Source organism: Patagioenas fasciata, chromosome 1 (assembly GCF_037038585.1).
Source record: "Patagioenas fasciata isolate bPatFas1 chromosome 1, bPatFas1.hap1, whole genome shotgun sequence".
Lineage (NCBI taxonomy): Eukaryota > Metazoa > Chordata > Aves > Columbiformes > Columbidae > Patagioenas > Patagioenas fasciata.
In genome coordinates, this window is record NC_092520.1 from 110,562,334 (window position 1) to 110,850,691 (window position 288,358).

General features: G+C 38.5%; 3 protein-coding genes across 9 annotated transcripts; 1 reads left to right on the plus strand and 2 right to left on the minus strand.

Annotated features, from left to right (window-relative positions):
- Positions 1-559: 559 nt before the first annotated feature.
- MOSPD2 (motile sperm domain containing 2) lies at positions 560-34,094 on the minus strand. 4 transcript variants are annotated; one of them, XM_065859300.2, is made up of 15 exons: positions 33,919-34,093; positions 33,657-33,720; positions 23,376-23,531; positions 22,534-22,620; positions 19,832-19,986; positions 17,519-17,579; positions 16,268-16,306; positions 15,183-15,307; positions 13,066-13,236; positions 10,231-10,343; positions 6,511-6,607; positions 5,605-5,701; positions 4,932-5,061; positions 3,120-3,222; positions 561-2,618 (listed from the first exon to the last, which is right to left on the minus strand). In XM_065859300.2, the coding sequence occupies exons 1-15, from the start codon at positions 33,925-33,927 to the stop codon at positions 2,472-2,474; spliced, it is 1,554 nt and encodes a 517-aa protein (XP_065715372.1). In that variant the 5' UTR covers positions 33,928-34,093; the 3' UTR covers positions 561-2,471. The 4 variants fall into 4 exon arrangements, with proteins under 4 accessions (XP_071668929.1, XP_071668924.1, XP_065715372.1 ...); XM_065859292.2 differs by having other exon boundaries at positions 33,657-33,723; XM_071812828.1 differs by lacking the exon at positions 23,376-23,531 and having other exon boundaries at positions 560-2,618; positions 33,919-34,094.
- A 6-nt stretch (positions 34,095-34,100) lies between these two features.
- On the plus strand, positions 34,101-59,732 carry FANCB (FA complementation group B). The gene is made up of 9 exons (XM_065844309.2): positions 34,101-34,288; positions 35,563-36,605; positions 37,568-37,720; positions 38,239-38,331; positions 44,317-44,445; positions 45,313-45,479; positions 47,390-47,844; positions 48,513-48,750; positions 50,440-59,732. The coding sequence occupies exons 2-9, from the start codon at positions 35,670-35,672 to the stop codon at positions 50,858-50,860; spliced, it is 2,592 nt and encodes an 863-aa protein (XP_065700381.1). The 5' UTR covers positions 34,101-34,288; positions 35,563-35,669; the 3' UTR covers positions 50,861-59,732.
- A 26,791-nt stretch (positions 59,733-86,523) lies between these two features.
- On the minus strand, positions 86,524-213,839 carry GLRA2 (glycine receptor alpha 2). Of its 4 annotated transcripts, none has more exons than XM_071812830.1 (10): positions 212,992-213,839; positions 210,709-210,774; positions 191,569-191,636; positions 184,181-184,404; positions 170,884-170,966; positions 169,465-169,602; positions 166,162-166,376; positions 116,334-116,483; positions 114,264-114,383; positions 86,524-88,094 (listed from the first exon to the last, which is right to left on the minus strand). In XM_071812830.1, exons 2-10 carry the CDS (start codon positions 210,755-210,757, stop codon positions 87,816-87,818), a joined length of 1,326 nt encoding a protein of 441 aa, XP_071668931.1. In that variant the 5' UTR covers positions 210,758-210,774; positions 212,992-213,839; the 3' UTR covers positions 86,524-87,815. The 4 variants fall into 4 exon arrangements, with proteins under 4 accessions (XP_071668931.1, XP_071668930.1, XP_071668932.1 ...); XM_071812829.1 differs by having other exon boundaries at positions 210,709-210,842; positions 212,992-213,837; XM_071812831.1 differs by lacking the exon at positions 191,569-191,636 and having other exon boundaries at positions 210,709-210,842.
- Between the last annotated feature and the right edge of the window lie 74,519 nt (positions 213,840-288,358).

Sequence of the window (288,358 nt, forward strand, 5' to 3'; positions counted from 1 at the left end):
CATTCCAAAATGGACTGTCTGAAATCTGTGTAGGCGACCAGAACTTGAAACTAACAATCAAGACCGGGAAAATACTCTTTGGTCACGATGTTTTTATGACTATAGAAATAATGAAGTTCTCATAGAAGGAAAATACAAAGTAGATACTGTCAACTTCCATTTAAGAAAAAGTGCTGATAATTTGCCTTTTTTTCTTGTTTGTATTTTTTCATTTAATGTGTGATGTTTAAATAACAGTTATATATATATAAACACATATATTTGTATTGTGTGGATTTGATTCATTTCTGCCATGGTAGTGTTTACATGTCAGTATCATGTGCTACCTTATTAAGTTAAGGACTCTGCCTAAGAATTCATGATCATCTATTTTACATTTGTCTGACAAGTATCATCACAACTTCTATTATATGACAGGCTATGACTCATTACCACACTGACCCCCTCCTTCATATTAAGTACCGAAAAACTAACAAGAGAACCAAAACCTCAGGAGATGTAGCTATTTTTAAAAGACTAAACATTCACAACTACATATTTCCTCATATTTATTTTGTAACAGTATTTTTTTAAAACATATTAAAATAGAAAAGATGTTCATCTGTTTCATCATACAAAGAAAATACCAACATAGTAATAAAATACTGAAAATATATGAAAGCACCAAAACATTAAAATATTCATATTGGCAAAGATTCTAAGAATATATTTCTTGCAATTTTATAGTAAAGTGCTATTCAATCACTGAAATTAAGGAATTGGCATTTTAATAGCATGGTTATTATTCTCTTCAGGTTACAAGTTACTTCGTTACCTTTCTCAACAAGACAATAACCCACTTGGTTGGAAGCAAAGCATTTTCACGCACATGAAAATAACATAAATAACAGCTACATAGTAAGCAGTGAACAATTTAAGTTGCCAACTCATTTAGAAAACAAAATACCAAGAAGCAAACTGAACAGAAATTGGATCAGTGAAAAATTAAGAAAACGTAGATTTGGTAAAACATCATATAAATTAAGAGAGGGGAGAAGACTCTGCACCAAACAGTTCTTCAGACTTGCCTTTCACATGGTAATTTTTTAGTAGTCATATTGCTGCTTTATTAGTTCATCAGTTGAGTAATGCATTTTTTTTTTTAAACTGCCCTTGTCTTGTTCCTAAAAATGATACTATCTCTACAAAACACTGACAAGATACTGTAAGGAAAAACACAGAAGCAGAATATGACCTTTATTTTTCCTCAATAATCTCTTATCATCTATTGAAGTCAGCAGACAAAACTAAATGATCTGTTACAAAGCCAATTTGTAGCAAAAATTAATTCTCATAAACAATTTTAGATTTTTAGACCTCATCAAGAGTTAACATTTTAAATGTACAAAAGATACAATCAGTCTCTTTTTAAGTGTTTATCATTTTAATATACAGATTTACAGCAATGAGTACAAAGAATTCTGTTTAGCGTAAGTTCTCACTGGTTTCATACACCATTTCCACAACAGTTTCTGAGAAATGGCAGATACAACACATCTATATTGCCTTCAACATTATTTAATCTTCCTGACTTGACTTCTTTCATAAATTAATCTGTAATTTAAGCATATTGCACATCTCAGAATAAGTTCTTACACTGACTACTCACTCGCCTTTTTATGAACCAATAATAGGTCACCAAAAGTCAACTCACACTCCTTCTGCAATTTGGCATAGAGTTGCTTTCCAAAAAAAAAAAAGAAAAAAAAGAGAACAAGAATAGTGTCTCATCATTATTTCATTAGTATCTTTGGAATCAAACAAGGGTTATATTCCTGGTCAATATAGCTGTGTATGTGTTATTTTAAATAACATTTCATTCAGAAAAAGCACAGAAATAAGGAATTTAACCAATTAAAGCAATGAGCCAGAATTACTAAAATAATGACTAACAACAAATATCTTCCTTAACTTGTGCATGTACATAGACTGTATAAAAAAATTTGGCTATACTACACAATTTCTGTAAGTTTTCCTGAATGAACAGGTTAATCTTTAGAATACACTAAGCTGACTGCTTGCACCTTCTATGAGAGTAATTCACGATGTAAGAATGAACATGATAAAAATAAATGAAATATTTTATTTAAAATAGATGAATAGAGGCAAAAAACCTAGACAGCTTTAAATTATATTGTATTTGGTTTCTTTCCTCTAGTTCAGTAGTATTTGAGTTGCACAGGGAAAACAGCTCTAACATCTTTCTCATGCCCTGTTTTGAGTTCCAACTTTCAGTAATTTCCTTTGCCGGTCATTCTTTTCCTCTTCCTTTGCTGGTCATTCTTTCTTTCACCCAACAAGTTGTATCATTGTTTGCTGTTGCGGACTCACAAACCTCATTTTGGCAGTTCTAGAATCTGAGAAGAGCACTGCAAACCCTTCCATCCCAACCAGCCACAACAGGCAGCACGTCCAGCACGCAGGAGTTCTTTTTAGCTTCTCTGGGTATACGACAGGTAGAAGCAGAAGGCAACCACAGTAACTGACAGTAATGATAAAACAACTGACAACTGCTGGAACCAGAGGCAGCGATCGATCTGCTCTTGAAGTCTTCTATTAATTTGCAGTAAACGAGTTAGCTGAAAACAGAAACAGTTTCATTAAATTAGAATTACTGCACCTGAAAGTACTTGTTAACTCAGAGCTATTTAGCCAACGAGCACAGTAAAGACCTCTCTTAATGATCTCTCAGTGATATTTTTTCGATTACTACACACACTTCAGGAACGTCTTCCACTAAAGGAGCTTCACATCTCAAGAATTATGGATAGCTCCTATTGCCTGTATCAAGCAAGTGACATCTTTACATTAGGAAGCACAAGATACTGCTGAGGCTGATATCCCAGATCTGTAATATACACAAGAGGAATGAGCAAACAGCACTGAACGTAGTATTTTATGCAACCATTACCATTTGACAAAATAATTAAATCACTGTCACTGATTTAGTTACTTTCAACTGCTAAGCTTTTCAAGTACTGTAATTTACAAAGTACCAAAGAGGTTAGTACAAATTCTTTTTACCTCTATGATATTTTACAATTTTGTTCAATATTCAGCACAGAGGAATACACTATTACCTGTATATGTAAATCTTCATTGGTTTTTGCTGGAGTATTAAATGCATTCTCTTTTAAAGTCAGAGAAGAAGGCTTACTACTTTCTACAACATGACACCTGAGCCTGTAAAAAGGGAAAAAAAAGTGCACCAAAAACCATAAATTCAATGTAACGTTGTGTAATTAACAGTAAACAGTCCATCTAACAGCTATTATATGCGCTTCATCATCTGTTTTAGTTGATTAATTTTCTAAATTACTATTGCAACGATAGTCTGAAAAGGCTTCCTCAGTCCAACGATTACTTTCTATATGAAAAGATGTCAAAATGTAAAGTCAAAATTACCTGCATGTTTAGTTAAAATATACCTTCTTCATTTTAAATTCATAGCACAGGATGCACTGGATTATTCAGTCAAACACTTACAACGGGAGACACAACACACTATTGAACAGCAAACAAAATCTAAAGGTTTCCTTTCCATTTTAACCCTTAGCAACAACATTTTTTCATGTACTCCACCTCCTCCACAGTTGAAAAAGCAGGAACAGAATTTCAAAGCATAACTGAAGGTAATGGAATCCTATGCAATTTATAAAATACCATAGAAGCTTCTCTGGTAATGTGCAAGTCAATTAGTAAGGGAATGAGGCTGAGCATTTTTCTGTTTTAAGGAAAGAGAAATGCTAAAACTTCTCTAGCAAGACAAAACAAAAAAGGGACAAATACGTGTAAAAAAATCTAAGTAGATTCCTCAAATGATGTACTTGTGCATATACTACAAACGATAATTATATTCTTCACTACTTTTAATCTAGTTTTACTATAAAGGTCAGTTTTGTTTTCATCAGTAATGTATGCACATGGCACACTTTACAGGTGATAACGCAATCAAATAATCTCTCCCTATTGCTTCAGGGTCTGTCTGAAAAAAAATTACAATATTTATGCAAGGAAGCTTAAGCAAAATCTACATCTTATGAGTGACCTTAACAGGGAAGAAAGGGATAAGCATTTGAAGCAAAGATAGAGCAAGACTTAGGCATCAAGTCTCAAAAATACTTTTTCCATGTTAATTTTGGCCATCGGGAGGTAAAGGCAGCTGAAAAAAAGACCCCAAAACCCAGGAACAATCTAAAGTAAAAATACAGTCAAATTATTTTCTTTTAAAAGGTGAAACAGCATTTTGATATCACGACTCTAAGACTTCTGAATGAAAGAACTACAATGAACTTTTCCTAGAAACACGTGATACAACTAGTGATACAACTAGACGTGAACAGATGAGGGAGAAGAGTAACACACATATTTAAGAGAGTATGGGGAACCATATCCTCCTAATGGTATTTTTTCACTATTGAAAACACACATATGAATATGCGATAGGTTTTACAGAAATTTTCTACAAAATGATGATTTTTCTGTAGCAGAAAGGGAATATTTTTTGTCTAGAAAAGAGTTTTGCATTTGATATGTCTTCTTCCCTTGCTGCTTTTTCTTTTTTTTTTTTTGAAAACTCAAGTGGCACATTCCTATTAAAAAAAAAAAAAAAATCTACTGGCCACATGTATTGTCACATTCATTCACATTTTTTCTACTCAACTCTTAATCAGCACACTAATGACAACAAAAAGAAGAGCACATACAGAATACCATGACATTTTATGCATTAAAACCACCTCTTATCAGTTAAAACACAGCAGAAGCCTCACCAATATCCATACAACTGGGTTTGGAGAATCCTTCACTGATTATGATATGCAAGTGTTATAAATCTGCTCGATAATAACGGCCAAAAAAAACCCCACGTTAACAGAAAACCGTATGCTCACCTATGTTCCATTACTTTGGTCCTAGGGACTTCTTTCCAAAACTGAGTCAGTTCTGGTACACCTGCTCCAGAAGGCTGGTCCATTTCTGCTGCCATTATAAGGAAACGATCCTGCAGAGAAGCTGCAAAACCTGCTCTCAAAGAAAAAGAAGAGCAAAACTGTGTTTGGATAAAATAACAATATTACAAAGCGTATAGAAGCATTTTTGAACAAAAGTGTTTTAAAATGAGAGCTTGTTTATTGCAGGACATAGGACATTGACTACAAATAAAACTAATGAAATAATTATCTAAAACTCAATAATTTTGATTACAGTCTTTCCAATGTTCTACAGTTTAATTTCAAAAGAACTAGTTTCATCTGAACAATTCAGGACAACCCACAATGTTGTAAAGAACGTATTCTCCAGCAAATTCACCTGTCCTTGCAACAAATTAGGAAACTGACTTACCACAGATTAACTCCCACTGTAGTAAATCAGTACAAGCAGTTTCAAATGCTGTCTGACATCCATGTGTTTTTACAAATAGTAACACTCTCATACAACAGTCGAGTAGCCATGCATGAGTCAGTCTTACACCCCAGCAAGCACATACAAAAGTTAGTATCAAGAGCAGTCAGCCTGTAAAACTGGTCCAGACTTCTTAAAAATTCTATTCAAGATTTCACTTACCACCATGAAGAGAGACTATTATATCCAATGACATGCCAGGTTCACAGCTGCTGTTGCTGGGTTTAACTCTGTATTTTTCAGGAGCAGTTGTTCTCACCTATAAACAAACAACACCAAGCACGCATATAGCAAATCCATTCACAAACTATGATTGTTTCATAACTGTCCTCATTTTGTAATAACTAAAATTCCTAAAAGCTTAAATATGAAGACGTGATAATACACACAGTCTTTAAAATACTTTATTTTGTAGGAGTAATGAGACTCTGGTATTTTACCCTTTCAACCGGTTCTTTCTTTTCTACTATATGCTATTTTTTTTTCTTATATATATACTTTAAAAGAACCAAGAACATCAAACTAACTATCTGTTAAAATTCTTAATACAAAAGTATAGAAACTTCAGGTTTTTGTGTGTACTGATAACACAAAAGATGTGGTAGAAATCCAAATCAACACGCAAGTCAATTCAGTATTTCTGAAGAAAACATAACTGCATTCATTCCTCTGATAGGGACATTTGCAGATGGAGCTGCATCATTTTAGAGCATTACTAACTTGTTCCCAGCCAAGATTTAAAAATGAGAAAAATTTTAAAAAGATCACTTTGCAATATTCAAGCCTTTCTTTTTTGGAAAATATTAGACACTCACTAAACTAACCATCACCATAGTTCTTTTTCAGTCAGTGCTCCAAAAATTGGTATTACTAATTATCCCCTTTGGGGTGGTACACAATTGGTATAAATTCAGCCAGAAGATTTCTTTGATCTGCTTCAAACATCACAATAGAATTATAAAAAGTTTAGACTGAAAAGTGTGTTTATCAGTATTTTTCCTCCTTACTTAAGACAAGAAAAAGTTACACATTTAGTAAAATAAACCAGGCCACACATAAAATACTTACCTTAAAAGCCACTATGTTTTTAGTGACATTTGTGAGAACTATCAAACATTTTTTCTCTCCAGTTTCTTTGGATCCAAAATATAGTTCTTCTGCTGGGCTAATAAGAAATTTAACAATAATTAATTTCCTCATATTATCTTTACAACATATCATAGAAAATAAAACGACTACACCTAGAAGAAAATAAATACTTTAAACCCTGCAGCTACAGTCACTATAAACAATTTTTAATTAAAAAAAGCTGTGAAAACAAAATGCAGAAATTTTGTAGTGAAGTTCAGGGCTGACTCGTGACCACAAGCAGATCTTGCTGATTCAGCTGTTACTGCCCTTGACTTCTTCCATCTGGAAGACCGTGACCATCTGCAACAGCAGGAATAGCAAACATGTATATACAGTCCCTTCACCCACTGCATCTTAGAGCAGCATGTTATGGGAGAAGCATAATTCATTTTAATTTATGCTAATATTAAAGAGTATAAGGTGTCACAAACGGGGAGTAATTTCCATCTTGTACGTCTATCCTTGTAATGAGTATAGTGCCCACAGAACAGGAGCAGGCAGATATCTGCAAATGGCAATCGTTTCAACCACCACGGCCAAATTCACTTGTACTTATGAGTCAGTCTTCACATACTTCTGGGGACACACGCACAAATAAAGTTATTGCTTGTTTTTAATATTATTTTGCAATTAGGAGAGTCATGCATGAAATCTTTTAAACCATATCCAACTAACGCAACTCATTTTGGAAGAAGCATTCAAATGAACACTACTAGGTCAGAAGCAGGGCATGCTCCCATACTACCAGTTGAAAGGAAACTCAAGTAACAAGGGAAAAACTTCTTTCAATATGTTACATCAGGAGTACACAAAGAACTGCCATACTACACAGTATCACAGAACCGCATATTGCTCTAACAGAAAGCCTTTTTCAAAAAAACCCTGTTACTTCTTTTCCCATTCTCCCCTTTTAAGAATGCAAATTTCATGTTAGTTGGATCTCCTTACATTATACCAATCCTCCTTTCTCCTCTCACTTAGACCAGTGTACTAGCTGAGAAGAAAAATCCTTGGTGCTGTACGGCAAGTCTAGAAGAGTCATCCAGTGGTGACAGTGGGGTGGGGGCATGCCTGTGTTTTGCAATGCATTAGGCAGCTTACATGACAATCATTTTTTTCTGCTTTTTGGTGGGGATGAGGGAAGCGTACTGAGGCAGAAAGCAAGAAACTGATGGGTTTAAAAAAGATTAACAGGGTAACTGCATTCCCTTCTCCCTGGTTTTCTTTCATTCCCAAATTCTCAACTTAAGTAACCAACAACAGCAACGAATGGAAGAATTGTAATGACAGAGTATTTTGGTTATCTTAATACTGTGCTATTGCCGCTGGGTGTTGCAGTAATTGCAAGATGAACCACAAATGAGACAGGAAAGCATTAACTAGCATTAAAACAAACCACAAAAATAACTCAAGGAAAGGGCAGTTCCATAAGAACCTGATCTTTCCTGTTCCACCACCATGTCTATTTACAAAACAAGAAATGGGGCTTCAGGGTCACTGCTGTATGACTGTTTTCTGTCAAATCAACCAGTCTCATAGTGCTGGAAGTGGGTGGTGTGTAGTTGTTGGGAGGGTGGGGTGTTTTATTTTAAATGAACACCTACACTTTTTAATTTTAATCTTTACTCTGATGCACGGTGGGCAACCGTTTCAGCATCCACCAGCAATTCTTATCTGAAAATACACAACACAAGCTAGTCTTCTGTCAGAAAGTTCAAGCAAACTCTTCCAATTTCATTTATTGAGGAGGAAGGTCAATAAAGACCAGGCTTTCATAGTAAGGTATGCAAGGCAAATGCAAATGTCTACACCAGTAGAGACAGATAACTAGGTGAGTATGACTACAAATGTGAGAAACAGAGGGGCACAAGTAGAATCATAGAATAGCTTAGGCTGGAAGGTTTGTAAAAAATTTCTTCCTCATGTCTGGCCTAAATCTCCCCTCTCCTAGTTTAAAACCATTACCCCTTGTCCTGTTGCAAGGGGTACCCCAGCTTGGGTCATACACCAGAGCCAACAAGTACTCATCAGTGCAGGGGTCCAAGGAAGCACAGTGAGAGGCACAGAAATGCTGCTGGTTCTTGGTGATTTCATGATGTCAGAGCTGCTGCGCTCCAGCCTCCCAATCAGGCTACAGGCTGTTCCTTCATGGGGCAATGCTGCCACCAGCAAGGATACACGGTAATTATACTGGCAGAGCTTATAGTTTCTCAGAGAGGCTGCTGCAAATAGTTATACATGGGACTATATATTATCAATTCTAAAACTTCAGTGTCCTAAGAAAGATTCCAGGGAAATAAAAACTAGTTCTAGTTTCTGCAGAGCTAGAATATTACTAAAAAGCATCAACTGCGCATACTCTCAAGAATTTACTAAAAAAAAAATAAAAAAATAAAAAACCACACCAAACAGCAAGGATGATGGAGACATTAGTATTTTATTTTTGCATGACAACAAGACTACAAGTATTAGCACCTCTATACTTGATTAAGTTTACTCTTTCATGTAATTTACATGAACTCCAACACCTCTATTCCAATGGTAGAACTTGGAATGTTTTAATAGAGAAAAGGCTGGGGAGGCAGGGGGGCTGGGTGGTGTTTTTCTTTGCTTGGGTTCTTTGTTGTTTTAGGTTTGTTTCTTTTTTTTTTTTTCTATTTTAAGTCGATAGAAGAACACAGCAGATTTTGTCATAGAGACAGAAAAACTTCAAATATTCTTTTAAAAATTAATCACAATTCTGCAATCTCTGCCTTTGTCCTGCCATATGAGAAAGTAAGTCTAAACAGAGGAGGGTTTTTTGCACAAAGTACTATAAAGATAATTTGCATTTCAAAACTGGACACAAAAATATTTTTTCATGCTAATGACCATGTCATTATCTAAATTCATTACAAAACTAATCCACTATAGAACTTACAAAATTATCTAAGGAATTACCTATAAATTAGATATTTTCTTCATTCATCTAATAGCAAACTGAAAGTGAAAATGAAAGTTCACATCTAAATCAATTTCTAAACAAGCACCTTAACCTGAAAAGCAGTGAAAAGAAAAATCGATATTGGCTAATTGATTTTTTTTTCCTAGTTTAATGATAAAAAGCAGATTATCTGCAGGATGTAAACATCTTGGATGACAAAAAAAATCTTCTGAGCAGATATGCCATTTACACAGAGAACTTCCCACACAAAATAAATTGGACCCATTCGGTAACATTTAACTGGTGCAAACTACTAGTGTAGACATTTCCACCACCTTAAAGGAATTCAAGCAAGATTTAACAGCAAAAGCTGTCTTAGTAAATACATTGTTTTTTTCTTAAGCCAATGCAATCAGTGTCAAACAACTGCTCTCATTATACAGAGGCACAGATTTAACTAAATCAAATGATGGTTTCTCAACACAGATGAAGCCATAAATGCTTCTACAATGCTGTGAAATGCACACCTACTAATGGGGACACCAGGGATTCCCTAAAGACATAAAACAAGAAAAATTCCAAACTTTGTAAAAATCATTCTTAAAAGGATGTTTATAATTATTTTCCTCTAAGAGTCTGAAAAAAAAAAAATTGTGTATTTTGCAAACCAACTAGTTCAGTACTCAAATGTCCAAGGCACATTGAAAAAAAAAAATATATATATAAATTGTTACCTGATATGTAATAAAGGTCCTTTAAAAGTGGTTAATGCTTTCTTTGCATTTTTTGGTTTGTTCTCTGTTTTGTCAGTTTCCTCTGATTTGGAAATTTGTTCTATAGAATTCATCTGAGTAAAAAGGACAGTTATAATGATTAACTAGAAACCTGGGTTACACAAGTTACAGACTTATGCAGGTATTTAGAAGAATACGAGGAGGCTCATTTCAACAATTTATATCTTGCAGACCAAGCTTAATATGTATTTATTCCCTGAAGCTGCTTGAATTTCACTGAATAAAATTATTTGTTATAGAAGTTACATAATGTATTAAACATGCGTGAAACAAAACTTGTGCTTTTTTCCATGTATTTTACCCAATTTTTGAACACTCCAGACAGATCAAGTTATTGTTCTTGAAATATTTAAGATTATAAAGCACTGATGCTATTCTGCCGCTGCAAAACTTTTAAATTAAAACAGATATCCAAATACAATCACTGAACACTGAATAGCAAACACAATAACAATCCCACACTTCATTGTATTGCAGAGTTGCTAAACAGATGTCCACTGCTTTGAGATGGAATTCTGAAGTATTGGAGAACTTGAAAGAAACAATGCTGATTGAATTGGTGCATCCAAAACTGCAGATATCTTAGGTTCTGAGGGTCTTCCTCTATTACATCAAGAAAATATATGTCAACAGGCCTGGACATCTTATTATAAAAAAAATGAAAAAACTCTGGAATTAAGTGCAAAATGGGCCAGGAAAGCGAAATACAGGAGACTGAAATAATAAGTGATACCATGACTCAAGATCAGCTAGCTGGACAGTTTCCTTAGCCTTGTCTTTATTCTATTTTATTCTCTCTACAGAGAGAAGACATAAAGAGAATTAAGTTTATGTAAGTTTGAAGTATGGGAATGAGAGGAACACAAGACTTTGGAGAAAACCGGTTTTATGAAAAGAAAACACACAGCAACTTTATTTTTTTTTAATAATTACAATTATAGTAATAGGTTAGTGTGTAAATAGACTGCACTAGTTATGTGTTGGGCTTTAATCTACATAAACCTAATTAAAATTACCAGAGAAAATATTACTATTGCACACACTAAAGGTGGAAGCATCCACAGGACGGGCACTTACTGAGTTTACCACTCAAGGCTCCCTCTACTTTGTGGGAAGAAACGGGCCCTTCTATAGGACAAGAGGAAGCATACATACAGAAAATAAATCAGATGAAATCTTAGTGATGACAAAAGTCTGCACATAAAGACTGGTAGTGTAGTAAATAATGAAGACAATATCTTACAGATCACTTGAAATCTGTTAGTTTGAACGCTGGTCTTAATATAAATACTCTTTTTTTAATAAGACACAGTCAAGTAAAAAAAAGAAAACAACAACTTAGAAACAGGAAATGCCAACCTTTCTGAGAAAATAAGGGAGTATTTCTGAAACATTTTGGAAAAGAACATAACATTGAAGAAGCAAACAATGGTGTACTTGCTGCGGAAAGAGCAAGTATTATTCTTAAAGATGTGACCAAAAGAATAGCGAGTTGAAGCAAAACAGTCTACTTCTTACAGAAACGGAACCAACAATGAGATATGGTCTGAAATTTTTAAAGTGTGTTAAAGGTAAGGCCTTATATGTGCCTTAAGATCATTTGATACATGATGACCACAAATGTCAGTCTTAGTTCATTTGAAAGGACTAAATAGCACCTTGATTACACTTGATTATAAGAGAAAATAGCAAAACCCATTATTTTAAGAGTGAAAACAAAAAAAAAAAAACAAAAACAAAAACAAAAACACACCACCAAAGAAACCCACACCCAAAAAACCCCCACAAACAAAACACCTTAAGTAGGAAGCTGAAGTCAGCCAAGTAAATGAAAAACAAGCACTGAGACTATTAAGCACCAAAGCCAACTCATGCACTGAACAGGAATTCTCCACTCTTCCATATCTGACAATGAAATTTTGGGAGCTGTGCTACAACCAAAAGAAGCTTCCAAGTCTAATGGTCAAGAAGTCACCAAGGTTACATAAAGCTTCCTTTTGACCTTAAGGTCACTGAAATAATTTACTTTTGAATAGCTGGCCAAGTTGCAAAGAACAGTTGGACTACTCAAAGTAAGCTGTGTTTCAAATTATTCTGACAAAAACTTAGAACAGTAAATGAAACTGGAAGCACAATAAAGCATTCTGATTTTTTCTACTATTTTCTACTGACTATCATTGCATATTCCTAAATATCACCTCATATGGACTTGTGTAAAATAACTATGTTTCTGGATAAATATCACTGCAGGAAGATTATATTGTAGAACTAGATCAATAGATTAGGGATATTATTTCTCCTGAGACCAAATGAACACTTTTGTATGTTGAGATTTTATCAATAATTTAAGAAAACACATTCACATTCAGTAAAGTATAAATATCTAACTTAGTATTTTCTCATGTACATACTGACTTAAGCATCTGAGAAAACGAGATGTATTTTCAGATGTACACCACTAGATACCTCAAGATGAAAAATAAACCAACTAAACCAAACCAGAAAAATTTTAAATTATACTGTACAATTCACTATATTCCAGAGATACACTAAATATTTGGCACACATTTAACTCGTTCAGAAGCATAACCTGGGCTTCACAGACTAAGATGCAAGACTGAAACTGAAAGTATAATTTTCATTTTTACTGGGTTCTTTTGTCAAACTGGAAGGCGGAAAACACCCAAAAGCCAAACATGAAACAAAATTTATATGCTTCCTGTCCCACTTTGTAACATTTAACTAGTCTTGCCTCAGCCTTCAGAGTTAAGATACCTTTTTCTGATTAAGGCTTTGTTCTTCATTCAGCTCCCCAGTCTCCTTGGTCTCTGCATCTATCTCTTCTTTACTTTCATGCTCATCTTCACTAGTAATGGGCCCATTTTCACATAGAGGAGTTTGAAAATCATCATCAACCAGTGGAGGATAACTGTACTTGAAAGAATCCTAAAACATAAGGAGATTTTTAAAGGACCGGTTATTTAGGAGGATGAGGAGTGCCTTCTCAAGTATTTTTAATGGAAATACTACCAATTTTTTGTTGTTCACTGTTTCATTTATTCATTTTAAATTGGACTCCTGTGCACAAAGCTCACACTACCATTATTTTATATATTATCATCATTAATAAACAAATAAATACAGTCATCCAATGAAGCCACTAAATTGTAACAACTGGTGTTATTTATAGTCACAGCAGAACTAGAATATCTGTCTATCGATGATCAGCATTCAGAGTCTCAATGCTGAAGATTTTTTCTTGGTTCTAGGAAATGAGGTTTAGAACCTCCGACAGCTATTTCTAAAAAATGCTCCAAAAGTGACAAAAAACTTCAGTTTTTCTTTGTATTTTATTTTCATAATACCCATGGTTTGGAAAAAAGAACAACAACCAACCAAACAAACAAAAAAGCCCAAACAATGCCCAAACCAAACCGAAAAACACACAAAAAACCAACTACCACCAAACAAACAAACAAAACCCAAACCAAACAAACACAGACAAACAAACCCCACACCATGAATCACAGAATGTTAGGGATTGGAAGGGACCTCAAAGGATCATCTAGTCCAATCCCCCTGCCGGAACAGGAACACCTAGATGAGGTTACACAGGAAGGCGTCCAGGTGGGTTTTGAATGTCTCAGGAAACAACCCCAAACAGTCCCTCAGGTTTAACCTTGTGTGTAGACCTTTAACATATCCTGCAACCCAGACCTCACTCTTTGAAATGCCAAGTCAATTTAAAGACCAATATTCAAGACACCTGAGTAGTATAGAAGCAGCATAATGAAGTTCTCAACGCTTCTTCAGTAAAAGTAGCTTTTCCATTGGAAGACCAATAAAAACAAAACCAACCCCAAACCACATAGTTTTTGCTATTTAGAAATTCTCTTAATATTCTCAAAATAGTTTTATTACGCTAATGTTAGAAACAGTGTTTAAACAGGGATCTCTGTTCCTACTGCTTTTTCAAACAGTTTTAAATCCCAGTGAAACTGAATTAGTCTGCCAGCCTTTCCAGAAGAGGAGGAAAATAACCCAGCTTTGCCTCCTGTGAAACAAACTTGGGCCATGCCCACAGTTTCCAAACTATGGTACCAGCAGGGAGTTAAATAAAGGTGTCTCAAGAGAGCTCTACCCATAAGCAAGTATGTTTTCTCAAGACAAAGAATAATTTTGAAGGAAAACATCCTCTTTCTACAAGTTCTGTGATGAAGATCATGCAAACTGATTCACTAGTTTTGTGAACAATGAAATGTTGTACAAGATGCTTGTGCTGTTTTGCTATTTAGACTGCTCTAGAATAGGATCCAGGTTCTATTAAAGTAATACTGGAATGCAGCACACTCTTTGGAGCCTTAACATGGTCTTAAAAAAAAAATCTTTTACAGCCACATCTTGAAATGCAGCCCTAGAGACAACAAAGGAAAAATAATTGCGGTATGATGATCTCTATTGAATCATAGCTTTGGAGGAGGATGAAAACTCTCGGGGGGCCATGAAACCCATTTTCTGTTCACAGGACTTGTTTCATAAAACAACACAATCTCTAATTCATCAGGTGGGAGAAAAAAAAAAGAGTAGAAGAAAGAATGACACTTAAAATGGAGGGTTTTTTTTTTTTTAGAGGTCTAAAGTCTAAGTGGTTTCCAACGACTTGAAAGACGATGAATGATTCAGACAAAATATTTCTGTACTGAAGATTGCCAGATATCAAATTCTTATGAAGTTAACCTATTATATATTAATCAGATCTACAAATTATCATTGCAGAACAATTTCAAGAAATTTCACATCCATGAAGTGTGAACTTTCAACCCTACATACATAATTTATATAGGTGTCTCTCAAGCTATCACAAAAGGACCGTGAATTGTTAATATACTTACAGTTCCACCCATGTGAGGTGGCAGATACTCTCCATTGATGTATTCCTGTACATCACTCTTGTTTGTGAACTTTAACATGCTTATTGCTTCTGGGCCAAGCCAACCCTTCACAATTTTAAAAGCAGCTTTAAAAAAAAAAAAAAAAAAAAAATATATATATATATGTAAGTTGTCAGGAAGGGGTTTTTTGCAGTGTATTTATTGGTAGCCCTTATAGAACACAAGTTAGCTACATCCCATAAGATACAGCATGGCCTACTCTGAAAATATCTTTATAATGGGGAGAAACAGTGCAAGAATATTATTTATAGAGAAAACATTTTATAGATGCATACTTTTCTATAGATGAATCTAGATAAACCACAGACTTTCTTTAAAAGGCTATCTTCAATTTAACAAATGACAACTTTGTTGTCTTGGAATTTCATTCAGGAAGCACTAAGGGGCAAAATAAAATTTATTTTCAAATAAAAGAAAAAAGTGAAAAGATATGGGATATATATACACTCTTCCTAGTTGAAATGTTTTGCAGCTTTAAAAGACAACTGTATAGATCTACAAAGTACTTTCAAATACCAGAGTTATTTCAGTGATGGTAAAATATGAATATACGGAAAATGAAAAGTCAGCATAAAAATACATATTCATCTGTGAAAAATACAAGAATACCATGCTTCTCCTGTGCATTATAATTGAATTATTGAAGTATAAACATCAAAACATATGTAACAATATCAGTGTTCAGTGTCAGTCATCTACCTTAAGTTGTATATTCTAGTTTTTGGCTGGTACAGATGTCCATTATTTCTACATCATTAGCAGACCTAGCTTTGAGAAGATTAGTTGGAAACATTCAAGGAATAGACTATTTATCAAGGTACAAAATACAATGGTAGAAGAAAGAAAAAAAAAAAAGAAACTTACGCAACCTACAAATCAACAGATTTAAAGATGCATGTTTAACAAGTTCCATCATTCAGCTGTATCTACGCAGAGCAAAAAAAAGATTCCTATTTATGCTACTAATTTTGAAGAGTTATCACAATCTAAAAAACCAAAACAAATAAAACCACCAAACAACTCACCATTCATTATCCATGGCATTTCAAAGATCACTATCTTTGCTGAAGGGACAAAAAGAACAGGAAACAATCTGAATACCAAGTTTTGTGTATTTCTCTGTTTAAGAGGTGGCACAGCAATAACGGCCATGTAAACGATGAATACTCAGTTTTATAAACCACCACGTTTATTTCCCTGTAGGAGTAATTTTGTATGGTTGTTTTTAACATGTATAAACCTATTTCTCTTACTATATAAAAACATTAGCTGTTTGCTTGGAAAACAGTTAATAAAATTCTAAGTTGCAGACTATTATATACTTCTCTTGGAAGCTACTTTTCTGACACACTGTTACTAAGAAGTAATCTCCTCAAATAAAGTAGAGAAGAGTAAAACCTCAAACGGACCTAGGAAAAACAACTATTAATGGTAATGAAAGTTCAACAGGTATATTCAGCACCTCTTCTTCCCAAAGAAACAAATAGCAAGAGTCTTTGTAAATCTACGCTTTTTCCAACTTTTGTTTTAGCAGAGAAGTCTGAAAAGTTGGTATTTAGACTCAGAAATTCCCTAAATTTTTCTCTGAAATTTCAAAAAAACCCACCATAATGTTGCATTGCATTTAGTTTGGTATTTGATCAAAATTATGAATTTTGAACAGCAAGCTGAAATCTAATATTCAGAGTTTAAGCAGTCGCTGTACAGAATTTTGATATTCAGACACAGGTTCACTTAAAATTTATAACTTATTTAATATTTACTAGCAAAAACTAATCAGTGATTTCCTGCCCATAAAAAAACCAGCAGGCAAGCATACAGGTTTTTCCAAGTGTGTAAACAAACATGCCTTATTCATGTTCAGAGTAAACCACTGCTCCCTAAAATTTTCTACAGCCACGCATTTGTCCCCTGAAGACTCCTAAGGATACAAACTGTCACGCAAGTTAGCAAAGCTTCCTCCCAATTAACAAGGAGCAAAAAAAAAAAGACAATTCAGTTCTATTAGATGCTTATATCAATTTTTAATCTGTAAAAACATGACTTAGATTATTATTTCATGAAAACCTAGTTGATTTTTGATGAATGTAGAGTTTATCTACAATACAAATTTGTGCTGACTTACAAGCACAAAAATATTCTGAATTTGTAATGTCCACACAGTTACCACATAAAGCACATGCAAAAAGAGCTGGTCTCCCCCATCATCTGTAATATTACAAAATGCTCTTATTACACAAGTCTACATTACTTCAGATTTAATATACAATACTTACTGAGGAAGTTTGGGTAATAATCTGTAAAACAGTTGACAATAAACCGAACAAAATCCAAGTCCTAAAATAAGAGCACAGAGCAAACACACTGTTAATCTAAACATTAAAAATATAGGCTTAATCAAGCTAAGGCATTTATTGAATAGTACAAGATACTTATATTGTAATAGTCTATATTCAAATTTTACACATACTACAAACATCCAAAGTCAATGCAATGCTTTTCACTTCATTAAATTGCTGCAGGATTGTGCTCAAACTTAACTCTAAAAAAGAGGACAACAGATGTTATCAATGCAATAATTTAGGTATCTAAACCTCTGCAGAGTATCAACAGGATTTAACCTCTACAGGAAATATACAGAAAGAATAAATCTTTATCACTAGAGATGCTTGACAAATTATTTAAATCTTTACAAGGGAGAGCACTCAACATACTTATATTTGTCTTCAATAACTTCTCTTGCATACTGTTCAATATACTACAGCACTAAGAATCTTCCAGAGGAGAAAAAAAAAGGTTTTCATTTAAAGAGAATTTTTTTGTTTAGTATTTGCTTGAATATTAGCTTGTAGTATGGAAAGAAATTCTGAGCAGAGGTAGAACTCCAAAGAGCTGGGGCCCCCAACATAAGATGGACATGGACCTGTTGGACTGAGTCCACAGAAGGACCAGGAAGATGATCAGAATGCTGGAACACCTCTCCTGTGAAGACAGTCTGAGACATTTTGGGCTGTTCAGCCTGTAGAAGAGAAGGCTCTGGGAAGACCTTATAATAGCCTTCCAGTACCTAAAGGGGACTTACACAAAAGCTGGAAGGGGACTTTTTACAAGGGTATGTAGTGACAGGACAGGGGGCAATGTCTTTCAATTGAAAGAGGGTAGATTTAGGTTAGATATATGGAAGACATTCCTTACCACAAGGGCTATAAGGCACTGGAAAACACTGCCCAGTGAAGCTGTGGATGCCTCATCCACAAAGTCAGGTTGGATGGGGCTTTGAGTAACCTGGTCTAGTGGAAGGTGTACCTGCCCATAGCAAGGGAACTGAGCTAGGTGATCTTTACGGTCTCTTCCAACCCAAATTATTATGTGATTCTATCATCTTGTATACCACTTATTTTCAGAGTGATTCCATCCAGTGAGCAGACTCACAGAAACAGTACAGCCAAGTCTCTATTTCAAAATCCAGGTATGGTAGAACTGACTACACAGTAAAGGGTAAAGTGGGCATTATACGAAACTGGTATTGATAACAGAGTAAGAGATACCTAACCAAAGTACCTTATTGTGGTAAGGTGGGAAGTCTGCCATGAGTACTTATACTTTCCCAAGTCCTTCTAACAGAAGTGACCATTACTACTACTTTCAGAAATAGCACAAAATATATTGCTGATGGAGGCCCCAAGGTCTGTCATAAAATAAAAATGCTACATAGAACAGGCTCCTAGCTTGATGTAAACACGCTGTTACAAGATTTGTAGACAAAGAGAAAAAACCCAACACCCTGTATTGGAATGCACACAATCTGAAAGCTTTATTAGTAGCTTCAGCAACTAGAAACTAATCGAAACTTGTTATTTTCAGAGGCAGAAGGTAGCCTTCGGTAGGAACATTTATCTCACCTAGCTGTTGCTTGTACCAAATACAGTATCATTCATTTAAGAGCATAAAAACAGTGACAGATTTCCAAGTAATGATCAGAATCCCTTGTTCATTAACAAGGCTGCTGCTTTTTATTCCACTGGCTATGCAAAAGCAGTACCATAAGATATTATGAGGATGAATCCATTATTTTAATTAGATCTAGAACTAGAAGTACAGGCCATTCAATAACTACATGTATTCCAGTTACCTGAAGTGGTGCAATAAGGTATGAGCCATCAGTGGCATGGATGCATACCAGTGATAAAAGCAACATAGTAGATGCCCATAGTAATGGAACAAACAAGTGAAGCATGCTCTGGAAAAGAACTCAGAAATTCAAGTTCTTTTAGGATAAACTGTACTCACAACAAAAGATGGCTCAGCGTATAGCCTTTTGGATTCTTAAAACTAAATTCTACTACTGTCATTCATGATGACTGACAAACCCAGCTGGTGAGCAACTACCAAATACATATATTCACTGTGACTCAGTCACCAAACTAAAAGCAAGTTTTCAGTGTGCTGTACAAGACTTAATATGTAACAATGATGGGAGCAATTGTTAAGTTTTCTAAGTGTCAAGGACTGCACAGGGACTCCCCTTTTCCTGGGGACATAGTTTAAATAATTCAGAAAGCACTTGGAAAAACAATCAAAATACTTACTATATGACTGATTCCTGTTTCAGACATGTCAAATACCACTGTTAGGGGCTTTCCATGATCTCTCTTGGCATAATGTTCTAACCAAAAAGCTACCAGTTTCTTTTTGTCAAGTTGCTGTTTAGGATCTTTTGTATGATGTTTCACTCTGAACCAAACTTGTGAGAAGAAAGAAAAACACACACAAAAATGAAACGACAGATCCAAATTAATGGAAAACATTATGCAAATAACTACAGAGGATGCACTGAAATGTATCACTCCTGAATTTGTATTCTACATTTCTACTGATTTTGTAGCCACTGAACACCCAGAAAAACAACTGCATGCCTTTCCACACATCCCCTTTCCTTGCTCACATTTCTATATTGCAACTTTTTAAAAATTGAAAATACAAAGAATTACAGAAGAGTAAAGTGGAAAAATACTTTTAACTTACTTAAAGACCACATATCTACATCATTATTTCATAACTTCATATTAAATCATGTGGTCCTCAAATATGATATTATGTTCTGCATATATTCTGAGTATTATTGTAGTTGTGAAATGTATGCTTCTTTTGCTTAATTTTATATAGCATTGTAGTGGACACGTTTGAAAAACTATTTATACATACATTATGAATTATATAAAAAAACCAGACCTTTCCAAAATAAAATAAAATAAAAAATTCCAGAAGATAAGCAATGAAAGTCCAATACATACCCTTCTGGAATAAGAAATGAATCATGCAGAGACAAGTTTTTCCATGAAAAGTAGCATATTCCAAAGTATCAGAATTTATTAAAAAGTCTAAAACCAAATTATCAATTATACAATGGAGTGACAAAAGAAGGACTCAGGGCAGCAATGTGTCTTCATGTTTGGTACCTCTACAATGCCAAAATTAGACAAGCTCTGAAAATAATTGCAGATATATTCCAATATTTTTCTCTCTGAAACTTGGAAAGTCTTACTTTAAAAAACCCCAATTTCTTCTCCATGTCTTTTATTCCCAAATGCAAATAAAAATATTTTATGGTTCATGTACAGAAACACTACTATTTTTACACATAGCATATTAACTAGATGCTGTAAGTTCAGAATTTCAGAAATACAGCCCTATTCAAACACAGGACTCCTGTGAAAGTAACCAGTAATTCTTGAAGAAGTTCTTTATCCTTTAAAATGCCTGTTTGACATAACAGAACAAGAACAGAGCACATGGCCCAAGAAATACATTTCTCAAATGTTGACTAAGCTGGAACTCCAAACTACGAAACAATCTGAATTTGTGTAACAACTCAGATATTCTGACCCAATTAGCATTCACAGAAGAAACACTTCAAGTATAGAAAGAGAGGCATTAGTTACATTTCAGTGCCTACAAAATCAGGAATCAATATTAAGCTGACTTACACATCCTTGTCATGAAACAATTGCATTATTTTCTCATTTCAAGCACTGATGCAAGAAAAGTTTTTTTTTCTACTTCCCCCCACCATGATTTCACCAAATGGAGCCACCCAGTATACTCATGTTGATCTTTCGAAATGCTATAAAAAGGTATCACTACCACTCATCCTTGAATACTTACCATGGAGGCTAAAAGAGAATCATGAAGCATAACAAAGCAGCAATTTTTTATACAGCACTAACATCTGACAATAATAAGAAAAGGGACAGTTTGACAAAACACATCCATAGAATAAAAACTGCATTTTCCTGGTCATGGTGGTTTTTTTGGTGGTGTTTTTTTGTTTGTTTGTTTTGGTTTTGTTTGTTTGTTGTTTTGTTCTGTTTTCTTTTTTTTTTTTTCTTTTGGGGGGGGAAGGGTTATTGTTGTTGGTTTTGTTTTTTTTAACTAGTATATTAGTGTTTAAAAACCAGCCATTTCTGTAAGAGATTGGACTGCTAGTGTATTTCTGGAAGCACAAACTAGACCTTTCAAACCAAGGAAAAACAGAATTTTGGGTTTAACTTTTTTTTTTCCTCCCCTGAGGTTGGAGATTGTTGCTTGGAAAGCCTCATGAGTTATTTGTTTTAAGAGCCTCTTTTGCCTTGCAGGATTTAAGCTTAATTAAAAGTAAGTATGCAAGATGTTACAACAGATTCATTTATAGAAAAATAATACTGTCCGTCTATTATATGCTATTAAAAAACCTCAGGAGTATTTCAGGCAATATTTGGTATTTCCTGATAAATCTTATTGTTTAAACTCTAAGTTAATCATGCAACTTGAGAGTTCATTGTCCAACAATTCTCAGCTGTCCAAGCTGCCACTGAACATTCCAACAACATTAGAAAAAAATGGAAATACAAGAAAACCATTGCAGACCTCCTGTGAACCACTGCAAGTATGCAAGAATGTGGGTTGCTAGAAAAGGAATGAAAATGCATTGTAATAATGAACATTTCTACTAGTCATATACACACTACGGTAGATACAGAAACAATGCACACCAATAGGAAAGTTAAAAACTGCATTATAGTTAGGATAAAGGTTTATTATTTTTGAAAACTGCTAACACATTTTGCTTATACCAGTTCTGTGATCCAAAGAGATACTCAAAGTTATCAACTTCTCGTCATTTTTAGTAAAAATAGTTGCCAAGATGTACCTAATTCTATTTTTAAAACGTTTGTTTTTCAAAATAGATGCTAAAATGCTGGACACAAAACAATGATCAATGATTGAAAATATGATCTGCTGTGTAACTTACATAATTTGTAGCCCTCTTTATCATACCCATGCAGAAAGAGAGCACCAATTTCAAACAGCCATTTTGGAAGGACAGATTCTGTCAAGTCTGCAAAGCAAAATGAAAGATTATTTCAGTAATCATATTAATAATCACATTGTGACTTAACAGAAGCCGCTAAAAATACAGAAGTATAGCAATAAAATACAAAAATGTCTTTATAAACCACTTTCCAAGGCCCTTCCTAAACTAATGAAAACACTGAGCTCATTTGAAATCTTTACTATCTTCTTCCTCTCATGTTGTACAGTTGGGTCTATTTAGGAAGAAATAAGAATTTTTTTAAATTGCTATAAGAAAAAAAACACTGCAAATGTTTATTTTTTGCTCAAATCTGCAAATCTTCTTGCTCTACCCTTTAATTCAGGTCGTGACGTTCTATAGATAAATATCTTCAAAACATTCTGACAACACAAAAAATAGATCTATTCTGGGGTGTGAGACCAGCACTACTACAATGAAAACCCAGAACCCTGGTTTTGTAAGGTTTTCACTGTTGTTTGTTTAAGGACTGAATTCTAGCAAATGCACAAAGACTAAAGAAGATATAGTTGTCTTCCTCTTAAACAACCTTTCAAAAGACTTATGGAAGCACATCAAAACAGCAAGATAGGTCAAACTGAAAAGCAATAGTTCTATTTTTTAATTTTCTTTGTTAATCTGAATAGAAAAGTCCTGGCCCACCTCTCTGTGGTACGTACAGAACCTTTAAAAGGTGCTTAATGAAACTACATATAGAAATCAGTGATAGTTCAATACAAAACCAACATATACCATTGAAATCATTATATAACATAGCTTACCATTAACGGTATATTCTTTCCTCCACTGAAAGCTTTCATCAATCATCTTTAATGTATCATCTATAACGTCGTGACGCCAAATCAGATAGTTTTCAACCCATTTATCATCTTGCTGAAGTCTTTCCACATCTCTAGAATCATATTTATCCGATTTATCTAGCAAATAAATCAATTCTTGTAAGAATATAGCATTTGCTATGAAAACATGAACAGATTTGTCAAGTATCACTATAAGCATCTACTAGGTACATAAGGTTTCTTTCAGTCTCAAACTTAAGCAGACAAAGTATAACATCATAAATAGAAAACATCTACCTACTGTGACAATATTTAGGAAGACTACAAGATAACTGTCACTAGAAAAATATTTTCTGGGATCCTTATTCAAAGGAAAAACATTACAAAACAAGATGTGTACAGGGAAGATGTAATTTTCCTAAAAACATGTTTCTAGAATTAATGTAAATTAATATATAGTCTAAGAATATGTATATTGATGAATGTATAATATTAAGCATCACCAGTTCAAGCTTGAGTTCTCATACTTATGGGCATCACCAGCACATCAGATCACAAAATGCCAGCGAACAGATGTTAAAACGGCTATTTTTGGCCAGGCACTATACATCATTTTAAATATAACAATTTTGTTTAATGCAAAGATCACACACTCCGCACTTCTAAATTGTTACCTTACTGAGGACAAACTAGAGGCAACTCTAGAGTTGTACAAAATCCTCAAATCTCAAGCTCTTGTTTCAGAATAGCAACAGGACAATAGATTAACAAGCTTTAGGAAGTACTTCAGATAAAACAAGAGTTGCTGCTGCTCCTTTTTTCCTAAACCTTGACTTTTTTTTTTTTTTGGTTGGTTAGATTTTTGTTGTTGTTGTTTTTATTGTTATTTAAACAGTAAAGTCTGTAAATACAAATGCTTAAGTGGGCCTATTCTTATTGTAGTTATGCTCAAACAAAGGCTTAGTTTTTAGATCAATGCTTGTCTTTACCTCACTGGAATGTAAATCAAGTAAGAGCTTTCTAAAAGCAACAGACACTGATATACATCTCTTTGCTAACTATGAAGAATCCTCAAACTCTTCAACTTTCCACTTAAATTAATTTGTGATTAGTATGAAAAAAAAAAATAAAGACTGGCTGTTGAAAAAATAGATGAGAATTTGAGAATTTCCACATACTGCAAAGACTATTCCTTTGTCAGCAGCAATAAACTCTAAGTAACTACTTAGTATTTAGAACTGTGACTAGAAGGTTTAGGGATGCATATTTCAATCAGACATCTTAACTCCAAGGAAGATGTTAAGAAAAGGACATGATTAAATTCTGCTAATATTTTTAATTTTACTGGTCTACATGCAAAGATATGACTTATTTTACCTGTTCTTTACGTTATACTGTTTCCTGTGACAAACTAGTCAATATAACTGTAAGATTATATCCATTTAAAATGCACCCATTCATTAAGAGTTATTATAGTTGCACTTCTCCAATGCATCTCTTCACATCCAACAGCTTCTCACATAACATTATGTATTCAGTTCCTTCTTCATTACGGTTCAAATTTCTCCTTCCCGTAATCCCATCCTACTCCCTTATGCTGTTCCTTAGCCAAACTATAGCCAAATCCCACTTTCATCAGTCTAAGTCCCCTAGTTGCTCCCCTCTAACCACAAGCCTCCAATCCACTAAAGACACTCTCAATTTTCAGCTCCTTCTCTCTTCATTGCCATACTTGCACCAGACAGCTTATTTCCTATACTCTGACTAAACCCAGTAAAGCAAACACTCAGTACATGACTGAAATGATGTTTAACTTCTCCGTGGCTCTAGGTCAACCACAGAGGGAATAAGTTGCGAAGATCTGGGGTACTAAATTTTGTGAAGTCTCAACTGCTCATTTGAAATTTGATTATTACCCCAATGATTTATGATTTAGACACTCCTACCTGAGAAATGCTAACAGTATAGAGTTTCAAGTTAGCATCATAGAAATATAACATTAGAGAGGATTTATGCGGGTCACTTCACTACTGACTCCTGCTCACAGCAAGGCTAATTAACTTCCCAGTTGAAACAGGTTGCTCAGTACCTTTTTCAGTCAAGTTTTCTACCCTCAAAAGGGTAGAAAGATTTCACAGCCTCTTTTCGTATAACACAAGTTCCAACCCAAATCCCTTTCAAAGGTATTGCCATGTACAGTAACTAAACTGGCACATCCACAATCAGCTAAAGCAAGAAAAGCACTGGCTCCTCTTAGCCAAAGTATGCTGGCTATTCTATGCTATGGATTATTTCATAGAATAGTTTGGGTTGGAAGGGACCTTCAAAGGTCATCTAGCCCAACCCTCCTGCAATGAACAGGGACATCTTAAACTAGATCAGGTTGCTCAGAGCCCCGTCCAGCCTGGTCTGGAATGTTTCCAGGGATGGGGCATCTAAGGCCAACGGCATCCTTGGGCGTATTACAAGGGGGGCGGTTAGTAGATCGAGAGAGGTTCTCCTTCCCCTCTACTCCGCCCTGGTGAGACCCCATCTAGAATATTGTGTCCAGTTCTGGGCCCCTCAATTCAAGAAGGACAGGGAACTGCTGGAGAGAGTCCAGCGTAGGGCAACAAAGATGATTAAGGGAGTGGAGCATCTCCCTTCTGAAGAAAGGCTGAGGGAGCCGGGTCTCTTTAGTTTGGAGAAGAGGAGACTGAGGGGTGATCTTATTAATGTTTATAAATATAGAAAGGGTGAGTGCCATGAGGATGGAGCCAGGTTCTTCTCAGTGGCAAACAATGATAGGACAAGGAGTAATGGGATCAAGCTGGAACACAAGAGGTTCCACTTAAATTTGAGAAAAAACTTCTTCTCAGTGAGGGTGACAGAGCACTGGAACAGGCTGCCCAGGGAGGTTGTGGAGTCTCCCTCCCTGGAGACATTCAAAACCCGCCTGGACATGTTCCTCACCTAGGCGTTCCTGCTCCAGCAGGGGGGATTGGACTAGATGATCTTTTGAGGTCCCTTCCAATCCCAAACATACTGTGATACACCTCTCTGGGCAACATGAGTCAGTCCTCTTCAAGCATAAAACCATTACCCCTCGTCCTGGTTTTAACAGGCCCTGATAAAAAGTCTGTTTCCATTTTTCTTAAAGGTTCTTTTCAAGTATGGTATGTCAGCTATTCAAGCCATACATAGCTACTCGTAGGCACAAGAAACCAGGACTTTGCAAGAGCAAAGATTAACAACAGCATTAAATATCTCTAGTCCCTTGCTCCAACTTGGTTTAATAATCTCTACCATGCACCAGCTTCCAGCTGAGAACAACCACAGTTAAGCAATCAGGCGAGTAGTTGTCCAAGATCAGTCCCTTGTATATCCTATTTGTATAAGGGATTTGAGTACTGTAAATTGAAGAGAAAAAAACAAACAAACAAAACCAAAAAACAAACAAACAGACAAAAACCCAACAGTAGGTAAACACTACTTTCTGAGGGTCTCTTTGCGCTTTTATTATCTGAGAGCAGAACTGTCAGAATGATACAAGATGCTCTATTCTGTCAAAAATAAAAACATTAACTTAACATTATGTGGAACACACCCCAGAACACACATTTATGGGCCACTAAGAAGCTTCTCCAAACTCTGATCTTAGATATTATTTTAAAAAAATGGAAATTTTACTTTACAAATATTTTGAAAAAATTAAAGTGAAAAAGGAACAGAGAAAACATTTTAACTAAACTTTCAACATAAAAATGAAAAGCCAGCTGGATTCAGATCAGATAGTTGAAAAAAAAAAATCCTCTCTTTAGTAACTAATTCTCAGCAACACATGCAATCTGAATTTACATAGATACTACAACAGGAATAAGAAAACAGATTCTGCCTTGCAGAATGCTGGTATTGAGCCCTCAGCACAGGAAAGACATGGACCTGTTGGAGAGAGTCCACAGGAGGCCATCAAGATGATCAGAGGGCTGGAACAGCTCTCCTGTGAGGACAGGCTGAGAGAGTTGGGGTTGTTCAGCCAGGAGAAGAGAAGGCTCCAGGCAGATCTCATTGTGGTCTTTCAGTACTTAAACGGGCCTATAAAAAAGATGGTGACAGACTTTTTAGCAGGGGCTGTTATGACAGGACAAGGGGTAATGGTTTTAAACGAAAGGAGGGGAGATTCAGGCCAGACATGAGGAAGAAATTTACAATAAGGGTGGTGAAACACTGGCCCAGGTTGCCCAGAGAGGTGGTAGATGCGCCATCCCCGGAATCCACTTCCCATAATTCTGTAGACATCTGGAAACTTGTTTTCTAACTGTCCTGTAAAATAACGTGAATGTTTCTAATTTTAAATCACTCATGGAACACTTGCCTGCAGTTACTGGATTATTAGAAATTTCTGGAGTCAAAACAGTATTAGTTGAAAGAAAAGAGATCTTTGGAGTTCTCAACACATAATTGAAACATATTCTGTACAAGTCAAAAGGAAACAGAAATTTAAGAGCACCCCAACAGAAATTCAGGTGAAACTATAAAGTGAAGTATTTTACCTCAGACAATCTCCAAGCTTAGTCACTTAGGATACCTGTAAACATACTTTGATGCTTTTCTCACTACAAAGTTATGTGCTTGTTTCTTCATACCTGCAGAACTGCTACAGAGATGCTGAGACACCCTCTATTTAGGGAGATGGACATCTCTATAAGTCCGTAACAGAATTTCATAAGGTGTTTGGAACACACCCTGCTTGCCCCAAAAGTAACACAAGAAACAGCATTCACAGATGCTTCTGTTCAAAAAGAGCTAGTGAAACCCACGTATTTAACTCCAGTGTCAAGACTTTTGTGAAACATTTCCTGGTTAAGACAACCGTCAAGCTTGGAAACCTGATTCCCTGCTAACTCAAGAGATTCAAACCTTAGTGCATCCCTGAATAGTTCTACAGCCAGTGGAAGAGGTAAAACTGGGATGATCCAAGACTTTTATGTTGAACTAGTTGAACTAGTCTAGAACCTAATCAAGACTCAGAGATCCAGAACAGCAAGAGAAACCATAACCTGCTTAGCAAATTTTACATTTGTCAGAGAATATTAAAATTAAATTCTAAGCTATAGATGAAGGAGTAACACTGACAACAGCAAGGAGAAGATGCCAAAATTATCAAGGGGTAATGGTTTCGAACTGAAGGAGGGGAGATTCAGGCTGGACATGAGGAAGGAATCTTTTACAATGAGGGTAGTGAAACACTGGCCCAGGTTACCCAGAGAGGTGGTAGATGCCCCATCCCTGGAGACATTCCAGGTCAGGCTGGACAGGGCTCTGAGCAACTTGACCTAATTGAATATGCCCCTGCTCATTGTAGGGGAGGTGGACTAGATGACCTTTGAAGGTCCCTTCCAACCCAAACTATTCTATGATTCTCTCTTAATTCCCTCAGCAAAAAGGCCTTCAGGAAAATTTGAACGAGCAAGAAGATTGACCAGGTCTCAGACAGAACTTTAAAAGTTTCAAAGTTCATAATTTTATTTAATCTTAGTTTAAAAATAGCTACTTAAAGTTACTTCCATTTCCTCATCAAACTTTTGCAGTCATGGGAGAAGACTAGGAGAAGACAGAAAAAGTTCTGTTTGAACTGCAGCTTCTTCCTATCACTTGCCTTCCTTTTTCTTGCTTCAGAATGTGGTCATAGAAAGAACAGAACTCCTCACTGACCTGTTAATAGTTGTCTTTATCAAGCTGAGAAACTTATGGTGAAACACTGACTTAATGACTGTCTTTCAAAATGTAGGACCCTGTATAACACAAGATAACAGCTCTGAACAGAACTCCAGAATCATGCAAAACTAAAGGAACACAAATTTCACTGCAGAACTCATAAAACTCTTTGATACACAAATTGTAAAGTCTCTTTGCATTTTTTGTCAGTGACATCCACATTACCAGGAGACCACTGCTGCACTGTTCTGTTTCCTTCTGGCATTCATGGTTTAGGAAAAATAATAGAAATTGGAGAACATTCAACAAAAATGTAGAAGACAGACAACAGGACTAGAAAACAGGCAGCACAGCTAACACTAAAAGAATACAGAGAAGTTGAGTATCTACAACCTGTAAGAATGACTCCTTCCTTCAGGAAGAGCTCTTATCTAGAAAAAGAGATGTTACAGAACAAGTCGTACACAAAACTAAGTAGGGATAGCAACTACATGCCTTTAAATAGGGAGAAAAACAAAACCAAAAAAACCCCCACAACATCAAAAATAAAAAAAAATAATCTGAAAACACAACTTAAAGTATATGCCAAGTATTCCATTACACAAAGCCTCTCAATTTAACTACTGCCTTAAGCTATTTCAGCCAAGAAGTCTCTGATCAGAAACAGTCAATTATTCCTCTGACCTTGTCTAGAAAGGGGAAACTCATTTTAACTGTCTGCTGATGCCTAGTATGTTAAGCTAAGGACTACAGCTGCTTAGGTATGTGCCTTCAATTGTTGGATGAGGAAATCTGCAAGACTGAAAACAATTTCAGAAGGTCAGTAGCCATACATGGACAAGGATGAAGAAAACAAAACCATTTCTGCCCAATAAGGAGTTATGTCGACAAAATCAAGCAGCAATAAACAAATGAAATATCCACCTTCAGAAGGTAAACTTTTTTCACAAAACTGAGCACTCTCAATGACAATAAAAACTATTTTCAATAGAAAGCTCAAGCATCAATATCACATAGGATAAAAAACTATGTTTTTATAGAAAGCTATCCATGTTTCCTGTCTGATGCTTCCACCATTTCTCAGCCTGAAAGCCAAGAATTGGGGGAAAAATAGATTTTTCAGAGCATAAACAGACATAAGCAGGTATTCAAAACATTAGCTTAAAACTTTTCTAAAATAGTCATATCACTATGTTTTTTTTGAGGATGCTCCATATACCTAAAATTGTATTTGCAACTGGTCAATATGATTAACAAAACACATTTTGCTACTGGCTTAAACTTCACCATGACTTTCTTCAATCTTTTAAACTAGAGTGTGAAACCTTTCTTGTAAAGTCTTTTTCTGAAAATTAAGTTTTGGGTAAAGGAGAAAGAAGGAGTGTGGAAATGGAGAGGGGCAGGGAATACAGGCAACAAGAAATGCTAAATATGTAAAAGAAAGTATGGAAAAGATTTGTTGAATGGAAAAACATCTACCAAGATATGATTATAAATAATTTCCACAGTAACTTAAAATGGAGAGTAATAGCCGAGAAAAAGCTAATTTTGGAAATCCTCTAAGGAATGAAAATGAACTGAGAAGAGAGACAAGACTGTTTTCTAGAAAGCATTGTTAGTACCAGTCAGTACTAGAAAATAGTCTTTTGTTTTCATTGTTCCTGTCACCACCCAAATCATTTACATCACCAACTCTCACAAAGAACCCAAACAGACAAAACAGAAATTAGGCCTCAAACTGCAAAGACAAGAAGCGCTGTCCTCCTACCACATTAGACACCATTCATTAGACTAGCGGACTACCAAGAACTTTTAAAAGGCATGGTTCCCATACTGAAATGCAAGGGTTTTAATTACTAGGCATATACATTCCTCATAAAAGCTTAAGTTATCTCTCAAATACATACAGAAAATTTACTGAAGAGAAACAAAACCACCACCACAAGACCTCAGTTGACATTAAACACTGCTTTGCAGATAAGATCTCACAGTGGCCCAGCTTTCCTTCCAGAACCTCTCAATGGCCACCTTTGCTCAACTTCAGCAAGAAAGTTCTCATGCAAACTTTGGGGAAATGAGTCAGTAAGGTTCTCTGACATGTTCCAAACTGTATCTGACTATTGAAACTATTATTTGATTTTTCATATAATTCAGAAAACAGATTTCTGGTCATTTCAATCACTTAACAAAACTCTTCCCATCATAACTTGAAAAAAATGTCAAGAATGTAGCACATTACTTGGTTGTAACTTCTATGTGAAATATTCCAACATCTATTAGTTGTCCCAGTTCATACTATTTTTTAATGAATCAGTTATAAATTAATATATTTGTGTATTTTCTACTTTAATCTAAAAAAATGTATCCTGCCAATACATAATTTTAACCAAAAATCAGAATTCCAAAGGCCCTTTAATTTTTCATTGCACAACAAAGCAAAAGTCACTGTAAGACCATCACAGCATTTGTGAGCATTAACAACTGCTATTGCTTTGGGGTGAAAGCATGTAACTGAGTTCCATAACATGTAAGAATCTCTTCATAACGCAAAACCAAGTTTCAAAAATAATCAGGATCACTGTTTTCCTCAGAGGGAAAATAAAACAGTGGCAGCTGCATCCCCCAGAAACAAAACTGCCTGAAAATTTTACTCAAATTTTACCACTTGCAGCTCATCTCTAAATGTGATCAGGTTAATTCTGTAGAGGCCCACAATCCTGTGGCCACACTAAGCTTTACAGAAATTATCAGTTTCTGAGTGTGTCTTCACAGTACCCTTAGTTTTGACAGCACACTAAAATTGCTGGATATGAAGCAATCATTTGTACTTTTACAACACAGAAAGTCACATATACCTCCATATCTCTTTTCAATTAAGAGAAACATAGAAGAATCCATTTTAGAACATATAAAGACTGAAGGACCACAATAAAACTAAAACCCTATGTTTTTCACACTTGAAGTGGGCATGACAACATTAATTTGCTTGTGGCATTCCTAAATTTGAGGGAGGGACTTAAAAATGTAAATGCAAAAAAAAAAAAATCCTAATCCTATTTTCCCAAAAGGGCTAAGAGCCCTAAACCATGACCCAAAAATGGGCTTAGTGAGCAAATGGGTTCAAAATACTGCAAATAGGATTACAGCTTACCTTGTAACAGTATTCAGTTATTTTAATGGCTGTAACAACCAGCAGGTTTCATTACAACTAGATAAACCTGTGCAATTCCAAGACCATAAGGAACAGTTCAAGGTAATAAACCCTTTAAGCAGAAACTGTCCCAAACCAATTCTAGGCTTTTTGAGGTAATTTTTTTATGACTGTGGGATAACAGAATAAAGAGCAAGGTGAATCGCCTATTACAGCAAAATATACAAAAAACATTAACAGGCAAAATAATTTATAATTTAAGATCCTCCACTCTACTGAGTCTGAGCTTTAAGACTGCCAAAGGCATTTTTATTCACACAGGAATATCAAAGCAATATAAGCTCTCTCTTTTTGAAGACACTATTCCAGTAATTCTGTGGTCTTGCCAGAAATACAGGTCATTTCTAACCAACGCAAATGTAACTTCCTGTATGCAAGTTAGCCAGGCAACCATATGAAACAAAGTTGTACCACCCTCAAGACCCTCCAGGTTTTCAAGAAGAGTGCTGTAGCAAATGACAAAGAAGTCATAGAAGTGTGCAGCCCTTAAATAGAAGCCATAACTAGGTAACCTCAGTAATTCTGAGTAATTCTGATCAGGAACATCAAAGCAATGCATGTGTTTTAAGGATTAAGATTTATATTAAAGGAGATGCATGCGTCTTCTACTACCGGACTCTTAGTGTATCTGCATTAAAAATTGGATAAAAGCATGTTTTTAATAGAAGGCCTTCAGATAGTCATAATAAAACGCCCTGCTTACTGCAATTATTAGCATACTCCAACTACTATATATTCTTCTACCATAAACAATGCAAATAAACCTTGAAATCAAAGCAAAGCCCTCTAGGCTTTCCCTGGTATTCCCTTCCCCCCTGGCATCTCCAGCACCACCTGATCTTCATTTAAAAGTTTAAAAGCACCTGTACTTAAGAACTGAGTTGGACTCGAAGCAATTAAGGACAACAAGAATTTAAATTGCAAGTTACTCTAGAGAAACAACTCTTTCTTTGACAAACTGGTTAAGGTCTGAATTATATATTTTTTTTTTTCCTTCTATGTTTTATGTCTGAAAAGCACCAAGCACAGCAGTGACCCACACACCACAGCTAACCAAACATCACCAGGAGCCAAAAGGACACAAACCTTTGTCCCAACACATTTCATTGCCCAAGAGAGGGACCCAGAAGAAAGCACCAAGAGCCAACACAGGAAAGCTCCTGCTTTGCACATCATCCCCACCCGGTAGCTCCAGCTATTTGAACGAAGAAAAGGCAAGAACATCCACTGGCATGGGAAAGCAGGGATACATGAAGCCCACGGGTGAAAAGCGACACCAGGCAAGCCCCAGAGACCACATCCACAGAGCCAGGCCCACTGCTCCCAGCCCATCCCGGGCCCCACCACCCGCTCACCTGGCAGGTACTCCGCCTCGAAACGCCGTCTCGTCTCGCTTATCAGCGCGGCCTTGTCCTGACGCTGCTGAGGGGAAACGAGAAACGGGAGAGGCGTGAAAGGAAGGGAAAAGCCGAGGCCCGACACAGCACCAGCCCCTCCACTATACGGTGGGCCCCACCACCCGACCCCCAAGCCGCTGCCGGGAGGCGTTTGGGGAGAGGGTACCCAGCGAGCGAACAGGCAGCCGGGAGGAAGGAGGACAGGAGAGCAGGGACTCACGTCAGCCATGGTCCGGCGGAACCGCCCGCAACAGCCGCACAAGGGGAGAGAGAAGCCGGGATGGAGCCGTCCCGTGACCCCGGCAGGGGGCGGGGCGCAAGGCGAGGAGGCAGGGCCTGCCGGTGGCCCGCCGGCTCCAGTGAGAGCAAAGGCGCCCGCGCCACCAACCGCCCAGAAGCCCCGCCCTGCCTCACCCCTCCGGCCACGCCCCCTTCCTGGGGCTTCGTCCGTGACTCCACCCCTGTGCCGGCGACGTTCGGGCTCCGTCGCCCGCTTCCCCTCCCGTCATGCTCCCTGCGGCGGGAGTTTCGGAGCTTCTTTCTCTCCCCCACCTGTTCCGAAGCCTGAGTGAAGCGGTCTCGGGAACCGAGTAAGGCCTTGCCGCCGCGGAGCTTACGGTCGCTGTTCCTTTCCGGCCCGGCTGTCTCTGCAGCAGCTTGCACGGGTCCGTGCCACCCCTCCGGGGCCGGCTGGGGAGGGCGTTAACGGCTGTCAACGGCTTTCGTGGCGGGAAGCCGGGCCGGGGCCCGCTGCCGCCCTAGAGCTTCGGGGGCCGCGACCGCCATGGAAGCCGCACGGCGCGGGGAAGGGGGCGGTGAGGCCTGGCCGAGCTGGCGGGCTTGCGCGGGTGCGGTGCTGCGGAGCTTCAGCTGCCCGGGCCCCCTCAGCCGGCTGGGGGAGGCTGCCCGTCCGGGCGGCTGAGCCAGGCGAGGGGCGATCGTCTCGTACCCGAAAGTTGAGTGGAACTTGGTGAGGCGGCTGCGGTTCACTCTCGGTCCCCAAGATCCTATTTGAGGGAGGGAGGGAGTCTTCTTGGGGGCAAAATAATTTGACTCTTCTTCAGAGATCTTTCTCCTTTAAGGCGCCTTATAATTTTAACCAAGAATGAATTATATTTATTAATGAAGCCTGCACCTCACTCATGTTTATAAATACATACAGGGTGAGCGTCACGAGGATGGAGTCAGGCATTTCTCGGTGACAACCAATGATAGGACAAGGGGCAATGGGTACAAACTGGAACACAGGAGGTTCCATTTAAATTTGAGAAGAAACTTCTTCACAGTGACGGTGACAGAGCACTGGAACAGGCTGCCCAGAGAGGTTGTGGAGTCTCCTGCTCTGGAGACACTCAAAACCCACCTGGATGCCTTCCTGTGTAACCTCATCCAGGTGTTCCTGCTCCAGCAGGGGGATTGAACTAGATGATCTTTTGAGGTCCCTTCCAATCCCTAACATTCTGTGATTCTGTGACCTGAATGAAGGTTCTTACATTTGAGAGTTCAAAGCACCATTGCTTTCCAGTCCACTCAGTATATTTGTGGAGCTGACACCTGCAATACATGAACAGTGTACGTGTGGTTTAGTTTCTTTCAGTTTACATTATGCCGTGCAGCTATTGATGATCAGGGAACTTATGCTTTTTTATATAAACTTTAAAATATGTTTTTGAAATGCTTCTGTTGCTTAAAACTCTCAGTACAAAGTTGTTTAACTTCATTTTAATCTGCGAGATTAAAACACATACTGGCCTCTTATTCTCAAATTAGTCTATGTCAATACTTTGCAATTTATAGTTTTTCTTATTCTTAACAATCAGTTCAGCTAGTTCCAAAATTATTTTTTTGTTGTTCACTTTTGTAGGTGGAAAGTGTCCGCATAGGTTAAAATACCTTCAGAGAATTAATCCTGGCAAAAATGGAGATGCATACAGTTTTCTTGTAGAGGAATATACATAAAGATAAATAAAGATGCTTCTAGGTGAGCAAGAACAATTCTTGTCCTACAATGGCGAAGTCCTTATATTTCAGCTGTCAAAAACAAAACATGTGGAGGGAGCAGCTGATAAAACAACAAACTTATGTGTCAGAAGAATGGCGTTCAACAGAGACACTAAGCTGTTTGTTCAAAAGTCTTCTGGAGTATTCAGCATTTGTGCCAGTCACTTCAAAACTGAAATAGTTTGTTGTAGCTGCATAACGGATTCCAGAACAGGGATTATTCTTCCCTGCATTTTGATGAAAAAGAAAAAACGGAACAATATTGTCAAATATCTTTTATTGTTGCTTCACAGCTCAAATCAATTTGAGCAGTCCTTTCATTTTACGTTGGAGTATGAGCTGAAAGAAGACATCAGGCTGTTTACTGGCCCTTCAGTCTTGTGGAGGCATGCCAACAAGCTGTTCTACATCTCTTCCAATACCTGCACAGTTTTAAGTGCTCCTGTTCAGCTTTCTTCTGTTGTGTGGACAGGTGAAATTGAAAATGAAGGCACTGTCATCTTAGGGATAAGATCTGCTTGCCTGCCAGAGAGTGAAGATGAGGATAAGTTTTCCACTTCAGACAGAGCCATCTGGGGTAGTGAGTTCTTCGGATATGCAGTTGAAAAACAAAAAATGCTCACTGGCACCTGCTTTATGCCTCATGCCTACAGCAGAGTGGTATCTTCTGTCTACGTGTGCAAGAATGAGATATTGAAAAAACAACTCCGAATATCACTTGTTGCCATAACTAACAAGAATCAGCTTATTTGGTTCCAAGATGGTCTTCCTAAAGGTGTTTGTGACCTTCCTTATGAGAAACCATGTTCAGTAATAACAGCTGTAACCAGTAGCAATGATTTGCTGTTTATTGTGTTGTTTGCCTCCGGAAATATATGTGTTATACAGAGGAGAGACAGCTTACAGGTATTTGTGGCTTTAAACAGCTCTCTTTTATTACTCTTTTTTTTGTATATGTTGCCTAATTGGAACCTCCTGCAACTGAAAAGCTACATGTTCTAAGTTCTATAGTGGTTTTCTTTGCTATTGTTGCTTCTGTTAGAACAACCTACCTAAAGTATGAGATTGTTTTGTTTTCGTTACCTGCTTAAATATCTGAAAATAAACTCTGGATCCTGTTATTTAATAATACCTTTTATGAATTTGAGACAAAGCTTCTGTTGCTAATTGAAAACTTTCATAGTATGAGAACGTGGAAGTTGTAAGATAGTTATGCGTGTGCCTACATAATTTATGTTGAAGTGAAATTGATATCATTGCAAAACATAAACTTCTCAATGGGATTTAAAAGCCTTTGAGTCTCACTTCCTAGGAACAAAAAGTATCATTTAATGGAAATGACAAGAGGCATTGCTTTTGGTTCCTAAATTCAGGAGAGACAAAGTTAACTGCTAGGGTTTTGTAACACTCTGTCAAGAATACTTACATAATACAGGAAATGAAAGTTTGTCTTATTTAGTCATCAACATTATTGTACAATTTGTCTTTACCTGTCAAACATATTTAAGTGTGCAATACAACAAAGATATTTCCAAATGTCGAAGGTATCATGTCCTTAACTGATCTGCAAGTATTACTGGTTCTAAATAAATATTAAAGCTTTTACATTCATCTGTTTGAGTACACTTAAAAGTTGTCATCTTCTCTGCCGCCTGTGTTCTGGAAAGGCATCTTTAAAGAGAAATGGTAATTTTCCCCAGATTTATATAGATTCTGAATGGTGGAGTGAGAGCTTGAAACTTTTTTAAATAGTGTATTCTATGCACCTGAATAGGCTGCCTCTTTACCGAAAGCAAGCTTCAAGAAAGTGAAATCTCAAAACCAAGATTTACTCAAATATATATATTTTTAAACCTCTTCTACTGTAGGTGGCTTCCAAATGGCAAAAAGTGAAGTCTGTTCTGGTGGATGATTTTATTGGCTCTGGAAGTGAGCAACTGCTCCTGCTTTTTAAGGATGACTCCAATACAGATGTATTAAGTGCATTCAAAATAACAGATCTTGGAGGGGTTGACTATGCAGTAAGTTCAGTTTGCCTTTTCTTAGCTACTCAGTCTGTGCTTACTAAATTAAGAAACCTCAAGAAATCATTAAATTATTGGTGCAAAGTGAAATTAGATGTGTTCTGTGAAATGCCCTGAAGTTTGAATACAACATTCCCTACTGTAGTCATAAGTTATCTGAAGAGATTATTCTACTTACTTGATAGCATCAACATTCTTTTGGGAAATTAAAATAATGCAATTGAAAATGCGTCACATATGTAACAGATTTGCTACAGTGCTTACCTTTTGGCTAAGAACTCTTAATTAAGGCCATAGTAGTTTTAATTATCTTCTCATTATTGGGTCTTTCCATTAGATACTATCAATGTTTAATTGGTTTCAGAAGATAAGATTTTTCTTTTAAAATGCATACTGTGATTCTTCTGGTTTCCTTTGTTTTCCCCCAGGTTTTTAAAATGCTACGTAATAGTTTGCACCTTACTTTCAGCGTTTTAATTAATTCAGGGTTTTGTTTTGGTCTGAATTTTTTTTAGAGTGGTATTAATTACAAACATTGTGTTCCTGCTGCAGAAGGATTGCAAGAGAATGGTTTACTTACTGTTCAAGCCCTTGAAACAAGATTACAGGTTTGTACCAAATAGTTCTGCCTCTGTATTTCCTCCAAATTACTTTTCTGCATCATTACATTATCTATAGGATGAGGTTAATGGTACTGGTTTTATTGGAGAAGTGGTTCAGGGAGAAGACAATATTATTAAGTATCCATTCTTGAATCAGTGAAAGTCTGTGCCTCAGTTCTCTCAGTTGTTAAAATGCACTTGGGTAATTGGAAGAGTCTAATTCAATTTTAATTAAAATTTTGAGACAATGAGGAAGCCATCCCATCAGAGCTTCATAACAGTCATTTTACTCATAGATGTTTAAATACCCATTTAATAAAATTAGAATGTAGACTTCTATTGCTCCACGTTACATATTTTGAGATAGTATAATGCTAGGTTCCTAGTGAGTGATGATGAGTGGCAGTTAATCCTGAAAATAAAAGAGAGTGTTATGGTCTGTTTCTTTTTTCATGGACTTCAGTTAAGTTGGCTTTTACTTTTGCCCAAATTAGTGAATATGAACATTTCACCACTTGTTGATGCTTCTCCTCCTATTGCTAGCAGTTCTATTACCATAATTTTGCAGAGTAGGCAAAGCTAAAATGTTTTCTTTTGTTTAGCATTATTTATAAAACAAGCTGGGGGGGGAACTTGTTGGAGTCCAAGTAATCAGTGGGAATATATAATTGCCTTTCTTTCTACCTTTTATCCTGTTAGTAAACTCCCAGCATACTACTCTCTAGGATGTTTGTTTGCAGTATACTAAAGAGATACTAAATGGGTATCTCCTCCTATGACAAGGTGACTCACTTAGTGGATGAGGGAAAGGCTGTGGGTGTTGTGTACTTAGACTTCAGTAAGGCCTTTGACATCATATCCCACAGCATTCTCCTGAAGAAGCTGGCAGCTGATGATCTGGATGGGTGTACTCTGCAATGGATAAAGAACTGGCTGGAGGGCCGGGCCCAAAATGTTGTGGTGAACGGAGCCAAATCCAGTTGGTGGCCGGTCACGAGTGGTGTTCCCCAGGGCTCAGTATTGGGGCCAGTTCTGTGTAAGCTCTTTATCAGTTATCTGGATGAGGGGACTGAGTGCACCCTTAGTAAGTTGGGTGGGAGTGTTTATCTGCTGAAGCATAGGAAGACCATACAGAGGGATCTGGACCAGATGAATCGTTGGGCTGAACCCACTTGTAAGAGGTTTAACAAGGCCAAGTGCCGGGTCCTCCACTTGGGTCACAACAACCCCAGGCAGCGCTACAGACTCGGGGAAGAGTGCCTGGAAAACTGCCTGGCAGAGAGGGATCTGGGGGTGTTGATTGACAGCCGGCTGAACATGAGCCAGCAGTGTGCCCAGGTGGCCAATAAGGCCAACAGCATCCTGGCTTGTGTCAAAAATAGTCTGACCAGCAGGACTAGAGAAGTGATTGTCCCCCTGTACTCAGCACTGGTGAGGCTGCACATTGAATCCTCTGTTCAGTTTTGGGCCCCTCACTACAGGAAAGACATTGAGGTGCTGGAGAGAGTTCAGAGAAGGGCGATGAAGCTGGTGAGGGGCCTGGAGCACAAGTGTGATGAGGAGCAGATGAGGAAACTGGGGCTGTTCAGCCTGGAGAAAAGGAGGCTGAGGCCTTATCACTCTCTGCAACTACTTGAAAGGAGACTGTAGCATGGAGTGTGTTGGTCTCTTCTCTTAAGTAGCAAGTGATAGGACAAGAGGAAATGGCCTCAGGTTGCACCAGGAAAGGTTTAGATTGGATATTAGGAAAAATTTCTTCACAGAAAGGGTTGTTGGTCATTGGAACAGGCTGCCCAGGGAAGTGGTTGAGTCACCATTCCTGTAGATATTTCAAAGACATATAGATGAGGTTCTTAGGGAGATGGTTTGGTACCAGAGTTCAGTTATAATTGGACTTGATGATCCTGATGGTCTCTTCCAATCAAAATGATTCTATGATTCTACAGTTGACCAAATATGAAGATGTTTGTTTGTTGGGGTGGGGTTTTTTTTGTGATTGTGGTGTTGTTGGTCGGTTAAAAAGAGATTTAGAAGATTGCATGAATCTAAAGTTGACTTAATGATATGAGGCTGTTGTTAATTTGCTAAGACTGCTTTATGTATAAGATAGGAGGTAATTATTCCCTTCATTTCAGAATTAGTAAAAACTTAACTAGTCTATTATGACAGCCTTTAAAAGGCAGCCAATTAACTGGCAAAAGTTTAGTACTAAAATAAAAGACTATGACTCATTAAGAAAAGACTGAAAAAAAGAAAAAAAACTTTTCTGGTTCTAATTACAAAAGAGATGTGTAAAGAGATATGATACATCTTCCAAAAGATAAAAACTGTGGTTTGGAGGAAACTGGACAATAATTTTTCTTCCTTCCTGGAAGGAAAAAAAAAAAAAGTAGAAATTTGATTCATTCAAGGACCCCTTGAGGTCTCTTCCAAACTTAGATTTTTACAGTTCTTCAGTTTGCCTATTGGCTTTTATATGCAGAAGTGCAAGCTTCCTTCCAAATGCTTTTTCTTCTTTTTCTGGATTATTTGGAGTAGTCGTATATTTTAAAACTGTTTTTCTTGCACATTTTACTGGTTCTGCTGGAAACAAGCTGGCTGGATATTTCATGTGTCATCTGCTGAAAAAGGTCTTCTTACAGACCCAGAATCCTTCATAAGACCTGTTTTTTAATTTATTAATTTAAGATCTTTTAGATCTCTTATTTTCAAAGCCACATGCCAGCACAAGCATTTCAAGGAAGTTGAAAATCATCCTATGTTTTAATGCTGAAAAATCTTTGAAATTGTCATACTGATGAATTTGGAAGTAGGTGCAGATAGCTCTTTTTAACCTTACTGTTGCATCATTGTTGAGCTCTCCGTTATTCTACGTTTGCCTGAACAGTGAAGTACTCTTGCTGGTTTTTGTCATCTGATGTATAATCGAATTTCAAGGGTGATTGTTTTGATGTAGTAGTGCATGGACCCTGCGTAGGTTAGGAATTTCCAGAGGTTAGTTAGCCTTGAAGTGGTCCTTCTTGATATTTATCATAATGCAGGAAACAATTATTTTGCAAATATAATAGGCCCAGGCAGGATCTCTCAGCAAAGCATATTTTAATGACGATTTTGCAAGACCGGGTGTTCTACCTAAAGTTAAGCACACCTAATAGGGCAAAAAACCTCTCCTTATATCTCCCCAAAATCCCGGCCACAATTTCCCTCCCGTTCCCCATTGGTTGGGTACTTCAGGGTTTACAGACTATCCCGACGCACGCAATACCCTTCCCCTTATCAATCTATTTAAGATATGGATTCCTGGTACTTTGGCTACACTTCTCCCTAAGTTAACTTATCAATACAGGTATCAGTATGTATACAGGTGTCAGTACATATTCTGGGAAGAGACTGTGTATTACATTAAGAATTCATAGTCCAATGTCTCTTGGTCCTTCCCCACCTGCAGGGGTCGGGTGCCAGATCTTCAGTTATGTGAAAACAACAGTTCTTCATTAAATGTTCTTTACAATAAAAACTCAGGTCTTCTAGAAATTTGCAATCAAATCCTCTTTTTGCAATCTCTGTGGAATCTTGTGTTTTAGGGCAAAATGAAATAGCAGGTGCAGCCCTTTTTCATACCTTTGTTGCTTACCGTTTTTTTCATATACGTCCAGCTGTTTTCTAGCCATGTGACAGCTTTGGCAGGGCTGAATTATGGGCCACTGCACATAAGTAGGCTGCGTTTAAGTTATATGCTATAATACGTATAAGTTGCATTTTGCAGGTAGTGAAATTGAAAAATATATGGGGCTGTATTTTTGGACTATTCTATGTTTATATTGTATACAATGCTTTGGACCTGAATGCAGACTTTTCTCTGAAGATTTTTTTTTTTCTTTAGTGCTTGTTCTAGTATTTTCGGAAGACCTCCCTTGGCACAGTACTGCAGTTACATGACAACAACTGAGGTTACACGGTTACTTACGGTTTTAGTTGGCTATTATGACAAAAATACTATGAGTCCAAAGTGTCTTTTTGTGTCCACTGACCTGTTCTGCCTCCCCATTTAACAATGTTGTAAGGATTATAATGCTAAATTCTTTTACCTACAATTAACTTGTTTCCTTTGACTTGATGTGCCTGTTTTGGGGTAGGTATTTTTTTTAATCCTTCCTGCTGATTTGTTGAAATGCTGCAACATCTAATTGTTTTATTCTCATTGTGATTATGCTGATTTGGTAGTGGGTATAAGGCTATTTAAGAAATGCTTTGTATATATGACTTTTATAACTATTTTAGTTTAAGTATTTTTTTTCTGTCTGTTGCTGTAGATTGGCCCATTTTCTTTTTGATGTTTTTTCATAAGGGATTTTAGTCCCTCGAAAAACATATAATCGATTATTTATCATATGAGCAGCTTCAGCCTACAGATCTCTGAATTATCTTTTCCTCTGGCTTTTTTGTGTACTTTTTCCATTTTACCTTTGCTTTTCCTAATGTTTTTTAGTCTTATCAATTGAGCATCTTCCTTTCCATTTTCTTGCCTTTGTAAAAGTGCCACAGTTCTTGGCTCAGCAGTTTCAGAACTGTATGTATGGGTATTAATGTATTTATTTATGAATACTGCAACTTTAATTGCAATGTGCCAAGGCACTTGGCTGTTCTACTTACTTCTAAGCCTCTGCCTTAATTTGCTTTGCTTTTGACACAGGCTACATCTGTTCATCCCTTCATGCTGGATTTACTCACAGCTCTATTGTATTTGGCTCTGGACTGCCTTGTTTTTATGCTGATGTTTAATTTCTATTTTAAGAGGATCTAGTTTTGTTTTCTTAGTTTCATGGTGCAAAGATTGTGACTTCTGCTGATGCTTGTTGTACAGCGCATTTTGGCACATGCCAGAAAGGATGTGCATGTCACTTGCTCCAGAGAGAGCTGATGGGGAGGCTCTACCCAGTCTTGGGTTTGCCATTTGGTACATTTCAGGTCTCTTTCTTGTGTTGCTCTTTTGAGGAAAAACAGCTTATAAAAGCCAGATCCCTGAGAACACATAGATCAGTGAGTCTTTGGCCATTTTGGCTGCTTCTCAATCTGTGCTTCCCATTTGCTTTATGTTTCTCAGTTGTTTATTCAGGAGTTGCTCACCAGTGGGAATATATAATAGTCTCATAGTCTGATGACCTCGATTAGGGAGGTAGTGTAGAACCATCTTTGTGCTTAACTCTCCTTTTTATTCTCCTGACCCAAGTTTGGCACTGGATTATTGCTTGGAATCTGGTACTGATGATGCATGGTTTGATAGGTGGCAAGGAAATTTTTTTACAGAACTTATCATAATGAGTGCTGCTTGCTCAAAAAACCTTTTGCCATTGCAGCTTGAGCAGATGGCATCACTTTGCTTACATTCCGTGCTTATTATTCAGGCTTCTCTATTGGTTATGATTGATCCTGATCTGTTCTTTGGGTTTGTTTTGGTTTGGTTTTTTGTTTGTTTGTTTGTTTTTTGGTGGGGAGGGGAGTTTGTTTTGCATTTCAGTGGTGAACTTTGTTCTCTCCTTGGCAGCACTGGACTTCTCTGGAACTTGCTTTCCAGAGAATAGCTTTTGAGGAGCTTTCTTAAAGCTGGTGCTGGCATGCTCCTTTTTTTTTTTTTTTTTAACTGAGATGTAGCCTGTGTGTATGTCTGTTTGTAAAACTGTCAACTCTTCAATATATTTACAATAATGTAAGTGCTGAATATCTACATAATTTGATAAAATTTACCTTAGATGTTTATCTTAAAATCTAGATTTAATATTGAGAGGCCAAGATTCTTAGATTCACATTTTAGCAGCAAAGTATCTTGACTTGAACATTTTTTTAGAAGCATTAGCTGAGGAATGCCAGCATCTTTACTTGTGATACGTGCATAAAGATGGAAACCTAAGCCAGTATCTTGGTAGCTTCAATATCAGTTCTTATTTGCAGTAGACCTGAGCATAGCCTAATGATCATTTTTATTTTTTACAGGCTGGTTGGAAATATGTTCGAGAGCTACAGCAGCACTTACGACTTAAAAAGAGGGTTATTCTCAAATCTTGCCAAGCATTAATAGATCTTGTTGAAGGAAGAACCCATATTCTACCACCTGCAGAAAAGGTAAAATGCAGAAGAGAATAGAAATCGCTGCTGAATTCTGCCAAACCATTTGTAGAGGTTGCTTCCCTCAACCACTTGTTACTTTCACCATCAGGGTTTGCCACTATCAAAACTCATTTATCTGCTTTTTAAGTTTGATTCATTACCTTAACCTGTCAATGTACATAGCTAAGACTAAATTTAGTTTTCTACTTGAAACTGAGTTGCACAATACCTCCTGTCAACTGAGTTCTATGGAGGGGTAACCTCTAACAAAGATTTAGTGACAAACAGTAGGGGCGTGTACAGTCTTAATTGGCACAGTTGCCTAGATATTGAATATCTGTCTGTGATCTAACATGTTACAAAAAATGAGCTGTCATAGATCTGTGTAAGAAAAAATTATTTTATAATGGGGCAGAGTGAACTGTGGGCTGAAAAGGTGATGGAGGTTGGGAAAATGTTATCCTAATATGTTGCTCAAAATAAGCCTCCTAATTTACTTGCAGTTGATGTCCTTTTAAATTAATGTGGTTCCTTTCAAGTCAACCAGGTTCAGACAACAAAATTTTGAGCAATTAATGCAATAATATAAAGCAAATTCTAGTACCTTAAATCTTCTTTGGACAATTAATTGCATGACAGTTCAAGATGTATACGTGTGTTGTTTACAAGGAGAAAATGACTTGTGTTTTTCCTGATATCATATGTTTTAAGAAAATGCAATTCTGTCTTATGAATCTATTATAGAGAATAAACTAATTTATATAAATTTAATTTTATGTATCTTAAAAAAACTTTCAGCAATAGTTTGTGGTAAAACATGATGCAGTATAAAAAAGAACTAATAACTCCATTTAATTTATCTAAAAACCATTTTTCTGTAAGGAAGGTCTTGTCTCTCTCTGGGATGATGTAGAAAATCCTCCTCATTCACTTAGTAAAGAAGCATCATTGGCATCTAATGTTCCAGAGCACTTCGTAGAGAAATTGTGGCAGCGTGTGGTGGGTGACAGCTTGGTAGTTGGAGTAAAACTAGTCAAATCATTTTACTTGTAAGTATATACATTTATCTAATAATTTCATTGGGTAGTTTTATAGAAACTGAATTTGCAGGTTAAGTTCTGTAGTAGCAAAAGCAGAGTTTTGAGCTTTCAACTTTCTAATTTTGAACATCTCTATATAAACTGTTTCAAGTGTGTGTCTTGTCAGTCTTGTTGCTGCCGCTTGTCTCTTTCTAGCACTGTACAAAAAAACTACATTGTACAGCAAAAATCAGTGGTGTCAGCATAACCACATCACTACTGGACGCTTTCTACAATGGAGTTTTCTTTGACAAAGATTATGGTTCTTATTTTTTTTTATAGTCTGTGTTGACATAGCTATTCTGCCATCAGCATGTAGTGTAGATGAGGCTCTGTCTTAGCTATACAGTTTCTGATGCCTTACTCTTAAAGTCTTACCATTCCTAAAGAGTGACTTGCTTAAAGAAGCGCAGAAGAAAACATTTAAAATTCCCTGATCAGCTTAATGATTATTCAGCTTTTGAATTGAACTATAATATGGTCCGATATCCAGTCAAATAAGGTACTTACTAACCTTATGTATTGTGTAAATTATGTGGAACAATCAGCCATACGGTGCTTAAATCTTCAAAATTATTTGCTTGTTCTTATTGTCTTTAAAATGATTTGTTTATTCTGTTCATTTGAATTGCTTAGTTCTAGTTGTAAGCACCACTTATGTCATTTTGCCCTTACAGGGAGGGAGCTGATTTGGAACACAGTTTAAAAATACAGGATTACATGAAACATAAATTCACCATGTGCATTGTGTAATGTAAACTTCAGTGGTGTCAGAACTTACCTTTTGACCTATAGTCCCACAAGCAGTGTAGCTGAGACTGTGTTAGGGTAGGCTTTAAGACTACTGATGCCACTGAAAATCATTCAAGTGGCTGTGAGGGACCTGACCTGTTGTGCCCTTTGGCCGTTGTGTTGGAGCTGTTGATATACTATTTCTCAACTGCCAGATTGCTATGACTTTACAAGGTTGACCTCATCTTCCTGACAGCCTCTGTTAAGAGCTACTGAGACAAGAGATGTTTTTTGCCTTTTCGGTAATTATCCTTTTAGCTTTGATGGTGATGACTTTGTTTATGAAATTAAATACCTAATTCCTGTATAGCTTCAGAAATTCTCAGAAGATTTGGAACAATTTTTATTTTTTTTTAAAAAACGAGCAGCAATATTGCCCTCTCCCTCATTTTTACAGTTGAAAAAAAGATCTGTGAAGATGAAGTAACTTGTTAAATGTTACCTGGTAGACTAACAGCAGAACCTAGGGCTTCTGTGCTCCAGTTCAGTACTATATACAATGACCTGTGCTTTGGGGGTAAAGGCCTTGCTTTCTCTTCACCCTCAACACTGTAAGTCTTTATTGATTATTTTTGTGCTTCCTACTAGTGCAAGATTGCAGTGATGGTTTGAACTGCATTGTGAAGTGGTGATACTTCTCTATAAAGAAAATTAGACACTCATAAAACTTTCAGATATCAGTGGCATCTTGAGACTGAATTGATTGACAGAACAAAATGTTCCTTAAGAGAGGATCTCAAATAGTAATATTAGGATTTCATTGAAAGAACCTTGTGTTGAATAAGTAAAGTACTTCATACATTTCAGGAAATTACTGTGTTTAAGGTAATAGCATTTTAAACCTTTTATTTTACTCTCTACATTCAATTTTGTTTGAATATCTATAAAACAACATAGAACATCAGAAAGGGGACAGAATTGATAATTTCTGGATTGTTTTTTTAAAATAAAGTCTTTAAAAGTGAATTATAAATGATATTGGAATCTGTGGTCTTCTAAATGTCTTTACATATCTGCAAAGTTCTGGTTATTTGTCAGAAGGCAAAATACAAACTGAAAGTACAGTTATCTTGTATGAATTTTCACAGGTCACTGAGTGATGTCAGCCTATCTCTAGTGCTGGATCAAGACTTCTCTTCGATTTCTCCAATTCTTGAGTGTCGGAATAAAATCATAAAGCTGAACAAAGCCTTCTCAGCATTGTCTGTCTCCTCATGTCAAATTGAGCCCCCTCCAAAAAAGATGAAATTGGACTTGCATGGCAAGAATGATCTGAAAAAAGAGTGTCCTAAGAGATGTTCAAGCGTTCAACTGGATGGAGCAAAGACAGTCATTGCTGTTACCAGCCTTTCACCATTGTTGGCATTTCATCGTGTATGTTGCATAGTTCTTCTACATGCAAAGAAACAAGAACATCAGAATGATCACTTACAGGAGCGCAAAAAGATCACTGTACTCTGTGGGAAAATTTTCTTAAGTCTGGAAGATATTTCAAATGGAAAATATTCAGTAAAGATGCAAAGGGATAATAGTTATTGTACAGGTAAATGGACTGATACAATTTGGATTAATAGACATATGGTTGATTCTCACATTTACGCTAGATGATGCTGAGCTGTTTTCAAAGTGTAATCATACCTGTCTTTTTCAACATGAATTACTTAGATCTATTGTGAAATAAAGATGGAATGTTTTTTAAAATGGAAAAAATGTTAAGTTGTAGGTAAGGTTTTGTTAATTTTTAAGATAAGACTGAGTACAGTATGCTGAATCCTACAATTTTTCTGTAAGATATTTACTGTTAATTAGATAATTATTTTTTTTTCTGACATAGTATTACCTTTTAAATAATACCAAAATAATTGAAGCTTTTCCTCATCTACACGTCTATTAAGGTCATTTATTTTCCTTTCTCTTAATATTCTTGATTGAATCGATTTTGAAGTGGGCTTCTGCATATGTAGCAAAATGTCCCATTGATTGTTTGCAATTAATTTTAATCTATTTCTTCCTTTACTGCTGTATCATTGGCTAAAGCCACCATGTCATCTTGCCATCACAGGAGACTAATAGTCTTCTTTTGGCAAGGTGATGTGTAGTGCTTTCATTCTATAAGTGGAGCTCTGTTAATCAGCTATTTTGCTTGACACAAGTAGATTTAAGAATTTTTTAGTTTTTACTTTTTTTACTTTTTACTATATCTTCTTGCAGGTTCCATGGAAGATATACTTTCTGTCCTTGCAGTATCCAACAGATTCTGCTTTCAGATGGTGTCTTCTGACTGCACATTGACTCCAGTAAATTCGTGGTTACTGGGAGAAATGGAGTGCACACCATTTAAGGAATGCCATGACAATATATTCTGTCATAAAGCAGGAAATGTGTATGGTACAGTTTTTAACTGGACCCTGAAAAATCCATTTGAAGGAGTTCTGACATTATTTTGCAGGTAAATTTGCTCAAAAATTTTGGAGTATATACATTTCGCTTACACTTTTTTTTAATCTTTATGGCATTTCTTACTGGTACCATAAACAACAGCGAAAATCAAAACCACTATGATTCCAATACAATGATATGATAACCCCCAGCAATGACAGAATTATTTTTAAATTAGAACTATGGCAGAACCTGAACTACATTGTTTAATTTTGTCTGTGCTAGAACACTGAGTTACAAATAAGTCTAATCTCCATTAATATCTGCTTGGTACTATTTCTGTTATTTGTTTCACTACATTGTAATTTTATATTCATTTTTTCTACATTATTCCTAGTATAATTTTTTTCTTCAACATGTGTTAATTTAAAGAAAAGTCCTTAAGGGGATGTTAAAAAAAAAGGGGGCAGGGGGAGAAAAAGTTGATTTGTTTAGGAAACCAATTAGAAAATTTTAAGCCTCAAGACTTTCAGTTCTTTTTGAAAAGATTACTTGATGCTATTCAGTTTTTGGTCCAATCTTGCATTAATTGTGAGCTACATTTTTTATGGTTATATGATTGTTTATGATTGTATTTTCCATATTTTTTTTTTGCCCTTCTTTGTATTGATATTTATCCAACTAGGATAGTTCTGTGACAGGTGGGAGCTACAGACCATTCTTTCTCTCAGCCTTTCATAATCAAAATAAGCTGTATGTGTTATAAGTAGTGGAATTTAAGATAATTAAATTGAGAGAGAAGCACTTTAAGGAAAACACCTTTCTGATCTGTGTGAGAAAATTAGCTACTTAAGGATGCTCGTGGGGTTTTTTGGATTGGCTTTTCTATGGTTTTGGTGTGAGGTTTTATTTTCCCTGAGGTTTTTGTTTTTCGTTTTTGTTTTTTTTTTTTTAATCAGAAGACATCTTCTGAGTTGTTTACCTGGCAAAACACTGGAAATAAGATTTTGGACAAACTCTATATTCCTCTTGAGATGATGATTGTGTCAGTGTGTCATATGTGCTACACTGGTGTCCAGGGGAGTAGGTTCCCTGATGATGACCAGCACTATTTTATCTTGATTTCTTAACAATTTTGACTGTCTGTTTTTTGTTTTTTTGCTTTGTGTTTTGGTTTGTTTTTGTTTGGTTGGTTGGTTGTTGTTTTTGTTTGGTTGGTTTTTTGTTGCCGTTTTGTTTGTTTGGTTGGTTGTTTTTAGTGGAACTTTGCCCCACTGGTGACCATTTAAAAAAGACAAGCTGTGGGCCACCTAATAGCCTGCTGTACATGCCTATTAATAGTGACAGTTGATGAATATAAGTGAATTATTTTCAGCTCCTAAATGTAGACCTGACAACACATTTCCATTGTGCTATTAAATCAAGACAATTAAATTAAACAGTATTCCCTGAAAACAAAACAAGCAGTTTCAGAACAAGTACAGTGTATTGCTTCTTAAAGAAACAAGTGATGCACATGTAACCCTTCATGGACGTAAATTTTAACATAGAATATTTATATTGCTGAAGCTTGTGTAGTGTCAGTTCTCTTGAAGTACAGTGGCTGGTGTGCACATAATTAGAAAGCCCTTGCTTACTCTTCTATATACAGTACATATAATCGTTAAAACAATAATCAGCATAATTTTTGCTTTGTTTTATTTTCCACTACATAATTTTGAAGATAAAATGTAGCTTAAATCATAATCTTATTTTACAGAAATCTGACTGTCCTGTTCCAGTGCCTTCATAGGCTTACTAGAGTTCTCCCACCAAGCTGTGATGTAAAACTCCTGCGATCTGGAAGCAAAGGTGTCCTTACTGAACAGTTAGCACTGGCTTTGGAAAAAGAAATGCTCACCTTGAGGAGTTCCTTCTTCTCAAGAGAAAGTAAAGCTGAAAACAGTTTAACATGGAGGAATGAGCCTGGCAAGAAAATCACTGATGCTCCTGTGGCTTCTCTACTGGAGAGTGCGGAGGGAGTTCAGCAATTCAGAAAGAAGCTTCAGAAAGAACGGGAAGAGAGTATGCTAAGTATGAATCAGACAATGAATGGTACCATTTACCAGCAAGTTACTTTGAAAATAGCAGAAGCTCAGCTCAGTTCAGATATGATTGTGTGGAGACTGTGCAAGTCCTAGGGACTATTAACTAAAATTATTTTGAATAAATTTTTATTAAAATTATACTAGTAAATAATATTTATATTTTCACGGGTACTTATATTACTTTTTATTCTATAGCTCAGTTATTTCTGCAGATAAATACTGGTACTTTGGTTGATGACTTGTAGCTCGTTTGGCAAGAAATTACTATTATAGATATCTTAGTCATTGGTTTGTTATAGATTTTGAAAATAACATTTTAAGTTATATTTTTGTAAGTCCTCTTCCAAATTCATCATTCTTGAATTATAAATTAACTGTATCAGAAATAGTCCTATTAAACTTGAAAGGTGACTGTTTACACAAGTAGAACTTCAGCTTTTTTGTGGAAATCTTAAGACAGCTATAGAAAGGATCTAAGTTAAGCAATCAGTTTTATTTCATAATTTGAGTATGGGGTTAGACAAATTCAAAGAAGAGGCAGCTTATCTTCAAGATACATCAAGCCTTTTAAATAACTTCTAATGTTACCACTTGAGGAAGGAAACTCTGATTGTACCTTGTAGCCCTGTCTTCTAGAGCCCACCCTTGGATTTGAGAGATTTTGGGGTATTTATTGGAGCTGGAGAACCAGATCAGGCCTCTTAGAAAATTTCAAGAACTCACGTAAATTCTCTCTGTAATAAAACGCCTTCAGGTCTGAGTGATCTGTTCCCACCCAGAATCTCGTGGTAGAGCTAATCTCATTGCTAAATCCTCAAGGAAACTGTCCTTCCTTGGATGTTATCCTGGCTTCAATGTAAGATTTGTTTGCATGTTCCCTGAGTTCCCATAGATGATTGTCTGCTGATACTAGCTGCTCAGTGGTTTTAGCCTATCTCAAGTATTTTAAATGATGGGCAATTCTTTGCTTCTTAGTCTTCCCTTCTCTGGTTTGAACAAGATGCCACCTATGCATCCAAGAAGACAAGTGCTTGTGATCTTGCAGGTGCTACTTGCAGAGGCAGTAACGTTTTAATCATTTTTCCACCAGTTTTGTGAATGGCAGAAAGCTTAGAAAATCCCAAATTGCAATATTTTGCTTCCTTTTGTCTCGGCTTTATGTAAACAAAACATTCCTAGTGTTTGTCATGATTTTTCTAATGTTGTCAAAATTTTGCTTTTCAGTTTTCCTGTAAACAAATTTTTAATAGTTAACATTTGCAGCATGTACTCTGACAATAAAAGTTCAACAGGAAGAATGGAAAATATTTCTTGACTCAACACTGACATTTCAGAATAATTCTATATCTTTTTTTTCATCAGAAAGTTCAACTTCAGTATGTATGTCCTCCAGAAGCATTAGTGGTGATGTTTTCAGTCCGAGGCATCTTCTCATAATGGCAACAGGACTAAACCAATGCACGTCTAAAGGCAAAACACTATCTAGAAAAACAGTAAATGAGAAAACACTGTGCTTCAGAAGTTCAACCCAGTTTAGTGACCTAGTCTCACTTTTGAGATACTCAGAGTATTAAATGTCTGCTTCTTGGCTATGTAGAAGGAAATTTGGCATTAAGATGTCAAGAGTGCCTTATGAAATTGTCATGGGTATTTGCAACTCAATATTTACTGGATGAGAAAGAATTGTTAAAAAAACCTTTATTTGTTAAGCTGCAGTTCTGTTCAGCTCATGATCAAAGCTTAAGACCTCATTGTCAGGGTTTGGAAAGCTGTTATCACAGGAATTTCCAGAAGAAAGTTCCTGATTATAATAACATTTAAATTAAGCAAAAAAATCTCAAAGTGCAATCCTGTGGCTTGCAGCGAAGGGCAAGACCTTGATAAACCAGCTGAGCAGAAACTTTCAGAGGAACAAAGCCACTATTCAGCTCAGGGCACTTGAAGGATTTTATGCAAAGCAGTGTAAGCAGTCCAGCAGTTGATTTTTATTAGCATTACTGTAGCAGCTTGATATCATCATGTAACTAACCATCATGTGTCTGTCTGTCTTTAAAGATAAACTTCTGCTTGTGTTCTCGTCTCTTTGTAGAACTATTAGAGTGGGACAAATGAAAAGAAGCTACTGAGAATAAATGAAAAGATGCTACTGAGAACAAGAGTTGCCAGTTTCTAATTCCATAGTGTTGTTAGTTATTGCTTATAAGAAGCAAGCAGTGAAATCACGGAAGTGTGAAAGTGAAGTTATTAGAGTAGAATAATAACACATCCAACAACATGTTCCTACTAAGGTGTTTTTCCAGAGGCATGAATGCTTAGCTGGTGTATCATCAGGTGATCTCATTAAAAGCTTTCCTAACAGCTCTAAGATTCCTGGGATTAGTTCTCCAACTGATGAGTAATGCATAATGACATGGCACAACCTTCAGCGGTTGTGATGCAATTGGTAGGTCTCTTGCATATGCATGGGACATACTTTAATGTTCCGGAATCTAGAGGTCTGCTGGAAGTACTTGAAAGCTTTCTGCTGGTATAGGGTTTTTCTGCCCAGGAATCATTGAAAAATGGAGTGAGTTTGAGCAAAGGTTGAGACTTTCTGGAAGCTTATCATGTGGCAGCAAGAGGAATTTTGCTTAGACATATGTGCTTTTCTAAACTTTTTCAGATGTATAAGCAACTAGAGGTGTTAACCTTCCATTTATTTGGTCTGTCGTGATGATTAATCCCAGCACATGCTGGTTTTCGAATGGAGAGTCCAAATTGCATGGACTAGGAAAACTGGTTAGGTTGGTTCTCTGTGTTTCTGTTGTGAGCAGTTTGAGTCCCATTTTCTGGAATTTCAAGTAAGTCTCAGAAGTAAGTTCTTGCATAGAGTTCTGCAAGTACTTTTTTTGGGCAAATCATTTGAGAAATGAATTTGATTAGTGGCAGCAGCACCAATGCTAGTTACTGGGGATTGGTATTACCGGGAAATAACTCCTAAAATAGTTGGATGCTTGATTCTGTATATTCCTTTTTCCATAATAACAGATCAAGTTGGGAGACATGCAGATCAAGTTGGGAGACATGCAGATCAAGTTGGGAGACATACAGATCGTAATGAACAGAAGGCTTTTTATTAATAAAGCTGTTAATAATAGCAGATAACTATTCACACAACACGTTCACTTACTTGCATGCTCACAATAACTCTGAGGAGCAATAATTGGGAGGCCAATCCCAACTCCTGAAGCTTCTGGCTCCTAGGTAGGTTGTTTAGAAAGTCCCTCGAAGAACCCTTTGCTTTATCAGGTGTGTCTATGTAGTTGTGTAGTTTGTTTGTGTATAATAACTGCCACCTGCTAGTACATGATCCAAGTTATGCAACCAATGATTGATACTACTGTGGGTAGTGAGTTTGTGCACACTCAGCAGGCTCATGGTGTCCTGTATTTATCAGTTCTGGTGGGCTTAATACCACAACTGGTCTCCTGGGAGACTTTCACATGCTGCTTCTCAGCATGTAATATTCTGAGCTTGTAATCTTCAGTTTCTCAGCCTGCTGATTGCTGATAACCATTCCCCCATACAGAGCCACAGAACCTCTTCACACAAACTCACATAGAAGGTGTGTCAAGGTAGTAAAACTAGGTCCAGAGACAGCTTGTCTTGACCTGAAAGGGTCAAGAAAACATAGTTTTGATTTCTGAAAAACAGCAGGTGTCAGTGGTTTATGGCAGTTATCTGTAAGAATGGTTCCAGTTCTCTGGCCAGGGCAGTGGTCAGTGTGTGGATGTGTACCTTGCAATGGCTGTTGCCACGTGTTTCAAAAGGGGAGTCTGGCAAAGGAAGCATGAGCTGTCAGGCCTAAATGCACTCTTGTGTCTGTCTTAGCACTTTTAAAGTCAGCATGATTTAAGGCCATAAGAGGGACTGTGTGTCAAAGAACTCTGGTTTTCCAGCCAAGCTGGTATAATAAATAAAATTACTTATTATAGTGATTTTCTCTGTCATTCTCAGTCAGGAGAAACATGTCTGCTCTAGAGCAGTCTCTGTTGGATAGTAATATTTTCTTTTTAAGTTAGTGTGTGTGTATGTATATATTTTAGATCAACCAGCAGACTGCTGTGTTGTTTATGGTAATGAGAGTGAGGCTTCAGCTACTAATTTTTGTTTTCGCACAGCTTTTGACAATCTGGGAACTGTGGCAGTCTTATGACTGCTCTCTTCTGAATCATGCTGACTCTGCTAAGATAAAATAATAGTGCCAGCATGTTTATCCATGACTGGGTTATTCATTAGAGACTATTAACAAAGATTATAGGGTCAGCAATCCAAATAGTGGTAGTTTTCTTTGCCTCCTTTCTCTACTTCCCTGGGTGAGATGAAGTTCTAAACAAGTGCAAGGTAAGTGTCGATGCAAGGATTAGGTGAATAGGTGTAATGATGTGGGTTTGAAAATTGCGTAGTTGTTTTTAGTTTCTTTTGTGTTTTGTTTTGTTTTTTTTTCTTCAGTACTTTCTTCTCTGAACTCTAGGCATGTCACTGGCTTGAAACAACACTGTGATCGTCTTGATCAGTATGTAGTCAGAGTTTCCAGCCAAGAGAAAAGCTGTACCAAATCCTCCCAGGGGAAAGGCAAAAGTGTGAGGAGATTTATTACTGCTCTTTAGTCACATTAATTGTTGCTTTAAACAGGTGATACTACTTTGGTCTTTTCTGTGACCTCAGGTTTCTGGTATGTGGCAGCCTTACAGTTGCATCAAGAAACTCATAATTCATAGGTGCAAGACAGCAGCTGCATGTTTATAAACCACTTGGTTAGAGCAGAGACTGCCAAAGCATCAGGTCTGTATCAGTCCACTTCACTCCTGAAGTCCTACATTCACCAAACCCTGTTGCTTAACAGGTATTTAGGTCAGATCCACAGGTCAGTAAAGCAGTCTCAGGTTAGCTAATCTGTCTTATTGTCTAAATGGAGAGGTGGTGAATCATTTTCCCGGCTGTGATCCTTAACTGCGCAGAGAGGCATAAAGGCGAGTGCTTTGTAATGAGCCCTTCCAAACAGCGTGTTGCCTCTGTGCCTGCCCCCTTGCCTCTCCACACAGCCGCAGTTTTGGTTTTGAAGTGAACATGTGATGTCTTCTTTTGTGATCCTGCCTTTGAAATGTTCTGGAGCGTGAGGGGAAAAGCAGAAGCTGCCAAAAACTTCCAAAATTCATGGTTGGTGGGAGTCTGTTGTTTCAGTACAGTCTGTACTATTCCCTCCACACAGGCTCTACCAACCTTGTATTTGGAGACCCTTCACGCTTCCCTCCACCTCCTGCCCCACTGAAGGCCAAAAAAACAATCACTTCTGAAATGCAAAAAATAACTTTGTCTCACTTTATCATGTAGGAAACAGGTATATTTTATTTTCTAAGGGATTTAGCTGTTACATCAGATAATCTGGATATAAAAGTCAGATTCCTGGTGCAAAGGGCACCTTGATGAAGCTTTGAAGTGCCTGAAGCACTCAAGCAAGTAATTATGCAACACAGAAAAAACATTCCCTTTAATTTTGCCTCTTCTCAACTTCATTTAAAGAAAATTCAGCACTCATTGAATGTCTTAGTATACTACTACAATTTTTAATCTATATTTGGATGTGAAGTTTTGAAACATAAGTGTTTTAGAAATCCAGAGAGGTGTGAATTTCTTGAGGATTTTGGCAAGGATATCTCCTTTGTTTTTTTCCCCAAAAAATAGTATGAGATTTCTTAATGGTTGAATCATCCAGGTGTCTCCAAATGTAGATAACAGGTATCACCTCAAATCAGTTGCACAAGATAGTTACATCAGAGAAATCAGAGAGAATCATGTAACATTGTAGGTGTGTATATTTTTCAACACAACTGTAAGAAGAAATGACATGAGACAGACCAGTTCAGCACTCTTCCCTGTTTGTCAGCTTTTTTTTGTTGTTATTTGTTAGCACAGTCTAAAATAGCCACTGGGAGCATCTCTTGGATTTGAAGACCCCATAAACTTTCTTGGAACATGCAGCATGGGTATGGATTAACAGATTATGAAGTCTTGCCCACGCAGGACTGTCAGTGTAGTGGTCATGTTGTATGCAAGAGTGGTGTTGTCTTTCACTGTCCCATCCAAAGGCTGTCTGTGAATTGATGACAGGAGGATGAATCCAACCACCATCCTATGAATAACAATAATTGCCTCCTCAGCAGGAACAGAGCTGAAATTACAGGTTCCAGCAGGGGATAATCACCAATCACCTAATGCTGATTTCTTTCACTGCGGTTATTTTTCCCTAATGATGTCCTTTACTTTCTCAAAGTACATGATTTACATTTAGCTACTCAAACACAGCAGTTTTGTGGTGTTTATTTAACTAAAATGTTCAAATTTATAATTTCAGTTTTCTCCATGTGGTTACGAGTCACTGAAGCATTTTTTACCTGCCACTTGGTCAAAGGAGTGTCTGTGTAGATGCGGAAATGATATCTTAGTGTTTTCATCTCACTGCAAAATTAAATGAACGATTCCAATGCAAACTATCTCAGTAGTGCACGCCACCTTCTCAACAAACTTGGGATTATTTTTTTTATCTATAGTGCAGCTTTTAGTAAGCTTATGGAAAGAACATAGCAGTTTTAATCTTTCAAAGTAGCTTCCTTTCAAAAATGTGCTTTGAATGCATATAATATTGCTTGATGACTGATACATTTCACCCAGGGTCTGTAAAAAAATATACTTCGTTAGTGGGGTGTTTTACTTCAGAAATAAATTGCTAATTTAAAAAACTTTTCACTTTTTTTAGAATTGGACAATGAAATGGAGTTGGCAGAAATAAAGATGATGAATAAATGATCCTTGCTCATTACATTTTACTGAAACAAACTGCCTTCTGAAGTTATAACTAGATAATCCACTGAAATAACATAAACTGAATAATCTTGTCTGGGGAAAAAAAATACTGAAAAGCCTTGGAGAAAGAATAAATCTCTACTCTATTTTCCCACCAACGATATAGGAATTTGTGCAAATTTTCTTGATAAACTGACATGTTGTATAGCAATAAGAGCATGAAGAACAGAGGAATCCTGTCATTTTTAGAAGTGGAGTCCTTCTACGCTAAGTACTCTTTCATACTGGCTATGGAAAAGTCTTGCAGTGAATTACACATTAACCTTTTTTAAATTAGTAGCGTGTCTGAACAGTAGCATATTAATAGTATCGGTGATCCAGGATCTCAGTGTTTTAAGTGACTGCAGATAGCCTGAGGTTATAGTAATGATTATTTTAACACCATGTGAAATGCATTATTTTTTCAAAAGTTACTGGAATTCATGTCATCTTAGACTGTTCATACACAAGTAAATGGGTTTCACAGCCCCAGATTCACAGATAGGCTACCCCTTTGCCTGGGCTTTTATCAGAATTTGGTGTAATTTTTTAGTAGGTACAACTTGGCTGAATTTCTGAAGGTAAAGGCTGAGAACTAATAGATTATGAATATAACAATAGATTTAGACTTGCAGTTTTTTTGCAGCTAGTTGCTCTTTATTTGAGTCTCTGCTTTTCCTTATTTTTTATTTACACTGGCAATAGATGTGGTGCTTCAGTTTTCTTTGAAATGGTTTGCAATAAAGGTGGCCAAAAATGTTACCCATATCCAACAAGATAACAACACAGCTTGTTGGAGTCATTGATAGTGATATTTCAGGTTGTAAATCTTAATGGCAAATTGCACATTTTTGAGGACTGAATGAACAAATACTAGAAGATGTGTTTTGAATACCAAAGGTGTGCTGGGGAAAAAAAAACAGATTTCACTTGTGAACTTTAAGAAATCATTGAAGTTGCATATAATTTCAGATCAAGGCAACACCATTTCTTTTTCAAGTTACAATAGAAATACTCTATGGAATTTTTTTCCTTTTAGGTTCGCCTTCTTTTAATACCATAGCAAAGGAATAAAGATATACTTAGGAGTTCATGTTTCCAACTTTTATCACTAAGTTTTAGAGACACAAAGAGTAACTCAAAAGCTAAATAGTACTTAATGGTACTCTACTAAACATCTCCAGAAGGAACTATCAAATTATTTTGAGTGAGACAACCAAACCATAAGGAGTTTTCTAGCCATTACCCTCCTGCTCAAAAATCCTGAAGCTTTCCTGTGACAGCTACTACTAAGTGAAGAAGTGCTATTGAAATAATTAATTAATGTCAAGCTGTTTATCTTATGAGTTTGAAAGATGCAGAACACAAGCATTAGGCCACCAGTGAGCTATCTGTAGGGTGTTCTGAGCTGATTTGTGAGACTGCAATTCGGGTATCGGCTTGCTTGTTTTGAGGCATTCTCTGTATGCTTCTGTGGTCTTGTGTAGATAGTGATGTTAGTACAGAACTTGTTATCTAGCTAAAGAAGCTTCTACAAGATAGCTGATCCTGATAAAAAGCATCAATGACATCTGTGCTGAACAACATTGTTACCTTATGTAACCTTATGTAACCTTACCTTGGTGAAAAAAACAAGTATAAATTCCTTAGCTGTTTTCTTGTATATTTAAATGGAATGTATCTTTTGCGTTATCAGTTTACAAGTATTATCTTTATTACAGGTGATGGTCATTGATTGACCTCACCTTTGTGCTAGAATCCCTTATCAATCTATTCTGAATCAGATTGTATTTTATCTGAGTAAACTGTGCTGAGCTTCTCCATTTGTAATATACTGCAGTTACAAAACCATTTGGAAAATTGTGTTTTCTGGAAAAAAAAAAACCCAGAGTTTGATGTATATATTGTCTTAAAAGCAAGACTATATTGCTGAGGAAAAAAATAGTGAAGTTCATTTGATACCTGAAAATTGAAATATTATTTCCAAAAGAAAAAGTGATTTCAGTGTATTATTTGAAGTTGGCAAAGTATGGCCCTTCAAATACTCTTGGAAAAAATAAACCTTCCTGTGACATTTTCTTGATTCTTAGCCTCCAACACGTCTACTGATTAATAATCAATGCTAGACTGAGATGCTGCTCGCTCAAAATGTGCCTGTCTGCAGTTGGCCTTTGTAGATGCATAAAATAGGAGATGGTGCCGTAGGTGAGGTTGTTTGTTTCTATGCATAGTGGATGTCTGTCTGTAGTGGAGGTGGTCAGTGCTGGGCCAGGCTGGAGGAGTGCAGCCCCTGGGATCCACAGCTGTGGGGACAGTGCTTGTTCAGGATTGAGTGTATGTCACTACTTACCAGCACAGTTTTGACCAGCACTCCTCACCTGTGGTCCCAGGTCAGGGGGTGTGAGGGTCAATCCCAGGAGCAGTTCAGGTGCAGTTCTGCCAGTCTGGGTGGAAGAGGGTTTACCGGTGCAGAAGGGAGAGGGAACAGACATGGGCTTGATTTGGTTAGAATCGATGTGTTCTATATTGTTAGAGGTGGTTTGGTCTTGTGTGGCGTGACACCAAACACCAAAAGCACTTTCAGTAACTGGCAGACCTCAGGGTGACCTGTTGCTGTGGTTCCTGTTTGCTTTGTCCAGTAAGTATTTTGCAAGCTGCCAGAAGAGCAGGCAGGATGGGTCAGAAAAAGATTAAAAAAATATATATATATATAGAAGTGCAATGCTGGCCAGCTGAGATCTCTGCCCCAAGCAAGCGATGTTTCAGGAGTGTCTCTCTGCCAGGCATGAGCTGGAGGGTGCCACAGGGACAGGACTGATGACAGCTGAATGTTCAGTCACTTCTCTGCACCCTTCCAACCCTGACCTAAAAGGTCAAGGAGAGAAAATTCATTATGGAGTGATAGCAGCAGAAATTGGGACACAGGGTTCTGCCTGGGGCTTGTTCAACTGGAGCTTTGTTAACCTGAGTCTTTTTGTGTCCTACCTTCCCTGGGAGAGGCTCCCTGTGATTTTGGACTTGTTGGCACTGGGGATGCTCTGCATCCCCTCAGCAGCTGCCATGGGCTGTGCTGGCCTCAAGTGCCCCATGTCCCCATACTGCAGGGAGGTGGCTCTTGCTGCAGCTGCAACGTCACAGACAGCGATAACACGCTGGGGAATGTGGTGGCAGGAATAGTACTCCCGCATGTATAAATAGCTCTGTGTACTGCTAAAGTGACAGTGGCACAGTACTATACTACTGGTTTATTTATATCTCTGGAAGCGCCGTGAGCTTGCTAACAGAGCATCAGGTTTGTGCTGTGAGTTATTTTGATTCTTTTTTCTCTTGACACAATCCGATTCATAAAAATCCTCGTTTTTCTACATCAGTCTCAGTTTCTCGCCTGCAGTGATAGCTACCAAAAAAACTTTGCCAAATTAACCATCAGATCCTAGTTTAGGAGTACTTTGCTGATAGCCCAGAGTGAAAACTATGTATTCATCTGTTTGTACTCAAAGAACTGGGATGCACGTGCCTGTATAGCCCTGGCATAGTCGCATTTTTCAGCTGCCGCAGGACTGGGAATGCCCCAGCTGAGAGACTTTGTGATTCAAACCTGAAGCAAAATCTCTTTTTATGAGGTGGGAGGTTAGATATCACTTTGCAATGCTGGAAAATAAACATCTCCATTTCCAGTTTGAATACAAAGTGCCACCACCTGACTTTCTGTTCCCAGCACTAACTGATTGATCCATTTTTAAATACTCTCCTGGCAATGTGTCAACACAGGCGGCAGACCAAAGAGCAAACATGGTGGGAAGGGGCTATTTCTGACATTGTGGCGGGAGATGATTGGCAGTGTGTGTGCGATGATTAGGATGCAGGCGAGGAATCATTTGTGGTGAGTAGGTTAACCCATTAGTCTCACGCACCTGTCTTACCTTTAGATGGGCTTCATGTTGCAGTTCTTGCTTTTTGCCAGAGAAACAGGACAGTGTGAGGGAGGCAAAGCAGTAGGTAGCAAATCACTGCATTCTGCAGCTAACTCAACAATTTAGTGTTCATGGCTCTGACTGAATGTTTATGAGCCTTTGGGAAAGGGGTGCGACATTGAAGAGGGCAGAGGAAATAAATGGCTCAATAAAAGGCCTATGAGCTGGACTCTTTCTGAGAAATGGCCTCCTCCTCAAATATATAACATGCTCCTTTATAACATGTGCATTATGGAAATAATATTTCTGATGGAAACCAACAGAGAGGCTGCTCTCTTAAAGCATACTAATAAAGTCTAGTATTGATCAGGTGAATAAATACTCTGTGACTTAATTCACTTATACCCAGTAGTTCATTTATTTGCTTCAGTTTTTTTTGCAAATATTAGGAAAAGGGACATCTCAACAATCATATGTCTACAGATGACTATGGGGAAGTAACTGGTGTGAGCTATGTACTTTTATGTCTTTGCTAGTACTTTGTTGCTCAGCAAAAAATCAAGAGGATTCCATATTAGACATGGATGAACTCAGTGCATTTGTGTGTAGGAAAAATGTTTATTTCCCTCATAGTATTTTATTTGCCCAGTTTTTTTCTCTACTGTTTCACAATACTATTATAAAATGTGCTTGTTTTTTTTGTGGTAAGGACTGTCAGACCTACATTTAAAACACAAAAACTTCCCAGCCTCCAACACGTGCCCAGATAGTAAATGTCTAGAAGTCATTCTAGAAACAAAGTTAAGAAGACAGTTCATAATCAGTCTTTCTCCTTTCTAAAGGGAAGACAAAACATAGTTTTTCTTTCCGAAAGATTTTTTTTTCTCTCCTTGATTTGTGTCCTTTAAACGACAAACAAAACATCGACCTCTTTCTAAATGGTCTTTTTAATCCTTTATTGGAACTGGAGGGCAGTGGCATTAACAGGAGATTTGAAATACATGTTCTCTTCAGCTAAGAGCAAAGCAGTGCCCAGGGCACCTCTTAACACAATGAACTCGTATGTCCATGCACCACGAGGACTCAGCAACACTCACAGCTCTGTCAATAGGAAGCAGTGGTCTGTACAACAGAAGAGAAGGGAGAACTTGCTGCCTGGTTGCTTCCTAACTAGTAAGACCTGTTTCACTCTGATTTTGCTGGATCTGGTGAGACAACTTTTAGGCAGCCCTCTGAGCCCAGTGAGGAGTGACCCAGACAGGTGTGTGCACCCACCTGGAAGGAAGAAGACTGGCATAGGAGCAGCAGCCCAGACTGATGCGGCCCCTGCAGTTGCTGTCTGCATGTGGCCACCCTGGTGCACCCCAGGGTGCCCAAAGTCACCCCTGACAAGTCCTTTGCTTTTCCCTCTTACATGAGCCAAGGGCCAAGTTAAGTGAGGTATCTGGATCCCATCTAACCAACGTAGGCTGATGTCTGGGACACAGCCACAAGTCTAATAGTTACTATTCTCTCACAAACAAGCTTAGCCAGAGTGTAGCCTTAACACTGCTCATCATCAAGCACTTTACAGTAATCTTAAAGTATTTTAATGACCTATTTTGTATATTTATTCCAGGTTTTTTGTGGATCTGTATCTAGCATCCATCCACCTTCCCATTTTTGTCATTGAACTGTTTCTTATATTTCATTAGTCTGTATAAAATGCCATACTCCATTTCATTTGATGTCCGGAATTGAATTCTTCCAACACAGCCAAATGCCACCTACTGATTACATAAGGAATTGCACTTAATCGCTTCCACAGCTGTATTGTGTGCAATAAACTCACTGCTAGAATAATTTTTAAAGACAGCTAATTTATCTTTGTGTTTAGAGAAGCCTGTTATAAAATCCATGCTTACTGTGAGTAAATCAATTTGTTATCTCCTAATTAGAGCACTATACAGTTGAGAAGAATCATTTCATTGTGATGAGATGCATTTTCCCGAAGAAAATGTTTCCCACTCCCTTTTAACTGTAGTTTATATGCATAATTTATATATTAAGCATTTCCCAAGATACCTCTTGATTGATGCATTGCTGTAGAGACGATGGAGAGCCAGCTGGGCAGTGTGGGATGTCTGGTTTACCTCCTTCACATAACTTTATGTTCTACCTTACTGATTATGACCTGATGCTTGCCCTGACCCAGCCTGGAATACAAATTTCACATGTGTACAGAGTGACTGCTGCAATGTCAGCAAATTCAGTACCTCTCCAGGTATGAGACACCATCCCTGGTCCTGGCTTGGCATGAGAAGTGTTTTTGAGAACTCTTTCTGGTGGCATCTGACTCTCTGCTTGCTCAGTCTCTCTCGATGCACTGCAGTTCCTGATGCAATTTCTTATTGCTCTGCACTTGCTTCTCTTGTGTTGACCCACAGGAAGGTTTTAAGAAAGGGAATTGTTCATCCATCTTTGTATGATATTAAGCTCTGAATGTTAAAGATTGTAAAGAAAACTAATAGCTTCTGAAAATAAACTGGTACTCAGAATGCAATAGAAGTCACAGAAGAAAACAGTGCCTGGCCTGAAAGGTGTGAACTCCTAAAATAAACAGCACAAAATTTAACAGACAAATATGTTAAATTTTCAAACTAATTTTTATATTTACATAATTATATTCACATAGAAAAGAGAGAAAAAAATAATTTCTACATTATTCTGGCCAAACTCTTCTCTGTGCAACTTCTCTGACATCTATGGAATTACAGGAGGAGAGGTTTTGGCCTTTCATCTTAATAGTGTGGATGTGCTAGAGCAGAAAAAAAGAATCAAATCTGGGTAGTGCACTGTATATTTATCTGGTTTTTGCCAACTTTTTGTCATCTTTATTTTGTTTTTAGAGAAAATATCTTTTGCTATTTGACACTGTCATACACAACATTTTTGTCTCTAAATTGGAGAGACACAGATTCAACAGATGGACCGCTCAGTGGATAAGTAATCGTCTGGATGGTCACACTCAGAGAGTTGTAGTCAATGGCTCAATGTCTGCGTGGAGACCAATTCTGAGTAGCATTCCTCAGGCACCAGTATTGGAACTGGCACTGTTTAACATGTTTGTCAGGGACATGGACAGTGGGACTGACTGCACTCTCAACAAGGTTGATGACAACATGAAGCTGAGTGGTGCAGTCAACATGTTGGAGAGAGGGGAAGGCATCCACAGGGACCTTGACAGGCTTGAGAGGTGAGCCTATGCAAACCTCATGAAGTTTAACAAGGCCAAGTGCAAGGCCCTGCTCATAGGTCAGGGCAATCCCAAGCACAAATACAGGGTGGGCAGAGAATGGATTGAGAGCAGCCCTGAGGAGAAAGACTTGGGGCTGTTGGTTGATAAGAAGCTCAACATGACCCAGTAATAAGCGCTTGCAGCCCAGAAAGCCAATGATGTCCTGGGCTGCATCAAAAGAAGCGCGAGCAGCATGTCTAGGGAGGTGATTCTCCCTCTCTACTCCACCCTTGTGAGACCTCACCTGCAGTAATGCATTCAGCTGTGGGGCCACCAAACCATTCTATGATCCATATAGAAGACTGAAAGATTCTTGTGATTAAAGTTTCTGAATTGTTGGTTTACTTTCAAAAGGTGCAGTAAAAAAACCCAAGGGAAAAAGAAAATCCTTTTACAGGAACCGATAGTCATTTGTAAGGGAGCTGATCTCACTCAACAGACTTTGAAGCTGATAATTACCCAGAAACAGGAAGGTTCATCATTTGGTAATGAGCTGCCTACAAACCCATCTGATGAATAAAGGCTGTCAAAATCTCTTGGCATGGCACATCAACCTGCAGGGCTTACTACAGATGGCAATGACAGTGTCTGACCATCTGATTCAGTCAAGAGATGCCAATGAAAAAGTGGTGTGTGCTCCAGATAATGTTTTCTAATTCTTCAGATGCTGCAGGAACAAATGGTAGAATTTCTATATCCTCAACAGTGAATTTCAGGGTAGGGAGGGAAACACATTTCCAGTCCAGTGTTAAAAGCAAAACACAGTGTAAAACAACTAAATTACATATGCATTATTTAACACCATTACTGAAAAAGATGCAGTGGTGGGGAAAAAACTAAGAGCCTGAGACGTAATCCCAGAACATTTATAATATCCATCTTCCCTGTGGCACAGACTGGCATACATGCAGCTAGTCGTTATTTGTTGCAAATTCGTACAATTCAAGCTTTTTTTTACTCCCTTTTAAAAGGTCTACCCAGTACTCTTTACTCAAAGGAAAACTGTGAATGATAGTTATGGAAGGCTGGAGCTCCATTCATCTAATAATATAGAGCTGAGCTCTACAATGAAAATTGTCATTTCTTTAAGACTGTGTTGTCATGCTGTAGGAACTGCAGATGCTAAATCTTTATGGAGTTTATAGGGTGCTACACATGCGCATAAAAGCCAATTGGATAGAAATATATGTTGATAAAGAGACATACCTTTCCTCTCTCCAAACCAAAACATGTTCGGGGCTTCATTCAACCACTGTACTCGTGGTGAAGAGCCTCATGAGCCCTTAGCTCAAGATGAGCTGTTGAGAGCTAAGCCCAGGCAAGATGTAAAAATGAACATAGTGTGCTCACCATGTCCACATGCAGAAACAGCTAGTGTGCAGCTGAGCACACGGGTTTGTAGGAACAAACACAGCTATGTGATTCCCAGAGCCAGTTTCTCCTCATGGGAAGGGATGAGTGGGGGACTTTCTTGGTGACCAGCCCAGAGCTCTCTGATCAGTCACAGTGACGGAAGCTCATGGGCTCCACCATTCAGAGGGGACAGGGCGATTGCTCTGCAGAGGCCCCTATTGCGAAGGCTCAGCAGAGCTCATGATGTATAAAATACCTGTGAGTACCCTCACAAATCTGTCAGTACAAAGTACTTCTCCTCATCAGCTGCCAAAGAGCAGGTAGCACAAGCAGGGGTCTATCACATGCTGCCATTACCACAGATAGTGTTGCCTGGATCATTTGGGCAAAGCAGGCGCCAGGTAAACAGCTGCACCAGCCACCTCTGTGCATGCATTATACCTCATCTCAGATAAGGAGTCTGCCAGGAGCCTGGGACAGCCCAGAAGATGGGAATATTTATAACAGAAACATGTAGATTGATAGGAATAAAGTGCTAAGAGAAGTGAATCTGTGTTACTGAGCATGAGAAGAACTAGCAGAACAAAGGGTTAAATGCATAGATACTGTCTCCTGCACCCCAAGACACCGTTTCCAGCAGTAAAATGGAGGTAAGGGTTGTCACACTAACCCGAGAAGACCTGCACTATGAGAAGACTCCAGCCAATTTTCCAGCAGACCCTGCATCCTAACAACAGGAGGGTGGGACCAACTTAGCAGCATATCATGTGTAACATAGAACATGTTTATTTTCTCACTAGCTCAGGAGGGAGATAGTGTCTTTTTCAAACACGTAAAAACAACCAATGAGCAGCAACCTGGCCTAAGAATCAGAGACCTGAAATCAACATGATGCTCAGACCAGGGACAGCTCCATAACAGCTGCTGGTTCCTAATGGTTATAAGAGATCTGTCCGATATGTCATTTTGTGTGGCCCCCAGGAGGAATATCAGTGACAAATGCTGGGCTTGACAGCTGGTGTCCCTTGTCCTTGCTGTCATGCACAAGTGATCCAACTAAAATCTGAGCACAGACATCTTGGTGCTTGTAAGTATGCGGTATGAGAGAATGGGTGAACAAACCTCAGGGAATGGCTGTGAACAGGTAAAACTGACTTTCTTGGAGATGTTTATAAAGAAATATCACCTCCTTCTCCATCAGGTCTTGCACTGAGTTTTGTAATACTAATTTCTGTCCAAGTAGACACATCTGGCCAGGTTTAATAATTCTAGCTGCCCTTGAGGGTAAGTTGTGCTTGTGATGCCTTGCCCGGTTGTAAAGACCATGTGCCAGCAGACCCTTGGCTGGCCCTATGTGTGGTGAGCTTGGTTTGGGCAGGTTGAGTCCAGGCTGCACACCAAGTTGAAGCAGTGTAGCTGTTTCCCAAGGAAGGCTTGGAAACAGCATAGTCATATTCATACCTAATAAACCTGGCTCTACATGAGCTGCCTCTGATGGAGGCAGCCTGGGCATCATTGGTGTCAAGGGATGGCTGATGTGGAAGAAGATAAAATGCCCTCCTGTAAGTTTTTCCAGTGGGCTGTTCAACTGATGAATGGAGGTACCTGGCCTGTGAAAGGCAGGGACAGTGTCTGGTGTTCCACATCCATTGGATTTCCTGGAGAGGGCTATCAGCAACTTGTTGACCTGCTGTATCCCATAATGCTCTTTAAATATTAATACCTTGCAGAGTCATTTGTCATGTTTCGTAAGCACAAAACCAAGAATAGATTGACTTTTTTTTTTTTTTTTTGGTAGATTCATTTCAAGGCAATTGAGATTAACACTGTAGTGAGTAGAAAAAGGATTTCCCATTCCCCCAGTGCCAACACATACAAGACACATATGACTACTGCAGTGACACCATCTGTCTTGCATGTAATTTAATTTGTGGACTTCCATACATGCAGCAATAAACAATGTGCTGACTGTATTATTTGGCTGAACTCACAAACCTTCACTTTAATTATATTTTAAGATATTTTTTGACATTTGAGATGATAGTTTAATTATGAAGGTTAGGAGCAGATCTACAGGCAGGGTTAAAATGAATTTTGTAGTCAAAAATTTTCATTTTCTTAGTATGTGCCTGTCTTGAATGACATCAATTGCATTTTCTAAGGCTTTACAAATTAAACATACTGATTAGAAATTAAAATTAGTACATATTAGTATGCCAGAGCACGTGAAAACCAGTGTACGATTTTTTTGTGTGTGTGCCCTTTATCTCCCTAGCAAAAGCACACACTGTTATCTCTTGCTTTGTACATGGCAGTAACATTAAGAAGGAGCTGCGTCTTCCCCTTCCTCCCCCTCCACTGAACTCAAAATGACTGTGTTTACTTGCAAAACACGGAGCTGTGAGCTACACGAACCTTGGTATATTACCTGGTCTCTGCAACACCGAACCAGAGCCCTGCTGGAGGAGCTATAAGGCATTTTGAGTGCCAACCTGCTATTCGACTGCACAGGATGGAGATGCCTCTCACAGCTATGGAAGCATTATGGTAGTATTAATTTCCTCATGAATGCCCTTTGCAAGGAGCAGTGGTTATTTGCAGCTGCTTTTCCTCATAAACAACCGTCCCTCAGACACCAGAGACGGTTGGTCACTGTAGTTTGCTAAAACAGCTCTGCCGAGGACATTCCCCCAGATGTCTGTCTGCCTCTGTGCTCAGCAGAGGTGAGGCCACACAACCCTAAGCAGGGACATTTCCAGGAGCACACCTCCGGGACCATTTTTGGATCATGGCTAGAGAAAATCCTCTGTAAGGTCTATGACCAGCCTCTGGTATGCAACAGAAAAGCTCACAAAACAAAAGGCTGGTGAGGGGAAGAGGGGTGAGAGATGATTAATCTCCTGTGGCTGCAACCACCAGGCAGCCAAATGTGCCAGACCAGACTCCCATGGGGATGCCACCTCCAGGTCACCCTGGGGCCTTTTGTTGATCTCTAGAAGGCTGAGCAACTTATTCTAATGACACAAGGAAGAAGAGGTTTCCTCTTCTTCTGAAAAAGAACGGGTATTTTTGTGGAAGAGAATTTTCAAATGCAGAAATAATAAGGTCAAAATCAAGTGCTGATCCAAATTCTTTTTATTATTTTTTTTTTTTTTAAATCACGAGATACTTTTATCTCCTCCAGAGGAAAAGAAAAATGGGAAGGAAAATTAGACTCTACTAGTATGGGATTTGTACAGGAGAAGCTGAGAAGTGGTACAGCTCGACAGAGATCCATTTGGCAGGAATGGTGCTATAAAGCTCCACCTGGTCATGAGCTGCTCCAGGAAACCAGGCAGCTGTCTTTCCAGGTAGACTTGCAGTTCCTGTTTCTTTAGCATTGATTTGAAATGCATGTTCTGGTTATTTATTTTTAATGTTTTCCCCTCAAGGTGTCACTGCAGGGTAGACTTAAGGCTATTTACCAGCGCCAACTGTGTATTTTCATTCCTAAAAGTGTTTGCCTTTCTTTGAAATGCAACCTTAACTGCAAACACCTTAGGTAAATAATGCATGATTTGAAGATAATGCAACATCTCCATATAATGTCAGTCTCCCTTAAATTACTCTTCTTCACTTTTTCATCTTTTCACCATCTTTGTTTGGTTTCCTGTGCAAGTCTTGAATCCCAGGGGCTGTCAGGACTGCCTGACTCTTTACCTCAGGTGGTCAAAGGCTTAGGGAGGATGACACAGGCTTACTTAAATCATCTGTTTCTTTGTTGAAGAGAAGTTGAGATGGATTGCTTTTTTTTTTTTTAAACTCTCAAAGTGCTTCGATTAGTAGGAACCTTCAGTAGTCTGTGAGAGGAAAAATTCCACTGGCAGCAGGAGAAATAAAGCCTTATACTCCTAAGCCTTCTCTGCTTTACAGTAATTTCAGTTGCCTTTTCAAGCACCTGTGACACTGCCATGTGAGGGTAATATATATGCTAGTTTGCCAGTCAGTGGTTGTTAAATGTATGTGTAACACCTGATATCTGCCTATCCTTCCATCAGGGAGATGAAGGGTTGGTTTGTTGTTTGGTTTTTTTTGTATGTGTTTGTCTGTTTGTTTGTTTGTTTGTTTTTCCCTGAGATCCTGGTTTTCATATAAAAACATGTATATGTACATGTATTTTAAACATGTACCTTACCGTCATATTTGGTTGCAGTTAGCCAGTGACCTCAAAACTGATGGTTCATAAGCATCATTTTCTTAGGACACCAAACTACTGGATGAAATATATGCAGTAGATGAGCTAGGGAAGTTTCTTTTACTGTGGCCCAGATCCTGCAAGATCACTCATCTATTTGCTTATGTACAGGTTGCAGAGATGAGGGAGAAGATGTAACTCCTCTATAACGGAGTTAGTACTCGCTGCCTGTGTGGAAGTGAATGGGGAGTCTACTAGCGCTTGGGTTGGTATCTGCTCAGCTCTCTGGTTATTCTGTGTCCTATAAGTAAGGCACCCAGCTGCTAGTGACAAGTGTCCTCAGCACAGGTGATGCTTGCAGAAAATGTTCACCTCAGTGTCAGCAAATACTGTGATGGAGCTGGTAAGCCATGGAAGTGGGCCCATCTTCTTAGCCTGGAGTGCTTAATCTACATCAAGTTCAAATGTGTTTTGGTGGGAGATGGTAGTTCTCACTGGTGGCCCTCATTCCACTTCTGTCTTCTAGATCTTTTGACTCCAGGCTTTCTTGGATTTTTGCCATGTCCCATCTGCTTAGCCGAGTACTTGGTCAAACATCCCTAGGGGAGAAAGTAAGCACACAAAGAGAGTCACTAAGAGAAATCTGGCTTCTACCTCTCATCTTGCCTCAGCTGCATCTTGTCTTGTGCCCTTCACCTCTTTCTTGTGACATTTTCCTGCTGTTGACAGCAATGTATTAGCATTGCTACTTATGCTGTCAGTATCAGAACATAAGAGTTACCTCTCAGAAAACTGATTGGGTCAACAGTGAGTAGTATGGGGAGAATCTGAATTAGAGCACGTCTGGCTGACATATAGAGAGATATCCAATTAGGGGCCATTAAACGGAGCGTCTCTACTTGTGATGCAGTTGTGATGATGTTTTAAGCCAGCTTCTGCAATCTAATTATATTCACTAACTATATTAAGAGAGTGTTATAGGGGTGATAATTCAGTCGCTCAAAAGTTAGAAAATACCAGCATTTATGTTATCTCTGATCCACAGTGCATATTACACAACAGTCTCAAATCATTTTCTTTCAAATACATTTTTTAAAACCACCTCAGAACTGAAATCTAAACATAAAAGCAGGACTTGGGTGTTTAGCGTGGGCCGAAATCTTCCTTGTGGCTGCTATGCTAGCTGATAGGGTGCACATGGTTAGTGAGAATTCGCTCACGCCCCCCAGTTCACACCCCTGTCAGCTTTCAGATACCTCCAGCCACCTCTTTCCACATCCTCTTCTGCTTCTCTCTAAAATACCACTGCTCTTTTCCATCAGGACTGTGGTACATGGAACCCAACAGCCTCTTTGTAGATATCAGCTGCTACAAGAAAATTTCTATTTTAGTGGACCTTATTTGGGATTTCTCCCGCCTTTATGCATGCAGGCACCCTCTATGGCAGGTAGACCTCACAGCTATCATTTAGCATGGGGCATTTGTGAGATTTGGTTACTGCCTAGTAAAAGGATAGAAATGAAGTGTGGAAATCCCATGATGTGCAAAGGCAGGGACCTGGACTTGCCCAGAGTGACAAGTCTAGAACAGCACCTACCACCAGACCAAGAAGAAGTCAATGTGCAAATCATACAGAGGAAAAATCATCACAGGTTACTACCCCTAAACCCACTAAGGTTATGCCTATATTGCAGCCACAGATGTAATTTCTGTGTGCGTTGGCATTTCCAAGCAGGCTTAACCTCACTAATTCGATAATAATAGCAAGTTCAAGCAATTCAATAACAGTACAAGCTCAATCACAGTAACAACAACATTGTAGATATAACAACACAAACTTCATCTCCATGCTGTTTCCCAGGCAGCCAGGGTCTCAGATAACCTGGACAGCTTGAAGATATCAGGGCATAGGTTTCAGTGCACTGTTATTATCATACCTGTCAAGTAAATTAAAGTTAGCTCATACGTGCACTGCAGCACACACCTCGAGTTTTATCACAGGTATAAGAAACAGCATGATTTAATACTGGCATGTACCATTTACCTGTCTCTGACTGTGATTATGACAAATCAAAAGTGAACACCCTTAATCAATTAGATAAGTTGTGATTTAATTTCTTCAGGCACAGCTAAGTGCCAGATTTCAGTAAGATATAACTATGTGAAAAATTTGAGGAATCTGTGCCACTACTTTATCAAGAACTAACTGCTATGAAATAACTTTATCTGAATTAAAAAAAAAAAAAATCTTTTGGAAACCGGGAAAACTTCATAACCCATGAAAATTCAATATTTCTCTGGAGGATAAACTGTGTTGTATTTTTAAATAAAGTCCCTCAGAGCAGCCCAGACTTAGACAGCAGGGATACAAAGTTAGGATGCTTTTTCATTTCAGAAAATAAAGGCAGACCGCTGAGTTACCCAGACCTGTTCAGCTCTTCAGCATTCATTAAGCTGCAAATGTTGAGGTTCAGAGAATACAGCAGTCACCTTGTAGTCTAGGATGTATAATTGCTCTATCCAATTTTATTTGCCCTGCTTAATGTAGTATGTCAATTCATGACATATTGATTCAACTTACAGAAGTAATTTTTTTTTCCAGTTCATTTTAATTATAGTTCAGGCTGAACATGCTTGGGGAAGATGTCTATAAATTATGTCAGCTTTCAGTAAGTCTACAATCAAAAATACAATTTAAATCAAAAGTGCTAACTAATTTTGTTTAATTATTGATTTAAGCCTACTCTGCTTCTGGAAAATGTAATTACCAAAGTTGAATTTGGCCAGATCCACAGAGGATTATAAGGATTCAAGCGATAAGGGAAAGAATTCAGTCTCCCAGATCAATCATGGCAATGTACTCTTTGATAGTGGCTCCAAAGAAGTCTAACAGCTATTCAAAGTGTCTGTTTGTCCTTCTAACCATTCCCCAGAGGACAGCAAGTGTCAGTGAGTTTCTGGGTTCTTTCCAACATGGTTTCTCTTCAAAATACTAACCAGAGTGATGCTGTTTGAATGAAAAGGAGGTCAGATCAGATATCAAGCTGAAATGAATGTCTGCGTATGAGTGCCTTATGCAGAAATTATACCTTCCTGACTGCATATTTATCAGCCCCAGAGGCTGTTCTACTTTTCCTGTACAGTCCAATATCAACTAAGGCAGAAGGGCAGGATGAATCTTCTCAGGAGTCTCTCAGGGGAGAGTCACTCCTGGAAGCAACTTCACCAGCCTCCAACTTGTGAAGGACAAAGTCTCAGGCCCTGTTAGGAGAAGAGGTCTTAAGTGAGGGTAGCAGTTTAAATTATGATTATTCAAATGATTCCTGTACACCTGCGAGTCAACTAGATCCCTGGGAGGTGGGTTTTGAGCAAGTTGCTCCCATCCATTGGGTTTCCTATGAGAAGATTTTACCAGACCAGCAGGTTAAAAAAAAATAAATCAAAAGTTTTTAATGTAGCATTTTTGATTAACAAAACATGAATTCAATTGTCTTTGATGAAAGCCATAGTACTCTTGAAGGTTAGATTTATTAGTCTTAAAAGATTTCAGTCCTGATCAAATAAAAACCTTTTGCTGATACATTCCTGAAGGATAATATTAGATTTGTACGAGGATTTGAAAGATTATGTGAGGGATTGTGAAACAATTTCAGGATAACCTCACATTTATGTTCTCGAATGATGGCAGCCTCAGTGCAAAAACCACAGCAGGATGCTTTCCTTTCATTAAGAATCTTCAGCTCGCTTTCTTTCGGGAAAACAGGAATCTCTGATGGGCTTCTCTTTCCCAAATAATTCAGGTATGCTCGCAGTCCTCCTGTATGTCTTCCACTTGCTTTCTCTGCTGAGAAAATAACGGGTTGATAAGTAAGTTGGGGCCAGCAAGGAACCCAGCTGCACTTGTTCTCCTCTGTCTGCTCAGCTTGCCCAAACTTTGCCAATCTCAACAATCTTTTTGGCAAGGCAGTGAGAAGATCAGTGATCTTTGGATAAGGTTTTGAAGGTGGGTGAGGAGAATTGGACTGGGAGTGAATGTCAGGCTGCAGAGATAATTTTCTGCTAAAGGAAGGCTCGTATTTATTCAGGATTCGCCTACAAACTCCGTGCACCTTGCAAAGTCAGGAAGCTGGGATCTGTGAGGCATTGCCCTGGGTAGTACCTACAGGAAAGAGATCATAGAATCATAGAATAGTTTGGGTTGGAAGGGACCTTCAAAGGTCATCCAGTCCAACCCCCTGAAATGAGCAGGGACATCTTCAATTAGATCAGGTTGCTCAGAGCCCTGTCCAGCCTGGCCTGGAATGTCTCCAGGGATGGGGCATCTACCACCTCTCTGGGAAACCTGGGCCAGTGTTTCACCACCCTCATTGTAAAAAATTTCTTCCTTATGTCTGGCCTAAGTCTCCCCTGCACTAGTTTATAACCATTACCCCTTATCACAACAGCCCCTGCTAAAAAGTCTGTCCCCAGATTCCTCTGAGGAGCTGAGATAAAGCTGATGCATCTCTGCCATGACTTCCCCGCAAACAAAAGCAGACATGTGCTATTGCCCAACTTGGTCAGTGGCAGGAGAAGATGTCCCTGTTCACCAGGCAGCTGGGGTTATCTCCCTCTGAGCTCTTGGCCAAGACGAAACAGCTTGCAGCCCATGTGGCACTTCAATGCGAGCAGTAAGCATCACATTAATGTTTGTAGGGACCCAATGACCTGTCACTGTGGGTTAGGCAGCGCTGCCTGAACTGCCCCAGCATCTGCGAGCTGTGCAGCCGAGTCAGCTGGGAGCGCTTATGGACATCTTGCCCCTGCCCCTGGGGGCTCCATGTGCTCCAGGAAGGGGAGCAGGGGGGGGATGGTCCATGGCCAAGCCGTCTTTACACCCACCTTGCGAAGGAAAGCCAAAACTGAAACAGGAAACAGCTCCCATGAACTCAGACCTGACCTGGCCCAGCGAAGCTTGGAGCAAAGAGGGAAGATGCTGGTGTTACCTTATATGTGCCCATGGACCAGCTCAGGGTGGAGGAGCAGGGAGAGACCAAGCAGGTCCTGTATAGCTGTGGGTCGGCAACCCTCTCCCCTGAAACACAGTGGAGACTAAAAGCCACTCCTGGCACTCCAGAGACTCAGTGTCTGTAAGGCTGCCTCAGGGCTGTAACTTTGTAAAAATGCATGCTTCTACCTTTTTTTTCTTTTTTATTCATTGCTGCCATTCTTTCCTTAAAATAGGGACTCAACATCTTGCACTGACGCCTGGGCTGGAAAGCTGTTATGTTCCACCACAGCCAGGAGAAGGATATCTGCAGGGAAGGACCCTGTTGCCTTGTTCCCCAAAAAGGTGCTGAGGAAACCTCAGTCATTTCACAAGTGCGGTGATGCTGTCAGGTTTCACTTCCCCCTCAGGTGGAAGCTCATACACCCCCTGAGTAAAGGCCCACAACCTGCCCTATGCTGACACCAGTACGTGCAGTATGTACCAGAAAAAGCAGAGTCCTGAAACACTGGAAAAGTGCAAAAAATGGTGAAACATGGAGAATCACAGAATCATAAAATCATAGAATAATTTTGGTTGGAGAAGACCCGTAAGACCATCTAGTCCAACCATAACCTAACTCTGTCACTAAACCACGTGCCTAAGAACCTCTTCTATACATATTTTAAACAGCTCCAAGGATGGTGAAGAGATCAATACCCTCCATGCTACAACCTCCATTCAGATAGTCCTGCTAGAGAATACTGGAACTCATGTGACAAACACATACATATGCATAGCTCAAGCCAGAGGATATATCCTAGATCTACACCCCACCGTGTGAGAATTATTTTTCTGGATATTGGTAGTCTTCTGAAAGTCTCTGTTGAAAATTATACAGGAACAATGGTGAACAGATGCATTATTTGGGAGGATTTGAGTGTCCTTTTTTAATCTTCTTGCACTGAGGTACACAGGTAATGTTAACATGATGGAACAACCTTCTGGACTTTTCTTTCCACTAGGACACTCTTAGAAAAATGTCTGACAGGCATCTTTTCCAGTTTTTCTTTTTCCTGTTCAGTCAACTTCTACAGTCCTTTAAAATTTCTCCACTAGAGAGAGGCAAGGTACTATCCATCATGTTCCATGGGGTTTTGGGCTCTGGAGAAAAGACCAGAGGTCTGCTCAGAAACTACTCTTTGGGAGAAAAAAATCAAGGAGGCAGTTACAAATCAATGACCAGAAAAAGCTTCAGAAAAAAGAAGTCATATGACCATGATATTTAAGGCTGAGATTTCCAAAAGCACTTAATGATTCTGAGTGCCTCACTCTTTGGGTATTCCACCAGAGAAGAATTTGGAGGCCTTACTCTCCGAGAATAAGTGCTTGGCATTTCCTGAAATTATGTCTCCCTTAACATATTTCAAGTGGTGCATGAAGAAAGGGAGCTATTGAAAAATCACAAGGCCAAGATGTTCTTTAGTGACTTAAAATGTTCAGACAAAACATATTTTCATTCTGAGACACAGTTCTTCAAGGATTTTGAGCATTTTTTTTTTCTTTCTCTGAAAGAGAGATTAAATAATAGTATATCTGAAACCTTACACTGCACTTGAGTTGTGTCATGAAAGATAGAATTCATATTTGATATTAGTGGAGCAGGTGAAACGTGAAATGATATTTCTTTAATCTTTAATGAAATTTCTGGTTTTAGCATTTAGCTTGTCTGTTCAATGACACAGAAGAGCTAATAATATCACTGGTTTTGAAGGATTCATTCACTACAGTCTGATTTTCTGAATCTGTAGGAGACTGTTTTGGTGCTCCAATGGTGCATGAAAATAATAATAATAATGAAAAAAAAATCCCATGCCCTTGAAGCCCAGTGAGCAGAATTGGAAAGGTATAATTAAAAAAGAAAAAAAACCAATCTCCCAATAACCCTCTACTCTGGAACAAGCACACAGTAGTTTACAAAATAACAGTTGTCTGGGAATTAGCAGGAGCAACGTGGTCTCAGGACGTCTTCAACTGAGCATGATCTATAGCTCTGAAAAATATCTGTACATTCAACACTGAAAAGTTGAATGGTGCTTTCTGTGGCAAACTGTTTCTTTGCTGAATGACTTTGTTAATTTAACATTTAATAACTGTTTTTTTTAAAACCCCGTGAAATGGGAAAAGTTACCAATGAAGGTGCAAATTTTGTGGGGAGAAAATGAACTTTTCTCATGAGGATGTATACATGAGAAAATACCATGTATGACAAAAAGTTTTCTCTATTTGCCTGTTGATGCTTCCCTCTTAACTTCTCTCCAGATCCTACCTGTTTATCCTTCACCAGATGGCTGTCCCAGGGCACAGGGTCAGGAGGAGCCTCTTGACTGAAGAGTGAGACAGAATATAAGCAAGAGGAGGTCCTGGGGCTGGAGCCCAGGGGAAGCTCCTATGGCTACATGACCTGAATGCTCACCATGGGCAGCAACCAGACAAAAGGGATTTACTGGGGTAAAGACAAACACACAAACACACAACTTCTTACAGTTACCCCAACTCCATCCCACAGACCCCTTCCAGCCTCCAGACTCACTGATAAACACCCAGTGTCTTCACCTCAGCCTCTTTGGGGCTCTCTCTTAAGGTAATTTCTACCTTGATATTTCCTTATTTCAGCCTAGAATTTTCCTTTTTTTTTTTTTTTATTTCTTTCCTGAGAGGAGAGAGCTGACCTTAAAACAAAGGAGCGTTGGAGTAGTGTCCAATAGATGCAGCTATACTTCTGAAAATCAGAGATGCTCTCCAGTACCCATTAAAGCTAGCTGATAATGGAGCTAATATAAACCTTGGCCATTCTCCCAGCTCACTGTCCTAATAATAGAAATGCCCTTCTGAGTGAGTAGCTGATACTGGGGGATCTGCCAGGTGATTTCCATTAAAAAGAGCAAATACCCTTGGTGGAGTCCTGTTTGTCTTCCTCAGAGCACTACCAGGATGAACAAGAGGAGGTCCTTTCTCTACTCATTTTCAGTTGTCCCTTTATCTTTAGCACTTTCCTGAAATGTCTGGTCTTTTTGAGGTCTCTGCAAAATCTGCTTCTCTTTGCTTTCCAGTTGCACTTTTTTTCACACATAACTCTGCAAAGTCACCCTCTCACCCTTGCACCAGCTCATAGAGAACCTCCTAAGCCTACGTGGCCAAGCTTGGAGCAGCAGCATGTACATTTTGGTGTTGGCGAGTGGGTTTTTCCTCCATCTGTCTTATTTTACAGAGGACCTGGTTGACTTCTTCCATCCAGCCTGAAGGGAGACTATGTAGTGAAGCCAGGAGGGCAGTTTATAGACCCACCAGGTTGCAGTGGCGAGAGACGAGATGTGCAGGAGGCAGTCACAAAAGCCTGATGTGTAACCACACTGCCATTTAACCACAGCTTGAAAACACCAGTGTGAACATTAAGGCTTGGGCAATCTTGAAAAGACAATTTGACCAAGCTATGATGACAAAGTTAAGCCACTTGTAAAGTAGCCTCAGCTTGCACAGCCCCGAAGACCAACATGGCATACAATTTAATCTAGATGCCTCCTGGCTTGTCGCTGCAAGGCAGGATCTCATGTGCCCTGTGGGAGGTTGAGGTTGCTTTCCCAGGTATCAATGCTGTGAGGACCCTCCCTAGCTGTAGGGGGGGCTTTTGGAGCCCTTATACATTGCTGTGGCTCTTTCATCGTCACCAGGAATAGGTTGAAGAGCTCTCCCCAGACCTCTTAGTTCATGTTTCCTTTCTGATTTATTAAGATCAGCTCAGATTTTGACTTGCAGAAAATATGTACCTCAGTAGTACTCACACTCACATTTTCTGCAAGACTCTTCAGATGTGACCCAGGAACCTTATCAGAGAGCACCCAGCAGAGTGCCTGCTTAGCAAAATTCACCACAGGTACATCCAAGTGCTGCATTTGCAGGATGTCCAAGCCATGCCTCAGCTTTTTCAGATGACATATATATATTTAATCCATGGCAGCATGTTAGCAGATCAGACTTAGATTAATCAGGCTGAAGATAACTTTTGGACATTTTCCATGACTAGGTCAGAGATAAATAAGATAGATATCGTTCTGTGCTACAACACCAGCAAGCACTGGGTATCAGGTGAAATTTTCAGGGACATCAGCCAAAAAACACTGTAATAAGATTAAAGGAAGCAAATTGAAAGGGATGTGTGTGTATCTGCATGTGTGCGCACAAATGCAATTTAAGCTTTTCAGTTTGCAAAAACCATTAATTTCCAGTGAAATTGTCTCTGCTGTTATAGCAGCAAATATGCAAATTTCCTTTTTGCTAAAATATCCCCCCTTATTTCCTTAGTGTCAAGAGTCCTGCCAACTGATACTAATACAGAAAGCTACAGCTAGAATAGCAATGCAGCTGTTCAAAATGAAGGGAAGCTCCCCACATGTTAGGAATGAGCCTTACCTTTTGAGACTTGGTGATGCCTGGAACAAGTCAGCAAATGTCTGGGAATTAGTTCCTTTAAAAATAGCATAGCTCACATTTAAGATGTCTAATGTAAAATGTGGCTGTGGGTATTAATGGGGTACTTCTTTCCTGCAAATTAAAAACTGAGCTAATGTTAATAAATCAAAGGCAACATTAAAATTCTCGTTAGCCTCTACCAGTGTCCCTTTGAAAAGGCCTCTGAAGGACTATTATACACACAGATTCTGATGAGAGGAAATTTTGATTGCAATTCCAGATGATGTTTAGCAAATTCTTAATTTTTCGCTCGCTTACCGCATTTGCAACACCAGAAGGGTAAGTGAGGAAACCTCTCATTACGGTAATTCAAGGAAACAGTCACTGAGCTCCAAAGTCACAACCAAATGTGCCATAACAGCAGACGGCTGAGATGCAGGCTGAGATCTTGCCCATATTGAAGCTTTCACCATCCACTTGTAATGGCCCAGATTACATCCAAGGTCAGCATAAAAGTTTCTCTTTGTATTTGAGATAAGAAAAAAATCAATAAAAGGGTGCTTTTTTTTTTCTTTGCTCTTTTCATGGGTTAGCAGAAGATTCTGATATTCTTCCAAGCAGAGAACATGCTTTCATGGCCCTATTACAATTAATGTAATACACATGGAAGAGGAACCAAATTTTTCTGCAGCAGGCAGCTCTTTCAGCTCTTATTTTTTAAGCTAATGGGTCAGTAGCAGCCCTTCTCTTCACCTTTCCTCTGAAGAGCATCTTCAGCAACTCCTGTTAGGAGCTGCACTGATGATGTCCCACATCTCTCCCAGAGGACAGAGCTCATTAACTTATTACAGGAAAAATGCGCTCACTCTCCTTTTCTAAAGGTTAATTAGCTCATCATAGACTGTGCTGTTCTTGCTGTTCTCCCCAAAAAGCAGCCATGCACATCTCTTCACACTCCAAGCAATGGCTAAGGGGACATCTTTAATCACACAGTGGCATGCTTCTTCATTTCCAGACTCTCCTGCCTCTCCATAACATCTCTGCCTGACAATGCAGAGAGAGGAGGAGGTAGTGTGTCCAGTGTGAAATAAATGACTAATGCTCTCATTTTCTCACTGGAAATCCCTCCTAAAGACTCTCTCCAGTTCCATATGTAATATTATGATTTCTTCCTGTTTAGAGCACATGCCTTATTGAGTTTTTTTGCAGTAGGGTCTTCATTTTTATTAATAGGATTGAACCCAGGAGATGAGACCGAAGATATTCTGTAAATACGTATTTTAGACTTGACTCTTTGAAAAGAGTTCTCCTCCTTCATGTTAATCTGATCTGGGGTGAACTGTACTCTTGGCCCCAACATTGCCTTTTTCTGTGGCCATTACTGAGCCACTTCCCATCCCTGGGGGTTCCTTTTCCTCATTCCCCTTGACTGGCCCTGCTCAGTGGCCCTGTGCTGGGAACAATAGGCATCTGGGTCATGAAAAACAGGCAATTCCCAGGCTGCTGGGGGGACACATCCTCACACAAGTGTCTTTAGTACTGCTATGGATACCAATAATACATAGGGTTTACTTTATACTACTTGTATTGGCATAACTATTTTCTCTTTTTGGAGTAAAGGGAAAACAAGGAAGATGTTTTTTGAGTGCTGCAGTATTTCTCAAATTATTTATGCAGCCACAGCTGCAACACAATTGAACATCTTGGGGGTGGGATAGGCTGAATGTACCAGTAAAGAGGTCTCTGAGTAGTGCTGGAGCCAAGTTCAGCACACACAACACAGTCATCTTCAGGATGCTCTGCAAGCCTAATATGTGAGCCCAAGAGGGCCTTCTGGAGAGTGCCACTGCTCTGGGCACTCAGGGGACCAGAAGAGCCATCCTTGCACATATGGACCCTCTCTCACACCAAGCACTTGTGGTACATTGTCTCTTCTCAGCTCTTATCTCCCTGCTTGGGAGCCATGGGGTGCTGTGTAATAACCCTCAAAGCTGGTTTTCAAAGGCACATCTGGATTGTAGTGCTCTGGGGACCTCATTCAGCAGGCAAAGAGGACTTGGAGCTGAGAGAAGCAAATTCTCCAGGACCCCGGGGGATAAAGATGTGATTTCTAGGCATGCCCAGCCATAAGCCTGATCCTACTGCTTTGATATCAAGGGTGACACGCTGGATCACCTTAAGGAAAATGGATTCATGCCAGAGCAAAGGGAAGGTGGAAATATATGAATTCTTCAACCCACCTGTGTAAATGTATTTTCACTAAGCGCTTCTAAGTAATATATTCCCCCTGTGCACACTCAGAGATCTTGTCATTTTTCTAGGGCAGTGGAAAGAGGAGCAATGCATCCCGCTGCCATCTCCGTGGTGTGCCACATGCCATCCGCCAGCCCCAGCAATAGCAACCCTGTCTGCTGAAAGTCAGATTGAGGTCTTAAGCTGAAAAAGCTAGTTTTGAATCAGTTATAGAGCTGTTCAAATGACTAGAGAGCATTTTATATAATTTGTCCCAGTAAAATTATGGTTTTTAGCACAAGTGAAATGCTGTCAGGATCCCCAGAATTCATCGCCTTTTTATTAATATTGCCTCATAGGGTTTCTCTGTAGCAAATATATTAATTTAGCATGTTTGTTTCATGGGAACTTAAAGAACTAAGTGCATGCATTTCAGAAAGTCTGTTTTCCTAATTATTATCTGAGATGCTTATTTTATCTCAAGTTTCTATTCCTCCTTAGAGGATATTGAAGAGAGCTAATCCACTCTGAATATTTTCCCTCCCAGATTATTTCTGCTACTTAGCATAGGAAACTTATCCTTCATTAGGGACTGATCTAGAAGCTATTGAATTCAATGAAACACTTTTTTTTTTTCCTTATGATTTCAGTGAGCACTGCATTGGAATGAGAAACAAATTGATTAGATGAGTTTGTCTGGAACTGGTGAAACTGCTCTTGTTCTGCAGCTTAGCCTTAAATGTGGTGACATTTCACATTTTCCATGCAAAAGTAGGAAAGGATCTTCAAATGGCATAAATATCTCCTTTTTCTCTTCCTGTCAAACCAGACAAGATTTATTTTTAAAGTAAAATCTGTAAGAAGCATTTATGGAGAAAGTATGACTTTGCTCAGATTATTCTCCCAGGCAGGAGTTCCTCTAGGCAGCCTTGGTTTTGGTTTTCTGGTTTTCCAAAACATTGTAAGACATGAACTTCTAACTCAAATATCTTCAGAATAAATTACTTTGAAAGTCTGGTAGAAACTTATTTTTCATGGACATTATATTATAGATAATGAAAATGAATAGTTTCATTAAAATTATTTTCATACTACTTTGTGTAATGCAAATTTCATGCTACAGCTTTTGTTTCTTTGTTCCTTGTGATGTTCTAATTTTAAAGGAATAAAGATTAGAAAACCATGCATATAATCTTTTTGCCTACGTATCAAGTGTATTTATTTCTGCATTTAGAAATAGATTTCTAAATATAGAAATGACAGTATTGTACTGGGTAAGATCTTTTAAATAAGTTTGTGAAATGTGACTTCCAGGTGATTCAGATGCCCATTACTGAGCCCAAGACATCCGTTCAACCCAGTGAGAGCCCTTTCCAGGAAATGCCCATGCCTGCTATCTCGAAGATAAATTCTAGATTCCCCCACAATGTTTTCAATAACTTTTGCTATGTGAGGCTGTAAGTTTTGGCTGGTCCCTCATCTTTGGTCAGCAGCTCCTGTGCTACCAATGTCAGTGATAAACTTGCAGAAAGATGAAGGGCTGCAGCAGTTCAGTCTGCAGCAGAAGAACATTATTTTTCAACAGCTCTTTCCTGTTGCCTTCAGCATCTCGTGTTAGGGAAGGAGGAAAGCAGGGTGAAAAAGTCTCAGTGCCTATGGATGAATGGGTTTGGCCCTTACTCCTCACCTCTGTAGGATAAGAAAAGATCTGACCCCAGAGGCATCATGTATCTTGGAGTTATCCCCCAGCAGATATGAATTGCCAGCATCTCATAACAGAGACTCCAAAAGCCTCTATTGCTACACCACCTGTGACCTATGATTCAGTACATCACAAGTGATGGCTCTGCAGCTTGAAAAAATGTAGAGAAAAAAGAAAGAGGAAAGAGGAACAAAAGGAGATCTTTCATCTCATATTGCACTTTTTTTTTCACTTTCCTCCTTTTGCAATAGGAGCATCTGTTTTATCGATTAGGCTTTATCATATCGCATAGCAGCACCTATCTGGTGAGAGATGGTTAAGCTTTGTCCTCAAGTACTGAACCACTTAGGTCCAGTCTGTAACAACAGAAGGCCAACAAGCTGACCAAGAGTTGAATCCTTTAAAGACATGCTTAAAGCTTTTTAAGCTTTCTTGATATGTTAGAAGTCATTATGATTGTTTTGTAGTTAAATGCAAGTAGTTTTAATGCCCTAGGGATTCATTTTATCTTACTGGCTAAAATTGTAACCTGCAGGTTTTCCAATATGCCTGGAAGCTCTTCAGAATTAATGCCAGGTCTCTTTCCTTCTATTCGTGCGTGTCTCCTGCTTCATGAAGGCTATTTGTCTGGGACTTATTTTCTAAGCCTTGAAATAAAACTGCTCCACTATTTAATTCTGCTACTTCTCTGAGTAAGAGGTTGCCCGTATTTGAGGCTTGTTTCTCTGATAACACCTACAGAGTATTTTTTCGGGAAAATTATGTCCTCTGCCAAGTCCTGCTACCCTTGTTTTTTGACTTTTTATCTGCAGGCAGTTTCTCAGCCAGTGTACATTCTGCTGGTACCAGCCATGTTCTCTGAGGAAAGGTTCTTTGATACCCATCTGGTATCAAATCATCTCTGTGTGAGACGGTTCATAGCCACTGACCAAGGATGCCAAGAACTCTTCTGTATCATGTGGTCATTCTTAATTCACACACTTGATGGGCCTTGTCCTTTTGCGTCCATCATTTATGTCCAAAGTTTGGTCAGATAATTACAAGATTCACAACTAATTGTCATGTAGATGCAAATTCTGTCTGTCTTCAAAAAGAGAGAGACCTGTAACGATTTTCTGCGCAGATTATTCCCATGACTGGGCCTAGAGTTTATATACAAGGCAACAGCAGAGCAAACTTACATGCTTTCAGCAAACAGCAAATCTGATCACCAGAGTATCTTTCAGCAGCTCTTTAGTCAATGCTAATAGCCAAGCACTGCAAAGCGTGCATCCCTCAAAAAGGGATGTACAAACATCCATGAGCTGAGAAAAGTTTTGCATTCCTTTTACAGTGGTCTGCACTCACATGGGAGAGCTTTGAGAAATAGGTTCTGACACTCATCAGCAACATATTTGTGCTCTGAGGATTAACATTAAGCCTGGAATTACACCTTCGTTTAAAACAGAGTTTCTGGAATGAAGGGCTGGTAAAAGTGAGATCTGAACGTTTGTGTATCAATGAAGGCTTCTAACTTCCCATGCAAACACATCTTACAGCTGCATATCCTCATCCTGCAGAAACTCATGGGGCTAGGATTGCACTGAGGTTATCCTCAACTACATTATCCATCAATCAAATACTGTTCCACTGTAAAAAGGAATGAAAGCAAATTTTACACAATAAAAATTACAATATTATGATAGCCAAATCTGAGTCAAAAGCTTATTTTGAAAAGCAAAATAGTTTAGATAGTTGCTTTGAGTTATCACTTTAACTTCTGGTTTCACTTTCTGGGGTTCTCATTTGCATCTGGATCCCCAGTCTCAAAAAGACGAAGATGACTGTTGCCACTTCTGTTACAGGTGTAAGTGATAGGACAGTCTACAGAGCCGAGGAGGGTATGGGGAAACAAAATGCACAGCTGGCTTTTTACCAGTAATTTACAGATATCCCCAGTCCTGAGAGAGGAATAAAACCTGGTAGTTACAGGCAGCCACATGAGGAGGAATGGGGACATGCACAGACACACACACACACGCACACAGACACACAGACGCACACAGACACACACACACAGACACACAAACACAGACTCGCCCAGACTGTGGTACCTGTATCCACAACATTTCAGCAAAAGCTGGTCCAGGAGTCAAAGAGGAGAGGGGGAAAAGCTGCAGCTACAGTGTGTCTCTGTACCACACACCACTAGGGGAGAGGGAAAAAGATGTCTATGCTGTGCAGCTACAGGGTGTATCTTTTGGGTTCTCAAGGGAAGGGCAGTGAACTGAATGTAGTTTGATTTGTTTTAAGCTATCGGTCTTTGTGATGTCCACATGAGGCAACTGATGTAGGCCAAGTCAGCATGTCCTTCAGCTCACCAAAGCGGAGAAGCTGTGAGAAAGTGAGGAGAAAGTTTAGGATACCCCCAAACTTGGCACATCATGTGTAAAGGTGAGGTTGTCGTGCATGGATGCCGTGAGCAGGGAGCAGCATCCCTCTTCCCCCAGGCCTGGCTCTGGGCTGGCCAGGGCCATGCAGCCAGTGGAATCCATCGGGGTTTGGTTCAGCCCAGATGGGTTTTTGGAGCATGCCATATCCCAGCCACATTGCTGACACAGTCCTTGACATAGTCCCAGGGGCGGCAACACCCCCTTGGCTGCAGAACCGACAGCAAAATTTCACATGCTAGGCCAGGTCAGCAGAAGGTTGTTTTCCATGCTCTTTCTGCTGACAGAGTGGCAGAAAAGCTAGGCTCTGGTGCAAACAGCTCTGCTGCTGCAAATGAAGGAAAGAGTGAAGAAATATTAGTACCACATTTAGCTTTATTGAAATTGAACAAATACCTTTTTTTTTTTTTTAATAAACCCTTTTACAGCAAGTGTAAAACTTTAATGTTTGATTCTTCTTATGTTACAGGTTGTCTTCTTCTGTGTAAGCAAAAATACCATCTTTTTTTTTTTTTTTTTTTTTCCTTTTTAAATTTTCTACTTTAAAACATGTAACAGGGATTTGAATAACGCAGATCCGGCACCAAAAGGTAACAGGTTCTGAAAATCACAGTACAGTTTCAAAATTCTTAGGTTACTTAATGATATTTAAAATGATAGCCACTTTGAGTAAAGATATAAATTAGAGGTCTGTAAACAAGTTGTGTTTACCTATAGAGCTATTGATTGCAGCTACAATGAGAGCAGTAATAGAAACTCAATGCTAAACCGAGCTACACCTTTGAGGAAAGAAGTTCTTACTAAGTAGTGTGATACAGGGTAGCACAATAGGTAAAATACAGTTTGGCACCTCAAGTTGCATGTAAAATCAGCAGAAATAAAATGAAGTAAGTGCACTGTCTTCCAACAAAAATAAACCGGGCAGTTTCACTGGTTTTGGAGTGTCAGCTATCAAATAAACAACACAACACACAAGTTCAACTCCAAAATTACAATTCTAGTAAAGCAAGATAATATTAAAATGCACATCCACAAGGATATAGTAAAGTATAAACCCTTTTTCTTTCTCTTTTTTTCTTTCTTTTTTTTTCTTTTTTTTTTTTTAATTTTTTTTTTTCCTCTCCCCTGTCAGTAGAAATAATTTACAACCCACAAAAGGACTCCTTGGTGAAACCACTAACTACAGACATGGTCATGGAATGTAGCTCAGTAGACTTGTTTCAAATAGAAAGGCAACATTATCCTGAAAAAGTTTGGTCCTCTTATAACTCACTGTACTGTAGCCACCACAGTCTCTTGGTAGATGTTTTAGGAGAATTGCGGGGTTTTTTATTCTCTTTTGTTTTGAAATATAATATCTTGGTGATAAAGTTGGATACAATTTGGCCCCATTTACAGATATTTGATTGATGCTGAATCCGGAAAAAACACACTGAGAGTACACGGGGGAAACCCTCATTGACTGATCTTACAGCATATTTTTTCATGCAATCATTTTTCTTTCTATTTTTCTTGTCCTTTTTGTTCATTTTTACTTCTGTGTCCTTGGAGGGGGAAAGAAACCCTTAGTCCAATTGACAGAAAGACCTTTCACTGTTTATTTACATGTGGATCACTTTGGCTAAGAAGTCCTGGTGAATCAGAGTTGCCTATTTCTTGTGAATGTCCTCATGCCGTATAATTTTGTATGTGATCCAGTAAAAGATGTTGAAAATGAGGAAGGCAAGTGGAAATGCAGCACGGGATATTGTATCAATCCTTTTTGCACGGTCAACAAACTTCTTTTTGATGGAATCTGAATCCTTTGGTGGTGCTGGAGGTGGATTGGGTGCAGTAGCCTTGACCGCTGAGCCATCTTTGACTTGCAGACAGTGACCCATGCCATAGCCACTGAAATTGAATCGACTGTCACGAGCAACTTCATCTTCCTGGGGGATAAAGAAGACCAATAAGTCATACAATCACCCGTCTCTCAAGCACCTCATATACTTCTGTAGTTAAGGTGCATTCCCTCCAAAGCACCTAAAGCAAATTAGCTGTTCAAGCTATGATACAAAGTCCAGGTTTCAAAGGCAAGCAAGCAATTAAAAACTACATAAAAATGCATGGAAATTAGGTGATTGCCAGGGTTTATGAATCAGAGCTCTAATTTCTCGAGCTATAACTAACTCAGTTGCCCTGTGCAGCAGCCTGTATCCCAACTCCATAGGGAAAAGATCTGACTCCACAGGTTTCTCCTTGGGCTTGCTGTGGGGAGGAAACATTGTCATGTTGGTAGCAGAGAGTCTGCTCTAGCTAGTGTGAACTGAAAGACCCAGAGATCCAGGGGTCCAAGTTCATGACAATGTGTAGCCATGGCTCAATATAACTGCAGCCTTGCACCTCCAAAGCAGATCTACAAAACAAGGATAGATCACGGTCCCCCCTTGCTCACAGGAGCACTTTGACAATCAATGTGTCAAAGCGCACTGGACACTTGGATTTAGTGGTAACTGTGAGTTAGATGCAATAGCACAAGCTAATACAAACCATCTTGCAGAAATCCATTCTCTCTCTTGTCTGAGTGGGTAAAACTTGCTCTTGTAGAGGCAAGTAACTTTACCATCATGATAACTATGTGATGAAAGGTTTGTGACTGTGCTGGTAAGTTCTCACTGCCATTTCCCCTGTCTGATAGCACAATAATGCACAAGTTAACAGTTACTGGCAGCCCTCCATGAAGAATTCAAAATCAACAAACAAGAAGCTCTATTCTTTTTCGTTTCAGCAGGGATCAATTGTAGGTCCAGCAGCTTGTCCTAGTTAAAGATCTTCTTGGCTGACAAGTACTTCATTGTTGACTTAAAATCAGCTCTTATTGGGCTCCAAAGAAGCTCACTCACAGGGGACATTCCATCATATCTCACCCACAGCCTTCTGATCTTAACAGAGAATCAGAGGCTGCATGAAAAAACACCACAGCAGCAAGGTATTGAGTAAAGTATACATTTGCTGAACTTGGGGGCTGGAATGGAGGATAATTTACACCTATTCAGGATGTAAATCAGTGCTCCTTCACAGAAACACCTCTTTCAATAACTGCATTTTTCCCTCTCCCCTGCTGCAGCATTGGAATTGAATATATCACCAAACTTGCTCTCCTTACCTTGGAGCTGACATGCAAACATGAATAACCAGTAGTGAGATCCAAGGCTGCTAAATGAGAAACAGTCACTCTGGCTATGTATGACATTGAATGCTTATGGAAGGAGGATAGCCAATGAACAGCGCATTGGAGCATTTGTCAGTTCAGCTTGAGAACTATTCTGCAATGTACCTGTGAGAACATGGATAATTGCAATATTGCAGGTCTGTTTGAGCTCTTTTCTGGGGTTTATATCCCTTTCATTTCAAAAGCTCACCATCATTAAGAAAAAGCAGCACAATCCTCTCCTTTTTCAATTTTATTTATGTACAGTTTTCAGTTCCTTTGTGGACACTCTGAAATTCGGCTTGTCCTAGTGATTATAAATATGTAAAGTATTTTAAAGACGAACCCACTGAGACCGAAGTTTTGGATAGTCTTACAGGCAAAGCTTCTCTTGCATGACTGAACACCACAAAGTCCCCCAATAGTAAAAGAAGCTGCCTTCCTTGCAGCACTTGCCTTTTTACTGAGTCTGAAGGATGAAATGCATGCCCAGGACACGAGAGGTGATTAAAAAGAGTAACAGATTTTCAGCAGCTGTGTTGCCATATGTACTTCATTCATTTTTTAAAAATTTAATTTCTGTTACTCATGAGGGGTTTATGGGAGGAAATAAAATGTACTGAGCTCAGTGCAGGACTTGGAGAGTCCCGACTTCCACTGTGCCCTGCTAGGTCGCAGCTTTGTCTTGTGGGGCTGAGTGATGCATCTTCTATGCCACAGCCCCACTTTTGAGCTTACATTGTTGTCACTCAAGTGGGAAGCCATCTGACGTTAGGGACAGGAATAGTTAAATAACATTCTTTCAGGTCTTCAACAGCCGACCTTCAGCTGTAAGAAGCCACCTGTTTCCCAAGGGGATTTTTAGCCTTTCTTTTCCCCCACAAACAGTTGACTGTGCCACGTCTTTCTCACAAAACTCAGAGGGAAGTGTGCCCAGTTTACATGCTATTTTTTTATGTGGGTCTGCAGTAGATGCTGATTTACACTGGATACAAGAAGTACAGCATTCACCTGAGGTATGAGGAGCACATGCTCAGTTTCCATTTCTGCTCATGCAGATCTGAATCTCCTTCTCCTGGACAAATCTCTGGGTCAGTTTGTTACAAGTTCTCAAATGGGGACCTGTTTGCTGGTTGCAAAACAGCGTGTGTCTATGTAGCTTTTTTTTTTGAACTTTATCAGAAAAACTTTTTTTCAAAGAGTAAATAATGAATTAAGAGAACATCATTGTGTTTCTACCCTGCCACTTGTTTCTACATTTCATATTACACTCTTACAATAACTTAGCACTAGAGACACCTAAGCTGCAGCTGCTGCGATCATCTAAGTGCCACTGCGTGCAAGCAAAGCCACAGTCCTTATAGCCCCACCTGTAGCCCTGGAGGTGCTCCATAACCACCACGTGATTTTCAGCAGGAGATGAACGGGCTTTGTATTAGTAGTCTGGCACCTGCCTCTCCTCTGAGCACTGCCAGCATCTGCAGTCTCATAGGCAAGGCCTGACTCTACCAGAACTCTCCAACCTGACCAGGCAACACCTGAAAGACCTCAGAGTGGTGAAGTCTTTGCCTTTTCTGATTAATTTGGCCAGTAGTGTTGAAAATTAACAATGAAACACAGCAGAGATCAAGACCCACATGCTTATGTTAGGAGGATGCTATTCCCACAAGACAGCAGAGTCAGGCAAGTGTCCTATTGGCCTCCTGAGCCCTTAAGCCAGTTTCACCCAAAATGAAACAGTGGGAACAGAAAGACTTCCTTCCTGATGCTGAAGGAAACGGAACAGGAAGGTCAGCCCAAGCATTGGAACTTCATTGTCCATACCGCTTGTGTTTTAGCTAACTCTGGCAAGGACCATGCCAACAAACTTTCTCCCAGATGAACCTGCTGCACTGGGGACCAACACTGCACACTGCTGTCAAGAGTCATGTAGTGGTAACTGTCCTCAGAAACAGTAAAATCTCCAATGTGCCTAACTTTAGCCATACAGACGTAGTTAGAAAAAAAGTCTCTAAAACACCATAATCTTATGTCAAAGCTGTGATTTGACATTTCAGTTTATGTTCAGACATTCTGTTACACATGAAGGATTTTGGAGAACAGCCACAGAGAAAGAAAACCAAATTTGTATCCTTTAACAAAGACAACCTTTTTTTTTCATGTTTCAAAATATGAGATGAAGAACTGACCTCAAGTGCCTTCCCTTAGCATAATGGAGATGTCTTTTCTTAACTTAGTGTGTTGGTGAACTACTGGGCAACCTACCTAGGGTGCCTCCTGGTGGGGCTGCAGAGTGCCTCTTCATTCCCAAGGTCATATTCAGTTCGTACCACCTAACATATACTACCCTGTAGATTCATCCAAAGACAGTCTTCTACCTGTGCTGTTCACCAGCTTATTCATTGGTAAAACAGTCCAAATTACTTTGCAAACATCTCTATCATTGTTTTAATCGGATTACACATAAAACTTACTCATTTTAAACCAGACAGGATCTCACTTGGTTGAATCCCAGGCTATTTATGTTTTTACAGATTTTAAAACCAAAATCAAAGAGCAGCTGGAAGCCACTAGACATCAACTGGAGTGGCAGGATCCACTGCTACTGAAGTAATTGACTTTATCCTTCTAAAGGGATGTGAAGTTAGTCTTGCATAATACATAGTCATAACTCAATCTGTCCTTGATAAAGACATAGGAAAAAGGGTCACAAGCTAGGAGAATAAACATAAAAGAAATAAATAACAGGATGAAAATGTTCTTTTCCTGGTTTCCTCTCAGATGCTCGTACTCCTGAGTATTTTAGAAAAAGTGTGCTTTGAAACCTAATTACATTTCCTGAGATTTGGTGAAGTGCTTTATACAGATGCCTTTTCAACAACATATGTTTATGTGTACTATCTTATGGTGTCATGATGAACATGTTTAAGTGTTGGCTTTAAATAATTTTCATCAAACAAGAATTACACTTCTTTCTCATTTTTTTTACTTCCCTTTATAAATTTAGCCATTTTCTGTGCTTTACAAATTAATGGCTTTAGATTCTCATGACTTTGCTTTATAGTTGGTAACGTACATTAGAGGGGTGATATTTCTGACATGGTTTTCTTGCTTCATCGTCCATCTTCATAAAACTTTTATTTCTGCTCCATCAGATCTAGGGTGTAATTCATACTAACAACTTCACAACAAAGCAATCAGGAATGGGAAAAACACTTAAGAAAATCTAGTCCATTCACCACCTTTACATGCACTGTTTTCTGTACAATGCATTCTGAAATGCATTGTTGTGACCACTTTTAAATGCTTATTGTCAGCATTGACTCAGTTTTAACAATGAGGAAAATGAGAGAGAAGCTGGCTTCAAACAGTGTATCTAATTTACTCTCTGATGTGATTTATTAATTCAATTTTGCTACTCTTTTCCCAACATATGGTGGGCAAACGATTTAAAAGACTATCTGGTTTAATTAAATTTCAAGGACATAGGAGATTAATATTAGGTATAGGGTAGAGAACATCAGAGAAATTTTCCTTTTGGCATTCATAAGCACAAAGTTATTATAGAAACTCAATAAGTTCAAACTTGAATACAAAATGGAATCAATAGGAATTAGACACCAAAATAGCTCTGGAGACTTTATTCCTAAATCATCATTATGATTTTGAGACACTTCTCATCTTTCAATACTTTACATAATTCACAGTGCGGTTTTGCAAAGACAGTCATGCTCACATGGTTTTAGTTCTCAGAAATCAATGACTATGTGGATGAAGGTAGGTCACCTGAGAAACACGCTTGGACTTTGAAATTCTCTTTGGTTCCCCACAGAAGGCTCTTATAAAACTAAATTCTTAGGAGATGAGAGGGAAAGTCCTTTCACAGATTAACTGTTTAAAAGACAGTAATGGAGTTTAGGAATAAAAGATCTGTTTCTGAGCGATTTACTGAAGGGGATCCCAAATATCTGTGAGAGAATGAATAATGATGAAGAGATTTATAAATGACCTGGTACAAAGGTTCCCAAGGAAAGGTACACCAGTAAAATAGGTTATTCAATTGGACAAATCTAAGCCAGGCTTTCCACAAGGATTTCTAAATGCTGAGGACTAAGTAACAAAATGGTAGTAAATGAAATACAGGGTTATCATGTGCAAGGTAACACACATTGCTAAAGATAACCCTAACTACATGTAGACAGTAAAAGGGGCTCAAAATTGGTTCTTTCCCAGGTGGGAGTTCAGGGTATTAACACATAGATGATTCTGGCAACATTAGTCCTCTGCTGAGCTGCCATCAGGCAATGAGCAAACGAAACAGATGAGGACCATTTCTGGTCACCCCAGCTCAGTAAAGAGACAGCAGAATTAGGTAGAGAACAAAGGGGAGCAGTGAGGACGATAAATGACTTCTTCTGCCTGAGAAGAAATAAAGTAGGTGAGATTTCTTAAGCTTAGAAAAGCTACATTTAGGGGTGGATATCACAGAGGTCATAAAATCACGGTGACTGTTAATAAATGTAAGGAAAAGGAGTAGGTTATGGGTTTTTTGTGTGTATATATATTTTTTTTTTTCAAGGCAGGAAATAAGATGGAACACAATGCCATTATGAGGGAGAAAAGAAGAACTTTTTTTAAAAAATGAATTTATCTTTCATTCAGCTGTGTAAATCATTGTGTGAGAACACTCAGAGGATGAAAATATCACAGTGGCACAGATTCATAGGTCTGTGTGCAGGTATTAAAAGTGCAACCTAGTGCACCCTTGGTTGATTATTTTCAGAAGACAGAAATGTCCTTCTAGGTTTGTACTGGAGCTTTTAAATATGATTTGTCTCAATATCCATACTAGATCACTGCTGGGAAAAGGATCCCGAAACAGAAACCATTCCTTTTCACGGAATATGGCATGTCCTATGGGAATTCAGGTCTTCCACCTCTTGATAATATGCCAGGAGCCAGAACTAATGTTGAAATGTCTTGCATTTCCACTAGTTTTCAGTACTTTGAGTGTCATTTTTTTCTCTTCACATGGTCCTGCCTTGAGGTTAAATCCTGCTGATGCATAAAGAGATGTCTCTTACATAGTGAACCTATGTGTTCTAGTTTCATAGACAGGGCAAAGGAGAAGCTGGAGCAAATTCTGGTGGCATTTGATAATATAGTGGTCACTAACAGACTCCTTTGATTTGTTCCACCCTGAAGAGCCGTGAATCTCAGCTCACCTATGCCAGATGCTACTCCCACTCCTCCTTAATCCAGGCTTCAGAGGAGCAGAAGGTGATGTAAATTGTCATTTTCTCACCTCAATCCTGTGAAAGCATAGATCAAACACATCCCAGAATTTTGCCTAAGTATTGTTTTTCTTAAATATTCACCAAAGTGTTTAATCAAAACCATAAGCAGCCTCTTTCCATGACGAGAACAATCAGCCATTGGAATGTTCTCTCCATGGAAGTGGTGCATTCCCCAACATTGGACAATTTTAAGATTCAGCTGGACAGGGTGCTGGGCCAGCTTGTTTAGACTGTACTTTTACCAAGAAAGGCTGGACCAGATGATCCTTGTGGTCCCTTCCAACCTGGTATTCTATGATTCTAGATGCTGCTCCATCAGGACCAAACGTTCTGTGTGCGATAGCTGCATTCACCCCTTTTCTACCTCTCTTAACATCTATTTTCCTGCTCAATGAGTTTTGGGTTTGATTTTTTTTTCCTCTCATTTGGACACTCATGCTTTATGAAATCTAAGTAAATCAGACTTTGTGTCATAAATATCACCGACATTTTAATTAATGGAAGAGAAGTTGCTAATTTTTGTCTTTGGTAAGGGTGTCAAATGGACAAACTTAGGTTTGTTTTAGAAATTTGTGTTTAGTAATACTTCCTATCTGCAATAAACAGCAGAAGAATCTCTGAAGCATGAGTGATTTACTTACTCATTCTGTAAGTAAGTGAACTGTTGTTAATATAATAATGAAATGGTAGTTAATGTGAGTTCACCCTCTTCAAGTAGGAATTGAATATTATCCAACTGAAAGAGTAACATAATTTAAACATGTTGTGGAGCAAAAATATTTTCCTGGCTTGAAATATCTTTAAGTGGAATATTAATTTTTGAAGCACTACTTTAATAATAAAGTCAGTAAGGATGATCAGTTTGTTACCAAAAAAAAAAAAAAAAAAAAAAAAAAAGAAATCTTTTCTCTTTAGTAAAACAAGGCTTCTTTCTTTTAATTACGGAAACACAGTTAATGTAAATTTCTTATTCAGCTTCATGTTTTATATATAATATAATTAATATTTTAATTTTGAGGGAGAGAGGACCAGATGAACTTCTGTTTTCCAAAGCATCATAAATATTATGGTAGATTTATAGCTCTTGAATAACAGCAGATCTATTCCTGACAGTGTCTTGATTTCCATTTGTTTTAAATGAATATAATGCTTTAAAATATCCAAACCCAGTGATCTGTGAATGTCCTATAGACATCATTTGCCTGGACATTTAATCCTCTCAGGACAGTGAAGTCTGGAGACTTGACTGATCTTGGATAACTCTCCTTCCCTGATAAAAGCAGAGGTTGGACAGTTTATCAGTGGGAATGGCACATTAATCTGCTTTGCTTCAGACAAATACATGTTAATGACCTAGATTTGAAGGATAATCTGCTCTGACCAGAAATCTGTTGGATACAGGGCAACTAATTTCTGCTCAGGCTGTCTGCATGCAAGACTGAGCAAACTCCAAAGCCAGCCTTTAAATATGTGCCTATTTCAGCTAGAACATGGAATAACAGCTAATGAACACATCAAAACAAAATAGCATATAGCAAGACTATATTTGCTAAAATTTCAGAGCTTCGAAAACCTGAAACACTGAGGCAAACATACCTAAAATTAACATTTCCTGCTTTTTCTTGCTTTCTGCAGAACACCTGCCCCAGGAGACACAAGACAGGACACAAGTGGACCCTCCCACCTGCCCTGTGTTGGCAGCATCCAAGCCCCAGCCTCAGGCTCCAGAGCTCTCCTGCCCTGAAACCTGCTGCAGGGACAACGCTGTCCTGGGACAGGGGCACATGGTGTCCCCAGATGTGTGACAGGCCTGGGGAATTTGCCACTGCAGCACATGGGGCACAGGAGCTCACAGCCCCCAGTTACAGAGGGGGATATCCAAGTGCCTGGAGCCCCAGGATTTTTCCCAACAGATTCTCAGCTGCCTTCCTCCAAGCAGATCAAGCAGATTTAAATATTTTTTGGGAGGATGGTTTTTATTGCACCTTTGGGAAATTTCTCACTGGTCTCTGCCTCAGCTGTAATCATCTTAGATTACTTTATTAGAGTACTCCTGTGCCTTGATCTTGGCATCTCAGAGTACCTCATTTGTTAAACAGTCAAAATTAAAAAAAAAAAAAAAAAAAAAAAAGAAACAGAGAAACATGTGCATGTGCATTTAGGGCCTTTAGGACCCATAAGCAGCAATGATGAAAAGGGAAAAGGGAAGGGGAAGGAAGAGATTTTTTTGCTCTCTGTTGGTGGATTCTCTCCTTCAAGACATTTCCTGCAACAAACACCCAGAACAAACCCCGACAAATGCAAAAGGAGATTACCAGAGATTTTCCAGACAGACTTCATGTATTTAATTTATGCAAATATGACACAAAACAAATTAAATATTGCAAAATATATTAATAATTTAAATTCTGTAGCTAAAAATATTCAAGAATATCTGAATAGTTTTAGTGTTCACATGCAAATTTTGTAAGCATTATGTGGGTTGGGTTTTTTCTGTTTTTGTTTGCTAGCTTGTTTTTGTTGTTTTTACATTTTGTTTGTTTTCCTGAGAAAAGCCAACTGATAAATAAACACCTTCCTTTTCCAGTTATCAGTTCTTAATACCAGACTTCCAGTAAATAATGTTTTAGTGTTGGTTTTCTTTTCTTATCTTCTACAAACCAAATTATCCTTTCTGACTTTGTATATTATTTAGTTCTTGTTGTTAGCCAAGATCCCACTCTGGATTTCTCTAGCTGTTTTTACATAGCTCTGAAGTGTGATTGGGTTAAACAAAGTATATGCCAGCTATCTGTACTTCAAACTTGTTTCTAGAATTAAATTGTTGCATCTTAGAAACATCTTGACTACTTGAATGTATTAGAAATTTACTACACAAATAGACATCTTATTTTCATTTTGATTTGCTTCTGTGAGGGTTGCTCTATAAAACTGATATTATTTATTCAAAGCAAAATACACATCCATCATGAGGTAAAAATAATGGCACTCAATGCTATAGCAACTTGATAGTGCAATCATTACAGAGAATTGTTTTTTTTTTCCTCATCTGATAAGTAATAAATCTACAAATCCTACAAGGTCATTGGAACTAAGTGTACAACAGTAATGAAATAAGATTTAATTTACAATGGGTTTGATTGTTTTTCTTTTATTGTATTACACACACACACACATAAAGATACATACTCACATAGTATGTATGCACCCATGCATGTAGATACACGTACCTACAGGCATCTACTTAAAATAGTCATCTAATACCTTTCGTATTCCCTGAAGGCCTTTCTTAGTGGGAAGTCCATGTAGTGAGAATTCTTCTATTTTAGCTTAAGGTTAGGAGCACTCTCTAGAGCATTTATCAAACTGCAAACTCCATTTTGAATAACTTCTCAAAATGCTAACTCTTTTGCTAGGTTTTCCCCTTCAGATGGGATTGTGGCTCTGAGGAACAGGGATACAGAACACATGAGCAAGAGTCATTAACCGTTCCAAATCCTCTCTGCCTATGAACAGGCTCTTTGGTAGGGTGCTGGCAACTCTCCAGGAGGACCATCTGTCCAGGCCTGCTAAGCAACAGGTCACCTGGTGATAGATTTTTATTGCTTGGCAAAACTGATTAAAGGCTAACCTGAAACAATAGATTTAATAGTATATAAGAAAAAATAGTACTGAAAGGTGCAGGCAGATGAAATTTGGAAGCATGGCTATAACAGTGCAAGAGGTATTCTTGGAGGAGGATCTCAGATTGAATTCAAGCTTTGCTCAAGAATATCAAGGAAATAGGAGAAGAAATGTCCAATTAATTTTTCTGGAGAAAAAGAGCACAGAATAAAACCAAAATAAGGGCTGCTCTGCCAGCAGCCTTCCTAAAATGTGTGTGTTGTGTGTTCCACCTTTTATGTGCCCTGGATTTATTCTAAATCAGTGCTTTCAGTGCCAGAGCTCTGAAGAAGCCTGTCCTTGAGTAGGTTGGCACTCACTTTGAGGATCTACGACCACCTGACCTTGAGGTCCTATTTTTGTGACGAGTTAACACCTAGGTAAGGATCATGTTCCGAAAATATGTCAATAAGCCAGAGAATGGAGCAGTGCAGGAGCCCCCTGAGACAAAGGGAGATCCAGTGGCACAGGTTTCTACTTTACTGGACATCCAACAACCTCATGAGTACCAGGCAGGTGCACCCTATAAGGATGAGACAAGATGATAGGTTTGGGAGCAGCCTAAATACTGCACAGTAGGATATCACACACACTGTGCGTTTATAATGACTAGGCATTACCTGATCTATTTAGTCCTCTGAGCTGAAAACATGAATGGGGTCTTAAAACCACTAGTGTGAAAAATTGGCAAATTGGTTAAGGAAATGGGATTCAAAGTCACTCTTGGTCCTTTTGCTTCCCTGTCTCCTTCCTTCTGCACCTGTCTCTACTTAGCACCTTTTCTACTTTTTTCTACCACACATTTTGCCTCACTAAATCCCAGTTCTGCTCTTGCCTACCTCCTCTTCAATGCTTTCATCCTCACCAATTTCCGAATATGTGACCTTCACCTTCTGCTTGTAAAATTCAGTTCCTTCCTCCACCCCTATCTGGTCTTTCCCCTTCCTGCCCTTTGTGGCTAAATTCTCTTCCTCCAAAGAAAAGAGAAGTCATAAAAGTAGAGCTTCGCCTTGCCAAGACCACCTCTGAACTGAGAGGTGTTGCTCTACCTTTTAAGAATAGCCAGGAAATAGTCAATTTTTTAAAAACTAAAATCTCCCACTTTTGGCTATCCACAGAGCTTCTAATTGCTCAAAGAGTTTCCAGTACCACAAAGCATTTTGAAATGTATGACTTCTCATTTGCACCACTGTTCATGACATACAGCATGCTCTCTTCTTGTCATGGAAAGCTGAAAATTGCCAAGTGCATTAGCCCATGGAGCAGTCTGTGCCTTTGTTCTGACTGCCCAGAACATGCAACATGAACCATTTTGTAGCTTTGGAAAATCAATATGAGTGCAGAAAAACCAGCAAATGGGATTCTGTTTTTACTCTAAATTTAAAGCTCAGCAAAAACAGTTGTTGTTTGTGCATAGTACATGCTGGTTCAGTCTACTGAAAACTGACTAACTTACTAGTATATGCAAATAGTAATAGATTAAAGATTTGGCATGCTCTGGAATACTCCAATGACATGTCCAATCACAGCAGTACCATCTGCTTTTCCTTATATGTGCTAAATTTATAACACTGTGCTAATTGCTATATTAGTTTACACACCACCTTCAGGAAATTATACTTAACAGATAAGCAATATTTGTACTTTGTAACTTATCTTCAGCAAACAGTTAGTAAATGTCTCTCCAATTACTCTCAGCTCTGTTCTTAGAGAAAGGAGTTTAGAAATCAATAACATTGATTATGTACTCTTTTTATCCCTGAAGGAATGGAAGTGACTTGCAATTCAAATGTTATCTTCCAAAGTTTTTGCTCATGTTGGAATTTTGACAGGCCAAGATGTGATCAGACTTTCACCTGGAGCTTGGACACCAGTAAAACACAAGAACCCTGGTATTGTACAGCTAAATTAAAATGAACCCCTTCTGTATGGAGTGGAAATTTTACCATATCACTAACTGTTGCTTCCCTTCAGATGGTATTCAATTTGACGTTACAGACAATATCACCTTACTGATTGACACCATAAACAAACTCACAAAACACATGGATGTGTCCTCCCTGTAATTTGGAAAGAAAACAAAAGTAATGGAAGAAGACCCTTGGAGTTTGTACAATACTGGCAATATGCTCTTCCTAATGCTTGCTCACTGAAACTCTGAAGCACAGGAAGACAGAAGACCAGGCAAGGAAAGGCTCCTTTCAATGGCCATCTGCAGTTTCCAGGAGCCTCTTGCCCTCTCAGCTTCATGGCTGGGTGGTTTCCTGGTGATCCCGGCACTCGCAGTGTCTCCACATGGTGTGCACTGAATGATTTCTCCCCACAGGATGAAAGGTTGAGTTATCCCTTCTTTGGGTCTGAGGGGAGCAGATATTTTAAAGTGTGAGACTACTGAACCGTCACCTGAGGGGACGGCTGTCTAGACTATATTTTAAACATGTTTGACGCATTTTTACAGACGGTTTCAGCTTGCCAGTCTTGGAATGGCTCCTAAAATAAACGTCAGTATAAAGAATAAGACAATTTGCTTTAGATGATTAAAAGAATCTGGCTCATAAATCCGAGGTGTGACAATTTCAATCACATTTTTATTTCAATTTACAGGAAAGAAATAAACTGGGCTTCATTATTGTTCATACTGCTGGTGCTATATATTTGACATGATAATCTACAGTCTTAGTCAGTAAATTGACTCACTGGACTGCCCTTGATCATATGCTCCATTTTCCACTCAGCAGGGCCCTCTTGAACAGCTATATATAACCAGGGAGAAAAAAAAAAAAAAAAAAGGAAAAAAAAAAGGAAAAAAGAGAGACAGTTCTCTCTTAGATCATTGTAAGAAAATGTTGCATTCAGTTTTCCTGTTGCTTCAAAGGTTATAAATGATGTGATCTTTTTGCCATCACACATAATATATGGTTGCTGTTTGTCTGTCAACTCCTTACACAGAATTAAAATACTCCCCACTTGTCACATATTCATTTCACATACGTGTTCTCTTGCAGGGTCTGAAATGAAATAGTCACTATATTCCTATGTGCTAGTTTTCAAATCTTGCCTTGTGTGGTCCTTCCTTCTCAAACCACAGTTGTAACATTAGCAATCCACATTAGTACTTATAGCAAACATAAAATCTCTGATCATAATTAAAATTCTGCATGCTTTTCTATTAAATAAAGAAAATAATTGTGCATCTTAATCCATAACTCTGCTTTTCTGCCATCGTTTTTTAAAAGTCTGACTACTGAGCTAATTGTTCAGGCAGCGCGTTTTTAGACTGCATCATGCATTTATGGGTTTTATATCACTGTCAAGATAAGTGTTAGATTAATCCTGAATCCTCATCTATGTGTTGAAAACCGTTTCCTCATTCCAGACTGAAGATAAAATTAGGAATAACCTCTAAAAGGGGCTAGAAGGTGAAGGGCAGTTCTCAGTGGTAAGAAAGGATGAGAGCACAGACTCAGAAATCAAATAGCTCCATAGGAGATTGGCACAAGTTACAAGATACAAAATTGTATAGCTGTGTTTCAGCAGCGTACCTGCAGCTGTAACCTGTGCTGCTGCAGACAGGAAGGGAACCAGAGCCTTAGGATGGAAAGAGTCTATTGCCATTCCTGTTCAGAAAGGTAAATAATTGTTCAGAGACTTTTAACTGACCTTTGTTCCAGGAGTACTTGCAAGTCAAGGAGAATTACAGGGTGTAAATCAGAAATACTCAAGTACAGGTCAGCACATCCACAAAGAGATATAATTCAGCTCACAGTCTCCCTGAGGAGCAATGCCTCACAAATCTCTCTTAAACTCACTCTTGATATATTGGGCACATTACAGAAGAAACTGTTTAAGAGCACTGATTAATATTTTCAGCAACTGTAAATCTCCCACCATACTGCCTGGTGCCGGTCATGTCAGCTGGCTTTTAAGGGCTCTTCTGGTTCTGTTCCTTGCCATACTATGATTCCATGTTTGTAGTTTGAAGAACAGAATAGAAATCAATAACTGGCCCAGTCAAGCAGCTTTCTCTAGGTTATAATGCTTTAAACATGCAAAGAGGCTAAAGTCTAAGCACGTTCACTTCAAAGCTTCAAAAGCTGCTGGCGGAGAAGATCTCCAGGTTTGTATGAATTTGGTACCAATTCCTAAGACATCTTCACTTTGATATGGAAGGCATGAGGGGAGGGCTTGTGGGAAAGGAAAGGTCAAAACTCCCATCTAACCATGGCATGTTGATCACCCTTTGGTCAACCCGGTACTCCTGGGGTACAGCTCTTTGGAAGTGCAGGCATCTGCCTTGGGTAAAGGCAGCCTGAAGCTCACACAAGAGATAAGGTGTGGTACACCCTCCAAAATACCTTTCTATCTCCCTCTAATGAACAAGATCTCACTTCAGGAGAGCTAGGTTCTTGTTTCATAGCTGAAGGAGGTAAATATTTGACAGACCCATGAGAGTCAGGCTAGGCAGCAAGGAACGTATAGCAGTGACAGGGCCTTATAAGAATTTTTGCTCCCCAAACTTACCACTTTTTTACATGTATAGCTGCCTGGACACTATTTAAATTGACTTTTTTTTTTTTTTTTTAATTAACTGTAACCAGGGATTATTTTTGGAGTAGGGCTTACATTTTGAGCATCCTCAAAAATCCTGAAAAATCATGCTAGGGCTTATTTTCATGTTAGGTCTTATTTTTGGGGAAACACGGCAACAGTAGAACAGGAGCATACAGCACCAGAGCATCTTAAAAGGAACTGTTATATATTCAGAGATAAACGTCCTTTGTGCAAACTTGAAAAAAAAAGAGTATCTACAGCTATGGAGCAAGACATTTTCTGTCCCTGCAAAAAGCTATCATCTCTGGATATTTTATTAGTCTTTCCTCACACGTCTGTTTCATCCCTATGAAAAAGTACAGTTTATATCTCTACCGCATGAACATCCAACACATGTAACAATAAGAGCAGAATAATAAAAGACACACCCAGTTACAGAAAATACAGAACTGACTCCACCAAAGTTAATGACAGACAAATCTAGGACATCTCCAAAATAAAACACAAAAGAGCAGTTCTCAAAAGCATTTGAAAGAAGAACTGCAACAGCCAGTTAATCAGTTGCTTTTATGTAGGAGCTGAAGTTGACGTGAAAAGTGAAGATTTGGAACCGCAACACTGACTTAGATCTTCATGATACTATTTTTTTCAATTTTAGGAGCAAATAATCTTCCTTTCTTCCATTGATTTTGTTTCCTTGCTTGCATGAACTGAGGACTTACAAACACCACCTGAGAAATCTGAAATGGCAGGATGAAGTTGACTTATGTTAAGTCTTTCAATATGTTAAATTTTTCCCTGCTTTTGTACATGCAATTGTCCAAACAGAGATACCTCAGATCAGGAAAGAAAAGTAGCATGACTAGTTCTCCTCCTTTCTCTTTCAACCCTGCTCTCCTTGCAGGCATGGTCACTAAATTCAGTATCACTTTGTTCATGACAAATACCGATGGAACACTGCAGCTATGCATTATGATTTGCAAAATCACACATTATGCTCTTAATTTTCATCTAATACATAGCTTTGCTTATTTCTGTTTCTTGATTAACCTCACACAGGATCTCCCCCTGCTTCCACCACCCATTTCCCTCTCAGTGTACTCTCCTGGCAGCTCCAGTGGCCATATGTACTCTTAGGCTCACAAGTACTGAAAAGTCAATATGAACAACTCACAGCAAGTTTAAGAAAAGCGTTTTAATAATTCATAAATCATCACATTGACCTGACTGCCCTAGCCATAAAGAGAACTTTGTCTAGATGGAGCCTTCCACAGCAAAGAGAGGCAGCAGGTTGCCAAGCAGCTGCCCCGTTTGGATAATGATCAGAAGCAGCATTCCTACCAAGTCCCTTTGTCTTCTGACTACAAGGCATCATGTTAAACTTTAGCAGGTGACAAGTTCATTATGCCTAAGATGTAAAACCAGAAAAAAGAATCTAAATCCTATATTATACCCTTCTGTACGAATTACTAAAACAATTGTTTACAACCATTTTTTAAACTCTATAAAAAAAGTCTGTTATTTCCACTCTCTCCTCTTTCATAAAACTAATACGAATCCAATTCTAGGGAGCCAATTCAGAAATCTGGCTATTGCTAGGTAGGAAGGTTAAGCTGAAAATGAATGTTACATGAAGAACACATTGACTAGGCTGAAAAGCCAAAACCCAGATTTGCAACCCGGATAAGGAAAACAACTAAGCTCATGCGTGGTAGGGAAAGGTTAAAAAGTAATTTAAAAGCTATATACAACAATAATTTTGAAGGTAGCAGATAAATCAAGAAACAACTAATCCTCTTTAGTTTTCCTAGGGAAATAATTACTGGAAATATTGGTGAAGCTACCTGGAGTGAGAAGCATGATACCCAAACATAAGAGGCTCAGAGACAGAGCTAGAATTACTAAATCCAGAAAAGATGAAGACCAGCCATGACAGGACATGTCAGTATCTGAGAGCCTGGGGGAAACTGGCAATTACTAGGTAGACAGGCACAAAAGAAATACAGTGACCTATGTGGGAAACACAGTGAAAAGCTAACATGAAGAGAATAATATCTAAAACATGTTATGCCTTCTCTGTTTTTTCATGCAAGACACACACACACACATACATGCACAAATATATGAGAGACTTATCTGATGAAAGATTAGATGACATTATGGCCTAATAAGGAAACTGCAGTTGAATATCTACATAATTTACCACTGGTCCTCTGTAAAGGATGGTGCAAGAACTTTCAAAACTTGCAACAAAGGTGCCTTCTGCAAGAGGCACTCAAAGATTATAGGAAATACCTATATAGTCTGTTGGAAGGCCTGGAAAATTACTGAGTGAGAGCACAAAGTGATTTTAAGAAGACTTGAGTATTTGCTTATTGGTGTAAATATCTGCAAACACAAAAATATCCCTCAAGTTTCACATGGGAATTCCTGTATATTGGCTGGGTCACCAACCTTTCAAAGTTAGGACAGAGTACTTATGCAGAATAAGCACTCATGCTGCACATGCAATGAAACACCCGGCATCAGACAAACACATCTTAATTCATCCAAGTATGTAATGGTGAAAAAAAAGTGTGTTAGGACATTGAAATACTTCTTTCAGACAGAAGATACCAAAGACTGTAAAAGACCATCCTGTGATGCACAAGTTCACTTTATTTCACCAGCCTGTAGTGGTATCACAGTCAATTAGACTTATTGTAACTTGCCTTGTCTGCCATGGTCAGCACAGAAAAAAGCCTACAAGACCAAAATTCTGCAGATAGAGCAAATGAGGAGATTTAGTGTCTGGTTCTACACTCTGATTTGCAAAACCTTAAGACCATGAATGTGGTAAAACTTTTTTTATTATTATTTTTTTTCAGAAATATCTGTTGCACAGCTCATTCCTGTCAACTTGACAACAGAGACAGACTGTGTTAGAAAAGTGACCCCTCCATGGCAGTGAAAGGGAAACCTAGCATAAGTTAACAGGCAACAGATAGATTAATTTCTCAGAAAGTTTATGCTAGTATCAGGGCTGCTTCTTGCAGGTACCTGCAAGACTTCAAAACCTGAAGAGGAAAAGCACAACTTGCTTTTCTAAAATGGCATGCAAGATCTCATATTTGTGCAATTCAGATAATGAACAGGGCTTGTGATCTCAGTTCTTAATTAGTTATTCTTTTGACAGTTGAAGATTACAGAAGGCAACTCTCTACCAGAAGCAGGTTGAGGAAAGCTTAACAGAAAAATGAATGAGTCACTTCCAGATGACTAGCAAAAAGAGTTATCTCAGAAAACTGCATGGAATACCACTTGAAGAGAGTGAGGTAAAGGATGAAAACAAAGGCATCATGTCTCCTATGAGTCTTGTCATGATATCATACAGATATTAAAACCTTGGCACATTGGTAAAATAATTTGTGATTATGCAAGCAGATTATATACATTTGTGTACCAATGCATACACAGCATCAGTGTGAGAAATTACATACACAAGTTAGAAGAGAAATGACTCAAAGGGTTATGCTATCACTCAAAGAGAAGTTACAGGCTTGATGCAGAAATTCACCCATAGGATTCTGAAATTCTCATTAATCCACATGTTTAAGCAAACACAGCAGCATTTTCTGATCTTTCCAATCTGCTAACCCAAGAGCCAAAAACACTCTGTCACACTCAGTATGTGAGATACATTCAACCAGTCACTGGAAAACAGCTTTCCAATAAGAAGTCCTTCTTGACATTGATCCTACTGTAGTAAAGAAGGATTGTGTGGGAATAGCCAGGGCTGTGCCAGCTCTGAGATGCCATAGAGAGTCCTGTTGCAGGAGCAGAAGTGGGTAAATTTCTAGTGACCTGTGGCTGGGCTTGGCAATGAGTTTTCAAATGCTCACAACTTGAAATGGGACTTTGTGAGGACTCTGGAAAGACTCAGGAACAAGCACTCAGAACATGTGGAGTTTCAAGGTGTGTTTATTCCTGCCAGTGTAACTTTGCCTAGACCCCTCCTAATGTTGTAGCAAAGAAAATCTCCTTCCCCATCTAACCATTTACTCTCAGTTGGCCAGCTGCTTATTTTGTGTGACATAAATTAGTATTACTACCAAACAAACAAGCAAACAAATAAAGTAAATAGCATCTTGCTCTAACAGTGGATCAAGTGAAATAAACATATCTGATCATTAAATCAAACTAAATCTGTCAGAATCAGGCTCAGACTGATGAGTTCACCATAAGCAATGGCTGTTAATTAGAACAGGAATGACTAAACAATATAGCTTTCCCCCTGGAAAAAAAAAAAAATAGAGAATCAAAGGGCTTCAGCAATTATTTTTTAAAAGTACTATAAAAATTGGATTTTACTGGAACCCATGAAGTTTTTGAGACCTTGAGAGAGCATGAGGTTTCAACAGTCTAGTTAATACAATTTGGTTTTGCACAATGTCATTTGGACAACATCGTTACAGAACGCTTCACAATTAATTACATTCAAATAGCAGCTTCTATCCCTTGTGGAGAACAGGATTAATTGGGTCAGATGTAAATATGCATTTCATGGATCCTACTGAACACTTGCCCATCTCACCAATTTACCACGTAATTTGATACAACTGGTGTACTATGCTCTGGAGATGCACAGGGCAAGCACAGTTGCAAATCAGGGTAGAAATACACAGATACAGCAGTGCTGGTATTCTCAGCCTGCATTATGTTGGCTCTAACTGCATGACCCTTTCATTCTCTTGTAGAAATACTAATTTATATTTATTCATGCTGAAATACCCTGCTGTTGGAAATGAAGCCTGGGACAGAACTCAGAACTGATATGAATTGTCATGACAGACCCTGTGGCTATGTGGCACTGGAAACTGTTCTCCTTCCAGGTGTTTTCACCTTCCCTCATTGGAAAGAGGACCTGACCATCACTGCAGTGAGAAACCCTGAATCCAGGACCTTATTGGGTCCTAACTCCGGCCAGGTTAAGACTAAAGATAAGCTAAAGAATAAAGAACAAAGATAAAGATAAAGAACAAAGGACCCAACTTTGGGGCAAAGTTGTTTCCCTGCCCCCTCGTGCAGCCTAAGCCTAAATCTTGAGACTGCAATGGCTTTTCACTCTCTTTCTGGAGTCTTGGGTAGGTGCACTCTAGGTTAAACATGCTCCTCCTGAAGTCCCCTTTCTTCGTTGTTTTTTTTTCTTTTTATCATGAAATACCTATTTGATTTTTTTTTCACCATTTTTTTCTCTTCCATGAAATGAGGTGGGCCAGAACATGTCCAGTGAAAGAATCACCATTTCCTAAAATAATCTGGGAAACAAAAGCTTGCACCTGTGGCAGATGGTTCTTGAAAAGCTGCTTCTTGTTTCTTTAAAGCATTAAAAATAAGAATACTGTTTCCTGTCTCTTTCTAGTTTCCTCTGTCCTATTTTCAGTTTGCACTCTCCCCTAGGTATAATAAAAAATGAGACATTTGCACCCAGTTGGAGAGTACCTTTCATGAGCTGGAAAACTGCAGAGTTCATTTCTGGCGTGTTTCCTGCTGTTCATGAGTAACTACCACTCACTTGAGTGAAGTGCAAACTTCAGTCCCCAAGGCTTGTCAGTTCAGAGCTGGTCCTTTCAGCCACTGCATGCTGGGTAGGTACAAGAGAGGACTCAGTTTCTAAAGCAAAGTAGCACTACAGAGCAAACAAAAGACCCTGGCTTTTCCAGTCCTACCTGTCACAGGTGGTGCAGCAGAGAGTCATTTTGTCATCTCACTTCTTAGATTTTGGAATATTAATGTTCTGTTGCCCTTTTAAACTTAGTTTTATGATGCTTATATCCTGTTGGTATTTTATTTAACATTAAGGAGTAATTTGCTAAACTATTTGCAAGCTGGCCAGAATGAGTCATTGTATTCTGTTATGTCCTACTTGATGCTTTCGTGTCATGCCTGGTCCCTACAGTTTGATTATCTGTCCCCTGCTCCCACAGAGTACTCTGTGGTGTGCTGCTCTGATAATTTCAGTAGATATAATGATTCACTATTCTGCAGCCTTACCAGCTCCCCATTAGTTCTCCAGTTCTCTGGTTTCCATTACCTCTGGGCTAGGCATTTTTTCCCTGTCCTCAGTTTTTGTAGTGGTTTGTTTATGGGGTTTTTTGTGTTTGTTTGGTTTGGGCTTTTTGCTTTCCAGAATTTGTAATTTTTTTTCTCCTGAATTTGTTCTCCTGGCTTTGCTTCTGCTCTCGTACCTGGATTCCATTACTTCAGCTTGTGAACTTGTACATGTGTACTCTACCATCTAATTGATACCTAGATATTTGTGACTTGATGTTTGGAGGTACTTTTCAGAAATGGGTACTACGTGTTCCATAAATTAGTCTGCCTTGGATTACAAAATGTTTAATGAACCCAAATTTTTATTTAGCTTTCAGAATTCTCTCCCTTTAAATTTAACTTTTTTCTTTTCTGTTTCATGGTTCGGGGTGAAAAGTCTACCCCATATAGTCCATCATCTTACTGTGTCTGAGCCTGTAAAACACATTAAACACAGCTTGCTTTGAGTTTTTTTACTTTCACTCCTCCAGAAACGGAAGGAAAAGCTTCCATTTCACTTTTCACAATGTTTGTAAACAGTGCCTTATAAAAAACAGTTTCTCTCTTCCATTGTTTCTTTGTCTGCGTTTGCTTTCCACTGGAAAATCTGCATTTCCAGTAAGCTTGGTCTGTCTGCCTGGACAGACCGCTCTTACTAGATTTTTGATCCATTGCTTGGATACCAACCCCATGGCTGAAAAGCTGATTTTCCTACAGGTTACTCTTTCTCTGGGGACTCCTGTCTCTCTTTAGACTTGCACCTAGAGCTAGACTAAGGATTTATGTCAAGATGTTTTTCCTGTTTGAAATTATGCATCTGTTTAAATGTTTGCACTCACTGTAGTAAGTCCATTTAATAAACAATAAAGATACTTTGACTGATGTTAACTTCGGCCATTGCTAGCCTATTCATGTTCACAACAAAAAAGATAGACAAGGACATTCAGACGAAGTCACAAGGTGACATGGCAACATGTTGAAATGTATTATGTTTAACTGGTTCTATGCCATTTTATACAGGACTATAACTTCAAGTTAAATAATCGCTTTGGTATATTTATCTTCTACTGGATTTTTTTCTATGCAGTTACATTAAAGTGCTAATGCAATTGCCCTGGAGAAATAGAAGTAACCACAATATCTTGAGGGTGTTTATTTACAGCAGATAGCTCTTTTTAATCCATTAAGCAAGCAAGATGTGTGTGAGAGAGAAAGCCATTCAGACTTGGCTTCCTATTTTTCACAATGAAACTCGTGTGCTTGAGCTTACTCGGTGAGTATTAAAAATAGTTCAGCAAAAAGGGCTTTCCTTGAGCACTTCCATTATTCACATGATGCGGCACCTTATGTAATGCAAACTGTGCACGTCATCCCGCCAAGTGCGGTGTCCACAGAGGCTAGAGGGCAAGTATTTCCACCGAGAACAGTAGTAGTAAGTGTTTTAAAGGAAATGTCAGGCTGAACTCATTTTTTTTTTTTCAATGGGCAAGTCCAGAAAATTGTCTGGGGGGTCTGATGGAGGAATTTCAACGTGATTAAAATGGCAGACACAGTCTTTGAAAATTGCTGTTACTCAACGCATACCTCTTCTCCTTTTTAAAGATGGAAATGTTGTATTATCTCAACAGTGACAGTGATTTTGTTTGGGCACTTGGGGTACCCGTCTCACCACTGGCAGCTCCATCCAGAGACCAGCAGTTCTCTGAACCACTTGACTGTGTACTGCCGTCTTTGCTTAGTGGAGTTCTCCTTTGCTGCTGTAATCACTTAGTCTCAGACCCAGGTCTTTCATTTGAAAACACCATTTGTGCCTCCCTTTGCTAATCTGCATGCATGTGAACCCCCTTGGCTGCAGCACTGTTATTTGTATTGCTCTGTGTTCCCTGCACATGGGATTAAAGTCTGTCACAGCCTCCAGCTGCACGTTTTTTCATTCAAGCTCTAAAGTATTGCTTTTAACACTAACGGTCCCAAACTGAAGCCCTATTCTTGGTCACAGTGGTAACCATCACATATATAATTTAGGAAGTCATCTCTGATATGATGGTATGAATACTAGTGTACAGTGACTCATTTTGACTACCGATCGTATAACATAATAATTACTGTTTTCAAAAAGGGATGATTGAACCTGTGTAAACAGAGTTCTGCTTCACTGGAAACCCATCATTTTGAAAAATAAGCAAATCTTTTTTTATTATTACAGACCATATGCAAAAAAAAAAAAAAATCTCGTTCAGGTGACCTGGCACTATGGAAATTTGTGTTTTAATATAGTGAAACTGTACTACATCCTCGGTACTATCAGACTAATGTCTTCTGCAGCCTGGTGTCTATGCAAAAACTAGTATCATGATATATAAGAAATAGGCAACTATTTCCCTCAGCAACAAAGTATTGCTACTCCTCAGTGTATTTCACTGTGATCAGGTAGTCTACACACATCTTCAGGACAAGTGTTGAATGCTTTCTCCAACAGAAACTGCATGGGGAGGGCAGATGAGTTGAAGCACTGATTACCTGAGCATATGGGGGTTTATTCTGTATGGAATGGCAACAGACCCTTACAGTGCAATGTGTTCTAATGCAATGACAAGTCAATGGTTTAGCTGTAAATACAATTTCTGGACCACCAGCAATACAACCCAGACTTTCCTAGAGAAACATTTACTAGTCTGACCTTTGGCTTAAGAGATCTGATGGTTTCTTAAGGAGTCTTGTGCTTTCATGCAATGCTCTGAGGGGCTGCAGCACTAAGAAGATCAAGGCCCAGCAGAAGCAATAATGAAAACAGTGACAGAGATACAGACTTACAAAATGAAGAATAGTATTTTACTGTTTTGTAGACCTAGATATTTGTCCTGGTTTTGTTAAAAAACAAGTTTCTCTTTTAGTGAATTTGCCTGTCAGCTAAAGCCTTCATATTAGCTACATTTTCCTGGAGAACCAGATACATGTTTTGGTAAACATAGTAATGGAATGCAAACTTATTGATAAGCATGGATGGACATCTCGCGAGAGGGACAACGAGAAACCAGTGACCAAGAAATTGACCAACTGTGTATAACATTCCATTCATGTGAATACTTCATATAAAAGTGGGAGATCACGAGGATCTCGGCCCTTTGCCCTTTTTCCTTTTCCCTTCTGCTTATGGCCGACATTAGGAGAGGCCCTTGCTGGTTGTCCCTGCGAACTGAGGCCTAGTGAGAGACTGAATCCAGCTCCAGATTGGCTACAGAGTCTAATCCAGGACTTTGGGTGCTGGCTCTGCAGTTGCTGAGACTTTCAAGATTGGTTTTGTATATTTTGTATTATTTTCTCTATTCTTATTAGAAGCATTAGTAAAACATCTTTAATTTTTCCAACTTTCTTCTCTCTGTCTTCTTTCCCTTCTGATCGCCTGTCCTGAGTGGGAAGGGGGGAGAGGGAGGGGCAAGAGGGGGAAGTGGGGGGAGAGGAGGTTAACAATACACCTGCCAGGGTTTGATTGTCACCCCGCAATCTAAACCCTCGACAATATTAAATCCAGGAATCCTGGTCAGGCATGATTTGATGCCTACTTTTATTACAAATGCCTATTTTTTCTCTGCACTGAATGATGCAGTATAGATATTAAATCACTCCTCTTTTATGCTGTCTCATCTTGATTGTGTCCCAGTCACTTGCCTGTGACTTTTAGATTCGCATTCATCATAAACCCTTGATTCAGTGAGCAAGTTAAAACTCCCTGCTTGTGAGGCTTCTTGTGGCACCACAGGTTATGTTGCTATCTTTCCCTCTGCACATAAACATCCTTCTTTTGAGCAGAAAAGTGCTGAGCTGCAGGTAGCATTACTTCAGAAACCTTTGTTTTGATATGTCTCTTCCATTCACCTCTCAAGAGCATGTCACTTCTGTGCTGGCAGTTCTCTAGGGGAAATCAACTTCAGTGCAGCTCCAGCTCTTAGGGTTTTGCAGCAAAAGTATTGCAGTAACAGGGCCCTTCTGTGTACTGCCCTGGTTGTATATGTAATACACAATATTAACAAGTAGAAGACAAGTTTCTGCAAGCTTTCCTTAGAGAGAGGAAAACTGGTCCTTACATGAACCTTAGCTGGACCACTAGCACTTGGTGACTGCTAAGACATGCAACACTGAGTACTTACTTGGACTGATTTTGTAGTTGTATGACATCAACTTCCCAGTGGCAGCATAGCAGTATGGGTCACATCTTCTAGAGAGACCCAGATTTTTTTCTTTTTATGTTCAGTTTTGTATATGAGTAAGTATGATCCTTTCTACAGTTAGAAATTATCCAGAAATGAAGGGTATCTTCTACTATTTGATATTGTAGTTGTGAAAGTGAATCATTTATTGCATTGCAAACCCTCTATCCTAATTTTGCTGTGTAACTTTGCTTTGATTTTGAAAGATAATCATTCTCTTTATGGTTTACAAAATCCACTGAAATCATCTGCATCTTATAATCACATAATTTTACAGACCTTGGTCTAAGTCAGAAGCCAATTACAGCTCAAAAACTGCTCAGGCAATGTTTTTGTTCTGGGAAATCAGGTCCTGAAAGACTTAAATCCTGGTTCCATTTTATTAAAATGAATACATTTCATTTCTCAGCCACCAGTACCAAGCAGTGAGCTGCACACTAAGCTCATTTCTTTCTCCATCACTGATTTTATTACCTCCACAACTCACCCATAATCTGGATCTATCAGCTGTTAGCATATTGCTTCAGATCTGCTACATGTTACGCTGTGTAAAAGATTTCAGCCCCATGGCTCTTCTCCAAGCAAATAAAAAGAAATCAATGAATAATTTTTTCTCATTCATAGATATTCATACTCCACTAAGCAGGGCTCAGGACATCACAAGGAGGAACACTGCAGGTTGACGGTTCAGGAATAAATATCATACCAACACAGATGCATTGCATTATACATATCAAGTTCTGTTGGAATGGGCTCATCTGAATGCTTATGTTCCATCTCAAGGCATCTTCTATGCTCCTGTCCCCCCCCACTCACCCTATATTTATGCAGGACAAGGCTGCAATATATACATGCACTTTCCTTGGGGGTTTTGGAGTGGTGGTGGTATGAGCCAACCATGGTAAAAAAGAAGGAATAAGGATGGGCCACAAGAATGTACAACATGGAACTGCTGTTCATGCTGGGGACAGTATTGTGTATTTTGTGGAGTCATTTAGCAAAGAGAATGCAAGAGACTACTAGTGATGCCATCAAATACATCCATTTTGCTGATTTATGACATCACTGCACACACTAAAACTCTCTCTTGCTTTCTCTTTCTCACTAGAGTTTTACCCTCGAACTTGAATTGCCGATCTGATTCACTGTCCCGTAAGGTGATGACTCTTTGCTCCGCAAGCCATTCATGCGCCGCACGGACTCGACGCTCTGATTCCCAACAGTCATAGTCTGTGCCTGTCCCCAGAGTGTCAGCATAGACAGCAGCAGCAAGAATGAGAACAACACAGTGGTAACACAATGACACACGTACACAACACGCAAAGAGAAGAATGGCTCAGTTAGAGAAGACTATCATGCAAAACAACGTGAGTCACTTTCAAGGCAAAATAAACTGAGAAAATCGTGAGACACGGAAGAAAGAGATGCAGAAAACACCTCCTAGAGAGACAGCCTTAGCAACTTTATTCACTATTTTAAAATTTGTCCAGTCAGATTCATATGAAAAGAGAAAGCAAACCTTTGCAAATGAAGAGGTGTCTGTCTCCAGCAGATTTCCTTGTATTCAGTTAAGACATTACCCATTTTGCAAAGAATCCATGTACCGACTGACTTAAGATAAACACAGGTCTTCTGGTGATTTGGTTTTGAATAACTTTCTTTTAATAGTTACCAGGATAACTATTCACACAGAAGATGAATAACCACTATCGTAGAACAAAACCTCATAATTTTAGAGTGATGCCACTGGGTACTGTTACTCAACACTGATGACTGCTTACCTACTTGTGCATCTGTAAAGAAGACATCATATCTGAAACTGGAACTACAGACCCCATCATACAGCAGCTTTTGCTGCTGCCGTGCTCTTTTTGAAAGGAAAGGGTTCTAGTGGCAGTGCATCTCGCATGTGTGCCTGCAGATGGGCAAGCATTCTGCTCACTCCTGTAATCTAATCTTAACGGGAATCTCAATTCACCTGACAATAATATTGAAACAGAGAACAGCACTGGATTGTTTCCCAGAGAATCCCTCAAAAATTATTAGCTACAAAATGTTTGTTAGACAGACCTGTCAAAACACAAATGCCTTGTGCCATTGTTGTCATCCCTCTTGTAAAGGAAACTATTATTTGTGGCTTGAAGCACTCATGCAACTCAAGCAAATATTTACTTCACCTAGCAAATGCATATGTAGAGCATGAACCTAAGTGTTCCTACTGATACTGAAAACCAGTGAAATAGATAAACAAACAATGCAACATCCTATGGTTTTGACAGTGATAATAACTGGACTAAAATTCAATTTAATATATATTGTTGTCTTTCCATTTACCAACTTAAAAATCAGGGAATATTAGAAATAATAAAATAAATATATTTCTATAGAAATATTTATTATTTGTTATTTATAAAAAATTATATTTGTTATAAAAATATTTCTAAACTGACATCTAGATTAAAAACAAGACTCTCTCCTACATTTCAGTCACTGGTATAAAATAACATGATAATGATACTCACAAAGAGTACCTTTGCTAAAAATTTGAAGTTAGTATCAGTGCAAATCTGTGAAATAGTAGAAGGTAGAGAGGAAATTGTCTTCATCTTTCTCTTTTTCAAAGCGACCATGTTTCCTGGATTCAGCTGGGAAAGACACCAGTCACTGGTGGTTTAGAAGTGAGAGCAGAACTGCTGGTCACTCTGCAGTGGGCTCCACTAAGCAGTCTCACTTTTTAGCACGACTAGCTCTGGTAGAACTAGAAAAGACAGGTCTCAAGCATGTGCTGATGTACACCTGGACGTTGTCAAGTAAACAATATTGGCGTTTGATCTATTGCTTTCAACTGTTCTTTATGTGCCGGTGAGTGCCACATAATAGCGTAATATTTAGGGACTAGAAGAAAATCTAATTTCACAAATAAAAGTACAACTGCCTTAGAAACTGTAAGAGAATAATATAATTGGAATCTGTGACCAATCTATTGACATTTATCAATAGTATCATGAACTGCAAATAAACTCAGCAGCCAGTTTTCAGCTCTTTATAAAGGAGTAAAAAAACTCAAAAGGAAACTGTAGAATAAGACTCTCCTGCAAGGGCAAGAAGAGATGAGGTCAGAAATCAAGCTGCATACCAGTGTACAGTCAAGGCAGACCAGCAACCCCAAGTAAAGAGCAGCTGTACCTTGTTTTGTCTTCTTTGTCTTCTTCGGAGCCTCAGAAACTCCTTGTGCTGCCGTGAAACAAAGTTGACTGCTGCATATTCCAGTAATGCCGCAAAGACAAAGAGAAGGCACACGGCCATCCAGATGTCGATAGCTTTTACGTAGGAGACCTAGAAAGAAATAGGACACAGCATGTTTTATGTTAAACTTCTTCATAAGCTGAAGATATTGCCATGAAAAATAAAAATATTTATTCACAGTATGAGTTCCAGTTGTTCAATGAGGTGGAGTTTTTCTTGGTTTTGTGTTTTGGTTTGTTAGTTTATTGGCTTATGACAGATAAATAATCCATCTATTAATGGAAATGTGTGTTCACAAAAAACACACAAAACATGAGCTACTGCCTTTAGGATAAATAATCAGGATTAGTTTAAAAAATACAAGTGCTCTTACAGTCACAGTCGCAGCTTATCAGAAAGAATATGAATACAGGACGTGATACAATTATTATTGAAAAACAACTCTAGAAAGTTTATAGTTATCACTTTTTTCATCTTTTATGAATCAATTACAATATTAATTAATCAGTTATGTTTGGTATGCATAACCTCAAAGTAAGCTCAGGGTACTATATCGTATTGATTGTTATGACTTTACTAATATATATCTTCTTAAATATTCGATCTTAGTTACTTGGCCTTTATCCAAAAACTCTATAAGAAAAGTAAATCTTTATAAATATTATTTACTACAAATACCCAAATACTGGATTCCTCTCTTCTAGTGAAAGTCTATTCTGATTTGAACTCATTGGTCCACAGTACATTCACATGTGTTACAGCACTAAAATATCACAAGGTTTTCACCATATTACCCACTCAGTGGGCCAAACCGTAGCCAATTAATGAGCTACACACTAAGTATATCAAAGGTACATTGTCCTCTATAGCTTTGTTTGGTCTCTGCCTTTCTTTCTAGTCCTGCAGTTTTTAAGTGAAGATCTTATGATTAGGCAACAGCAGGTTGTCTCTTTTGTCTTTTGTTTAGCAGGTGTTTCATCCAGGATGGAACTAAAATCATCTGACTTCTATTGTGTACAATATACATGTGAGCTAGTTGCCTAAACTCATTTGATAAATAAAAATCAAGGAATGAAAAACAGGCATTTCTAGGATGCAATGCATCTGAACTGTTTTAGATGTCTTCTTTGAGATGAGATGAATAACACCCTAGTAGTGCTTCTTCATCTTCATGTCTGTAAAGAGGAGTTTAGAACCACTATCTCAGCATAGACTCATGTAGTTTTACTCAGTTGTCTAAATAAAGGAATCATGTACTGTCACATTAGGCACCTAGCCTCCTTTTGCAAATCCAGCAGAGCACAAATCTCCAGTATCATACTAACCAGTCCTCTGGAGATGTTTGAGATACCTAAGGTCATCTCAAATGACACCATCATACAACTGAATCTAGATGAGCAAAATTGTTTGTATCTAAACCCTGAAAAATTGCAATCAAAAGTGTTTAAAATCTGAATACCCTGCAGGCCAAACATTTCAATGCAGTCAAAACATACAGTGGTCTGAAAAGAGAACACAAAGGATGTATTGTGCATCTAATATTCTAATGTTTAGGAGAATAAATCTGCAACTCGGAAAATTCCACTCCTACCCTTTGCACACACTATTCAAAATGATCTTGCTCTTATGGTCATGGCTATCATTTCACAACAAAGGGAAGCACACCTATTTCAGTAGCTTTTGTTCCTATTTACCATCTGCTTGAATAGCATTTCTTTTCAGACTCTGTAAAACAACTTTTGTTAGTGTCAAACAGAATATACTGCAATATGTGGTCCAGCAAACAGTACGAGCAGAGGAAGTGGCATTTAAAGCCTGGCAGAAAGGATTCAGAGCTCCATCCTGCAGATCCTGAACTCTGAGCAGGAAGTTTTAGAGAAGCCAAGTACTGTTACTCAGCTTGCATCATGGCAGTAGCTGAGGCTATAGTGCAGCTCCATGTTGCAATGCCCACCATACAAGATGCATAGGCGGAGATGGAAGAGGAGGATTTAACAGGCTAAGGTGGTACTATGAATTTGTGCCTTTCAATTAGATACACAGCAGGTATGCACTTCCCTCATCCCCACAAAAATATTTTACAAGTTACATCTTTACTGAGGAGCTGTGAAACCCAGTGAAAACTTGACAATGTCCCAGACACTCTGTGCCACAGGCTGAGGCGCAGTAGGAATCAAGTCGCTGTAATTTCTGTAAAATACAGCTGACTTTAGATTGTTTGCTACCTTCCTTGAAGGGGCAACTTGTTTTCCTTTACAAACGCCCTTAGGAGACACATTAGACATGCATAAACAGCTGGGCCGTGCTGCCAGAAACAGCACAATGCAGGGAGCTGAAGCCACAAGAATCAGCATTTCTGACTGTGCAAATCCTGTCCTAGTGGGCTTAAGGCAGAGAGGGCAAAATAATGAAGGAAGCCCTGAGTTAGCCTTCCTGCCACTTACACAGTGCTACCATAAATGGCATCCAGACAATTGCTGAGCCAGCTGGATTATATTAACTGTAGCCTGCTGGGCTGGAATCAGAGGATCACAATATACTTGGCAAGTACCTAGCTTGTTTTATTGTTTAGCCATTGCCACACCATGGCATAGCTTTAAATGAGAAAACAGAAAGCAATTGGTTCCAATAATACATTAAAACCAGTGATAAACAGAAAAATTATGCAATGAGTGAAAGCTGATCTTTTTGTTTTCAAATCACTTTCTGTAATTTTATCTGTGTATTCCCAGTATGTACAGAATTATGCTGCTAAAAGCCGAAAGGCCCATGCAATTTTCTGAAACGAGACTTTTTTTCTAGACACCTCTAGTCATGGAAAATGATGTGGATCTATTACACCAAACCTAGAAGGGCCTCACCTGGTACACGTTTCCAAAGAAGTCCTTAAGTGCATGCTCAGATTTTAGACCAGCACTTTGGTACCTAAAGCATGCACAATGCAAAGATTCAGTGGATTTTACAGTCTCTGCCTGCTTTAGCTGACTTTAACCTCTGTTTTCCCTCAACTAGGAAATGATGATATCTGCCAGATTGTAGAATGATCTGAAGTGAACCTCTCTCGACCACTCCTGAAGTTGTTGCATTTTGTACAAAATCACTTAAAAATATATTGGCTTGGGGACTGGGAACAGTCTCCATTTCCTAGATGCAGATCTTAAGCAGGGAAATACAAAGTAATTCTCTGTTTCTGTGCCCCAAGCATATGCAGGGATTGAGAGGGCCCTATCACAGAGTATTTCCTGGTGCTTGAACAATTTCTTCAGCAAAGTGAGCACAGAAAGGATGTGAATTTGATCTGCACATTCCAGGTGTGTGCTATAACAACTTGCCTACCAGACACTGTAGCTTCTTAGTGTAGTGTCTCACATGTGAATGAAATGCCTTTTCCCAAGAGCTCCTCAGCCATTTGCCACTTATCTCCACAGGAAACTCTCCACTCCATAGCCTCTAGTGTACATCTTGTTCCTAGGTGCTTATTTCTCCTTTGCACTGTACAAGGAACCTTTCAAATCTAATTTTCAGTTAAAAATATTGCTGAGTGACATGCTTGTAGGAACTGGGGTCCTCACAACTGGGCGCTTTGTGATATCATAGGCACTCCCATTGCTTTGGGAGGTTCTTCCACCAAACTCAAAAACAATGTTGCCAGCTAAGTTTGGTTTTTTTTTTCCCAAGTCATAGTATTGTATGAAAATTTGTGTGTTTGCTCAACTAAAAGGCTTACATCACAATACTGTACCTTCAGCTTTGTTAACTACCATATCCATGTTCCATGTCCTGTGTTCCATAGTCACTACTGTGTACATGTAGGACAGTATAGATCCTGATTTTTTTGAAGGAGGTTTCATCTCGCCTAACTTAGAATATGTTATGTACATGTGGGGTTTTTTAAAAATTAGTGGTAAGAAAAAAGCATTTTTAGGACAAAATGCATCTAAGTGGAAGGCAGGTGTCTATACCATATCCTGTACCTTAAAAATGCCAATCTCTCATTTTTGGCCAAGACTGGAGTTTTGGTTGGCTACTTCGGGTATATATATCTGCTTGATATGGGCCTGTGCTGGTTAGATAAAGCCTGTATATTATCCCTACTAGCTAGTGTTATGATTTAACCCTAAACTGAACAGAGCAGAATAGAGGAAGTTATCCACATGAGCCTATATTATAGGGACTGTTATCTCAGCATTTGCCGCCTTTCCTATAATTTTATTTTCACAACAGGATGTGAGATGTGCAGTAACACTACAAGTTCAGAATAAACATTACCAAGCTACCAAGTATAAAATGAAAAAGTAGTGACTGGTGTTTTTTCAAAAACTTGTTGTAAAACTTTCTCTGAAAAGCCTGTAACGCTGACAGTAAACCATCTCCCTTTGCTTTGCAGTACTCTTAGAAGTGAATGTTTGCAAACTCTGCCTTGTTCAGCGTGATCATGTTCAGTACATCAAGATTTACTTGCCCTTTTCTTTCTTTAAATAGCTGCTCCACTTTCTACTGCATGTTGCAGAGCTTCCTCTCTGATGCTTTGGGGTGGGTGGGTGAGGGGTGATATTTAATGCTCCCACCAAAAAATCATAAATTATATACATGATACAATTGCTCTGCAAATGTTTTAGGGCCAGCTAATGAGGGGAATTTTTCAGAGTGAGAGCTGGCTGCAGCAAGAGCAAAGTATGACAAGGTTGAGCACAGTAAACGTGACAAAGCAATTCCTTTCCCTTCATAATTTTGCCACTTGGTTATTTGGACATGTAATAAAAGTCCAGTTTATGCTCTATACAGCATTCTGTAGCATCAGTGACCCCACTGAAGTTCCTGGAAATGAAAGTTCAAGGAGGATTATACTGCTCATGAAGGCCTTCCAAAAATTACGCCTTCCATTTTTTCCAGCTGTATTTGTTTTAGTGCTGCGACTCTCTCACAACTTTTGGGTGCCTTTTGACACATCACTATGTGTCACCACCAAAACGAAGCATGTTTTTGTGGAGAGAAGCCAGGGGAAAACATGGTCATGGGTCCTGCATCTGAGCAGCTGTCATTTGTTGGCATCTGTGAATCAACCCAAATGTGAGCTCTATTTCTGCTACAGCACCAGCCTCATGAGACTCCAGACAACTCTCTGATTCTGTTGAACAGGTGTAGAATGAAAATAAAGACATATCCATCCTCGTTCAGAGTTCTGCATTTTTAAAATAAGTTCAATATGCAGTGAAAGGTACTCAGCTTGTGTTAAAAACAAAACAAAACAAAATGAAACAAAAACAAACAACAACAACCAACAACAACAACAACAAAAAACATATTCACTTATTTTGGTTGAGAAGATCTCATGAAAAAATATATTTGACTTGTAACATGAAACTTCAGAAGTTTGCTTTTGTATAATACTGCATTCTAGGCAAGATTTTTTTTAAAAAGTAAAATTTTGACCTACTGAGAGATGTCACAATTTAAAATTAATTTCTCCTATGCAGTAAATTAATCTTTTGGAGGAAAAAGTTTCAGAGAACTTTTCAGATTGGAAATTTAGAAATGGAACAAAGTAGCATTTTAAATCAAAACTGAAATAAAAGTTATGTAAAACTGCCTTCCAGTACAAGACATTGGTGTTGCATTAAATTTCACACACAAAATTATGTTATCATAAAACTTACTAGATTTTTTTTTCAAATCTTGAATTCATAAAGAATTTGATAGCTTTTTTTCTGCATATCACCTTTCTACAGTTGAAGGTGAAAGGATCAGTCCTGGTTTCATCACAGTTTCCAGGCAGAAAAGTTTCTGAGTGAAGAACATACTGTCAACTGCTATTACAAGCAAAACCTTTTCCTTTTGTTTCACTCTTATTCTGGATCTTTCTTTTAATCCGAGTGTTTCACCTCATGAAATGTCATCATTCTAAAACAAGTTCATATCAGAAAATGTAATTTACTTTCCCAATCCTAAACCCTCAGTCATTTTATACTTTGCTGTTGTTGCAACAATTTTCAGTTAATTATCCTTTTCACTATGCAATTTTAAATGGTCAGGTCAACAGGACTTTTTTTGGCCTACTGGACAATATGGCATAAACTAGAGAGTGTTTTAGATTCCACCAAGTTTAAAACTAATGAGGCTGATTGTCTGGTGAGGAAATCTTCATGAAGTGTTCAGGAGAAGGCAAGTAGAGCAACCATGCACCACACCTTGTTTGTTGGATGAATGCAAAAATATCAATATTTGGTAAATGTGAAACACACTTTTCCCAGTTATTTTAACAAAACAACTCTTTTTTTTTTTTTTTTTTTTCCCCAGAAACATCTACTTCCTCTTCCATTAGAATCATAGAATCATTTAGGTTGGAAGAAACCCTCAAGATCATCGAGTCCAACCGTAACCAAACTCTGGCACTAAACCAAGTCCCTAAGAGCCTTATCTATACATCTTTTAAACACCTCTAGCGATGATGACTCATTTTTAAATGAAATATGCACAATTTTCAAAATAAAACAAGAAACAAGAAAGAAATCTTTAGTTTAAAAATGGTGAAACAAAATTTCTCACTCTCCTTCCATTACTCAGATTCCATCTGAAAGTATCTACCTAACTCAGCAGGGGCACACAAGTTATTCCAGTCACCCAAAACTGCCTTCTTCGGTGAACAAACTATTCATCCAAAATTTTTTGCTCTATTTTGATCACTGGTTCTGCCAAGTCATGAGATGCTAAACCTCCCACCCATTGCTAATGCAGAACTAAATGCTGACTGCATTCAAGCCAGGAAAAATATGGAAACCATTTAGTTTGTTTTCCTTAAAAGCTGAAGGAAAATTTTCTTCACGCCTTTGAAGATGACTGGGGAGTTAAGGTATTTACAAAAATGCTCAGAGAGAGGCCCTTGGAGCAAGCTACTTCCCACCTTCAGAGTGGGGCTGCCTCCAAGAAACAGCAGGTATTACCCAACACTTTGCAAACCATTTGATACCATTACATTTGAAAAATATAACACAGTCCCACAAATACAGAAATGTTTATCAGACTGGTGAAACCGATACTGCTTGTTTCTCCTTCCCAAGGGCTTATGAAGTTTTGGCATCTTCATTATGTGTCATTTCATGCAATCACATGGTGTAACTGCCTTGTATGTCCCATTCCTGTCAATTCATTCTTTCTGTACAGGAAATTTAGGCAGGATGTACCATTTCCACTTCAAAAGCCCTTGACTTCCTTGAAAATACTGTGACTATTTTACAGACACAACACAAAGAAAAAAAAAAAATCTGTGTAATAGCTTTAGGCAGTTTTTCTAACCAAGCACATCACAGCTGAGAAAACAAAGGCTTGTGCTTTTGACAGAAGATGGTGTTGGTTGTCAGCTTGGGAGCAAACTGGGTGATTTTATCATGCATTGATAATGCAGGGATGGGGTGACCTCTGCTACTGGGAGTGAAGTGACACCAATTGAAATTGTAATCAGGGTCAAAAGGCCACTTTTGCAAACAGGTAGTCAACTGCGTGTTGTATCACTTTTCTCTAAGATGACATTAAAGTGGAAGTGCTTCTTATATCTAGTCCAGGAGTTTAATTCTAGCTCAGGCCACTACAGAAATGCTTAGCAAGATGGTACAGAAGAGAAATGATGGCTCTGATGACCCTCCCCCCAAGAACTGTGTTGAGTTCACGCCCCATAAACAAAGGCAGAGTGGAACTAGGAATGAGCAGATCTGCACCAGGGTGTACAAAGTTTGGGCACACGGAAGGACCAAATGATAAAGGCACTACCTATTTCTGTCTGATTGTTTCTTTTCAGTCTCCTGCAGAAACACATTTTGGAGAGAATCAAAACTATGGAAGTGAGAGAGGGTAAAAAATGCACATTCCTCTGTTCATCACTAATTAGGACTTTGATTTCCACCGCTGCTGACTTTTCTCATTGCCCTGATCCTGAAAAACACAGCCGGCAAGAAAAGGCCAGACAATAACACCACTCCCACCAGCTCAGCCATATCCTCAACACTATATGGAAATAGAAAATGTTGGTTCTTGTTACTCTCCAATCTGGTTGCCTCTTTCTGACCTCTGTCTTGGTAAGAGTCTGGCTTAATCAGCCAACAGAAGTGTGTTCTGCTGTAATGTTAGAATCATAGAATAATAAAATCATTTAGGTTGGAAGAGACTCTCAGGATCATCAAGTCCAACCATAACCTAACCTAATTCTAGCACTAAACCATATCCCTAAGAATCTCATCTAAATGCCTGTTAAACAACTCCAGGGCTGGTGACCTCACCACTTCCCTGGGCAGCCTGTTCTGACACCTGACAACCCTTTCCATGAAGAATTTTTTCCTAATATCTAATCTGAACGTCTCCTGGTGCAGATTGAGGCCGTTTCCCCAGACCAAGAGCCAGCAAACCCCAACCGAATATCACAGCTAGAGCTGGTATGTTTTTTTCAGATCTCAGACAAGGCAGTAAGACCCGCAGCCTGTGTCTGAGATGTCTCAGAAAGAGATTTGCAACACCAAGCATCAGCTTATTGCTGCTAATATTCTGTACATCTCTGGTCTTTTCCTTGGTCTCACTTGCTGTTTCATCTTCTGTATTCAAGAAATTGCTCTTGAACAAGAGCTCACAACCATTTGACTAAATCTTTCTCTTTTTTCCTTCAAAAGCAACCAGATTTATGATAAAACTTTCTACAGTAAAAGGGAAAACAATCATCATGTCCCACCAAAAGCTAGGACTCTCTACGCACATAGAATCCCCACAGGTTACTACAGTGTCTCAGTGCCGCACCAATTAATCCTTTGAATTTGGCTTGTGAATAAAGAAAGGCAGAAAAGCAAGCTCATGTGTATGGACCAAATAGAGTAATCAACAAATTCGAGGAGCCGTGGTGATATGTTTATGAAGGTAACAAATAAGGACTGATTTCTCAGCTACAAGGAAGCAACTTCTTATTGTTAAGTAGTTAAAAGACATTTATGACACAGAAACACTCCCATATCCAGCTGAGATGAGTGCAAATCGAGAATTATATGTGGCTGCATTAAGACGTGGGCAAATACACATACTGGCAGCCTTTGTAGCCAGATGATAACGTCAGTCTCTGGTCTTATTTACATTAGAAGTTTATGGCTCTTTCTTCCTAGTGAAATCAACAGGTAATATTTCTTTAATGTCATTAAATACCCACTTGACTACTCAGACTCTAAGTGGTAAGTTCTTCAGTGGACAAAAACAGTCACCAAGGACAAAACTTGAGGAAGATTAAAGAGGAGTTGCAAAAATGTGATTGCATGACTGCTAGCAAGAACTGCTGGCAGGATTTTGAAACAATGTTGTTAAGTTCATAAACAGAACAAAATGCGGATTTTTACCAAAGAAACATTAATATTTAAGATTCAGTTGAAATAAGAAGCCAATGTGGTACGTATCTAAGTACAACCAGACTGGCTATTCTAAATGTCAACCTTTCTGCTGTGATTGCAGTTTTCTGAGATGTTTGTTTGGGTTTTTTTGTTTGTTTGTTTTTTATTTTCAAACAGAGCATTAACTCAGTTTCAGAAAATTCTTTCCATTTCCTCTATAGATCCAAAATGCCTCAGCTACCTCAGGTGAAAAGTAATCTTCATTCAGCTCAGACACAGCCATGCCGGCTGTAGTTATTTCCTCTGTCACCCAATTAGGAAGAATTGCACCAAATTGCAATATTCTTTGACCTTTGAAGAGTTAACTGACTCAGTGCACAATTGTTATCAGATAACAACTCATGATTTTATTTTTGTAGCAATAGGAAAAATATCTTCTTTTTGCGTACAGCGTGTAAGAATCACAGAACTGGCAGATGGTAGTGCAACTACTGTGATCAATACCAGGAACCTTTGCACCAATACACAGATTTTAAGATCTATTTGTCCATTGGATAGCATGAAAATTGTGTTAAAGATCAGGTGACTGCAGAACATCCTACAACATCCTCTGTGTGTTGTATTTCCTATTGTAGTCACAACTCAGTGAACCGTTAAAAGGGATCCAATTCACTGAACCAAACAACAAAAACCTACAATTAGAAAAAGAATGCCTGGAGCAATATACCTTTATTTTTCTTTCACTCTTGGTCTCTGCTGTTTGTGAATAGAGGACTGATCATCTAATTCTTCTCTAAGATTATACTCCTAAATTCTGGATTTCTTAGAACTTCCAGCAACGTAATTGGGTGGGAAAAGCACATTTGTTTATTTTTATGACTGCCAGTCTCTCTAAATTAGAGATAGGTAAATTAAATTAATCCTTTGGTCAGATAAAGTTGCCTTACCAATATGAAATGCAACATCAGACTAAACCAACAGAGTATGGGATGGTTCATTAGATCACTCAGAATCTCCATGTGCTTTTTTCTTGACTATTACTTGGTTAGTTACTTATTCCTGAGCCAGTTATCATTCCTAACGATTCTTCTGGCTCTGTATTCTGAATTGTTACTTTCATCTGATTAAATTGGAATGGAAAAAAAAATGCTTTATTTGTGGATAATTTAAGCAATACATAACTAACAATAATGGTGCAACAAATAGAACTATATATGCAGTCCATCAAATTATTGTCTTTCTATCTTTGGTTTAAAAAAGAGAGATTTTTTTTTTAATGAAAAACAAAAATAACCCTAAAAAAAATCCCAACGCTTACATCAAAGAAAACATAGGCTCAGGAGGGATAACATGGTCCAGTTCTGATTGTAAGTGTGAGTGAGTCATAGTTCATGTACGGTAAAGCACTTAAGGAAATGCAGACTTGAAAGAGGATGTACAATGGGAATAATAGAATATGGCAAAGGTGAAAATGTACGTAGAAAGAAATTGATGGTCTGAATATTAAAAGCAGAAAGAAAGAAAGAAAATGCGATAAAAAAGACAGGTTAACAGAAAGAAAACAGAATTAAAATAAAGGGGAATGAACAGCAGTATTTAGCAAGACTCACATTAGGAATTTTTTTTTTTAATTTAACTAGATTAGCTTTGAAGGGATAAGAGCTGCCACATTAATGTAAATATACCTATCACACACTGAAATCAGCTCTAGCCCTTAGGCTCAGGATCTGGAATCCACGCTGCATTTCGTGACACACAGGTTGCATGCCCAGACCACTGTTTTGCAGAATGTCATCTCCTTCAGGAGGGTGCAGAAAGCCAAGTGCTTCTTCCTTTCCCATGGACTCCTCCAACCCAGGACCTACCTGACCCACTCTAGGTTCCACTAGCCAGCTCCAGACTGGGCAACCTGCAACCCCACTTTGGAAGAGAAAGGCTGGGACTGAGGGCTCATATTGCACCAGGTTTTGTGGTAGAAGCAGACCCACACAGCAGGTTTGAAGCTACTGGCAAGTACCTCCTTTCTTGTTTTTCTTGTTCATATTATTTGAAATTTAATGATCCTTTTGTTCTCTTTTCTAAACTCAGGTAATACTCCCTAATGTATTTGTCCTTTCCTGATGGAGTTTTCTGACGAATTAACATTTGTTAACTGAATTACATTTTTATTTACTTGTGGAAGACCAATCATGGAACAAAATAGCAGGAAAAACTAGCACAGGAATATGTCATTGTAAGCTCTCTTTTGTGTCCATGTGGAACCAGCAGGAACACCTGAGAGGGCTCACTAGGCTGCTCAAGCACGGAAGAGACAGTGTTACCTTTCATGCTCATTTTCTGCTGCAGATTCTGATTATTTTTAATAGCTTACTGATGGTCTGCTTCTAACATTGTAACTCAGAATGCAATTCTCCCCTTAGCAATTCAAGACACAATATGATCTCTTGATTTATAGCAAAAAAATGGGCCTCCAACTTCTGAGACTTTGCTTCCAAGCAGAGTCTTGTACTAAGGTTTTGTTTGCAGCTATCATGTTTTTCATAGAATTTCATTTTCGCCTGAGCTGTAAATCTAAGTACTTTCTGAATCATACTGTAATGTTAAATTGTCTCCAGGACTCTCATTGTAAGAGCTTTGTTCAAAACTGTGCCATCACACATCAAGGCTGAGCGAAATAATTTTCAGGCACAACAGTTAGGAATCTAGTGCAAATATATAAAAAAGCAGTAGCTAAGAACATCAGAGCTTCTCACTGAAGGATGTTTATGAAAAGCCTTCTAGCTGTGCATTCTTGTTTTCAGGACACATCTATACTTCCCAGCTTAGCTTTGAGCTAAAGTATTGGAATTTCATAACAGGAAAGTCCTTAAGGTTATTTGATTGCTTAGCCTGAAGCCCAGTGTTTACTCCCATAAACTGCCTTTTGTTACTCATCCATTTTGTAATGCCAGAGTGTGTGCATTTGTTCTGTACTGTCTGCAACTGTAGTTAGAGCATCCAGAGATTCTCTAAGGAACAGGAAATCAGAGCTGCACATCACCAATCACAACAGTGCTCATAAGACTCTCAGTACCAGTGACTGAGGTGGCCTAGAGTACAGATGGACAACTATATGCAGTATCATGCAAGCAGCTCTCAGAAAGGCTGTTTTTGGCCCTGGAGGCTCAAAGCACTGCAGCACAAGTGAGTGGAATGGTTTCCATGTCAGTCTGATGTCATGTGCTCAAGACTTGTTGGAGTCTGTTGCTCCGTAGGAAACAAGAGCTTGCTGGCTGCTTGCAGGATGACTTCATGATGCTGACAGATGCATGTTCGCCTTACAGAAAGGCTGGAGGAATCCTGGAGGTAACTAGGTATTCCATATCTACTGAGCATATCACCGCTGCTCAGTGAATATTCACAGTGAAGAATGATCATCTCTGCAGGAAGTAGGGAATAAATCACTTTTGATTCTCTTATTTCTATTTGCAGTGTTATACAGGTTCTTGCAGACGATTTATTGGGTTATACACTCCCTGCAAGCATGGCATTAAAATTGATGGTATAGATCCCTCCACTTTTTTGTTTGGGAGTTTTGTGTGGTTTTGTTGTTGTTGTTTGTTTGTTTTGGTTTTGTTTTTTGTTTTTTGTTTTTGTTTTTTTTATTTTTTGTATGTGTGTTTATAGTCACATGCTGTATCTGTAACAGATGCAGAGTATGTAGAACCACCTACGAGGAGGGAAGACTATTGCATCCTTGAGGAACTACTAATCCTGTTCAAATGGAGAAGGTTCAAAAGGCTTAATGATATGGGATCTGGAGAAACTGTACTGAGGAGAGGCCAAACATGCCTCAGAAACAATGGAGAGAATAATTTCCTAAGACCCAGAGGGGACCAAACTGAGTTTTCTGCTACTCAAAATCATTGAGATGGCTGGTATTGAGGACACAGTAGGTAGGAGGAAAGCTGTGTATGAAACTTTGCATTTCTGCCCAGTCTTACCTTGTTGCTTTGAGTTTACTTTATTAAAAAAAAAAAAAATTGAACTTTTATTCTTCTATTCATGTTCTGATGAAACATAGGTAATTTTTAAGTTTAAAAAAATTTTTTGTCTCTTTCAGCATCTCATTGTGAGAAGAAGATACAGGCACATCCACCTCAAAACTCTGGCTGATACAGGGTCTTGACACAGGCACCATTTTGCAAAATGAAGAGACTCTGTCTTTCAGCCAACTGCCCAGCCTTTCATGTGCCAGACACAGAGCCAGTGGGTGTTTCCTCTGAAACTCCTCTCTGTACTCCCAGGGCTTCAGATCAAGAAGCAAAAGCCAGCTTGCTCACCAAGAGCATAATTTACGGCTGCCCTGCAATGCCCCCCGACAAGGAGCAGCCATGTAGAGCACAGGCAGGAGAAAAAGGGAAGAGTTTTTCTGACTTTTGGGCAATTCTAACCTGCTCAAGGGTGTCATGTAACTTAAAAGAAGCTTCAAAACTGAGCCAGCCCACGCAAGAGAAGACAACAGCCTATATGTAAGTAACAACCTATATAACATTTCCCGTCAGTTCCGTAAGTAGCTAGAGAAGAACAAAGCTTTGACGTGAGTCATGTTAACACCCTCTCTCTCTCTCTTTTTTTCCCTAACTGTGAACATTATAAGGAAGCTCAGAACACACATTGCTCAGAATTTTAAATCATGAAGATTAAGGTCAAATTATAACTCTTTCAGGAGATTTTGATGAGCTGCCTAAACCAATAATTCTATTTGCATAATTGGGAATGAACGTGTGTCTTCCTTGAATAATTTTGTAGACATTTGCCTTACTGGTAATTCTAAGGTAGTAATAGCTCACCTCTGGTTTTCTTTCAGCTCTACAGAGTCTTGCAACATCAGTCTGTTCCTTCTACTGGTTTCAACAGAGGAATGAACACCTACATCCTTTATATCCATGTGGTTTTTACAAGCTCCATTTCCATTATGACTCAGCAGAACTAGCACGTAATACACAGTTTTGACTCCTATTAGATTAAAAGAAGAGTCTCATAGTTCTGTATAGAAGCCCTGATCGTGCTGCCCTGTTGCCCAGAATTCGTGTTCAGCATTAATAACTGAATCTTTTGAAAAGTCTCTACACCTTAAAAGCACTGACCTTACTAGCAAGTTGCTGAGTAGAATGACACATGGTTAGAAATACAAAGAGACACATTTCATATTATATTTAAGAGCTATCTTTATGTCTGGTAAGTTATTAATAGATGTCAGAAATTTCAGTAACACTTGCTCTATCATTATTATTTAGAGCTGTGGGGAAGAACTTGCCTGGCTGGTGAACCCTGTTAAATGTTTCCCACATGAACTGCCATTTAATCACTTGTCATTATGTTGGAGATGAAAAAGAAAACAAACAAAAAAAATCAGACAACTATTCTGCATGGAACCATACATGTTAGCAGAGAGCAGATCACATCTAATAAGACTCAAAAGTACAAAAAAAGGTCTTAGCATTTCGCTGCCTCTTTGCCCTGAAAGATCTTAAGGATGCACCTTAAAGAAGCTCAGCCACCTGCTTCTCAAAGAGTATGTGCAATGTGTGGAAATATTATTACCTCCATTTTACAAATAAGGAAATTAAGGTATACAGGGCTACAGGAGTAGCCAGTGGTAGAGCTGTGAACAAAATTGTAATCTTTTGGCTACCACATCAGTGTTTTAGAGTCCAGACCATTCTTCCCACCTGGCTGTGAGGTGGATCCACATTACCTGCTGTTCCACAGAAATGTCTAAATCCTCAGGAGCTTTCCTGGGAAGACTATCACTCTGCAAGTGGGATTTTGTAAAAGATGCATGTTTGTATCACCATCAGACACATCAGAAGGAGAATGGGAGACATGGAAAACAATGTGCAATTATAGAATTATAGTACCCACTCCTTCTTGATCATTGCTGTCAACTTGTGTTTGGACATAATAAGAAGCAATGAAGAGAAATTAAAAAATGTTTCGTCTATATTCACAGTTAAGCGAGTTTCTTTTTTTTTTTTTTTTCCCTTAGCATATACAGTTGCAAGAGAGATTTTGCTTAGTTGTCAATACTATGTTTATTTTGTAAACACGTTTGTCAAGTTTGTAACACGTACTTTGCCTAAAGGGTACCTTGAACCTAACGTTATTCCAGCAGCCATGACTTTGATTGATTACGCATCAGGAAGCTGAAGTGCAGAAAACTCCCACACAACATCACTTTAAAGTATGGAAATTAAAATTTAAAGGCTGCTTCTTTAACATGCTTCTTGTGTGTCAGAGCAGCCACAGCCCCAGTCTGAAATGGAGGGGCAGCAGGGAGGAAAGGGGGCACAGTCTTTCAGCCATACTCCCACAGGACATGTCACAGGCACAAACATTGCACAAAGTGGTGTTAATGTAGGAGGAGAGCAAAGGAAAAGAGCCTCCTTAGCCTCCTATATCTAACAAACGCATATCTGTTTAACATCCCTAGCTGCCAACTAACTGTAGAAGAGGACAGAAGAGCCAACTAACTGCAAAAGAGCCACAAGCAGGACCTGCTCCTCCAGCAGACATGCTCACCATATCCCTTTCAAGCACATCTCATCGAAGTCCATCATTGCCATCCAGTTGATATCAATATGCTTTTACCAGAAGAAGGGGTGCACAGAGTATCCTCAGCCAAAAGCTACTTATCCTTAGTTAATATTTTCAGCGTGTTTGACAGCAGCTTTTCCTGCACAGGATGGTCTCCACAGAGGAACCGCTGAGATCTTGTGGAGCTCTTTGCATTCTTATCTGAGGGCTGTTGTTTTTAGAGTGCTTCTCAATGTATCTTCAGGAAGACTGCAAGTCATTGTTCCTGTTGGCACTTTTGTTGCAGTGCAGCAGGTGCATTGGCACTGATTTTCAACTGCTACAAAAAAAACTCACAGTCCCATTCCTGAGGGCAGGTGAGTTCTCATGACTGCATTAGGTCTAATGGCCTGTGAAGTCATTTGCTATATTGCACTATGCTCTTACTTTCGACTCAACTCAGACAGTGTTCCCCTCTTGGTCTTTCTTAACACCCCAGTTCTCCTAAGTATTTACTCTTTTCTTTTCCACCCAGTGGCTGTACAAAGGAATAATGATTATCTGAGGAGAGGAAGGGGTGTTTAATTCATCTTTCCTCTCTGTTCATAGTTACATAGAAGATACTTCGATCATAGATACATAAAAGATCTAGGTGCGTAAGTCCAAACACTTTGCTCTTGTTCAGCTGCTGCTTAACTTCGGAGATAACTTAAGTTCAGTAGGTCCTTCATTGTTTAACTTCAATGTTTTCTGGGCAGCTGAGTTCTGCTCATGTCCAGAATAACTTTTTCTATGTGCGGGGAGGTATCTAGCTCCAACCTGTCTCCAAACATTCAGGACCTACAATGACAACATATAGGGACTGTGCACAGGAGTCTATTCAGAGTCTACTAGCCACACACTGACAGCCTTGGGTGCCTAAAAAAAATGCCTTGGTAGCTGCAGGATTATTAACACAAAAACAGGCCAGCCTTTTCATTGGAAGATTTGTGATACCAGCACTCACCAAGGAAGAGGGAAAAACACCTCACATGCTTTCCCAAGCCTGAGAGGATATCAGTGCATCTCTTCTACCTTCCACAAAACCTGTATCAGATCACATCAGAGCTAGGAAGAAAAGGGGCTTTAAAGCTCAAACGGGAGCTGTTATGCTGCACAGAAAGGAGTGCAAGATTCATGAATCTTGTAGAAAGCAAGAGGAGAAATGGAGTTATGCCTTAGATGCCTCTGGTATATTGTCAGTCACTGGCTAGAATGAAGCAGCTTCTTATCTGGTTGTTAAGTTATTCACTCTCTGTCCAATTTGAAATAATGGGACTGCTGCTGTCAGAGAAAGAGTCCTAAGCTATGTGAATGATAGGGGAAGAATTCAGCTCACCATCTGAACAGATAGGCAGCTCCAGGGTAGAATTCAACCCATCTACTTCAGATGTTGCTTGGCCATAGGGGTGAATTGTCTCTCTGGAAGAATCAATTTCCATCCACTGGAGAGGGAACTAAGATAAAGAATACCCGCTATCCAAATTATCAGAAAACCAAGGTCAGATATTCAAAGGGAGAAGGAAGGGAAACCTAGAAATATAGGGAAGAAGAATCCAAAGAAATTAACTTGAGATTCAATTAAGAAACTACAGAAATGTAAGGTACCCTGACTCATTCTGCCCTCCTTTTTGCTGCGAGTAGTCTCCTAATTGGAAGAGCAGTTCCTGTATTTTATACTGGTTTGTCTCTTTATCTTCAAGGCTTGACAGAGACAAACATGATTGAAACACAGTTTGGAAAAGCCTTTCAACACTGCTGTTTATTTGAAATATTATTGTTTAATAACCAATTTCCCTGTTGTAATTATGCAAAGTTTAGGCTTTGGGGTTTTTTAATCGGTGTTTTTCTGTGGCTTGGGTGTGATTCCTGCAGAAGCCTTATAATAACCAAGCAACTAGGACAGCCTCATCTAATAATTTTTGCATGCATATGATGTTCAGGGGGATTATTAAAGTTATTTTCTCACTAAAATGTTATCAGCTTAGAAAGCTGAGCTGTTCCAGGCCAATGACTGCAAAAATGTTTAATACAGTTGTATGCACCAGACCGCAGTTGCACATGCTAATGTCATTTATTCCATTGATTTTGCCTTTTGAAATGAACCTTGCTGCTCTCTAATTTTGGTTTAAAAATCCTAACAACCAAGATAATGTTGTTCAAATGGCAAATCTTTGCTGAAACTGAAAGCTGGAGTATTTGTCTAGACTAAAAAGGTCAGATATGCTCTGGTTTGACAGGACTTGTTATTAACCTAGGACATTAGGCCTTCAGAATTTTCTCCTACTTTAATAGCATTGTATTTCAAGCCCCCAGCACAACTAATTTAAACGGTTCCAGGGTTAGAACCTACTCAGTTTTGCACACCAAGATGGAAGTCAGTCTCATAGTACTAATTTCCCTGCAATGTAAAACAGTGATAACAAAGAAAGGCAAAAAAATAAAACGAAAGAACATGAATGCACATAGCATTACTCAGGCTTTTTTGTACTGCTGGAGTAGTCTAAATTTCAAAGCTACCTCCCACACATACAGTTATATATAACATTTTGAAACACAATACTTCCTCAGATGTTGCATTCATTGTCATACAGTTTATTCCTAGATATGGAATATTTTGCTATAGAAAGCAAAACTATATCAGTATTTTTCTGCTCTAATGATTCATTCTGGATGCTAAAAGAGAGACCTGATGCACAGTAAAACAGGAGAACAAGCAAAGGGAAAGAGATAAAGATAGGGGCAGACAAATGTCAAATATTATTCAGTTTATTGGGCCATGATATGCACAATATGTCATGACTCTGTAGTCGTATGTGCCTCATATTTCTCGTTTGAATGATAATTCTTCTTGGTGTAATTGTAGCCAATAAAGCCATACTGCAATTAACATCATATCCATTATCCTTTCAGTGAATTATCATAGATTTTTTTAAGGTTCAGAACCCACACTAGCAAGGCTTTTTTTCAATCAGCTAGAGAGACCATAGCACCAAACCACAACAAGCCTTTCTTAGAGACTCTAAGGAGGCAGAGGTTTAATGTGCATTTCATATACCCTTGTTATTTAACCTTGATTATTGCAGAAATAAGGTTTACTGCAGAAAAGTTCAAATAAAGCATTATCTTCTAAAGTTCAGTTGCATCTGAAGGTTGGCCCATTTTTTTAAGAGTATTATGCAAAGCCTCTTGTTAAACAAAGACACTTGCAGACACAGTAGGGAAAATGAAGATATTGTCAGGTCCCTGGGGGCTCCAACAAGGCTTGGTTGCCCTGACAAGTCTCACTTGAGCACCCAACAAATCTCCCCCTGTCTGTGGGATCAGGAGTATTCTAGTCTGGGCTGTATCATACATAGGCGGTGTCCAGCCAGGTCTTCTTCATGGACTTTGGACCTGTGTTATAGTTAGCCCTACCACCAGCTTAGCCTTGAACCACTCTGACTGGCTGCCTGAGCTTCCTGGATCAACCCTGGTTGGATCTGAGATCTCTTTTCCTTGCCTCCAGTCTTGTCTTTCCTCCTAGTTGCACCCTAGCCCTCGCTTATCACCTCATCTCATCTGGTAGTATCAATGGATCATATTACCGTCACCATCCCAGTCCTTCTCGGATCTTGGGGGGTGATGCCCTGGCTCAATCTGTGCTGTGTGTGCCCTTGGCCCCTAGTTTGCTCTCCCTCATGGAACAACTTGACTTATGCTGCTCTCTGACAGATATCATTGGGCCATCACTGCTACTGTCACAGTCATTTATGATTTAATTCAATTTTTGTGGGTCTTTCTCACTGTTACGGGTTTGGACTCTGAAGACATTTCAATATGCAAAGAATAAAATTCAAAACTCTTACCTGCTATACTACATTAATAATTGACCTTGGTTTGGAAAGCTTGCTTCATCAATGAGGACAGCAGATGTGGATTATTTTTTTTTTATTTTAACAAAGCTTTTGATACTGTCTCTTAAAGTATTGTTCTCAACAAATTGTCCAGCATACAGCTAGACAAATCTGTAATATTTTAGGTGATCAATTGACTGAGGAGTTGGACTCAAAGAGTTAAAGTAAACAGGGTTACATCAGGCTGACAGCCAGTCACCTGTGGGGTTCCCCAGTGCTCAATTTTAGAGCCAGAGCCCTAAAATGTTTTTATACATTACACACTACAGAGTAGTTTTACAGTTTTGGGAATTTCATACCAGTCTGCCATACCATTTTGTTGAATCCTCTCTTCAAATTATGACCCATTGGCTACACAGATTAATGTACTAGGATGCTCAAAACAAGGACATCCAAATCATCATATGCTATAATTAATTTGGCTTGGTGGGTTTTGAGATAGACTGTATTGAAGTCAGAATGAAATTCAAGAGAAGAAAAAAAATGGTGATTAGGATGATATGATTTTGATCCCCTAATATGAAACAAACAAAGAGTAGTGACAAACATACCATGTGAAATCTTTGTTTTTATTGGGCAGCTCAACAGTATCACAAAAGCAGAATGTCAGCAATTTGCTAAGAATATGAACATCGTCTTTCTAAAAGTAGTTGTCCGTCATGAATCTAGGGTAGAATATAAGAAGCTCCAAAATAGGGATATTTTTAATCCTTGTTTCTGTTTTCCAGTGACCTTATGGTCACAGAAACTTCTCCTGCCAGGTAAGAACTCTCTTTTTTACTTTTTTACTGAGTTCCTGCACAGCAGAGATTTTTCCCTTAGCTCCTGTGAGCCTGTGTCACGGTTTAACCCCAAGTAGCCATCAAAACCATGACAACTGCTTGCTCACACACCCAACTCCTCAAGTAGACAAGAGAATCAAAAAGGGAGAAACTCATAGACTGAGATAAAAACAGTTTAATAAAATAACAAAGTAATACTAATATACTACTACTAACAGTAATATATATAAAATGAAAATAAAATATGAAATAAAAGATACTCAATGCAATTCCTCATGAACTCTGTCTGTACCAAGCAGCCAGTCCAAGGAAGAGAGCCCCCTGGTCCCAAACAGCCGATCTCAGGGAGAGACCACAAAGGGCAAAAAGGAACAAAGGCCAACTACAAAACAGCAGAACAGCAAAAAGCCAAACTAAAGGACCTCAGGAACTCCGGAAGGGAACTCAGCTGGAATAGAGCAGAACTGGAATGGGTCTCCCCAGCTAGAAAACCTGACTCTCATTAAATACAAAGTATGATGCTAATGACATGGAATATTCTCATTGAACAGTCTGGATGTCAGTCAAGGATTGCCCCATCCATGCCACCCTTCCCAGATGCCTCACACCTGCAGGCAGAATGTCCAGAAAAACCTTGATCTCCCAGACAACAGTTAAGATAACAGTAAGTCCTTATATTTTCTTCATTCCAACGCAAAAGTATTGGAAAGTTACTTGAAGAAAAGCAGTAGTTGTGCCCCAGGTTGCTATTGTATTGTTCTCAAACAAGTCTAAACAATGACTGTGGTAGATTAAAAAAAAAAAATAATAATAATTTCTAACTGTATGAAGATAATTAACTCAATTTCAGTCAAACCAGCACAGCCTGACACAAAATACGTGTGTGAAAAGATGCCCTAACTGCAACTTTTAAGAATCTAATGTAGCTTCTTTACCTGACCTTACATTTTCTGGCAAACAGCTCACTGAAGTTCACTTTTGATCAATGTCACTGTCATTTCTAGGCTTATCTTCATTCACAAATAAGGGCAGAACTTCCTTTCTCCATTTCTACCCTTAGGTAATGGCACGATATCCATGATTTGTGGGTACTGACTGTTTCATACAAGACCACATTGAGAAATGCAAAATAAAAAAAAAATGCAAAATCAATGCAAAAAATAAATGCAAAATAAATTAAAAAAAAAAAAAAAAAAAAAAGGCACATCAGCTCTTTAGTCCTGCTAAGTGAAAAAACATAATTCTACTCCGGCATCTGGGGAAGCCTGATACTATGGTAACCTGCCACATGAAGCATCCCTAGGAAGCCCCCTTATCTGCAGCAGATGGGAATCAACTAAAGTCTCCAGCAACACACTGTATCCACATAAACACTAATTGAAACCTTGAGTCAGTCCCCAGCTGCGCTGTAGGACTTTAGCTCCACAGTTCACATGCTCCGAAATGAAACATGTGGCTAAATTTGGAAAAGGGAGGAATACTCAGCACTTGAGAGGACAAACTCTAAAAGAACCAGCAAAGTGATTTTCGACAAGTGGAAGTCACTACAGTTTTCCCTGCATTATTATTTCACCTGCTTTTAATAAGTAATGGCATTCTGAGAATTTTAATTCACAATTGCATATGTGTATGTGACTTTAAACCATTATATTTTCCTTGTAAAACATGTAATTTCTCTGCCAAAAGAAGATATGAAGACTTTGAATTCCTTCTAATTTATATTTGGCCAGCAGCAGTACGTACTAAAACCCTTAATCACATCTTGTGTTTTACCAGGACCAGAGATGAGGAGATGTCTGTTTAACCTTTCTCAGCACCCAGCTGGTTCCTTCCCATTCGAAGGAGCTAATACACTGCCTTAATGGATAATGACGTCCACGGCTCTTTACTACTGAAATCCACAGGTATGTGGACACAGAAGCCATCCAGTGTCAAGAACAAAGGAACTATCCATGTGCATCTGGACAATTTGGCCTTTCCCAGACTTGTCTGAGCACAGTAAAATTCCTGTGTTCATCCTTGAAGGTCTTCCGCTCCCTTCCAAAGCCTAAGTCCAATGCTTATCTCTGTTGAACTGGAAGCACAGGTCAGCCCCACAGACTGGGGTACTGGCACCCAGGTTCTGCTGTCTGGGCATGAAGAGCGATCAAGGAGCATGGTCTGAGCAGGAGCACACCCTGTCTCCCCAGCTTACATCAAAACCAAGCAGGAGGGCAAACAGGTTCCACTTCTCACAAGCAGCTACTGGGTGTGAACACACACTTCATCCTTTTCACTGCCACTCAGATGTGAGGACCAGGTGCTTATAAGCATGTGATCCTCTAAACCCTTCAACCCCTGGAGGTGCAGCAGGCAAAGGCAGTGTGTTAAACTGCCTGTAAAATCCCTTCTAGCCCAGGTCTGCATGGCACAGTGAGCACAAAAAATTACAAAATGTCACAATTTCACACTAGCAAGTTTCAAGAACCTGCATTTTCCCTTGAGGCTTATGATTTTAAAATACTTGAAATATATTTGTCTTGTGTTTATCCTCTCCATTTTCACATCAAGGAAACCTGTCAGCAATTTGCTATGGGGATAGGTGGAAGGAACGGGGGAGCGTGCTGGAAATACTAGAAAATCACCTGCCATCTTCATCAGCTTGATGCACAATAGCACGTCAAGCCAAGTGCAGCTCAGCAGGGCTTACTCTCATGACAAGACAGAGCTTTAGTGTAAGCACCTAAAGGTACATGTATACAGAGATAGTGGTGGCTGTACCACCTCAGCTTCCAGCTTTTCCATATTAGGCGATGTCAAACTAGTCAGGCAAACCCTAGAGCAGTTTTGTCACCTGGGAATGGGTAAGCTGGCTTCTGTGTACCTCATATCTGATCCTCAGGTTTGTTTTCTTGAGGAAACTGTAGCAGAAAGCTTCTGGTTTAAATTTGCTGTGTTTATATTACTCAGATTTTGGTGGGATTCTTCCAAATAAGCTAGTTTCATTTTATGATAGGGAAAACTAAAAAAAAAAGCCCATGAAGTAGTGTTAAAAAAGTTTTATTAATTTGTAGCACTCATGTTAAAGTACCTTTAAAATACCGAAGTTCATGGAGAAAATAAAAGCATTCTTTTGTTTTCTTTAACTGAAGGGTAATCACATTAAGATTCACAGTAGGCCTTCTATTCCTTGAGAGTTTTTACATGAATGCATACTGAAATAAAAGATCAGTGGTGGTGTCATTGGTACATAATCTGCAAATGTCTTTGTGAGAAGTTTAATTGTATTTTGTGCTTTTTTGCATGACCCATGTATTCAATGTGGGTGAGTTGTGGGAAGAGAATGAGTATGACAACTCCGTAATCTTCATATAAAAATGAGAGTAACAGGCCAATACTTGTTACTCATACCTTGAGAAGGGCAAGAACAGCTTATTTACTCTTTGAATGTCTGATTCATTGTTTTTTGTTCTCTGAAAAATGTCTTGCTGAAGTCCTTGCTTGAAAGATATTTTTACCCTGCTCTGATTCTGAATTTAAAACAACATAAAAACCTGCATATGACAATGTGATATAATTTTTCTTGATGTGTTTACTCACTGCCTGTCTCTGCCACGACTTTCATGTATCTTGCAGATAGCCAAACCCTGATAGTGTATATGTACAAGGATCACAGAATGTTAAAGAAATTCCAGAAGACTAAAATTGATCACGCAGTCACGTATGACAACTTTTACCCACTTCAGATAAACATCACAATAACAAACAAGTTTCTGGTTGTCTGTCATTAACTTTGTTCTGGCAAAAGACAGGCTGCCAGCTCTATCATTTTGTGGAATCCATGTTTGTTGTGCATACTTCCCAAAAAATAGGACCTGGTTTATCACAACTTAATGACTTGACTAACATGACACAACTGACTGACCAGCAATGTTCAACATTAACTGACAAGAGCTATCTCTCTGTCAGCTATTTAATCATAATTAGCTGACATGATACTGGATGTTAAGTTCCTTGGAAGAGTTAGTCATGCAGAGGATCATGTTAGCTAATTTGCTTTTTGGCTTCCACATTCAAAGGAAAACTGATGTCTAATCAAGAAAAAAAGTATGAAGCCTTTCTCTCATTTCTCTGTGCAATTTCTCTTGTCAGTTTCAAATGACACATTCAAGGCCAGCCTAATCAGCACACTATTGACTATACGAAAATGTACAACATGTTTGAATGTAATTGAAGGCAAAGAAGTTCACTGTATATACTGCAACTTTTAAAGTCCCAGTTCCGGAAAGGAACCCCTGTAACAAGTTTTCCCATATTATTATTTTTCATTTTTAAGCCTGATTTCTAAGGAAAGAAACAATGTATTGCTGTACATGTCCCTCCTCCTGTTCCATGTAAATGCCTCTCTGTCACTTCTCAGAAACTTGAGAAACCAAGCAATTTCAATTGAGTTTGAGAACAGGGCAAAAATTCAAAGACATACAATCCCCAAAGCTATTGAATCACCTAAGTTTCGTATTGTAGGAAAAAAATCCTAGAATTGTAGAACAGACCAGGTTGTATGGGTCCTCAAAAGATCAACTGGTCCAATCTTTCATGGGTAAGGAAGCCTAGATGAAATTATCTACCACCTTGTCCAACCACACCCTGAGGAGGTTGTTCCAGTCAGTGATGGTTCTCACTGTAAAAAAATTCTTTCTCACATTGAGATGAAACATCTTCCAGTGCAACTTTAACCTGTTGTCCTTTGTTTTCACCATGTCGCTTCTTGTGAACAGGCAAGGGAAGGAATTTCCTGGTCTTCCATCACCGTCCAACTAAAATTTGTGGCTTTGTTTCTAAAGCATTGCAATGAACAGTCCCTCGGAAAAAACTGAGGATCAGATATGAGGTACAGAGAAGCCAGCTTACCCATTCCCAGGTGACAAAACTGCTCTAGGGTTTGCCTGACTAGTTTGACATCGCCTAAAAGGGAAAAGCTGGAAGCTGAGGTGGTACAGCCACCACTATCTCTGTATACATGTACCTTTAGGTGCTTACACTAAAGCTCTGTCTTATCATGAGAGTAAACCCTGCTGAGCTGCGCTTGGCTTGACGTGCTATTGTGCATCAAGCTGATGAAGATGGCAGGTGATTTTCTAGTATTTCCAGCACGCTCCCCCGTTCCTTCCACCTATCCCCATAGCAAATTGCTGACAGGTTTCCTTGATGTGAAAATGGAGAGGATAAACACAAGACAAATATATTTCAAGTATTTTAAAATCATAAGCCTCAAGGGAAAATGCAGGTTCTTGAAACTTGCTAGTGTGAAATTGTGACATTTTGTAATTTTTTGTGCTCACTGTGCCATGCAGACCTGGGCTAGAAGGGATTTTACAGGCAGTTTAACACACTGCCTTTGCCTGCTGCACCTCCAGGGGTTGAAGGTATCTCCCATCACTTATCTCCATAATCCCTTTCTCTCTAAGGGACTTCACATATTAGAGCCTGCAATATGAAAACATAAGGAGAAGAGCAAATGAGAAAGCCCCATGTTTAAGTGCATGTTATGACTTTCCCAGGGAAACCTCCTCATCTCTATTTTGTAGCTTGGAAAATAGAAAAGTACAGAGTTTACTGACTTGAGAGAACAACTTGTCCTACAGCATGCAGAGCTGGGTAGGACTGTCTCAACCATAAGAATTTTTTTTCGGCAGAGTAAGTGCAGGAGATTTTATATGGCAGACACAGTGAGCCCATTGTCAAGAAGTGCCCTCACTCAGCTGCATGCCACATACGTATGAGGTTTGACATTGGCTCTATTGATTAAGGACGGCCTTGTAAGCTGGTTGATACTGGACCTGAGTCATGCACTACGACCTCAGACAAGTTGGAAGTAGACTCTGCATCTGAAAACACTTGGTCCAAAAATTCTGGTATACCTCAACCCTGGAAGTATTTGTACCTACCTGGTTTCCAGGGTAGTTCACATTGAAGAGATGTCCTTAATTAGTGGCAAGAACTTGAACAACATTTTACCCTGACCCCTGAACAACAACCAGCAGGAAAATAAATTAATTGTGATAGGGATACACTGTAAGAATTCCTCAGTGTCCAGCTTACAGACTGCTAGGTTCAGAGCCATTCCTTAGGAAGCATCTGTTCTTCACTGCCTACCCTGTGCCAAAGCACCTCTACTGAGCCTTTCTTCTCTCCCAATCAACTAATTAATTCTCATTTTGGGCAGCAAATTGAATCAGTCTGGAATCCATCTTGCCTGGCCCATCTGATCCCTGTACTTGTAACTACCTCTGCGTCCTTTTCCTCTGCTCCCCTCAGCCAGACCTCTTGCCCAGTCCCTCCAGCCCATTTGCTGATTCCCTGCTGTGCACAGGTTCTGTTCAGCAGCTGAAGATTCCAGTAGAAAAGCTCCTGGCTTTCCAAGGAGCAATGGAGAGTGAGCAGGGATTCTTTCAAATGGCATTTACACACTGTCTCCTTCCAGCCCCTCAGCTGAGAGCATACATTTGCCATTCTCATTTGGCTTCTCCTATTATACAGTAACCTGCAGCAGATGTGTGATGTTTCACTCAGTACTAACTAGAGATGCATATTGTTTTAATTTCCATCAGTGAATCCCTGACATTTTCAAAGTCTTTTTTCATGTATTTTAATACTCAGCTGATATTTAAGACAATTAAAATCTCCATTTCACAAAGGTTGTTCAAAATATGTACTGAAACATGTATTTTCTCTTTCTGAGACAAAGCAATTAGACTGACCACGCAGCTTACTAAAGGGTGCCTTGGCTGCACAATTTTTTAATATAAAACCTGCGTAAGATAATGATGGCAGAGCTTTGGTCAGAGCCACTCCAGAATAGTATTCCAGGACCATCCAGCAGGAATCCAGTCAATGTTGAGGAAGGACATGGCTGTTTGACTGAGTTTCCTAGCACTGTTCTTAGCAACTGAGACTTGAAATCTACTGAAATTCAGCAGAACGCAAATAAATAACAGCAGAGGAGTTGCTGCAGCTGTGATGGGTTATAGACTCAAAAAACCTGGGTTTGGGGAGTCGACTTCTGTCTTATTAGAACAGATGATGTTCCCGAGAAAAGCAGGTTGGTTTGGGGATGAGAGACCCTTTATGATTCTAATGCTGACAAGAAACAGCACAACCCAGCAAACCAGAAGAAGTAAAATAAAGGAACCTGTTGAGCCTTTCTCCATTTCCCTGAGGTGAATCTCTGTTCCCACCTCCAAGAGCAAGGATGGTCCAGAGAAGCTTCTAAGGTGAAACCATAGGTTGTCCAGAAGGGAGCTGGAAGGCACCTTCAGTGAGGCAAAAGAGATGCCTAGATGCAGTTGCACCTTTTCTCTGACTCTTCCTCTTCCCCCGATTCCCATCACAGCTGGAGCAAGGATGAGGAAAGGGGGAAAAGTTAGGTGGCTGGACAGTGGATGACATGGCAAAGACAAGTCAAGGAGAGCTTCAAAAGGCTGCTGTGTATGTGCCAGACCGGTGTATGTATTTACACATGTGAGTCAGAATAAGCTGCCTTTTACTTTCAGCTGGAAATGTACAGTCAGTTCCAAAGGATAACTGTTCTCTCTGTCTCTTCTTGTCTGCCCTTATATCAGAAATTGTGTTTTGCCTGTCTTCAAAGTGCTTGGTAGTCTGCAGCATGTGCGTTTTAGTCAAAATTGACTTTATCCCAGTCAGGCATGCATAAAATTAATTTTCCTCCATTTAATAATAATAATATTTTTTTTCAATATATTTCAAAACATTAACAGTTACTTCCTTGATACAGAGAGGTGGGTTAAATTTCATTACTGACATTTTTTTTCTAATAGAAACACCAAATCTACCTCCCCCAATATTTGCTTGGATTTATATCCCAAGGATATAATATATGTTCAGAAAATAATTTTCTCACCAAAAGCTGTATGTTTACCCTGAATAAGGAAATCATCATAAAAGGCTCCAGAGAAAGTCCCTTGCAATGGAAAGAGTTAAAAAATTCTCAGTTATATGAGTTTCTGAATACTCTCCTCCAACAATGTGTCAGCACAGTAGCTACCATGGCTCAGTGCTCCTGTAGCCATTTGTAAGGCTGTCACTGCCACTGCCCACCCCACTAAGCACTTTCCCTGATTTCAGACACACATGCAACCTTTGGGCTCTTTCTTCCAGAAAATGGAAGTTGGATTAGTTGTAGGAAGCAAAATATGAACTTCAGGGTATGGATTTATTTTGGCTCTTAGTGTGTAAGAAAAGGCATGAAGCGTTACTAAAAGCATTATTTGTAGTCAGGAAGGAATACTCTGGTGTCCTTACAGGGCTTTCCTAAACTTAAGTCATTAATGTATAGGCAAATCAGCAGCAGACATTCAGTTTGAGTTCGTCGTTTCTTTGAGGGAGAGCAAAGGGCAACTCACTTTTAATTTTCAGTTTTTATTAGGGCTTGTGCACTTATAAAACATTAATATGTGCTGCTGTCCTAATGGTTCTGAGGAGGCACAAATCTGTCTGACAAATAGGAAGAGGTGAGTGACGCTATTCATAATGCTCATGAGCTCCTGCCTCTCTCAGGTGTTTTCTTTCTCTGTCCTTGCAATTTGCTTCCATTAATCTCAGCCATGGGAATTTAGGAGTTAATATGGCTTATTTTCACACCTTTATAAAAGTCACAATCAAAAGCCGTAGGACTTCTGCCCTGAGGGCAGGAAGGGGGACCGGCATGTAGCAAAATAACTGTTCTTTTTCTCTAGGAGATGAAGTCACCAATTATTCTTGTCCCTTCACACAGGGCTTCCTTTTCTTAGTAGGTTTTAATTACTGTAATCTAAACTTCAGTTTCTTTTGTCATCCTAGCTACCTGCAGTAGATAAGTTGCCTTCTAAAGTACTTAATGTGAGTGGGCAGGACTGACTCCTTATAAAGGCTAAAAATATTTGCTCTCTTAATGCCATGGTAGGTTCCATCCATAAGAGGATTAATTAAACCATGGCTGTGAACACATAGATATCATGGTCACCAACCACAGAGCCCATATGCACACACATACAGTGAAATGAATTAATGCCTACAGAGAACTGTGCCGCTCATTCTATCAGCAAGCTTCTTCATCCAGGCCCTTTTTTCTGGCTCTGAAGTGGATGTAAGGGACATCATCCTAGTTTTGGGTCCTTTCAGGCAGGATTGAGTCCTAGCACATAGGAAACAGCAAGGAGTGCTCCAGAACTCTTCTCCTGTTCCTACACAGACCCAGAGGATGACAAGAGATGTCTGTCAGGGACTACCCAAGTATAGCTTACAGGAGGTTGCATCTCACTGGGCAGGATTAACCCACACTTCACCAAGGAATATCACAGACAACTTTACAACTCAGTTGTTGCAGAACTGAGGATGCCACCAGCTATTCCCTGGGGGAGACAGGTTGTCTTTGCAACCGTACAATATCACAACATGCTTATAGCAACAATAGCAACAATACTTTTTTTTTTTTTTTTTAAGATGATCATGCAATAGCAGGCTAGCCAGGGTAGAAGAGAGAGCAGAGTTGGGTCACCAAATATATGTCAGATTGTGACTGTGTTATTTCACTTGAATAGTTTTGTGATGTAGAAGCTAATTTGGGTCTAAGGTATGTCCAGAGCTGGTCAGCCGTTTTCGTAGTGATGTTCAGGGCTTCTCACACCAGAGCAAACCAAGACCACCAGGTCCTAATGGTATCAATGATAATGGTCTCAATAATTTGAGATTCTCTTCCCTTAAAAGGATGAAATGACAAAAAGAAAAGTGGGTTACAAATTGCCTGTAGGACAAAACTTTAAGGGATAATTTGACCTCACATTGGCTTCATTGAAATTATACTACAATGAATTTGATGTCACATGTCTATTGAACTTCTTGCCTTGCTACAAAAGGAAGCATGGGCAGAGGGAGTAGGCTGTTAGCACCTGAATTTTCCGTGATTTGTTGTTATAGGAGTAGGTGCCACTCATTTGTTGGCTGATACTTAGATCTTCAGGTGAACCCAGGGGATTCAGCATCCAATTCCTAAGGGCGCTGAGGCTGAGAAGTATCCTGTCCTTTCTTCCTATGTCCTTCCATTTCCTGGGCAAAGCCAGCCATGCAAGATCTTCAGAAACCAATTTGAAGTATGTCTAAGCTGTTCAGAAATGAGGTGCAGAGAGAAGCAAAAGGGTTTAGACACCTAACTGTCTGCATTTGCTGTGGACACAACTGCTCTGCTTTGGAGTTAGGGACTGAAATCTGCTGCTTCTGTCAGCACATCCTCACAGAGAAAATCTACCAACTGCCAGCAGCTGAGTAGTCTCCAGTCTTGCCCACAGTGAGCACTGGTGTTGCCACTGCTATTGATGGGCTCTGCAGTTGTCCAGACTGACAGCCAAGTAGGATACTGCACTTTTTAATATTATTGGCTGGTGGCGGGTGAAGGTTGAGAGCTATGGGTGCACAGCAAATATTCAGCAGGTACAAAGTCACGTTTGACAAGATTCAGAGAAAAATAGGTACCAGGTGAGTGCCTTACCTCCCGCCTACTACCTACTACTCTAGAAGATAGGAACAGCACCAAGAGATCAGAGGAAAGAGAAAGGGAGGACAAGGAAAGAGAGAGCTTTTTCTCTACTACACAAATAACAATAGACTTTTAATTAAACACATTTCAAGAAGAAGCTTCCTGTCTTTAGCTCTAAGCAGAGCAAGAAGCTAACTCCAAATATTTGTGTTCCTGAAACATTGTTGGCATTAAGACATGACCATGTCTTGCCCTTCTTGGAAAATGCCTACAGCACATACTGGGCTGGTGAGACATACTGTCTCTGAAAGCTGCCTTACAAGGCTTCGGAGTGAGCTTGGGTTACTCAGTTCTCATCGGGTCGGGGGTGAGACTGGTGGTGAAACCGCATAGAGAGCTTAGACATTTAAAGGATCAAGCTGCCAGTAATGATGTGTGGAGGCAGTAGGCAGCACAATGCTTCCAATGCTTGTCTCATGGGACACTGAGATTTTTTTGCGGCCTATAAGTGAATTGTCTGCTTGATGCTGACCACATGACATTGCCACAAGAACTGACAGGATAGGTAGGTAGAGGGGGACACTGGCTGCACATAATCTACCTGATTCACTCGTATAACTTGCTCCGCAATAGTCCGCAGAGTTCACATATACCTCAGAGAGCTGTAAAGTAAGTCTGGCTTAAGGACAGCACTTGGGAGTTTAAGGCATGTTGCCACTGTCTGTTCGTGTGCTGTCTTTGAGCCTGTGCAAGAAAGCTGGTGTCAAGCTGGTGCAGCTGAGCTTGCCCGCAGCAGCATTGCTGGCACACTGGAGACAGTTAAGCAAATGTATTTTCTATTAGTTGGTTTTGACTGGGGATTAATTTTCTGTTAGTCAAAGACAAACTAGAGAAAATAAAAGTTAAATTCTTGTAAAACAATTTAACCCTCCGGATTTCAGCTCTAGATCACATATTATGACAAATGAGAAGGGGAGGAAACTCTGAAAAGTGTCTTTATCGTTTTTTGTCAGTGCCTATGCTGTAGTTTTCTGTATAAGCATTATGAACGTTTATAGACCTCAGCTACCTGGATGAATCTATCAGGCCACGCAAAGCTTTATCATCTAAGATAACAGGACAATGTCAAACTGTTTAGGCACAGAATGTGAAAAAAGGGAATGCAAGAAGAGGCTGGTAATCTCAGCAAAAACCAGATAAGAGAAAAACTATCTCCAGGACCATTACACAAAGAAAAACAATTTTTAGTTTTATAAAGTAAGTATGAGTTTTATCTTGCCTGCTCACATAAAAAAAAAAAAAAAAAAAAAAAAAAGGCAATACACAGGTATTAGTCATTAAAATGCTATATAAAGAGGTAAAATCATCCTTCCATTCCCATTCACAGCTGACACACCCATAGACCAACTAGCCCTGTCACCCCTGTGTAATTGCTTTTCTATGATAATATCTAAAACTTTGTGGGATTTACTGCTTTCTGGAAGAGATTTCCAGAAGTGTGAGCTATGCATGCCTAACAGTCTGAAAATAAAAGTTTTGCCATGGAAGGACTTGGAGTTTAATTTTTTTTCTATTATTTTAAAACAGAATGGTGATGTATCTCTATTTTTCATAAGACACCATGGAAGAAGCACCTCACAAACTAAAATAGTCAGTAAAACAGGAACTCGCTCACTAGCTGCAGATACATACAATGGCATGGGGATCATTTCATCTAATTTCAACATCTTTACAGCTCTACATCTGACTTGTTATCTTTACAAGAAGGGGAGAAGAACAAACAACTCTGGGGCATAATTCAGCTCATCTGTTTGAGCCATTTATATTTCTTCAGTGGAATTAAGGTTAAACTTAACCCTACTGAGAATTAAAATTCAGACGTGGTCTTAATCAGAACCAGAGATCTCAATTTCCCAGTTTTGTGTTTCAATCTCCAAGTTATCCTGCAATCATAAAACATCATCCTGTTCCTAGATAACTTTCCTGAATTTGACAAATCAGTACTTTCAAATTAAAAAATGGGATTGTACTAAAAAAATCCCTAACAGGGTCAAAATCCATGTTCTTTGACAGAAAACTTGGGCACTTAGCTACATGGATATGAGTCCGGAGCATCACTTGGACCTCTGTGTGCTGTTGGAGGGTAGAGTAGTTGACATCAACACCTTCCCTGCTGCTTCTCCAAGACCAAGAAATGCCAGATAAGCTCAACGATGCTTGATTGATGACAAATGTGAACAACACACTGGAAGGAGCAGATCTCAAGAAACACGTGCTCCAGTGTATTCTCACATACTCATGTGCCTCAATGAGCACTAATGGGGATGCCTCACATACATTGCATCTTGTACACATTTCCTGAGCCTGCCAACATGTCATGAAAACCCTGCAAAGAGAGGCCTTTTCCAAAGCGATCACACTTCTGTACCTGGTCACAGCTGGAAGCCTTGTTAAAACAACCTTTCTCTCAGTATCCTGGCAACTCTGGATGGAGTGTGCTTGTGTGGGAAGGAAGAGAGATAGGAGAGGGAAGGATGTGTAGCTGTTTGGAAACATTTTTATAAATATATTCTCTTCAAGTTCATTTCTACAGGTGACATAAGCGGTACAAGGACAGACTTCTTTGTCCGTTTTTTTTGAGTGAAGCTTTGGCTTTGTATGAAATCACCAATTTGCACATTTTCGGTCAAGTTCATAGTGTCAGAAATGACAGTTAAAGGCAAAAAGGATGTAAGATAATTGCTTTCCTCCAATTTCATTCTAACACTCAAATTTACTGCTATATCTGGCTGTTATTACTGGGCATTAGTAGCAATGGCAAGATATTTAATAGCTTTTTGTGATGTAGTGGTAAGCAGAAGTGTTGAACATGTACAATATACTTGATAAAATCCTCAGAGGAGGGGAATGTTCGCTGCAGCTGGCAAAGCATGTACTTATTTGTTAGATGAAATGGAATTTCACTTCTGGTTTAATCTTGTCACTGAATTCTTTAATCCATTTTTGAGAGATTAAATTACGAAATATTCTGCTTTTGTAGCCAAAATAATGGATAAACAATGACATCTGAAAATTCAAATTGCATATGAAAAGCAAGGTGCAATGTACGTACCACTGCTAGTTCTAGATCTAAACTATTGCACTGAAAGTTATCTAGTAGCATAAAAGAAGAGTGAACATTTACACAAGATGGACATATTGGGAACTCATTGTAGTCTCACAGAAGTGTTTTCCTTCATCAGTAAAACTCCCTTTTCTTTTAGGATCCTAGGTTATAGAAAAGACCAAGAGACAACAACATAGGGAGATGATAAATCACATACATAAGCGATTATGTGAACGATGTTGAAACGTTAACATCAGTTTCCCTCTACTGGAGCACTGGAACTAGTAAAAGCACACACAATAGCATAAATGTGTCAGCTTTCCAATTTGGAACAAAATATTATTCAGTAAGGAAGGGTCACCGCATATTCGTGGGGGTATGGTTTAGCTCTTTGTTCTTCTGGGATCTCTGTGGGTTTTTCTTTCATCTCAGACTACATGTCCTGCGATACTCTTTCTTGGAAGGAGTCAGTAATGTATAATAGAAGGCAGTAAAATGTGTGAAATATCAGGGAAGGACACAGAATAAAAGGCAATATGACACAAATGATTCCCAGCTTTCCTGGAGCACTTGGAATAGTTTATCCAGATGGAAGTACTTCAATATTTTCTTGGATGTTATGATTTTGAATCACATCAAGAAACAATCTGTAATTTTTTTCTTCAAAATAAGATATTTCTCTACAGAATGTTGATGAAATTCAGAAAAAAAAAAAAAATCTTCCATCAAGACATATATGTACTCAAACAAGGTCTCCAGCAGGTAAATCAACCAGAGGATGTGTCTGTTTAAAGGAACTGAGGATTTAGCCTCCTTTCTGAAAAACAGATCTCAGTTGCATGGTGTGCAATTGCTCCATGCATATAAGAGATCCACAAATCTGACAATACTAATGAGTTCATCCAGGAAAGCTCAGCTTTTGATTTTCTGTAAGGTTTTAAAATCTCCCCACGTAGCCTGCTGGGCACCATAAAGCAAAGGACTCAATTAAATCCTTTATATTAGATTCTGAGGCACACTTGTAACCTTGTTCATGCACTGAACTCTAAATGTGTTTACACAAAAAAAATAGCAAAGTCTGACCCCAGTGAATAAAAAGCTCTGACAATATATACCATACTCAAGCACTGGTCTTCAGCATAGAGGGAGCAACACCTCCTGAGTCTGGCATGTGCCTTGCATTTACGTGTCCTTCCTTCAAACGTACAGAATCACAATGACATCCACAAAGGCCTGAAAATCCACTATGGGAATAAATGCAACCCAGAGCTCTGGCAAAGTAAGGAGCATTACGTAAATGTCCTATGCACAGCAAACCTATGCAGGAAAGGAAAAATACCACTGGAATATGACTGAAAATGATGTAAGAAAACCAGTACTGGCTCCAGTCAATATGCAATATGACCATTTCATATGCAGGAGGATTTGGTAAAATTAGTTGATGACAATCCATTCTTGAAATGCTTAAATAATTTTTATCTAGAAATGTTTTCATTGAAGAAATTACTAACTAATATAAGCTCTTTTCTCCGATTTCTTCCTAGAATGCATAAAACCGTGTGCCAGTTTATGCTGAGAATTGATTTTTTTAATCCACTGTGATGTTAGATATCTACTATTTCAATTATTTCTACTTTGTATCTATCCAATTTTCTTTTTTAATTTACAACTCCAAGAGTCAAACTTAGTCTTTGTGATCATGCAGTTCTATGCCTGTAAAACTGGTACTGGAGATTGACTTATCCCTTTGAGCAGCCCCACTGGCTCTATACAGGGCCTTAGAGCGATCTCCTGTAACCTACTTGTCTTAAAGATTAACAGATGTGTAATAGACTATAATGAAAAAAGGTTTGGATACCACCTCATCCACAATTCATTTGTGCTAATCCATGTCAGCACTATGCATGTGCACGCATACACCAAAAAAAAAAAAAAAAAAAAAAGGAATGAGGAGGAAGAAATTAGTTTATTTTCCTAAATACTACAGCTTTGATCTTAATCATACACAAATAGTAGATGTAGGTAAAAAGATTCTGAAATAGCCACTTGTCTGGAAGAAAAATGATAGAGCTTAATATTTTGAAGCTTTCTGTATTAGGACACATTTTACTGATTTTCACATTTTGCCTTTGGGATTAGATTTACCACACACTATTTCAGACATCTGACTTTCAGACTGGCCACCCTGGCTTCCCTTGTTGGCTTTTGCAACAAGCAATTCATCTGACCTACCTTGTGTGCCTGTCTGAGCATCAGAACAATTTGGCAGCGGATGTGTCTCCTTCTCTCTGTTGTCTAAAAAGGCAGACTAAAACAACTTTTGGCCACCTCAGTTTTGACAGGTGGATCTCACTAAAGGTTTACTAGTCCAATATTTACTTTCTGATTTAAAATTGGTTGTGAAATAAAAAAATCCATTGGTTGTGAAATAAAAAAACCCATAATTAGTCTAAGTGGAAAGAATTGCTCTGGCTTTATTCAGGAAACTTTAGAGATTATTTTCTTCTCTCTCTTCCCCCTGAGAAAAAACTGTTAAGTAGTTTTTTCTTTTGTTCTCTGTATTTTTTATCTTCCATGGACAGAAAGGTAACTCTACATTGTTGCATTTCCTTAAATCCAAAAGTAATTCTATATTTTTAAATTTTAAATATTTTTGACATGGTCTCTATTCACTTTAATAGATACTGGAAATGATTGCATATCTGGCTTTGCTTTTGAAGATCTTTTTCTCCTCCCAGGTCGATATTGGCACTAGAACTCAGTTGTCTCACAACTGATGAAACTCACTGACTTCTCTTTCCTGTGTTTCATCCTAATCCACATTGTTCCTATTTGATGCTGCACAGACTTCTTACCAATTCTTACTTCTCCTCACCCATGCACCCAAACCCTTAACTTGTCTGACTGGGGACCTCAAACGCTCTCATGCAGTCATGCCTCTCCCAGCTACCCTAGACTCCATTGCTATTTAACTAGCTAAGTGAACATAAACTGCTATTTTTCACAACACTCATTGATACTTCTTGCAGGTTACTACTCTATTTAATATGATTTTTCCATTTTAAATTTCAATTTAGTTCTCAGCATACCTTCTTATTCCAGGAACGGCAAGAAAAGTCACAGAAACTTTCTGAGCCCTCCTTTTTGTCTTTATTTACACTCCGATATGTCTTTAGCTATAGCTTTCTCCCTAAGTTTCCTCCTGCCGTCAATTAACCATTTACAATCAGCTGGGTTTACAGAAACCAGTAACTTTGTCCTAACATGGCATAAGCACAGATTGTCACGAATCTTTTCTTATTTACTAGCACTAAGTATGTTACAACCATGCAAGAGTTAGAGATTTTAATGACTGCAATTCCATAACCATCAAACAGGATAAATTTAGGGTTTAAATACCCTTTACAGCATTACAGGAGAAGCAGAAATAGGCACTACTATTGAAAAACAAGAACAAAAACAAACAAACAAATCCAAAATAAAAAGGAAAAACTTAAAGGCCAACTAAAACCAGAAGAAAATGAGCACCAATGAACAGAAACAAAAAGTCCTGGAAAAATGAAGAAAAATATCAGAAGAAACAATGTTAGGACTATAAAAATGATAGAATAAGGTATAAAATAAAACATAATTAGGATTACTAGGCACTTCCAAACCAAATGTTTGTGAAAAGAGCCCAACACCAGGTCACAGTACTGGAGCCAAGGAGGGAGCCGCATCTGTCAGCAAGGTGGCTGTACCGTTCACCATGGGTGGTACTGAAAGGGACTAAGGATGAATATCAGTTGGACAAAGCTGTGGGAAAAATGTGAATATAACTACTGGAGTCTATAAACAGAACAGAGGAAGGTGATATAAACAGAACAGAGGAAGATGAGGATGTGGAGGAAGAAATCTATATCAAGAACTTCCATGGTAGCGTAGTTGTGTTTACTATATTTAAGAACATGACATCAGCACAGTGAAGAAGATATAAGATTGAAGGCTGAAGAAGACACTGTATGAGTGAGAGACAAAAGAAGCTCAATCTGTTTACTTTACCAAAAAAGAGATCTTCAGGTTGCTTGATTTCATCATAAGATTTCTTGAATGAGAAAAGACAATGGTTCTCGAAAGCATTTGTAGTTCAGAAGAGAGAAGCACCGCAAAGAACATCAACTGGAGGATAAAGCCAGAGAATCCCCAGTCTCTAAAAAATGTTTCCCTTTAAGGCCAGATATTGAAATAAGCTTACAAACTTCATTTTCAAGGCAAGACCGCGCGCTTTTAAGACATGCTTAAGCCAAATATAGAGTATTTATAGAACAAAACTATAACAAAAATTGGATGCAAAAAAAACAGTGTTATCTTGGAATGCCACATTGTTACTTCAAGACTTGGAAAATAATAAAGATCTGTGATTTCTAGAAGTCACTAAGCCACATCAGAATAGAAACAACTAATCAAACTATGCTCTGATGACTTGAAGCTTCATATGCTGGTTACAGTGAGCATGGATGGAGATCACTATGAGGCAGTTTGATTTTATTCTCTTCTTCTCAGGGTGTTTCAGTGCTCGAGCTTGATATTATGACTGTAGTAAGGTTTTAATTAGAGTGATTTTTCTCTGAACTCTTAATATTATTTGAAGTGGCAAAAATGTCTACCACTATCTCAATAAATGTTAGATCTGAGTGGGATGCAATTTTCCCTTCCCTGGGGATTTTTGACATTTCAGAAATGTCTTCTAAACTAGAATAAAAAAGAAAATATAAGAAGCCATAACTCAGAAATTCAGTTCTTTAAAAATCATGCCAATTGAACAATTTCCATCATTTCCATTTTAACTTCAAATTTTTCTGATATTTTTTAGATTTATTAACTTTTGATTTCCAATAACAAGGCAATTTAAAATATAAAAAAAAGTCTTGGAGAAATCAGACAGTGGTGGTTGGAAGCCAAACAGTGGTTTGGGAATTTTTTCCAATAAATGAGAACATTATTCTAAAGTACCCTTTTTCACAAAAAGCAGTTCCTCACAGAAAATGCCTGACCCCATCGAAAATGTATATCACTGCTGGAGTACAGATCTAATACAAGGAGCAGTTAGGAAGAACTACAGATTTGATTTTAGCTGAAAATAGCAAATATGGGTTTAGCTGAAAATGTTATAGCTCAAAATTCATTTTCATTCTCTCATCAGGGTGATTTTCAGTTGCCTTTCAGAACAGTATTTCAAAAGAGTATGAAACTATTAAAAAAATGTTGTGAGGACAACAGCTAGCACTGGCAAGGACTTATTTTAAAAGTCTGTTTCACAGATGGCAGACAGAGGAGCTGGGTAAGACGCTTTTGAACTCTGCTGTGATTAACAGCTGTTATTTAGGCTGCCTTTACTTAACTAAGAGGGAAGTACATCTGGAGGAAGTCAGCTTAATCATGGAAATCATGAATGAAACTGGCTGGATGACCTTGCCGTGAAGTGCACTTCCCAAGTTCGGGCAATCCACAGTCTTTTAATTAGATATGCCTTTCAATTTGAGAAACGCTTTTACTGAAACCTCATTAATGTAAGAAGCTAATTGACTCTCATAGCTGCACTCACTGAGAGAGTTTTACCTTTAAACAATTCACCGTGAAATCTTTTGCCAAGCTACAAGTCTTGCCTGGAAGCATGTGTAGTGCACTCTCTTTGGACTTCTTGCAAAACATCTGTCTCCTGTTACAGCCAATGTAGAAAAAGATAAGAAGTCACTTCTATACACAGTGGTGTGACTAGCGCATAGCACTTCCAGTCTGAGCAATGCAGTGCTTATCCCCACTCTAACAGACCATTGGGAAATTTATAAATAAAATAAAATAAAAAATAAAATAAAATAAAATAAAATAAAATAAAATAAAATAAAATAAAATAAAATAAAATAAAATAAAATAAAATAAAATAAAATAAAATAAAATTCTCATTTCCTATTTACCAAAAAGACAATGCCACCCAGTCAAAATCAATATTACACAGATGACAAATGAACCAGCTTCCAAGACAATAATTAACTAATTAAGAGAATAATTATGTATTGCTGTTCCCCCTGACTAGATGGGACAAAGAAAACTAGACATAAAAAAATCATATTGCTTCCTAGAACAGTATTTTAACCATTTTGAGCTACATAAAAGCAAGGTTATTTTTCTTTTCATATCCAGGGATAGATTTATGCATAACTGAGTTGTTCTCCACTGTTACCTTTGTGACATAACCCTGTCACCCTTGACTTTGTGCAGTCCTGGTAAAAGTAACAGCAACATTAAAGCCTGAGCATCTGAGTGCTTTAATTCAAGTCATTCTCAATGACAGGATTTTGTTTGTACTCTGAGTAGATTCTATTTCTGCTAGAAGGCTCAGGAGACAGCAAAATGCAGCCAACAAACTCATAAAATAGATCCTGTCAGACAACTACAGCTTCCTTAAAAAAAGCAAACGAATAATTTGATTGAATGAGAAAAAGGAACAGAACACACTCTCTAACTCTGAGGATTTTTATTATGATCTTCACATTTAGGTTGCTTCGTTTTCTTATTTTTTTTTACTTTGTCAGTTCCGTGCAAATTTAAACAGTTTTTAAGTCAGTTTTGATGAGCAGAGTATCCTCAAGCACAGAGTGGTGCAGTACAGGCAAGTGGTACTCTTACTGCTGTCTGTGACCATCTATATGGTTCCCTGGAAAATTAAAAGTTTTTTCTAAGTTGGTCATACCCTATAAAGTAGTGTTGTTCGTCACATTTTAGTACAACTCTATCAATAAATTGTTTTGTTTGCCATTATGCACACAAAGGAAAATGCCCTTCTGCAGAAGAGCATTTCATTTCTCAGCAGACCAGCTTCTAATAGAAGTAGTTTCCCCTGTATGTGATAGATATTGATATGTTCTCATTATAATAGTGTCATTACTGATAATTATTTCTGTTATAACCTGTGCTATCTTTTCTATGAACACATGCACTGAGGAACATTTGCTGTGTATTTTTTGTAACTTATATTTTATGTTGAGATTTAGTCACTTACATTTCCCTCCAGACATACTGAGAGTTTGAGCTCAATTCTCCAGAGCCCTAACCTTTGGTAGAATAAGAAAAGACAACATGCTATGTCTGTTTCTTACAGGCAGGGAGGCCTATCACCAGATACAAGCTACTGAGGATCAAAGACCTTTGCTCTCATGCTCCCTTCGCTTTGAAGCAAGATATCTCAATTAGATCCATGCTTCTAGGAAGAGAAAATAAGGAGGAAAAGAGACTACTTCATCAGAGTTTTAAACTTTACTACTAAGGATCTATGAATAATGCTGCATTCTAGGGTCCATGACTATATTTCCATGACTTAAAAAAAAAAAAACAAAAAAAATTTTTTTCTTACCAATGTCTAGTTTGGAATGAATTCATTTCCGAAACTGATGTTACTACAACAAAGAATAGTGTGCCCCACTACTAGCAAGTTAAAGTCATAGGTTTGTCTTATCACAGACATTATACTTAAAAACAAGGTGCTGAGCCATTTAGTTCCTCCTTTTGCAGAAGCTTGTTTGACGCATGCATGAAGAAAAGTCAATTGCCTCTCTCAGCTTTCTTGAGAGGGGAAGAGAGAAAGGAAGAGGAAGGGCTTAATACATCTAGACATCACTATCAATGTTTTTTGTTATTTTTTTCCAGAGAAATTTCTCTCAAAGGAAAAAAAAAAAAAAAAACCAAAAAACAAACCACAACCTGTTATTCAAACAATGGAGTTCATATGGTTGCACCATAACTCAAAGAGAACTTTGAGGGAGTGAGATGTCAGTGGCCCAGCTGCCTTAGCAGCCATGTGCACAGATGTTCAGACTGGAAGGCAGTAACCTTAAGGTACACTGCAAATGAAAGTGGTTTTCCCAGACTCCAGGGGGTCCCATCAACATTATTTCAAATGAAATATTAACAGAAGATATTCATAAGTAATACTCCTAGATGATCTAATAGAGTCAAGGCTTGCAATTATTTGAAATGAATGAGCCACAACAGCCTACATCGTTGCTTCAGACGGGTTTGCGGTACTTATGTGTGTGAAAGAACATCACGGAGTATTCCTCAGAGAGCTGCTAAAAGCTGCTAGAAGGTCCTGGAGGGTGTGGTAATGAAGTCAGAGAGCCCCAGTACCATGCCAAGGTTATGAAACAACTGGCAGGCTGGTGTGCACAATAACTTCAGCTCTTCCCTGATGCTTGAAATAGGCTTTGCTGAATGCCAGCCATCCCAGATGACTACGTTATAAAACCTGCTGAGGAAGTGCCAGGAGTACTCAAGCTATATCTCAGGGGTATTCAGACACATCTTACTGTATATTTTTACCTCTCATGCATGACGGCAACTACTGTTTTTGTAGCACAGTAAGTATCACTGTTTTTACTATATAGAAAAGCAAATTTTAAAGTTGAGATGAGTATAGTGGAAAAAATGACTGATTTACACAATTGGTTTGTTTTGTTTTGTTTTTCAGACTTTCATAGAGTAGAACTTGAGATAGAGACAGATGTCTTAGTCTTTATCCAGTCACTATCTTACCGGTCAGCTTTGTACAGAATGAAGGACAGCAAGAATTCCGCTATGTAACCATTTTAAGACCCGAAGATTGACCAGGACACCTCATATCTGTGGCCAAGATAAACAGAATAATGTGGCAATTTCCAGCGACAGATTTAGGTGCTCTGATTAATATCCTTATCCTTCTTCCTCCTCCTCTTCTCACAAGAAGCATGGATCCTGCTGTTTTTTTCCTTCTTATCTATGCAGCAGACCCAAATCTTTAGTTTTACAGAAGTGGAAATGGTTGTGATATGGAAGAAAAAAAATTCTTCCTCAAATGGATGCATGATGACAACATATGTAACTGTGATAAAGCTCATCCCACGTGGCTTTAATTGAGATACTGCTTGCAGTGAATTTGCAACTACAAAGGTTAGCTGCATAAATATCTACCCAGATCTCAAAGGAGCAAGATATGCAAGGACACCAGCTGATGTAAGTGGAAACACCAGGGAAGCTTCTGGGCACTACACAACTCTTTTCATCACGGCCGAGTGTGTATTTTCAAGCTGGTGCTAATGTGACCACAGTACTATTGATACCTGGAGTGGTTAGAAAGTTCTCTGTGGTACATCATGTATCATCTGATACATGCCTCACATCTTCCACCACAGTTCAAACACTCTCTTGCCATCAAGCACAAACACATTAATATCTTACCTCAAAACTATTCATGAGCAAACATAAGTAGAGGGGGAAGAAGGAAGAATAAAGAAATGGAATGTGAAAAAGCTGTAGAGTAGAATCAGAAAACACCTTTTTTGAACTATAACTTATGAGGAGATATTTATAAACAACTCAACAGCAATTTATTTTATAGTATTTTGTAGGACTGCTTATTTTATGCACAGAACTCTATATTTAGTCACAATCAGTTTGTATTTGGTAATTGCTTCAATAAGTCACAGCAAGCAAACACATGCTCACTTACTTATGACCCCTGTTTTATTTCAGAACTTATTTTGTTGAAAAATAAGCTCAGCCTAGGTGATTTTTTTTTGTTAGTAGTATAGAACAGATTTCTGTATCCAGTATCAAATCCTATATGAGATATAAAAATAGATATTGAAAACATTATCTGAATACAAGATTTAGTTATACCTAGCTTTGCCAAGCTCAAAAAAAAAAAAAAAAAAGCTTGTATGTTATATATGAGAACATGTTATATGTTTAAACTATAACAGTGAGGGAAAAAGTGATATAAGAACATTAGAAATGAACAAAACAAGTAAATGCTAAAATATTTTGGTGTAGGCACATGACCGAATACTAGATCCTTGTGGTTACCTGGCAGTGCAGTTTGACTTCTCAAGAGTTCGGACAGCATGCCCACTTTTGTTACAGTCAAGAAAACTGACAATCACTAGGTTGTTTCTTTTTAAGTCCAGAAGAAGGTTTTTTTTAAGTAGAAAGTTGTTCACAGTTTGCATAAATATGTGACGTAGAGCAGACATATTAAATGTCCAAGTAATGTTTTAGGACTATCAGGTCTCCAATAGGAATTTGTAAACATCTAATAAAAATAGAATTGTCATTAATTATTTAAGCAGCATGTGAAGTGCTTAGAAATCCGTATAAGCCAAGTGCCAATTAACATGTCTCATCATTGTTGAATTACTCTTTTATTTCCTCTTCAGATCCTGAGACTGGAGTAAAAGTAATTTTGTCAAAAAACTCCTTCTATTCGAAGTTACTTTATTTTTGTTTCTTTACCATAATGCTCACCAAAATTTGCCGTCTCTGTGTTTTGCTACATGAAAGAGTAAACTGTCTCCTTATGTGCTCTACGTCCTATGAAACAAATGAACACAGAATAATATTGTATCATCTCTGATCACAGCATCTCTTCCTTTTGCTTTGTTGTTATTCCTGCTCGCTTCTTCCTTTTTCTAAAAAAAAAAAATTGTTATGACATTTTTTAACCTTAATTTAAAGTAAAAATTGTGCTGTATTCTTGGAGCTTCTTTACTTTATAACTTTTGGCATTCAAACAAGGAGATATTACTTTCTCAGAGTGGTCTGCTAGAAGCCCAAGAATCTTGAAAAGTTTCCAACAGCACATAAAAGTTTCCAACAGCACATAAACAACAGCACATAAAAACAGCCATTTACTGCCAAAGGGAATAGACATCATTGGCTTTGGTTTTGCAAGTCTCTGCACCTATTAGAGTATAATGCTTTTATTGCGTTTGCTAATGCATTTAGTGATCCAAAGCAAAATGAAGTGAATGGAAGGTCTCCCGGACATTTCAGTGAGCTTTGGATGAGACTTTTTTTCCCACACAGATTGCTCCCTGGGGAAGGAACATGCATTCATTAAGCACTGAGCATTAAAATAACACAATGTGAATGCTATGTAACTGTGTCAAATACAGTTCCTATCACTTACTTGACTTAAAGTATCCTTAAATGTTTTGCTTCATGGCATTAAAAGCGATTCATTTTCTAGGACTGTTGTTGCTACGGTTTGATTTATATAAGTGTTTTAAGAAGAAAGCAGTCTGAAAAATACCCAATTACTAGCACAGCAGAGAACTGATTATTCTTTCAAATGCCTCTTCTGAAAATGCTTTCAAACTTTTTATTCTGTTGATTCAACAAAAGGGAAGTTTTTTCAAAAATAAATAGAATAGCAAAAGAATAGTCATTCAATACTCTGAAGAAAATAACTGTTTTCTAACAGTTCTTAACAATTCTGTGCTATTGTACATTGATATCCTCCTCTGTACTCCGCCAGCTTATACACAGCTGAGACCATGGAATATGTAAAGGCATATTCTATTTCTCTGTTTCCCTTAGTCCGTGTTTCGATGAATACATGCTACTGTTTTTGTGTCATTGGTCTGATACTTCCAGAAGGCATTGAATCTAAGCACGTGTTGAGTATTGCATGATAAGTTACATCAGATTCCTGGTTTGTGTGGCCTAGAGTTTCTTCGCACAGATGAAGTCCATCAGATCTGAGGTGCATGGGAAGTCCTAGGCTTAAACACCAGACTTGCATAGGAAGCTCAGGGTTTCCTGAGAGTTTCATTGTGGATATGTGGTCACGCTGATCACCCAGCTGGCAACCAGGATTTCTGCTCAGCTGGCTGATCAGCAAGCCCTACTGACGTAGCTGGGTGCACAAATATTTATCTAGCCACAGTTTCTAAGGCGAAAACAATGACACAACCAAAGGAATCCGGACATCTAGTACCAGATGTGGGTAAGACTTATACACATGAATGTGTGGGAAGGGGAACAGATCACAGGAACCCTGCTGTTTTGGATCACTACTCCTGGGCATCCCAGCTATGGATTAGCCAAACTGGAGGGAGGGTATTCAATCCCAGCTTTCTGGGTGAGTTTCTTACCACCCCCAAGCACAGTCAGTGGGGGTAACTCTGGTCACAGGGCCCCTCACTAGTCTTCTCTATCAAACATGAAATAATTTCATCACTGCAAGAGGTTGACACCATGGTAAATATTTCTCTGCAGATACACCCTATACAGAAAATCATTATTTCATGTCCATGAAGGAATAAAGTATTCCATGAGGTATTCCTCAGCTAATGCTAAAACCATAGAGGAAGAGAATATTGCTGCTTTCTGAAACAGGCAGTGCAGGTTTCCCTACCTAGAATAGTAGCTTTGTTGGGATGTAAACTGTCTCATGGTTTATTCTTACCTTTTATAACAAATAAATCAACTTTGTAGAAGAATAAGGGGGGGGGGGGGGGGGGGAGGGGGCGGGGGCGGGAAAGGTTTACTTATTTCTTTATTACTGTGTTGCTGATGCTGGAATTTGACCTTATATTCTTAGCCAGAATTTCAAAATACTTCAAAGATAATCCACAGACATGCTAAAAAATTTACCTAAGAGATATAACTGTATTTCATTTAGAAGTTGTTCTCTAGATGTTTCTTTTATGTGCAATAAACGTGAGACTCAGCTGGAATTAATTTCATTCTTTCATTTCCTTTTCTTTCCTTTACATTTCTTTTCATTAGTATCAATCAAATGTAAAATTTTCAATGACTGAATGTCTAATGTCTATGTTGCCATGGTCTGGAATCATGAAATCTGTGTATTAAAATGAATATTAGTTATTAATATGGAAAAAAGCAGGTTTAAGGAAACAGAACGTTGTCATGTAATCTTGTATGAGGATTGAGAACAATATGTAGGTATTTGCTTTTGAACAATACCACTTCCATCACCTAGCTAATAACTTGGAAACTGACAAAGAAACTAACCAGGAATCTTCTAATCACAATTCTTCTTTGCCTTTTTTAGATAAATGAATTATTCCCCTTAAATTTGGTGAGTTTTGTTGCTTTCTTGTTTTTTGTGGAAAAGCTCTACTAAAATAAGAATAAGAAGAAAGTTCTGGCATGAAACCACGGGTAAATTGTAGGTAAAATTGCATAAACATGTCTTAATAACAATAGGACACAAAGAAGGATGGGGAAAAAAAAATATAGCACTTGTATTCAAATCTAGACTGCTTTCACAAAGCAAAATTTCATCTGTTTTTCAGTACTCTTGCAAAAATAACCCTGCTGTCATGTCTTATTCTGTTAGATATTCATGCTTGGAGCAATTTTTAAATGGATGTTTTATTGACAGCCTAACTTCCTCTGTCTTGACAATATGTAGACACCACTTAGAAAAACATTACTTTTAAAGAGCCATTTTGTGGCTTCTGATTTAACACTGGTTTGATTCAATTATTTTCATATTTTTATTTCCAAATGTATTTCAGATGGACCGAATTTATTAAGAAATACAATTTCGATATTAAGTTACAGATGAAGTTTCAAAGTAGCTATGTGCTTGCAACAGCAAGAAAAGCCTCTTCTTTCTGTGAGGAATCAGACACTGGTAATAGCAGACCTGTATGGCTACACATAGCCATACAGCTACTTGTGCACACAAAGCCTGTTTTGTAGTACTTGGTTTTGGTCAGTCCTGTGTTTCTTTGTATGCTTAAGTCGTGCAAAGTGGGAGTCAGCTGACAAGTTTGCAATCGTTTACTTAGAATAAAATTTTTAAGTCAACTGGCACACCTTCAAAAGCCCCCATGAAGATTAACTCACTTTTATAGAGACCAAAACTGTAAAGTACAGGTCAGCTGAATTACATACTGGAACTAAAACAACCAGGTTTAGCCTGACTGAAATAAGTGTGCTGGGCTCTCTGATGAAGCACTTTTCCTTAGTGCCTGGCAAATGAACACAGCAGAAAACACTAGAAGAGGATGGAGTAGGGTAAGAGCATCACCATTCTCTGACAGCTGTTGAGATAAATCTGTTTAATCCTGAGGCTGGAGAAGAACCTCTCTGATAATCAAATAGCCACAGTCAACATATTCTGGATCTTCCAACTTCTTCCACTCAGCAGAAGAACAGAAAATTATCCAGCAAATACTTGTCTACTCAGACAAGGTAGAATGCACAAAAGAAAAACATTTCAGCTGGATTGAAAGCATATGATGAAAAGTCTTTCTGAAGTGTTGGGCATGCTAACACTGCGGAGCTTCTTGTGTTGTACCATCTATACACAGCCTTCAGTGACTCCAAACTTGCTATCTACAGAGCCTCTATGCTCCTTGCCAAGATCATCTCTTTGTTGACTTTCTTTTCAGAGTGTTCACTTGGTAATATTTCCTGAATTGTCTAAACAAATGTTTAAGGAATTATCCATTTGAAAGTCTGAGTTAATATATGGAAGGTTTTCAGTTTTCATGGAAAATTATACATATCTCCAAGTGAACAAGTGAGGTTGAACCAACTGTTGTAGTCACCAGATTTTTGAGTGATACTTTCTCATTAACAACAGAAGAGTAACACAATCTGTGCAGCTTTTGAAGTTGCCCTATATATGTTCCATTTGAACAAATTACAGTATTTGGAATGAGACTACGATACCAAGGCTAAAGTAGAACAAAATACAAATGTCTTTAGGAATAGATCATGATCTGTACAAACATTCAAAAATTGTACTTTCACTGTTGCTAGAGTGGTTTTATGATCCTGGTCCCTGCAATGCTGGACTGCTGTAAAGAGGACTCTTCAGGGAGTATAACTCGGGACTCCTTAGACTATTGTAAACTGATCTACCTTTGAGCTGTCTTCCAGAAAATTGTACAAAGCCTGAGCATGCACATGAAATTTTGCTGGGAATGCTATCAGCAGAAACATTGAGGCTGTGCCCATGCTGAAAAAAGCTGTCAGCCTGACTAAACAAAGAATCCAGTTTGTAATGTGTAAACCCATCTACAGCATCTAGCCAGGATTAAAAACACCACAAAATTAGAGTGAGAGGATATTTTTGTGCATAGGCAGGATGAGAGTCTTACAGATGACATTTAAATGATAACATGGACAAATTCTGCTGTGAAGTAAAGACATCAGCAGTTCCTAACTGAAAAGATTATCCAGAGAAACCCTTTAGGTGTATACATTTATACGTATGTATTTTATATGTACATACATATATTTGTGTACATTTATATACGCATTGGACTAAGAGACATATTTAAAAACATCAAGATATTGGAGATTCTAATGGTCCAGAAAGGACTAGACAGAGTTTATCAAATCTCCAATCAGATAGAATGTCCAATTTTCATGAAAGTGCTTTCAGAAATCCAGTCAGGTACCTAAATACTTCAGAAAAATCTGGCTTCTACATGCTGAAGACTTAGTGTCAAATCTAGTAAAACCTCATTAAAAATCCATACCTTTGAACCCTCCAGCCATCCCACAACACAGCAGAAACCTACCTTAATCCAAATGCAAGGGCATTGCAACAGTTTAACATCACACTACTACCACTTTCTCTTGTATTCTTATCAGAGGCATGTTTACACAGATCTTTCAAAAACTTCACAATTAGTACAAATATTTCTTTTTAATAACAAATAAGTGGTACAAAAATATTTCCTTACTTTTGGGAGGGAAGCTCTAGATCCTGAACTTTGCGTGGTCATTGTCAAAACTGTAGTGATACCCAGTGCAACTCTAGCTGGAGCAGCATCCATGTTGATCCAGAAAGAAACCCAGGACAAAATGACAATCAGCAGGCTAGGAATGTACATCTGGATTAAATAGTATCCCATCTGACGCTCCAAATGAAACTTGACTTCAATGCATGTAAACTTTCCTAGAACATGAAATTACTTTCATAAATGCTTTTTGCACATTTTTATCCTCTTTTCTAAACGTAAGTCAGATGCATGGCTTGTTTCCTAACCTAACACTATAAGCAGTTCCTTACACATAAATAAGAGTCAGTCATTTGTTGCATGCTAGCTTGGGGGATGCATGGGACTACTGAAGCAGAATATGCCCAGTTCTTCAAATTAACCAATAAAATGAATATTAGCACAAATGTTTCACCTCTGGAAAATATAATGCAACATTTATTTTCTCAAAGTTTAGTAAGATTTTACTTCGGTCACATACACTATTTAGTTCTAAATGGGTGCAGTATTTCAGTCCTTTAATGACATGACATTAAGCAAACATGTAATTAAGCCGACAAATCATAAACACACTTACAGTCCTGTGGTGGATCCCACTCCTTCTCATTCTGGTCATGTCATTTGCCTGTGTCTGTGGATTACTTCTTATGGTAGAATCAGCTCAAAACCTGGTTTGAATTTTGCCAGAAGTCTAACTCCATGAAACCTGCAACTATCTCTCATGGGAAGTGATTCTTCAAACAAAAGATAGCTGTTCCACAGCAGTAGAGGAGGACAGAAGTTTAGGATTGCCTGACGGTGGAACTAGTTGTGCAGCAGGGAATGCAGAGTCCTAAGTTGCAACAGTTTGCACACTGTGCTGCTCTCCAAACTACTGTGTATCCTGCCTGTGGTTTAGGTACTGCGAAGGCTCTCACTTGAGGCAGACTAATCAAAGTACAAAAATGTCTACCCTTCCTGAGATGTTACACTAATGGTTTCAAAGGACCCCTTTTGTGTTGGTTGGTCAAATGCATGAGGATGTACTTTTCCTTGTTCACCCTTTCACGTGAAATTAGACTGTTTTTTTCCTTTCTGTGATGCATGCACTTTTTTTTTTTTCTGGTCTAGAAATCTGAATGGCAGGGGAGAGAGTTGGCACAAAGTGGGATGTAAAGACTGTTTGACAAAGAGAGGAGGGGAGAAGAATCACGGAATCATAGAACAGTTTGGGTTGGAAGGGACTTTCAAAGGTCATCTAGTCCAATCCCCTGAAATGAGCAGGGACACCTTCAACTAGATCAGGTTGCTCAGAGCCCCGTCCAGCCTGGCCTGGAATGTCTCCAGGGATGAGGCATCTACCACCTCTCTGGGCAACCTGGGCCAGTGTCTCACCATCCTCATTGCAAAAAAAATTCTTCCTCATGTCTAGCCTGAATCTCCCCTCTTTTAGTTTAAAACCATTACCCCTTGGTCTATCGCAACAGGCGCTACTAAAAAGTCTGTCCCCATCTTTCTTATAGGCCTCTTTTAAGTACTGAAAGCCTGCAATAAGGTCTCTCTGGAGCCTTCTCTTCTCCAGGATGAACAAACCCAACTCTCAGTCTTGAATAATATCTTCTGGCAGGACAGAAGCTTATATACAAGTGGCCTGATCTGTGACCCTGAAGACAGACCCTGAGGCCTGGATAGTGACTGACCCTGACCAGTTTGCCTGTACAGTTAGAGACTCAAAGGTGTGGGGTGGTGACGTGGCAACAGTGGCATTAGAGTAGCCCAATATGTCATGTGCTCTCCAGATGGTGTAACAGGGACAGAGCACCTTGCAGTGTGGGTAGGAGAAGGCTGAATAATACAGCTTTTATACACATTTTAATTTCACAGCAAACCAGAGGGAGTGTGCTACAGAGACTAGACCCAAGAACACACCTGTAGGCAAAGTCTTCTTTAGCTTGAATATTTCTTTTTATTTCCCCTGGCCAGGCCACACACTTTTAATTTTGGATGATTAGACATTCATTCTGCTTAACTACACGTAATGGGAGCTACTAATTTGTGCTTTTAGCCTTTTTGGGGAATCTTTGTGGGTATTCAAGGAAGCTATGCTCATGCTTTTCCCCTTCTCTTACTTTCAGTGTTTCACTCTGTAAAACGGTTATCTGACCATAATTAGAGAAGCACTTATTCAGAGTTTGAATTACATACAAGGAAACAGCTAAACTTTGTATCAGCCAAATTACAAATGAGCAAGCTCTGCCTATTGGAATTTTCTCTCAATTATCCCCTTTAAGCGTGAGAAAAGATGAGAGGTCATAGCGGTCCCCCTTTCCATGTGCCTTGGACTATGGAATCACAAAGTTTTTCTTCCTTGGCAATTTGGGCCCCAAAATGAGAAGCTGTATTTGTAACAAGTAAAAACTATAATTTTATTTTCCTAATAAATGAATGTGGCTTATTTTTGACAGAGGCAGAACTTCTGCCAAATATATTTGATGCAACCGGATTGGCTCTTAGAGTGAAATGATGAAAAAGCTATGTTAGATGAGAGGGATTATATCTAATCCCAGCAAACACCCAGCAAGCCATTCTCTAAATGCTGTCCCTGTTAAATAAACTCCAAGCAGCTAAATCCAAATTTTAACAGAGTTCTCTTTCCTATGTAAAGCTAAAGATAGAGAACAGAGCATTTAAAACTTCAAAATAGTAAATATAGGAAAAAGATTATAATATTAAGCAAATATTTACTTTCCCAACATGTCATGCCTGTATACGATTCAGATCAACAATGAAAGCATTGCCTTTTCAAATACAGCATTTCATGAATTAGACCACACATACGAGCTGGTGAAAATGTGATGTTTTTCCTCATTGGCACTTTGGTATGCTGGAGAATTAAATCAAGTTCAGAAAAATCAGTACTTTAAAAGCACTGAATCAATATTTAATAAAAGATTCAGTTTGTTAAAAAGTTTCATTTTAAGGAAATAAAAGCAAGTAGATTTTTTAATCTGTTTTTAAAGATTTTAAATTCCGTAATGATTTTAAGGATATTAGAATAGGTATATTGGAGTATCTTTAATGAAATGAAAGGAAATTTGGAAGCAAAATCTTTCGAACAAACAAAAATAAAAGGGAGGAAAATTTCATTTTTTTCAGGTTTAAAAATAAGCGTGGCTGAATCAAATTTGAGTTTTAAAATATTCTCTCATTTTTCCAGCTTTTCCATTTATGAATTGACAATAGACACCATTAGAGCAATTAATAGAATAAAAATGGAATAATACTCACCAGTGTTGTAATGTTTTGTGCAATAACCAAGTTCTTTATCTTCTTTCAGAATAAACTGTGGCAAGGTTAAACCCTCTGCAACTTGCACAGGTCCATCACTTAGCCACTCAAATATCAGATCATTCATAGTGTAGCCAACTACAATAAAGAAATCAGAATTTGTTAGATGGTAACTGAGCAGAAAACATCAAAAGCCAATATTATTATGTCTGAGAAGTATGTCTTTTATCACAATACATGTTATCTCAGTTATATTTTTAAACTGTCTCATTAACAACAGCACTATTGCTGTTATTTGCTAGTTACTGTTACTGTACTATTATTGTATTAAGAGCAACAAGTAATACCATTATGTTCTGAAGTACTACCCTGGTTTGCCACTAAAAATATTTTTGCTGGCCCATCAAAGATACTGTTTACAACTGAAGTGGCATTTCTCTATGCATATATATCAGCCTGCATTTTGATTTTTTTCATTATTTTTTGATGATGGAGTTGGTGGGCACCAGCAAAACGAGAATTTCTAGACTACAGAATGCTGGGCCCCACCAAAAGGAAAACAGCAGCATTTGCTATATGTGAACCTCCCACAGAGATGTGTGGATGAGAAGGAGAGAGGCTTAGACTCACTGAGGTCTACTTTTTTTCTGCAATAGCTACATCTTTATGGGTAAACTTAACTAGTTGTGACCACCGTGGTCACAAAGGCAGGTGTTGGCCAGCAGCTCATGCCCATCCAGCTAAACTCATTCTCTCTTCCTTGTAAAATAAAATTTAAAAAAAACAACAACAACAACAACAACAAAAAAAAAACCACACAACAAGGTGGTCTGGTAGCTATCAACTGTTGGGAATGGTAACTGGCGTATTCCATTATCCCAGCCACTCTTTTGTCTGGTTGTTAACTGGCACAGAGCAAAATGCTGCAAATGTGTGTGCTGAAAGCTATGTGGTACGGATGGGGGTACCCAAGTCCATGGCTTGGCTGTGTTCAGCTTACCGGCATAATTGTACCTATAGGACCTCTGCTTCATCAAGTGTATTGCTTCCATTTTTCAAAAGGCCATAGCATGCCTTGATCAGACATAGCTAATCCCTGGCTGTGTACTAATTGCTCTTACTTTTCTGGGATCTGATTTCTCCCACACAACGTCACTGTGACTGCCCATGGAAGTGACTCAGCCCTGATGGGTGAGGTGATGTGCCCTGGGAGGGGGAAAGGGAGTAGGAGCAGTACAGAAACAGGGGACTTGCACAGTTTGGTGATAGACAGTTAAAGCACCGTTCCTCTCTGATTTGCCCTTACAAAATAGGAATGCTGAGTCTCACCACACAAATATGACAGTGTAGATATTATCTAATCACCAAATGTTATGGCAAAATTTTGTTCTTTGCTAAATGAAGCAATTGTTCACTCACAGCTCTCTAGCTGCATTGTACATGTCTGTACATCCATAGGAAAATTCTTCAAGTCCATGGGACAGGATAAGGTTAAAGTAAGCCTAAAATCGGAGGGGGAAAAAAGAATCTATTAGAAATCTACAGGTTTTATCCAAAGCCCCATATTTCCAGTTTAAAGGATCAAGACTGAAATGTAACATCTCAGAAGTTGGACTCCCTCTGCCCTCTGAGTTTTTAAGGACATCAGAGCTGTAAAAACAGAGCATATAAGCAAACCAGGCACTTGCTGGCTGTGTTGGCTGAGCAGAACAAGGACAGGTAAGACAACATCAAGATAGCAAGGAAAGCTTCCCACTAACGTACCAGTGTATGTTTTATGTATAATACTGAACCCATATAATGCAAAAGCTGAAATGACTGATCATGGGACACACATTTTCAGGCTTTGTTTTGGAAAAGCAAAGGAAGAAAACAACAATCACATTGTGTTGTGTTTTTTTTTTTAAACAGAGAGTGCTTTTGTTGCATATGAGGCCCATTTCCAACTTTTCATTCTTACTACTTATCCATTAAAAGAAAGAAAAAAAAATACATACAACAAAAGCTAGAACCACACAGCATTAAAAGATAAAGAATGCAGACAGAAGAAAGTAAGCCTAAAGGAACATCATTCAAACCAAATTTCTATTTTAATTTTTCAGTTGTTATTGTCCCAGTAAGGCAGAATTTTGATTGAAATCTGTTTCAAAACTTCTCCTCTGCTTCATTTCTTTTCTTTTTTGTGTGGGAAAAAGAAACCATTTTTAATAAACCAAGATACTCGGATGACATGATTACAAACAACTAGCTGCTCTGAAAAACAGAAGAATTGTTAAGATTTTGAGTTAAATCAAATAAAAAGAGTACATTTTTATTTCAGATTACCTTAAGCACAAGAAGCACTTCAACACAAAGAAAGAAATCAACAAAGACCCTTACACCCATTTACCATCAAGCCTGAGGACTAATAATAGGTTGCCTGATTCAAAGGTACACTGAAACACAGAGAGAGTACAACGAGAACAGTTTTTCTAGTTATACCAGTGAACTCACGGGCCAGCTGCTAATCTAAAAAGTATATTGTTGTCCCACAGACCAATGCCATCAGTATGGAGAAATATTTCACTAAGCTCTGTCTCCCATGTCTCCCGTTTTGTGCTTCTCACCACATACAGCTGATCCAAGGTCTTTCAGTCTATTTCTTCATGATGTGTATTTCAGGGGTAAGTCTGACTGGGACTTCTAGTCCTACTGTCCTGGCATCAAATCACTATGACAAGAAGATGAAATTGAGGTAACTGGGATCAGAATGGTCTCATCCTGATCAAAAGTCACATTCAACAACTCTGGTTTTGCCTACTCGTGGGCTACATTGAAAAGGTCGTATTATTTTCCTCTTGACACAGGCTTCATTGTACAAGATGATGATATCAGGAAATTATAGATCAGTTGTCTGTGGCAGTGAAGTACACTGAGATGAAGAAAAGCCCCCAGCAGTCTCAACACCAGTATAGTAAATAAACTTTCATTTAACTGTTAGGAGAAAATAGCATAAGCACTAAAAAAAAAAAAAAAAAAAAACTATAGAAAAATTTATATCTAGTAGACATACAAATGCCATTAGAAAGCTACCATTTGCTCATCTAAATATTTTAAGTGCCCTGCAAATGTCAACTTGTCTCATTTTCACTAAGTAATTTCCTGGATTAAAGACTGAGCTATTTAAATCACTGATCTCCAGTGTTAACAAAAGACTGCTTCTGTCTTTTTTTAAATTTATTTCTGAAATGTGGAGATATTAGAGTCTCTTTTCAGTCATCTTCTAAACATGGTTTAGATGTTTTAAGTTCATTTCAAACATACCTTTACACAAATGAATCCTTTCTAAATATGTCGTTTGTACTCACTGAAGTAGGCATGGCCTATCCAACCCTTAGATTTTACTGTGTGGACTGCATACTGACTATGCTTCCTTCCACCTTCATCCCTTTCTACTTCCCCAAACCCTCAAATGATCTGAGGGTTTGACTACATACATGAACAGGACATTCTAATATCTAACTCATGAGAAAGTTAATACAGCCAGCTGCAGCTTTCAGGTCTCCCAGGGATGAATTGATCTATTTCCACTGATGCTAGTTATATGTATCAATTATCTTTTCTTCTGGAGGTGAGCTGAGAAAATGCTCATTATGTTGGTTCACACAAAGGTTGGCATCTCTTCTTTCTCTTCCCAACCAGTGGTGTCTTTCAGAAAGACTGTATTATTTTCTTCTCCTCCTGACAAATGGAAAATAATTTATTTTCACTGTATTGATGAGGCTAGCTCGAGAGACCATGCCCTTATAGCATTACCTCTGCTTGTTCATCTCAACCATTCACAGTTAACATCTTTGACTCTGCAATCTATTCTGCTGGGAGTGACGCAAACATTGAAACCAATGCTTATTTCCTGATGTTGTCCACAGATACATTGATTTTCGACAAGATTACTGCATGTTAATTATTCAGCAGCTGGAGTCTGAAGTAACTCCAGTGAAGATCATGATGGTGGGTCAATTTATAGCAGTTGACTCTTTTTCAGTGAAAATACGATCCTGCAAGTGTTTCCAAACCCAGGTGTTATGCCTCTACCTTTATATTTACATCAATAAGGAAACAGGATCAGAAACAGAAAGCGTAAGGCAGATACAGCTACCCACATTGCCTATAATAACACTGTCATTCACAGAAAACGTTTTGGAAAAATGAATGTCTCACACTTGGCAAATTCAAGAAAGGTCTCTGGATGTTTGATGCAAAGTGCAAGTTTAACTGGAAATTACATTGATTAATATATTTTAATTGTTAATAAAATAGAAGAAACTGCTCTAGAGCAATTATTTAATTTTTCAAGCACCCACCACCAAGGCATTTGAGATGCATAAACAGTAAATTTGGTGACATAGCACCGTAAAACACTGATGGGAACAGTTTTATGAACAATCTCTAAAGCTGAAAGGAGAAGAAGCTGACCAAGGACTTGATTTTGTCTTCAGCTACCTGAGCACCCTTTCCCCAGGCAGTTAGCCAGGCTCAGGTGGCACAGCTTGCTCAGGGGGAGCTCTGCTGTTGGGCACCTTCTATGTTCCAGCTGAGCAGACAGGGATCATGAGGGAGAAGAAGAGAGTCACATCTCCATCATCCCAGCACTCCAGGCACAGCACAGGGCCAGCATTCCACCCAGGAGGAGAGGCAAAGTTGCTCTCTTCTTTCCCTCCCTGCTCCCTCACCCATCCTGCTGTCAAGGAAGAACTGAGCCCTGGAAAAACGCAAATAAGAGTATGAAGAGAACAAAATGCAGAATCAGACACAGAAAACAAAGAATCAGCTGGCACGGTGACACAAATAATTTGAAATAACAAATCAATAATATTACTAAACAATGCTGTGGGAGAGGCAGGATTGTAATTGAAGTATACCAGGGCAGCATTGCCTGTCTTAAACTTCAGACTCTCTTCCTGAGGATTTCCACATTCACTTCTTTACAGGCACCTATCATGCTGTAGCCTGATGCATTGTGACTCCTCAAAACTTCCCTTGGTGTTAGTGACAACTTTCACCACAGACAAAGACATCAACCCCACAAAAGAAGGGTGCTGTGGATCACAATATGAGGCATCATTTTCACTAATTATCCTGCAAGTGGGGAAGTTTGTGAGTGAACTACAGAATAGTCCTCACATGTTGGTTTTTTTTTTTTTTTTCTAATGAGAAATAGGTGATCCTTATTAAGTATACAAGTACTGATGGAAATTTAAATAGACCTGGAGATAAGGGTACAAGTCCCTTCTATCCAAAAAAAAAAAAGCCTTATTATCACCTCATAAGCATGAAAATCAACAAATGCCTCACTATGAGTGGGAATGGTATCAAAAATAACATTTTGTTTCTATTCTTATCCCTTCATTATTTCAAACTACATCCATCTGCAGCTCAGCTATTGGGACAGAAGATTTCACAATCTAGGATTTTATTCTGCAGATACCAAAATAGAGGTAGTACATGCATGGTCACTGCTAATGTTGGCTATGTGCCATTTCTATGAAAAATCTTATACATGTGCAAAGCCCACAGTGTTTGGTTTATTGAGAGAAGTGGGATTTTTTTTTTTTTTCCAGTATTGCCAATTCTAAATATACTATTGTATATTGCAAGATTTCTGAGACTTTTTCTTAAAGCTCCAAGCTGACAATAAAGGTAAAGGTATTTTTAGCAGTACATTTTTCTTTGGAAGATTAAATTCCTGATCCTTATAGCTGCTGAAATAACATTTAAATATTTCCTAAGCACAGGCAGACAAAGTTCCCCATCAAACTGGCAGGGGAGATGGAGCTGCACAGCAACCACAACAGCATTGTATGACACTAGAGCAAATACAATTTGGGCTAGTGACACTGAAGCAGGTAGGAGAACCTAAATCTCCTTGTACTGTGCCCAGTCCCCTCTCTTTGAGTGATCTGTTTCTGAAAGAAGGACACAGACACTGTTCATCTATCAGAAGGCCAAAAAAAAGAAAAAAAATACCCAGCGACATTCTTTTTTTAAAGGGCTATTCATTTTGTAGTCCATCTCATTATTTTTTCCAGGGGCCTGACTCATCGTTTTGAATGTTCATTCTGGTAATTTTCACAGTCTGTAGGTTTTGTCCTGTTAAATGGAACAATCAAACTGTCTGTTTTTTCCCTGATTTTTGAGAAGACCTGGAATTCCTCTCTAATATTCATCATATTCTGCAACTTAATTTCTGTCAGATGGGAATGGGCTGAAGTCAAGCTTAGAGGAGATGTGGAGCCTTCTCTGCCATGGCAAAATGCATGATGTAGGCTGGCGTTTCACATACTGCTGTTTATGAGCATGTTCTCGCTCCCTTCAGTGCTTTGTTTTGCTTTGGTTCATGCACTGCTTAACAACACAGAAGCTGGCATGAAGCAGGGTGGTGGATTTCTCATTACAGACATCCCACCTCTCATTGTAATGCAATCATTGTCTGTGGAGACACAATGCCAGCACATGAGCTGCCAGCAAATGATTTTCCAATTATTGCTCAAACAAATCCATGAAATTAAATTCAAGTATGATTTCATGTAACAGCTAAATTCTGTAACCACCTGTTTCCTTTCCATGAAGAACAGTATTTCATCTCTCCTTTCTTCTCTGTCATTTTCTATCTTAATTTTCCTGCAGTGTGTGTTTAGTATGGTGTTGCTTTCCTCCTGGCATGATGACATCTCTGTTGTAAGCCATATATTACAATGCAATTGGCAAAAGACCTTCATCCCTGGCAGCATGTTCCAGGAAAACATACTCTTTTGTAAAATTTAGAAAGGACTCCTGCACCTATATCATTTTACTCCTAGCCTTTAATGGCTCCAGTGCAAGTTCAAAGGGTAAACAGTGACTGGTCACTAGCAATTGAGGGTAGACATTGCCATTACCCATAAGGAGGGCAGGTACACAGACATGTGTTTTGGCTATGTGATTATCCCATTAGCATAGAAGTAACCACCTGCCAATATTTTTTTATCCCATCAGCCAAGAACAACTTCGTGTATAAATTGGTCTCCAGCAGCATTCCCCCCCTTTTTACTTAGAGCAAAGTGTTGCCTTTTTTTTGAGACACAGGAATACAGGGCTATAGAAGTGACATCTTGGTCCATCAATTCTGGTCATCTGCTATCACACATGATCTCATCATCTAATCCCTTTCAAAAATGAACAAGATTCATTTAATGATATCTACTTCCATTCCTCTCCCCTACCCCTCTGCCCTCATTTCTGTTGGAATATCATTCCAGGAATTTAATGTGTAGATGGATGGAAACTTCATAGCTTCTGCTTTAGGCTTACCTATGGCCAGTTCAGAGACATTTGTTTTCCTGGCAGTATTATCCTTCAGTGTAGAGTAGCTCTGCTGTTGTGTTTGTATTTACCTCACTTTCACTGCTCTTGTGTGTCAGCTGGAGATGTGCACAGCATTAGAGGAAGAAGTGAGGCAGTACATGTTCAGGTATAATGTCCATATCCCTGCTTTGCTTTAAATGCCTTATTACATGAAAAAGCAACTATTTCTGTGTCATTAAAATTTAAATTATTCTTTCCTTAAACAGGATGATCAATAGGGTTTTTACAATAGCTGTGCGAGTTGCATAACAAAGTACCCGCATTAGGCTTTGTTATGTATTTAGTAGCTTTTATTATTTGTTATGCGAAACAAGTAATTTAGATAAAACAGAAGAATAAGAGCATTGAAAACCCAGGGCTAGATCTTCAATCTGGATTTGTAGAATGGGAGGGAATGAGAAAGACAAAAGTGCATGATGGGAGGGCATAATTAAAAGAATGTTAGGAAAACATCCCAAAGGATGAGAAAAATCTAAAGCCATTTAATTAAAAGACCCCAAAAGGAAGGAGGATGGGAGTGTGAGGAGGGGCAGAAGTAAGTTCAAGAAGGAAAAAAAATGATGGGTGAAGAGTGGGTCCTGAGGACATGGGGTTCAGCCATAAAGACAATGGCTGCTTTTCCCACAAAAGACTGCAATTTTTTAGCCTTTGGAACAATTGTTATTATTGTAATCATGCCCATGGGAAGACAAATTTGTCAAATTCACTGGATTCACATAGCAAGCAGCCACAATTTGGGAAGTCACTGTGTCCCAGTGACATTGTGCAGTTTAATCAAGTCTAGTGATTCTAGCACTATTTATACAATGTCTATAAGGCTTCTGCCTATAATGTATAACAGCTGTCAAACCCAAAACTTCATTAAATATGTGCTCTATTTCAGTTAGCAATCCTGTATTGATTTTTTTATTTTTTTTCTTTAATGTGGAAAAGTTACTTAAAGATATATGAAGAAATTTTATGCTCTTGGAAAGTCAGCACAGTTAGCATGGGAAAGTGTGCAGTTTTGCTAATGGAATAATTAAATAATTTTCTATGGAAATGTTCCTGTGCTGACTGAGATTGAATTCCAAGTGAAAATCCTCACCTTTTCATGATCACTGTTATTCTGGTAGGAGCTGAAGTGATAAATATGATTGCATGAGGTTGGACAGAAGAGTTCCTACATAGTAAACAGCCATGTCAATCATGATAACAGTCTCTTTGCCCCACTCCCCCCTGCTAATCTGTCCCATGGAAGACAATGTTGCTAGTAAAATCCAAATCCTCTTAAATCCCAACATTAAGTTGCAAAATAGAATTGGAGTCATCAAATTAAAGCGCAGGATGCACATGGAGCTGTAGAACATAAGATTTCTGACCACTCTGTGAGGGTAGACTGTGCCGTGCCATGGATGACTTACATGCAACTATGTCATCAGGTGTAAATGAAGCTTCATTATCATTTAACTGATAAGGTCTGTACCACAAAATTGTTTTAGAAAACCCACACTTGACTTTCTGTAACATGGCAGTATGTTCTACAGTAGACATTCTAAAGATCTTACGTCTGAAGGAAAGTGGACTTTTTCCCTATGAGAAGTCTATTGCAGAGGGTCTACCAGTGTTACCTATGTATTTCCTTGATCATTTTTCCATGTTCTTCCCATAGAGTAAAGAACACAAGTACACAGAAGACTGAAAATTTTCACTCAGAAACCTTGAATTATGAAAGTGCTGTAGATTTGTTTCAATAACTTATACATGATGGTAATCATAACTCGTAATGTGACCCAAATTGTGTGTGGAGCAGTGGGGGTGCAGGGGGAAGCTGACTCAGTGCTCTGTCATTCAGCAAGATGGTCACACCAGGAAGAATTGATTTTTTAAACTCCTGAGTAGCGCAGTTACCATGGGAAGTAGTATTGCAAATGAATGTGCTGTTTTGACAGACACTTCTGTTTGGTTGCATAAGTAGGAAAGGGCTTCTAGATGTGCTAGCTCATCCTATCAGCTACCTGTTGCTGAATGGAGTAATCACCCCCAAAACAGCTGCACAGAGAGAGAGCAATCCAATATCTTGAGTTATTTCTGTTTTGTGGTGCCCTAAACAGCACAGTACTGGTCTTTAGCAGACACTCTTCCTACATCCCTAATCACATTTAACAATTAAATCTAGGTGAAGAGTTGAAACAATGAAGACCTAATTATCTACATAACTGTCTAACATTTCTTGAACTGTGGAGATAAAGAGAGAAAAAGAAATATTTTTAAAGACTTGTGGAAATTCTTTCTTTGTTTCCTTGCACTTTGTATAAGAATACCAAAAATAGGAGGTGAAATTTATGAATTTGCACAAATCTCCCTAGGATTTCAAGTGATTCTCTTGTCAAATTATGCAATACCTTCTAAAATCTTTGCATATTTTAAAAATATGAAGTGATCTGCCTTGTAACTATTTCTGGCTAGATGCACTGGCACTACATTTCAGAACACAGCTCTACAACCTTATCAGGCCATTGAGAGTGTTTTCTGGAGCAGCAGTAAAAAAAAAAAAAAAAAGAAAAAAGAAGGTTACAACCCCTTTACCTTCCTGACCAATATATTCTAGGTTCAATGCCATGGATCAATATCACAGTTGAGTTATATCACCTCCTGCTTCAAGCTCATGTGGCTAAGATGCACTGAAAATATTAAAAGGGAGGGGGAGGTAATTAATGCAGAAAAAAACCCACAAAACTTAAATAAAACTATTCCATTTTCTATTACTTTGCTAAAATAAGGTTTTTAGCAGATGCTAATTTTCTCAGCTGGCTGGCAGCCTGAAATGAGTTTGTGGGAATCAGACAGCACAAATTGAGGGATTGGAGAGAATGTGAAGCCTCCTGTGAGGTTATTTAACATTTTCCTGATGTCCCAGGTGTCTGCAATGGGCCAGAGAAGATACAATCTTTGCCCCGGGAACATAAAATCAGTGCAGCAGCGTATGCAATGCAAAATCTGGTGTCATGCAGAATGTGACTGCCAGGAACCGGATTCTCAGTATCATCATACAGCACTGCCACTCTTTCCGAGTCCATAGGCCACTACAAAATCCAATCCATTGATCATTGAAGGGTCGGGAGTGGATGAGTCACAGGCATCTGGGGCATGACATTATGTGGGTTCTGATTTTAAGTCTCTTTTTTTTTTTTTCAGCAAACAAAATATACACATCTTAAGCTAATTTTATTGAATGCCGCTAGAACAAACCACTCTTGTTGACTGTTCTCTGCAGAGGGCTTTAAAATAAAAGTTATAGCTATTTAACTGTTTTGAAGCTCAAAGAGTGCAACTGAGACCAATCCTGACTGAAATGTAGTTGCTTGCTGAATGTAGTTTGGTGCAAAAGTAACTGCATTTTTTGCATTGTTGAAATTTGCCGATTGATATTGGAATATATTCTTAAATAAATATGGTTGTGTTATATATAATTTTAATGTGCTTTTCTTACTTTATGTTTTTTTGCTACTGATTTATTTCTTGCTGTATATTTTATATTTATTTTAGACTTTGGAAATTATGTTAGACAAAAAGCAAATTCAAGCAATTTTCTTATTCGAGTTCAAAATGGGTCATAAAGCAGCAGAGACAACTCACAACTTCAGCAACGCACTTGGCCCAGGAACTGCTAACGAACGTGCAGTGCAGTGATGGTTCCAGAAGTTTCTGAAAGGAGATGAGAGCCTTGAAAATAAGGAACGTGGTGTCCAGCCATCAGAAGTTGACAACGACCAATCGAGAGCAATTGTCAAAGCTGATCCTCCTACAACCACACATGAAGTTGCCAAAGAACTCAGCGTCAACCATTCTATGGTCATTCAGCATTTGAAGCAAATTGGAAAGGTGAAAAAGCTCAATAAGTGTGTTTCATGAGCTAATTGAAAATCAAAAAGATTGTTTTGAAGTGTCATCTTATTCTATGCAACAACAACGAACCATTTCTCCATCAGATTGTGATATGCAATGAAAAGTGGATATTATGTGACAATTGGCAATGAACAGCTCAGCGTTTGGACCAAAAAGAACCTCCAAAGCACTTCCCAAAGCCAAACTTGCACCAAAAAAAGGTCACTGTTTGGTGGTCTGCTGCTAGTCTGATCCACTCCAGCTTTCTGAATCCCAGCAAATCCATTCCATCTGAGAAGCATGCTCAGCAAATCCATGAGACGCACCAAAAACTGCAATGTCTGCAGCTGGCACTGGTCAACAGAAAGGGCCCAATTCTTCTCCACAACAACCCCTGACCGCATGTCACACAGCCAGTGTTTCCAAAGTTGAACGATTTGGGCTACAAAGTTTTGCCTCATGCGCAGTATTCACCTGACCTCTCACCGAGTGACACTTCTTCAAGCATTTTGTCAGCTTTTTGCAGGGAAAACTCTTCAACAACCAGCAGGATACAGAAAATGCTTTCCTAGAGTTCATCGCAAATCCTGAAGCATGGATTTTCATGCTACAGGAATAAACAAACTTATTTCTCATTGGCAAAAATGTGTTGATTGTAATGGTTCCTATTATGATTAATAAAGATGTGTTTGAACATAGTTCTAATGATTTAAAATTCATGGTCCAAAACTGAAATTACTTTTGCACCAACCTAAAGCTTTGCTGTAACTGCTGACTTCTCAAAACGTATGCACCTCTAAGAGCTGGTTTTTACATCTCTAGTGTAATAGATTATATTTACAGTGTTGAGTAGCGCTGGGTTCCCTCCACATGGTTATAGTTCTTTCTGCAGTACTCAAAGGTTTAGACTAGTTATCCAGATATAGAACCTCAGGCTCTACATAGCGTGCTAGCTGAGATGAAAACACATCCTAAAATAGTCATTTGAGCACGCAGCAAATATCTAAAAATAAGTTTGGACTCCGAAACTTACATGATTCATAGGTGGGTACATCAACCAACAACAACTCTGGCTTTATTTTCTATAACAACTCCAAGAGAATTAAATACAGATCTAGAAGTCTGCAAGCAAGAGCATCCTAATTACTCTAAGGTAAACTATGATGGAAATTTATGTCATGCTTATCACCACCAGTGAATACAACATGGCTTATCCCTTACTGAGAGAAAGATGAAGAGCCTCTTGTTTGCCATAGGCTGAGATAATTCCCAGAGCCAGAGGTAACATATGGGCCAGATCGTCACTGACCCTTTCATGGCTTAACTGAGCATCCATATCCTACACCAAGTGTCTTGTTTTAGTGAAATATGGATCGTGGGGCCTAGTTCCAGGAGACATTCCACATTCTTTCCAGAAAGGGCAGGGTTGGCATCTGGGAGCATTTAACACCATAAGCCAGTTTTGCCTCCTGTGTAGCATATTTCCATGTTTTCTGTGCAGTGTATAGGGAGGAAGATATAATACACACACCTTGTTTCTTACCCATTCATTATCGGAAGCAATTTAAAACTCATTTTATGCAGAGAGCAGTTTATATTTACGTGAGATTAATTTGATCTTGCTTTTAGTAAGTTTGGAAATATGACAAAGCATCTTACACCTCTACTTCTCAGGCATGTCTGTGAAGTGCTTTAAACATTTACAGCGCACTAAATGTTAAATACCTTGATGTCAGGTGCAGTAATGAAAATGGAAGCATTGTAACATTCTCAATGTACTGAAAACAATCACTAAAATATTCCAGTTTGTTCCTGCACAGTACAAGTAGAAGTAACTGGCAACACACAGATTCATCTAGCCCAGTATCTAGACAAGTTTTTCTAATTGCTTCTGACCTCAAGTTTCTGTACTCTGGAAAGTTTTCTTCTTTATATGCCATGTTAGAGGTGGCAGATACCCCTCTATTACTGCTGTGTGATACAAATGAGAAACAGTGAGTTTTGTTTAGTACTCCATTGGAATGCTGCCTACTATGCTTCAGATTAGTTTGCATTTAGATGTGGGAATTTTACAAATGTGATATGACAGCTCAAAATATTATTCTTTCTGCATGGACGAATGTCAGGAAGATTATTCCTCTACATTCAGAACAGCACCTAACTGCACTATTGCCTCCGATAAGATGGTGTCTGATGTCATTCAAACAAATAGATGCATTCATTTCTTTCCCAGGGTGAAACAAGAAATATTTTCTACTGACAGCATATTTATCACTCTGCTAGTGCTAGTTTGATCCTAGTATCCTAGTATTTTTCTTAAACTGTTCAGGTACACCAATTTCAAACCTTACTCAATAAATATTTACTTTCCATCCAAATATCACTGGGATCTTCTCAAGGAATTTGAACAAGATTAAGTAAATGGATGAAGTGTTATTATTCATTCATTTAACATCCTAAGGAACACAGCTGTCCTGAACCTGGATCAATAATAATTCCTTTATGAAAATGCAGGTCATGAACAGAATGTCCATTCAGAAACAACTGCCTTCTAAACTAATCTGCCTTACAGATAAGCAAATTCACTAAACAACCTTTTGAATAAATGCAGCCATGTTTACTTTCCACAATGTGAGAAAGGCAAAAGCTAAGAAGCATTCCCAGGAACAAATAAAACACAGCACTTACTTAAAAAAAAAATTAAGTGCAATAATACAGTGTTATGTATCTCTGACTACCTATATTAATCAATTAGGGGTGCACAGTAAGCTGAATGTCAAATAAATACTACAGATTATTTACTACTATTTATGCCTGTCCAATGCAATTCTGATTCTCTACATATGTCTTGTTTCATCAGGTCATACCAAATCATGTTTTGTCAGTGTTTATTAATTCAGCCTAAATCCAGTCACATGATACACACATCAGTGCACTTATTAAAAAAAAATTTCCATAATTACGGTTCTTTTAAAATGTGAATAGATAGCTCCAATTACCCAGTAACTTGCATGTCACATTTATTGCTTTTCAAGCACATTTTTACTTAAGGTGTTGAACAGTCATTTAAAATGCTATTCCTCTTTACTTTTAAATTGCAATCCAGAAACTACTAAGGAGTTGGTTTCCTCTTTTTGTAAGAGGAGTGACTCAAACTGACTTTAATGGGAATTATTGAAGCATACCATTAAAGTTTCAGACAGCCTCAAATTTCCAACAAGACTAAGAAGTACTGCTGTGGCACTTGCAGACTATTTTTTGAAAAGTAAAAGCTTAGTGAAAGAACATAAGCAAATTTTCCTTATACCCTGCTAAAAGTAAGTCTCATTTCAGTTGTACACACAGGATAACAAAAAAGGCAAATATGTACATTATGTTCTGTAAGCATAGCATAGTTGCATCCAGAAAAACAGGGGGGAAGAAGGGGATGAATAGAAAGGGAAAAAAAAAAAGTTAACTGCTTTACCTGATACTGTACAACACTTTTCCAGTTTTAGAAATTCTCAGCAGCTTGTTGTCTGTCGTGACATCATGGAAGTTTGCTCCCTTCTCATTGGCAAAGAATAAATCCGGCTTCCAAATAGAGTCCAACATAGAGGGATCCAAATCCAAGGAATCATCTGGATATTCACTGTAAGCCAGACGTGAATCATTCCACTGCTGTCTCAAAAAAATGTTCACTCTGTAGTCCTACAGAAATGCCATGTAAAGAAGGTTACTAAGCCACTTACCCAAACTGAAAGCCCACTTTATCTTGCTTTATGCTCTTAGACTTACTACAGTATCAGTGTTACAACAAACTTTTATGTTATTCTTTGAACCTAAGAGTTGTCATTTGAAAATAAAGCAGTCTGAATGCTGTATTGAACCAACCAAACAAAACTGATACATTTTTCAAATCAAATTACTACAGTGATGAAAAAATATAAACTGCAACCTCCAATTTTAAATATAACCCTCTTTCAAATGCTTCAGATTAACTCAGAAGTACCTAGAAAGTCAAAAAGCATTGCAGCTAAATATACACAATTTCAACAAAGATTCTAAAAAACTACCAATTTAAATAAATTGCTTCTGATATGTAAATCAATTATTTCTAATGTACTCATGAATAGTTGCTAATTCCAGTGAAGCCAGATTTGTACAGAAGAAATTAAATCAGCACTTCTTATTTACTGTATCTTTTTTCTGTCTACCATATGCTTTTCTCTGTGTGTGCCTTCATTCACTCCTAACTCTCTGCATCCCATTAAAATTGTTCTAATTGCATTCTTCTGCTCAGTGGTCTGCTAGTCACAACTGGGAAAGGCAGCAATTACTTAGAGGTTCATTTAGAACCAACATTAACGCTGTGCCAAGAACTGGCTATTAAAGGGGAGTGTGGAAAGAGCTTTTAGGGTCTAAACTCTCTGGAGGGAATGAAAGATGCTAATGCATACTCTCCTTATCCTGAATTTCCAAAGTCAGTAAATAAGAACTTCATCTCACTCACATTTCTCTGTTATTTACCTGACATATCTACCTGAAATTACAACATTTAACTTGCTTGTGAACACTCTCTTAGGAATAAATCTATTCTTCATTTAAAAAGAAAATATTTAATAACATTTCTATCTGAAGGAATATATTGTCAAATAATTCTGCCAACTGTACAAACTCCTCACATTAAGGATTTTCTTTATGGTAGCGGCAGTGCATTAAAATGGCAGCACTGTACTTTTGACTTGGAAAATGGATGAGCTGACATGGATTTAGTTAGGCTACTGAACTGCATAGTCTGAAGAATGTATCATCCTGAAATGTAAATAAATATTCCCGGTCTAGTTAGAGCTGCAGAAAGCAGATTGCCCAATATGCAAACTCTGTGAATGAGCCCCTCCAAGCTTCAGCATTTCCCACTATTCATCCTTCATTCAGTAGTGATGAGGTGTGCTTCGGCCCTGACGTAATATTTCTGACATCCAAACCAATGCAGTGTCTGAACCCAACAGGATGAGGCTTTTTAGCCTCACTAGGAACGTGATTTTTCTTGGTTTGCTTATAATTTTCTTTTTACTGTTGGCTAGATGTGAGTCAAAACAGGAAAGTCTACTAATCAAAGCGAGACAGACCTGAGAGAGGTCTCAAGAACAGTATATTTGTTAAAGTTACTTGAAAAAGCCTGTATCTGTAAAAGCCACTGTACTTTTTATGGTGATGTTGTTTCATACAGTTAAATTAGCTACTTCCAGTTCAGAGCTTATAAATATTGTCACATCTTGTGAGGATACACTAACACTAAGCATACTTTCCCTTGTTTCTTGGTCTTAGAACTTGAGAGTGTCTTATAAGTTTACATGGGACAGTTTTAGTCGTAAATCTAGGAAAGCACTTGATTTCCATCATGTAGAAAAGAAGGCAGGACCTTTTATTAGCAGCTGCTGATAGAATAAAATTGCTGCAACTAGTTGTGCAACTGCCTTTAGTTTTTCTTTGAAATAAGATATATAATGAAACCTATGGAAAGCAGAGGGATTTTTTCCTCCCATGACATAGAAATCATAAATAAATCAAATCAGTAAATTGTTTAGAAATATCTAAAAATAACACTGCTTTCATGAACTTCAGTAGTTGGTGATTTAGACAACAAAAACCAGTCTGAAAAATCCTTATTCATGAAAGAGCTTGCATACAATGATATATATTATACCAAAAGCATAAATAATGCCAATAGGATTACACTATCTTTTTCAATATGTACCTTCATAAATATATCAATCATCACGCCAATGCACTTAGAAATGCTTTGTCTCTGCAAGCGTCATTGTTAGAAGCAATACAACACCGAAATCTTTGTTTATGTCTGATAGGCTTTGTGTACATATATATATAAATATTTTAACAAGAAATAAAAATAGAAATTCAAGGAGCATGTCACAAAACCATCATTACTTTTTTCTGCTATGCTTACGGTACAAGCAGTTGAGAGTGATGTGTTTACACAGTCAGACGTAATCCTGCAGAGTTTTGAATTTATTTTTCCTGTGCTAACATTGTAACTAACTTCTGAAGAAAAAATCTCCTGAGAATGATATCACAACATGGAGCTCAAGCAGACTACAGTGTGTATTTTGCAAACTCCTGAGGGTAGAAGTGGGTGGACTGTAGTAATACACTCCTACATGGCCATGAGTACACCTGCTCCACAAATTCTTTCTGACAGCACCACTGCTCTGAACAAGGAGTGTGGACCTGAAGATTCAATCTCAGTTGAAACACTGATGCCAGTGATAGCTCAAGGCAAAACAGTTTTCCTCTGTTCTCGAGCCATAAGATCAGACTAATACTAACATACTAAAGGAATATTCATCTGATTAGTTTTAGTAGATTTATCTCAAGATTTAGGGACTCAATCCACAGATATACTTATTTTGTGTTAGAGGAATCTAGATAGAAACAGTCTTTCAGCAAATTCATGGCCACCAGATTCATGCTCACCAGATTCACTGACCAGAGCTTCAGTCTCCAGCTCTGCTGTGGTAGCAGGATGCAAGGGAGCCCTGCTCCCTCTTCAGTGCTACTTTCTGTCTTTGAACTGATGCTTATCTCAGATCTTAGCCTTCCTCCCATCTTCTCGTCCAACAGCATTGATTGCTCAGGTGTTGAGTCAGATGTCTGAGGCAAACAGCTGTAGATACGCTTGATCTTCCATGCCTAGGAGGGGATTGCCAAAGACACTATTCTCTCTCTCTAAATTGTAAGTATGAGTACTAACTAAAAAGCAGTGGTTTAATGACCTATTTCAAGGCCATGTGACAGAAAAACACTTGGTCACCTATGTATCAAAGTATGCAAGGTGTTTCTGATGGCTTCAGCAGGAGTCTCTTACGCAGTTGAAAATACACATATCAATTAAACAGTATCCAACAAACTAATTTGCGATTATGGTTGGGGGGTCTTTTGGGGTTTTTTGTTTGTTTGTTTTGTGGGCTTTTTGGGGTTTGTTTTTGGTTTTCTACTGGGAAGATAATATCATGCAGCCAATCACAGCCAAGCTTTATTGCTGCAAAAATTGTAAAAGGAACGACAATTTTTTCTGCTAGCGTAACGCTCAAAACACAACTGGAGTTTGATGCATTTATTTCAACAGAGAACCTGCTGTATAGTGTCAGTCATTGATTACAGGGCACAACGACAATGATAATGTTCTCACAGTTAGTAATTTCTGTAATTAACAATTAGCTTGTCAATGTATAAACTGATCTTAGCTTCTCCTACATCTGATAACGAAAATATCCTGGTCATTAGCAAAACTGAACATCTGAATTCTCTGGGAATCTGCCCAACCTGATGTAGATTACTCATCTGTGATACTCAGCTGCAGTCATGCTGTACAGTGAATATTCTGCTGAATACTGCATGTGTGAATGCTTCCAAAAATAGACACAGAGCTTACTGGCATAACTGCTTTATTCAGTGAAGCTACTCAGGAACATCTTTTTCTCTTTGTTTGCAAGTTAGCACTTAAATGCGAATTAAGTGAATTAATGAAGAAAATTTCCAACAATTTCGTCTTGACTCTAGCCTTTTTTTTTTTCCCAGTATTTTTATTTTGGTATAATATATTTCATTCTAATATGGAAGAAAACCATTTATTTTGGAGAAAAAAAAAATAAATTGTGATACTGTCCCATACATATGTTATAGCACAGACTATTACATATGCATTTTGCTTTCCTAGCTCTTGGGGAATAAAACTCATGAAGACTCTATGGAATTCCTTCATTTGGAGATAACCCACACAAAATCCCGCTTTATTTCTGAATGAAAGTTTTTAGGTTTTAGACGAATACACTGGGTATAAGAGTTGTGCTGGTCTTTCACGCAGGGATGAGTTTCATCCTGGTGTCTATCCTAATCAGGAAACAGAAGCAACTCCTGCTAATGTTATTGAGAACCTGGCTTACTGAATTTAGGAGGTCTGGGACTGTATTCCTGTTTGTCATGTTTATTTCTCATGCTGAAAGCTTCTCTAAACAAGTTTTCCTCTCCCAAATTTCCAACGAGCTGCTGTAGATCAGTCAAGTTATATTCTGATAATGACCCTTCAGTTCATATACATGGTTTCTCTGAACATTCCTATCCTCTGAGACAGGAATGTCTCTATTGAAGTTACAAACCAGGTTTTTAAATGAATCTTTTAGTTCTATGTCAAAACCATCAAGAACATTTTGTAGGGAAAAATGAATCCTAAGAGTCAAACAAAACTCATTATTTATCACGAGGGATGCCAACATTTTAATCACATGGTTACATCTGTTTCAGAAACGCAAAGTAAACAGAACAGTAATCGGTGTCTGCCTCTCAAAGCAGTTTTAAGACATCATAAAACTAGATACACTAGTCATTAAAGAAGTGACAGCACTAAGAAAATCAATATCAGACCATTGAATAACATCTAAGAGGAATCTTTTCACAATTTTTGCAGGTATTACGAACAAAGCAAAATAAGAAAGCCACTAGTCTTGGTTTTCATCTACTTGAATATTTGGCTGGTTTCAGCAGAATGTATTAATGAACATTAGAAAGGTGCACATTAACATATTTGATAGAAGGCAAAATGCAATGAGGGGATTTAATCAAAGCAATGAAGGAGTCTAATTAATGCAATCAGCATTAGGTCGTGCAGATATTTTCATTGAATGCCATCTTGTAAAGCCAGTGACGTGCAGGATTGTTGCTACTTATTGCTATGCTGATGCCTCTGCACACTAGGATTAACAGACGTGGCTGGGTAAAAAAGCTACATTCATAGCTATCTTCCTGAAATCCTTTAAACAGAGGAAAACACATGTTTTCCAAAAAACTGAAAATGAAACCTGCTAATAATTATGTTACATCGATATATGGGGTTTTTTTCCCGTCATTTTAAACTTGATTTTAGTTTTCTTTTAAGGTGTTTCTAAAATATTACAGGTACATACTCTCATACTCTCTTAACTTATCAGTTTATTTTATAGCTCTATACATTATAGCTTGTCATTTGTAGAAGAGTCTTTCCCACACTATTTAAGAAAGCAACCTAGCCTAGCAATAACTTGCCCTTTTCTCTTGAAAACATTAAATAACAGAGTGGTTTTTTAAATAAATATATTTGGGAGCAGAAGGTTTGAGCTGCCACATTCCTTAGGCAGCACTTTCTAAATTATAGTATAAATTAAACTGAATGTAAATGAAGTATTTGAATATTAAATAAAATAATTAAGTTGGGCTAAATATCTGCTTTTCATAATGCAAGGCTTGCAAGGCAGTATCTATCCCATTAAAAAATATATATATAGTTCTTTGGTATACCTTAAGTCCTTTTGTGGGTAGCAATTATGTTTTTATTTACCAAGAACTCAGTCCTACAGGATGCTAAGCACCTTTATTGCCTCTGGCTTCAGCAAATACAGAAAGACCTGGACACTGTGCAGGAATCCCCAGAAAGCAGAGTTGTGAAACTGCATTGTAATTGCTTTAACAGTGTCTATAGCTGTCCATAGTGTCCTGAGGCAAAGAGAATAACTCTTGCAAAGTTTCAATGAAGCTGACAACATCCATTTTTAGTTCATTTTGTGGCCGTGGTGACTTCAAAAGTTCAAAGTCAAGCTGGAATTTGTCACTAGGCCCTTTCTAGAATGGGTTTAATCCACTTCTTATATTTGAGCACCTGATAGTTATTATGGGTTCATATTCTTATTATAGGAAAATCATCAAAAATCTCTCTCTGGACTAACCCCAGCAGACAGGTGTACCTATGCTAAAATAAATAACTGATCTTTTTTGTTAATTGTTTGAAAAAGAAGATTTAAAATCTCAGGATCTTTTTAAATAGACTCAAAAAATATTTTTCATTTTTCTTAGCAAATATTGGGGGGGAAGAAAATGTACTTCTCAACTAAAAAAACAAAAAAGTTGGACAAAATTTTTTTTTTTTTTTTTTTTTTTAGCTTGGCTTCATAATCCTTCATTTTGACAATTTTTAAAAGAAAAATCTCCTCTTGAAATGGAAAAATAAACTATTGATTAATACATATCTTACAATTAAAACTAATATTTTAATTTTGGCCTTGTTTTTTTGACTGATAAAATTATTTTAGTTCAGTCAAAATTTCAGTCAGCTGAGATCCCATAATTTCCTGGTTCCAATTTAACCCTCAAAATACCTAAGCTTTATATTTTAGTCATTTCACTCAAGTTATGAATTCACTTCAGTTACTGATGTGGCTGCAAAAGTTAAACAAGACCATTCTGGTAGTTCTGTCAGCATAGTCTGCAGCAGCAGCAGATAATTCAGCATATGGTGTAAGACCCACTCAAAATATGGAGTACTTGGCAGGGAGCCCACAGCTGAGCTCCAGCCATTCCTCTGCCTCATCAGTGCTAACAAAACCTGAGAAAGCTGGTTTGCACGCACCTGTATTTGCTGCTATCACAGTCACTACAGACTGTGGTGCAGTCACTACATATGTACATTTAGACTTGGTAGTTGAGCTTAATAATTTATATATATCTTTATATACTTATTTTGTATTAATTTTATTTTAATTCTGCTGTCAGGTTTTTGGTAGCTTAATAACTTGGCAAATGTCTCCAGGTCCTGAGCTTCTCTATTCTACATCATATCCCACTCCTTCACAAGATGGCTTCAATGACCAGTCCCACTCACCATTGTAGTTTCTGCTATTGAACCAAAGCTGTTGATAAATATGTTGCAGGTAACATTTACAGGAGGACCTGCAAGTTGAACAATAAATAGAAAAATTGACAGGTTGTGTTCATGATATATATTACGTATTGTTGTTCTCTTGCCAATGGCATCATAGAACTTACCATTGTGGTTTCTGTGACTGATCCAAAACTGTTGATAAAAATATTGCAAGTAACGTTTACTGGAGGACCTGTGGAATGCAATAAAAATGTTGCAATATACATTGAAACAAAAGTACAGATCCCTCAGCCTCCATACAATCTGGTACAGATGTGGCTGAAAACAAGTAGAAAGTGAGTTTTCCCAAACAGATCATGTAAATATCCACCAAAAGAAAAAGATCAACACTGATCTAATTAATCTAGTTTCATGAGAAGTTGTTACATAAATACACAAATCAACACCCTTCCATTTAAGGATTTATGAGAAGAGTTGAGTGAGAGCATGAGAACTTTTTCTTTATCCACAGTACCAGTGCAGTATGTGCTTTAGCATTGCAACCACTCCTCTCTCCCTTCCTTCTCAGACTTAAAATTGAAAGATTACCTCCCTATACTTATTCCACTCTGCATGCAAAGGCTTGCCACTGAAATCCTCACACTTTTACCCTTGACTCCACTCCAGTTTTTTAAATTGAAAGATAATGTGCCCAGCGAAATCCAGTACACTATCAGCTTCCTGAGTGCTAGACCACCCACCTTGAAAGTAACAAACATGTTGGTTTGGGAAGAAAAAACACAACCGTCATATGTTTTGAGGCTGTTAAATTCCAATGAAGTGTGTTGTTTAACTCAGTTTTTATAACAATTATTTTTGAAAAAAACACTTCATTTTTACATTGTAGGAATGTGTTCACTTTCAATGCCAAGCTAGAACAAGACAAATAATCATCTATTCTCCCTCCATAGTATCATTTTTTAGAGCTTTTTACTTGATGATACTTCTGCTAGCTGGGCAGCTTGACCAACCTATTTCTCTATATATAAACAAACAGAATCATTAAAGCTGGAAGAAACCTCTGGAGATGACCCAGTCCCCCAAGTCCATGTAGTCCCAGAGCAGGGTGTTCAGGACTACGCATCATCAGGTTTTGAATATCTCCAAGGATGGACACTCCACAGCTTCTCTAGGCAACCTGTGCTGGTGCTCAGTCACCCTCACAGTAAAAGGTTTTTCTTACATTTAAATGTAATGTCTTGTGTTTTAGTTTGTGCCCACTGCCTTTTGTCCTGTAACTGGCCACCACTGAGAAGACTCTGGCTACATCTTCTTTACTTACCTCCCATCAGTTATGTGTATGCATGTATAAGAGCCCTCCAAACCTTCTCTTCTCCAGTCTGAGCGGCCTCACCACTCTCAGCCTCTTCTTACATGACAGATCTTCCAGTCCTTTAATCACCTCTGTGATCCTTGCTGGGCCCATACCATTATGTCTATGTCTCTCTTGTACTACGGAATCCGGAGCTGGACCCAGCACTCCAGACGTTTCACCAGTGCTGAGCAATTCTCTGCCTTATGCAACTCAGAAGGTTGTTGATCTTCTTTGCTGCGAGGGTACATTGTTGGATCGTGTTCAACTTGGCCTTTTCTGCAAAGCTGCATTCCAGCTAGTCATCTCCCAGGTTGTTCCTCTCCAGTTTCAGGACTGCATTTCCCCTTGCTGAACAACAACAGGCTCCTGTTGACCCATTTCTGCAGTCTATCCAGGTCCCTCTGTATGGCAGCACAACCCACTGGGGCATCAACTATTTCTCCCAGTCTTGCATCTTCTGCAAACTTGTTGACTCTGTCCCATCATCCAGGTAATAAATGAGGATGTCAAAACAGTACAGGCCCAGTATAAACCACTGCAGTACACAAGTAGTGACCGGCCTTCAGGTGGAATTTGTGCTGCTGGTCAAAACCCTTTGAGCATGGCAACTCAACCAATTTTCCATGTACCTCACTGTCTATTTAACTAGCCTGTTCCAATAGTTTGTCTATGAGAATGTTGTGAGAGACAGTGCCAAAAGCCTTGCTAAAACTAAGATGAACAATATCCACTGCCCTCCTCTCATCCATGAAGCCAGTCAAGTCATTGTAGAAGGTTATTATCCTGATCAGGAATTATTTCCCCATCATAAATCCATGCTGACTACACCTGGTCATCTTCCTGTCCTACATATCTTGAAATGGCTTCAAGGAATATTTACTCTAGGCTTCGAGGTAAGGTTGACCAGCCTGCAGTTCCTCGATCCTCCTCCTTGTCCTTCCTGAAAATAGGAGCAACTTTTTTTTTTCCTGTGATGAGGAACCTCCTGCAGTTGACATGGCCTTTCAAAGATAATTAAGATTTGCCTTACAATGCCATCAGCCAGCTCCCTCAAAACTTCTGGCTACTTCCTTTGTGGTCCTATGAACTTGTTTGTGCTCACTTTGCCTAAATGCTCTATACCCTGATTCTTTTCCACTGAGTTTTCCTTGATCTGCACTTTCCCACAGGTCTCAGGGACATGGGATTCCTGAAAACCTGTCTCATCAGCAAAGACAGAGATGAAAGAGTCATTGAGTGACTTGGCATTTTTCCATGCTCTTTGTCAACTTCTCTTTAACCTCATGGTGTTGTCTTGCAAAAATCACCATATGTGAGCAGCACAGCTTTCAGTCCCTGAGTGTCACCAGAACTGAATAAACATGCTTACCTATGACAGGAGCTACACTACTGCACCACAGACAGCCATTCAGATGTACAGTAAGTGTGTACATGCTAGAGCACTGTATCTTGTAACAAAGCAGATATCTTCCTCCATTTCTCTACTCAGTTGTATAATATCTTTTACTTGACTTCTGCTGATAGAAGTGGAATAGCATAAGAACTCATTAAACCTAAATACTGCCAGCAAAACCAGTCACATTCTCTTCATCCTCAGAGTTTTCTGGAAAGAGTTTTGTTGGCAAGATATCACCACTCTATTTTTTTTCTCATCATTTACATTTTTTTATAAATATCAGAAGTGTAGTGCAAGATTTTCAATCAAATGAGAGCAGAAAATCTTATCAGAGGATCATAGAAAGCAGCATTTGATCATAAAACTTACAGATTCTATGCTAAAAGTCCAACTTTCTCTTAAAGTCAATCTGCTAGTGATGGGGTTTCTAAATATGCATAGGACACACAAGCCAAATGAAGTAGATAAGAAAAAGATAACTAACTGACCACTGAGATTTGCAATTATTTTATTCTTTTTTCATGGACATTTTTCTACAGCTGATATTATTCCACTGTGGAGGGGGCATATATGTATTGTACATCTTAAGGAAAGGTGCACTTTAAAGAAGGCACACAACATCACTTTTTCCAATGAAACATTTCACGTGCACCATCCTATATGATTTTTCTAATCAAATAGTTAATTTAAAATGAAAGCAGTAAACTTATATGAAGTATAGCCAAGGTTTGAGAACATAGTTTAAAACTTTTCAAAAGCAATGGAAAAATTTAATCTGAATTTACTGCCTAAACTCTAAAAAGGGCTGATATTACTTCTAAAAAATTAAGAAAAATATACTTTATAATGAAATTTTTTTTCCCCTTCATTTTTCTTTTGTCACTTCCAGTGCAACAAGGTATAATAACGGTCCAGATGTCTTTCAGGCGCATCCAAGATAATCAAAGCAGTTTTTTGAGTGATAAGGAAAATGTCTTGAAAGGACTGAGGAAAAAAAACCCTAAACCAACACCAGGTAGCTAATGCTCAGATCCACCACAAAGCAGATGCCTGGTATTCTGAAAAACAACTGAGATACTGCTTCTGTTCCCTGCAGCCCCCCTCCACCTGCTTCCCCAGAGGGTCTGCTGCTGCTGCCCATCAATGAAACTCTCCAATACACTGCCTTCTTGAAAAGCCCTGACATTATAATATACCATACACCTCCTGTGATTTCATGGCTTTTAGCACTTATAAAACATCCTCAGCACTCATCTTCTCACTTTACCCACAAGAAACTTGAATATACTGGATATTCCCCTGAATTTGCTGTGGCATAATTGCCTCATAGTTCCTGTATCAAATGTGACTGTGACCTCGCTGCTGTCTGGTTATGGAGTGAATCCATTCCCTGTCAGCTGCAAGGGGGGTGAATCCATCCCAACATCTGGAGAAGTCCCCAGGTTGAGTAGAGAGTGTTGAAAGCTGTACACTGAGCCCCATTCATCTGCTGACTGCAGCGTTTGCTGAATATTCTGTGGTATTGATAACACCCCAAAGGTTCCTTCATTTGGCAGCTTCTTGAGAAAATCTACTTGTATTCTGGCCCTGGAGAGTGTTCTAGTAGCAACTAATAATATCTGTATTTTCACATCCATCACAACTCTGCCTTTTTGGTGTATGGTTTCCGGGCTGCAGCTGACAGCCCTTTTTCCTTCATGTTAATTTCAGCCATATGGCTAAAATGTCCTTAGTAGGAATTCAATAATCATACAAGAGGATTAAAATTATACCTGTGCACTTTCCAATTTTCTTTGGTTTGTGTATTTATTCAGGGATACTGTAAGACAAACTAAAATAGTGTGCATGCATAGAAAACTGAGGGCAAAGATGAGGTATGTGGAAGCAAAAATGGGAGATAATGAAGCAGAACCACCTCATGGAATGACAGTGAAAATATCAGCAAGATATTTACAGATCTGTGAAGAATCCTGTGTCTTTATATGTCATATTTTTGGTCTACCTTCTGGTTTTTGCCCATGTGTCAATGAAAGGAGTCTCTTCCCACCATCTTGGATGGTTTATTTCATCCCATATACAGCAGAGATAGGTGAACTAAAATGCCCGTCTCCCCTTACCATAGAGGCCAGGATAAGCATCAGGACGATTTGGAAACACTAAAATCCATCCTGCTTGAGTGTAGGGATAGAACAAGGATCCAGGAACAGGACCAAGGGGCAAAGTGAAGAGACAGTTATCTCACCAGGAACTAAACATCCCTTCATCTGTTGAATAGGCATTTCATGTCTGAGCTTAAACAAGGGAGGGGATCAAAATGTGAGAGCAGGACAAAGACCCAGATATTGACCTGAACACTGGTAACAGATCCCAGGACAGTAGAGGAGGGTAGCAGAGCTTGCTGGAGATGTTTTTTAATTGCCAGTTCTGGAGGCAGCTGGGTTTCTAGCAACCATTTCTCCTTCAAGCAAACTGAATAGCCCGCAAAATCCAGCACTGTCTTCATAAGACTTAAAACAGAGATAACCCCTACAGTGGGCCTGCTTTTGCAGCTGCACTGCTAAAAGCACCTGAATTACAACCTCAAGAGCTTGCCAATGCATCTCTTTATGGTCTTGCAGGCACACTCCTGTAAGTCAGACAGCAAGGCTGAACTACTGCTGGGACACCTCAGCTGGCCATGGTCATTAGGCAGGAGCATGTTGTTCATCATCCTCGATTCCTCCTGGTTCAGAGTGAGGCAGGCAAGGTAAGGATTGGAGAAGCATTATCAAAGGCAGTTCAGCCAGTCCTTTGGCCAGGGACCATGGATATTTGGCCAGGGAAAGGCAGTTTTGATGCACCAGAAAAGTTCCTCTGAGCCACGGGGATCCTGCAGCTGCTTCAAAGCAGTGTGACTTGCACGCTTGTTTTCAAGGATCTGTATAATACATAGTCCAATCCCTGATGAGAAAATCCACATGATTTTACAACTTTGCTTAAGGTTCTGGTAGGAAAGCAGGAGGTAGACCACAGGTAGTCTTTATTGTAAGTGCCTAGGTAAGCCTTCTCCTCTCTTTCCTTCTCATTCTGCCTTTGGGCAAAACCAATGTTTTCTTCATTTTAAACATCATCATCTCATTAGAGTGGTAACAGCAAGGGAAAAGCAACAGTCACAGCAGGCAAAATTGATGACTCCAGGACAACATAGTTACCCTAAGGCTTACAAATGAAGGTGACATTTCTTGTTGGGGAGTGATGCCTTTCATTTGTGAGGTTGTATTCCTATGGGATTTCCGTGGAGTGAATCATCCTGAGTCCCTAAGTATAATTACGCCCAGTAAACAGATAATTCCTTCTTTAGAATTATTCACCACAATCCAATCTATGACAGATTTATTATAATTTTATCATTCATTCATGACAATTCTATCCACTGAACAAATAAACAAAAAAATCCTCCAAACACCAAAAGAAAACCAGCAAGAGCAGAGATCTCAGGAACCTTTGAAATGCAGTAATTGTGTGGTACTTCACACTAATGCAATTTGCTGGAAAAATGAAATAAAACACAATTATTGTTCTGCTTCATCAAGCTAAAACCAACATCCTCTGAAAGTTTGTCTGTCATATAAAATAACTTAGTTTGCTGAGAATACCATATCTCCTGGAAGGACTGTGACAACAATTTGGGGTTCTTACTGTTGCATTCTTACTCAGAATCATATCCTGTGATATCAGTATAAATTTATGATCAACAGGATAAGGCTAAGAACCACAAAGACACTTACAGAGCCAGAGCAAGACCTACAGAGATGTTCATATGTCTAAATCCTTCTTAGGACTCTCATTCCTACTGGTATCAGTGAGCCCAAATACTACCAAGTATCTGAGGAATGTACGTGAGCAGTATCACTTCTGGCAATTATATTTACAGACTGGAGGAGACACAACACGCCCTACCCAAAGCAGAAGAGGTGAGAGATAGAGGCAACACTGAATGGAATCAGCAGGAAAGCATTACAAATGGAGGAAAGTACATTTTTTTCCCAGTTCCAGCTGCATATTTCCAGAAATGCACATGTAGACATACACAGAAATACAAAGAAACAAAATGGCATCAAGACAACTCTTATTTTACATCAAGATTTAAGTTGTTTCCCTTCACTTGGTTAACTTGAGAAAATATCTGAGAAAAAAATCCAGCCTTCTGAAATGACCTGGATATAAAAAGGGCATGTCCCATTCCAAAACTGAAAACTCTTCTCCAGCAAAATACCTCTGAGGAATCAAAAGACAAATACTCCAGTGATTGTCAGATCCAGGTGATTACAGAATGAGTCACAGAAAGAAAATATCTCTGGAGTAAGTACAGCTAAAGCCATCTATATATATACATTGACACAGTGTGAGGTCAAACAGTAAGTAATCAATTTCTGAAGTGGTACGTGACTTTTCAGCTGTTGGACTGTTACTGAATGTAACAGGAGCCATGCCAGTAAAATCCTATCAACATTTCATGGGGCAGAATCCCTGCTAATATTCCCTTTTCTGTAGCTTAATGCACTTGTGAAAATTTTTGGATTGTCATGCTTCACATTCAGTGAATGCCTTTGTCCACAGACCCAGTTCTGGAAGGTAAATCTCACATTACAAAACCTCTTCAGTTCTACATTTGGCATTGCTAGATAGTCCATATAACGTGTTCATTCTTCCCTGCCTTTTTCTGCTGAGGCTGATAACAGAAACATATATTACTGTCAGCTCTGGGGTGCAGTGGGATATTTCCACATAGGTTATCTAACAGACACGACATAAGAACAATTTTCAGGCACTATTTTATTTCACTCCACAAACCCGGAGCTCAGAAATGAAAAGCCCTTTAAAACAGTTGACATCGTCCTGATTTACACAGCTAACCTGAGCTAGTCTACGAAGAATATATAGCAATAGCAGTCACAATGGATTGTGTGAATGCACTGGAGCTGGCTTTCATATAGGTAGTCTGAGGGCTGCTTCCAAGGTAGTCATGGCAGGTTGAAATTCACTGGAGGCCATTAACCTCAGGTGTCATACCTTGTGCTGAGCTCTCTATCATCTCTGTGTGGCACAGAGCACCTCTGAGCAAATTACTTGAAAGCTAACTCAGATATTTCTACATAAACCTCAGTCACACTTGTCAGTGTAGCCAGTCCCAGTGCTAAGGCCTTCCATGTGCAAATGAGTCTGTGGGAATAAATTTAAAAAACAGTGAATCATAAATCTTACATCTGGAAACTTCCCATTGGAACTACAATCCTACAGTGTAAAGTTACTTAGTACTCATGTCAATTTTGCAAATATTCAGAGAAATGCTTTAATTCTTCATATGTCCATCAAACTACATTTTTTTGTTCTGAGCTCTCCACTCTTCTTTAAAATCTTTCCATTCCAAATCATGATAAGCTACTCACTGCAAGGCAACTCTTTCTGAAGTCTTCCTTCTTCCAATGCAATAGAGCACAGGGCAGTATTTGGGGAAATTGAAGTGCTTGCTTTTCTTATTCCATGAAAAGATCCAGGCACCTGCTTCTTTTCTTATCACAAAACAATGCTCACTGAAGTGAGCAAATGGAAAGATAGATGCTCTCAGCATCACTGGGAGCAGGTAGCAGATGCTCTTCACGCATGATTCTGAGAAACTACTTGGTTGTTTTGCATTAATGAAGATAGAGCTCTTTGCTGCTGATTGGCATAACGTGTGCAAATGTCTGGGACAGTCCTGAATGTGATTAAACAAAAGATGATATTACAGGTCTAGTCGTGAGATCTGCACTCCTGTGTAGGGTCAGTCAAACTCCTCCTGGGTAATCTTATTTTTAATAATTTTTACAAAGTCAGTATAGCCAAGTCATCTAAGACACTGCATGGAACCACAAGATAAAAAATGTTCACTGAGAAGAGAAGGCAGGAGGGAACATCTACTTAATGAAAAAAGAAGAGCATTAATAATAATATTGAAATTAGGTCAACCCATCTAGGCTTCTATTTTCAGTCAGAATTAACTGCTTCATTCTGTTCGGCATATTCACTTCTAAATATTTAATAATAATAATAATTTTTTAAAAAGATAATTTGTTCTTTTCTCTCTAAATATTTATTACTTTTTTACTTCTCTGTGTTTCTGATCCTGTGTTACAGAAATTAATGGAAGCTCAGTTATAAGCATCAATAAGTACAGTCTCAAATATGAGGCTTGGTCAATACTTCTCACTGTGACCACACAGAGGTTTCAGAATCAGTTTTAATTCCTTTTTTGTTGTTGTTTTTTGTTGTTGTTGTTGTTTTGGTTTGGTTTGGGTTTTTTTGGTTTTTTTTTTTTTTTGTTTTTTGTTTTTTTTTTTTTTTGGTGGGGTGGTTTTTATTTTTTTTTTTTGGTTGGTTGGTTGGTTGGTTGGGGGTGTTTTGGTTTTGCTTTTTGGTTTTTTTTTTGTTCCTCTGAGTTCAGATATTCGCTTTATTTCACAATTCTGCCAACTTTTCCTTTAATGTCTCCATAGTGTCCTTTGTTTTACTGTTGGAAGGCATATGCAGGACTTGAAGAATAAGAGCAGTTTGGGTGGCTAACATTACTGAGCAGACATTGATTTATGGCTGCTAGGGAATTATACATCAAATGATACATGGGACACAGATGAACAATGGGATTTAAACAAACGGAATGGCTCAGGTATAGGGACAAATGACAACAGAAACAGTCAGGACCTGGTATGGGTGGCAATCTGCAACTGGTCACAGACACACAGACCCATACACTTATGACATCTATCACTAAGAAAAAGCACATTTTCCTTTTATTTTCATATCTTTCCCATATTTTACTTCCTTGTAGTTCAACTTATTTCCATATAATCTGCACTGAATATTGCTTTGAAATTAATTCCTGCCTCCTGACTCTCAGCTTCAATGCTGCTATCAGCTGACCTGTTGCATGTTTAGCTCAGTGTCCTATCCCTCTCCTTCACATATCCCTCCTGCCTTTGGGAACCTCCTGTATGGTCTCCCACAACCTGAATACCAAAAGGATCTGTCTTTTAACTGCAAGACATCCTTAAGGCACTTCTTGGGTGTCTTTTACCAGAATATTTCTCAGTATTCAGTTCTTCCTCTATATAAAATGTCTGGAAGAATGGAAGAGAGAATGAGAATTCTTCATCAGCCTAGAAAATAAGCATTTTATAAACTGACTGGCTTGGCTTTTTGTCAATACCAAACCAGCTCTGATGTGGGATCCTCACTGCGTTGCTGTAAGGAGCATTACACGGTTTTCACACAAGCTCAGAGCTCTGCTGACATAAAGCTTGTTGCAGGGTCATGGCACCAGGTATTTTTCTGGTTTCTATTACCAATAGTCATGTTGAGTAGGAGTCTTCTACAAAGTCAACCAAATGAGACTATATCCACACTGAGAAGCTTATTAGCCTGAATTGAATCTGTCCCTAATCATTTATAACTTCGATGAATCAAAGTTTATTTTATTAAAAAAAAATTTTAAAATAGTTAAAATCTGGTTTTAACAGATTGTGTGTGCATTACCTCACACAAAACACACCTTGGAAGTGTAACAAAACCAATATTCTCAGGGGCATGGAGCCCAAGAGGTGTAAAATTATTCTCAGGATTATAGAGCCAAAGAGCTGCAAAATTCTCCAGATGCTGATTTTTACAATAGTTCCTATTACCAGACCGACCAAAGGCTTCTAACATCTTAGACTGCTCAAATGTCATGAGATATCACTGTCTGGAAAAGAAAATTGCTGCACTCTGAAACTCTTGTATGGAGTGGCCACATCTTCATTTTAGTTTGTCATGGCAGAAGGTATGTGCACACATTTATGCAGAGGTAACAGGCTACATTCACTTCTGAAAAAAAAAAAAAATAAAAAAACACACACACACAAAAAAACCACACAAAACAAACAAACAAACAAAACAAAACAAAAAAATGAAACAAAAAAACAGGAGTCTTAACATACATTCCTAGTTTGGCCCCATTCATGTAATTTGCATGCATGTCTTCAACAATTGTTTTAAATTGCAGTGTGAGTTTATCCTGGCCAAAGCATTACTGTTGTTTATTTATTATTTAGGACTAATTCTTTATTAGACATGGTAAACAACACAAAAAGAAATAATCCTGGCAAGACAGTTTTATAGCCTAAGATGAAGACAGCACACATTGGGAAAGCAGTCATTAGAGTCAGTCCAACATAATGAGTATCGATCTGATAAATTCTAATCCTATGTTTTCCCTGACTAACTATGATTATTTAAGGAAAGCATTTAGCCTCTTCTCAACTATATTTCCCCAAGTACAAAAGTGAGAGAGATAACCCATAGTCATATTTCTGGGATGGCAAAAGAATGAGTTTGTTCATGCCATGTATCAATTGAGTATCAGCTACCATTTTTTAAGGGAAAGTATCCACAATTCAGTTATTCACAGATGTTCCCAGTTGCTTCCATGCAGTCTTGGGCTTTAGACACACAGAAACACACAGTTAAGAGTTACTAGCTTTTGGAGAAGAGCATTGCACCACTACTGTGCTTCTTTGAACACCCCACTGTTTACTATAGCCAAAAAAAATCTCAGCTTCATGACAGGTAGAAGAAATTGCAGTGTCTGATGCTTTGGTCCAAAACATCCAGGCCCTTGAGGAGAAATGCTAAGGCCGTTAAACAGTCCATGAGCAGAGCATGTTGCAGAGATTAATCAAGTGATTACTCTAGATCATTTGCCATGGACTCTTCGGGGTCCTCCTGAAACCCCGCTTTTCATCAAGGTGGAGGTACCTCATTCAGGATCCACTCCTCAGACCATTCTCCACCAAGTCAACAAATACAAACTTGGTTTGAAAAATCAGTCAAGAATCTCAGTCTTTCCTTCTAAAACACAGTTCGTTTTACAGCAAATAACAAAGCATTGAGAGTTTTCAGAAAAAAAAAAAAAAATCTTTTCTGGAATCTTCTATGATTGCCTCAGATTAAAGGTATGCAAATTTTCAACTCCTATGCTACAAGGTTATGGGGTCCTTGGAAAACAGGGTGAGATATCTCTCAATGTCTCCTAAACAGAGGAGATGGGATTCATCCTAAAGGGCAGCTATGGTCAGTTTTAAAACTATTTGATAGGTGTGGATAGCCTACTGAACCTAGCAAGTTGTGCAGCAAAGCACCTAGGATACAACATTTGGAGAAAGAGAGAGTGCACTCATGCACATTTGGGACAATTATCTAGAAGAGTGAGAGAAGTGTTTGCTCTCAGTTCTTGTTCTTACAATGTTTTCTGTAACAGTTTTATCAGCTGCCCCTAAGCTGTAATGGCTACAAGTTGCTTCTGTGAATCTCATCAAAATGGTCTAAGGTGAAGGTTCTCCCCCCATCAGACAAGCAACTACATTGCAAGGTTGAAAAGTGGTGTTGACCTTGTATTTTCTCCCTGGCTTAGTGAAGTCTGAGTTCTTTGCTGCAAAATGGGCCACTCAGAATCATTTACAGTCCTTTGGCTCGGACACTGAACCCTTTAAGCTGAGGGGAAACCAGACCAAAAATCTTCTGTATATTGCAGAAGAAAGCAGATCACCCATAGACCCTACTTTGTGTTTGTGGTTTGTTTTTATAAGTGGTACAGATCCACCCTGAGAGGAACCCCTTTAGCTTTACACAGCAGGTGGATGGGAGATTTGCAGGGGGGATTGTTTGTTTGTGGACTTATGCTCCATCTGAGTCCTGGTTTAAAATATTCTTTCTCTTATGGGCTCATGAAGCCTTTATGATTCCATTCTTCCCAGCTGCTGACACAAGGAGCATAGCTGAGGCATAAGGAGCAATCGCTGTGCCTTCATGCCCTTGCAATACTTGAGGATTGTTGGTAGTTGGCACAGTTCAGATAAGCCCGTAGGCTGCTCTAAGTTATCCCTCATAAGTGACTGAACACTTGGTGAATGGCACTTCTCTCTCATAAGCTTCCAGAATCAGAGCCTTTATATTCCTGCTTTTGACCATGGACTTGGTGTTTATGACATTGGTGGGTCACTGTTCAAACCAGACACTGTGTACCCTTAATCTTAAAGCTGTATCAGACCCCATTCATCCCAGTCTCCATCATTTGGGACGGGTTCTTCTCTACAAGCTCTTAGAATTATTCATTTCTATAAAACATTGTGAAATGCCTATTTGGAAGCTGAACCATCTAATATACATTTTCTGACGACTTAATCAGGGATTTATATTCATATTTCCGGAGGGGAAAAAAAAATATAACAATTCTGTCTAATAAAATTGCACATTTCTGCTTTATGTATACATAATCCTAGTTACTATATCACTGTATGTAACAGATTTGCAGTTTATAAATGAGTATATTTATAGTAAATTAAGTGTACATGTTTTCATACATTCTATATACAAATTGCATATTTTCTAAAACAGCTGAAATACAAGATGCTTAAAATGAGTGACCCTAAGGCATTGATTTCAACTGTACAGAAAAATTAAATCTAAACATGATACTGGATGTGATGAAAACAATACCATTAAACTAGAACAGAATCAGAACAACAGTGTTTCCTGTTTTGACATAAAAGGTCTTCAGCTCTGCTTTGACATTTGTTTTTCATAAATTCCCTTAGTAGTTTATGCAGCAGCAGATGAATATTCCATAACAGTCAAATCCATTGATATATCTTAATTAAATCACTGGTTCTGAATAAAGGCAACAGAGGAATATGATATGGATCACTGTGGCTAACCTTTTAAATCAAAAAGAGCAGGGACAGATCCTCAGCTTGGATACCAAGTGGCACTGGTTTGCTTGTACTTACACTGCTGCATGCTCGCAGCCCTTCTGACTGGCTTTGGAGGGATCTGCCTGCAGGAAGCTCAGAAAAAGATCCAGGGAATGAGCAAACAGCTAAGTAGCATAGATAATCAGGGGGTCTGCTTGAGCTTGCTGTCTCGACCCATTTGTCTAGAAGCCCAGACATAACCTAGCTAACCATGCAACTCTCCCAGCTTATTCATATTCTGGAAAAGAACCTGAAATTAAAGAAAGAAGGGAAGAAGGACAAGTTCTATATCTCTCTTTACCAGTGATTTTAAAAGAAACACAATTAAAAGGATCCTTGCATAATTGCAGTGAAAATGTTTCTACATGAAAATATGCATACCTAGGGCAAGGGCTAAACATAATTTCATTAGCTACCTTTTTGTAGTTGAAGAAAAGGAAAACAAAACCAAATGAACTCGATATCCTATGGGTAAGGATCCTCGTGCAGCATCTAGCTGCAGTGAGATGCATGTACAGAGCTTCGTCTGAAAACAGCATAAAGTTGTAGATGTGTTTCAAGGTAGAAAATAAATCAGAAGCATACCTCCACGACAATGGATGCTTGCATATCTCAAGCAGCCTATACTTAGGGAGTACAATGACCTGACCACATCCAAAAAGCTCCTTCCTCCTACAATGACTCTTCAGTCCATGCCCTCCACCAGGAACGCACCAATAGCTGTCGTGTCTGGATGGAATTTGAGTCTCTGTGGGACACGGCCCTTTGAGGATCAAACTGTGTGGAAAACAACCCAGTACAGGATCCCCACTGCATCTGACTTCACGGCCAGTAGCTGTTAAGAACTGTAGTCCAGTTTTGGTTGTTAGTCACTGGAGAAGAAACCTCTGCAGCTCTTCAGCCTAGCTTATGTATATTTTCCAACTTTTATATGTATTTATAGGTTGTTTTTCCAACTGCTATTTGTTGTGAAGTGTCATGTCTAGATTAAGGTTTACTTCTGCAGACAGCACCTCTACTTAGCACATATATGCAAGCTGCTTTTGTTTCCTAAGCCTGGTGCCATTAATTTCACTCTTTAATATCATTCAGTGGTTTCCATTCAAGCTTTTTTAAGCATTTCATTACTGGTCAATTCAGGGGCCAAGTAAGTAAGCAATGGACTTGAACATATGGGAAAAACTGACCTTTGCTGCCAAGGAGCTAAAGTATTAAAGTACATAAGCCATTTCCTGTAACAGTTGTCAAGCTAATTTTCAGGAAATTATGTAGCCCATGTGTTTATTATTCAGATATAAACCCACTGACTCAGCATGAAAATGGCGACATACTGCTTTACAACTTTTACAACTACAGCCACTACATCGCCAAACTGCATCCCTCTAACAGGACTTCTCTGAGTTTAGAACCAGCAGCGTTTGAGCAAGATAATTCACACTTCCTTGCACCATCCAGTGATGAGAGTAACGTTAGCGGGCACTGTTGCTGCACGGCTCTATGTAACTCCATAAAAATCAGAATACCCTTTAGCAAATAAGGACTTAATGGGTAAGAACGTATTTAAACCGTACAATTAAACCCAATACGAAAGAAAATCACTATCACCTTCATTGTAAATGGTTTCCATACCAGAAGATAACACAATTCTGCAGTTCTTGGTGACAAACTCCCCTTCTCCCCACTCAGTGCATGTCGGCCAGAATATACCAAAAATATTTGGCATAAAAGACACAGTAGTGCCTATAAATCAATAGTTTTCTCTATCTGGTATAATCTAGCTTGTGTTTAGATTTGAAGTGGTTTTAGAAGTTGGTGTGAAAAAGTGGAAATAATTTAGTAGCCTCTGAAGGTCAGTAGCTGCTAGAAAATTTTAAATTCAAGTTGACTTTCCATTAGCACCGCATCTCATGCTGTGATTAGATTGTATATTGATCCTTTGTATCATGGCATTGCACAGGGTGCTCTTGAGGAAGCCCAAGTTGAATATGTACTAATCTAAGTTACCACTTCACCATCCCTGGTTTCTACCAGTGAGAAAGGACATTCTTGGCTAGTTTTATAACACAAGTGCCCTATTCTGCTATTTCTGGTTTTCTCAATGAACACAAAGAAGCAGGGGAGAAAGTACATCACACTGATTTTTTGTTATTGTTTTTTACTATAAAAATATAATGTTAATATTAATCAGGTAAAATGTACATCATGCAAGTTTCATTTTTTATTATTTTACAGAAACCATGCTCGACTGATTTTACAATTGAAGAAAAAACAGCAAATCAACTCATAGGACCACGAGTGTATTTTGCTGTCAACACCAAGACTCTCAGAGACTTCAATTAGTATTAGATTGCAGTCTTCACATTTACATTTAAAAGTATTCTACTCTATGTCCTTACACAAATTATTAGCCAATTCAAATTCAATAGAAGATAAGTGTAAGACGAAAAAGTATGCATTAAGTATCTGACAGACAGTGATTAAAGGAGGGCAATTCTGAGAGCTGTCACTCTACCACTTCTCTCTGGCTGTTCATCAGAGGGACAGTCCCTCTCAGTGCTTCGTCATTTTGTATCCAATTGCTTGGTGTGTCAAGAAGAGCCAGAAATCTGCTCTTCTGCTTTCAAACTATTTCAAATGTTTGTGTAAGACAGAAATATAAAAAAAAGAAAGGATAGAAAGGATCTTAAAAAACAAACAAACAAAAAACAACAACAACAGCAACAACAACAACAAATTTAAAAAAATTAAAATAAAAAAAAAAAAAAACACCACACCAAAACTGTTGTTGATGTCTAAAGCTTTTAATATTCACCTGCTGCTCTCCTACTATCTTCCTGAATTTTCTAATTCACAAAAGCAAGTTAGGAAGAAGCAGTAACTAATGATGAAATGTTTTATCTGCATAAAACACCTTGTTCCAGTAAGCAGAATTTCCTCTCTCTTTAGAATGCACAGCCTTTATTCCACAAATTAATCAAAGAGTTGCTGTTTTCCAGTAATTCAGACTAGTCATAAAAGTATACATAATTATGGTGTAATCAGTAATATAAGATAAATGGGTTCTGCTCAGTTGCCTTTCCATGAAATCAGACTTTTCTGACACTTTAAAATGCCTACGGTGGACTCAGAGAAAACAATCTAACTGGTCTAAAGCAGAAAAGCTAGACAACTGTATGAGTAATGGCACAACTGTCTTGATCCATGACATCTTTTGTAAAACAGAGGAAATGAATATTCACCCCAGATTACATGCAAAGCCAGGCAGCAAGTCCCTAATTTAAACTACTGTTCCTGCAGACCTCTTCTGTGCTTAAAAGTTCTTGCATCAAAATATATAAAGTGTTACAAATGGGGTAATCATTCCACATTTCAGACATCCATCTATTTATATGATTTAAAATATCAGTGTTGAACAACAGCCCAAATAGATCTCAAATAGATTAATGAATATTAGAAACTGAAACAATTTGTACTATAGTCACAATAGACTAAATATAAAAATATTTTTGTATAACTTGACTCCATGGAAGATAAATTTATTTTGACCTCTTTGAAGTTGTACTTCTTATTCTTAATAGGAAAAGAAATATGCAATAGAAAACAATAAGAATTTTCAATATATTTTTTTTAAGTGAACAAGACTAGGGTGCATCAGTGTGCATCATGCTGACAAACAAAAATGGATATCAGCTGGCAAGGTTTTGACAGGTGATGTAAAGTTCAAAACTGCATGACTTCACTCTCTAGTTATGAACTCTGAGATACAAAACACTCTTCAAATGAACATAGCAAAGAACAAGAAAGCCTTTCAGACCCCTCACCAGATGACTGAGAACTCCAGGAGAGCTCGGAGATATGAAGTCAAGAAAAAAACTCTGAAGATCTATCTATCCATTCAAACTGTTGCAAAGCACCATCCTGCTTTGGAAAGTGACGTAATAAAACAAAAATAAAAATTAAGAAATGGCAGTTTCTTTGCCATTAAGGGTGCCATCAGGCAGCAGCTTCACTTTGGGAACCAAGCAAACCATGGGACTTGGACAGGAGCAGTGTCTGTTAAACAGCTCAACACAGACCATACTACATGATGCACTCCACACCTGCTCCAGCTACCTGAACATCAGGGCAGCAAAGCTGTGAATATGTCTCCTCCTGTGTTTTTCATTAAATGTTTTTAGACACATATTGGGGAACAATAAAGAGCTGTCTTTAAGTTGTCCTATGTACAGGGACTGCTACTATTCCTGATTTTATCTAAGCTGCAAGAGATGAAGCAGAAATCTTTTAGTGCCTGAACCATACAAAGGACAGGAATAAGTTCTTAGTGTTTGCTACCTTACTCAGTTTATCAAAGTCTGCCTTCATTTGTATTCTCTAAAAATTCTCTTATACTCATGCAAATCCACAAAATAAATGTGAGAACTTAATACAACATTACTTACTACAAGCTAATGTGGACTCCAGTTCAGGAACTCAATAAGCATTTTGTTCTGAAATTAAAACTTAAGACTTCCCTGACTTGAGTTTTTTTAACTTGTCAGTTTTCAAGCCTTGACTCTGAAAGCCGTACTAGGTTCTTCCTCACTCAGGCATTGGAAGCAGTAAAAAAAGGCACTTTGTCCCGAATCTTGTAATTCGCACATGTGGAACAGAGAGAAGAAACTGATCTTTGATCTAAATTTAAACACTTTTCTCATTGGTATGCAAACTTCTTCTTTCCTAGCAGATCACTTACTGTCAAGGAAATTATTGTTTTTTCCAGTTGTTATCAACTTTCGCAGCACTGCTAACAAGGTTCAATACAAGAATACATGCATTTCAGTGACCAAAGCCAAGAGATGAGTGTAAATGTACATTGGCATCAGATTTGCTATCAATTTTCAAAGTAGAACCACATTCTGAGCTTTAAATTGGCACAGAAGAGCCAGTTTTGGTGGAATTGCAGGGCTCTTTGGAAGTGTTAATTATTTGCAACCAAAACTTCTCTGCCAAGTCCCTTTATTCAAAGCCATAAGACATTCTCTGCTCACTGCCACAGGGATTTATAGGAGTACAGCAGGGAAGCTTGTGAATAGTAATGCTTGCAAAAGTAGTCTCCAGTCCACAGTCTTCTTCATGTTGGAATGGCGGCGGTGACTCCTCAACTCAGTCCAAATTTTGGAAGAAAAGGGGGGAGGGGGCGAGTCATGCAGGTGATAAACAGAATATGGATTTTATGTTTTCTAGGTAACCCTAGAAACTGATTCTTATCATTCAGTCAGCATTTACTGGCTAAAATTTGCCGTGTACATACCTTTACTACTATATCCCTACTTTGGGGAAGAAGGTTGTACTTCAAGTTGAACAGAACATAGACCTTTTCTTCAGACACTACTATGAAGAAGACAACGGTTCAGTATGTAACTGTTAAAGATATTGTCTTCATAGCTTGAAAATTTCAGGAACAAGACTTCTCAATAGCTTTAAGTGTGGAACCTGGAATCCTGCTTACTACATTGAACTAGTAAGGTCTTCATAAGCAGCCTCTGACAGCTAAACATTATTGTTATGTGAAAAGAAGGTTTTCAAGCTTTGGACCCTTATTACCTACACTACTCTTCTAGACCCCATGGATCAAGCTATCTCCATGACACTATCACACTGGAAAACTAAGTTATTGAAAAGAGAATCAGAACCCAGAGGCAAACCCCTCAAATCTATAATTTGCCCCAAACATAACTGAATAATGAACCAGAAGACTTAAAAAACTTACCTTTAAAATTCGGTCTGATTCTAGCATCATACCCCGACGTCCTTCCCATCAATTTGTCCAAAAAATCTGAAGGAGACAGGGTCTGTGAGGGGGATTTTCCAGATCTTGAATCATGTTCTTTACAGAAAGTCGTCCTAAACAAATTATTAGCCACCATTAGCTAATATTTCGCTTGTATCATATTCAAGTCATGGAGAAATTATAGCACTAAATAAATTGTCTCAATTCAGTGAATGTAATGATATTTTTATAGAGCATTATAGTCTACTTTTCAACTGAAAACTTTATTCCATAAATAAAAATTAACTTAAGGCAGTGTACATGGCCTCAATTAGTTATTTAGAAAAATTCTCAGCTTTAAAAAAATTTCATTGCAGCTTTAAGGCTTTAGAAGATTCAATTTACTCTTTATCTTAACATGTAGAGTAATCTCATAGGGACTTTGATACTTTACTTCATTTCACTGCTTTAACTACATGTATGCCATTAAAACTATATGTTAACACTAATTTAAGGTGGTCCTAAACTTCCAAACAACAGCTGGCAACACTCACCAACCAAAGTGGAAAAACATTGGTTTTGTTAATGTCAGGAAGGATAGAAATGAAAAAAAAAATAAAAAGGTTTTTACAGATGCTACTGAAAAAATATTTAAATCACAATAATGAATTTCTGGATTCTTCCCCAGCATGACAACAGTGTTCCAGAGTCAGTCACATCTGATGTTCAGATTTTTTTACCAATGGACATTGAGTAATAAAATTCATTAGTATTATCACCAGCTGGTATTTATATGTAAGCTCTTGGAACACATCTCTGTTTTCAGGATTTAAGAGCAAACTTCTGGTACCATATCATGCATATGAAATGCTTTGCACATAACATATTACATATTTCAAGCACATTAAATATTGCAGAGAAGAGAATTTAGGAGTTCCCCATGGTTGTTCCCTAAGGAAAAAGAAACTAGAATGAAATAGTCATATTTTGTGTTTAGGGGAACGGATTTCATCATAAAGCGTTATCTTGGTTCTTCAACAACCAATTTCATGGTATCTGTTTCAACATGATCTTTGAGCTATATGAGTAATTGAGTAATTCTATGACTGTGTCTTAACCACTCTCTGTTTAAATATTTGCCCAAGGGGAACCACTCAGTTTCAGGAGTGTTTCATGGGGGTTTTATACAAGTATAAACAAATCAGATACACATGTGAGCATCTGAAATGTGAAGAAAATATCAAATCCTTTATCCTTTTACGAGAGCACCAGAATTGTTAAAAGGCAAGGTGATAGTAAATTCTCGTCGTATGATTTCCCACGTTTTTTCAGGTTGCATTTAGAGAGGGTGGTTGCTTCTTTTTGCTTTTGTGAATGACATGGTACCATTACTAAATATCTTTAATTTTTAATACATAATATGTTACATTCCCCACTTAAATACTAAAAGCACCCAGTTAAGATAAAAAGAAAAAATGGAAAATTAATTCACTGTGCTTATTTGGGATGTTTCCGTACAAATTACTTCTGTTTTCATTTAGAGCCCACTAGCTATGAGTTGTGTTGTGATCACAGACTCATGAATATGAACACTGTTTCACTCTGTCACTGTATATACACCTCATTGCTCATGTAAAAACACTTTATATGTGTACACGTAGGTACACAGCACCATACAGTATAATTATGAATTTGATAAAAATGATGTTTTGGTTGATAAGACTGACCTGTTTGCTTTGTATCACAAAAGTAAATAGCTGAAGCAAAAGATCATAAAAAGCTAAAAAAAACCACAACAATCATACGTACTGGTACTTTAAGTGAGCACAATACCAGTCTCATCCAGGGTTTTCCCAAAATCGGCGGACTGGTTCTCTAGTCAAAAATAACTACAACCTTGACAAAACTGATTCAATCATTTCCATAGCTTGAAGAGGAGGGAACCAAAGCAACTTCCGAAACAACCTCTGGTGGGAGCCGAGAATTTGTGTTTTGGAAGTAAAACTGAAGAAAATCTTTTTAGCTATATTGATACACAGTGAAAAAGCATGTCTTTGAATTAGAGAAATGGAAAATAAATCACCTAAATTTGAGATTTTGTGTGTGTGTGTGTTTGTTACCAAGCAACGAGTCTCTGAGTGTAAAAGGGATAGCCTATCTAGAATGAACATTAAATACTCTCAAATATAGCAAACAAACTAGGTTAATGTGACGTAGCACACTTACAGTTATTATTTCCATAACCTTTTGACAAAAATCATCACATAGAGTCGTATCACCTACCTGAAGTTGTTTGTCTCTAAGAAAAATGCAAACAAGGTTGTCAAAATTTTCACTATCTGCCGGTTCATTCCTTCTGCTTTCTGTGATGATTTGGAAAATATCCCAGAAATGAGTCCAGAGAGATGCAAGGAAAAAGTAAGCTGGTGCTGCCTAGATTCCCAAATTCAGCAATAATTTAGTTTTCTTGACAATCAGGAAGAGAAGGTCTGGATCTCTACAAACTGGGGGTAAAAAAGAAGTGTCAGTCCTTGGAATCATGGTCAGGTCAAGCCTAGGCTCATCTCCAGCAGCCAGCACAAAAGAGACAAAGCATCAGACCTGGTTGTTCCCCCACCAGGCTTTTGGTGATGGAGAAAAAAAAAAAAAAAGAGGAAAAGGAAAAGGAAAAGGAAAAGGAAAAGGAAAAGAAGAGGAAACCCAACTACCCGAGGAGCATCATACAAAAGGGAATAGCGCTGAGAGCAGTCAGTTGCCAATATGTTTTATTCCCCTTTCGCTTTGAAAATTAGTATTTATGGACGGTGATGGGGCTACTGGGTCGGTTCTGCTTGTCCCCTCTTTGGGCAGGGAGGTGTCGGAGCTGCCTGGGAGGGAGGGAAGGAGGGAGAGAGGGAGGGATGGAGGAGGGAGGGCCGGAGCGGGCGGGGGCCGCGGGGAACCCCAGCCCCTGTGCAGGAATGAGGCGGGCGGGAGCGCACCGCGCTAGAAATTCAGCGCTCGGACAGCTCCGCGCGCCCCAACGCGCATGCGCCTGGCGGGTGCGCGCGACAGTGTCCGTGTGTGCGCGCCCGGAGGGTGTCCGCGGGCCGCGGGGGCGGTTGTGAGCGGCTTGTGTGTGGGTGTGAGTGTCTCCGTGGGGTGTGTTTGCGGGCATGCAGGAGCGTGTATCTGCGTGGAAGGCGTGCGGTGTGTTTCTGCGAGTGGGGATGTGTATGTTTGGCGGGGGGTGTTTCTGCACGGCGTGGGGGGGAGGGGGGTGGTGTACCTGTGCGTGTGGTGTGGCGCGTTTCTGAGCGGGGGGGCGGTGTGTTTAGGGGTAGGGGGGTGTTTGTGCGTGAGGGGGTGTCTGTGTGTGCTGGTACGTGCGTGGGATGGGTGGTGTATCTGCGTGGTGTGTTTGCGCCTGTGGGAGTGGCTGGGGAGGGGAGCGGTGTGAGGGGGTGTCTTGCGTGTGCGGTGGCTCCGTCTGTAGCATCACGCGTGTGGCTGTGGGAGGTGTGGGGGGGTGGCGGGGTGGGTGCGCACACGCCGCCGGAGGCGCAGCCCCCGCCCGCCGCCCGGGACAGGGGCTGCTGCCGCCGCCCTCGCCCGGCGGCCGCCCGCGGGACACTTTCCCGGCCACCGCCGCCTCCCGCCGGGCTGGCGGCCAGGAGGGCTGGGTGTCGTACCTCTCAAGGGAGGTACCGCCTTCCTGCAGGTGCCTGTGGCGAGACAGGGGGGGCAGACCTCCCCCTCCTTCCTGGGGAGGAGGAGGAAGGAGCCCCCGCTGCTCCGCGGCTGGGGACTGCATGCAGAGAAGGATGCTGGCCCCCATTTTGGGAGCTTCTCTGTTAAGACGGGTGGGTGTGAGGGGGAGGAAAGAGTGGTCTACGGGGAGTTTGTAGAGAAACCACAGTGGGGAGATAGCGTAGTTTCCAATTTTTACTAGTTTTATTTCTTTTCTCCATGTGGTAGAGAAGAAGATAATGGCAAGCAGCTTATTAGGGGATGTTTCCATCTGCAGACCCTGGCATACTGGGAGGAGATACTTCTCCTTTTATCTGTGGGGAGTTGAAACAGGGGATACAATTACCCAAGACCCTGCAGATGGCCAGTGATGGAGAAGGACTGAGGCCCAGCTTTGCCTTTCTCCAAAGTCCCAGTCCTGTGCCCTTACCCCAGTGCTTCCCACGACTTCAGTTGCTCAGTTACAGGTTCTTACATTAAACCCAAGCTGTCACTGAGGTGTCATGTTGTTCAGGAGAAGGGAGTAACTTGCCCCTCTGAAGCACATATGGCGACTGATGAAAACTCCGCTCAACACACTACAACACTTAAAGCATTTGGGTAACACGGTTTTAAATGGGCAGCTGGGGAAAATGCTTTTTCCTCTGCTACCACCATGATTTTCCCTCCTTCCTGCCACTGGTTACTTTCTAGTTCTGTGTAGTCTACAACACTCTGAGAAGAAGATGGATGCTTCTCCATCAGTTTAGTTGCTTCCCATTGGAAAATCCTACGTTTTGTGTAAATCAGAACCAAATCTGTTTCAACAATCTGGAAACCAATTTCTGCAAATATTTTGTCATTTTTACCCATTTTATATTCCCAAAATAAATTACTCTTCTTCAGTTTTAGGTGTAGCTATATTCTCCCACCACAAAACCAGTCCACCTGAACACTGCTTTACTTCCACCAGAGTACTTGCACATTTCTCTTATCACCAAGTAAAAGCCCTACCACTTCATGACAGATACTCTTATGATGTTTGTAATCACCTTCAACAAATTACTTTCGAAAAGCAGTAGTTCTATTCCCATGTTAGCAAGAGATCAAAGCCACTTGCCGTTCACTAAATGAAACTCTGTTGTTACATTTTGTTTATTTTACTCTAATACTGTGGGAAATGCCTGGAAAAATCTACCATACTAGCTATTCATAGGTGCAAAAGCTCAATTATACAATATTTTATGTACAAATAAATGAAATAACTGGAAAAAAACAGTCCAAACATCCAAATGTAAATTGAATCTTTTATTGCCTGGCCTGCTATTTCAGTAGGATAAAGGAAGGTGCAGCAGAAGAAAGGCCATATAATTTGTTTTCATTAAAACTATCAATGTTTAACAGTAGACATTGAGGGCTGATGCTGAATCACTGTACTGTAACATCCTCTAACCTCTTTAGAAGATTGGACCTCCTGCTAACATATTAAAGAAAAGAGGTTGTGTTACATATCCTACTGCAGTGACTTGTTCTGAGAAATAAAGCTCCTAAAACTGAATCTGGAATAGTTTTGAGTCAACAAAGACGTACTTTTCAAAATTTGTGCCTGTCCCCATCTAGACAGGAACCCAATAATGCTGCTATATATTGTTACCTTGGGTTAAGATAAATCAAGAAATCAGAAAGCAACAATTTCTATCAGTTGAGAGAAAAACTATGTCTCTTTAACCTACACTGCCACCTGCTTAAAAGTGTGGGGAATCTCAGGACTGCTTGAAGAGTTCCTAATGCAGAAATCACTGAATACAGTGGGTATGTTTCCAGTGAGGCTGTTCACATGGATTTCGTGACATGGCATGCTTTTAAAGACCTATTAATGTTCATTAACTTTTTGGGCAGAAGAAACTAACAACATTTCTGCAAGTTTTCTAACTAGAGAAAACCTACTTGAAATTCTGCTTTCCAAGATTTAACTGCTAGAGACCGTTTTCTGCCCTTCATGGCTCTTTGAAATGTTCAATAACTATATCCCTAAGCTGAACAAACGTTTCAGGAAGTTCTTCAAAATAACCTGTCCTCAATCGGGGTGGGGGTTGTAAAAACATGGTGAGGCATGTAGTAATGAATATTTACACTATCTACTCCATCATTCCTTACACCTAAAAATGCTCAGAGGCTTCAGTGGCATGTTACTCTACATGCTAGTTACATGGAAGTGCCAAACAAAACATAATTATTAAGGGTTGAAGACAGTGTGTTACTGATATGAACTTAAGTAACAGCAGTGTTCGCTCAAATATCTCTCCTCTTGACACTCTGAGGACTCAAAGCAACCATTTTCTTTAACCAGAGGGTTCCAGGTCATGGTGAATGCATATGGGGGTGAGGTAGATTTCACCTCTTTTCCATGTATTAGCATGTGTGAAAATTTCTTACTTCCAGCCATTATTGCAACTCAGACTCTCCTCACCCTCCTTCTATTTAAAAAGAAAAAATAATGTTTATAGTTGTTTTAAATACTTTAAGTCTGTAACTTGTCATTTATTCAAATTAAATAGTGTCTATACAGTGTATACTTGATGGTGATGGATGATTCACAGCACTGCAGACCATGGAGGACCATTTGGAAGCAGCACACCTGGACATACACTGTGCTTCCCAGTGTCCCCTTCCTGTGCAAGAGCCAGAGCAGCAAGCAGCACAGCCATGGATCTGCAGCAGTTTCTGGATGAGCTGTGTAGATCAAGTTGCATGCATGCATGTTTTTTCCAGTATCATTCATCTGTTATCTCTCACAACACATTCCTGACAGTAGAAGTGTGGCAAAAGAATGGGAGTCAAGGATTCCAACCTGGGATGGGGAGACTTGTCTTGCAATGGCACAGAGAGGTGAAGAAAGGTGAGAGAAATACTGTCCTTCCAGTAAAGAGGCTAAATAACGCATCGCTGCAGTTCCTCAGGCATATATCAATGCTTAATCATTGTACTAAATACGATATATTATGTCAACTATGAACTGATTTAGTAATTTCTCTATTCCACCTGATTTTCTGAAGCATTAACTTCTGGGCAGAAAACAGGACAGAATCGCTCTGTTTCCACGTAAACGGTTTTTATAGTGGTGTTGTGATTTAACCCCAACAGGCAACTAAGGCCCACGCAGCTGCTCACTCACTCACTGATCAGTGGGATGGCGGAGAAAATCAGAAGGGTAAAAGTAAGAAAACTCATGGATTGAAACAAAAGTAGTTTAATAGGTAGAGCAAAAACTGCACACACAAGCAAAGCAAAGCAAGGGATTCATTCACCACTTCCCATGGGCAGGCAGGTGTTCAGCCATCTCCAGGAAAGCCAGGCTCCATCGCATGTAATGGTTACTTGGGAAGAAAAACACCATAAATCTGAATGTCTCCGCCTTCCTTCTTATTCCCCAAGCTTTATATACTGAGCATGATGCCATATGGTATGGGATATTCCTTTGGTCAGTTGGGTTCAGCTGTCCTACCTGTGTCTCTTCCCAACTTCTTGTGCACTCCCCACTTTCTTGTTGACAGACCACTTGAAACTTGTGTTAATATGAAATCTGTTTCAGTGAATGACAGTGATAGTCTTGGTTGTGTTAGGATAAAGCAATAGCTAGTTGTTCAGCTGTTCAAATTATGTATTTCAAACATTTTTTATATCTGACATAAGCAGATATAACAAAGCATTTGTCAATTCAGATCCATTTTGTATATATTAAAAATATTTTCACATCCTGCCTCCTTTATTCATATTATAAGCGTGAGTTTCTCTTCTGTATTACACATTACACAGGCCTGTTTAGATGATTGATAGCTCTCCTCATGTGGTACCAGTGAAGCCATTACAGATCAGGGGAGTGTTTCATACAAATAAAATGACAACATCTGTCATTTGGAGAAGGATAATGGTGGAAATAAGGGAAAATATTAATATAACCTTATATATAATTCAACGTGTCCAGATCTCCTTTGGGAGTAGGAGGAGGGAGAAAAGTTAAAATGAACAACTTATGCAGTCCTTGGCCTTCAGTCCCAGTATCAAGTTAATACAGGGAGGGGCTGGTAGATGTATGAACAGGAGAAAAAATAGTACTCAGAAACATCACAAAATTATTCATACACGTTTCATATTGCCTTCTGTCAATTTAGATGTGAATCTGAACAATTTCAAACATTTGGTGTAATTTATGACTTAAATTCCTTAAGACAACTCATATTATATATCACAGATTTCAAGAAAGTATCCAGAGTGAACCCTTCCACCAAAGGCAGCCTCCTCTAATGACCAAAATCAATCTGAAATTTTAAACTGTTGCCTTTCCTCTTAAGTCTTCTCTAGCAACATCGGAACCTTCTCATTTGGAAATATTTGCTGGCTTAGTGGAAGGGGCCCCAGAAGACAGAAGTGGTTCCAGACCCATTCCAGCAGTGGATTTCTTCCTCTCTGCACTGTGCTGCTTCATTTTATGATGATCAGGAGGAAGAGGTGGCCTGGATTGACAGGGTGCTGTCCATCACCTGCCTTCATGCAAGTCCAGGAACAGAGTGTGCAGGAAATAACCGTGTATACTTCTGCATACTTACATCAAAAGTACAGTTGAGTGAGCTGCAATAGAAGTTCTTGTTCCTTTGTATGTGTCTGGACTTTGAATCACTACCCCTAAGTCATCATTTCTACAGAACAAACAGTTTACAACTCTTGTTTCAATCTCAAATGAATGGAAACATCACCAGTCACAATTTCTACAAAAGACATCACATACAAATTGAAATTACTGAGTGGGGTCACTGAAAAGAAAAATCAATTGTGTGAACTATGTTATTTTTGAGTTTGCTATATATGAACCTGTACTCAACGAATTTATTGCAAATGCATGCTCATGCCCACTTCCTTTGTTTACTTTACCCCAGCTAATCACAGCTTCGAGAGACAAGTTTTCTGCAGGAAATCAACAAGCCATTCAATTCTTAGAATTTTGTAGCTGAGCTCAGTGCCTGACCAACATTCATTCAGCTTTAGCATTTCAAAGTTTTTAAGTTCTGGCAGACGCAGTGGCAAGATTTAGCTAATCTGTGTCTGATAAGATGACTAACAAAGAATTCTGTTATATTAAGATGATTTATCTAGTGAACATTTGCTTCTGATATATATATCTATACATGAAAATTCTGTCACACTTCTTGATTTCATTTGCAGTAATTATTTTGTTCCAGATGTTATAGATTAACCCAATGAACAAAATATGTTACTTCTAGTTAGATCAGAGACTTCAGCAGACAGCAGAGTTGTATAGTAACAATGACTAATGCTGCACATCGTAATCAGTTTAATCATGTCTTCCCTTAATGCTTGTAAGCTAAACTTGCTTCTGTTCTGATGGTATTATTTTGGTCTTTGATATTTAATCAAGTATGCATTCTTCCTGGCTTGCAACAAAACAATTTTTTACTCTATTTAATGCTTCTCAAGATTATTCAAAGTAACATTTTTAAACAGACTTTACAATATGGCATCTGATTTACCCATAAGAATGTTAAGATCCAAAGTGGTGTAATCATGTATGCTGACTGAAGAAAAGCTGTAAAGCTTTATTTATTTATGAATGGATTACAAGTGTTTCTTTAAACTGACCTTTTAATTTTATATGCCTGGTGAAGAACATGATGAAAACAATCACAGTAGAAAATATATATGATTTAGATAATTATGTGTGTCCTGCCTGCTCTGGTTCTACCTTACCAGGATTAGCCATCCCCTAGCTAATCCAAAATGCAGACACACACTAATTTTCAGTACTGCCAACAAAAGAAAAACAAACAAACAAAAATAAAACCAAACAAAAACAAACAAACAAAAAAACAAACCAAAGAAATAAAAACAACCTCACCTTCCTCCCAGGTGATATTTGGACACTTAGCTGTGGCATTAGAACTACAAAGATCTTCGGTCACAGAACAACATGTTGTCACTATATTGTAGAGTATGCAATAAGGCATCAACATCACAAAACAAATACTGATGTGTGCTCTGACAAGTTCATTTTGTGGTTTTCCACACTAAAGAGGTGTCACTCACTTCTATTTTTTCCTCTAGCGTTTACTAGAGAGGAGTAACAAGAGCAAACATGTGAATGTGTGGGTGCATAAACACTTCCCCTGTCTTTTCTACAGTTCTAGCTACTGGAATGGAAAGTGCTTTTTCTATCTAATCTGACAACCTCTTCGGATTCTGTAGTGGAGTGTAGAAAAGGAGGAATCTCAGTTTCTGCATCCCAGTGACTAACTGACTGCTCTGCAGCCACCTGGTAACAGGCAGAATTTGGGTATTCCTGTGACAAGGAGACTATTAAACTTCAAAAACAGAAGAAAGACCTGAAGATGCGTTGACTCCAGACTCACAGGCTACATGTTATGGGTATGCACATTCAGAATCAGCTTTCTCTGTGAATAGAGGTGTCTGCAAGGTATACTCTAAGTCATTAGCAACATTAGAGCTATGATTGCTTCTCAACTTTAAAGTATCTGTTTGCCTATGACAGTAGTATGTGCTGTGGCAGGGTCAGGTTCTTGGGACCTAGAGGAGTTAAAACGCTGCTGAGTTATGTCTCAGTTGCCTGCAAGGCTGTCTGAGATCCAAAAACGAACAGTGTTCCAGAAAGAGTGATTTGTTTGTAAATTTAATGAGCAACACTAGCATGCTATGTGATTTTACATAAAAGATGTTCTTGGATTTCTCCTAGCATACAGTGAATAACAGATGGCACTAGAAAAGTTGCATAAACCAGTATTTAAAACTTGTTGAAGAAAATTTTATTATTCAAGAAGCCGTATATGATCACATAATTAAGGGCTATAACATAATGCGTTATTCACTATGGGGTAAAATGAAGATTGCCCATACATTTCCTGACTGGAATGCTTAACCATGCAGGTTTTTATTCTCTCACCTTGCTTTTTGTATGAAATTTTATTAATCCAATGTGTAAATTATCTTCTCACATCTGGTGATATTCACTGACAAAACCAGTACTGAATGACAGAGAGATGATACAAAGAAAAAAATATTACAAAACATATCTTTTAGCTAAATTCTTCTCTTTGGAAAGTAATTAAGCAACAAGTTTCTATTAAATATTTTACCTACATTATTGCTGCTGCCCTGACAGGAATTTAACTAATGCTTATTAACTCACTGCATTGAACAGTGGTCTATAGTACAGTTGTAATAAGATTTTATGAAGAGTTACCAATTTAAAATTTCCATTCCCTCCCAGTGCATGTACATAATTGCTATCAATACCAATGTGAGTTGCACATTCATTACACAGTATGTACTAAGAGGAGAAAGCGGCTCCTATGGAGAATGTGGATCTGTTCATATCTCTCTCTCAATTGTTTACACTGTAGGGAATAAGCAAAGGTCATTCTCCCAGGCTTTTCTCCTTTCTTGCCAAAGTATGAGCCAAATTAAAGTCAATTGGAGTTTCATTGGAGCTTTCAGACATTATAAGGATTGAGCTTGTTAACCAGGTTTGCTTCAAAGCTCTTATTAAAAAACCAAACAAACAAACAAACAAACAAACAAAAAAACCCACACTGTTTTGTTTTTGAGTAAATTCAGTAAAGGCTGCTTCTGCCAAGGTTCTAGTCACCCCCACAGTTATATTTTCTGGTTAGGTAGCTACTGCCTCTTTGAAAATCATCTGGGTTGAGGAGTATCCTAAGAACAAAAACATTTGCTATTCATAAAGGAATATATTTTGGCAAAATTGAAGTGTTCAGCCTTTGCTGCTTCAATGATCATTAGTATACAACAAGAGACAAAAAGAAAAAAAAAAAAAACAACCCCAAAGTCTTCCTAACAACACAGTCTTAAAATACTAAGATTGTCCCCCAGCTGTTGATATCTGTGTTAAAAAAGATAAGAACAGTACTGAGTTTTTGAAAGAAAGACATTAACCACTAATTACTGTTGTAGTGTTGTGGAATTAATGTTGATAGCAAGCTAAAGACTGACAGCAATATAGAAAGACAGCCTTCAAGTTTATTTAAGCAAATATAGATTCAGGAGTAATCAGCCCTCACAGCATAGCTACAGACTCTTAGTGATACACTTAGACTGTTTCCACAGTCCAGTCAGAGACACAAGGAGCCTGGACTGTCAGCATCCTCAGTTTTTGTCTTTTTTCTTAAACTTGAGGTCTTCCAAGCTAAAACATGCAAACTTCTGTCGAATTTTCTGCACCTCAGTCATATGAATTGTACAGGACTTTAAAATAATGGAAAAACATTTTTTGAATAAAATAAACCCTATAAATTACAGTTTTGTTAATGGCATTGAGAAGAAGGCATCATTAAAAATAATCGTCCTGGACTTTTTGTTGTTGTTTTAGGAAAATCTTCCCTAAAGAATGAATTAAAATTCTAGTATGGTGCAGAATGCCCTCCAAATTTGATCTGGCAAAACAGGATGCAGAAAAACTTTGAAGCCTGTGCAACTTTCAGTGACACTCAGAAAGCAGCAAGTTATCAGCCAGGAGAAGGCAGCAACTTTCTTACATCTAACCTCTCTCTGTTGGTGCAAGGCAATGCACCTCTCATGTTTGGCTGCCAGATCTGGTATTTCAACAGTTCATCAGCACTTCTAGCTCTGCTCCCTTGGATGCCAACCAAAAATTAGTTAGGTGCAGGGTCAAGAAAAATATTTTTACTAGAAATGAAGAGGAAATACTGCCACCACAGCAAATATGTAGTCCTTACACAGCATGTCCTTGAACAGTTCTTGAAGGAGATTGCAATGCATGTGTCAGTTTTCCCAGTATTTAAGATCAGAATTGCAATTTGCTTGCATGTGAACATTTTGGGCACCCAAAGACAGTCTTCTAGAAAACCTCGTAACTGAAGTTAGCATCAGCCTACCTTACCCTCTCCCACCTAAGCCATTGCAAACAATAAATCCCAGCTGCATCAGGTGAATCCTCAGGCACTCCCAAGATGCAGAAAGCTCAGCTGCAAGTGTTTGCGTTTTACAGACAACTGCTGTCTTGGAGCTCTGGGAATGGAAATCCACAATTTTCATGTCTTTGAATTAACCCAAGAGCTTATGTGTTTCAGTTAACCATCTGTTCTTTTTTCTCTCTTAAGAAAAATTTGCTAGGATGCTGAAGTCTTCCTTACGATTTTTTTTATGATTATTTGGAATCTTTTAATGTGGGGATATCTTCTGATATCAGTTGTTGGGATAAAAATAAGTAACTGGAACACAGTGGAAAAAAAAAACTAAAACAAACAAACAACAAACAAACAAACAACAAAAGCAACAACAACAAAACTAAGATAAATGGCAATCAGTGCACAATTAATGAATCATCTTCCCTATTCTATTTAACCCAAGAGGAAAATCAAATGCGCTTCACGCCGAAATAAAGCGTGATATACTGTATCAAGTCTTGCTAGAAGGTAGCTAAGTTGCTTGCAGACTTTTAAAAACCTAGATTTATTTATCTAGTGGACCTAAGTGGTCCCTTTAGAGTACTACTGAAGATGTTTCTATGAATTATTCATACAACCTGGTTTTAGTATTGAAGGTTTATAGCATATCATTGGTGGTGCTTTTTGCAAACAGGCAGTGCAGAGAATTTAAAAGATTGATTTTGTGTATACTCTGACCACATTCTTCTGTTACATTTCTACCTAATTTCAGTGCTGGAAATGGAAACTACCCTTAGTTCACAAGGGAAACTTTACACAGTTAGATTCACTGACATATTCCGTATTCATCTCATGAATGTTGGCCTATATCAGTGTTGCTTTTTTTTCAGAAACACTGCAAGGAATATATTTTAAATATATTATAAATTTTCTATTTGCTTATTTTTGTTTTTTAAAATCCAAATTCTCTTCCCTGATCTGCATCACTGACTTCCACATCTTTGTGTAGAACTCATATTGATATCAAGATAAACTGTAACTATTTAAGACTTAATTTACCTCCTAATGCAATAAAAACAAGTCTGTGTTCTAACTTCAGTTAGAACTCATGTTCATTGGGATATAATAATAATTGGGATATAATAATTGGGAATAAATATGCAGAGAAAGGAAAGGGAGAGTTCAGACTTTGGCTTCCTATTTTTGTTACAATTGCTTTTTACACAACTTTTTAGAAATGTAAAACTATTTCTCTGAATAAAAATGCTGATCTTTTTCATTTAGCAAACATCAATCTCTTTGCCCTGTATTTTAGTTAGAGCACGGTCTTCCTTCATCTAACTTCTTTTCTTGTGATGAAACATGATTCATGATGTCTCTGATCCTTCACAACAAACTCAGAGAAGTTTAGTCTCTTCTACATTATCTGTTTTCATTTTTTAACATATACCTTCAAAGTAACTTCCTACTATATATGCTAAACACTGGTTCAGTCCCACAAAAATCACTGATCCATCAAATTTCCTTCATAGGAAAGGTCACCCAATTCCTCCATGGCCATGAATTTCATCCAGCGCTTCTTGCCCCACTACAAAATTCAAAAACTGAAACTCAGTCTGAGTCACTACATGATCTCAACAAGTGGCAAATATCTGTAATGAGAAATGCCTCTTTTCCCAACACAGAGTTACAAGACACGGTTTAGGATGACTGTCTGTGGAGACAAACCTAGACTTATTCTACAAGAAAAATAGTTTAAAATGAAGATTGTGTCCAATCTAGAAGGGAGCAATCCTACTTGTATAAACAAGATAGTATCATTTATATGTGGGATGCTATCTTGATCTGGGTAAGTATCTATAAGTATTATTCAGTTTTTGTTATCACTGAGTCTGAGGAATGCAATCTAACTGAAGAGTAGTGCTTCCGAGTCACCGGTGCAATACTTTTCCCACAGAAATCTTGTTTCAGGCCAGCTACCTGGAAACACTGAGAAAAGAAACCTGCTATGTCCATGCTACTTTGTCACTGAGGACTCTTCTTCAGATACCACAGTGCTGACTCTGAACTTCGAAAGTTCACCTAGAATTATTTTAGAATAATATTATTTCCTAATTATTTCATTATTATTTCTTCCAGAGGTAATCCAGAATATGTGTGATATAAGCAGCATTTTCCTTTAAAAACCACATTTATTTTCACCCACAAAACCAAACGAGTGTCTGTTCTTTCTTCCCCCCTTTCATATATTCTCATATTCAGACCTTCAGAGTCCAAAATGTACAAGGTGTAGAGGATATTACTGGGAACGCTCACTGCAGAAATGCAGATGAGCAGCTGGTGAGCTTCAAGTCCATCAGCTTTGTTAAATGTCACGAACAGAACTGTTGACCCCATCTCCATTTAGTGGCCAGATTCAGAAGGTTCCCAGACACGCTCAGTAGACCAATGCCATCAATCCTGGAAAAAGAGCATGTCTGAATCTCCCATAATAATTCCTGTAGATCTTCACTCTTGATTCACATTTTGAGACTCTCTTTTTTAGCACCATTTCACAAAGTCAAGTATATTCTGATATCACATATGTGGGAAACAAAACCAGGCATAAAAAAGAATAAGGCCTTTTCTATCATTCCAGATATTCAAAAGCATCAAAAAAATCCAGGCATTCACATCATATATTTGCACGACACAAACCCTTCATATGTGACCTGAAAATGATAGAATATTACAGCCACGATCAACAGAAGCACCTGATCCCCACAGTGAAAAGGCCTTGGTGTCTGCACTGGCAATGGCAGCGCACCCCATTATCACATAATCAGAACCCACACGAGCCTGCCTGATGCTGGGGACCTGTCACCTACAGAGTTCTCAGGACTCCAAAGCATCTCCAGCCTTCATTCTCACTTGATTCTGTGAGGTTCCGTCTTAAAATTTAGACCCTATGGTTAAAGAGAAAGTAAAGGAAACTTTTACAGTTTAGATATTAATGGTTTTATTTCACTTTGCACACAGCTTCTGGGTTTTTTTTTTTGATTCCACGTGTCATTTGAAACTTAACCACAGTAGTAATACCCTGTTTTTTTCACCTGGTAGAAGTGATGAAATACATTGCCTTTATCTTCATATCAAAAGTTTACATACAGTCTTGACTGACTGATGGTCCGGCTACAGAAATTTGTTTGACTTCCTCTCTCACCTGTGTGAGGAAAATACCTGAGTCACTGGGGACATATGTAGCACAATGGTCACTTGAGTTGATTACCTGACTCAGTCACCCAGACCAGCAACAAAATGTGGGTCTAAGTTTCCATGGAAATGGTATAAATGAGTTGAAAAATTACATATACTGACAAGTGGATGCCTGATTTGGTGAATCTTCTGTAGAGCGATAAAAATAAAATGAGCTTAATCAAATTTTTATTTGTATTTTTTCACACAAGCTGACATTTACTGTGAATATTTTGGAGGTATTTGCCAGTTCTTCTTTGTTCAGTTCCACGTCATCTGATAAAATGCCTCTGAGAACTGGATGAGTGGGGTGGGGGGTTAATGCCACCTTCAATGCAGGAGGTGGTAAGATCCCTCGTAAATGTTGGAGCTAATTAAAGAAGTTTTAGATGGCTGATTATTAAGGATAACAGTATTTTTCCTAACTGATAAAACATGGTTTTCATTCTTAAAGATTAGACCTCATTATTCTAAAGCAGAACAGCAAGAAAACTTCTAAAATTTCATGTATAGTCTATTCCAGATGACACATATCTCAGTGGCACTTCCAGTACTTTTTTAAAGGGAGAGATTGTATAATCACTAATGGTACAGCTTGTCAAGAATGGTTCTATTCACCAAATCAATTGATTTTGGCTCCTCATCTTATGTCTAGAACAATTAACTGAACCTTAGGTCCTCTACCCCCTTTTTTTTTTGGTTGAACTGCAGTAGGAAAAGCAGACACAGCAGGAAAATATGAACCATAAACATCTGACTTTATCTAAGAAAGATAAATTAGTAGCCACATATTGTCTTTCATGGAAGATATTAATGGAATTTCCACACTCAGAACAAATGAAGTTTTAATCCAATATTTTAAAAACACACACATATATGTTTGAAGAGTAGCATATTAGAGCTTATGTATTAAAGTTTTCATTTGTCAAAGAACATTGAACATTTTTCAGAATTAGAAGGCTAGATATATTGCTTTTTTGTTTTTATTTTCTGCCAGGCCATGAGCACTACTAAATTAATCCCCCATATTTACTCAGCTTATGACTTCGTCAGACTCTTATTTTCAAAACACTAACTTGGAGACCAAATACTCCAGTGTGCCCATAAGCAGAATCAAGCAATGAAATCATGAGGGAGAAAGTGACTGGCTTGCTGGGATGTCTCAGGCCATTCCCTGCCTGCAGATGGGTCTCCTGTGATGTCCCCTCTAAAGTCTCCTCTGTGTGGAGTGAGCAGGTTTACCTCCTGGCTCCTGGGTTCTCTGCTGCCCCATCTTCTCTCTCGTGCCCACCCAGGTGCAGCTCACAATACTCTCCCCAGCAGCAACCTCTGGCTTACTCTGCCTGTGCATATATCTAAGAGTCATGTATCATGTATCTTTTACCTAGACTCTGAACTGATCTAGTGACTGGATGCTTAATATTGCAGGAATAATGAATTATAATAGCTGACCATAGGAAAGGATTAAAGCAAACAAGGATCAATGGTAAAAAAAAAAAAAAAAAAAAAGAAAGAGAGAGAGAAAAAAAAGTCTGTAACAGGTTTTGGATCAAAGACCTTGAATTTTTCAGTAAATATATATCTGTGTACAAATAAAATAAATCTCTGTTACACAGGCTGAGCTATATCTACAAATGTTAAGAATTTTCTTATTTAATGTTAAGTTCTGGATGTTATCTCTCCTACATTGTTGGTATAGGCATTTGAAAATACCAACATGGCCAAACATTTGTTCAGACTAAAATTTTAGTTTGCCTTTTGTACCCACAGGAGACAGCAAGAGTTTTGGATACATCTCTTTGTATTAATGACTCCACGGCTATAATCCACAGCCCACTGGTGTCTGTGAAACAGTCAAAAAGATGCAGTTTTCATTAAAAGTTCGAGACATGGACTGGTCCATGAAAAGTTGTGAAGTTTGCATTAATATAGTCAAGGATTCTGAGGATCACTATTACAGGCAACCCATAAGACAAAGGAAAGGCTTTGCTTTTGCCTCATGGTTTGATACGATGTGCACAATATCAGCACACCACTTCCCCCCCACACACACCCCAATGCGATGGCTTTCCTACTCTGCTTATCACAGATTCCTTCATCTGTATACCTTAGTAACGCAATGTACCTAAATGTAATATTGCGTGACATGTCTTGTTTACCTTTATAGCCACTTTTTGTCCTTCAGTTCTTTAACTGAACAATAACTCTGCATCTTTCAGACCAGGATTCATTAGACATGCTCCATTCTGCCATAGAATTCTTGCAGACTGGCCTCACAATTCCCCCTAGTCTCAGTTTTCCTCATGGAGGAAAGTATTCAATGACTACTAATGTATTTGAAGGCAAATATTTCATTGTTTTTACCACAGTTTGAGGTAGAAGGAGCTAAAAAGGTTTCTATGAGGCATCATTATTTTAACTAATCTGAAGTGATCCATCCTGTGTATAGTACTCCTGAGGCTATCCTAGAAGGATTAATTTAAGTGATAGTGTTTTCAAGGTCTCCTCGTTATTTCTGGATGTCCCTCAGAATATGACTGTTAACAATTGCATTTTGTTGCAGAGAACACAGAATAAAAATTAGAGCATAAAAAGTGCTGTAGCTAATAAGAAAATCTAACCAGGTACAGAAAATGTGCATTTTTTTTAATCCTTTGCAATAAGTAGAAAATTTAACACAGGCTGCAGTTCTTTGTGATAAGAGATGACAAAACAACATCCAACATTTGCATATATTTCTCCAGAACAGGGACCTATATAGGAAAGTCCATGGTCACATTTTCCTTTGAAATTCAGCTCTTCTGAGTACCACAGCATTGCAGCTAATGGTCTCCTATAATTTCTGTTTGCTGCTGCAGAGAGCTGTATATCACCAAAAGACATAATGATAGCAGTGTGATAATTGAAAAATGTTTGTGAACTTTCAAAGTGAGGATAATGCTTTAAAATGCTTACAGCTGAAGTTGAGTCAGTGATATCATGCTGGATTTAAAATGGTAAAATTGTATTGTGAACTACAAAGAAGAGCTTTGTTGCTAAAAGAGTTCAAATAATCTCCGTTCTACTCAGCACTGAGAAGGGCTCACCTGTAGGACTGGGTCCAGGCTAGGGCTTTGTTTTCCTGAGATCCACTGACTAATTAGAGAAGGTTCAAAGGAAACAAGAAGAATGATCAGAAGTCTAGATGTCTTGTACGCTGAAGAAATCTGGGTTGTTTAGTCTGGGGAAATGGAGCCCAAGGTGATGTACAGCTGTCTTCAGCTATAGAAAAGGCAGCTGCAAAATGAAAGATTAATTAACCAGTCTTTGTCAGCACTGGGTTTAGGGCAAAATATAATGAGCTTAAATTACATCAAGGAAGATTTAGATTTGACAACAAGAAGAAAACTCCAAATAGTAAGGATAGATGATGATGAAAAAGTTTTCTAGAAGGCTGTAAATATGTCCAGGCACAGAGAATATTCCCAGTACTTCAGGTCTGAGAAACAGAAACAGGTGACATTGTGCTGGGAGACGAGGGACAAAATGGCCTCCTGAAGCCTTGTGTAGTGCAATTTTCTACTTTTTTTATGTTATAAAAATACTCTTATGCAGTCAAAGAGAAATTCACTTCGAAGACATCTCTGGAAGTTATCTGGTCCTATTCACAAGCTCAAGTAATGATAATTTCTGTTGTAAGTGCCCTGTTTGGTTAGGTTGCTCACGTGCCTCAGAATCCTATTTTTTGCTATTGCCTGACTAGGGAAGTATCCATAATCAATAGGGAAGTATTTTATAATCAATATTTTATCCCTTCTTGTTTTCACCTGAATTCTTAAAAATTCAAAACTTTATGTATCCTTGTATGGTGGCCTTCCCATCAGAAGGACAGACACCTTTCGCAATCCATGCACATGGATACTGATGAAACTACACCTTCAGATTCCTGTGTCTGTAGAAACAGCAATGGACACTATTGCACATGGAGGGAGAAAATTTATCAAAGCGTTATCAAGAGGGTAGTATGAATCAAATTATCTCTGGAAGTAGTGTTTATAATCATGCACTTCTGGATAATTATTTTCCTGAATACATCTCACAGTGTTTGTATCTTTAAACTTATTGTTTTACGAACATTGTGAGATGCATTCAGAAACCAAAAGGTTTAAAGACCAGAACTCCAAAGAACAGCTCCAATTACCAGTGACCAGTGACCTGTTTTTTTCCAGAAACATCAATTTCTTGATTAACAGGAATGGATGAGGAGAGACCCATCCTGCTGAGTTTCAAACACTGCTCAGCTCTACAAACACCAGACAGAAAGCATGCCAGGAACACCTCTTCTACTTTCCCCTATTCAAAGTGTTAAATGTCATTACAGCCAACAGAGATAACACAGGTTTCATTTTAGCTGTACGATTTTCCTCCACAAATACAAAAACTGTAGCTAACAATTTTGCCAAGATAAAAGGTCAACTAGACTGGAGCTTCAAATTTAGGAGCATAATCATATGCACAGGTGCCATCCAACAACAAAAAAGGTTTCCTTACAGCCTTCCTGTTCCTTTTTAATAATCTCTGTAATGTAAATATATTATAACAGCACGAAAAGTAAATGTTCATCTATGGGGATTTTCGAATTTGCTACAAGAGCATAAGAATAATTTCCAGTTAAACAACATCTTTGTGTGTTAAAGATTAATTGGGTTAGGAATTGAAACTTGTTGTCTCACCTCTCACCTTGAAAGCATAATGTCCTGATTTTAACTGTAAAAGCAAAATTCGCCATTAAATTCACTGAAATTTGTAGGTACTTTGCAATTTTGAGATTCATTTTAAACCACATCAGTTAAGCAACAAATTTGTCCTAGATGGAGCTCCAGCAATAGCCACCATCCTTAAAAGAGATCTGGAGGTAAACAGTACTACAGATTTCCTTGAAGTTTTCATCATTGGATTTGGGTATTGGCAAGATAAATGTCAGCAATGATGAAAGATGAAAAATTTCTTCCTGTTCTTTGGGAGAGGGGTTAGACTTTCTGCCCTTTGAGTCTTTGATGATATTCTTGATACATACAGATTTGTTTAATGAGGTTTCCTTTGCCTCACATAAATAAATTTTTAAAAATGAATTATTAAGTTATTCTGGAATCTTCAGCTTCCTAATTTGATGTGTATTCTTGGAGTAGCTCTTCAAAGTAGTCCACAGTTAATATTGTACCTTTTGCAGAATTATAGTCTAGTTCCAAAGAGACAGAATCAATTTGAATGTACTTATTTTTAATTTGCAGAATACTGAATTTGTGAAGAACAGTTTTGGTATTTTTAAGGAACTGGAGCTATGCCAACACTATTGCTACTAAGACTTTTTTTTCCTAATTACAATGTTGAACATGGTTAATTTCATACCAGCCATGAGATTTTACAATAGGTTGTAATACCCTGTGAACCTACACTTCCACATTATATCAGAATCAGAAGTTATAATTGCATTGTATCATCCTACAATAATGGCCCAATTAACCTATCATACTTTGCTATAGTAGATCCCCTTCTGATGCAATATCCTTGTCTAGGTTAAAAAAAAATAGATTAGGTTCATTCTAAGCATTAAAGAAGTAGATAATTCCCCACTTCCCATGCCAGAGACAGCATTAAGTCCTAAATGAAATTACTATTTTTCTCCTACAGTCTGGGTTGTCCAAGGAAGGGTGCCCTGGGGTATTCTGGAGTATCACCTAGAAAGGTCTGTCTGTGATAAGAATGAAGTAATTAAACAGAAAAGTCTTGCTGGTAATCTTCCTGTATTAGTCTCAGGTTAATACTGAAGAAAACATGCTGGGTTTCTACAGCTGCTACAAACATTTGATTCTAAGTCTCTGTTCCTCCCATTGAAAGCTGATTTCCATACACCCATTTATTGGCTTTTTCCCATTTTCTTGCAATAAGTTTCCCCTTTGGAATTTCTGAAGTGCACTTATATTTCAAATGAATTTACAGTATCATGAAGTCCACACAATCCTTCAGGACCTGACAGTGATTCATGTGCAACATGGCTACTGTGAGGATGCCCTTTGGTCACTACTCCTACATTCATTCAGGGATATACCTAAATAAGTGTTTGTTGAACATGTCCCTCACATAAAGCTCTCTTGACTTTTCACTCAGAAACCTGTTCCTACTCTCGTGTTAGCAGGTGCCATAGGTAAAGAGGAAGGACTTTGGAATGCCTTTTCTGATGGATAAACATGGAATGAGAGAACCAGAACAATTCAGTTCATGAGGAAAAACTGATCTTATTTTATATAAAGCCATTTCACATGGAGGAAATAATAAGAGATAAATATCTATATAGTGGGGCACAAACATAATGGGAAAGAGTAGTGTTTTCAGTATCCTGTCTGTAACTTCCCTTCCTCGATTCGATTCAAGGTTAAAGTCATCATGCTTGGCTTGGATTATTACAACTATTCTATAAGGACACCTCTCAAGGTTACTGCTCGATGTCGAGAGAATCCTTATCATCATGCCAGATACTCAGTAATTAGGAATAAGTGCACCAAAACTTTGAAATCTTAGCTAAGTGACATAAAGGTCTGGTTGCGCATATATAATCCTTCAGACATGAACTGTTGACCAAGTCTGAGATTAAGTCTGGATCCAGTTGTACCTAGGATCCTCTCTGAGAAGGCATTTAGAAAGCAAGGGGGTCCATTCTGAACCTCTTGATTCAACAAGAGCGAGTCACTGACAGATTTCTCTGACCCTGTCCTCTGTACCTTGCCATAATCAAGTGTACGTTGCCATCAAATCTTGTTAAACCACTGTCGTATTTATCATTGAAGTTTGTTAACTTATGCTTCTATGTTAGTAAAGTTTATTTTTGCTTCTACGAGTGAAGTGCATCCTTCTTACTCCATCTACAACACCACCTTTATCTCCATGAGTGGATGGGTTCAAAAGCATTTGTTTTTTTTCCAAAAGGAAGCTGCAGGAGGAATTCATCCTTCTGGTGGTGGGAGACTGTGGATGGCTTCCACTGAAACTAGCTTTTTAAATGGTTCTTGATATAAATGTGGATCCTCTGGAATTATTTGAGGGTGATTTTAGCTTGGTTGGTTGGTTTGTTGGTTGGTTGGTTGGTTGGTTGGTTGGTTGGTTGGTTGGTTGGTTGGTTTTCTTTGGTACCAGAACTTAGTGTAACTGTAGAAACAGAAATTTAGAAATAATTGCCATAAAAAGGATGAGAAATCATTAGGGGAAGATTAGGACTTCTGCAGAGGTGGAATAATGAAAATTGAAACTGGCACGCTCTGGAACTATTTGGGAGAAATGTTTAACAGATAAGGTAGAAATAAAAGGAGAAATATTTAAGAACTAAGGTGCCTCAAAATTAGGTAAATCAAGCTATCCTACTAAAAAAGAGAGTTAAAAGACAAAAATGGTAGAATTTATGCTTTCCATATGCATACTGACTTGAAATGTGGAAAAACATTTTCTGCAAAATAGAGATGATAAACTTGTTTTTCATATTACTGTCACTAAACAATATCTAAACTCAAGTTTGCAGAGTCTAATTGGCAGGTTTCCATTTATGCCAGCTTCTAGTTTCCTTCACATTTCTTCTCCTGGTGTCAGCAAAAAGAAGTGTTAATTAACCTTAGCGGCAAAGCAATGCAAGACTATGCTCTGAATTCAGAATTTCTTCTGACAGGAGACTGCTATCTGCAGTAAATTGTAAGTAATGCTGGCCTGTCAATTAAACAGAACAACACAGGGAAAGAGGGCAGAAGATCTTCATATTGTTTTCTTGAACTGAAAAGATCAACAACTCAGTCAGTCAGAAATAATTGTCTGCATTACTGCCTGCAATTACTTTTAATGGGACTCTGATAATATCTGCATGCTGTGCCTATACAGCACTTGTGAGCTAGAGAGATGAAACAGTGTTTGTTCAGCCTTTTGAAAGAGATGAATCAAGGAGAGATGTTTCACTGCAAAATCGTAGATATGTTTCACAAAGAAATGCAAAGAACAGTGAGGTTCTGCATGTTATCTGGAAACAAGCACAACAAACTTCTGAAATGGGCCAAAATTATTCAGACTATAATTTTAGGCTTAGACAACAACAGCAATGTTCTGCATGAGCTGTCCAAATAAAACAAACTTATTTGAAGATACTTCTGTATAATTGCTTTCTTGATTTTTATAATTATAACTGGTTTTATGCTTTTGAGCTGCCACCCAAACTCTAGGAAAAAAGACAGCATGCATAACAAGTGCTACATTTCGATGGATAGGAAATTTCAATTCCAGTGAAAAACTTCCAATGAGGTTCATGAAAATTGACAAACACCTGTGTATTTCTTACCTGTTGTTTACTTAGTAGAAATAGTTTGTATGTTGACTTTTTTTTCTTTTTTTTAGGAAAACAGATTTTTCTTGATCCTCTTATAGTTTTACTTTTTGGTTTTCATTTCTCATTAGATTTTTATGTGTTTTTCGTAAGCAGACAATGTTTGTTACCTGTATTTACAAAGTTCATACCAATCAGAAAATGGAAAAATATCATTTCTAGAAATTTTATTCCAAAATTCGAATTATATTTTCAGTATGTGGAGCCAAGAATGACTGAGGCATGTGAGGCGGTTTTCACTTGGCTGTTTATTTTTTTCCTGGAGTAAATAAACATTTAATTATAAGTTTGTTAATTTATCAAATTAAATACACATTAATTAAAATTTAACAGCAAGCTCAAAGAGTTGATAAACACCACAAGCTTCCTTAGTTTTCTACTAATGAAAGTTTCATATATACAAACAAAAGTTTATTAAAAAACGCATGCAGAAAAAAGGACAATTATAGATGACATACTCCTTCATGAATTAAATAAAAATATCATCAATAATTTCAATAGATTTTTTGGTGTTATTTTCTTCTTTATTCTGCTGAGGTCTCTGCTTAAAGAATCTGCTGCTTGTTATCCACATCCTCTCATGAATTTGCTAATTAATAATAAAATTATAACTTTTGATAGTAATTGGAAGAATTTAAGCTCTGAATCTGAAAAATATTGGCTTCAGTTCTACAGAGATATGTTACTCCAGCAAATTTTTAAAAATTCCATTCACTGACCAATGATGTACTTCATTATCTGAAGGGTTTTCTCTACTTGCTGTCAAAATCAAGTTCTTCTGCCTTTTACTACTCTTTAAGGAACATATTTCATTCATGTGGGAAGGATGTTCAGTGTAAACTGAGTCTGCATTACATTCACGCTCTGAATTTAAGATTTCTACTAAGAAAAATAATCCAAGACCCCTCATACTGTTTGACTACTGCCAAACACAAATTCTGTTTTTCATTATCAAGGCCCAACCTCCTGGTTCATATTAGAGGTATGAAGAGAAATTCCTCACCACACATTAGCTGCAAATTAATGCCTACTGACATTTATATGACCACCCCAATATCTTACCTTTCAGAAACAATTTGCTCACACATTTCGCAAGAGCAAGTAAGCATGAAATGACTTGTCCCTAGCATCACAGCAATGTCAGGAGTGTTCCCAGCTTGTGCTAGATTTATCATTTGTATTTCTAATTTAAGTAGCTAAATTTCAACACTCAGCGTTTCCCATGAAATTATTTACAATCACCTGCAAATACTTGTGTTTTTTCTCTCTCAACACAGAGGTGGCTTAATATAATTTTTAAGTTGCAAGTACTGCTCTGTTTCTGCAGTCACTAGGATGTTGTCCAAATAATACTGTGTAGCATCTGCTCTACAGTGATTTGAAAAAATACACTGCAATACTCCTTCATCCCAGAGCAACAAGTTACACTGGAATAATCATTTTAATAACTGATGGCAAGGCAGGGTGACGAGCCAGCACCACCCTCTGGCAAGCGGGGACCAAGCTTGGTGAGCACCTGTCCTCCCCTGAGTGAAGGAGGTATCGATCCATGTCTGAGGAAAGATTAATTGCAACTTCATAATTCTCATTAATTGATACACTGCCATCTGTTTTCACTACAGTACACATATACCGGGGAAGATTATCCCTTCATTTTCTACCTCCCTGCACTGATATTTCACAGAGAGTTTTCTGGAAGCTTTCAGGGGGGCTTTTGTGCAGATTGTGGATTTGCTCTGCCTCTGCCTTTGGACTTGACTTTTAGACTCAACTTTTTGGCCTAGCATTGTTAATAGAGTCTACTACTAACATAAGCATAGGGATTTGCCCCATGTGAAGTTCCCCTGCAGACTGAGCACCCTGCTGATACTCAATCCCTTTCAGCTTCTGAGCCCAGTTTGTGTAGCAGACTCCTGGAAAACCCCCACCTCCTGCTATTGCCTAATCTGCTGCCAGTCCTGAGCAGCTGATAGACCTGTACAGAAGAGTATCCAAAGGCCCCAGTCTAATACAAGCATGTATGTGTCCACAGCTTCATTCAGGTACATGGCTCCCCTGAACCTCACGGGGCTCTACTGACTGCAGTGCACTGTTCTGCCAAAGCAATGCACAAACAATACCTGCATGTTGTGCCCTTCTGTATTGCTACTAACCAACCTAGGATGAAACATTTTTGAAATAAAGAATGTGGATAACACATTTCTTTAGAGAACTGAAAAGCGACAGTCTTGTCAAAGAGTCAGACATCACAAGTACTGAGATTATCTTAAATTAAAAACCGCAGATGGTATGGCTAACTCTTTGGCAGTTATATCTTTGTTCTGGCTAACTCAGAAACTGGTGGAATGGCACACATTTCAAACCACAGTTCTAATGTTTCATAGAATAATAGAATGTTCTGAATTGGAAGGGACCCACAAGGATCATGGAGTCCAGCTCCTGTCTCTGCACATGACAACCCCACAGTTCACACCATGTGTCTGAGGGTGTTCTCCAGTCTCTTCTTGAACACTGCCAGGCTTGGGGCCATGACACCTCCCTGGGGAGCCTGTTCCAGTGCTCCACCACCCTCTGGGGGAAGAACCTTTTCCTAATGTGCAACCTAAACCTCCCCTGGCACATCTTCCTGCCAGGGTCATAACAGATTGTGCTATTCCTTTTATATATAACATTAAGGAGTTGTTTGCTTTCCTATACCTAGAGATCTCAAGATCTCTATTATTAAAAAACATCACTAGCATTGAAATAAAAGCAGCAAACTTTCAGAGTGCCTTATTGTGTCTAGGTATTTTATTTCCAGTTAGCTGATCCCACTCTGCAGAAGTGATACTTAGTTACAATTAACTTTAAAAAAAACAACCAAACAACCAAACAAAAAAACCCCACACATACCAAAGCAAACAAACAACCAAAATCCAAAGCAGATAGGTCTTCAACCTGTGTGTGTCTCAAGTAAGACAATGCAGACAGTTGTTTACAGCAAAATATGCAAACATACAAATGCTAGAACAAGCACTGCCTACTTAATAGAAAATAAAAGGAAAATTAGGAGAGATAACGTAACTTGTAAAAACATTTGTGAAAGATTTTTAAAACCTTGTTTTCAACACAATGACTAGTACTGCATTTATTTGATGGCCACAGATGCAAGTAGCAGCAGTCAGAAACAAAGTGCAACACAGAAGTCCAACTTTCAGGAATTTTTAGATGAGAAGAAAAGAAGCACCCTTTAACACAAACTAACCTCTATCCTGAGTCTCTCTGATACTCTCTCTTCATGTTGTTCTCTTTTCAGCTGTAAACTGAGCTCTGTGAAAATTTGTCTTTATGGGGAATTTCACTATTTTTCCCGATCTTCTAAGTCTGAACACGGATGAAATTTGTCCTCCAGCAGCATCTGACTTCAGATGTGCTGTTGTCCCACCATAACACCAAACGGCAGCCTCAGGATCTTCCTATTCACCATCAGCTAGTTCAGCTCTCAGGGCATCTGTATGGACTCCCTCCAAACCCTGACCTGTGCTACGTCCCCTTATCTTGTCAGTGAACCCATTAGGGCCTCAGTGAGATGATCTCACTTTTTTCTTGTGGTGACATCCTTGCACAGACATGATAGCTTATGGGGGAGATTGGAAGAGGAAAGATGGGCTCTTTCCAGCTGCATCCTGAAGAAGATCCATGCTACTTTTCAGTCACAGCATAAAAAGTATATTTTCATCCAGTGCCCCCAAAGAACAATAGAAGATAATGTATAATCATACCTCAAGCCAACAGATCTCCATTAGTGGACTGGTACACTGTGCGCTAGGTTACAGTATAAAGCACTGAAATTTTATAGATCCTGCTACAGAGAAGCAAGACTCATTCTCAGTTACTTCTAGAAATATTTCCTCTTTCTAATTGTTTTCTTGGAAACTTACCCAATTCTCTGCACTATTTAGCAGTAAACTTCCTTTCCCATTCTTGGGACAAGGATTGTACACAGGAAGAAAGCAGATGCTTGAGGTAGTCAAACCTGAAATACGGGTCAGGAAGCTTGAGCAGGAGACTGGAGCTAGGAAACTACTGAAACTATTTCTGCATGGAAAAAGCTTTTAAGATTACACTAACCTTGGATAAACCATTGGTCACAGAAGTCAAGTTTACCCCTTTCTCCTCAGTGGTCTGGAATTTAATTTATACTGTATACTGTATAGCTATCTATATGTTTTACTTGTTATGAGGACATTTCTACAAAAAAACCTACTCTTTCCATGCCATATAGGTAGGTGTGTTGTCTTACTCTTTTCTGAAATACATACTTGTCTGTTAAGAGGATCTACCAGTGCATGTCTACCCCAGCAAACAAAATGGACCAAGGCATCTCCTAGGCTGAGTCACAGAACAGCTTTCACACCTACATCTAAGATTTCAACCCTACAAAAACAAAACAGCCTTATCCCTGTCATCTGTTAGGAATGACACATGGCCTGTGCTGTTTCCTAAGCCAACTTTGGCCTTTTATGAAGAGCATTTGTTGACAACTGAAACTGTACCAGAGAACACGCAAACGATTCAAAAGGATTTGGGTCTGCTTACCTGCACCAGGTCCTTACTTAATGGACACCATGCCCTACCACGGATGTAGCCAAATGCATCTCAAGATCATGGAGGTCAGCTGCTGCCAGAATGAAGCAACTGTGCCTTGCAGGGCTCTTATTGAACTCAACAGTTTCTCTTTTGATACTAGTGTGGGGTTTTCTCCCTCTGATACTGAAATGGACAAAGATAGCTCTTTAGGGTGTAAAATTCAAACTACAGAAGTTTGAAAAGAAGTCTACAGCCAGCCCATTTGGGAGGAAGGAATGTCCTTCCTTCCAATCCTCTTTTCCTAGCCAGCAGTATTTTGTGTCTTCTGGGATCCAACAAATCTCTGACATCCAAACCTCTTTCTTCCACTGTCTTTGAGGCCTGTGAGTCTGCTCCTTGGAGAAGGCAACCACCAGTTTTTCTCTTGTAGTCTGTCCCTGTGCTGCAGGCTCCCTGCTTGCTCTGCCTCCTCTGCCTCCTCCTCCAAACCCACCTGCCTCATCTCGGCTCCAAAAGCTTCTCCTGATCTAGCCAGCCCAGCAGCACTCAAGGTAGAGGGAATCTTCTCGGCAACAACGTTGCCAGTCAGCATGGGGCAACTAACCAGCCTTCCACTCTGCTGCCGAACCACACGCTCTTTAAGAAAATACATGATACAAGCACTAACAGAGTAGACAACGGTAGTCTCTGTTGCATGTCCCTGTGTCCCATTTGCAAGGCTGCTTTCCTCATTCATCAACTTCTTCTACTGATCAGCCTAAGATTAATTCTTGGTCCATTCACATCCACTTGTTTTTGTGCCAATATTATGTACCAGGTGGAGCAGAAGGCCCAAATACTGAACAAAACTTACTTCCTGGACTCTCACATTTCCATGAAAATCTCTGGATACTGAGGAACTGTTGTAATGGTTCCTAGTGGCTCCTAGACATTTTTCTACCAATCTCTCTGAATTGAAATGGGGTTTGTTTTTTTTTTTTGGTGAGAATCTCCGAATCTGTCATTGGCAGAGCAACTTGTGAACTTGTGTGCACACAATCAACAGCCAGCTGCTAAGCATCAGTTTACGAGCTATTGAAAAGTCCGCTGCAGAGGGGCACCTGTGGAGGAAAGGCCAGTAACCTGGTCTGAGAAATCCCCACTGTGGATCCACACAAATTTGTCAGTTTGGACCTGGTAATAGTACATTTGCTTTTGCATAATGCAGTGACCAGTTAATGCAACCTTCCCTGGGCTGCTGGACTGAGAAGAAGTGGTGTTTGAACATGTCCTCTACTTCTAGGGCTGACCTGTTTCCACAGCACGCTGCCTGCTGACTCTTATACCCTAGAGGCCTGCAAGCAAGGACCACCTTGTCCCTTCCTCAAGACAAAGCAAGAACAGGTGACCTGACCGAATGATTCATCTCTCCATCTCTTCAGATTAACTGGCTAACTGACCTTTCACCAGCGGACACAGTAATTGTTGATGCTATTTAGCAAAGCCTGTGAAAGCTGGGAGGAATGAACTCAAGATTTCAGCATGAAACAGAAAAAGACCTATCTATAATGATCTGCTGGAAGAAAAAACTACATTGAAAACTATTTCTGATGCCTCTGTGTACTGTCATAAACCAATGCACAGTGAAAGACATTCAGATTCAGCTTTTGAATTATTTTAAGCTTTATTGCAAATTGCTCTAAAGATACTTTAGTGTGACATGGCATAAGTTTGTTGCCCATGACATTTTTTTTAATTCCTACAACATGACAGCTTGCCGTAGAGTCACTATGGCAAGTGTGATTCAAGAATGGAACAAAGTGCAAACGAATGTTAATGTGTCATATGCAAACAACATTCAAATTTGCTGTTGGCAGCATAATTCAAAGCATTATTCAGAAAACTTCAACTCATGACCCTCATTAAAAATGTCAGTCTGCAGTGAAGTACTTACACATATGTGAAAAGGAACAGATCTACAGGCTTTTTAAAATTAGCTTTGATTGGGATATGCTTAAACATTTTACTTATTTCTATTGACACAAACATACACCTTCTAATCTCAACAAACCTACTTTTATTAATAAAGTATTGATTCATATACTTTACACTGTGAACAAGATGGACTTCATCTGTTACAACATTTTAATATCCAGAATCTTAATTTCACTTTTAATTTCAGAATTTTACATCAAAATTGAGAAAAGTTAGCTCAGAAAGAGGGAAACCTAAAGTAAATTTAGTTACAATCCATGTAAACATTTCATGCTAAAAGGAAATAGCCAGGAAATATCACCTAATCCAATACCTTGCTGTAAGATGTCTGACTTCTGATAAAAGTCCGTTCTAGGAGAAATCTTGTTGCAACTCCAAAATCCATCTTGAAACAGAAGAAAGACCTGATACGTTAGTATAGCCATCAGGATATATGCTCTTAAATACTTTATAATAAGACTGAAGCAATTCATTCTGATAGCCTCAGATAACAATATAACTCAAGGTCCACAGTGTTCAATGTACTGAATGCTAAAATAATAAGTTCTTGGGGAAATTGTGGAGGAGGATGATCCAGCAATTGTAGCCTTCTTTTCATGTCAAGCAGCAATTGGGTCCCCAAAATATTCAGCTCTGTCTCTCCTCTGGCAATGAAGGTATCACCACACCCCTAGTATGTCTTCTGCTAACTGTAACTGTTGTAATACACTGCACCATTCAGATACCTATCTTCTGATATCACCAAAACAACAGATTTTTATCTTATCAAGACAGAAAGTAAATGTTAATATTTTTTTTCTAATGGCTTTTGATGACACTATAACAATACATGGCATCAGCACTATATATGTGTGTGTGTGTGTCCTATAAGCTTGTGTACATATGTAAGTGTTTGGCCAGGAAACTCTTTCATCCAAGCTTTTTCAATCAGCAATAACAGGACATAATTATCTCTGTTTGGTCAGACTCTTCTAATGTTGTTTTGTTCTACTTAAAAGCAAATGCATCTATCACACTTAGTCCCATAAATATTCGTCACAAGTGTCTGGCTATGTGTATGGTTTTTGTATTCATCAGTGTTGTGACATTATAAATTGGTGTTTAAAATCTGACAAGTTTTGTGTAGTTCAATAGGGTTTTGTTTGTACTATAGTGGAATTCTAATTACATTTTAAGGTTTTGCACTATACTGGATCCACAAATGTGATTTTTTTTTTTTTTTAGGAAAAAGGATGGTGAATCAGTGACAGTGTTATCATTTCACATAAAAGCACAACATCCTAACAAAAATGCAATTCTCAGTTTCTAAGTCTATGGATGATGAACCCATTTGTATGAATAGGTTCAGCAGAACTGGATCCAAGATGACCTGCATTTATTGCTTAAGGAATTTCATACAAGAGAGATCCTCATAACTTGCTGAATTTGAGGTTATAAAGGTTACCACCAAGTAATCTAAACTCTGCTTCTTTTGTTGCCCAGAGAGAGAGGACAGATCTGAGCACTGTGGAGGAGTAGGTGTGAGAACAGCAATGGAGTACAGATCTCAGTTCCAACACTTGGTAGAAGGAGAAGCTGGGAAGCTGCACAGGCAACTGACACTGCCATCTTCCCACTGACAATGAGTTCAGGACAACTCCTTCAGGCTGAGAAAAGTCTCAAAAAAGGAGCCCTCAGGTCATTGCAAGTACAATTCTTCCAATCCTTGGAGAGAAAAAAAAAAAAAAAACAACCTGATGAAATTCAGATTGCCATATGACTTAAGGATTGATATTACTAGGAAAGTTTTGGGGACATTCAGTTACTGAAAAGCATCCATGAAACACTGCCTCTTTTCAGCAAAATGCACTGTCTGAGACAGAGAAAGTAGATAGCCTCTGGGCACTAAGACTGGCATGAATGGAAGAGACTTAAACACAAGAATAAGAAAGCTGGCAGATAGTGGTATAATCCCTATACTTGGCCCTGATATACAGCAAAGCAAAATTCAATTCAAATGACAGCAACAAAGGAGCATCAAATCCTAGAGGTTGTACATCCTAAAGAAAAAGCTGTTAGGAATGGTTAGAAATGTAGTCAAATGTGCAATCTTCCCAGGCAGCTGTACATAAAATCTTGTACCTCATCCACACAGATACTGGGGTAGTATCAGTAAGAAGTGCCTAATAAGCATGGCTGGTTTTTGTATTACCCCTTTTCCTATTCACAGCAATACCACTTTATGCCACACACACGATTGTCTTGCTTGAAACACACAGTAATTCTGGGAGTACTGTGCAATTAATTTATCAGGGATTTCATGCTTGCATTTGCAACAGCACCACTGCAGCCTCTCTTTACTCATCTTGGTAGGCAGCTCCATTTCCTCTGCCGTGGGGGACCCCTGTGTACCCAGGCCCACCCCTCCCCACCAGCGTGACACTGCAGCCCTGCCTGGTCCCTTCTGCAGACACATTCTGCAGCTTTCGACCACTGAGCAAGGACTTGAACAAGCTTTAGCTGTAGTAGCCTTTGAAGCCTTTTGCGGGAATTCGAAGGAATGTCAGTGAAAAGAAAGAAGTGTGACCTCCTTCAATCTCTTTCACCCTCCAGGTTTTAGGCTAAAATATGCACTAGCCTTACAAGGTATTGAATTAATTTATCTAGTTGCGTCTCATAATGATCTTATGGTGGTTTATGTATATTGCTCTTGAGATGCCCTAAAGCAACATGTGTCCTTGCATAATTTGTGCTTTTAAAGAGTTTCAAGAGCCTACGGTGTATCAGCTCTCTACAGTTGCAGTTAGACAGTTAGGAACAGAGAGCTGAAGCTTGCAGGAATTGTCTCTTCTCTTTCGACCCAAGCAACGTATATCAGATGTCACTATTTATATTTTAGCAACAAACTGCCCCAGGACACAAACGTCCTGGTGCCTGTAACTCTCAAGTTTATTAGAATAAGTGAAAAGTAAAAAGTGATTAGTCAAATCACAACTTAACTATCTGGCAGTCGTGACAGATCTCATATCTCATGGTATATCATTTCTGTAAGGGATATGAGACCTGTGCACACATGAAATGTGCGTGTTCTATTATCCCCCAGTCTTTGGGAAATCCATTCAAGCAATCCTTTCGACTTTCATTGGCATGGTGTGGTGAGCATCTTCCATCATACAAAGAGAGTAGATGTTACATGTTCAGTGGGTAGCATCCTTTCCGTTCATCTCACAGAGCTCACCTTGAGACCTGTGGAAGCTGAAAGTGCCAGAGGCTGTTGCCCCCACCACAGGTAGGTGAGGAGGTAAGTTTTTTCACCTCTTCAGATGTGGCATGCATGGACAGGAAGACAAGTAGCCTGAATCCCATTATCGCTGGTCATATTTTGTCTTTTGTTCAGACGCTTCTGGCAATTGCTATTGTTTCTTCATTTTTAACACTGCCCAGTGATGTTTTCAGGTTCCATTAAACTTCACATTGAACTAACTCTTTGTGCACAGACTTTTATCTTCAGTTTCTTCCCACACAATGTGTGATCTCGCAGATTGATCAAGGATCAAAGTGGCACCTGACTTTTCTGTTTGGGGACAGAAAAGGACCCTTAAAAGACTGACCTTTTCACCATTAAATATAAAATTAAAAAAAAAAAAAAATCCTTTTGGTTAATGAAGTTGGGGAAACGATTAATAGGTTTGACAAAAGCAGTGGAAAATTATTGTCATGGACAACTGTCTCTTCACACCACTTCCCATGAAATATTTCAATACACTTCTTTTTGAAGGAAAAGGTGGAAGTCCAAAGCTTTCTTCTCACATTAGAGGACTTGTTGTAGAAAGGGAAAAATTCTCTCACCTCACTTGCTTAGTCCAAGTCAACTATTTTACTATTTTGAAAAACCTACTTTTTTATTTTTGATTAAAGTCTCCTTGAGGCTCCTAATCAATCTGAATCTTTCTTTTTGAGTTGCAATTACTCTTGTCCTGCTTTAAAGGAAATGCATTTAAAATTACTCCATCATTTCAGAAAAAAAAAAAAAATCTGAGGTTTTGAAGATAAAATACCTGAAGTGAAACCCTGCCTCTTTGCAAGTTGGTGGGAATTCTGCTGAAGTAAAAAAGTTACCATAAACAGGGAAATGAGCAAGATTCTCTGAAACTCATCCCTCAGAGACATCTGGAAGAACCTTCTTCTGCTTTTCAGCCTTTAACTTCAGGAAGAGAGACTAATACCCTTAGACACAGAATATCTCAAGGCTCTTTAAGTGAACATGATGGAAAGAGAGATCACCTTCTGAATACTCTATCTGAACACATGGAGATATTTGTTATTCCAATTCTAGGAGGACCAGGATTACATATTGCACTCTTTAGTCTTACTTGGTTAATTTTTTGTTACTTAAACCACAGCTGTTGCCAAAATAACCTACCATAAAAATTCCTTCATCCTATTTCTGCATCTCATTATCACTCTTATTTATGTCTTTGTTCCCATCTTAGGAAGATGATACATTTCATCTCCATTAAATCTCAACCTACAATAATGACAGGAAGTTAGCAAATTATTTCTGAACCCCATCCTCAATAACATATGCAATGGAGAGGCCTCTAATAGCTCTAAAAAGGGAAGAGCACAGAGAAGCTGATTCATCTGGCAGTCAGAGGACCAGGCTGCCACTGTTTCCAAGCTAATTATTTTTTAACTGCAAAATTCTTTATAAAAAATAAATTCTACCAAAATTAGTTAATATAAATTTTAACACAAAGATAAAAATGGTCTGCTTATAGCATTTCTTCTGTTTTCTTTCCAGCATGTCCTGGGGTTTTTTGCCCTTGCTTTCATAATGTTGTCAGGCTGCATGAATTAATTTTCGCTATTCAAAGGAGAAAGTTTGTCATCAGTGTCAATCAAAAGATAAATTAAGTTGTTCTGTCCAGCCTCTTAAAAATATACCCAGTCAAATAGACACAATCCAGCACCATTTTTTCTATAATTTTCATGAATTTCCTCTACCACCCATAGGTATCTTTAAACACCTCAAATTATATTATGTTTGGTAATGACTGTGAGCTTCCCCTTTTGGAGATACTCCAACAACAGGATCCTAAATCTAATTTGGGTTTCTTGCCTCATCCAAGAATCTAATAAACAACCAGTTTCTTCTCATGGGAAATCAGCTTAAAAGGAGCAACTGCAGAGAAGTTTCTTTCTGATATGTAGTAAGGTGTTCTGGAGAAAGAATAAACAGTAACCTCACTTTTCGCTTAGCTGGAAGGTAGTGGAGTTTGCAACTCATGAATAAAGTGCTTGCGAAGGCTCAGCCAACCGAACTCGTATTCTCTCCTTTGCAGTAACAGCTGTGTCTGAGGGAAACCAGGTCAGCTCCCTCTGTTCCTCTGGCAGGTGAACAACTTGTTCCCTCCTTTTTCTGTTGTTTGTTTGGAAATCAAAAGGAATCATTTTAGGAGAGGAAGCTGGTCTCATATGCATTAATCATAGCCGTTTGTGGGGGAATCACCTCTGAGGCTGTACAAGGAAAGGAAAAGCAAGCACCTGCTTCAGGAAGCAAACCCTTTGGGAGATGCTGTAAAGACAATTCAAGGCAAACAGTTGCCTTGCTGGTGAGGGTATGCTGAGGAGGACCTTGTTGTAATGCTCATCAGAAGTGGGACATGGAGGAACCTATGTAGGGTAAGACTTTTTGAAATATTTCAGCACATAAAATGCAATTAAGGGTCATTGCGATTTTCCAAAGCATTGAAGCAGATCAGGTGCTTTACCTCCCTATATGGGAAATCCCTATCTGGTTCTTCCGGTACTTCAGAGCTTGAAAATCTGGCTGGTCATCTGAGCATTACATACCCACAAATATCCAGAGATAAGTGGGAAAGAGACGGTCCTAGAAACCTTCCTTACTTGTAGAACAGGGATGTCAAACTAATTTTCGCTGTAGAGCCAAGTTAAGAGGCCAAATTGCAGCAGCAGCAAGGTAGCCATCTCAGCCAGGACCCTCTTCTATGCTCATTGCTCCCTGCAGTGAGTGAGGGGAGGGCACAGCACCAGAAGAAATATGAGTCTTGAGCAGGTATCAGCAACTTGCAAGTCAAAAATTCAAGCTCAATTAAAATGGAAATCTCAATATGCCTCTCTAAGCTCAAGAGGTCTGGGTATACCACTCTTTCACAAGTCACACACAGACATAGTCTCATACTTCCTAACATGAAACTGAGCATACATAAGTGCTGACAGCCTCATTTTTGATCACCTGCACATACTTTTTTTCATTCACTCTTCCATATTTCTATTATATCACTCTTGCTCACCTTTGTTTTACCCTTTGGCTTCCCACCTTGTTTTTTGTCCGTACCATAAAACATCCAGAAGACCCTAAGCTTAGAATAATATAGTGAATAGTATTAATATTAGGGGATGGTAAAATGATCATTCAAAATATGTTCTTTGGGAGCAAGAAGAGGTGTATTGTCTGCCATCATCATAACTGATAACTCTTCTCATCTCAAAACTCCTCAACACCACCAAGGACGCCACCATATTGGGCCCTGTAGGGTCTCCTTCCCACCACCCTGGAGCATTCTGCAGCACTGCTGCCAAAACATGCAGATCTGGTTTTCACTTTGATTTCAAAATACCTTTAATCTATTACAGATGCAGCCTGGAACTCAGAGCAAGTCAGGAAATGGCCCAGTTACTCTAATATTTAAGCAAATTTCACGTCTCTCTTTTTAATTTTTGTTTCTTTTAAGGACAGTGTTTGAAGATGCCCATGTAATTGTGAGGTCACAAATAACCACTGTTTCAAGATTGCTGTGGTCTCATATTACCATTAATCATTGCAACACATATTAGCTAAGTACTTTGTTCTGGTCTTGCATGATTTATTAGGTCTTCCTTCATTTATGTGTTTGATCAGTAAACTAATTGAACAATGAACTGTGGCAGCAACACATACTTTGCATCAATTATTAAAAGCGAGTTTCTTGGAATAAAAATGCGGTAATGAATACTTGAGTTCCTATGGGTTACAACTTATGTCAAATTATCTGAACTATTAGTGGTAATTCTTGGCTTTCCCATATATTTGCAAACTACATATGACAGTGTTAGAGCATACTAAGTTTGTTTCCAATGCTAGTATGTTAAATATTGGCAAATAAGGTGTGTGTTCTTAGGCTTTAATCATTATACAGGTTTGTTCTGTATATTAATGTCTAGTTTTTTTGAAACAATGTAAGATCTCATTTCTGCTCTTCATTAGCATTCACTGAGTATACTCATATCATATCTGGAATTTGCTTTGTTGAACACTGAAGAGATTAGTAATATCTCCATCAATAAAGTAAGATTTAGTTCCCCTACATAGAATTTTAATACAACAGATTTCAAAGCTATTTGCTTACTTGTTCTTCAGAATGCATTCTTCCTGCACCATTGTGGTTCATTTTCACATAGCTTATTCAGCTCAGTTTATGTCAGTCAGATTACCCATGCTGTTGGTTATTCAGATTTTACAGACAGCAGAGCTACTTATCTGCCTGACCTTCATTTCACCTTCATACACTGAGAATTACACCCTTATTCCATATTTGTGTCCCACATGGTTATTTCTGAGGAGAGTCTCTCCTATACTTGTGTAGAGGAAGAATAAAAACCAAAGTGAGTAGCCATCCCATACTCCTAAAGGCACCACTTTTCATTAAATGCCACACTGCTATTTAAAACTCCCCCTCCCTATCATAATTGGGGATTGTTACAATAATCCAGCAACCACTTTATTTCATAAGCTTAGCGGATTTCTCAAACCAGATTGTTTTGAGAAATACTGCATGCCTGAAACCATGCATTCATAGTGGCCTGTTAATCACACTCTAACTTCGGCGTTCTGTACCATCAAAAAGTACTTGGAGTGAATTTCCTCAGTGACAGTTTCAGATATTGCTCAGATCATCTCCCAGATGTGGCCGGCCATGAGCTGATTAGTTTCTCGACCAGCAGGACATTTGGATGAATACATTTCTGTAATGGGTTTTAGCTTGTGCCAGGGGAAGTGAATATTTCCGTGAGTGGGAGTTAACCACCTTTCCTGAAACCAGCTTACAGCATACTGCTGCCATCTGACTTACAAATGGCACACTGGCTTCCATCTGGCTGAGTTTGTAAGTTATCTGCCGGCACCGATCCTTCACTTCAAGCTGACAACCACACATTATGCAAATCCCTCCACTCTGACGGAGAACAAAGATGAGCAATAAGAAATCAGAGGTTTTCATGATCAGTGTACATTTCTCACATGTTCTGTGTTCCTGAACAGACCCCCAGCTTCCTTCCTGAGAATAACAATGATCTTCCTCTAAAAAACTACTTACTGCATTGTTCTTACCAGCTCCTACTTTCCTTTCTTAAATCAGTGTCTCACTAACAGGAAGGTACATCTGTCTTCTTTCTGCCTTATTTAGAAGACAGAACACACAGATCCCACACGTGCAAGTACATAGAAGCCCATACCCGCTTCTGTAGGTACTAAAAAGAAATGGGCTATCATTTTGAATAAGGGGAGGACTTAAAATTGAAATAGTTTTGAAATTAATTGATTAATTTTGGTGTGACTCCCATAACTGTTAAGCTTTTTTCTCATTATGAATTTACAAATATGCATATTCTACACATATCTACAGTGTCATCTGAAAATTTTAGCAAGGTGCAATCAATAACACAGCTCAGCTCAATTTTCATTAGATTTGAAACAGGCTTTTATGCAGGGTTCTCTTACAGATTTCACTGTATTAGAATACAAGTACCAGGATGTTTTGGAGAATTCTGATGTTATATTACAACATGCTTAACAATTATGCTTTACACTGCCAGATAAAAACACTGTTTCAGATAGGAAGATTCATTTTAATCAACTTAACTTGGAGAACCCTCAACATGTGGCATGGTAAACATATTATACAAGCTTCACAGGCTGACCACAGCTTGATACAGCCTCATGGCTCCCTGATTATGCATACTCTAGGAGATGTCATTAATTGTGATATAGATAAAAGGACATTATTATCTGTAGGAGAAAAAACAAATGAACAAACAAACAAAAGAAAAAAACAGCTCTAACCTTTCTGCATGCACAACACGCAATCCTTTTACTCAAGCAAAGATAATTTAAGAACAGCGTTAGTCTTTATCTGAGATAAAGACTTAAACAGCAAGCTGCTATGAAAAATTAACTCTGATAAGTAGGCAGACATGCCCCTACCTGACCCTCAGCACTCTCACTGATTTCACCTTCCTCACGACTTGCTGTGACGCCAACACCCTTGTTCTGCGTTATCAGCTCCCAACCTTGAGCCGAGCTTTCAGGCTCTCATGCTGTTTGAACACCATTGGCATCATACTTCAAAAAGTTGCTTTCTGTTATCTCGGGCATTTTGTGAAAGTCTGATTGTGGATGTTTTTCCCAAGTGGATGCTGGAAACTGAATGTTTTGTTTCATCATGTGCCAGATTAGCTACAGCACACACTCTCTGTGCAGCTCTCAGAAAGCAATTTTTAGCTGGTTATATGTTTTAAAGCTCATTCAGAGCTCAGAGGCCACAGATCTGCTCGCTGTCCTACAGCATATATTTCTGTTAGGGTCAATGCTGGAGTCCCCTTTAGGCAACATTTATGTATTTATGCCTTTACTGCAATGCCCATGTTGCCCTTACTGCAATGCAAGGTATGGACCTTCAGAGCCAAAGTATTATCACATTGCCCTGACATTGCCTAAACTTACTGAACTCTTAAAGCTTACAAAGTACAGCACGTTTTTAAAAGACGGACCCAATTTGAAACCACTATATATTTGGAATAGGGTCCTACTTTTTGAAACACCCTGTGCTTCTAGGGTACCTTGGGATATGGTAGAACAAGGTGACAAGTGTTTCAAGGGAAATTCCTAATGCTGAACATTTATTGCTTTTTTTTAGGATTTGGCAACAAATTCCCAAGCTACAGATGGGATGAAGAGTGACATTTTATGGAAAAAAATAGTCTCTTCAGAGAAAACCACACATGGAGGTCAGGTAGTGGCAGAGTGCTTCTACCATGCCAGTTGCCCCAGGAGAACATCTGCTCCAGAACTTGTCTCCATGGCAGTATTTTCCCCTTCAAATTGTTTTAGCTCAGTAGTTTTTGTCCTAGATTTTGTATCTCTGCCAGTACCCAAGCTGACCATGCAAGAGACGAGCACCCAAAGCCACTAGAACAGGTGATTTATTCTTCTGTTGTCTCACATAAAAGTCTCCAATTTGCTGACTGATAGAAAAACACAAGTGGAATGTGGTTTACCTTTCTAATTGCATTTTGCTAACTACTGTAGCAAATTTAAGCTGTATGTGTGGTGAAACAGAGGAAAGAGGAGTTGTAAGACCCATTCACTATGGGGAGTGGTTGGAGAGAGATCTCTTAAAATCCTGTTGGTTAAAAAAATGCTGGTTTGCTAGACATTGCTTTCAGACAACTGCTTGATAAGTCCTCCTTTTCATGGCTGTGAAGATAAGCAGCCAACTACAGTAGCCTTGCTGCTTCTCAAAGCTACTTGCGTAGCAGTCTGGTCTTCAGTATGTCTCAGAGTGGCAGGGCAAATGTCTGTACCATTTTTTCTTCTGTGATACAAAGTACTGCTTGTTCTCAATGACAGCCAGCCTTCTGTCACTACACAGAAAACATCCAGGCTCACTTGAAAACAAATAAAAAAGCCCAATTTTACATGGCACAGAGTTATTTACAGAAACATGAAGATCCCATAGATATAACCTAGCTGCTGTACGTTGATATTTCAACCTTCAAAGAGCTCTTCTTTTTTTCTGTTTTAGGCTACTGCTACTGTGAAATCCCATACTAGCAGCTTTGAATGCATTACTTATGCCTTTCGAGTTTCCCTTCATTTCCCACATCCTTGTGTACTGCTGGAGGGGAGAATTGTGCTAGTTTGGGGATTTGGTGGTTTTTTGTTTTGGTTTGGTTTTGGTTTTTTTTGTGTGTGTGTGGTTTTTTTTGTTGTTGTTTGGTTAGTTGGGTTTGGGTTTGGGTTGGGTTTGTTTTTATTTTAAGGACTGAAACAAATATCGTTCTTCAGAAGCAGCATTTTCTCACACACTGAATTATCCTGAAGCATTTGTACTACAAGTGTGACACTAATTAGATCTCATAGTTTTCAAGCCATTACCTCTTCTTCAGTTCCCCAAGCATCATTGAAGGCAAAAGGCAGATATGGCTGGTTAGTGCCCATGTTCTTGAGCACAGACTTGATCCCATCCTTCTTACCATGGTGCAATCAAGAGTAATGTATACTTTTGCCTCTCAAGTAAGATTGACAGCGTTCATCCCAACAAACAGTGCCAAGGCTCCAGCAAGATGTTTATTTGTTTGTTTGTTTTTAAGCAGATAATTTTATCTACTGTTTTTCAAAATGGAAAACAAATTATGAAAATAGAGCCTAGCACTCAAAAATGAGTGTTATAGAAAAACTTATTAGACTAGAAATAAACTCAGAAACCCAGAATGGTTTCTAAAGCCAAACATACTTTTTATTTGACCCATATGAACCAAACACTCTTTTCCTATCATTTCTATGCACTTCTGTAACATGCTCAGGTGAGTGTATATCCTAAACCACATTTAAGTAAAATATGTATAATGCCATCACACAGTTTCTGGAATTATTTAGAGAACAGAGAATGAAAGCCCAAACTAAAAAGAACACATCCTAGGCTGTGGAAACAGAAGTCCAAAGAATTTTAGGTAGAAATCCACTGCAGGAAGAAACCCAGCCCCTGACAACTTGTCTTTCACCCTGCTGTGAATTTCTGAAGCTGACGACACCAAAAAGACACTTGTCTGACTGCAGTACTATTTCTCCTGTTTGGTCCTAGGCAGGGTGATCATGTTTCTATCCAGCTTTTCTGGCTACACATGAAACAACAGAGAGGATCAGTGTACAACAGACATCAGCTGAGAAGAAGGAGGCCATAAGGAAGACAGATATATTTTACCCAGAAGCATTTTGGGTCTGGGTGAGATAAACACGTGAACAGATAGTGCCTGTGCCTGACAGCAATACAGCAGCTTGCCAGCCTCCTGGCATGGTGTGCAAGGGCAAGCCCAACGCTATTCCTCCTCCTCATCATCATCAGCCACCCATAGGTTTCTGCAGCCCTATGCGCACCTGCACCATACTGGATGCACGCAGGCAGCTCACCCAGAAGACTGTGATGCAAAAGTAAAGAATGAACCTGCAAATTGCACATAGCAAAAATATGTCTTTCATGTTATCATCAAATGGACTCAGAGTAAGGAAAGGACAAGCCTGCTGAAATAGGCAACTGATCCCAAGCTTTTGGCTCAAAATACTTTAATGTGAGTCCCTTTTAAAATTCTTTCTCCTCATTTTAAAAGAATTTGTATTACACAAACTACCAGTATTTTATTTCTAAGAGTATTGTAATTTTTCTTAGGCATGTGGGAGGATATAGCTTTGTCTCTGCTACTGTATTTCACTGAGTTTTAATGACTAAAAAAATTCACAGCAAATGTAATGTGTCTGAAAGCATTTGGCCAAATTATAAGTTTTCTCTGTACATTTTTTCTGTACTTAAAGGAAAAATATTGCTTGTCTAAAATTTGCTCAGACAATTAACTTCAGTTATCCTCAACAGGTACTTCTAATAGGTTGTCAGGTTCTTCTAATATGTCATTCAAATTTTCTTTAAAAATTCAAACTCAGAGAATTAATAGCAAATATTCCAGGCATCTTTTCACATTCAATGTTTGGGAAATCTGTATTTCTTCTGAATCTTGTACTGCAGTTATACCCATCAAAAGAACAAAAGAGTCCTCGCAGGTCTGCAGGTGCTCATGGTATTGTCAGTTCTATGAAGTGCTGAAGTCTGAACATAAGCAGCAGCAAAAAGAAAAAAAAAAAGAGTATTTTCCTCACTATTTTCTTTGTTTGTACCTCTGCAATTTTTACAGCCCCTCATAAACTGTTCCTTTTCACTCTCTGTCCATTCCTTTTGTAACTGTACTACAGTTACTATAACTATAGCTGCTTTTATAACTCACCAAAGAGCAATGCAAACACGAATTAAGGATAAAAGTTTCCAATGAAATGCAGCATCAAGAATTTCTCATGCAGGCTGCTGTCAAGGGTAATTCTGAAGTCTCTTTTTTTCAGTAAATGCTTTACAGCATAAAAAAATGAAATAGTTTAGGGCAGGCAATCACAGGCTGTAAGGGATATCACATGTAACACAATGACATTTAAAGAGGTTTCAGAAGTTCTATAAGTGCAACCTGTATCTAAGTCAAGGTATTATGTCTCAAACTTATAGTTGTACATTTTAACATTTTGCTTCAATGTGACTCTAACTCCCTTTGGCATCTTTTGAAATCATAAATGCATACAAATCAGAAGTTTGGATATTTTCAAGATAAATAGAAGTGTAGTGATGTGCCTGGAGAGTCTCCTAAGGTCTTTGATTCCTTTTAGGAACTCTGTCACCAAGTCGAGGATAGATTGGCATGATTTTCCTGCTTCTGATGGAGATAACTCCATGCTGAATACTGCCAGAACTGAAGCTCCAGGAATGAGAAATGCACTGCTGAGTTCACTGCCCTGGTTATCTCAGTGTATGTCATTCTTCCAACACACTCATCTCAGTTGCTTTATATTATTTTAACACTAGTAGTTCTGAACTAGACAACAGAAAATCTCCATATTTTCCCCATAGTCCTGATTTCCTCTCTACCAAGTATCTAACTTGTGATACTCAATAGGCTCAGAGTTCCCTTTCGTGTTACTGTTTCATGACGAAGTGGAGGATCTTGCTGCAGCACTGGAAACACTGCCTGCTACTCAGCCTACAGGATTTCCCTGGTCAGTGGATCAAAAATCTAGATTCAGAACTGCAACAGTTCCTTCACTAAAATGAACTTCTGTTGTTGTTTCAATTTATTTCTGTGAAAGTGTAGGACATCTAAAGGAAACATCTTCATAAAGAGAAAAAAAAAAAAAAAAGAAGGAGAGGGAAGAGTTACTAATCAGTTCCAAAGTCAGACTCTTGCTCTAAGTGTGATGTGCTGCAGGAGAAAAGCTATCTTCCTACTTATCTGTACAATACTTCATAAACTTTTCATGCTATATTGAAATTTAATTAATACAGATTATAATGACACACTGACAAGTCTACTCCTTTTAATATGTCTCAAAGAGTTCACAGCTTCATTCACGTGTCACTGTACTCAAGGGACACCAAAGAGATTTGTATCAGGCTGTTGAATATTGTTGATTTTAAATGTAGAATGAATAGATCTAAGTTGTACTTTGAGATTAAACCTTATAGGGTCTTGAAGGAGATAAAGAGTTTTCTTTCATGTTTGGACTCTCTCACAGTATTAAAAATGATGGAGAAGCACACCTGTGCACACATATATATACATAAACATCAATATGCAACTGCATGCTTATTTTCTTCTGAATGTTAGAACAGAATTAAGAGAGAGGGAACTGTGAGTGGTAGCGAGAGAAAGCGAGAATCTCCATCCCAGGAGATGTTCAATAGCTGTCTGGAAGTGCTCCTGGGTTGTAGGTGATTGCACTTGTGCAGGGTGGTTGGATCAGATGACCTCCAGAGGTCTCTTCCTATCTCAGCCATCCTATGACTCTGAGATTCTGTGAGTTCTACAACCAGGAATAACAATAGCAAAAAACAACAACAACAACAGCAACACTAAACCCTATTCTGCTGAAATACAATGTAAAAACAAAATTTTGTTTCCTCCTTAGCAGTATTATTAATTCTGGAGCATTAAGAAGAGTAAATGAGGCACACAGAAAAAAAAGCCATCTCTCCATCTACCCATCAGGAAAGTTCTCTGACAGCTCTTGTCTCAGAACATGGGAGGCATGTAGGGATGTTGAGAAGATCACATTTTTGTGTTGCCTTTCCTGTCCCACAACTCCAGTTCAGGATCTGTCCCCGACCACAATCTAATGCCTTGGTTTTCTTTCTGTTGTGCTTTTGTACAAGTGGCAATTGAGTCCTTTGTCCCAAACTAAAATGTCAGCCTTCCCATGGCTGCCATGTGCATCAGAGGAGACTGCTGACTGCCAGTCACTGCTTTCAGTCATGCCTTATTTGAATGGCATAATGGTCTCATGAAATACTAAGGTCTACAGTGCAGAAGTAAAACCATTATTTTTCAAGAGCATCTACCTTTCTTGAAGTGAGTTTAAAATGTATTCAATATCTGTCCACAACTTCAACAACCACAACTTCAACAAGTTAAACCAGCAACTTACCAACTCCAAGCAAAGGATCTGAAACTGAAATAGGAATATCCTCTGAGAATGTCCTTGCAAATATCATGAAGTTTGTCACACACAGCCATCAGAGCTGCAGGCTATGCAAACTTGATGCGAACTCACCTGTAGACTAGGACTTTGCTAGTGTGTATATTGAGCATGAGTACTACATACTTACGTTTTACTGCTGGACAAAAATTAAGGAAAATAAGCATCTGCAGGAAAAGTGGATGAGCAAAAATAAGCCGAGGGAAGAAGGATGCACCACTGGTGCAGAGAGCTGCTCATGTTAAAGCATCAGAGAGGAAAAGGTCATGAGTCAGACTCAGATCCTTCAGCCCCAGCACCAAACTAAGGCGTTACACACCAGCATTTCAGAAATATTTGCTTTATCTTCGTTATTGCACCTGATGGTTAGAGGATAATCAAGACTGTGCAGCAGAACTGGCTGATCGAACACAGTGAGTAGGAATGGCCCAGCCTACCAGAGCTGTGATCCATCAACTTCAATACCTTATTTCCAAGAGTGGTGAGTGGCACATGTTTCAGAGAATACTACAAAAACAGTCTGTCATGGACAGTTAAGGATATTACCTCTTCATGGAGGGAATCATCTTGCAGGCCCTGGCTCTTAATTAACAGAACCAAGGACTGATCAGCAAATCCTGTCCCCTGCTATTTTAAGGAAGCACATCTTGTAACACCCTTCAGGAACTGATCAAAAAGAATTGGTTAAAACCTGAAGTGTGAAAATTTATCTATCTCTTTACTCTAAGTGGATCTGTCTCCAATGTAAATACGATACATCTACACATGTCCTTTTCAAGCTTAAATTCCTTATGTTGCTAATGTTTTATGACAAAAGACAGTATAGGCTAATATCTTGCATTTCTTGGCAGGCTTTAATTTTACAGCCTTTCAAAGTATCAGGAGTGGAGTTCAGCTCAGATTCAGACACCTAACTTGTATGACGAAATGTAAATGCTGTAGATGCTTCAAATTTAGGGGTTGAGCTTATACTGACCTCAACAGCAAAGTTAAACATGACCAAAATACAATGTAAATTGTCAAGAAGGACAAAAGCTGTATTTCAAGGACCCATTTTGAAGCTGATCTAAATCAAAACATCTGCCTTTGGAACTGAGAAAGGCCAAATCCACCCACACACTCAAGATATCTCTTTTGGGCTGAGAGGGGGTAATTAGTAAAGCCACTGTAACCAGTTTACTTCCAGATTTTCTGAAATGCTAACAAGTTGCATCAAGCACCTCTCGGTGTGCTTTTCTCAAATTGCTATTTTGGAACAGAGTCATTTATTGTGCATTGATTTATATGCCACAACATTTTCCATGCATGACCTACAGATGCAAAAATGCTGTTGGTGTGCCTGAACCCAGCACTTGGAGGACATGTATGATGCTTAAGTTGTGAATATTTCCTTAATGAGTAGCTGCCACACATGGAAAATTCTGGAACATTTCTATTAGTAACTCAGATGACTGAAGAAGAGATGTTTAGCTTCTAGTGCAAAATCTGCTTCTGGAAACTTTTCGAAGCTTAAAATTAAGAAATAATAGTCAGTTTTTAATGTATGTGCTTGATGTGGATTATTTTATATTACATGTTTGACACCTTTGACGTGAAAACTATATTCACTGAATTTTTCTTGATTTACTAGCCTCAGGGTTGTGAAAATAATGATTACTGGGAGCTGAAATGCTTATTTTTTAAGATTTTTTTAAGATTTTAAGATTTTTAAAAATTTATTCAGACACAGCTCTAATCTTACAATCACTCAAAGAACTCCTTTGCTTACACTCAGTTTATTTTAGAAATATTTGCACTGAGCAGTCTGAAAGAGATAAATCATTAAAAAAAATAGAAAGTTTAGAGAAAAATCTAGAATCTGAGTACAAATTCATATCTTCCATATCATGCATGTGTGCCCTATGAAATCCCATAATTTTCCTGAGAAGTGAATCCCACAAAAAGTACACTATAACCATGAGAGAGGTTTTAAAAGGTGAGTGTATGGAGGGACTGGGGAGAAGAAGAGAGTAACAAGCTGTGTTGTGGGTCTGGAGCTTAAAAAGATGATGAATGTATCCATCTACACAGGCACGTGGGGTTGAATATTTCTGATGAATCTGTTCTCAGTACTCAACAGGGTTTTGAAAAAACGTATGTTTTCCACTTAGTAGAGAAATAATTACAATATTCAATTGATTTGGAAATACCATTCTCCTAGTTCAGAGAAGCTGTACTTCAGTTACCTCTTGTCCTAGTTCTCCCCTACTGGATGCCTTCACTGGCTCAACTTCATCTTCAGGTCATCGACATTCAGGATGAAAAAGGCCCTTCTCTCCCCAGAAAAGTGACTCTTGCTTCTGGTTACACGTAGTATAACCAGAAGAATGGAAATTTAAGGTAACCAAACTACAGCTTCTATGAGAGATCATGGAATTACTTTCAGTTTGAGGAGCTAGAAGATCTTAACATGATGTTTTTGTTATTGTTAAAATATTTAGATTTTGTTTGAAAAAACATTAACACCTTCAAATCCATTTTATTTTGGCAACAGTTTGAAATGTATATCAACACTAACAGAAGATGTATGTGTAGCTCAATATGAGACAAGTACAGTAGCCACTCAGCTTTCTCAGTGCAATATTTCTGCATGAGACAGAAAAAGATGTGTCTCCAAGTAACTCCAAGTAGTAATTAATGAGCAGTAATCCAAAGAACAGAGCTATAGCTATTGCAGCTATATGCTATATTGAGTTGTGATAACATGTAGCTCTAGTAACCCTGCCTCTAAGTAGCAACAAACCAAGCAAGAAGAAACAAACATTTCTGGCATTTACACCCAGTCACCATGAGCACATGTACATCTAGGAATCCAGGCTGATTTAGTGACAGGGCTGAAGAGAGCACCCTCACAACCAGCAGCTGGGCATTATATGTCTCAGGGTGGAACTGGCCTGTGAGATCTCACTTCTTTTACAGGTACAATGCGCCATAGTCACTACCAAGCCCTGGTGGGTTCACACTCCTTCAGAAGCACAAAGCAGCCATCAGTCATGTTTAACTAGACTAGGTTTGCAGTTGCTTGGTGTTGCTAAAATGATGCGAACATGGGAATCAGTCCCAGCAAGGTACCTTTCTCACATTGTAACAAAAAGTATAATCACTTTATTTGTATTTGTTTACAAAAGTTTGCATGTCTTGACATTTGTTGAAGAAAAGCATCATGAAGAAAATGCACAGGGCTAGCTGGGGGCCCAGGACCACCACATGGTTATTATGCAAAACCCATGAGATGCACCTGGCTGCCCTGGAAAGAAGCCCTTCTGAGGGCTTCTTAAACACAAAGCTAAGCAAGAGCCAACAGAGGGACTGAACCCTCTAGAGCAGGGGTGTCAAACTCGTCTTCATCGGGGGCCACATCAGCCTCTAGTAACTCCTTCTAGTTACATTTACACAGTCCTAAAATTCCATTCAGCCCTTTGAAGGCAACCATGAGGTTGATGTGGCCCCCGGTGAAGACGAGGTTGACACCCCTGCTCCAGAGGAAGGCTTTCCCAGTGGCATGCATCTCAAACAAAATTGAGGAGAGGGAGTGGTACAAGATTTTTTCCCCTTTCAATCATGGTCCAGTCCCAAAGTGGCACAGTTTTAAAGTTGTTTCTGTTTACAAGCCCTGAATATTTGGGATGTACAGCAATAGAAAGGATATACATAATAAAAGTAACAAGGGTGTCACAGCTCAAGTATCTGTTCCTCTGGAAGCTGAGTCATTTTCTCAGTACAGAAACATCAAACTTGCAACCTCAGTTCACTTCAACCTTATGATCTCTTGGTTCATAAATCTGCCACTATGGTTTACTTCCATAAACGGAGATTGAAATTGCTTTAGTGCAATCATGTCTGGTCTATTAACTCATAAACTGTCTTGATCCTTTGAAGATGGCAGCAGTTGTATGTCCTCAACATAAAACAGTAAAATAAAAAAATCCACTGCCTTCTTGCACACAAAATCTGTTAACCTATTGCACAGCATCTGATACAAACTCTGCAGCAGAGGGAAGAAAATCCATGTTTGGTCTGTTTGGTAAATAAACCCAGAGCTCAGAGCATGACTGAGCCACAGGGACAGGTTTATAAGTCAACAGATCGTACGATTTCAGGGAACAGAGGTGTCAAGTCTGATGATTATCTGATGGGAAAATTGCTTATGAAGAAAGAATTTAAATTTGCTTCAAGTGAATGTTTGAGCAAGTGAGTTTCAACTTCATTTTCCATAAATGTTTATGACAGAAAAAAATTAGTCACTTATATCTACGGAAAGGGAAAGCAAAAAATATTATGAGAGGGTTTATCTCTAATTACCAGTTAAGAACAAAAATCCCACTCTGTTAATACCATTGTAAGTTTATTTTCTTCAGCCATTACTCAAGGCTGCTTGAAGGCACACAGTAGGCAAATAGGACAAATAATGAAGTTTACATACACCTACACAGACCATTCAGCCACCATAACAAAAGAAATCAAGCTGTTATTCTCTTTCTGTACTTTTAAATGCGGGTGCAATATTCACAATCGCAAACGAAGAGCAACAGAGAACAATGACAGGTACAACATGGAAAATGAGATTAAAAGATTCACTATAGGTAATACAAGGATACCAGGAAAATTTTAAAAAGGTTTTCCTCATCACAGTTTCCAGAGGAGAAACAAAACTGCCCTGTGCTCTCTCCTCCAGGTTGATTCCTGTTGCTCGTTCCTGATAAAACTTGTTTGCTTGTGTGTACCACATGTAAAGAGACATAAATCCTCTCTCTTGCTCCACAGCCCTGCAGACATTTTTTACAGCCGGTTCAACCCAGCGGGGAAATAAGAGTTTTTCTTCTGCAAGCATGCCAGCTTGCCTTCCTGCCCTCTTCCCTCCCAGCAGGCGATGGAAGCCCAGTTGCTCTCTCCTCACACAGGGCAACACACAAGCACCAGCACACAAAAACTTCCTCTGTACCGCCGCACAAAAACCTCTTGCACCCCCTCCTTGATGGCGGTCACTTGGGTGGGTTAAGGGCTTGCAAGGCTGCCTTCCAGTAGACCAGGAGAGAGCTTCATGGCATCACAGAATTATTTTGGTTGGAAAAGACCTTTAAGGTCATCAAGTCCAACTGGTAACCTCGCACTGCCAAGTCAACCTTCACTGAGGTCTGTGGATGTACAAGCAGAAACACAAAGCTCAATGCACCAACACAAGATAAACCTTACTAGGGCAGCTCATCCAGCAAATGGGCTAGATATTTCAAACTGTAATAATGACAAAGCTGTTAGCTGGAAAATAAGCATTAAAAAGCTACAGACATACATTAAAAGGTTAGGTATATCCTTTGTGGACCATTCTGTATGACTTTAATATCATGTGATCGCAGTTTTTCAAAAATAAGAAATATGATTTGTCAAAAGTTCACTCATTCATTTCTCCACAGTCACTGTTTTCTTGACTGAGAATCCGCCAATGGTGTCTGACATGTAATGTCCTTCGCTATATTTCCTGGAGATCAAATATTAAAAAAAAAAAAAAAAAAAAAAAATTTACCTTAAAAATTAAACGAATTTTTTTGTTTGTTTCTCCAGTGAAATTCCCTCAAAATACCGTGCTTGAAGTTATCCTGCAATCAAACTTTAAAAAGACATAATTAATAACATCACTACACCTTTAGGAGCACCTATTAACATAGCAGTCATATCAGCTGCAGACAGAAGTGATAAACTTTCTAGCAGCTAACTAAAACTGAAAGAATCTTTGCCAACATATAAAACAAGAAATAACTTTCTTATTTTTTTAATTCTCTTCTTCTATTTTCTTCTCTCCCAAATCTTTGTCCAAAATGCACATCAAAGACAGAGTCTGTGATAATGGATATCTGCCATGATTATTCTCAGCACTCAATAGGGTTTCCTAGCTTCTCCCAGTTGCATCTTCCTGACTGTATGCATTAGCTGCCTTCAAAGCATTTCCACAGGCCTCCCTTCTCAGCAGGATCTAAGGGTTCCTATGCAATCTACACTGCACTGGCGATATCTGCTCAGGACTGTCTTCACCAATTTGTGCAAGCAGCTCTGTTTCATATATTTCTTCGACAGCTGTGAAACTTAGTAACTTTGGTTTATTCAGCATACAATCATAATTAGTTCCCTCCTGGGTTTTTTTTACCTCTCATTTCCAAGTGGAAAACAGTCACTTGGAGACACTCTTTTTTGTAATTTAAGAATCAAGTCCTTCCAAATCACCTGGACGAGTCACACTGAGTCTGGATGAGCCTGCCCTGAAGAAGACCTTCCAGTTTTCTCTCAAGTTCTTGACAATATTTTTTGGCAGTCTTTGTTTAAATGTGAATATTGACTGATTAACACATTCATCAGTGAGATGCTCAGCCTCCAGATGCCAGCCTAAACTTTCCCAGCCAGTCAGCCTTCCAGGGCATGGTCAAACCAGCCATCCCCATAAGGAGAAGGCTCATGCACTGGCACTGCTGTTCACATCCTTTTGTACCTGTAAATCGGCTTGCCCAGCTGTGGAAACCTAACACTAAACTTCTCTCAGGAAGTTTACTTGTGCAAGTATGAGATGGGTTGCAGAGCAAAGTGCTGAAGAACCAGGGCTGCCATCTCACTTGTGATGGGAAAGGACATTGCTATGAGATTTTACATGATGGAAGTGTGTGCAGTGCAGCAAAGCTCTTGGAATAAAACATTTTGAAGAATTAATCAGCTTGTTTTGAGGCATGTTGATGGCAAAAGATTTGACTTGAGGCTACTCATGTCTGACATCATCTTTGCTTGTGCTAAAGCTAGTCATGTGGAAAGAACCGTTTTGCCCGGTGTAAGTAACTCACAAAGACAACCAAGACCAGGGTATTTAAGGCTGAATTCCCCTCACTCCTTCTGCTTCCCATGAATAAATGAACTTCCTTACACTCTGACAGACTCAGGAGATTAATTCAGAATGTGTGTGCACAGTACACCTGGCAGACACGATAAAGCCTGGCTCAAAGAGCTAGGATGAAACAAAGGCATAAATAATACCTGAGAAGGATTTACAAAATGACAAAATATGGGCAGTTATTTAGAGGTGACAGTAATTACTTAAGTAAATGTCAAAACTCTTCAAAGAAACAAGGGGGGAAAGATTCATGAATATCTAAGGCTGAAACGTGAGCATGTTGATTTGCCATTTCGAAGGATATGTTCCAGTCTTATCTTCCCTGTGATAGCTATGGAAATGGATATTAAAACCTGTTGCAGGACAAACTCATGCTGTTTGAGGATTTATTGATTCCTAGATGTATTGGAACCAACGGTAGTTTAATTCACTCGGGGCACTTAAATAGGGTTTATACCATTCCTGAGCCTAGCCACAAGAATGAAAACCATGAAATAACAGAAATAACTTCAGATACTTGTAAACATGTAGAGGCACTTTCTCTGCTATAGCCAGTATCTCCTGACCACTGTAGGACAAAAGTTCACTGAACCTCATTACAATATTTTTCTTTAAACTCCACTTTAAACAGCTTCCACTATCAGAGACAGAGGTACTGACAGATAGTGCTGGGGAGAAGTGCAGTGCTGTTCTGCCACGTTTCTCTCCACCATTAAATGCCTTTTCTGCAGAGCTCTCTACTACTCAGCTATCACTGCCTGACAATGAATGTGGGGCTACATCAAGAACAAATGAAGTAGATGCAATAAAAGAGTTTACAAAGACTGAACAGCATCTCCATAGATAAGCGTTAGCTGTCAGGATAGGCAGAAGAGCCTTATAAAGTCAAGTAATGGTAAATAAAAAGGTAGATGAAATTCAGAATACTAAATTCTACATTTGAGGGATGCAAAACCATCCGTTATAACTCTGTGCTTAAAATACTGGGTTCTAGGATGTCTGTTACAACTCAGAAGAAAAATCTTGAATTTAAAATAGACAATTCCATGAAAATTTCAGTTCAGTACCTACCAAAACAGTAAGTCAGTGGTAGCATTAATTGGGAAAGGAATAGAAAAAGGAAAGGAAAAAAAAGAGCAACACTTTATTATGCCCTTATGTAAATATATGGTTTACTCAGTGCAGTCTTGGATAGAATATAGCTAGAGAAGATCTGAAGAATGGCAAGAGGATTGATCAGAAATAAGCAATGGCTTCTACATGAAGAATGACTTTGTAAGTTAGTTGTCTTCAACATAGTAAAGAGGTGGATGAGGTGAATATGCTAGAGATCTACACAATCATGACAGGAGAATAAGGGGCAAAGTATTACGTGTACCTGTTTTCTGACACACTTCCCTGGATACCTGCTTTTGACTGACATTGGAAACAGTTTATGGGCTGGGAAGCTTCAATCTGATTTATTTCAGTCATTCTTAAGTTTTTACCTAACATTTAGATAAAATGTAGTAGCTATAGAAGTTAAAGAGATTAATGCTGCACAACAGGATTATCCAGTGCTTAAATTTTGGTTTTCTGCCCATTAGATTAGTTCATATTTAAGCCATAAACAAATTCACCCTACCTGAATCCTGAAAGCCACATGCAGAAGGAAAATGGAGGGCATATTGCAGCTAACCCAACATCTGAGGCCATCCTTGATTGTTATAAATGACATAATCCTCAGTATTCTCTCACTTGTGTTGAAGACAAAAGAAGCAGCCTCACAGATCCACAGTGAAAAGATTATTTTATCTCTGTTTCTTGTTTAATTACACACATACATACCTTCAATATGTCATGTCTCCAATAAAGGTCATTAGGAGATGACCTTGAAATCCAGAAAGTGTTTTAGACTCCTTTATCCTGCAGATATTTTTAAAATATGATACAGACAATGCGGACCACAGAGGTATCCAGCTAGTTTCATTTAGTGCTGTGTCAGTTGACACTTTTACCTGGACTAAAATTAGGAAATGAGTTTGCACTCACTTGACATATCTTCAATGTTCCTGGTAAATGCTGAACAGCAGGACATAGGCTACTTGCAGTTAGTCAGAAGGTCTCTTCTTTGTCCTCACATCTGACTAATCTGGGTTTGATACCAACGGAAATCATTGAAGTTATTCCATGTTGGAGAAAGAGTGCCTATTTTAAGTAGAAGTAAGCGGAAGAATTCAACCTGATGACAATTGAATACTATTAAATCTCATAACCTGCAACACAGGGCAATCTAAATAATGTTTCACACTGAAAAACAATGAGATAGTTTTATTTTAAATTATCACCAGTGATGAAGGAAACCATGGTTAATTAACATTAGTAAATGTGATGCTAGCTTAGGAAGTTACCAAAGCCAGTCAAATTCACCAAGAATTTACATTTTTGTATATAAATTTGAAATAGGAATACTTCTACATGAAGGAAATGAATAACATGGAGAAATCATGATAAGAGACACAAAAATATTTGTCTGTACAAATTGTTTGCTCTGGTGTAATGAGCTATATCCCAGTGACACTCGGAACTCAGCACTGAAAGGGGCCACCTAATCATCAACGACAAGGACAGTTTTCTGCAAGTGTCAACAACCATTAAATACAAAAAGGATAACAGAACATCTGCTGCCCAAATGTCCTTATTGACACAACACCCCCACTAGCCTATATTAATCTGAAAGATACTTTACTCCTTGACTGTCTTCTAACTTGTCATTATGAGAAAGGGACGTTATTCTTTAAAACCATAACAGACTAATAAAAAACATAGGAATATGGGCAATCTGAGTGCAGAAGAAATAAACCAGTAACTTTGAGGAGCAAGTGTTTTGATTTTCCCTTTTTAAAAAGTCCAGATTTGTAACTGAGATGGCAAATGTCTTTGGGAATGAGAATTAAAGTCCAGCTCACATCCATCACAGAAGGACAAGAGATCCACCTGCCAGCTCTGTGCATGGCACTGTCTGCTGCTTCCACCTCCAATATAATTCACAATGCTTTGTGGCAGTCTGGCCATATCAAGTAGAAGGTGGATTATCCCAGTGATGTTGGGTGAATAATGGCTTTGATCTCAGATATCCATAGTTTGAGGTTTTTCCTCCTTTTCTTTATGCCTTTATTGCCAGAAAAGAATAATTCATTAGGTTCACAGTCAGAGGAGAATACTTCTTTTCTTGCATAGGTGTCTTGCTGCTTAGAAGCTTTCAGACAGCAACATTTCTTATTTGCTTAAGCTAATGTGAAGTCAGATCTCTTCACAATGTGACTCCAGTCTGTTATCCCAGGGCTGATTGCATTACTGATTATTTCGTATTCCATGTTCATTGAGAAAATTGCCATTCAGAATTCACAGTCACAGTGGGAAAAAAAAAAAAATATAGACACCTCCACCGCTATCCACCCACCCCATCTCCACCCCAATTCAATGTAGAGGACTTCAAGGATGTCGTCATCTGGAATAGCAGATTAATCACTGATTTGTTTCTTTGCGTGCCTGGGCTCTTTTAAACTGAGAAGCTAAACATTCCTCATGAAAAAAGAAAAAAAAAAAAATCAAATAAAAAGAAAAACTAAACAACAACCACCACCAGAAGAGGACTATTCATTCACTGAATTAAGTGTGCAGATGCTAAGCACAACTCTCAGAGAAACTCGAGTTCCCAGGAAACAGATTTCCATGGAGGTACCAGGGCTTTTAGGGCCTTGCTTAGTCATGTAAGTCCTTCTAAGCTTCTGTTTGTCTAATAACAAAGCCAAATATCGCTTCAAAACTCCAGGAAGTTTTCTGCACACCTGGAGTCAAACAGAGCTGAACTGGTAGCCTCCTTCCCAGCCAAGGACTCTCACTCCTGTTACCAGCCATTTTTATTGTAAGTCCAAGTGTTTATGTGTGTTTTCTACTAAGTACTCAGCCATTTTGTTCCTGGAAATTAATTACTGCTACTCTGTCTTCTCTGCTGTAAGTTGTAGCCTCCTGCATGCTCTTCATGAACATGTATGGAGGTGGGCAGTTTTTGTCTATGTTTTTCATATTTAACGAAAGACAGATGTTTTACTAACATTCTGCATATATGGGGACAACTCCTTTCTCTGTAGAACATTAGAGACACTGAGTACTTCTATGTGACTTCTGCAGGCTACTGTAAAGATTCTGCCATGTGTAGTAGTTTAACAGACTATTGGATGGGCTTATAAAAATTAGAGCATTAACACCTAGTTATTCCATACTACTTCATTTTACTTTCTCAGTATAGGGCAGAACTAGGATCCTCCAGACTGAGAAGCAGCACATTTAGTCTACCTATCACTATTAAGAATGATAGCACTATCAAGTTTGAAAGGAATTTAATTCTTCAGCTATGTGAGATTTCCATTCATTTCAGTCAGCTGTCTAAGGCTGTATAGTCACCTCTGAAGAACACATCCACTATATTTCATAAGAATTTCTTGTACTTTTTGCCCTGTATGTAGAAACACACTCCATGACATCCAGTTCTAGAGGTCCCAAGAGTGATCAGTATGAGGAAACACCAACATCAAATTCCTTAATTCCTGGTGCTAACGAGAGTTCTGTTTATTTTTCACTTTTCATCTCACAATCACTTTGAAGTGGTGAATTTCTAATAACTTACTTGTTCCATGGAACATATTACAGACTTCCAATAGATGATCTATTTTACATTAATATACATTTTTTTCTCTCTCAAAAAAAATGAAACTTGGTACATTAACGAGATTCAAAGCATCTACATCTAAAATCATGTTCACTCATCAGAATTTAATGAGCCTTTCTACTCTCTGATCTATATATTGATTCCACCAACTCCTACAACTTTGTTCACTTTCACATTTTCTCCCCCATTCTTCGTAGTGGCAATTAAAAATGTATAAATCAGGCTCTCTCTGAAATGGGAATATATTAAATTCTTTTTTTTCTTTATCATATGATGAAGCAGAAGTAAGTCTCTGTGCTTGCCATAACAAGCTGTCTTGTGATTTACACTATTCTTGAGAAGCTCTTGTAGTGCAAATTCTGTCCATGTATTTGCATAATACTTACCACAGTCTAGCCACAGACTCAATGCGTGCTGTGAGTAAAGAAGGCACTAATGTTTTCCACACTGGCTATGAAGGTACAGGCTAGAAAGATATCTTGCTAGTATTCACACTAGGAATTAATCTACATAGCAAAAAACTCACATTAAAGTTCTTCCCATCCAGCTTAAAAACTGCTTGTTTGCAAGGACTGGCGAAACCTAAGCCTGTTGGATCTGCTTGGCTTCCAGGTATGTAGATACTTCATTTGCAAGCCATCTTGGTGCCTGCATGGAACTGTGTGCTGCAGAGTGCAAGTTCAGGCCACCTCAAGTGTCCACCCAGCCAACAGCACTCACTGAAAGGACATTCAAGGCCACTGACCACATGTTTAGGTGGTGTCTTGAATTTTCCCAGCCTCTCACATCTCAGAGTTGTTGTGGTGTGTAAGTGCAGTCTCAGGCTATTTCATTCATGTGTTCTGGCTCCAGAAGGATCAGACAAGCTCCTTGCACACATTCCTCAGAGTCATCCAGTTCCTCTGAGAGAAGTTTATAGACATGGCAAAATAGTGTCAGCCCCTCCCAGTGTCTGTGTTCCTCTCCAGCCAGAAACACCAGGGCTCAGATCAAAATCACTGTTGATCGCAGCACGAGACATCTCAATAAAGCCAAGTGGGAGACTTCACTTGCCTTCTGTGGTCTAACATATCTTTGTCAGTCCTGATAATAGGGGTGTTGCACTCATGAGGATGAACTCATGTAGTCCGTGAAGGGCAGAATTACATGGATGTGAATGGGAGGAGGTGCTTCCCAAAACAGCCATTCCACCTCTGGTCCAGTTTAGTCCCAAGTCTCAAGGATGACAGACAGTTGAGTCCCAAAGGAAGAAACTAGACATTGAACTCAGCATTCCAAAGGATACTCAAAATCATAGACACAAAAAGGCTATTGTGGCACACCACAATTTACCACTGTCCCCACCTGCGGTAACCTCTCACTTCCACTAGTAATAATCACCTGCCCTTCTTTCTGTGCCACAATGTCTAAAACTCTTAACTTTTCTTCCCTTGCTAACAACCCCCTCTGCTCCAAAGCTGTCAATCATCCTTTTCTTTCAAATTTTATATGGATTAACATAATTAACTTAAACTCAGTTGTTCTCAGTTTGCTCTTATCTTGAAGTGTGATGCTATTCCTCCTTCAGAGCTCAAGGAGGGCTGCTGTGTTCTTTCCAACTGTTCTGGTTCAGTCTCTGAGGCCCTTCTCTTCTTGGCTATTGCAGCTTGCCACAAGTATATAAAAATACAGTCCAGGAAACTCATGTTGACAAAAGCAATGATAAGGACTAAAGCAGCTTCTAAGATGGATGTGCTAAGGTGGAAACTGTTTTTTTCGGTTTGGGTTGGGTTTTTGGTTTGGGTTGATTTTTTGGTTTTGGTTTTGTTTTGTTAAAAAAAAAAAAAAAAAAGGATTTGAAGAATTTGTCGCACAGCATATCACAGGAAAGCTCACAGAAAGACCTAAATTTCCCACAAGCACCAATTATGAATCAAAGTGTGTCAGGTATCAAGCAGGTATAGAGAGGTTGACTCTATACACATTGCAACAGCAATGAGGAGAGGCAGGGAATAAGTTATACTACATAAAGCTAAAGGTTTGTCAGCAAAGGAATAGATACATGGCTATACAAGTACAGCCTAAGAAATGGTTACTCGGTTGGTCCAGAAAATGGCAAGATTCTTTGTTTTGTTTCAGGTCAGTGGAATGTAGAAGGGTGTGTGATTGTTGGTAAAAGTGGCACTCATTATGGGACTAACTTGTCTTTCAGTAGCTGTGAGAAACTAATGTAATAAGGAAAAATCTTAAAAAAAACAGTGGACACAGGTGTTAACCCCAACAATGGAATAAAAAAAATATTATAGATGTGTATTTAATATAAATTTGTAGTGACAGGAAGAATACCGTTATCTGCCCATGAGGTTCATCCTGATGTCTGTGGCATGTGTGAAGTCATAAGAAGAAGTGAGGAAACAAGAAACGTTTTCACTGTAGTAGAGATTGGTTCATTCTGCATTAGTTCTGCAAAATGCCATCAAATGTCTTAGTAGGGGATGAATGGGGATAAATTTTCAAACCCACTACATTTGGCAAACCATTTGAAAAGCTAAGTTTATACAATCAAAGCTGCCTGAAGCATAGTAGCAGATGGCATTACAGACAGATGCTAGGAAAAAATGTTATTTTCTGCAAACATGCATAAGCACTGAAAAGCTGTTTAGATGAAAAGGTTACTCCCTCATGCACTAGTTGCTAGCTGTTTTTTTAAAAACAGAGGCACAAATTTAAACTTTTTTTTTCCTTGACAAACAGACAAGACAAAATAAAACCATGTTTTAATTTATGCACTTAAAGGAGGTATTAAGAGAGAAAACTGAATAAATTAGTTTGTATTAGTCCATATTAGTTTCCTTCTTTTTTTTTTAACCTTAAAACATTATACTAGATAGAAACACTGCCTTCCCAAGTTTAACACTGCTAGCTTATGCCTTTCTTGAAGACTGTCAAGTGTGCGAACACAAAAAGATTAAAACTGTAATGTTGCAGAATATTTCTCATGCTAGAAAACAACCCCATCTGCTACAGAACTTTATTTACATGTTCCTTGTTTCTCTCTTGAAACAAATTGTGCAATTAAAGTCATACTGAAATGAGAGTCAAAGAATTCAGAATTCAGAATGCTCTCAGCGCTAAGTAACAAACTTCTTTTTAAAAAGGTGAAACACTTCAGCAATGGCTTATTTTACAAATATAATTATGTTAATATATTGTATATTTCAGGTTTACTATTAAAACATAGAGCATACACTATATATTTTTTTCATTGAAAATGAAATTGAAGCAAATTTATTTTCAAAACTTTCTTAATGAAATCCCTGTGAAATACTCTTGGTTTAACAATATTCGATTTCTACTGGAAGATGGTTCCATAAAGTTGTCTGCTGGACAAGATGCATACTTCATTGTGGCAATGTCATGGTTCTTTTTCACAACCTTATCTAAAGACATCTACTCTTCTCCTCGTTTCCCCTCTTCCTCCCAGAACTGAGCCCCCAGATATCCTCACCCAAAACCAGAAGAAGAATGTACAGAAAGAAACTGAATTAACATTAACCTATGCTGCTATCGAACCTCTGTTCAGGCAGCAGATCATATTTAACAGTAAATCCTCCCATTTAATACATCTGTGACCTTCAGAAGAAATCACTGCTGTTTTTAACAGCCATGTCTTTAAGTATACCCATAAGTGGAGAGTACAGTGTTTTAGAGGAAACAGATGTACACCTAAGCTCCTCACTTTTAGGGTCTTGAAGGAGCAAGCTCTCCCCTCTTGCTGTTACTCTGTACGAGCAATCAGTTTTTGGCTGAAAGCTATTCAGTGACAAAAAGTCATCACGTATGTTTTAGTTTGTTTTTCAAGCTTGCCATTTTAAAACAGAATGATGAAAAGACTATGCCAAGTTCTTTCAGTCGTGTGCGGATTTTAACACCAGCTGAAGTTGTATGTTGAGTTTTTCACGAAGTAACTAGGCAATTTAATGGTAAAACATATTAATTGTATTTTCTAGTCACAGTAAGTTGAAGAGATAAAGTAAAAACTTCAAGCAAGTTTAATACACCATTAAGAAGACAGAGGACAATAGTACTTCTGATTGTAGAAGGTATCACCATTTAGGGAATTAAGCTTTTTGTTACAGTGAAAACCAAAACAGCATAAAAATCAGTCTGACCTTCACATTCATATAACCTATTAGTATATTTTAGTACTGTTCTTGTAAATACCATTGCGAAAACAAAATTTAAGGCAGTTTCAACATATGTGGGGAGTTTCAATTGGTTGTTTCATCAATCGGTGTCTCATACTCTGTTAGGAATTTACTGGCAATAAACTGGTCTTAAATCTTCCAAGGGTAAACATCTCTAAGCAAAGGTCAAGAGGAATCAACCCTAGTACAGTTAAACAGAGAACTGCCTGAGATTTACTCATTCTGGGAGTGAAGTACGCCTTCTAGTTAATACATGAAAGATAATTCAGAAATATAAAAGACTTTTTTAGAGTAAGGGACTTATGCATGTCAGAAGTATAGTTCTTGGGAAGATCTATGAGTTTATGCCAACCAACCATAAATTCAGTGTTAAAATATCAATTCACATTTTTGTTAATTTACCTTAAGATACTTGGTAGCATATCAGAAACAGGTATTTTAAGGTACATATTTTAGCATCCCTAAGGCGGATGTTCCGGTTTCATAAAACAAGTTTGTGGTTTACATTTAAAATAAAACAGGTGTGCTCATGCACAGACTAATTACACCATAAAGCAAAACCAGCATGTTCCTCTACACAGAATTACCAAAGCCATCTTCCGTGAACTAGATCTGGCTATTTAATAGTGTTCATTAGTTGGGAACAATTCCCAGAGCAGTCTAGTAAGGCAATTTCCAAATCACCTTGTCCTAGATTGGGAAGAAAAATAAGCATATGTCCGAAAAAAACCTGCGACAACTTTTTCTGCTCCCAGAAGAAGAATGAAATGAACACACTTGAACTTTCTTGTACATGATATGAGAATACAATACAAACACAATAAGCAAACAAACAAGAAAATAACAGCTTTGGTGTCCATGAAACATTCTATAATGAACAGTTCCTTCTTTTGGTTCTGTCAAAAAGAGAACCTCAACATAACCCATCTGCCACTGACTCTGCATCAGTGTGAGGATTAGAAGGAGTAGTAAAAGAAAATGTATTTAAACGCATTTTTAGGAATAAAAATGATCGAATAATTTCATCAGTTTTTGTAATACAATTTAATTTCAGGGAACATCTCTATGAGCAATTTCCGCTTGGAGCAATCCTTCTTTAAGTGGGAAAGTCAATCTTTCCATTTGTAAGGTCAACATGTATCTACACAAGTGCTCACACACAAAGGACCTATGCCTGGATGCACTCAAGCTGCTTCTCCTCCAGATCAGGAGTCCTGTAAGGCAAGGAGTAAGTTTTAAAAGCAAATGTGGTAAGAACAACTGATATGCTGAAAGGTGCACATAAGATTCTGTATAAAACACAGTAAGTTTTAATATCAGCAGCTAGGGGACATCTCTAATCTACAAAACACATTCTATGAATACATATATGTGAATCTCCCTTGTCACCTCTCTGACCTGTCCTTTCAACCATAGTGCACTTACCTGAGAGGCAATTGAGACAGAAGTCTTCCAAATAGACATAGGACATTTGATGCCCTTGCTTCCTACTTGGTCTACAACTTTATGTCTAAAATGGTACAGGCCCCTTGTAGGATCCATGGTTTATCTGCAGGCTTATGAATGTCTGGGGTGCTCCAAGGCATCTCAAATACTACAAGACATTGATTCATAGCACCTGTATACTACCACATGATTTGCAAGGTAGATATACATAGAGTAATGTGAGACTGTTTTCTTGCAGGAGCATCATCGTCAAGTTTGGGCTCCTGCTACCAAATGGTTCCGAAAAAAAAGGCAGAACAATGGTGATAGATAGACATCCTCTGTTTCAAGGCCCTTTATGAACTGAGTTTCCAGTGCTGCCTGGAGAAGGCTCAGTGCAGCTCTTTCCAAATTGCACCCAGCTGCAATTGTGCCAAGGGACTGCCATCCTACAACCAAGTATTGTCAGAATACAGAAACAGAAATATCCTAGATGGACTTCCTTTCTTTTAAGCCAAAGTGTAGAATTTCCCATAATATGATGCTGGTTGTGACCAGAAAGAGCTCTGATAGATTCCTGGAGGAGTCAAGCCAAATAACAGATGCTTGAATTGAAGAACAAAATTTACAAGAGAGGAAAAATGTAACTGAAGGTTCCTTGATATTCTAAATGGATCCCTGGAAACAAGAATAAAACAATGCTTGTAGTAATATTGGAAGTAACACAAGGAAAACTGTATTAAAATAAGTGTTCCAGAACCTACTCCTAGAACATCACTTTTTGCAAAATTACTGCTTGTTGATAGGACAGCTATTGTGCTGGATCCTCTTCCTTCTAGGTTCAGCTGTTAAAGAGATAATTAATCTATTCAGCATTTGTAATCAATGATAAGTAAAAGTATGAATAAATGATACCCTAGAATAAATAAAACAGGATAGTATTTTTTCACATAAAAACCCTACTCAACAAACAAGTAAACATACATTTTTTTAACTTGAATAGGAATTTGAACTGAATGTATATATAATCTGTACTCTGGTAATAATTACAACATACAAGCCTACCTGTATATCCCAATAAGCCAAACTGTTAGAAACATGATGGATTGTGTTTAATGTAGGACTAAATTCTCAGGTGCATTTGCACTGTATCCTTCCTGCAATAGTGAATTATGAAAACATTTAGCTCGATATTTTGAAATTCATTTGCTCATGTCGAGTAGCATTGTGAATACAGATAATATTAATCAAGTATTCATTCAAGCGGCAGCCTGTCAAGACAGATAGAGTTCATAGCTATATTTTTTTGCTGAACGTGTATACATACACCTATGATTCCATCAGAGCTGTCAAATTACGTCAGCTTTACAATTTGGTTTCGAGTTGCCAACATCAGAGTTCTCTTTCTTCATCCTTCATGTTGTTTTGTCAGTTTTATTACATCAGCTGCTACAGATTTTTTTGTAACAGTAGGAAGAGATTGTACTGTCTTTGTTTAATTCCTTCTTTAATGGTTCATTCAAAAGAGAAATGGAATGTACACAGAGAAATGTGACTGTTGATTACTTTCTAAATTTCTCTAGATATACGATATTTGCTGAAGCTTTGGCTGAGGAAAAAAAAAAAAAAAGAAAAAGAAAAATTGCTTATGGTAATATAGCTTCCACCCTCAACTTCCTTGTCAACAGGTCAACTTCTCATTTGAAAGAACTGTTTGGAAGGTCCACTTATAGATAGGTTTGAAGCCAATTCCATATTAGACTTTCCTGCCAACACTAGGAGGAAGAGTTCTTCTTGTCTGTTAATTGAATTGATGGCTTAGCATTTTGGACATTTGTTCTCCAAGAGTAGGGTGTGTACAACAATAGTCACAGTAACTAGATACTTTGGTGAGCAATACAAAAAATGTAATTTGGAATAAAATCCTAGTTCAACTCTTATACACCCATGTTGTGAGGACAAGTGTTTCATACTGAACAGTCTGAATGTAGAGGTCATTTTTCTTCCTGATATCAGGCCATCAGAAAATAGAGCACTCATCTCTGACTGGGAATTGGACCTGACGTAGCCTGACCCTTCATACTGTCACTTTGCAAAGCAGGCATGAAAAGCTACTTTTGTAACATGGCAGAGCAAACTCACTGGTGCAACAAAATGCTGAGTACTTAAAATGTCAGTACTAATGGGATTTTGCAGAGTGTGAGTGTTCACTCCCAAAGCTTTAGTAGAAGGAATATTTTAATATGTTGCAAATATTCAGCCCGAATAAGGCAGCTCAAAAAAAAGTAATTTCAACAAAAATGTTGGAGAAAGGCATTGTTTGTAAGTTATTTCCTAGGGGTCATCCTCTATTAATATCCACACACCATATTCCATTAGAACAACTACTTTCCCATTCACACTTAAATTATATTCCATATTTCTTCCTACAAACTATTCCTGACTCTTTTGTGTTCCCTTCAATTTCCTCTTTTCTTGAAACTTGGCCTTTTAGTCAATGTATTCATGAGTGTAAACACTTTCAATTTCTCTGTGAAATACAGTTTTATTTTTGGTTGCTGTTTTGAAAGATTCATCTCTAAGTCTGTTCTCAGGCAAGAAAATTTGATGTAGAATACAAACAAAAAATTTGATGTAGAAAACAAACAAAAAAAAAAACCTGAAAAAGCAGGAGGCTTTTCCATGGGCAGGGCTGGGGGAACCCCAGGGGCTAACACAGAGCCCTGTGCCATGGGCAGGGACAGTCAGGGCTGGTGGTGTCCTTGGGGTCTAGACTTTCCTGTGTGAACTGTCTAGAAAACTTACACTTTTATATACCTTCAAATTGTTGTAATCCATGATATACATTATATGCTATAGGAAGCACTATAGGAGGAACCACATAAAGCGATAGAGGACAAGCTTTGCAAGAAGCTGGGCAGTGCAGCAGTGATCCAACCTGAGATAATTTTGGTGCCCAATAATCCCATACAACCCACCACCTCTCCTGTCCCAAGTGTCCACTGCAACAAATGGAGCACAAGTCATGGGCCAAATGAACTCAATAGATATTTTATAGACATTTTACAGGGTGGCTCATAGACAAAGGAAATGTTATCTACATATATATCTCAAAAGATGAGAGGTTGGGTATTGGATAGTGAGGATCTATTGGACAGTGAGGCATGTGAGCATGATGTAAACAGTATTGAATAAGAGGTGGAGATAGCACTGGGTTTGGTGGGGATGGAACTAATTTTCTCCATAGCAGTCTGTATGGTGCTGTGTTTTAGATTTGTGATCAAAACACAGTTAATAACTCACCAGTGTTTTGGCAATTGCTGAGCAATGCTTGCAGAACACCAAATTCTTTTCTTTTTCCCATTCTGGCCCCAGCATGAGCAGGTTGAGGAGGGGACACAGCCAGGACAGCTGTCCCCAACTGACTGAAGGGATCTCCCATACTATATGACATTATGCTTAGCAATAAACTTTGGGGAAATGAGGAGGAAGGGGAGGATGTTTGGAGTTATGCCATCTACCTTCCCAGGTAACCATTATGCGTGCTGAGGCCCTGCTTTTCAGGAAGTGGTTAAACATCTTCCTGCCAATGAGAAATAGAGAGTAAATTTCTTATTTTGCTTTGCTTGTATATGCAGCTTTTCTTCACTTACGAAACTCTCTTGATTTTGAACCACAAGTTGTTCTCATGTTTGCCTTTCCGATCCTCTCCCCCATGCTCTGAGAGAGTGAGCAAGGGATAGGGTGGGGGCATAGCTTCCAGCCAAGGTCAGCCCATCACCACACTCACAAAGATAGAGGTTTTTAAATAGAGCAAAGCAAATTAAAAAACCTCTTCTCGTCATGATATTTCTTGCCATGCTTAAACAAATGTCATGAACCGGGAGGAAGGAGCGAAAAGATCCTTGTTTTCATGTGTGGTGTTGAAGGTGCAGCACACTAAAAGACAAATTTTTAACACTCTACCTACTGACATGAAACAAAAGCCAAATTCAGTAACACCATATGTGAGTATTCAAAACCCATTTGAGTCAGCCACAATGCCATCAGGTCACAAGTTACACATGATTTCCTCTAGATAAATCACTGTTTGAGTAACCTTGTAAAGCTGTTCTTTGTAATTCGGGACAAAAACTAACCACCCTGAAGAATTCAATCTGCTCGAGCATCCCCGGGAAAGCACAGGACAGCTCTCCCCATCTGTGGGGACTGCTGCCCTTCAGAGGTGATGCACAGAACACATCAAAAGGCACCAAGGGGGTGCCTGGAGGGGGAGTGTTCTGTCTCCTGTTCAGGGAAGCAGGCAGAGAAGAAGAAGCACATGCAGCCTGTCCCTGCTACATCCAGCTGGGAAATCCTTGGTGGCTTTTCTCCCTTCCTAGCCTTCTTCTCCCTGCCCCATTTTATCTTGTCAAGATTAGGCTTCTGCTTTTTTCCTTCCAGTCAAGTATTACAGCTATCCTAGACCTGTCTCGCATTTACTGACTGGATTTTTAGTAAGAACATTTACATCCAAATAAAATATTCACCAGTTAGGAGAAAGGAAAAAACAAAACAAAACAAACAATAAAAAAATATACAGAAGAATTCCCAGTCAGATCTGGTCTCTCTCACTGAGCTTTCTGTCTGTGCAGGGACCATATTCAGGAAAAAGCCACTGCACTGGCCTTGATGTGGCATTGTCTCTCCACAGACACAACTGAAGAGAAGTGTAACATTTGAGCTGCAGTAACAACAAACTTATCATCTCACTCTTCCATCCTTTTCATGGGTCAAAATGTGACAAAAACCAAGAGCAAAATTTTGCTTTCAATTGCACCTGGTCATCCTACCCATTGAGATGGGAATAAGGCATTGCTAGCAAGTGGAAGTTACAAGACAGAGTGACAGAGGATACCAGAAATATCTGAGGTATTCCCTCAAAGACACATGCTATTGGACATTTGTTCAAAAAGCATTGAAAAAGGCAAAACACAAACCATCAAGACATTGACAAATTGTCTTCTAAAATATGATGTTCAAAAGTAGTTTAACTCCAAATTCATCCAGCTGGTTACAATTTTGAGAAGTATAACATTCTGAAGATGATGAACTGGGAAGTCCAGTGCCAGTGAAGCCAGTTGCAAGCAAAAATGTACCATGTTTCTTGGGTAACTTTCTCAGTCACAGAAAGACCTGCAGGCCAGATTGTTTTTCTCTGGGAATGATTTGACCATCTCATTTATGTAGTTTGGTGCTGACCCTGTTTTCACTTCTTATAATAGAATAAATCCTCCTATTGAGCTGACCACTCATAACCACATCTCTGACACATTGAAGTACCTCCTTATCCATTTGTTAAATTTGTTAGCATAGCTACCACAAGATTTGCTTCTTATTGTGATCAGGCATAGCTCTCATTTTGCACAACTACTTCTCTACTTTGATGTAACTGCAATGGGAAAATATGACAATGGGTCCAGAAGTGAACCTCATCTAAAAACGGTTACAATGCTACTGGCATTCAAACCCTTAAGCAGTCCCAACAATTTTGTAGAGTTCATATCAAACAGAATGAAAGTATGTGGCTTTTACTTACTGCTGTTAAAAATTATTTTGATTAATTCTTACATACTATTGTTTTTATCATTTGCTGCCACACATTTTTGCTACAGTGTGAGTAACAAAGCACAGGACTCTGCATCTTGATGACCAGTGGATGGGTTTCTATTAGATGGAGATTTGTTATTGAACTAGCCAGGCCCAAAGGAATTTCAAGGCCACCTCGGAAAGCTGAAAACAGGACCTGCTGTGGGAGGGAGACAGTTCTACAATAACAGGGCCTCAACATGACGTGAATCAACGGACCTATCAGCAGTGAGACTCCAGGACGTTGACAGCTCGTGAACATGGATGATATCCAATTAGTGAATGCATGCTTGGAGCGTGGACACATGATCAGAGAATGTGGGAGACTTGAGGGATTTTCTTGAGGCTGAGTTGTGGAGGGGTTGCTGTTAGATGGAGATTTGTTACTGAACCAGCCAGGAATTTCAAGGCTGGAAACAGGACCTGCTGTGGGAGAGAAGCAACTCCAAAATAACAAGGCCCCAACGTGATGTAAATCAATGGACCTATTAGCAGTGAGACTTGGGCGCATGGACAGCCCATGAACATGGACAATATCCAATCAGCTACTGCATCCTTGGAGCGTGGACGCATGATCAGGAAATAACTGCATATATAAGGAGGTTTGTCTCTGTAATAAATGGCTTCACTTGAATTCATATTGGATTGTGTGGAGTCCATGATTTTTCACCCTCAGAAGAGAACAGTTGCATATATAAGCAGGCTTGTTTCTGTAATAAATGGCTTTGCGTGATTCACATTGAATCGGAATGCTGAGTCATTTATTTGCTCCAACAGTGACCTTTATCCCTAAGAAAGAACTCCATCTCTTATGGATTGTTTAGCAAAACAGACTTTGTTGTCTGATTTTGTCACTTCAGTACAGTATCTCCATTTTTATTTTTGCTGGTTGTTCTTAACACGCTCCTGCTAGATTCTGTACACCAACACTGCCAATTTCATCCCTTGTCAGTCTGGATCATGACCTCTCCTAGCTGCTCTCTGCTCTTGAAACAGGATTTGTGTCTGAGATTACTATTTAGGATATTTATCCCCAACTTGACTCTATTTTCATTTCTGAGGAATCTTTTTCTTCCTACTCTGTGTATAAGTCTGAAATGCAGTTGAGGAATTTCAGGCCACCAAACAAATTTAAATGTAATTGTTTCATGAAATAGAGCTGCTCTCTTGAGAAAACACTGGCAGAAACCCTGCCTGTGATATTAAACAAGGATTTGGATGGCAGATTCGGGAACATGACTGCAATATGATCTCAGTGTTAATATAAATAGTTGTTAGGCAAAGGAGTAAAATTTACATTGCCGTTACAGTCCATCTATGTAGCATTAGAGAAGGTAGACTATTTGTTAGACAATGTAAACCCTATTCCAGCAGCTCTTTCTGAAATGCTCCATTTCCTTTTTTTTTTTTTTTTTTTTTTTTTTTTTTTTTACTGAAATACTTTAGAATTCACCACAACAGTTTTGTTGCTGTCATTTCTGGCTCTACCACAGACTGAGCTCGGCTCTGCCTGCAGGAACCACAGGCGTGAAGATGTGCCTTGGTTCCACACCATTTCTAGTCCTGCTGTAACACACACACATCTATGCCTCTCCTTGAGATGTCCATTTACATAGGCATGGTTATCACAAAGCTGACCTCAGCAAAATTTCCAGAGCACTGTACATTACCCCATGAGGAGACATATCTTCTTCATCCTTCAATCTAATGCTGGCAAGCCTAACAACTGCTTACAGATCACACAACACATCTCCCATGAAGGCACCTCTCCCCTGTGAAGTGAGAGGTCCAAACACAGAACTGGTCATATGCACATATGTTCAGCCTCTAACAGTGACAATCACAAGAACATATCCTGGTTATCAAGGGTTTCCCTCATAAAACTAAGCTTAGTGTGGTACCTCATATTTACTTTCTGTCATTTTTTGTATCTAAGCTGGAACTCAAGGAGAAAGATGTCAGTGTTTCTTGAACTTTCAGAGATGTTGCTTGCCTAACTCAGTGATCTTGAACAACACTTCTTTAACCATCACTTTCTATAAATTATTTCAAGACTCAGCACCATCTTAATCTACATGTTTTCATTCTACCAGTAGTCCCTGATGCACTCTATGACACCTCAGTTAGGTATACCAGAATAAAAGGTAAAGCTAATTATTTAGTGCAAATACATGCTGGGACATATTAGGGTAAGTAATTCACAGAGCCAGTCGTGTGTCAGGAGTATGTTATGTGAATCTCTGGCTTTTCACATAAGAAGTAATTCTAGTACAGCTGTTACATCTATGGATACCTGGCAGATTGCTAGGCTAATCTTTGAAAGAGATACTATAAACTGCATAAAAGTAGGAGGTGATTTCCACATGTTGTGACAGAATGTGAATTGGCAAGAAACCAAATATGAATGCAGAGCTTATCTCAAAAATGCCCGTGCTACACATACTCTGAAACTGGTTGTGGGACACTCAACAAGGAACAAAATGGAAGGTATATTTAATCTTCTTTATGTTTCTTTTATTTTATTTTCTCTGGAACTTAACAGCATTTCAGTGCCGTAGTCATGTATTCATGTGAGGCCAAATTATAGCTCACAGCAGCTGCGTCTCTACCCTCAAACCATTTATTCTGACTCTTAAGACCAACTGAAGGGGCCACAGGTAGAAGCAAAGAGTGTTGTGATGCAGATTGCAGATGCAAGAGTAGACATACATACTGTATGTAGAGGACACCCCTGACTCAGTTTTGTTGAAAAACTATGTCTGTAAATTCCTGATACCAAATCTCCATGGAGAGTAAGAAAAGGAATATGCATTTGAGTTTCAAAATATTTTTCCACCTTCCTCCTACTGGTTCTCTGATAGCACGTCCAGTCATCACAATTTCAGATCCAGTCTGCTGCTCAGATTCTTCTTATGGTCATATGTCTTCTCTGTGTGGAGTCTGAAACAACTCCTCTGGTAACATTATCTACTGTGAGAGAAAATTCCACCTGATACCTCTTCTGACACCCTGGATATGTCTCAGCTCCCTTGCAATCTGCACCATTTGACAAGTGTATACCAGGTCAAATGACCCCTGGAAAGGGCAGAGGATGAGAAAAATGTGCTGTTACAGCTCTATCTGAAAACAGCCTGCCAGCTCTGGAAAGTGGAAAGAGCAGACTCATTATCCTTGAAATTGGATTCACATGCTATCTTCTGCCCTCTTCCATTAGCATCAAGAAAATTCCCTGGTTTTGGCTCAGAAATCACACATCTAGAGACAGCCCCTTTCAGAACAAGGGAAAGAAAGGTGACCCTTATTATTGGAAAAAGAGTGCATCTATTTAAGCATGATTTATAGGCCACCGATCATAAATCACAGTTTAACCCACATCTGGAAGGATAAATCATACTATCAAGTTTTGCATCAACCTTTCTTAGTTGATATTTTTCTATGTCGTGATCCCTTGAAAATACTGACTAAATGTAGGAGTTGCCACTTTAAATATACTACAATATCTTTCGCAGAGAAAACACCTTCCACTCTTCCTGAGCAGTAATGTTCATCACAATTATTTTCTTAAAATCAGGATTCATTCCATATTAAGGTTTGTTTAACAAGCTTCCTGACCTCCAATATCTTACTTCATGTTGTTCAGTATTGTATATACACACAAAAGCACAAAAGAAAAAAAAATAAGTTTGCATGTTTTCTTTCTACTTGATTTTCCATAAAGAAGTGCAGAACTTGAATAAAGATTTTTCTTTACAATTCACTTTCTATTTCTGACATATAATCTGCTACCTTCTCCATATTTTTAATGTCTTCCTAGAGGACTGAGAAACCAATTTGTGGAGTTTTCTCAAGCCTTGAGTGTCTAGCACATTCTTAAGTTAATTAAGAGTCAAGAAAAACAGACAAAGGAAAGAGTTTTAAGCAACCTGGTTAAAAATCCATGTCCTCTTTCTCTCTTCTCACTGATTTTGTGCTTCTGATGATATAAACCTGTGAGGTCTTCAGTTATCCATAGAGTGTTCTGGGGAGAAGTAGGCAGTGTCTGTATTTCTAGTGGGAAAAAAAAAAAAAAAAAACTGGAAGACTAATAATTTAAAAGAAAATAACAAAAGAAAAATTCCAGGCTTACTTTATCTAAATAAAGAGACAAAAAGGAGATCATATGACGTAAACATAGCATCCATTTAAACCTTGTTAAAATTTGAAATATTTGAAATAAACAGCCTGAGTGTATCCCACCTCCTGCAGACACAGCACTGCAGCAGCTCTGCAGTCTGTGGTCCAGACACATGGTGAATGGGGTGCAGAGACATCAGAAATCACAGGCAAGAATCACGTCTCCTTCAGCTGCTTGTCTGGATTTTTTCTGGCAAGAAATGAATACATTAACCAATAATTGAGGTTGTTGCCTGACTGGAAAACCTTGCTATTGCTTTTAAAATTCACTGTTGGCTGATTCGATCCAAAACTCAATGTGACTCTCCTCCTAGATGAACCCTGTGGGGAAGGGCCACGCACCATTTTGCTCTCACTCCTCATAATAATAATAATGCTCCTGAAAGGGTTATTTACAGAGAGCTCAAATGTTGTTATATATAATATATGCCATGGTTGACTACATATACAGAGCCTCCGGGAGAAAAACTTTCACGAAAATTACAAGGAGAAAAACTACGAGAAATATTTTTTTCTTTGACTAATGAAGTAAGCACCCTGACAGGAGAGCTGTGTGCTATATTTATTCCAGCAGCACTGAGTTATCTTCTTTAATACACGAAGCAACAGGGAAGGCAGATAGGAGGTAATGCTGAAAATGGTAATAGGATGTGGAGTCAAATCACAGCGGAGCTCACAGTGCATGTTCCTCCTGGATCACCTCAGAGCCCATCGGAGGTATGCCTGACAGGGACATGGGCATGGAAAGTCATCAGCCCTCCTCAACCTGTAGCAAGTTTATAAGAGATATGCGATCACAACCAGCTTAAGCTTTTCGAAAAGACCAAAGTCCTGTTTCTCCACTGCATTGCAAGTTGCCATGTGTCTTGAAGAAGTACAAGTACTCTCTGCTCTGTGGGATACCTGTTGTTTTGTGTTCACCTGGTACTTCGAGGGCTAGGAGAGCAAGGTGGGGGAGAACAGGGGCAGAGGGCCCTTGGCAGGAACACTCTCTGTCTCTCTCATACCTCAAGGCTTTCTTGGATGGACTGAAACACCATGGTTGCCTTCCCAGGCATGCTGAAGTTATACCCCTACAACTTCAATGAAATCGGTTCCCCTGTCTCTCCATGTCTGCAGTTGAAATTAGTAATAGGAGAGCATATGATGTAGCTGAATTATTCAGGTAAAAAATGTACCTGAAAGGGGACAAAAGCAGAAGGCAAGTGGCTTTTCTGCTGTTCAGATCACAGTGCATCAGGTCTGTACTGATGGTGGACCCTGAGGGCTGGAAGAAGTACGGAAGCAGGTCAGGGAAGGTTGGATGTCTTCTTCATATTGGCCTAATGTGTACACCATAGCCCAGGCTGAGCCAGGGAGCTTATGTGCTGGATGCCTCAGCCCAAATCCAGTCTCTGGATGGGGTCATTACATCTGTGCCGATGGACACCACACGCTACCAGCAGCCTGTGTAACAGTGATATACTGGGTGCAGAGCAGTGGAGAACCAGATGGTCTTTAACAGTATAGCAGTCTAAGTAGCCATACAATAGTCAGCATAACTTTGGATGTTTCAGGAGGTTAGGGATTTTTCCACACGTGATAATTCCTTGAAAAGCAAAATCAACCAGGTTCTAAAATTAACTCTGCACCAGCAAGTGGATAGTCTAGGAGGGTAACCTAATGCTTCCTTTTCCCAGTAATTATATTTTGAGCTGGTCTCCCATACCTCCCTTTGTACCCTCCCACACCTCCCTTCTCCCCAAAATTTGACTGAGCTGCTGACCCTCAACACCTGCTCTGCACAGACAGTGTATGAACCACACCATCCTGCCTTTTTTTAAATCATTCTCTTCATCTAGCATGTATTGCCTTATCACCAGAAACTATAAATGTCCTTGCTATTTTCAAGGTCAGCTTTTACTCTACAGTGTTTTTCTGAGAAGCATTTGTTCCATGAATAACACCCTTCTGCTCAAACAGAAGACTTGTATAAAGAGGGTACCTGATCCTACAGAGAAGGTGAATTTATTTATCGTTGAAGAGATATACATTAAACCTCCTCATGTTACATATAGCTAGGAAGATAGATTGTTGAATCTATAAGAGAGGAGCAGCTCTGCTGAAAGAAAATTAAGCACTGGCTAATTTGTTCTGGGTTACTAAGAAAGCCAAGGAAGCAATCCTCAGTTCACCATAAGAAAAATTGCTTCCACTCATTAGCAACATAATTCCTGTATTGCACATGTTTTTCAAAAGGTTTTGTTCTAAGAAATCCCATGGGCAATGTCACAAGAGCAGATTTTGCGTGATATTCCTAATGACTTCATTTTCTGAGAGTATCAGCATTTTCCGAGAGCCCTTACCCTGCAGTATTTCCTTCTTCAGATTTCTAGCCCTCCCCTACGGCTAAACCATGCCAGATCCATTTAGGGCCCACAGCTCTGTTCTGCTTTTGATTTACAAGGTGTCCCTAAGTAATTTTAGCAGAAGAACCAGATGAAACCCTACCTCCCAACTAGCTATATGTAGAGCTGACTCATGTTTTCTGATAAGTGTTTCTTCCAGATCTTACTTTTGTCTGTCTTTTGCCTATCCTCGGTGTGACTGAAAATGGACAACCCCACCTAAGATTTTTGAATCTGGGAAATAGGTTGTTTAGAAAAGAAAGTCCTCCATGTGGTGACTGAAAATGGAAATTGCTGAAATGTTCACAGTGTGAGAACTTATTGGAAGCCTCACAGCATAATCCAGATCTCTCTTCCAAAGGCAAGCTCCACTGTTACAATTATTCAGACAATGTGTCTGCACAATTGTACAGAGAGAAAGAATAAAAAATAAACCTTAAAAGAACACTAAGCTGTAAATTATGGACATCCATGTTTGCATTTGAGAAGTAGAGCAGTATGTGTATGACAAAACCTGTCTTCCATCATCTTTCCAAAGAAATAGGACTGCATGTGACTGCACTCCCTGCTGCACCATGCCACAAATAGTACAGGAGCACTGCTGTGATTCTACTGATCTCTGAAGTTCCTGGTCCCTCTGTGATTTTCTTTATAGACTTCTAAATCTATAAAATGATCTCTACATGGAACTGTACCAACCTGTTGTTTTCAGGCTGAAGTGAAAATCAGAAAAAGAAAATGGCAGGGAAGCTGACTTCAAAGGGTGCTAAGTACTCCCAGCTTTTAATAGGGTCCAATTTGTTTTTAAAGATGCTTTAAAGAGAGAGTAAAAGTAGCTGCCCTCACTTGATCCTTTCAAACCTGACAGCATTAGGATAAACGAGACTGAAGTGAATATGCCTTAATAAACAAGTACCATGTTGGATCACCCTGAAGGACTTTTTCTCAACATACTCTAGATGTTTTGGTTCTCTGTGCTCTAGTTCAGCAGTGTTTCATCTGAGGAGGGTAAGACCAGAAGCTTTACATTCAAGGAGTAGAAATAACTTTCAGAAATACATGAAGCATGAAAACAAGACATATCCCTACAAATCTATGTTAAGATTTGCTTATTCAAATCAGATTTTCATAGTGTTTAGAGCTCAGTCATTTTAAATAGGTGTTTTAACATGATTGATTGACTGCTCTGGACATCTGACAGATAACAGAATTCATAAGGTATTCTTACTCCCATATTTTAAGCTAAAGAATGATGAATAACAACTAGCAAATTTCTTGGTTTTGGACAAATATGCAGCTTCACATTAAATCTGTATGAAACCAGCTATTCCCCAAATGCTACACAAATAAAACCATATTATCTGCTTGTTTGCAAATAGAAAGTTGCAAAACATGATTGAGCCTGGCAGCTATCAGACATTTAAGTGAAGTTGTTATAAACTCTATTTTACATTTTTAAATGCAGTTAAAAGTGCCAAAAGTTGGAAACTAACCATAGTTGGTGGTTTTATCATCAGTAGTTCAGAGAAAAAACATATGATAACAAATGCCTAGCTTCAGACCTACTGACCTCTGGACCATATTCATCTATACCAAGCTAAGCTTGCCAACACTCCCTCTTCATCTCTCCTACATAAATCAGACTTAGAAGCAATTATATCAATAAGGTTACAGCATTCAACAGGAAAATATGGGAGAGAAGAGACAGCTTAGACACTAGCTGCTGCTCAGAAAGGTTTTCCTCTAGATAAGGTTTCTATATAACCTTTAATGGGAGTTCCTGTACTGTGTGATCCCAGCTCCTTACACATTCCTTACAGTAACACAATAAAAACTACATTGTTTGGTTTTGCTCTTAAAAAACAAATGTTCCACTGTGTCATTTCAAAACATCGCTGTGTTACTCTTTGTAAGTAGCCTTTCCTGCTTTGATAACAATCTTGGATTCTGCTTTCTAGCACAATTGCTGTTGCACCACATACAGTGACAACTTGTTATCCCTGGCTCAGGGGACAT

Coding starts and splice junctions, on each gene's coding strand:
- MOSPD2 (XM_065859292.2), bottom strand. Junction 22,621..23,375: donor GAAAGAATATACCGTTAATG/GTAAGCTATGTT, acceptor TTTGCTTTGCAG/ACTTGACAGAATCTGTCCTT. Junction 13,237..15,182: donor CACCTCACATGGGTGGAACT/GTAAGTATATTA, acceptor CTTATGTTTTAG/GATTCTTTCAAGTACAGTTA.
- FANCB (XM_065844309.2), top strand. CDS start 35,670: ATGCTTCTAGGTGAGCAAGAACAATTCTTGTCCTACAATGGCGAAGTC. Junction 36,606..37,567: donor AGAGGAGAGACAGCTTACAG/GTATTTGTGGCT, acceptor CTTCTACTGTAG/GTGGCTTCCAAATGGCAAAA. Junction 45,480..47,389: donor CTAGTCAAATCATTTTACTT/GTAAGTATATAC, acceptor GAATTTTCACAG/GTCACTGAGTGATGTCAGCC.
- GLRA2 (XM_071812829.1), bottom strand. CDS start 213,059: ATGAACCGGCAGATAGTGAAAATTTTGACAACCTTGTTTGCATTTTTC. Junction 191,637..210,708: donor AATCAGACCGAATTTTAAAG/GTAAGTTTTTTA, acceptor TGCATTCCACAG/GTCCTCCAGTAAACGTTACT. Junction 184,405..191,568: donor CAGTCACAGAAACCACAATG/GTAAGTTCTATG, acceptor GCATTTCTGTAG/GACTACAGAGTGAACATTTT.